Consider the following 212825-nt stretch of genomic DNA (forward strand, 5'->3'; position numbering starts at 1 on the left):
TGTAAAAAACAGAGGAAAGTGCCTGCTGTGAAGGTCGTCATCGTACACAGCTAGCTCCTACTCTGCTTCGAGGCTTAACTCAAGACCCACTTCTTGGTGAAACACGACCCTCTACACCCCCCTTTCCCCTGAACCCTGATGATGGTGACAATGATGATTATTATGAAAGCAATGCTGATCATGACGATGATGATGACAAACAATACCCATTGGCCACTGTCCGTGGACCCAGCACCACCTTCTTCAAGACCCTATTCTAAATCCTTTATTCTTATCAATCAATTTAATAGATGGTGTGTCAAGGGAAGCCAGCTGATGTTATCTCTGTTATATGAATCAGGAAACTGAGGCAGGAGAGGCTGAGTAACCCTCCCCGGTCAATACGGCTAGTCAGATGCAGAGCAAGGATCTGAACTCAGGCCCCAGGCCCTAGCGGGTGAGGCTGCCTCTCTAGGGATCATAGCACTTGGTTTGGCACTTGTACCCCTGCAGGAATTATGAGCTAACTGTCTCCACTGCTAAGCTGCCTCTGAGTCTCAAGGCGAAAGAAACCCTCATCCCCAAAGTGTAGGTAGTAAGCGCTTAACTAACGTGCAGCAGATGGCAAAGGCCCTGGGGGCAGATAGGGAAGTGCTTTCATTTCACAGTAACAGGCCCTCCTTGGACTCCAAATATGTAACGGGAACATTGCGGCCACACCCCAGGTCCTGCTGAACACTGGAAATCTGGAGATGTCTGATCGGGAGGAATGGGGTGGACGCACACATCTAAGAGAAGAGGGCAGGGATGGGTGGATAGATTGAGGCCCAGGCTGGGTCACTGGAGGAGACTTGATATGTTCAAAAATTCATTTCGATTCTTCTCTCCCCAGACTTGCACCTCTTTCTGGCTTCCTCATCTCAGTAACTGAGCAGCTCCCTCCTTCCACATTCTCAGGACAAAAGCCAAGGGCTTGGGAGTCATCCTTGATCCCTCTTTCTCTCATCCACACCCAAGGCATCAGAAAACCCCGTGCCTCCTCCTCTGGCACAGACCCAGAATCAAGCCCTCCTCACCAGCCGCCTCTGCTCCTTTATCAAGCTCCCATCGTCTCTGTCTGGGTTTTGACAGTGGCCCCAACTGGCCTTTCTATTTCTTCCTGTGCCCCTGAGTCCATCCTTTCAGAGTAGCCTGGATGACCCCGTGAAATTCAAAGTCTGATCATGCCTTTCCTCTGCCCAGGCCCACCTGAGGCTCTCATCTCACCCGTGGGGAAAGCCACTGTTCTCACAACGGAGAGCAAGGCCCCGCGTGGTCACTCCTGGCCGTCTCTCTGCCCACTCTGTCTTGCCTCACCCCGCCCCAGCACTCAGAGCGGGGCCCCCCTCCAGGGCCTGTGCTCCCCTTCCCCGACACCCAGGGCTCACCGCTTCACTACCTTCACCAATGTCACCAAGTCAGAAAGCTCTTTCCTTCTGTCCCTATTTAAACTAACAGCACACATCAGCCAGCTACCCCTTGTGGGCAAAGGCAGGGCCACTTCTGAGGTCCTCCCTCAAATTTCCATTGTGTGACCTGGTGGGGCATGGGAGGAGTCTTTGCACCGAAGACGTCCCAACTTTGCCCCCTTTGCCCATCAGCCATTTGCCATCACCCTCAAACAGCTCAGCTTCAGGGATCCGGGCGAGTAAGGGGAGGGGCCGCCCCCAGCACAGACAAGGAGCAGCTAGAGACAGGGTCTCTGTGCCATCGTTCCCGGCTCCCTTTTCCCTTTGGGGGAAGAGGCTGCAGGAATACTTCAGCTTTTCTCTCCCCCGGGGCAGATGGCAGAGGAGCACCCAGGGTCTCCTCTGCATATAGGGGGAGGGCTCCAGGTGCCTGCAATGCCTCCCTTGTCTCAGATGAGGTGTCCAGCACTCAGATTGTTGTAAAGTTTTTTGTTTTTGAGACAGAGTCTTACTCTGTCACCCAGGCTGGAATGCAGTGGTGTGATCTTGGCTCACTGCAACCTCTGCTTCCCAGATTCAAGCAATTCTCCTGCCTTAGCCTCCCGAGTAGCTGAGATTACAGGTGCCCACCATCATACCCGGCTAATTTTTGCATTTTTAGTGGAGACAGGGTTTCACCATTTGGCCAAGCTGGTCTCAAACTCCTGCCCTCAGGTGATTCACCTGCCTCGGCCTCCCAAAGTGCTGGGATTACAGGCGTGAGCCACCTTGCCTGGCCAGAGTGTTGTAAACTTTTGTTTTGTATGAGCAAAGTTGTCTTTACTAAACAGATTTGATAGTTAAAAATAAAATAAAATAACAGCCCCCTCCCTCTGTTTTTCTCTACAGCAGGTATCACCAGCTGCCATGCTAGGCATTTACTTGATTTGTTGGTTGTTGTTGTTGTTGGTCTGTAGGCTCTGCCAGGTCAGGGAGTTTTGTCTGTTTGGTTTGATGTCAGATTTCCAGTGCCCAGAATGGTCCTTGGTATATCGTGGTGTCAGTGTTTGCCAGTGGAGGGGTAAATGAATGAGTGAAAAACAAATGACCATCCCATTCTGGGGCGTGACCCTCAATTCAGTCTGACTTGGCACTTTGGACCTTACACCTAATTCTTCCTCCTTTTAGATCGTGATAAAATATACCTGACATAAAATTCACCATTTTAAGTGTACAGTTCAGTGACATGAGTACATTCACATCAATGGGCAACCATCACCACCATCCATCTCCAGAGCTTTTCCATCTTTCCAGACTGAAACTCGGTACCCAGGAAACACTAACTTCCTGTAATCCTCTCCTTCCCCAGCCCCTGGTAAACCTCAATGCTACATTCTGTCTCTATGAATTTGACTATTCTAGGTACTTCATGTCTTAGTGTGTTTTGTGCTGCTATAACATATAACAGAGTAGCATAGATTGGGTAATTTATAAAGAACATAAATTTGGCTGGGTGTGGTGGCTCACACCTGTAATCTCAGCACTTTGGGAGGCTGTTGGATCACCTGAGGTCAGGAGTTTGAGACCAGCCTGGTCAACATGGTGAAACACTGTCTCTACTAAAAATAAAAATAAAAAAAATTAAAAAAATAAAAAATTAAAAATAATTAGCCAGGTGTGGTGGCATGAGTAATCCCAGCTACTCAGGAGACTGAGGCAGGAGAATCGCTTGAACCCAGGAGGCGAAGGTTGAAGTGAGCCGAGACTATGCCATTGCACTCCAGCCTGGGCAACAAGAGTGAAAGAACATAAATTTATATCCTCACAGTTGTGGAGGCTGGGAAGTCCAAGATCAAGGTGTTGGCATCTGGCAAATGCTTTTTGTTTTAGTCCATTTTCACACTGCTAGTAAAGACATATCCAGCCGGCCGTGGTGGCTCATGCCTGTAATCCCAGCACTTTGGAAGGCTGAGATGGGCGGATCATCTGAGGTTGGAAGTTCGAGACCAGTCTGACAAACATGGAGAAACCCCATCTCTACTAAAAGTACAAAAGTAGCTGGGCATGGTGGCGCATGCCTGTAATCCCAGCTACTCAGGAAGGCTGAGGCAGGAGAATCGCTTAAACCCGGGAGGTGGAGGTTGCAGTGAGCCGAGATCACACCACGGTGCTCTAGCCTGGGCAACAAGAGCGAAACTCAGCCTCAAAAAAAAAAAAAAATCCAAGACTGGGAAGTTTATATAGGAAAGATGTTTAACGGACTCACAGTTCCACATGGCTGGGGAGGCCTCACAATCAGGGCATAAGGCAAGAAGGAGCAAGTCACATCTTACCCAGATGGCACAGGCGAAGAGAGAGCTTGTGCAGGGAAACTCCCCCCTATAAAACCATCAGATCTCATGAGGCTCATTCACTGTCACAAGAAGAGCAGGAAAGACCCACCCCATGATTCAATGACCTCCCACTGGGTCCCCCCCACAACGCAAGGGAACTGTGGGAGCTACAATTCAAGATGAGATTTGAGTGGGGACACAGTCAAACCATATCACCTTCTTTCTGTGGCATCTCATGGCAGAAGGTGGAAAGGTGAGAGAGAGAGAGACAGAAGGAGAGAGAGAGAGAGAGCAAGTTGGACTCATCCTTTTATAAGAAACCCACTCCAGGCCGGGCGTGGTGGCTCATGCCTGCAATCCCAGCACTTTGGGAGGCCGAGACGGGCAGATCACAAGGTCAGGAGATCGAGACCATCCTGGCTAACACGGTGAAACCCCATCTCTACTAAAATACAAAAACTTAGCCGGGCGAGGTGGCGGCTTCTGTAGTCCCAGCTACTGGGAGGCTGAGGCAAGAGAATGACGGAACTGGGGCGGAGCTTGCAGTGAGCCGAGATCGCACCACTGCACTCCCCAGCCTGGGCAACAGAGCGAGACTCCATCTCAAAAAACAAAGAAAAAAAAGAAACCCACTCCCACAATAACAACATTATCCATTCATGAATATCTTCACGAATGTATTTGTGAGGGCCGGGGACCTCATGGTCTAATCACCTCCCATTAGGCAGCCCCACCTTACAACACTGCTGCATTGGGGATTATATGCTTTTTGGGAAACACATTGAAACCACAGCACCTTATGTAAGTAAAATCACACGGTGTTTATCCTTTCCTGACTGGCTTATTTCACTTAGCGTAATGTCCTCTGCGTTTGCCCATGTCAAAGCAAGGGTGAGAATTTCCCTCCTTTTTAAGGCTGGATAATATTCTGTTGTGTGGATAGACCTCATTTTGTTCACTCATTCATCTGTAGATGGAGCTATGGTTTTTTCCAGCTTTTGGCTACTGTGAAGAGTGCTGCTCTAAACATGGATATGCAAATATCTGTTGGAGTCCCTGCTTTCAATTCTTTGGGGTATTTACCAGAGTAGGATTGCTGGATTACATGATAATTCTGTGTTTAATTTTTTTGAGGAATCACCACACCTAACTCTTTCTCAGTAAAATACTTTGTTTTAATGTGAATGTCTACCTTTCAAGTCCCACCTCCTTGGTGACAATTCTCTGACCATCTCTATTCCTGAACCCTTTTTTTTTGAGACGGAGCCTCGCCTGTCACCCAGGTTGAGGTACAGTGGCCGGATTCCGCTCACTGCAAGCTTCCCCTGTCTCCCAGGTTTATGCCATTCTCCTGCCTCAGCCTCCCGAGTAGCTGGGGATCACAGGCGCCTGCCACTGCCCGGCTAGTTTTTTGTATTTTCAGTAGAGACGGGTTTCACCTTGTTAGCCAGGATGGTCTCTGGATCTCCTGACCTCGTGATCCACCTGTCTCGGCCTCCCAAAGTGCTGGGATTACAGGCTTGAGCCACCGCGCCCGGCCTAGAACCTCTTATCTGAGGACTCTCCTCCATGTCCTGCTGCCTCCCAGCCATCTCCAAGGCTCCATTGGTGTGGATTTGTGACAGTTTTGTCCTTTCTGACTGCGAAAAGCTCTGGTGGCCCCTCTCCCTGTCACTAGATGGCGCTGGAGAGTAGTTCAGGTTTGCTTCCTCCTGGAGAAAACCCTCTTGTTTTCTTCTAGGCCGGGGTGATTCCTCATGCCAGGCTGGGTGGGACTGCTTTTCAGCAATCTCTGCCTGGGGTCACATTGCCTTGAAACTTGGCTGTGGCTTGGGTTTCTATGTCTTTGGTTAGGGAAGCCTCCTCTAGCCTCTCTGAAAGAAGTAACAGTACTGGGAAAACATCGGTAGGTTGGAAAGAACATTGGATGGGGTGCCACAAGGACCTCCATCTGAGTCCTTGTTCATCGAGAACTCTGTGTGACTTGAACAAGCCATTTGGGCTCTCCCAGCCTCAGTTTCCCTACTTGTAAAACCACGGTGTTGGATGAGTCAATGACTCTCACTTCTGCCAGGCCATGAGACTCCCCGGGGGAAAGAATATCAACGTGGGCTGAATCAGAAGCTCCAGGCAGAGTGCTCCCCAGGTGATTCTCATACAGCGTGGTGGGGAATCCCTGGGTTCGATGGGCCCTGAGATCCCTTCTTGCTGTACAAGGCTCTGTGCCTTCCCAGCTGCGTGACATGGAGCAAGTAACTCCTTTAAGCTCCTGTTTTTTCATCTTATAAAATGGGAATAATAATGGCACCTATCACCACTAGGGGTGTGGGGATCAGAGGTGAGGTGAGCATAGGGTCTTACATGTGCCCGGCACAGCCAGCGCTCAGAGGGCAGTGGATCTTCTAACTCCCAGATCAGCTCTTCTCAGGATGTAGGTGGCAGGGGTGCAGCAAAATCACTTGGAGAGTCTTTCTCAAGACACCTGCCTGGGGATCCACATTCTGAACTTCCAAATCAGGGGAACTCATTCGAATTAGAGGGCCTGGGTAGATCCAGGCTCTAAGTTCTTTGAAACAGCACCCCACACCTCAGCACACTGCCTGACACTCACGAGATGCTTAGCACGTTAGGTTACACAGGTCATTTCACTAAGGGAAGCTTCTAGAAGAAAGTGTCCCTAGAGGCTGGGCACAGTGGCTCTTGCCTGTAATCCCAGCACTTTGGGAGGCCAAGGTGGGCAGATCGTCTGAGGTCAGGAGTTTGAGACCAGCCTGACCAGCATGTTGAAACCCTGTCTCTACTACAAATACAAAAAAAATTAGCCAGGCATGGTGGCAGACGTCTGTAATCTCAGCTACTCAGGAGGCTAAGGCAGGAGAATTGCTTGAACCCGGGGGGCAGAGGTTGCAGGGAGCAGAGATGGTGCCATTGCACTCCAGCCCGGGTAACAACAGTGAGACTCCGTCTCAAAAAAAAAAAAAAAAAGTGTCCCTAGAGCTGAGTTTTGAAGGCCAACAAGGAGTTAGCAAAGCAAAGACGGGTGGAGAGGGAGGAGGAGGAGGAAGAGGGAGGAGTGAGGGGGAGGAGAAGGGGGAGGAGGAGGAATACTGTGGATCCCACTCAAGCCAACTAGTATGGGGCTTGTCATCCTGCCCCGAAGGCGGTTCTTTTCCGAGAGCAAGGTGGGTGCGTTCCCTGTCTCTGGTGAACTGCTTCGTCAGTCCAGCTAGGTAAGCTCTGGCACATGAGAGCCCACCACACCCTCCCTATATCTGCTCACGCAGAAGCCTGAGCTCTGTCCCCAGCTCTGTGAGAACTCCGTATTCTCACCTCTCCCATCCATCCCTCCCATTGGGATTGCCTTGGTGCAAAGTCTCCATCATCTCTTCCCTAGACGAGTTCAACAGCTGGTCTCCTAATCACAACCCCACTACTCCTCCCAATCCATGTTCTAGAAGGAACTTTTCTTAACTGTAAATTCTCATTATCTACGAGAAAAACCAACTCTATGCTCGTCTGCAAGGAAGGCCCAGGTGGCCCTGCAATATCCACTCTTCTGCCTGTCCTGCCCCGGCCCTGGCCGCACCTGCCTGCGCTTAGGGTGGAAGGACCCAAGGCCTTAGACTGTCCTCGGGGAACTGAATGTCCAAGTTATCGACTGCTCACAAACAACCCTACAGCTCAGCAGCTCTAAACAGCTGTTCTTTTCTCGTGAGTCTATGGCTCAGCCAGGTGGTTCGTCCGTTTATGGCTGGGTTCTCTCATCAGTCTGTGGTCAGCTGCAGGTTGAGCAGGTGGCTTTGTCTAACTTGTCTGATCTCTTTCATGCCTCTGGAGCCTAGACTGGGACAACTGGGCCGATTTGGCCCTGTTCCATAGGGTCTCTCATTCCCCAGCTGTGTGACTTTGGACAGCTCCCATAACCTCTCTGAGCCTCAGAGTGAATAATGATGTCCATCTCGTGGTTAGCCAGGCTTGCTCCATGGAGGTGGCAGGGTTCTGGCAGGCTTGGAACAGACACACGGTCACTTCTTCAACATTCTATTGACTAAAACAAGTCATATGACCTACCTGGGGCAGTGTGGCAAACGGACTGTACCTCTCAATGGGAGGACGGCAATGTCCCATTGCAGAGGGAAGGGTGAAGAAATGGGGCATTTCTGCCAAACACCCCACTGAGGAATGTGAGAAGGGCTGTCACTTTCTCTCCTGTCTGATTCTTTCCAAAGCCACTGTTAAGAATTATAGAGGCAAATACAGTGAGTCGATTCATAAAACAAAAGATCATCATCGTTTCTGGGAAGAAGTTTTTGCAGTCATGACTGAGTCACTGCTGCCTGTGCAGGGGGGCAGGAGGGGACAGCTTACAGCCCCCCCAGAGCCAAGCACGTGGCTCTGTTTTAATCTCACACCATGCACAGCTGTCTATGCCACTGCTCCTTTTTATTGAGCCAGTGGGTTGGAAAGGGAGGTTGGTGCCAATGTGACTAACAATTCTAAATTCTCTATGTGAGAGTCATGGAGAATAAAGAGCAAGGCATCACTGTCAAAGTTTTGAAGAGCATCGCTTTGGGTATTGCTATTGACTTTCGTGCCTCTACCATGTGAGGTCTGGCCTTGTGCCAGGCAGGGCTGAGCTCTATGTGAACAGTATTTACTCCTACGCAACCTCCTGAGATGGGCATTAGTGTTTGTTCTGAGGCTCACAGAAGACATGAGACTTGTCCAAAGCCACACAGCTGAAATGCAGAACTCTTGTCTGACCTCAAAGACAGTTTCTTTAACTTTCAGTGGAATGCAGTTTTGTCTCACCCTGGGCGCTGGACAGAGATCCATCTATTTGCTCAGAATACATTGTCAAATCAGTGGATGGGTTAATAGTATTGGGCATCTATAATGTGACAGGTCCTATTTGAGGCCAGGGAGAGACTAAGCTCTCAGAACAGGACATGCCTTCAAGAGGCCAACATTCTAGGTGGGGGGAGAAAATAAATGATTGGATGAAGCAGTTAACACAGACATTGATCCTGCTGTAAGGACAGTGAAACTAGGTCTGTGACAGGTGAGCGCTCTCCGGGTGGTCCAGCTGGTGCAACCTGGGAAGGCTTCTTGGAGGCGGTGACAAGGCCACTGAAACTGAGGACTGACCACGAGGCAGCAGCACAGCATGGCAGGCTGCAGTGGCCAGGACCGGGCTTGCCTTCCTGGCTCCCTGACGACGTGGCTCAGCACCCTCCGCTTCCCTCCCGCTGTTTCCTCTTGGTCTCCTTTGCTCTCAGTCCCGCCCTGTCCCTGATTTCCATCATCTGAAATGGCACTGCCACTCATGCAGAAGCACAAGACCTTGGGGACCATCTTTCCCTCATCCCTGGGATTTTTTTTTTTTTTTTTTGAGACAGGGTCTCACTGTCGCGCATGGTGGAGTGCAGTGCACTGGTGCAACCTCGACTCACTGCAACCTCTGCCTCCTGGGCTCAAGCCATTCTCCTTTCTCAGCCTCTCCAAGTAGTTGGGACTCCAGGTGAGTGCCACCATTCCCAGCTAATTTTTGTATTTTTAGTAAAGATGGGGTTTCACCATGTTGCTCAGGCTCGTCTGGAACTCCTGAGCTCAGGTGATCCACCTGCCTCAGCCTCCCAAAGTGCTAGGATCACAGGCGTGAGTCATGGCGCCCCACCCCCCTCATCCCTGGAATCTAATCCATTGAGTCCACCCCGATCCCTGACTCCCTTCACTTCTCCCTAAACTCTGCCTCTGTCTCTGTCCAAACTGCCTTCATCTCTCACCCGGGTCTCTATACCTGACTCCTCTCCCAGGCTCTGCCCATGCCCTCCTGGGGCCCTCTTTGAGGCATGAACGGAATCACGTCACCCTCCTGCTTAACCCTCCTGTGACTTCCCTCTCACTTAGGATAAAACCCGTGCAGCCTCCATCCCTCCCCCCAGCTAGTTCCCCGAGCTCACCCTACTCCACTGTTCTCAAGGTGCATCTGTCTGTCCCTCAAACACGCCGAGCTGCCCCCTCCCTTGGCCTCTGCACCTGCTGTGCCCGCTCCCCAGCATGCCCTTTCCCCAGATGGTGCCTTTCAACGCTGCTCCTCAGAGAGGACTTCCCCGGCCTCCAAGCCAAAGCTTCCCCACCCTTGCTCTCCCTCACACCTGTTTGAGTTTCTTCCCGGCTCCATTGCCCACTGAGGTGTGTTGTTGGCATCCTCACCCACCCCCTCACTCTCTGTTAAACTAATAGCTCCAGGAGAGCAGGCCCTGTTCATGCTGTGCCCAGATGCACCCCTGCCAGTCATGGCCGTTCTCTGATTATTTGTTGAAAGAAAAAGCAATGGACGGCAGTTTTCTCATCTGTGGAATGAGGAGTGTGTCCTGGAAGTAGTAAAATGTCATCTAAATGTTAGTTAATACAATTAACCTGCCTTGTGTGAGACTGTTCCATACTCAAAGAAGGACAGGTGGCACTGTCGCCCAGCGGTTAAGATTCCAAGCACATGAGCTCACAGACCTGGCTGAGTCTCCACTTCATCTATCACAAGAGGTCTGGTGACGTTGGTCTGGCCATTTAACCTCTCTAAGCCTCATATGAAAAAGTAGAGATGGGGCAGGGCATGTTGGCTCATGCCTGTAATGCCAGCACTTTGGGAGGCCGAGGCGAGTGGATTACCTGAGGTCAAGAGTTCGAGACCAGCCTGCCCAATATGGTGAAAACCTATCATATTGGTGGGCGCCTGTAATCCCAGCTACTGAGGAGGCTGAGGCAGGAGAATCACTCGAATGCAGGAAGTGGAGATTGCAGTGAGCTGAGATCATGCCACTGCACTGCATCCTGGGCGACAAGAGCGAAACTCCATCTCAAAAACAAATAAATAAATAAATTACCGGGTATGGTGGCACATGCGTGTAATCTCAGCTACTTGGGAGGCTGAGGTGGAAGGATCACTTGAGCCCAGGAGGTCGAGGCTGCAGTGAACTGTGTTTGCGACACTGCACTCAACCTGGGCTACAGAGCAAGACCCAGTCTCAAAAAAAAAGTAGAGACAGTAACAGTTATTTACAGAGTTGTTCTCGGAATTGAATGAGCAAATGTATCTAAAGCACTTGGCATAGTCCTTGGCACATGGTACTCTCTTAAGATGCTAGAGCTAGTATTATTTCATTAAGATGCTAGAGCTAGTATTATTTCATTAAGATGCTAGAGCTAGTATTATTTCATTGTTGTGATGATGATGATGATGATGGTTTGGGTCTAGAAAGGCGGCAAAGCTGAGGCACCACCATGAGGTGGTGGCATTTGATCTTTTTTTTTTTTTTTGAGACGGAGTTTCTGCCTGTCGCCTCGGGCTGGAGCAGTGGCCGGATCTCAGCTCACTGCAAGCCCGGGCCCCGGGTTCACGCCATTCTCCTCGCCTCAGTCTCCAGAGTAGCTGGGACTACAGGCGCCCGCCACCGCCCGCTAGTTTTTGTATTTTAATAGAGACGGGTTTCACCGTGTTAGCCAGGATGGTCTCGATCTCCTGACCTCGTGATCCGCCCGTCTCGGCCTCCCAAAGTGCTGGGATTACAGGCTTGAGCCACCGCGCCCGGCCGGCATTTGATCTTAACCTTAGACAACTGGATGGATCAGAAGGCTATTTCATTATCAGAATAGTCATGCTGCTGTCAGTTGTCTGCTATCCACCAAAGGCCAGAAGCAGGGAGGTCGTATCACCGTCTTACAGTGAAATAAATGGAGACTTGGAGTGTTTGATTAATTTGCCCCGTGGCAGAACAGGGACCGTTCTTGGGCCCATGCTCTTCCCACATGTGAACATTTTCTGTTTGGTGATTTGCCTCCCTCCAGACTGGAAGCTGTCAGAGGCAAGGCTGGCCCACACCATTGTTTGCACGACTGGTGTCCACATATACCCACTGCCTGTGTGCTGAGCTGAAGAACTGGGCCTCCCGGAGCTTCATCACTGGCCGCATCACTCTGAGGCTCTGTTTCTCCATCTGTCAAATGATCATGATGACATCTACCCCCCAGAGTGGCTGTGAGAGTAAAGTCAGATCATGAGTATGAAGATGGCTAGTACGGTGTGTGTGTGTGTGTGTGAGAGAGAGAGAGAGAGAAGAGTGGAGGAGAGAGAAAAACTGGGACAAGGCTGGACTGTGGAGGGCCAGGTGCCGTGAGCCTCCAGCACTTTGTACTTGAGCCTGTAGGCAACGAGGAGTCACCACAGTTTTTAGAATTGAGATATAGCATACACACTGTAAAGTGCATAACCTGACCCACTCTTAAATTGACATGTCGATGACGTTTTACCTATGTGTTCACCCATCTAATCATCATCAGCTCACGATGTAGAACATTTCCAGCACCTAGAAAGATTGTTTCTCCTCTTTCCCCATCAGCCACCCTCCCCACAAAACGCAGCTGCTCTTCTGACCACTGACATCATCGACTGCTTTGGCTTGTTTTGTACTTTCTGCAAATGGACTCGTGCTGCCTGCTGTCTTCTGGACTGCCTTCTGCCCTTTTTATTTTGTTTTTGTTTTTGTTTTTTAAGACAGAGTTTTGCTCATTTTGGCCAGGCTGGAGTGCAATGGCACAATCTTGGCTCACTGCAACCTCTGCCTCCCAGGCTCAAGCGATTCTCCTGCCTCAGCCTCCTGAGTAGCTGGGATTACAGGTGCCCGCCACCATGCCTGGCTAATTTTCTGAGTTTTTAGTAGAGACAGGGTTTCACTATGTTGGCCAGGCTGGTCTCAAGCTTCTGACCTCAGATGATCCACCTGCCTTGGCCTCCCATGGTGCTGGAATGACAGGCGTGAGCCACAGCACCCGGCCTGAGCTGCCTTTTTTTGCTTGTCATGACATCTGGGAGATCCATCCAGTTTTTTGCATGTAGCGGTTGACCATTCTTTTGTATTTCTGCGTAATGTTCCGTTACATAGATGTATCACACTTTATGTTTCCATCGATAGGCATCGAGTTTCTTTTCTTGGCTATTATAAACAAAACTGCTGTGAACATACTTGTGTCCGTCTTCTTGTGGACATATGTGCTCACTTCTCTTGTGGAAAAACACCCAAGTGGAATTGCTGGGTCACGGGCTAGGCGTATGTTCAGCTTTCGTAGATATTTTCAAACGCTTTTCCGAAGTGGTTGAACTGCTTTTTTGCTCCCGCCAGCAGTATTTGAGAGTCCCAGGGGGTGACAGAGCCAGTCTCTAGCAGCTCCTGGGCGTGGATTTGGGGATTAGAAATGGAGACAGACAGTGGTGGTCTGCATGGGGGACTGGCACATGGGGACCGCCCCGAGGGTGGCCCCATTGGCTTTACTGAAAGCCTCCCAGGACCATGCTTACAGAAACCTGAAACCCGTGGATGCTTCTCCCACCACAGTCAGAGCCCCACCTGCCCCAAGGTGACAAATACCCAGTCACACCCCTGGGAAATTCTGCTTCCAGAGGTCTGGGGTGTGGATGTAGCGTCAGATACTGAAGAAGCAATGCATGTGGTTTTGTGCACAACTGCAGGGCTCTGACGCCAGTTAAACCCGCGGGCCACCAGCCCCACTTCATCTCTCTCTTCTGATGCCGGTTAAACCCGCGGGCTGCCAGCCCCGCTCCATCCTCTCTCTGTGCCAATGGAGAACTGGGAACTTGCTCAGCCTCTCCCTCCCCAGTCCAGGAGTGGGGTGGGTGGGCTTGGGTTGCCTGATGACCTTGGGTCTGCCCGCCTCAGTCTCCCCTGGCTCCACACTCCCAGCTTCCCTCGGGATCACCTGCTCCTACGCCCCATTTTTCACTGCTCCCATTTTTCACACGAGGAGGCTGAGGCTTGGAGGTGGAGCTTGTCCCACTACCCCGCTGGTCCAGGGCAGAGCTGGACCGGAGCTTGTAAGCTGGAGGCCTTCTGCTGCCTTGCGTGGGACTTGTCCCTGTACCCCCTGCTTTGATGGGAAGGTGAGTTCTGCCCTGTACTCTCTCTGCCTTCTCTGCTCCTGGTGATGTGGGAGCCCCTGGGGTCACCGTGTGGCTTCAGCCTCTCAGACTGACCAGTCCAGGCTGTGGCCACGAATTGACTTGAGTGAGACTCAAAGGGACTGGAGAAGGGCTCCAGAGCTAACTGGGACAGGGGAGACTGTTGACCTAGGTGGGAGGGCGGGAGGGGCTTCCTTGGAGCTGGGATGCCCCCACCCCTCGGTCCACCGTCTGTGCCTGGGACGGGGGCCAGTGGAGCAGCTTCTCAGGCGGTTCTGTCAGCTCTTTCCTCGGCAGGAAACCACGCTGCAGCGATTGTTAATCCCCACTTATGTGAAGGAGACAAATTAAAACCACCGTCGGCCTGCACAAGTGGCTGGAGCCAAGAACACAGCAGCGCGGGGCATTTCCAGATGGCTGTGAGGGGAGACGGGACAACGGCACAGACAGTGGACCTGGAAGGGGCCTTCTGAGCATCTTGTCCAGGGATGACGTCACAGCAGAGGGACGTGGAGATCCAAGGAGTCTCAAGGGCTCTAGGTGGGGCCGGACACGAGACTGGGATGTTCCCCAAGACCTTGGAGCTCCAACACTCTCCACTCTACACAGTGTCCCTGTGAGCCCATACACTTCCAGCCACACAGTGTCGCCATGGCCCGTCCTCCCAGCCACACAGTGTCCCCATGGCCCATCCTCCCAGCCACAGTGTCCCCATTAACCATCCTCCCAGCTCATCATCATCAGTGTCCCCATGGTTCATATTCGCATCCATACACTGTCCCTATGGTTCATATTGCCATCCACACACTGTCCACCATGGTCCATCCTCCCATCTACACAGTGTCCCTGTGGCCCATCCTTCCAGCCACACAGTGTCCCCAGTGGCCCATCCTTCCAGCCACACAGTGTCGCCATGGCCCATCCTCCCAGCCACACAACGTCCTGGGGTCCATCCTCCTCTCCCACACTATGTCATGTGCAGAGATAAAATGCAGATAGACAACTACAAAGATCTATGTTGGGGACATGAATATCCTTTTTAAGGGGGTTGTTGGGCTGGTGACAGAACTTATCCCACAGAATTGTCGCTTCCTTTTTGGAATTTAGGGGATGCTAGCCGGGCCAGATCCCAGATCAGGGTCCAGAGCCCGCTCTGGTTCATCTCCTTGCACTGTGGGGCCCCAGGGGGAATTCCACTGCAGCTGTTTGGTCCACCTGGAGAAGCAGCCGTGAAGCTTGCAACATTCTTCTCTGCTGGGTTTTCTTCCCTTTGAGTTATCAATGTTACACTCTCCCAGATATAAGCTGCAGCCTGCATAGCTCTGGAATGGGCAGGGCCTGCTTGGTCTTCTGGCCCCTCCCTCCCAGGTGGAACCCCCTCCCCGCCCCAGCACGGCCTGCATGCTCCCCGGGTGAGATGGGAAGAGAATAGTTTTCTCGCAAGGTTATTGTGAGCACAGACTGAGTCCCACAGCGCGTGGGGCTTACACTCCTGTTGGGTGCCCCTGGCTCATCCAAAGCACTCCAGAAACATGAGCTGTCAGTCTTGGGAGCCTCCTGTGTTTTCTTTCTCTTTGGCTTTGCCAATCCAATTTGCCAAGACAATGAAATTGTCTACCCTATCCTCTCGATTCCGATCCTTCCAAACTCTCTGCTTCTCCAAGCCCTCTCCATCCCAGACCGTGACAGGCCCACAGCACCCTTCAGGGAGGCAGAGGGTACTCCCTGCACACTCCGCCTTCTGGAAGCTCTCCCTACGGCACATCGAGCCTGCAACAATGTGTGGATGGGCACCCGCCACAGTGAGGTAAATATTTCTCTTTAGTGAATTCATTCATTTGCTCACTCGCTCATTCATTCCCTTCCACCTCCCTACTCTGTCACCATCCCTACCAATAGACGACCATGCTCAAGTGTTTAAGTATTTCTATTCCTGGGAAATGGGTATTGCCGTTTGCATGCCGCTATTTTTAATTTACGTTCACGATGTCATGTTATCTACCTCATTCATTTTCTTGCTTTTTCACCAACCCTGAGGTATCTTCGCCACCCGTGTTCCTACGTGTATATCTCATTTGACTTTTTCTAGCTGCCAAACCACCCTGCAAGGTGTGTGTCCACCAAGACCCACTCTCCCAGCTCTGGGCACCCGCTTCGCGCTGCAGTGAGCAGCTGGGACCTGCGTGAGAATGTCTGGGGGGAGATGTTGTTAGGAGGGGAACTGCTGCATCTCAGTCCTGCACTTCCTTCTCTTACTAACACACCTGGAGGTCCTTCCCAAGGGCCCCCCAGCCCACCCTCCCAGCAGAGTGAGGGAGGTCTCCTGTATTACATCACCTAACTGTGACATCACCGAGCTTTCAGACTACTGCCAGCCTAAAGGTGTAAAGTGAACCTTCACTGTGATTTTAATTTGTTTTCTCACATTAGCAATGCTTTTGACTGTCTTTTCTTCTGCTTGTTAACATCTTGGATTTCCTCTTCTGTAAATGTATACCCTTTGCTCTGTTTTCTTTTCTTTTTTTTGAGATGGAGTCTCGCTCTGTCATCCAGGCTGGAGTTCAGCGGCGCGATCTCGGCTCACTGCAACCTCTGCCTCCCAGATTCAAGCGATTTTCCTGCCTCAGCCTCCCAAGTAGCTGGGCCTACAGGCACAAGCCACCACGCCTGGCCAATTTTTGTATTTTTAGTAGAGACAGTATTTGACCATGTTGGCCAGGCTGGTCTCAAACTCCTGACCTCAGGCCATCCACCTGCCTTGGCCTCCGAAAGTGCTGGGATTACAGGCATGAGCCATGGTGACAAGCCCCTTTGCTCTGTTTTTTATAGAACTGCTGTCTTTTCTTATTAAGCTATACCTTTTTGAAATGGATTTTTCTTTTGACTTTGCCATTTTAAAAATATTTTAAACCAGGCATGGTGGCTCTTGCCTTTTATTCCAACACTTTGGAGGTGGAGGCAGTAGGACTGCTTGAGCCCAGGAGTTCAAGACGAGCCTGGGCAACATAAGGAGACTCCCCCTCCCCCCCACCATCTTTACAAATAATTAAAAAAATTAACCAGGCATGGTGCCACGCACGTGTACTCCCAGCTGGGAGCCTGAGGCAGGAGGATCACCTGAGCCTAAAAGGTTGAGGTTGCAGTGAGATGTGATTGTGCCACTGTAGTCTAGTCTGGGTAACAGAGACCGCATCTCAAAATAAATAAATAAAAATATTTTGTCATATATATACATTGTTTCTTTTTTTTTTTTTTTTTTTTTTTTTTGAGGCAGAGTCTCACTCTGTCGCCCAGGCTAGAGTGCAGTGGCGCAATCTCGGCTCACTGCAAGCTCCGCCTCCCGGGTTCACACCATTCTCCTGCCTCAGCCTCCCGAGTAGCTGGGACTACAGGCGCCCGCCACCACGCCCGGTTAATTTTTTGTATTTTTAGTAGAGACAGGGTTTCACCGTGTTGGCCAGGATGGTCTCGATCTCCTGACCTCGTGATTTGCCCGCCTCGGCCTCCCAAAGTGCAGGGATTACAGGCGTGAGCCACCACGCCCGGCCACATTGTTTCTAATCTCAAAGTCATTTTATAGGCTGGTGCAGCTAACAGGGCCTGTGGTACAGTGCTAGAGATATCACTAATAAAATGTATTTGACAGTTTATGTGTTTTGAACATTTGTTTGTCAGATGCTCTTCTACAGACTTACCTAGAAAGTCAGTCCTCACACCTCCATAAGGTAGACATCATTGCCACGACTATGTCTCTCTCTCTTTCTCTCTTACTATGACTTCCACTGCCTCTGTTACTGTTATCCTCCCTGACTTTCCCAATGTGGCCCTGAGGCATGGAGTGGCCAGTTCCTAGGCAAGGCCACTGGGCCTGGCAGAATAATGTCCCCTGCCCCCACCTAGGATGTCTGCACTCTAATCCCTGAACCGTGTGCGTGTGTCACCTGACAAGGCAAAGGGACTTTACAGATGTGATTAAGGATTTTGAGATGAGGAGAATACTCTGGATTAACCAGGTGGACCGAATATAATTGCAAGCGTCCTTATAAGGGAAGAAAGGAGGCAGAACCGTCAGAGTCAGAGAAGGAGATGTGACTGGAGAGAGATTAGAAGATCCTGGGCCACTGACTTTGAAGACAGAGGAAAGGGCCATAAGCCAAGGAATGGGGGCGTCTCTGGAAAGGGATCCTCCCCTAGAGCATCCGGAAGAAACCAACGCTGTAGACACCTTGATTTTAGGGCTTGCGACCTCCAGAATGGTAAGAGAATTAATTTGCGTTGTTCTAAGCCCCCAGGTTTGTGGTCATTTGTTGCAGCAGCCACAGGAGATGAGTTAGGCCGCACAACCAGGGATGTGGCAGAGCTGGTGTGCAGCCCAGGGATGGCCCCAGCACAGCTCCTGCCCGCCATGGCGGCAGTGGGGAAGTGGCCCTGACCAGGCAGGAAGCTTTCCAGGTCTTGCTCAGCAGCGTGTCTCTGAGCCTTGGCCACAGGCCTGGAAGCTTCATTTCTGTCTCCCCAGCATCTTACTGAGCAACCTGGTAAACATTCACAGTAGCAGGGTTCGATAACCTTTGCAATTTGCAAAGCAGCAAATTGCATGGCTAAGACCTCGGCTCTCAGATCTGGCTGGGCACGTGAGCACAAGGAGTTTTTAAAAATCCAGATGCCCCAGCCCTCCAGGTGTGAAGCAGGTGTCTGAGACAGGATGGAGTGGCTTCTGATGTGCGGTGTGGCTGACAGCGGCTCACTCAGGGCGGCCACTATCTCCTGGCCTTCGTGGAAATTTTTACCACTGAGATCACAGCTACGATCGGCTCCGTGGGAAAAGCATTTTACCAAAAATAATTCTGAGGCCACTTTTTAGCCAAAATGCATCTAGTCCACACACTGATGGTCTCTGCCAGGGCATGTATGGGCTCGCCCGTTCATTCATTTTGTGCCTAGTGTGTACCAGCCATCCAGACATCTGGCCATGGGCAGGCTGTGCAAAGCCTGCCCCCCTGGAATTTATAGTCCAGAGGGGAGACAGTCCAGGAATCACAAGAGCAATGCCAATTACAAGCTGTGACGAGGAGATGAAGCATGTGTGGTCCTATGCAGAAGTGAAACAGGGAGACCTAATTTCGATTTGGGGCTCAGGGAGAGTCTCTGGGAGTGGTGGGCATTCAGGTTGTGCAGTGCCTGTGACTGTGCTGGGCCCACAGTAGGCCTCAGGGGCCATTTGTGAACCAATACAGGCAGTGACCAGATGAGGCTGGAAGTGGCTCAGCCCTCAGGGCTTTGCAGCTAGAGGCCGTGGGAGTGAACCTTTTGAATCGCATCTCAGCCTCTTACTAACTGTGTCCCTTGCATAGTTTCTTTACCTTCCAGCCTCAGTTTTCTCACCAACAAAATGGGGGTGCTCACAGAACCGACCTCCCAACGTTGCTGTAAGGATTTGGAAAAAAAAAAAAAAAGCCATGTGTAGAACGTGAGTGAAAATGGAGAGACGAGGGCAGACTGGTGCCAAGGTCGAGGAACAGCAGGTTGGACAGAAGGGATCCTGTGTGCAGAGGCCTGGCGATGGGTGTGGGGGACCCTCGGGACTTAGTGGAAAGTCTAAGCCTCTAAAACACGGCCTCACCTGCCCAGACTTCCTCCAGGAGTCTCCTGGCGGCTGCGGGGACGGAGGGAAGGAAGCAGGCAGATTGCAGATGCATTGAGAGGGGCAGTTACAAGATTCTGGGAGCTGTGGCAGGGGAGTAGGTGGACTTGTCAGGGATGACTCTGGTGTGAGTAATCAGGTGGGCGGTGCTCCATTTACTGAGGTGGGAAGACCAGGAGGGAAGCAGAGACCGGCAAAACACGGCAAGGTTCAGTTTGCGGTAGTTTTGGAGACAAGCGCGTAGAAATAAATGAAACGACATGTGGGGCGGGGGAAGCTCTGGAATTTTTAGGATTTGTGGCTTAGGGCCTTTGGCTCCTATAAATGTGTATACGGGGCGGGGGTGGGAGGGAAGGACGGGATCCCTTCCCAAAGGGTTCCCGTTTATGCAAAAAGGGCTATAATTGTGTTCAAGAGAGGAGCACCTAACTAAGACGTTTTACGGATGCCACCAGAAAAACCGAGAGCACTTGGGAGGGAATTAGGGACATTTGCGTGTTTGGAACAGAGCCTATCCCTTTGGAACCCGGTGCTGAGGACAAGGGGACTGCAGAAAGGATCAGGGGAACTGTCCAGCTGGGAATGGGAATCGACTCCGCAGGAGAGGAGGCCGTGTGGTTGGTGCTTTTTGTGAAAACCACCAGGCCTGCAGGTGGACTGAGTCAAGGCGCAGTCCCCCTGCCCCGCCTCCGCCCCCACCCCGCAGAGGGGCGGGTTTTCTTCTCTTGCTCCTCTTGGCCGCTTCCCGGCAGCCCTGAGCAGTGCCATGTAGCCAGGGAGAGGCTTTTGCAGCTGCCGCTGCCACCTGTCCCTGCGTATCTCGCCAAAGAGCACCTTCCCCAGAGTGCAGTGGAGGGGGAGCCACCGGCTCAGAGGCTGAAGGGGAGGCCCACCCAGTCACCAGGAGACCACCAGGCACAAGGCTGGCATTCCCGCTGCCCCCAGCCCACCAGGACAAGGGAGCACGAAGTCTTCAGAAAGTCACCTCCCCCTCACCTCCCCACCTCTGCCCTGCCCCCTCTCTTGGCCCTCCCACCTTCTCCCTTGCTGCTGTCCTTTCCTTCCGGTGCCCCCTGCTCCCTCTCCTTGTTCTGCTCTCATTCGCTTCTTCTGTCCCTTTCCAGGTTCTTCTCTTCCCTTCTGTGTCCCCTACCTGCTCTCTCTCCACCTCTACCTGGCCCGTGGCTCCCTCATTCATGCACTGTTAGTAAATACCTAGTGTGCCAAAATGCCAGGTGCCCTGCAAGGTGCCAGGGACCAGGGGCAGTGACAGCAGACACAGTGCCTGTCCCCACAGGGCTGAAAGTCTAGGAGAAGAGACAGTAATCAAACAGCAATGCCAAACGAGGGAGAACAGCAACCTGGAAGGATGCTCAGGAGGAGGGCACAGACCCACGGAACATGCAACAGGGGTCCGACCTGGCCTGGGCATCAGGGAGGAGTTCTCTCCGGGAGCTGCTCATGTCAGGGGGGTACAAAGAGCTTGATAAGGTGAACAGGGCCCAGGAAGTGGGAATGTTGGTGTGCCTGAGGCTCACAGGTGAGGCCTCTTCCTAAACCAACAGAAATGCGCTGGGCTTAGAAGGCGGTGGGAACTCCATCACAATGGCTTTTGGAGAGAGGGCTCAGGTGAGCTGGCTGTAGGGGAGCCTGGGTGTGGGAGCGAGATAGAATGGACCAGCGGTCTGGACCCGGGCCCTGCAGGTGGCAGGGCCACTGACGGTGAGGTCTGAGAGGCACACAGGGGTGCCATCTAAGGCGGGACTCACTCTCAGGGCTGCACAAGGGCGGGGGTGCCTCCTCTAGTGCTGGCCCAGAGTGAAGGTTAGGGCACAGGTGGGGAGACCCTGGGGCCAGGGGGTATAAAGTGACAAGGAGGGGTGGTGAGGCAGAAGGCAGTGTGCTGGGGGTGTCTAGGCCTCTGGCCTGAGAAACTGCAGAGAGTAGCCAGGACTTCTAGGTGTGGGGTGCTGGTGACCTGAGGGGCTTTCAGGAGGCCCCATGGGGCAGGGGCAGTGACAGGGACCCTGAGGCCCTGGGTGTCTCCAGCCCTCCGCTGTCTCCTCCTTCCTCTGGTCAAGTTTGCTTCTGGAAGTCCAGGTTCAGAGGGATTTTGGCCTGGGGACAGCACTGAGACCATGAGCCCTGGGGGCAGGACAGGGGCTTCCCGCCTGGGCCCTTGGTTGCTTCTCCCCACAAGCTAGGCCCCACCTGCTGGCATCTTCCCTAGGACCTTGCTAGTTGGCCTCCCTTGGCCAACCAGCCTCTGTGCTGGCAGGGATGGTCCAGGCAGGGCGAGCCTCAGCCCCAGTTGCTTCTGCCTCGTTCTCTGCATAACACACTCCACCTGGAACCTTAGAGGGCAGAGGAGGCAGATCAGGCTGCAGGGGTTGGGGTGTGTGTTTCAAGGAGACCTTTTCTGTTGAGACAGTAATACACACTCACCTCCACCCCTGCCCCATCCTCCCCACATCGCTGGCGGAGGATGACTCAGTTAACAGACTCTCTACCCGAAAGGTTAGCAATGCCTGCCCCTCTTCACCCAGGCCTACCGCCGGCCTCCAGCACCAACTTCACATGCTCCTTTCCCATGAGCCAGTCTATCTCTGCCCAGGAGGAGTCAATGACCAATTGTGGGGAAGACAGACACAAATGCAGGGGCCCATCACTATTCTTTTTCTTTCTTTCTTTTTGAGATGGCGTTTTGCTCTGTTGTCCATGCTGGAGTGCAATGGCACGATCTCAGCTCACTGCAATCTCCGCCTCCCAGGTTCTAGCGATTCCCCTGCCTCAGCCTCCTGAGTAGCTGGGATTACAGGTGTCTGCCACCACGCCTGGCTAATTTTTTGTATTTTAGTAGAGACGGGGTTTCACCATGTTGGCCAGGATGGTCTCGATCTCCTGACTTCATGATCTGCCCGCCTCAGCCTCCCAAAGTGCTGGCATTACAGGTGTGAGCCACTGTGCCTGGCCTCATCACTATTCTAATGTGGGAGAGCAGGTGCTCTGGTGGAGGTGTCTGACTGTCTGCTGTGGGTGCCCAGAGAGAGCCCCTGACTCAGCCCAGAGCAGGGAGGGTCTCCTGGGGCAAACTTTTGAGCAGACTCAAAGCTGGAGTGAAGGAGAGGTATCCCAGGCAGATGAACAGATGCACTTACCATGAAAAGTGCCTGGATAGCTGAGCTGCCAAAGGTCCCATAGCTTTGCCAGCTCCTTTGCAGGTATTCCAGCATATTCCTGAATTATGGCTCATGGAAAGTGGGCTAAATGGAATACACCACTTCTGTGTCTGGACCTGACCCCTCCAGTGAGATCCTCTCTACTCTCTTTCCCCTCATCTGCTGATTGAATGTTGATGTCTGAGATAACCTTGTTAAAGGTCCGTTGGGGTCCCTGAATGACTGCATAGAGCAGAACTCTCCTCCCCATGCTGCTACAGGTACGCCTTTACGTGAGCAGAAATGAGGTCTCAATTTATATTGTGTTGAGCTTCTGAGATATGGGGTTATCTGTTACAGTCATAGGCATTATCTTAACCTGGACAGTGGGGAAAAATGGAGCGTCACCTACCGTATAGCTTCAGAGGGATGAGTGGGAAGGAGTGAGGAAGAGACAAAATAAGAACAACTATTTGAGATCAGACTGGGAAGGACCATGATGTTTAGACAGTAGATTTGGACTTCATCCAGTGTTGGACCCTTGAAAGGTTGTAAGTTGGAGAGTTATGTGATCAGGACTGAAGTTGTGAACTATACCTCTGTGATTAAACAAATTAAAACACATCCATGTATCAAAATTCTCCTCAACCATTAAAAATAACAACGTAAAACAATTGTTTTTGACCTGAAAAGATGTCTACAATCCATTACGTGAAAAAAATGTAGCTTGAGAGATAGTATTACAACATGAATATGCTTTTATTTCAAAAAGATCCACCTTATCTGTGGTGGATTACATAACTGGCCCAGGTCTTCATCCTTTCCTGGATCCCTGCTCCTTTCCTTGTAATCTGCGCTGCCCCCCAGCTGTGGGTGAGGTGTACTTCCTTGTCTCTTGGCTGGGGTGATGTGGTTTGACTGTGTCCCCACCCAAATCTCATCTTGAATTGTAGCTCCCATAATCCCCACGTGTCGTGGAAGGGACCTAGTGGGAGGTAACGGAATCATGGGAATGGGTTTTTTCCCATGCTGTTCTTGTGATACTGGATAAGATTCCAGAGATCCGATGGTTTTATAAAGGGCAGCTCCCCTGCACACACCCTCTTGCCTGCCACCATGTAAGACATGCCTTTGCTCCTCCTTCACCTTCCACCATGATTGTAGGCCTCCCCAGCCATGTGGAACTATAAGTCCATTGAACCTCTTTTTCTTTATAAATTGCCCAGTCTCAGGTATTTTTTCATAGCAGTATGAAAATGGACCAATACATGGGGTTAGCCACATTATTTATTTTATCTGTAGGATGAGACAGAAGTGATGTGATGGGTGTACCAGTTCTGGGAGTGGTTCCACTTGGTCTCTTTTGCTCATGAGAAGAAAATTCTTATGCTACCCACTGGTCTCGGGAGGTGCATGAGGGATACATGGTGCAGAATTAAGCCATCAGCCTCAATCAGCCAACCCACAGCCAATTCCCAAAGGAATGAGTAAGCCCAGCCAAGATCAGCAGAGGCATCCACTGAGCCCAGCCTACATCAGCCAAACTATGACAATCTGCAGCTCATAAAAATAGATGATTGTTTGAAGCCACTAAATTCTAGGGTGGTTTGTTACATAGTATTTTTTGTGTGTGTGGCAATTGCTAATTGGTACAATATCTATATGTGAATGAGCATTAAAAAGCCTGGAAGAAGTTGAATTTTGCATAATATCGTTTCTTTTTGAGTATTATTTGAATTTATTTTAATGAGCCCATATAACTTTAATGAATATTAATGAAAAATAAAGTAATATTTTGAAAATATCTGGAATGGCCTGGAGAACAGATTAGCTGGGGAGAGACTGGAGCTAGGCAGCCCATCATGAGGTTGGTGCACAGTTTTGCTTGTTTGTTTGTTTGTTTTTTGTCTTTTTTTTTTTTTTTTTTTTTGATTTTTTGAGGCAGAGTCTCACTCTGTCACCTAGGTTGGAGTGCAGTGGGATTACAGGTGTGAGTCGCCGCACCTGGCCTGTGCACTGTTTTTGTTTGTTTGCTTGGAGACAGAGTCTTGCTCTGTCACCCAAGTTGGATTGCAGTGGCACGATCTTGGCTCACTGCAACCTCCACCTCCTGGCTTCAAGCAATTCTCCTGCTTCAGCCTCTCTAGAAGCTGGGATTACAGATGCACGCCACCACACCTGGCTAATTTTTGTATTTTCAGTAGAGATGGGGTTTCACCATTTGGCCAGACTGGTCTTGAACTCCTGACTTCAAGTGATCCGCCTGCTTCGGCTTCCTAAAGTGCTGGGATTACAGGCGTGAGCCACCACACCCAGCCTGTGCACTGTTTTTTAACAGGGCTGCTGAAGGCCTGAGCCAGAGCAGGGTTCCCGCTTCCCCACAGAATCACATGCCTGTGTTCCCTCTCCACACCCTCCTTCCCTTTAAGAAACTAGTTTCAGCGGGGCGCAGTGGCTCACGCCTGTAATCCCAGCATTTTGGGAGACCGAGACGGGCGGATGACGAGGTCAGGAGATCGAGACCATCCTGGCCAACACAGTGAAACCCCGTCTCTACTAAAAACACAAAAATTAGCCGGGCGCAGTGGTGGGCGTCTGTAGTCCCAGCTACTCGGGAGGCTGAGGCAGGAGAATGGCTTGAACCTGGGAGGCGGAGCTTGCAGTGAGTGGAGATCACGCCACTGCACTCCAGCCTGGGCGACAGAGCGAGACTCCGTCTCAAAAAAAAAAAAAAAGAAACTAGTTTTAAAGTGAGCAGTCTCGCTGAAAAGAGAAATAATAAACTGCCTCTGGAAACTGGTAACCGTAGATGGCTCCTTTTAGGAGCATCTGCATTTTAATAGGGACAGGGAGCAATTCTCCAATGATGGAAGTTTGCGAGTAGGAAAGCAGAAAGATGTATTTGGAAAATTGCCTTCTTATGCCTTCCCAGCTCATTGCATGGGTCAAAGCCAACACCGTCCCTGCCACCCACGCATGTAGCCATGAGCTCCTGATTCTCCTCTGTAACCCTGGAACCATTAGCACCCAACACAGTGCACTCCCCTGCGGTACCAGCTAAGCGCGGGGAGAGGGACACTGTGAGTCGGGAAGCCTGGGGGAGTGAGTGCAGGAGACACCACGCCTAAGCCTTTCATGTCTGGGGCTAGGGCACGAGCTGACCCAGATGGAACTTGCTGGAAGGAACCAGCCTTGCTGTCCTGTGCTCTTCCCCTTGGTGGCCTGTCTCCTCACCAGAGTATAACATGCTTCTCAAAAAAAAAAAAAATGTTGGTTTTGGAGACAGGGTCTCGCTCTATCACCCAGGCTCAAATTTTTTATTGTGGTAAAAGACACATAAGATTTACCATCTTGCACTTTGAGAGGCTGAGGCGGGCGGATCACTTGAGGTCAGGAGTTCGAGACCAGCCGGGCCAACATGGTGAAACCCTGTCTCTACTAAAAATACAAAGAAATTAGCCAGGTGTTGTGATGGGTGCCTGTAGTCTCTTCTTCTCCTTCCCCTTCTTTTTTGAGACAGAGTTTCACTCTTGTTGCCCAGGCTAGAGTGCAGTGCATGATCTTGGCTCATTGCAACCTCCGCCTCCTGAGTTCAAGGGATTCTTCTGCCTCAGCCTCTCGGGTAGCTGACACCACAGGTGCTTGCTACCATGCTTCCCAAAGTGCTGGGATGACAGATGTGAGCCACCATGCCTGGCCCTGTTTTCTTCTTTCTAGAGGAGAAAACAGTGAGGCAGAGAGCATGTCTGTCCTGTTTCTCACCAATCCCCTTGGGACCTAGAGTGGCTCCTGACACAGAAATTGCTCAGTAAATGCTGGTGAACGATCGGATTTCAATGCTACAGGAGAGAAGACAAAGCACAGCAGTGCGGTGCCGTCTGCAAAGTCACGCTGCGTCCATCCCACGGGGCACCTGAGTCCAGGGCTCTCCTTTCACGGAGCCAAGCCGCCCCCTCTGAAAAGACAAAAGGAAAAACAGAGATACTGTTAGGGAGTTTATATGCTCCTGAAACCAACATAATATTTGTGGAAATGCTTGCTTGGTGTCAGGAAATGAAGCATGAAACTACATCCTTCATGTCATTTCTTTGATCATGATCTCTGTTGAAGACTATGAAAATTTGGAATACTGGGGTTGGAAGGTACCTTAAGATTCATCTACAGTAATTACCCACTGGCTGATTTAATATTTTCTGCAGCAATTGTGAAGGGGTAACACATTAGAAATTTGTTGCTTTGAATGTGTGAGAAACTCGGGGCTAAGTTATATCTAAAATAAAAGCAAATGCCCCCGAGGGGCTTGCTCATGAGGCATACGCATGAAGCTCGGGGTTTCGGTTCTAGGCATCTATTTTGAATGTTCAGGATCCATCTTTGCTATTCCAGCATTAGGAATGTTCCAGATGGTGCAAGGAGCTGGACCATGGATCTCCAAAGAGGTCAGATGTCGTGGTGGGGTTGGCTCTGCCATTGAGCCTACCCTATGTGTGTCTGTCTTTAATTTAGGAGGAGCCGTATGACCCCCTCTTCATGGGATCTGGAGGAGGGACACGTGTTTGTCACTTTCTTCTGCAGGTAGGAGCGTCAGCACTGTGAAGTCGGGAACCCCCAGCCCCAGGTGGTGGGAAGCTTCTAAGCTGCCCACAGTGACTAAGAATGATGCTTGAAAATAGCAGCTGAAAATGTCACCACCCACCTCCCCCACTTTCCAAGAAAAAAAAAAAAGAAACATTAGCCCAGGGCACTGCAGTCTGTGAGCAAAACGAAGCAGCAAGTTTATTTGCAGCCAGAGAGAAGGTTTCCCTTGAAATCAGTGTTGCTCATGACCATCTTTATCCACTGTCTACAAACAAATAGATTTCTGAATGGGTCTCTGTGGCTAAAGCCCACCCAGTTCCATGGAGTCAGGCCCACCCTCACACCCCAGGGGCGATGTGGCAGGAACACTATAGATTATGCCACTTAAAATCTGTCCGCCTCAGGGTCCTCATTTTTTTTTTTTTTTTGAGATGGAGTCTCGCTCTGTTGCCCAGGCTGGAGTGCAGTGGCCGGATCTCAGCTCACTGCAAGCTCCGCCTCCCGGGTTTACGCCATTCTCCTGCCTCAGCCTCCCGAGTAGCTGGGACTACAGGCGCCCGCCACCTCGCCCGGCTAGTTTTTTGTATTTTTCAGTAGAGACGGGGTTTCACCGTGTTAGCCAGGATGGTCTCAATCTCCTGACCTCGTGATCCTCCCGTCTCGGCCTCCCAAGGTGCTGGGATTACAGGCTTGAGCCACTGTGCCCGGCAGGGTCCTCATTTTTAAAGGGGAGATCCTTTCCGCCCGGGCTGCCATCCAGCATGGGCATGAAATTGTACAGAGCAGTGCTGTGCATCAGTTACCCTGGACAGCATCCCTTTATCACTGCGACCTTCTGTCCTTCTCAAGGTCTCATCTGATGAGTGGGAATCGGGGCCACTACCTCCCCAGCTCAGGGGAGCTGAGCCAGCTGTCCTTTGGTCCCTCCTCCCCGACAGGGGCTCCCTGGCAATCACTGACCTTGGCATCAATCACTATCTTTGTGGAAAATCAAAGGAACTCCTATCAATAAAAGTTAGGCAGGGGATGTGGAAGTATACAGCATCCTGACCAGCGTGGGCCTTCATCATAAAGGGTCACATAAGTTGTTGAAAAGTTGTAAATATATGACTCACAGAGCCTGGCAACCTCCGAGTTGGAAGAAGAGCCAAAACGCGTTTGATCCACCCTCGTGTTCAGGGCTAAGGCAGGCAGAGATTATTACCCCCCAATACAGAGATGAGAAAACAGAGACCTATCCCCAAGGCCATCCTGTAACCCAGTCTTCCTCCTGGAGAAGACCCAGAAGATTTTGGCTGAGCCCCCAGACACTGACCTATTTTTGTAAGGTCTATTTTTTTTTCATTGTTGATTTTTAGTTCACAGGATCATTTTAAGGTGCCCATGATTAGTAGTGAGCCTGCAAAGCCAGCCCTGCTTTAACAGCAGGGCTGTTAGAACAATCCAACAGGAGACAGATCTCGTCAAGGGGTGGTAGGGGACAGTAAGATTCTCAATCAGACAGGAGTGGAGAGGAGCTGGCGGGATGGTGGTGGAGCTGATGTGCAGGTGAAGAGGTTTGCTGACGCTCTGTTATTGGTGCCTTGGGTTCTTGTAATCTCCCAGGATAGAAATCAAGAGAGGTGGCTGGGAGTAGTGGTTCACGCCTATAATTGTAGCACTTTGGGAGGCTGAGGTGGGCAGATCACCTGAGGTCGGGAGTTCAAGACCAGCCTGACCAACACAGAGAAACCTCGTCTCTACTAAAAATATAAAAATTAGCTGGGCGTGGTGGTGTGCACCTGTAATCCTAGCTACTTGGGAGACTGAGGCAGGAGAATCGATTGAACCCAGAGTGCTGAGGTTGCAGTGAGCTGAGACTGTACCATTACACTCCAGCCTGGGTGACAGAGTGAGACTCTGTCTCAAAAAATAAAATAAAAATCAATCTCCTTCAGCCTCCTGAGTAGCTGGGATTACAGGTGCACACCACCATGCCAGGCTAATTTTTGTATTTTTAGTAGAGACAGGGTTTCACCATGTTGACCAGCCTGGTCTCGAACTTCTGACCTCAGGTGATCAGCCTGCCTCAGCCTCCCAAAGGGTTGGGATTACAGGCATGAACCACTACTCCTGGCCTCTTGCCTTGATCTTTAGAATGTGTGCCTCTGTCTCTTTCGTCACTATCATTTCTTTCATTTCATTATTGTCCCCTGCATTTGCTCCTGAATCTCCTGTGTTAAAACTTCCAGAAGAGAAAAATCTCTTTTGATTTTAAAAAACATTTGTTCTTTAAAAAAGGACTTTATGTCATTCCATTCATACGAAGAAAGAGACATTTCTAACCTTGTTATTTTACGTATATGAGTTAGTTTTCATCAGCAGATTCTTTGAGTGGCTGTATGTTATTATATTATTTTTCAAGGCCCATGTGCAAGAATTGTTTCATAGACACTATTTCTGATCTCAGTGTGTTTTTCACTGGTTAATAAAAACCACGGCTTATAACTCAGTCATATAAATATGACATTTCCCTCAGCTTCCAGCATGACACAATGATAAATTCAGCAAGTTTACGTCTTCCTTCATTTTCCCCTTTTATTTCTTTGCCTGAATTTCCCTGGGGACAGCCCTCCAAATAATTTCTTTAGGAGATAAGGAGGACTGCGTTTCTGCCGGTTTGATTTCCATGCCGATAATGCAGCTGCAGACGGTTTCTGCTGTTTTATGTGTCCCCTAACTGTGAAGCACTATTCTTGAGTTGCCCCCACCAATACCATGTGGTTTCCATTATACTTTTATTCTCCCCCCTTCCCCCCACTCCCCTTCCCAGTGAAGCATCTTGAATAATGACGAAAAGGGCAGAAGAGAAGAGGGATCGAGGGGCTGGAGACTCCAAAGTTGGACTCTTGGGTTTGTCACTCACTCATTAGCTGTGTGGCCCTGGGTAGCTGCTGAACCCCTTCAGTGCTTGGATTCTGTACCTTGTGTGGTTCATGTCTCCATCTGTGTAGTGTTACAGGGACATGGAAAGTCTTTATGTAAGATGGTTGCTATCAAATACGATTAGTTAGCACTTAGCAGGTGTAACAGAGACTGGACGTTGGGGGAGCCTCGCATCCTCTCGTTGGATTGCTGGGGTGTCTCCTGGGTGACTGTGAGATGACTCCATGACAGTGAATAGGTGGCTATGGCCAGGCACACGCCGGCCCCAAGGCTGAGTCCTAGTAGATTCTGATAGCCTGGAATCATTCATGGTTTTGCTTTTTGTTGTTTTTTTTTTTTGAAACAGAGTCTCACTCTGTCACTCAGGCTGGAGTGCAGTGGTGTGATCATAGTTCATTACAGCCTCAACCTCCTGGGCTCAAGTGATCCTCCTGCCTCAGCCTCCCAAGTAGCTGGGACTACACGTGTGTGCCACCACACCTGGCAAATTTTTTATTATTTTGCCGCGATGGGATTTTGCCATGTCGCCCAGGCCCAGACTGGTCTCGAACTCCTGGAACCAAGCAATCTGTCCGCCTCAGCCTCCCAAAAGTGCTGAGATTATAGGCATGAACCACTGCAGCCGGCATTTTTTTTTTTTTTAATATTTGTGCATCTACCAATGGCTATGATTTGCTGAAAGGAATCTCAGGTGTTCAATTATTTGATGCTTGGGGTGACTGACTGCAAAGGGGATCACCAAAGGGCTGCAAAGACAACATTGCTGGTCCTGACACAGCCCGGCTAAGTGTTTAAGATGTAGTGGAGACCTCAGGACTGGATGGGAAAAGTTGGCCTGCGTAATGCATGGGTGCACACGACCTGTACCTTCCTCCTGTGCTCACCTGTGTATGTGCCCAGCACGCAGAGGTGCCAGGTTCAAGTCCCTACGTGGATGAAGTCAGGCTCTTGGCTGGGTGACGACTTTGCATGTTGTTCAATTTGCGGGATGCTGGTGTGGTGGCCCTCCTGGCTCACATGCATTATGGTGATAGCCCTGACACTCAAGGGTGGTGCCCTAAGACCTGGTGAGTGTGTTCTGAGACCTGCCTCCCCGGCCATGGCTGGGTGGTCATTGCGGTGGGCATCCACCCATCACTTCTCTCCAGGTCTGTGAGGATCAACAACTTATAGTTACTGGTCACCATTGTCCCGTTCCTTCCCAATCCCTGGGAGGATACAGGAGCGTGTTACTGAGCAAGTGAGGTGTGACTTGGGTCAGACAGGGCAGATGGCGGCTGGCTTGGCAGGAGAAGGGAAGAGCAGTGAGCACTGGTGGGGTGTTCGGGAGGAGGTTGGGAGGCCTGGTGAGTTAGGCAGGAGGGGCACATTGGGGAAAGCTGGGGGCATGGTAAGGAGCCAGGAGCTTGGAGAGGTGCTGGAAGCTTGGCTCAGAGCCCACGCTGGTGGGCTCAGCATGAAGTGGCTGAGATCTCCTTTCGAGGCCAGCAGTGTCTCTGTCCTCATTGGACTGAGGCCTTTGCAGCTCCAGCAACTTTGGGGTGCACATGGACGACAACAGGGTTTGTATTCCAAAGGGGATCCGGACATCCTCCCACTTCTTCATGGTGCATCCGGAAAGCCCCGTCAGCTGCCTTCTCCTTGCCTTTTACACTGAACTCGCAACGTCCTTCACCCTCCCTTCGCTCCTCAGTCAGGGAACTGGCAAAGCAGAGCCCCCGGGGTGTTTTTATGTTTCCCGCAAGCTGGGAGGACTAATCTGTGTTATGTACTTTAGTGCACGATCTTCATAAAACCCAGAACTGTGTTATTTAAACCAGTTTCATTTCCTTTTAAACATGTCAAAGCTGCTGGTCTTAACTCAAGGACTCCAGCATCTAAGGTTTGATGTGGCAAAAGGGTGGTAGGGGAGGGAGAGAAGCAAATACCATTTGGAGAGACTGAGGCACAGAGGAGATGCTAGCATGGGGGGTGGAGGGCTTGGGGGAGGTTTAGGGTTCCGGTCAGGTTGCCAAACATTTCTGATTTTCCTCTTGGAACCCTTTGACCAACACCCTCCGGGAGCACAGCAGCACAGCGGGCTGTGCAGACTCCAGAGTCCCCCGGGATTTGCTTGGGAAGTCCCCACCTCCCGCTCAGTAAATGCGACCTGGGCTCACGTAATACTCACTGCATGAGGGTCCAGGTTAGAGTCTCGGGTGATCACAACCAGGTACATAGAGTGATCTGGACTTGTTGAATCTGGGGTCCCTAGATTTGGAATGCAGAGACATCGTTGTCCCGAGCTGCACGCCCCGGCCATAGCGAATAATAATTGACGATTGAAAACGCCTGAGCTTTATTCATTTCCACCTTACACCTCCTCCCTATCTTTGCCTTTTCCCCTGTATTAATACCTCATAAAAGATGGCGCTCTTCCTGCTTCTTCTTCACCCATTTTTCCCGCGCCCGCGAAAATTACTACCTGACAGCGCAGGCGCCACATGACGTTCGACCAGAGAAACCAATATCTATCTGGCCACACCCTCCGCGATGAGATCATTTTCGCCTTGGCCCAACCCCTTCCCCTCCAAGTGTATATAAGGCACTGCATTACCGCCATTAAAAGAGAGACTTGATCAGAGCACTGTCTTGTCTCCATTTCTCGTATCTCTTGTTCCCCAAATTCCCACCCCCTCTTCCAGGGCCTGCAGTGACGATCCCGCGGGCCGGGAGACATCGTGGCTCTTGTCTGCTTAAGAACCGGCTCCTGACCGTTCAGGGCCAGCAGAGGAATGTGATCATGATTCGCTGCAGCCTCCATCTCCCCTTACTTACTCTCTCAGCTGCATTCCATAAGGGACACCACCTCCTCACTGAAACACTCTCTTCCAGCACCTTCCGTGAGGCCACAGTGCCTGGATTTTCCATAGTACATTCCTGGCCAGGAAGTCCTGGGGAGGCCACAGGTAGAACAAGAGAATGACAATCACAATGAATTATATTGGCACACAGCACCTTTATATCCACATTATCCTCTTTAACAACTTCTCCAGGGTAGATAGTGCAAATATGCTTGTTGTCCCCGTTTTACAGATGAAGAAACTGAGTCACAGAGAAGTTGAGGGACTTTCCCATAGATGCATACCAGGTGATGGCGGACGCTTGACTGGAACACAGAGGGGTCCTCAGCTGAGCTCCTGTGTGAAAGTGCAGGGGCTGCTCTGAATAGGGGAAAGGGACAGAAGCCTCCCACAAGAACAGTCTTCCATCAGCTCGTGGTCGGAACTGTACCGTGTTGAGCAAACCACATTCTGTTCCAGCAGCTCAGTGTGCAATGAACTTTCATTCCATTGCAGTCCAAGCTCAGGGCACAAAGCCACCGTCTCAGGGTGCCAGTTGGCAGGAATATGGGGCTTGTAAACTGTGCACTTCGCAGAGACTCTGATAGCATCTGAAACACGCTGATGTCCCAAGGAGAGGCAGCACTGTGTGTTGTGACATGAGAGGAGGCTGTGACACTCACTCACCCCTGGACAGAGCAGTGTTTGTCCATGCGGTCCTCCCCATGGATAGTCTCTCCTTTATCCTAACCTGCAGGAATCCTCTAAACCGTGTTTTCCCCCTTTGCAATGGACCCCAGCCCCTGCAAACCCGGGAACTAGCTTTTTCCAGGTGGACAGAGAAAAATGGCACCTAATTAAGATTAGACGCGCTTTTGCCGTTCTTTGAAACTTATTCCCCTCTGCAAGTTAATAATCTCTATTGATCACCTTTTTCAGGGCGAATAATTCACTGGGAGACGGTGGCAGTGTGAATCGCCCCTGATTTACCTTACATGGCTTGGAACTTGTAAAATATCTTCCTTTAACCGTGGAGTTGTAATAGCTCAGAATTTCTATAATAATTGTTATTACAGCTGCTGTTTAGTTAGTCCCAGTGATGTACTAGATAGTTCACATCCATATTCTCAGCTTCCCAGAAAACCTCTGCAAGCCAGGAATTATTGTCCCCACTAAAGAGAGAGAGGGAGAGAGAGATGTATATCTCAGAGAGGTTGAATAACTTACTTAAACTCACATAGCTGATCAGATTTGACCTAAGATTGGGACCAGGTCTGCCTGTCCATGGTTCCTCCATTGCCCCATGCTACTCTGACTCAAGGAAGGACCTTAACCTTAATCTTGTCCCCCGCTGCAGGCTCTGCAGGTGAAGACACCCATCCTCAGAGGGGAGGCTGTAGGAGAGATGAGGATAGCAGTGAAGTTCTCAGAAGTGGGGCAGTGGCTTGGTTTCCTCCTGCGTGGAATGGCAGGTGCAGGAGTGAGGGTTGATGGCCAGTTGGGGACAGGCTAGACCCAGGCAGCCCAGAGATCCATGCAGGGGGCACCTGGGAAAGGGAATGTGCCTGGAAGGGAACGGACTGTTGTCTAGCTCAGGGCAGCAGAAAGAGCAGAATGGCCGGGTGTCAGCCACAGCCCTGCATCACACAGTCCCTTCAGCCACCTGCTGGTGCCACCAGCCTGGATGTAACGCTTGTTTACAGCTCTTCCACCAGGGCATCCACGGCAGGTTCAGCTTCTCCTGCTGGGTTTTCCAGGTCTCTGTGTTTTGCAGCTAAGTCACCCTGCAGCTGTGTGTGTCTACACAATTTCTGCTGGATTTTTAAAAACAAGCTTTGTGTGTGCACGTGTGCTTGAGCTTGTGTGTGCCTTTAATTCGGTAGATCCATCTAGAAGGAAGGGCGTCGCATCCCCATCTGTGGCTTCAGCTCTCGCCTGGCCACTCGGGGCGCTCCAAATCTGTGCCTCCTGCATTCCCGGGTATCCCAAGGGCACCCGAACGGCGGAGCCACAACTGGATCCCTGAGCCTCTTGATGAACCTCCTCCCTTGTTCCTGCTGCCTCCCTGAAGGGCTCCATGACTTCCTTTGCCTAAATGACAAAGCTGAAGTCCTTCATCATTCCCCTCACTCAACTCCACACCCAACCAGACAGGAGTCTTGTCTAAAGCTCTCTCATATCTGTCCCCTTGCCTCTGTCCCTCCACTGAGGCCACTGGGAGGATTGCTTGAACCCAGGAGTTCAAGGCCAGCCTGGGCAACATAGGGAGACCCCATCTCCATCAAAAAATACAAAAATTAGCCAGGCATGGTGGCATGTACCTGTGGCCCCAGCTACTCGGGAAGTTGAAGATCAATCGAACCTGGGAGGTCAAAGCTGTAGTGAGACATGATTTCTCCACTGCACTCCAGCCTGGGTGACAGAGTGAGACCCTGTCTCAAAAGAAAAAAGAAAAAAATATATATTATGGTGCATTCACTCAGTTGAATAAGATGCAAGCTTTAAAAAGAAGATAGTATCTATTTGCAGACACGGAAAATATTCCTGATTCTTGATATGTTTATAGACAAAAGCAAGTTACAAGGTGGTATATATAGTATAATGTTATGCATGTATGCACGAATATCTGCATTTATTCTTTAAAAAATGCTTCCTTGTATATGGAATTGGACTGGTGGTTGTGTTGTTGTTATTGTTTTAATTCTGAAATGATTCATCCCAAACTGAAAACGGCAGTTACCCCCGAGGAATGAGATCTGGAGAAGTCATTTCTTAGGAGGCTCTTTGGTGTCATTTTCATCGGTTATCACAAATATGGGCTGCTTTAATAACTTAGAGAGACAAGTATTTACAAAAGCAAAGTTAATCATCTCACTTCCCTTAGAGTAGTCCTTTATTCTACTCTGGATCCTTCCTTTATTCATCAAAGATTTATCGGGTGTCTGCTCTGTCTCAGGCTTGGTGCAAAAGTTGGAAAGTGGCCAGGGCACAGTCACTGAGGTGGAGCCCCTGGGGGAGTCAGAGGTCACAGGAACTTTTGATAGCGTCAGAGAAGTCCTGAGATGGGACAGCACAGGCTGCGCGGCCTCCAGAGGATGCCCCAGCTGAGGGGCACTAGGGTCTGGGGGGGAAGGGGGTGGGCACAGCTCACCTGGAAATTGCAGCATAGACTAGCAGCGGTTAGCAATGGGGGCTGGGCCGTGCTGAAGCCCAGAGACTTGCGAGACCTGGGGAGAGAGGGACTGCTGGTGTCCAGCGTGGCTGGAGTGACCAGTGAGCTGGGCAGTTGGTGGGGGGCAGCTTGGAAGCTCTCAACCCTGGGGCGGAGGAGTCTGAGCCAGGAGGGCCAAGCTTCTATTTACTGCTGGGTGGTGAATGAGTTGATGGAGGATAGATGAGTCTGTTCTCGCACTGCTATAAAGAAATACCTAAGATAAGACTGGGTCATTTATAAAGAAAAGAGGTTGAATTGGCTCATGGCTCCACAGGTTGTACAGGAAGCATAGCAGTTTCTGCTTCTAGGGTAGCCTCAGGAAACTTAAAATCATGGCAGAAGGCGAAGGGGAAGCAGGGACGTCGTACATGCCTGGAGCAGGGGGAAGGGTCATGTCAAGTGAATGATTGAATACATACATCCCCAGCCTTGCTGCATATCTTTAGCTGGACAGACCTATGCTTTTATTAGAATTTGAGGCTAGGCGTGGTGGCTCAAGCCTGTAATCCCAGCACTGTGGGAGGCCGAGACGGGTGGATCACGAGGTCAGGAGATTGAGACCATCCTGGCTAACACGGTGAAACCCTGTCTGTGCTAAAAATATACAAAAAAACTAGCCGGGCGAGGTGGCGGGTGCCTGTAGTCCCAGCTACTCGGGAGGCTGAGGCAGGAGAATGGCGTGAACCTGGGAGGCGGAGCTTGCAGTGAGCTGAGATCACGCCACTGCGCTCCAGCCTGGGTGACAGAGTGAGACTCTGTCTCAAAAAAAAAGAATTTGAGAGGCGAGGGCTAGTGGTGAGCATCCTCTTGGCTCTGACTCTTCAGCAGGACAGGTTCCCGGGTTGCTTCTGGGTTTAGCTGGGATAAATCGTCTGCAAGTCAGTAAATAAAAGCTTAGGCGAATTAGTGATGAGGACAGACTTATGGCAAGAGCACAACTGTATTACTCCTTCTTTCCTTCTTTCTTCCTTCCCTCCTTCCCTCTCTCCCTCTCTCTTTCTCTCTCTCTCTCTCTCTCTCTTTCTTTCTTTCTTTCTTTCTGAGACAGTGCCACTCTGTCGCCCAGGCTGGAGTGCACTTGCGTGATCTCAGCTCATCGCAACCTCCGCCTCCCTGGTTCAAGTGATTCTCCTGTCTCAGCCTCCCGAGTAGCTGGGATGATAGGCATGCACCACCACACCTGGCTAATTTTTTGTATTTTTAGTAGAGATGGGGTTTCACCATGTTGGTCAGGCTGGTCTCAAACTCCTGACCTCAGGTGATCCGCCTGCCTCGGCCTCCCAAAATGCTGGGATTACAGCCATGAGCCACTGCGCCTGGCCTCTTTTCTTTTTTGAGACAGGGTCTTGCTCTGTTGCCCAGGCTGGAGTGCAGTGGCACAATCAAGGCTTACTGCAACCTGTATCTCCCAGGCTGAAGTGATGATCCCGCCTCAGCCCCCCACTGGCTGGGACTATAGATTTGCGCCACCATGTCTGGATAATTTTCCCATTTTTTGGAGAGACAGGGTTTTGCCATGGTGCCTAGTGTGGTGTCAAACTCAGGGGCTCAAGTGGTCCGCCCACTTTGGCCTCCCAAAGTGCTGGGATTACAGGTGTTAGCCATCACACCTGACATGTATTAAAATATTTAACTGAAAAAAGAACTAGAATGTAATGGAATTGAATCTTTTTTTTTACTGGGTAAACAATGAACATGGAATAACTAAGACATACACTTGTTAAACTTTAAAAAATCTACAACTAAATTGTCTCATCAAAAACTTCTGTTTTTAGCCAGGTGGCTCATGCCTGTAATCTCAGCAGTTTGGGAGGCCAAGGTGGGTGGATCACCTTAGGTCAGGAGTTCAAGACCAGCCTGGCCAACATGGCGAAACCCCGTCTCTATTAAAAGTACAAAAATTAGCCAGGTGCGGTGGTGCGTGCCTGTAATCCCAGCTACTTGGGAGGCTGAGGCATGAGAATCACTTGAACCCGGGAGGCGGAGGTTACAGTGAGCCAAGATTGCACCACTGCACTCCAACCTGGGCGACAGAGCAAGACTCTGTCTCGAAACAAACAAACAAACAAAAACTTTTTTTTTTTAAAGGAAAAAGCCTTTTGTTATAAATGAAATGGTGTAGAATCAGGAAGCAAAGGAAAGGGCAATAAACAATTCTCTAGGTCAGGAAATTAACGAGGAAGGGCTCTCCCTTAGTTCTTGTAGATTTTAATAAGTTACCAGGAAAAGGAGGCACTCTGTGAAATATCTGAGTTTCTAACTGTTGCTTCCTCCTCTGGAAATGACTTGCCAAACTGAGAGAGCGTCTCCAGGCAGGTCTCCTGAGAATGGTGTGTGGGAAGCCCGTGTTGGATGAACTCTGTGTCTGCAAGCAGCAGTTAATGCCGTCAGGGGAAAATAACTCAGTTGTGCCAATAAAATGACTGCTCTGAGCTGTCAGTAATGATTCAATAAAGAGTCAGGAATAACGCATCTAGAATGAGGGAATTCTGGAACCAGAAGAACCACAGGGATGGTGGGACTTGATCCCTATTTATTTTTTGTTTTGTTGTGGTTTTGAGACAGGGTCTCGTTCTGCTGTCCAGGCTCGAGGGCAGTGGTGCAATCTCGACTCACTGCAACTTCCACCTCCCAGGTTCAAGAGATTTTCCTGCCTCAGCCCTGCCGACGCCTCAAAACCAGCCTAGACAACATGGCAAAACCGTGTCTCTGCAAAAAAATACAAAAATTAGCCAGGTGTGGTAGCACAAACCTGTAGTCCCAGCTACTCAAGAGGCTGAAGTGGGAGGATCATTTGAGCCTGGGAGGCAGAGGCTGCAGTGAGCTGAGACCATGCCACTGTACTCCAGTCTGGGCGACAGAGCGGGACCCTATCTCAAAATAAAATTTGAAGACTCAAGGATCTCGATGTGGGGATTGTCCCAGCACTTTTTGAGGCTGACGCAGGTGGATCACTTGAGACCAGGAGTTCAAGATGAGGCTTGGCAACACAGCGAAACCCTGCCTCTGCAAAAAATACAAAAATTAGCGGGGCATGGTGGTAGAGGAGCCTGTTCCATGGTTGATGGAGATTCCTTTGCCTCATGATTGATTGAGTGGAGTTAGAGGACAAGAACACAAGATCCCAAGCCGGGAAATGTTTTCCATACTTGCAATCCAGCAGGCAGCTCCTCAAGACCCTCAAGAAAGGCCCTGGAGGGTGTTTGGAACCCTCCTGGGGGAAGGGAAACCTTGGGGTTCTTTAGAAGGGGCTCTTTAGTTTGCAAAGACAGAGGCTGGTGGTGAAGGTGTGAGGGGCTGCCTGAGTGAACCCTGGGAACCAGGGGGAGCCCACACAGCCTGGGTCCAGCCCTGACTCAGAACTTGGGGTCCTCTTGTGTATTAGTTCTCTATGGCTGCTGTAAATAATTATCCCAAATGCAGTGGATTAAAACAGTAGACCTCTATTCGCTTACGGCTCTGGAGGTCAGCAGTCTGAAATCATTTTCACTGGAGAAAGTCAAGGTGTCAGCAGGGTTGGTTCCTTCTGGAGGTCCCAGGGGAGAATCTGTTTCTTTGCTTTTGTCGGCTTCCAGTGGCTGCCTGCATGCCTTGGCTTGTGGCTCCTTCCACCATCTTCCAATCCCATCCTTCTAATCTGTTTCCATCATCATATCATTTCTTCTTCTTTGGTCATCAAAGATCCCTCTGCCTCCCTCTCATAAGGACCCTGAGATCACAGCATGCCCACTCAGATAGTCCGGGACAGTCTCCCCACATCAAGATCCTTGATTTTTTATTTTGAGACAGGGTCTCACTGTGTCACCCAGGCTGGAGTGCAGTGGTGCGATCTCGGCTGACTGCAGCCTCTACCTCCCAGGCTAAAGCAATTCTCCAACCTCAATCTTCTGAGTAGCTGGAATTACAGGCATGTGCCACCACACAGGGCTAACTTTTGTATTTTTTATGGAGACAGGGTTTCACCATGTTGCCCAGGCTGGTCTCGAACTCCTGAGCTCAAGCGATCTGCCCACCTTGGCCTCCAAAAGTGCTGGAATTACAGGCGTGAGTCACCACACCCGGCCCAGATCCTTGATTTAATCACATCTGCAGAATCCCTTTTACCATATACAAAAACATTTGCAGATTCTGACCATTCCTGGCTAATTTCCGATCTCCCACAGTGCCTAAAAGGTTCCCAAGCAGCCCCAGCTAGGCACCTCTCTTGGGGCCTGCACCCCGTTCTGCCTCTTCTCCTCTCCATGAAATTCATGAAGATTCTGCATCCACTCCTGATGAATTTCAGTAACCCCTTTCCCCCTGTCCGGAGTCCCCCCAGATTCCTGCATAAAAGCTCAGGGCCACACATCTGTCCTCCCCACACCTTCCCTGGGCACCCGGGTAGCGGGTGCCTCTATTCTCTGTGACTTCCCTCCATCAGTGAGCAAATCCACTCCCATCCTGCAACTAAAACTTCAGGAAACAGCTTCAAGAAAAATTTGATTCGCTCCCCATTAAACCAAATCAATACATGTTAGGATCCTGGAGAAGAGGTTGTTTTTTGTTTTGTTTTGTTTTTTCACCATCTATTCCCTGTTCATGCTCCTCAGAAGGGCTGTGCTGGGGATTTTCCAGAGTTGGCGTTCACACTCCTCTATGCACATGAACCCAAACACCATCCTCATCATAAATCCACGTCACCATGATGCCCGAGCGTTGGCGGGCTCCTTTAAATCCACTGTCTCAGCTGATTCTTCCAGGGACACGGCTCCGGGGGGGATATCATCCCCAGCTGACAGATGAGGCAAATGAGGTCCAGAATCTACACCGCCCTTAGAGCTCTCAACCCCTGTAAGTGAGGCCCCTGCCTCAGGGTCCTGCTCTTCCCGGTGTCTCCCTCCACATTTTCTAAGACCCCTGCCATGCCTGGGACCAACCATGCTGAGAGTGCCACCTGGCTGGGGCACCCAGTCCTGGGCAGAGACTCATGCGGAGTCTGGTTCCTTTCTCCTGCTTATGAGTCTCCCCTGTCTCACCTTCCCCCAGGCATGTGAGGGTGACCAAATGTCCCAAGGAGTTGCAGGCCTGTGTTCACAGGACCGTCTTGGGGTCCTGGGGTCGTTCTGGGTCTCCACGGTCGTACAGCACTTCTGGCCCATGAAAGGTGCTGGTGTGTTGATTCAGGGTGACTCTTACTCACTTTGGACCCATGACCAGTTAAGGACTCTGTACTGAGAGTTCACTGCCAAGCCCTAGGCTTGAGCCATATGGGGGCCATGGCTTGGCATGCCTCAGCATGTTCCAGTCGGTGCCAGCTCTGGTGTACAGCACCCAAGGGGGTGGGGGCGTGGCAGCCACCCTTTACCCCGCACAGAATGGAGGTCAGGCACACTGGCTCAACGAACAGACCTGAGAAGACTGTGTGTAAATAATTTGTAATATGTTGAAGCACATTAAAAATGTATTAGGAATGTGGCTATGTAAAAGAATTCCATAGGGAATTGTTTTCTTTTTTTTTTTTTTTTTTTTTTGAGACGGAGTCTTGCTCTGTGCCCCAGGCTGGAGTGCAGTGGCCTGATCTCGGCTCACTGCAAGCTCCGCCCCCCTGGGTTCACGCCATTCTCCTGCCTCAGCCTCCCGAGTAGCTGGGACTATAGGCGCCCGCCACCTCGCCCGGCTAATTTTCTTGTATTTTTAGTAGAGACGGGGTTTCACCGTGTTAGCCAGAATGGTCTCGATCTCCTGACCTCGTGGTACGCCCGTCTCGGTCTCCCAAAGTGCTGGGATTACAGGCTTGAGCCATTGCGCCCGGCCGGGAATTGTTTTCTTAAAAGGGAGAACCTCTCGTTAATCACTCCTTAATTCATCCAGTGCCTGTGTCTGGGTGATCTCAGCTCACTGCAAAGTCTGCTTCCCGGGTTCCAGCGATTCTCCTACCTCAGCCTCCCGAGTATCTGGGATTGCAGGCGTCTGTCAACACACCTGGCTAATTTTGTATTTTTAGTAGAGATGGGGTTTTGCCACGTTGGTCAGGCTGGTCTTGAACTCCTGACCTCAGGTGATCCTCCCGCCTCAGCCTCCCAAAGTGCTGGGATTATAGGCGTAAGCCACCATGCCCAGCCAATAAAGACCATCTTACAAGGACATTCTTTGTTGCCAAAAACTGTTCCCAGGGCCAGTAATAATGGCAGATGAATGGTTAGGCCAGAAAATAACAATGAAATATTAACTAAAATTATGTCAAGTGTCCAAGAAACTGTGAAGTATAATTTCTAGACATCTTCACTGGCGGGAAGGGACTGTTCTGGGCCAGGACTGGCTACATCATTTGCAGGGTTCAGTGCAAAGTGAGAATGCAGGCCCCTTGTTCAAAACAATTAAGAATTTCAAATCGGTGACAGCAGAGCATTAAGCCCAGCACAGGGCCCTTCTCAGTGCAGCCCGTGTGCTGCTGTACAGGTCATATGGCCACAAAGCCAGCCCGAGGCTGGGGGAGGGAGAGACTTTTAGCAAAGACTTTTCAGGGTCCCAATAAGGGAAGTCCTGGTTTTGCTGGGAAGCTTCCTCTAGCGCCTTCTAGCACATGTCCCCATGGCTCTTCACACCACAGTATAGAGCAGGTGATCAATGTCCTTGGCTCTGAGATGAGCGAGTGGCGCAAGTGAACCTGAATACTTGGAGAAGTTTTTGTGTTGTTTTGTTTTGAGACAGGGTCTCGTTCTGTTACCCTGCTGGAGTGCAGTGGCTTGATCTTAGCTCACTGCAACCTCTGTGTCCCAGGCTCAAGCCATTCTCCCACCTCAGCCTCCTGAGTAGCTGGGACTATAGGCACGTGCCACGCACCCAGCTAATTTTTATATTTTTGTAGAGACGGGGTTTCACCATGTTGCCCAAGCTGGTGTCGAACTCCTAGGCTCAATCAACCTGCCCGCCTCGGCCTCCCAAAGTGCTGGTATTACAGGCATGAGCTACCTCACCCAGCCTGGAGAAGGATTTTTTGATAAATCCCAATTGATCCTCCAAAACCAGCTTTAATGTCCCCTCCCCTGAGGTGGCATTGGCCGCTCCTCCACGGCCCACCTACAGAACCATGCACACCCGTCTTACCACATTCATTCCCTCCCCTGTACTTGTGGTTGGCACACACCTGTCTCACCCACCACCTAGAGGCTTCTGCAGAGCCCGGGTCCTCAGCGCTGGGCCTGGCCCACAGAAATGCTTAGGGAGTATTCCTTGAGAGCACTCCTGCTTGCGACGGGCTCCCACCTATGAGGGGTCAACTTGCTGGGCAGTGAGCAAGGAGGCAGCGGGAACTCCAGCCCAGGGAAGAGTCACAACTGCCCAGGGAGTCTGGGACCTTTTCCCAGAGCAGGGGAGATGGAGATGGGACCTGGAGGATGCCCTGCAGCCGGCCAGGTGGGCCGTGGGAATGGGAATTCCGAGGAGAGGAAAGCTCGTCAAGCGTACTGAGGTGTGAGAGTGACTGGGGACTTTAGGAAGGGCCAGGTGTTCATGGGGGAGGAGGGGAGGGGCCTGTTGGTGCTCGTTCAAGGAGCAAGGCCACCCTGAACAGCAGGGAGAAGGGGAAGGTCATCATCAGAGCTGTGCCCTGGAAAGATAACGTTGGCCACAGCAGGAGAACAAGTCAGAGTTCACAGGCCTGGAACTGGGGGTGGCTATGAGGGGGCTGCCATATCCCCGGAGACTTGAGCATGGCAGGGGTGCTAGATGGGGGTGAGGGGTTGGGGGAAGGAACAGGCTCAAGAATCACCTGTGACCAGGCGCAGTGGCTCATGCCTGTAATCCCAGCACTTTGGGAGGCTGAGGTGTGCAGATCACGAGGTCAGGAGTTCAAGACGAGCGTGACCAACATGGTGAAACCCCATCTCTACTAAAAATACAAAAATTAGCTGGGCATGGTGGTGCATGCCTGTAATCCCAGCTACCCGGGAAGCTGAGGCAAGAGAATTGCTTGAATCCAGGAGGCAGAGGTTGCAGTGAGCCGAGATCATGCCACTGCACTCTAGTCTGGGTGACAGAGCAAGACTCCGTCTCAAAAAAAAAAATCTCTGCAGGAGTACCTGGCTGGGGACAGAGGGATGGAGCCAGGAGACTGAGGGAGTTGAGAACAATGGCCAGATTCCAACTTGGGCAACAGGAAGAAGGGTGATTGTTGAGGGCTGAATCTGCCCCCCAAAGTTCACAGGTTGAAACTGAACCCCAGTGGGACGGCATTAGGAGGTGGGGCCTTTGGGAGGTGAGTAGTCATGGTGGGGGCCTCATGAATGAAATTCACGCCGTTAAGAGGCCATGGGAAGCTGCCTCTCCCTTCCGTCGCGTGAGGACACAGCTGTCCGCGAGCTGGAAGCTGTCCTCACCAGACACTGAATCTACTGGCGCCTTGATCTCAGAATTCCAGACTTCACAAACGTAGGAAATACATTTCTGTTATTTGTAACCCCCACCCTCCCCTCCCACCGCCAAGTTGATGGTATTTTGTTACAGCAGGGACTGAGATAGCAATCAATGGACACAACCGATGAGAACATTCGTGGCGACCTCAGTGCCATGTGCAGGCCTTTGCATGCATCTCCCTGTGTGACCCCAACACTGCTCCTCATTCACAGGCTCCGAGTTAATTGTGCAGAAACGCACACAGCTCACCCCACGTCTGGCTGGCCCCGATGCCTTGTGTCTAGCCACAGTGACCTCTGCCAACAGAGAAGCCCTGGGTTTCTTGAGCAGGAAGTGAGGCGAGAAAATAGCAGAAGAGAAGCTCCTTAGAAAGAGCTTTTGCAGGTGTGCCTGCTCCTGGGCTCCCTTCAGCAGGGGCTCACCTCACAAACTCCTGTTTTCATTTCCTATCACTGGGAGATCGGCTGTTAGCCCAGGTGTCATCTCGGCACTCAGTGCAGCCTCCAGCCCCGCCAGCTGGGCCCCAGTCACCTACACATGGGGTCTGCTGTTCTGTAGACAGGCCATGGCCTCGGCTGTGCCATTTACTCTTTTGACCCCACTAACTCTCCCTTGCTGGGGCCCATGTCACCACCCGGCTCATCACCCACCAGTGGAATGCTGTCACCCCATGGAACAGTGTCACCCACCAATGGAACACTATCACTCACCAATAGAATGCTGCCACTCTCTCATGGAACACTGTCACCTGCCAATGGAACACTGTCACCCACCAATGGAACACTGTCACCCGCCAATGGAACACTGTCACCAATGGAACACTGTCACCCGCCAATGGAACACTGTCACCCGCCAAGGGAACACTGTCATCCACCAATGGAACACTGTCACCACCAATGGAATGTTGTCACAATGGAAAGAGACTGTTTTTGGATGTGCTGCTCTTGTCCCTCAGGACATCCCAGCAGAGATGAAAAGTTGGCCTGGTGATTGGAGGCAGCTGGCGCGAGACTGACCATTGAAGCCTTGGCTGAGCTGTGATCCCCTAGGGAGAGGGTGTAGGGTAAGAGGTCCCAGGCCCAAGTGTTCAGGGGCCTGAGAAGGAGCAACAGAGTGTGCGGGGGAGGGCGCTGTTCCGGGGTCCCCACTGCGAGCTCGGGGCCGGCAGGCCTGGCATGTGAATGAAGACCACTGTTGACTCCTCAAGAGGAAACGGGGGAGCACGAGGGAGTGGCAGACACTACAACCAGGAGTGCCCACCCCACCGTGCCCACAGTCATAGGGTGCTGACTATGAGTCATGTCTCTCCCCACAGTCCCTAACCTGGATCTGGTGGTAATGCGCTTCCTCTCTCCTCATATTATAGTCTCAGAGAAGGAAGGGAGCAGGTCTAAAGTCACCCAGCAAGGTGGGTGCAGAGACAGGAGAGCACCCGGCTTGGGGTCAGTCTTGCTGCCTTGGTGGGAGGTATTTAATGGGCCTTGAACTGGCAGAAGCTCAGGGTGGTTCCAAGCTGCACCTCATACTTGTCAGGACCTGTGGCAAATCCTTTGCACCTCCTTAAGCCTGGTGTCCTTACCCAAAGATCAAGGACCACAGGACCCTCCGGCTCTGTCTCCTTCATCAGGTCCATATGAGGCTCAAACCCAGCGAGGCACCTGAGCTGTCTCCATGAACATTCCAGGCTAAAACCCACGCAGAGCACACCCTGGAGGCCAGCTTTGGACACCGGCTTGCCTGGACAGGGCACAGGGACTGGCCGCTTCCTCTGCTAGAAGTGACTACAGGAAAGAGAAGGGGGCGGGGGGTGGATGTGCGTGTCTGTTCCCAAGGGAAACGGGTCTCCCTGCAGATTGGAGCGTTCGCTTGTCTCCAAACCGTACCAGGTCACGGAGACCCAGGAGGCGCTGCCAGGCAACTTGCCGGTGTGACAAGCATCTGTGGCCAAAGAGGAAAAAAGCATCTCAGTGTTGCCCAAGATCAAGGCTATTCATGGGTGGGCCTTGGATGGCGGCCAGCATGCACCAGCTGAGAACCGTTCCTCTAAGCAGCCTCAGATTCCACAAAGGCTGGAGGGGGACTGCCTGCCATTGCAATGTTCTGACTTCCATTTGGGGGATTTGCGGAATGTGGACAGGAGACTGACCTTCTAGAACAAATGCCTTTCCTTCTATGGACCGAGCAGAAAGAGCGCTGGGCTTGGCGCCTGGCGAAGGGAGTTTCTGCCCCAGTTGCTGTGTAGCCCTGGGCAGGTGTGGGCCTCGGCTCCCCAGGTGCAGGTGAGAAGCACAGTGTGAGGTCCTATGGGGGCTGGTCAGGACACAGTCCTCACACATGCCCATGAACACAGAGCCTTTCTTAGGGCACTGTGGCCTGAAGCTGACCAGGCTCCAGCTCTTGGCTCCATTTCCTTCCCCTTCCAGACCATCAGGGCGTGGATTCAGGCTCTGCTTGAGATTTTTGGCTGCCATGGGTTTCGGCGGTCCTTTCCCAAAAAGGGAAAGGGAGCTGGCATTTTAAGGAGCTAGCATTTATAGGTACTGTTGCCCGTTTAGTTCAGTGTTGCAGACAGGGACTTTGGGGCTGGGAAGGTGCAGTCACTGGCCCAGTTTGCCCACCTTACTGGGAGAGGAGCCAGTGTGTGGGCCCAGGTCTAGACCCCAGGCCCGGTCCCACCGTCAGCCCACAGGAAACACGTCTTTGCACCGTGGGTCCTCTGGTCCTTGCCTGAAGAAGGAAATGAGGATTCCAGGCTCCCTGCGTCACAGCAGTATTGGGGACTTTAGCAAAAATGAGGTCACTGCTGTCTTAGGACCTCTTGGTTTCCAAAGTTCTGTTTCACTTCAGTGCTGGCTGTCATCTGTGTGTGGGAGGCGGCAGGCATTATCATCCACCTCACTTCAGAGGCAGGGGTGGTCAGGGAACGGCCAGCCAGCCAGTCAGCTAGCCAAGGTGCAGACCAGTCCCAGTAGGGGCCAGTGATGGGGCCCGCGTGACCCTCCAGGCACATCACTTCCAGGCCTGCCACTGGCAGGAGTTGGCCTCTGACGGCAGTGCCTCATCCCTACCCCATACTGTCCCCCAGGAGGGCACATCCTGGCACCACCACATACTGCTGTGTGGCCTTGGCCAAAGTCTTTGAGCCTCTATTTCATCATTTATAAAGTAGGGATAAGACTGCTGACCATGGGGCGGGGGCTGTAGGGAGAAGATGAATCAAAACCCCTGGCCCAGGGCCTTGGGTGGACCAGCCTGGACCACATGGCGAAACCCCATCACTGTTGGCAAAGGCACCGCCCGATGTGCATGCTGCAGGCCGACAGCGTCCCGGCTACTCAAAGGGTGTCTGCTCCCTCGCGCGTACCCTGCCTCCTTCCTTTCTCATTTCCTCCCTGTTTCTGCCTCCCTCCCTTTCTTCCTGCTTTCATGCATGTATCTGGAATTATACCCTGCCGAATTGTAAAAAGGAGTCAATATTTATTAAAACTATATTTATTATTATTAAAATATTAAAATATTGCTATATTTATTAAATATATGCTATATTTAATAAAACAAATATAGCATAACCACTAACATGGGGGGAAGGGCTGGGTACGTGGCTCACACCTGTAATCCCAGCACTTTGGTAGGCTGAGTGGGGATGATCGCTTGAGCCCAGGAGTTTAAGATTGGCCTGGGCAACATGGCGAAATCCTGTCTCTGAAAAAAAAAAAAAAAAATTTAAAAACTAGCCGGACATGGTGTTGTGCATCTGTAGTCCCACCTACTTGGGAGGCTGAGGTGGGAGGATCAATTGAGCCAGACAGGTTGAGGCTGCAGTGAGCCATGATGGCGCCATTGCACTCCAACCTGGGCAAGAGATAGAGATCCCCATCTCAAACAAAAGGAAATAGGGTGAACGAAAGAAGACAGAGGTCAAGGGAGAGGGTCAGCGAGTAAGTGATGTCGTCTCCGCTTATGAAGGACCACATGAGGCATTAGAGCGTGCACCTTTTCCATGTAAAGTCTTTGAATGCAGGATCTTGTTGCCCTTGTCATCCACTGGTGGAGCCAAGGTTCCCAGGGCGGACCTGCTCAGTCTGGAGTTCTAGAGCTGGGAAGACTTTTCAGGATTCTTAAGATCATCCCATCATCCCTTCTATTTTCAGATGGGGAAACTGAGTCTCAAAGTCAGGGCATGGCATGGCATCGCAGGAATAAAAATGAAAGCTGTGAGTAGTCTGACCTGTCAGATGCGTAGGGCATATCTGCATCAGTGGGGCTCAGTGGGGCTGGGAGAAGCACAGTGATAGGTTAAGAAAACCTTATTTCTGTGTGATGTTTTGTCTGCAGGGAATCTGCTTTGGTGAGATTTAAAGTTTGAACACCTAGAGAACAGCTAGACGTTCAGCTGACTGTTAGTGACGGATTTGCTGCTCTTGAGCACTCTCGGGGTTGGAATTCACACAATACCTCCTACCATCACCCATTTAGAATAAGACTTTGGGTAAATCACGCTTAATTTGAACCTCAGTGGGGGTTTTCCAGTAAAATATCAATAATAACACTTCCCGTTTCCTCATAGGACTTTTTTTGTGAGCTAAACAAGATGTTAAAGTACTTCTTTTTTTAATATAGTTTTTAAAATTGTAAGAGATGGGGTCTCACTATGTTGTCCAGGCTGGCCTCAAACTCCTGGGCTTAAGCAATCCACCTGCCTCGGCCTCCCAAAGTGCTGAGATTACAGGCATGACCCACCTCACCCAGTCTTAAAGTATGCATACTTCTTAAAGCATAAAAGTGCCACCCAGGGGTGAGGTGTGACCAGGCTCAGTGACCTCGTAGCAGAAGCTGCCTGTGGGTCTGAGGGCTCCTTCCCTGTGATCACTGAGGGGTGAGAACACCTTCAGATCTGGCCTCCCCGACAGCCCTTCATCCTCGAGGTTGGTCTTGTGATTCTTCTATCCCAGGTCTCCTCTCAGAGATCTTCACGATGTGTCTCTTCTGGGAAACCCATCAATACCTCATCTGGCTTATAAACTCCTCAACAGCAGCTGCTTCTCGTGGTTAAGTGAAAAGTTGACTGCCTTCCACATTGTGGTTTCTCTCCTCTCCGACTATGTATCGCATATCCTAATACCATACAGGGAATATTAAGCTGAAGCTAGGGCTTTAAATAACTTAAGAACTGCCAAACATCTTTGCTCTCATTTCTTTTAATAAACAAAAGTTCTTTCTACTGAATATAGCGCAGAGAATATATCCCTTCCCATTCATCTTGAGTAAGGAAAAAAAAAAAAACCCCAACAACTCTGTATATGATTCTCCTTTTAAAAATGTTCTATTGGCCAGGCACAATGGCTCACACCTATAATCCCAGCACTTTGGGAAGCCAAGGTGGGAGGATTGGTTGAGCCCAGGGGTTCAAGACCAGCCTGGACCACGTGGCAAAACCCCATCTCTGCAAAAAATAATAGTAAAAAAATTGGCCGGGTGTGGTGACACATGCCTGTCGTCCCAGCTACTTGGGAGGCTGAGGTGGTAGGATCACTTGAGCCAGGGAGATGGAGGCTGCTGTGAGCCAAGATCACGCCACTGCACTCCAGCTTGAGCTAGAGAGACCCTGTCTCAAAAAAAAAAAAAAGTTCTATTTTGTACTTCAGGGCTACTCCTCAAATTTTGATCATGAGTCTTGTAGTTTGTTGCTAATGTCAGGTTTAGCAATAGTTGCCCACGTGGTAGGAACCTAGGATCATAAGCCCCCACCCTCCTTAAAGAGACCTGCCCCACCTGCAGCCTGTCAGAAAGACCTGAAAAGGAAGGGGTAGATAGGACGTGCGGGCTTCCAGTCCTGGCTGTATAGCACTAGCTTTTGGCCTTCAGCAAGGTAACACTTGTGTACCATCAGGGTAACAGTTGTACCTGCTGGGCCTTGTTGGTGTCATCATCAGAGATATCCTTAGGGTTAATCCTTAGTACAGCACCTGGCCCATGACAGGAGTCCAACATTATGATACCTGAATTCTATTAGAATACCTGAATCCATTAGAATACCTGAATTCTATTGAAACACCTGAACCATTAAAATGCCTCAATCCATTAGAACACCTGAATCCCATTAAAATACCTGAATTCCATATCTGAATTCTATTAGACCACCTGAATTCATTAGAATACCTGAATCTATTAGAATGCCTGAATCCATTAGAATACCTGAATCTATTAGAATGCCTGAATCCATTAGAACACCTAATCCATTAAAATATCTGAATCCATTAGAATGCCTGAATCCATTAGAATACCTGAATCCATTATAATACCTGAATTCCATGACAATAAGTGAATCCATTAGACTACCTGAATTCCATACCTGAATCCATTAGAAACACCTGAACCATTAGAACACCTGAATCCATTAGAATGCCAGAATCATTAGAACACCTAATTCCATTAGAACACCTGAATTCCAGTAGGAATGCCTGACTCCATTAGAACACCTGAATTCCAGTAGAATATCTGACTCCATTAGAATATCTGACTCCATTAGAATAGCTGACTCCATTAGAACACCTAACTCCATCAGAATATCTGACTCCATTAGAACACCTAACTCCATTAGAATATCTGACTCCATTAATAACACCTAACTCCATTAGAATACGTGAATCTATTAGAACGCCTGAATTCCATTAGAATGCCTGACTCCCTTAGAACACCTGAATTTCATTAGAATCCATCTCACTCTATTACAATATCTGACTCCATTAATAACACCTAACTCCATTAGAATGCCTGACTCCATTAGAACACCTGAATTCCATTAGAATACCTGAATTCCAGTAGAATACCTGAATCCATTAGAATATCTGACTCATTAGAACACCTAACTCTCCAGTAGAATACCTGACTCCATTAGAACACCTGAATTCCATTAGAATGTCTGAATCCATTAGAACACCTGAATTCCAGTAGAATACCTGAATCCATTAGAATATCTGACTCATTAGAACACCTAACTCCATTAGAATACCTGACTCTATTAGAACACCTGAATTCCATTAGAATGCCTGAATCATTAGAACACCTGAATTCCATTAGAATACCTGACTCCATTAGAACACCTGAATTCCATTAGAATGCCTGGTCCATTGGAATGCCTGAGCTCCATTAGACCACCTGAATTCCATTAGAATGCCTGACTCCATTAGAACATCTGAATTCCAGTAGAATATCTGACTCCATTAGAATAGCTGACTCCATTAGAATATCTGACTCCATTAGAACACCTAACTCCATTAGAATATCTGACTCCATTAATAACACCTGACTCATTTAGAATACGTGAACCATTAGACCACCTGAATTCCATTAGAATGCCTGACTCCATTAGAACACCTGAATTCCGGTGGAATGAGCTCCATTAGAATAGCTGACTCCGTTGGAATAATACGACTCCGACTAGAGACACCTACTCCTTTAGAATATCTGACTCCATTAATAACACCTAACTCCATTAGAATCATTGAATCACAATTAGAGCGTACAGGGAATTTCAGTAGAGATACTTGCCTGACTCCATTAGAACACCTGAATTCCAGTAGAATGCCTGAATCCATTAGAACACCTGAATTCCAGTAGAATGCCTGACTCCATTAGAACACCTGAATTCCATTAGAATGCCTGGCTCCATTAGCATGCCTGAATCCATTAGAACACCTGAATTCCATTAGAATGCCTGAATCCATTAGAACACCTGAATTCCAGTAGAATGCCTGACTCCATTTGAATGCCTGCATCCATTAGACCACCTGAATTCCATGACTATCTGAACTTTTGTTTTGGGTATGTACTAGTTTCCTACTGTTGATAAGGGACCACAAACTTGGTGGTTTAAAACAGCAGAAATATATTCTCACACAGTTCTGGAGGCCAGAAGTCTGAAGTCAAGATACGCTTTCCACGTAAGGTCACATTCACAGATTTCAGGAGTTCGGATGTGGACACATCCTTTGGGGGAGCCACCGTTCCACCCACTGCAGGTGCCACGTCCTAATCTCCTTCTGTCGACTGTGTCTTACCAGGTGCTTACCTCCCCTCCCTGGGCCTCAGTCTCCCGGGTATAAAACAAGGGAAGTTCCCAACAGCTTCAAGCTTCTGACACTGTGACTTTGAGTAGTCCCAGCTTAGCCCCTGGATCCCTAAGATCATTGACCAATGGTTGTTCCTCTGTGCCTCAGTTTACCCATTGTGAAATTAAGAAGCTGGATGAGGCCAGGTGTGGTGGCTTACATCTGTAATCCCAGCACTTTGGGAGGCCGAGGCAGGCGGGTCACCTGAGGCCAGGAGTTCAAGACCAGCCTGGCCAACATGGTGAAACTTCGTCTCTACTAATAATACAAAAATTAGCCGGGTGTGGTGGTGCATGCCTGTAATCCCAGCTGCTCGGGAAGCTGAGGCAGGAGAATTGCTTGGAGGCAGAGGTTGCAGTGAGCTGAGATTGTACCACTGCACTGCAGCCTGGGCAACAGAGCAAGACTCCATCTCAAAAAAAAAAGCAGCAGCAGCTGGATGAGATCAGTGATTCTCAATTATAAGTTGAAGGTGCGAATTACTCGGGACATTTTCAAAGTCTAAATGGCCATGCCCTGCCCTGGATCTCGTGAATAGTGTCTTTTGGGGGAGGGTTGAGTCCCTTCACTGGTGCCACGCGTTTACCCAGTGTTAATGCTCCCTGGACTTTACTGACTTTGTTGGGCGGAGGCACCACGGCAGTCAGCTACTCCCTGGTTACACTGGTTACTTCCGCACCATCCCTTGTTTTATCAGGGAAGGAAATGGGAGAGTTTTACGGAAAGGAATGTCCAGGAATATAAAGACACTAGAGATGTGAGCGACCATTTAGAGCTGGCTGTGGTTTTTCACACCACTGATTTCACGTGGAGTGAAAAAATTGATTTCATGCGTGTGCCCGGCCCACGTTCTCATTCTAAAAGAGAAAACCAGGAAGAAAGGGCGGATGGCTCCCAGGCAAGTACAAGACCTCGCAAGGCAAAGTCCTTTGGATTTTAGGCTCAAAAATAATTCTTTGGCTGGACAATTCTGTGGGAGTTCTGGGCCCACGGGGGCAGTTGTCCCTTCCCCACCCCATAGCCCTGGGTGGTGACCCTGCTCAGGTGTCTCTTTGTGGCAGCCCCACTCTGGGGGCTCTGTGTGGTGGCTGTATCCCTCCGGCACTAGGCAGGTGCTGCCTGGTCTACTGGAAGCCAGGGGTGGAAGCTGCATCTTCTGAAAATGAAGAGGAAACAGCCTTGCTCCCTGGGTCTATGGTGGGAGTGGCAGCCCCCGATCTGAAAGTTGCCTTTGGAGTCATTCTTCCCCTTTTCTTGAAAGATGAAGTATGTTCACCACCACATCATTCTATTGTCCTGTCCCGTAGAGCCCCAGAAGTCCAAAAATGTTACTTTATTTCATCCCATCTCTGTCCCCTTTGGTCCAAACTGGCAGTCTCTGTAAGTATGACCCATCCCTATTCCTGGCTTCTGCTGAGATGGGCAATTAATGCCATGGGTAATCTCTTATGGAGTGACTTTCAACCCTGCCCTGGTGTTGTCTCCAGAACACCGTTCTCATTTTATGCAATAAAAATTTCTTCTGGCCAGGCACAGTGACTCACGCCTGTAATCCCAGCACTTCGGAAGGCCAAAGTGGGCAGATCACTTGAGGTCAGGAGTTCGAGACCAGCCTGGCCAACATGGCGAAACCCCCGTCTCTACTAAAAATACAAAAATTAGCTGGGCATGGTGGTGCATGCTTGTAATCCCAGCTACTCATGAGGCTGAGGCAGGAGAATCACTTGAACCCGGGAGGTGGGGGTAACAGTGAGCCGAGATTGCACCACTGCATTCCAGCCTGGGTGACAGAATGAGACTCCATCTAAAAAAAAAAAAAAAAAGAGTCTGGTTATGAAAACATGGGATGATTTAACTTTTAAACATTTTTTTACTATACTTTAAGTTCTAGGGTACATGTGCACAGTGTGAAGGTTTGTTACATAGGTATACATGTACCATGTTGGTTTGCTGCACCCATCAACTCGTCATTTACATTATCCAACTGTTATTTTCACCCAGACATACCCTGATGAAATTTAAGATCTTGACTTCATCTCACATGTACATTGCCTTAACAAAAAAAATAGAGAGCCTTGATCTGGTAGCCGCTGTTGCTCTTCCTGGCTGCACAGTAACCTCTGGGCAAGTGTAAAGCAGATCTAGAGGCATGGGCTGGTAGGCCAGAGGTATAAGCAGAGACACTCATAGTTCAGGATAATGGAGGAAGGTTCTTTGAGACTTGTTCTCATGTGCATCATATGCTTTTCCTATGTGTAAGAATATCTAGGATCCAGAGCTGGGCTGCTTCCAACATACAACCAGGTTTGCTGCTTCTGGAACTGGTCAAGGTCAATCCTGCAGCCCCTGGGACTCAGTGGACCGGACTGAGGTTAATGGAGAAGCTGGATTAACAGTACAGAGATGAGGAGCTGTTAGCACTGCACCTGCTTGACATTGTTTCCCATCTCTGGTTCCAGGTCCCTCCTGAAATCTTTGTGAGGTGGGATGGGCAGAGGCCGTAACCTTCACATTCACAGATGAGAAAGCATCTGTCAGATTTTACGAACTTGGATTGTTTGTAGTGCATGGTTTCAAACTGGATATTTCATAACAAATCACCAGTGTATGTGGCTTTCCAATTGTTAGCTGGTTTATTTAGCACTGGGTTGAATCTCTATTTCATGCAGAGGCATACACATAAACACACACACACACACACACACACACACACGCACACGGTGTGCAAGTGCACACAAACCAAAGCCTCCATCGGCCTTAACCTAAGGGGAGTGAGGAGCGGAGCCAGTGGTTGTCTGGAGGAAATGCCTCAGGCTTGACGTTCGTTTACAATGATACCACTAGCAAAAACAACAATCATGACAACATCTATTAACATAAGCACCCACTCTGGGAGACGCCATTCTGGGCACTGGGATAGCAGGCAGCAATGGTGATGGACAACGGCCCTCTGGTCTGTCCTTGGGTTTAGCTTGTGTTGCAAGCTTGGTGTCCAAATTGCTACCGTTTTAGCCTGGAGAGATTGATCCTAGGGTCAAGCTATCTTGGGTTATTTTTTTATTTTTATGTTTTATTTTTTCGCATTTTCAGGGACTCTGAGATTTCAGCAGCTGTCCCAGGAGGGTATGCTTGGGGAAGCAATTGTTTTCAAATTCTTCTCTGACTGCTCTCAGACAGACATTCTGAATCTTTAACTTCACACGTTTTCTCACGTACTTGTCTAATACATTCCTTCCTAATTTACAAACCTTGAGTCATTTTCTAACTCCCTAATAAATTAGTAATTATTGCAATTAGCACTTCTTCATGGCACCTTTCATTATAATAATGATCTTCATTTGAAAAATTATGTGTTATTAATAACTCATAACTCGCCAATGACTGCCACATGGCAGTTGAAAGATTTTCTTACTCATGGTCCTCCCTAGAGGGTGATAAAGCAGAGCTACAAGCCTAGCCTCCAGTCTCCTCATCTGTAATGTCCACAGGCCACAGTGGGCAGCCCCTTGGTCAGTGTTTGTTAGGCATCTTTTGTGAGCCCAGCACAGCTTCCATGTAAAAGATAGCACAGCAGGCTTGGTCCTGAGTTAGACTCAATGTCAGAAACAACTGCTGGCCGGGCGCGGTGGCTCACGCCTGTAATCCCAGCACTTTGGGAGGCCGAGGCGGGCGGATCACAAGGTCAGGAGATCGAGACCACGGTGAAACCCCGTCTCTACTAAAAATACAAAAAATTAGCCGGGCGCGGTTGTGGGCGCCTGTAGTCCCAGCTACTCGGGAGGCTGAGGCAGGAGAATGGCGTGAACCCGGGAGGCGGAGCTTGCAGTGAGCCGAGATCGCGCCACTGCACTCCAGCCTGGGTGACAGAGCGAGACTCTGTCTCAAAAAAAAAAAAAAAAAAAGAAACAACTGCTTACCAGTTGTGCTCTCTTAGATAGGTCACCCCGTGTATATTGGCCTCAATTTCCTCACCTATACAGTGGGGTTCAATTATAATACCTACCTTGAAGGGTTTTGTGAAGGATTAAGATGAGGGGACATGGCCGGGCGCGGTGGCTCAAGCCTGTAATCCCAGCACTTTGGGAGGCCGAGGTGGGTGGATCACGAGGTTAGGAGATCGAGACCATCCTGGCTAACACGGTGAAACCCCGTCTCTGCTAAAAATACAAAAAAAAAAAAACTAGCCGGGCGTGGTGGCTCACGCCTGTAATCCCAGCTACTTGGTGGCTGAAGCAGGAGAATGGCGTGAACCTGGGAGGCGGAGCTTGCAGTGAGCCGAGATCGCGCCACTGCACTCCAGCCTGGGAGACACAGCGAGACTCCGTCTCGGAAAAAAAAAAAAAAGAAAAGAAAAAAAAAAAAGAAGATGAGGGGACATGAAAAACCCTCAGCACCATGCCTGGAGTTGAATTCTACAAACATCAGCCTGGCTCTGCCACTGCTGCCGACGGTGATAACTTCAAATGACCACCGTGGTGCCTGACACGTGGTGGGTGCCTAACAAATGCTCTTTCACCTGCAATCTGCACGCCCGATGTGAAGCAGGGAGGTGGGGGCGGGTGAAACCGGAACCAAACACCTGATCTGTTGTGTTCTGCTGCCTTGGCATCCAGCCAACCAAAACGAGAATAGAAGGATTGTTTCCAAAGTCCTTGAAAGGTTTCAAAGAACTCTTGAGAAAATGTAGGTGCTGATTATGTAAATAAATAATTAAACTTGACTGTGCCTGCAAACACAGGCCATGGAAGGAAAACTAACAGGATCTGAGAACAACGAGCCCCTAGATGGAAGACTGCGTCTCCCATCGCCAAGACCAAAGACAGAGGTTAGATCCAACCTGCCGGAGTGGAGGGTGAGCACTCCCGAAGGCTTGGGTCTGCGGGAGGCGGTGGGGAAATGCTAATTAAATAGAAGAATCTGGTGCTGCCTCCACCGTCCCTCAAGTAAGGAGACTCAGGACTTTGATCACCGCGGCTTGGAAAAGGAGATGGAGTCCAGAAATAAGATGAGGCTTGGCCGGGCATGGTGGCTCACACCTGTAATCCCAGCACTTTGGGAGGCTGAGGTGGGTGGATCACCTGAGGTCAGGAGTTCGAGACCAGCCTGACCAATATAGTGAAACCTTGTCTCTACTAAAAATACAAAATTAGCTGGGTGTGGTGATGGACGCCTGTAATCTCAACTACTTGGGAGGCTAAGGCAGGAGAATTGCTTGAACCCAGGAGGCGGAGGTTGCAGTGAGCTGAGATCGCACCCATTGCACTCCAGCCTGGGTGACAAGAGTGAAACTCCATCTCAAAAACCAAAAAGATGAGGCTTGGCCAAGGAAGAAGAAGAAAAGGAGCATATTCGTTTCCCAGGGCGGCTGTAACAAAGTGCCATAAGTTGGGCAACTTTAAACAACAGAAATGTATTCTCTCACAGCTCTGGAGGCTGGAAGTCAGAAATGAAGCTGGGTTTTGAATTCTGCCTTTGAAAATTGTACTGTTGTTTGCTGGGGAAATAAGAAAACGTATCTGGGAATAGAATAACAACCTTCCAGCTCTGACTCATGCCTGTAATCCCAGCACTTTGGGAGGCCCAGGTGAGAGGACTGTTGAGGTTAGGAATTCGAGACCAGCTTGGTCAATATAGTGAGACTGCCATCTCTACAAAAAAAATTAAAAATTAGCCAGGTGTGATGGTGTGCACCTGTAGTCGCAGCTACTAGGGAGGCTGAGCTGGGAGGATCACTTGTGCTTGGGAGGCAGAGGTTGCAGTGAGCCAAGATTGCACTACTGCACTCCAGCCTGAGTGACAGAGCCAGACCCTATCTCAAAAAAAGAAAAAAAGAAAAACAACTTTCCAAAAGGCCTTTTGGCTCTGAACTTGTAATAACAGCAGGATGGATCACACCTAGAAAGGGAGGTGGCCAGGGCTAATAGGAGAAAAGTCGCAGACCTTGTACTCAGGCTCCAGTGTAAATCCTGACTCTAGCCCATAGTCAGGATTTAAACAGGAGTCTGTCTGAGTACAAAAACTTGGGACAAATTATTATCTTCTCTGGGCCTTTTATTTATTTATTTTTTATTGAGATAACGTTGTGTCACTCTATCTCCTAGGTTGGAGTGCAGTGGTGGGATCATAGCTCACTGCAGCCTCAAACTCCTGGACTTAAGTGATCCTCCTGCTTCAGCCTCCTGAGTAGCTGGGACTAGAGATGTATGTGTCTCTGGCCTTTAAAAAAGTCCTTTAGTGGTGGCTCATGCCTGTAATCCCAGCACTTTGGGAGGCCAAGGCAGGTGGATCACCTGAGGTCAGCAGTTTGAGACCAGCCTGGCCAACATGGGAAACCCCATCTCTACTAAAAATACAAAAATGTCCTTTAGCTAAAGTGAGTACCATGGATCCTCCATATCTGCAGCTTCTGCATCCACAGATTCAACCAAGCCTGGATTGAAAATCTCTCGGACAAAAAAAAAAAAAAACAAATTAAAAACAATTAAAAATAATACCAATAAAAATACAGTTATAATAGCTATTCGATAGCATTAACATTGTGTCGGGGATCATAAGTAATCTAGAGATGATTTGAAGTACATGGGAGGATGTGCGTAGGTTATATGCAAATACTACATCATTTGATATCAGGGACTCGAGCATCCATGGATTTTGGTATCTGCAGGGGGGCTGAGGTCAATGCCTCCATGGGAGATTGTAATTACAGCTGCCTTTTGGGTGGCAGGAGGCACGGAGATTTAGTGAGTCATCATGTGAAACAGCTTCCCAGCCTCGGCCGGGCACACATGCTGACCAGCACTGGCCACACCGGCTTGCTTCCTTGTCCTCCCTCTCAAGTGTTCAGGAGCCTCCGGCTGGGCCTAGCATCCTCAGAGCCTCCACTGTGCCTTCCTGCTGTGCTAAGGGGGTGCTACCTAGCCCTTGGGCATTCACTCCGCCTCCAGGCAGCTTAGCAGAAGACAGCCAGGGTTTAGCAGGGCAACAGCTCTCCCGCCTGGTGACTGGGCCCATCCTCAGTCCCTTCGTTAGCATAAACTCAGGTGTAACCCCAAGGGGCTCCTTATGAAGAACAAAAGACAGTCCTATCCCTAAGACAATAAGGGTTTTAGGAGCTTGGGGACAAAGACCAGATCCATTTCCTATCATACCACAGGAACACCAGGGCTGTAGTGCTACGGGGTGTATGAGAGGAGAGGATGGCTCCCGGTGCAGCTGCCTGGGAGATGGAGAGCGCTGGGCCAGGGTGCTGAGCTCAGACTGGGGCATGTTGACTGGAGGTACCGAGGAACATCAAAGGAGATGTATGGGGCTGCTAGGCTGTAGGTCAGAGCTTGTCGGTATCTGGCAGATATGTCCCAACTCTACTGTGGCTGAACAAGGCCTGGCCACCCACTTTACAGGAAGGACAGTGACAGTCTGTGGAGGCTACAGTCGGCTCTGTGGCTTGACCCTTCTGAGACCTGAGCCCTCTGCACCGGGATCCCAGTCTCCAGACGGTGCCATTCCTGACCTTGGCTACTGTCGTAGACCAAGGGCATAGTGCCCGTGTAAGACAAAGTGAAGAATTGGGAAGAGAGTAGGCTCCGGAGTCAGGCAGAGTGGAGGGGAATCCTTCCTCCATGCCCTATGGTGGGCTGACCATAGACTTCATCCAAGCTGGAACCCATTTAAGAGTGTAAGTGGGGCCAGGCATGGTGGCTCACGCCTTCAATCCCAGCACTTTGGCATGCCGAGGCAGGTGGATCACCTGAGCTCAGGAGTTTGAGACCAGCCTGGCCAACATGATGAAACCCCATCTTTACTAAAAATATAAAAATTAGCCGGGCGTGGTGGCAGGTGCCTGTAATCCTAGCTACTTAGGAGGCTGAGGCAGGAGAATTGCTTGAACCTGGGAAGTGGAGGTTGCAGTGAGCCAAGACCATGCCACGGCGCTCCAGCCCGGGCAACAAGAATGAAACTCCATCTCAAAAAAAAAAAAAGTGAACGGGGCACTATTCAATATTACCCAGACAAGAGGCCTAGACAGGGCTGTCCTATGACCCTCATATGGGTGTGTACCCCATTTATAGCTGTGCAGCTTGGGAAAGTTACTGAACCACTTTGAGCCTCAGTTTTCTCATCTGTAAAGTGGGGATAAATATACCCACCTCCACAGGATCAAAAGGCATGAAGAATGCCTACTACAGAGGGGAAAGGGAAGGCTCTCGGTAAGTGGCCCCTGCAGCAGTAACACTAAAGGTAAATTTGTGTCCCCAACAGAGAAGTCGCTCACGTGGGTGAACCACGTGCCACAGGTTCAAACCCCCTCCCGACCCCCAACCTCCACTTCCTCTGTGCTGGGGCCTTGGTGGCTCCAGAAATCTGTACTGGCCTCCTCCTTGTCTCATCCTCCCCAGTCTCGAAAGAGGTGCCTCTCTCACTGATCATGGCCCGCATCTCCTGACTGGCCCCCACATCCAGTTTCCACCATATCCTTCACATTACCACCAGGTCATCTCTGAGCAGAGGCCTGGTCATGTCTTATACCCCTGTGCAGAAACCTTGGGCAGGTCTCCCTGTCCACATAACACATTTAAAACCCAAGCATGGTGATGTAGGCCCTTGGGGTCTGGTCCTGCCGTCTTTTCTGTCCTGTTTTTCCCCTCCAGTGACCATTGCAGGCCCCCTGAGATCCCTCCTGCAGCCTACCCCAGGCCCATGACTTATGCCCGCTCCTCTCTGGAGGCAAATCCATCCTCAGCCACTGGCCCAGATCTCCCAGCCCTGACGGGGAAGAGGCTACACATCTATCCAGGTCTCTGCTGCCTGAGTCTGTGGGTCCAATTCCAGGCAACAGAGTTTGTGAGTAACCTAATGCCCTGAGCCTGAGTCCTCTAACCTGTAAAATGGGGATACCAGACCTACCCCTGGAACTCAACGAGGGCAGAGAGACAACAGGTATGAAGAGTACTCTGTGGATGGTAAAACTCAGAACAAACAGTATTACTACCTTCTCAAGACTCTGCTCAAGTTACTTCTTGACAAGCCCCTCTCAGACCACCTCTCTCAGAATGAACCCTTCCTTTGCCTGTCAGTCCTTTCTTTCACTCTACGTCTAACACAGGGCCGCTGTGTCTCTGCTGTCTCTGTCGGATCTTTTGCTACACCATGGTCTCCAAGGCCCGGGACACATCCAGTGGAATGTCTATCGCCTGCCAACTGGGGTAGGCCTGGTACACTACAGGTACACATTAACTGCTTACTGTGGTTGGGTGCGGTGGCTCATGCCTGTAATCCCAGCACTTTGGGAAGCCGAGGCAGGCGAATCACCTGAGGTCAGGAGTTCGAGACCAGCCTTGCCAACATAGTGAAACCCTGTGTCTACAAAAAATACAAAGCCGGGTGTGGTGGCATGTGTCTGTAAACCCAGCTACTTGGAGGCTGAGGCAGGACAATTGCTTGACCCTGGGAGGCAGAGGTTGCAGTGAGCCAAGATCACGCCACTGCCCTCTATTTAGCCTGGGCTACAGAGTGAGACTCCGTCTCAAAAATAAATAAATAAATAAATGCTTACTGTGTTGCTTTTTCAAGATTCATCTCGGCCTTTTATATAACTCTTTCATGCGGGAGAGAAACTGAAAACCTATTCTTTCTCTCTTTTTTTTTCTTTGACAAGGTCTCATTCCGTCACCCAGGCTGGAGTGCAGTGGTATGACCCTGGCTCACAACAGCCTAGACCTCCCCAGGCTCAGGTGATCCTCCCACTTCAGCCCCCTTAGTAGCTGGGACTACAAGTGTGTGCCGTAACAGCCAGCTAATTTTTTTTTTTTTTTTTTGGTAGAGACAGGATGTCTTTATGTTGCCCAAACTGGTCTGAAACTCCTGGGTTCAAGCAATCCACCTGCTTCCCAGAGTGCTGGGATTACAGGCGGGAGCCACCACTCCCAGCCTAAAGACCAATTCTGTTTTTTTGGACGGAATTTTGCTCTTGTTGCCCAGGTGGGTGTGCAATGGCTTGATCTCAGCTCACTGCATCCTCTGTCTCCCGGTTCAAGCGATTCTCCTGACTTAACCTCCAGAGTAGTTGGAACTACAGACGCGTGCCACCACGCCCAGATAATTTTTTATTTTTGGTAGAGACGGTTTCACTGTGTTGGCCAGGCTGGTCTCGAACTCCTGACCTCAAGTGATCTGCCCACCTTGGCCTCCCAAAGCGTTGGGATGACGTGAGCCACCGCACCTGGCTAATTCTTTAGACTGAGAATATTCACTAGGATTTTGAGTGCTTTCTAGTGTATCCCATGCATTCTCATGAGAACCCTGTGGGATGATAGTTTAGCTATTCTGCATCTTAGCCATGGCCTCCTTAGAAAACACAATTTTATTTTATTTATTTATTTATTTATTCATTTATTTATTTATTTTGAGATGGAGTCTCCCTCTGTTGTCCAAGCTGGAGTGCAGTGGCGTGATCTCAGCTCACTGCAACCTTCGCCTCCTGGGTTCAAGCAATTTTCCTGCCTCAGTCTCCTGAGTAGCTGAGGCTACAAGCATGTGCCACCACACCTGGCTACTTTTTGGATTTTTAGTAGAGATGGGGTTTCACCGTGTTAGCCAGGATGGTCTCCATCTCCTGACCTCATGATCCGCCCACCTCGGCCTCCCAAAGCGCTGGGATTACAGGCATGAGCCACGATGCCTGGCCAGAAAACACAAGTTTTGGGGTGCAATGGCAGGACAGCAAAAGTGAGGGTGAAAGGGAAGCAAGGCCAGGAAAGAGGGATAGCAGCACCAAGGTGATGGGTTATCCGGTTGCCTGCTTTTTATTGTTGTTGTTGAGACAGAGTCTTGCTGTGTCGGCCAGCCCAGAGTGCAGTGGCGTGATCTCAGCTCACTGCAAGCTCCTCCTTCCGGGTTCATGTCATTCTCCTGCCTCAGCCTCCCAAGCAACTGGGACGACAGGCTCCCGCCACCAGGCCCGGCTAAGTTTTTGTATTTTTAGTAGAGATGGGGTTTCACCATGTTAACCAGGATGGTCTCAATCTCCTGACCTTGTGATCCGCCCGCCTTGGCCTCCCAAAGTGCTGGGATTACAGGCATGAGCCACCGCGCCCAGCCTGGGCTGCCTGCTTTTTAAAATATACAGGAGGATGTGTGAAAGAGCGCCATTTGCTCGGTGGTATGGGCTGTTTCGCAGGAGGCCGGTCGCGGTCCCTGGGCCCTGGGGCATTCCAACCAGTCAAGGAAGTGGGAGATATTCGTTTGCTGGCTCCTTCCTGAATCCTGTTTGTAGCTGGTCCAAGTTCATTGCATGAAGCATGACCCCCCTCTGGATTTCTGAGTTGTGTTGAGCCTTTGGCCACTGGAGGCCAGATCTGTACCCCAGAACACTTTACTCAGAAGCTGGAAGAGCAGGCAGCAGCCCACTCCTCCCTGGGTCCACAGGAGTGGATCTGGGGGCTGGAGCTGATACAAACTCCCTCACTGCAAGCATGCTGCAGAGGCGGGCTGAAGGCTGGCCCTCACTTTCAGGCAGGCCAAGCCACAGATGGACAGCGATCGAGGCTCTCCACTGAGCAAGCGGCCAGCGTCTGGGGCAGGAGGAGCTGAGTTGATCTGGGAGTAACTGCAGTTAGTCTGATACATTCCAACCTTATATCCAAAGAAAGGAAGGCCAGGAGAGCTTGAGTAACCTGCCGTAGGTCATGAGGCTATTAAGGGTGGACTCAAGTCTCAAACCCACACCTTCAAGCCCCACTCCCCTCCACCCCATCCACTTGACACCATGTAGGTGAGCAGAAATGTGGATGTTGAGATTAGCTGCAGACACTGCTCATTTCTATGATCATCACCAACAGTCCACCTTCCCCCCAAATGGAATGTATCTCTCAGTATTCATTCATTCATTCACTGCCTCACTCACTTATTCATCCACTAAGCACCCACTCAGCTCAAGGCACTCTGGGACATCATTTAACACACGAAGACCGTGCTCTGCCCGCAAGAGTTGGCTCCGGCTCCAGTGGGGAAGAAAACAATTGCCGGCCAGGCTCAGTGGCTCAAGCCTGTAATCCCAGCACTTTGGGGGGCCGAGATGGGTGGATCACGAGGTCAGGAGATCGAGACCATCCTGGCTAACACGGTGAAACCCCCGGCTCCCAGCTAAAAAATACAAAAACTAGCCGGGCGCAGGTGGCGGGCGCTCTGCAGTCCCAGCCACCGGGAGGCTGGAGGCAGGAGAATGGCATGAACCCGGAGGCGAGCTTGCAGTGAGCCGAGATCTGGCCACTGCACTCCAGCCTGGGTGATAGAGCAAAGACTCCGCCTCAAAAAAAAAAAAAAAAAAAAAGCAACAATGCCTACATTAGGACAGAATGCCTCTGCTAAGTGGGAGTTCATTGTCACCACCATCACATGTGGGATGATGGAGGAAGGCTAAAGAACTTATGCATAGAAAATAGGGGAATTTTCCCAGAAAAGGCACTTGGAGTGCATCTTGGAGGATGCAAATGATTTTCAAAACCTGAGTTCTGAGAAAGGGCATCCCAGACAGAGGGCACAGCATGGGCAAAGGGAGGCCTGGCGCACAGGATGTGCTCAGGAAGATGCACGCTTGCAACGCGAGTGCAGGACTCCTGGGCTGGTTCACAAGAACTTCCTCTTTGGCTGAGCGTGGTGGCTCACACCTGTAATCCCAGTACTTTGGGAGGCCAAGGCAGGAGGATTGCTTGAGCCCAGGAGTTCGACACCAGCCTGGACGACATAGTGAGACCCCATTTCTTTAAAAAAAACAAAAAAATTAGCTGGGCCTGGTGGTGTGCCTATGGTCCCAGCTACTCGGGAGGCTGAGGTGGGAGGATTGCTTCGGCACAGGAGGTGGAGGCTGTGGTAAGCCAATGATAGAGCCACTGTGAGCCAGCCTGTGTGACAGACTCACTCAGGAAGTGAGTATGCAAAAAAACAGAAGGGCAGTAGATGTAACTGTAACCCAGATTAGTTAACAGAAACTTGCAAACAGTGCTTTAAGACTCCATAGCGGGAGCCACTATCCTCCAGCCAGCATCAGCCTGAGTCTGTGTGGGCTGAAGACGACCTGAATATCCTGTTGATTTAATTACCTACGTGGCTGATAAAATTACTCCGAATTTTTACCAAGAAGCCAGTGGCATTTACAGAGATTACAGTAGGAATCCTCTTTCTGCACGATTTCTCTCTGGCTCTCCAAGCACCCGTCTCCAGGGCAGTCCACTTTCCTGGGCTGGTGTTCAGCCCCGCAAAAGCACGAAGGAGGGAGGCCGCCGCCCTGACCCGGGCTAAACCCAGAAGCGGGAGGAGTGGATACCTCTTGCAGCACCCCGAGGCAGCGTCTTTGTTTTGGATTTGAGGAACCCTGCTTCTCCTTGCTTGGGGCAAAACCAAAGGGATCACGGCCACTTCAAACACGGGCTAGTTTTGCATCCACATTAACCGGTAATGGCTTATGTGCCTGTGGTCCCAGCTACTTGGGAAGCTGAGGTAGGAGGATTCCTTGAGCAGGGGAGGTGGAGGCTGTGGTGAGCTATGATTTCACCGCTGCACACTAGCCTGCATGACAGAGTGAGACACACACAGGAAATGAGTAACTATGCAAAAAACAGAGGGGCATGTACATGATCCTTACCATAATCCACGTATTAACCCACATAATTAAATCAACAGAGGATATTCAGGTTGTCTTCAGCCCACACAGATTCAGGCAGATGCTGGCCAGAGGGTAGTGGCTTCTCCTGTGGAGTCTTTTCTGTTCATTTTTTTTCCGAGACGGAGTCTTGCTCTGTTGCCCAGGCTGGAGTGCAGTGGTGCAATCTCGGCTCACTGCAACCTCTGCCTCCCGGGTTCAAGCAATTCTCCTGCCTCAGCCTCCCGAGTAGCTGGGATTATAGGCTTGCGCCACCACGCCTGGCTAATTTTTTGTATTTTTAGTAGAGAGGAGGTTTCACCATGTTGGCCAGGCTGGTCTCGAACTCCTGACCTCGTGATATGCCCACCTCAGCCTCCCAAAATACTGAGATTACAGGCGTGAGCCACCACTCCGGCCGGCCTCCTGTGGAGTCTTAAAGCGCTGTTTGCAAGTTTCTGTTAACTAATTTGGGTTAAGGGTGCTGGGTTATGGGATGAGGGGCCATCTGTATTTGGGGGTCCCAAGCACATAATTTATGACAAATGCCCTAACAGAGAGCAGAACAACACTGGGGTCCTCTCTTGAAAAAAAAAAAAAAGAAAGAAAGAAAGAAAAGGGGGAATTCCAATAACTTCTGCCAACAAAAGAAATGTGTGACCTGTTGGCATATGTTGAAAGGGACATATGTCGATAGTGCTTGCTTGGGTATTTTTTGTGCTGCCGGAGAGGAATCTGAAGTTAAAACGACTTAACAGCTTAAAAGTTTACTTTGACTTATGATGGCACCCTTTCTCCCCAGCGTGTTTGAAACGTGCCAGTTTGCTGCCAACTGGGCACCCGGCACTCCGACCTGAATGAAGATGGCAGCCCCGAGGTGGTTGACAGTGACTCTGGGACATTAACCTCCTGGCTGCGGGGCTGGGGGTTCTGAAACGCGATCTCCGCAGCTGTAGTTATAATTGTTTTAGGTCGCATTGACCGGGCCTGTTTACGACTCTTAACAACAGTCTTAAAAAGTCCAGTGACATCTGTTGAGAGTTTAATTGTGAGTGTTAAAAAAAAAAAAAAATCATTAAAGGAAGAGCCAAGAGATCAATTTTCTTGCTGTTTAAACAACACGGAGGCCATCAGGCGGCGGGGGAATGTTGCGACGCGACTAATTTTATCTCCCAAGTCGCGGCGCTGGTATGGACAGGAGGGGTGGAAGAATTTAAATAAAATAGCAGAGGAAGGCGGCGGAGCGGGGAAAGGAGGGAGCCGAGGACCAGAGAGAGAAATGGAAACACGGACTCGCAGCCTCCCAGCGGAAAGTGTCCTCAACTCGGCGTTAACAGCACAGGGGGTGAGGGCACCGCGTCCCCTGGCATGGACCTGGGGACAGAGAGGAAGACCCCACGGTCGCCCCTCTCCGAGCGCCGGCACGAGCGGCTCTTCACAGACCCCGGAGCGTGCGTCTCCGTCCGCCGCCACTTTTGTTCTCCGCTCGGGGCTCCGGGCCGCGGCGGGGCGGCAGTGCGCAGGCGCGGCCGGGGCGGGGGCGGGGCGCAGCGGGCGGAGGGTCCCGGCACCGCCCCCCGCCGCCCCGGCCCGCTCCATCCGGGCACTGCCGAATTAGCATCGTGCCGAGGCACCACCGAGGCCCAAGGAGATCCAGGCGCGCGCCGGAGGAAACATAGTCCCTGCCAGCCGGGCGGCTGCGCGGAGGCGGCGGCGGCGGCGGCGCTGGGCGGGCGCGCGCGGGCTGCGGGGCTCCTGGCGCCGGGGGCCGCGCCGGGCCGCGCCGGCGGCCCGGGACCTGGCGCAACTTGCCGCGTCGAGTTGGGGCAGCCGCGGGCTCGGCGCCGCGGCGCCCGGAAGCCTTCTTCCCCCTCGCCAGCCCCCTTCCCTTTCGGCCGTGGGGGAGGGGGCTCGTGTCCCCCCCACCGAGCCCGGAGGCCGCGTCCGCCCGCGCCCGCTCTGGCTCCCGCGAAGCCGCGCAACTTCCCGGGAGCCCGGGCCAAAGTGAGCGCAAAGTGCTGCCCGAGTTGCCGGGATGGAGCTGCAGAGCCGGCCCGAGGCGCTCGCCGTGGAACTCGCGCGCCACCAGGTAGGTGGCCGGGGGCTGGGCTCGGGGCCGGGAAGTGTGTTGCAGGGCGAGGGGGTTGGGGGACCCGAGCCCGTCGTCCTCTCTTCCCGGTCTCGGGATCTTCCAGGCTGGAGTTTGCCCCGGGGCGGGGGGCGAGGGAGTGATCACACGCGCAGACCCCCTTCTGGGCTCCCCTTCGCCCGCCCCCGGCGCTGTCCTGCACAGTTTGGGGGATCGAGGGCGCGTGGGACCCGAGCCTGGCGTCTTCTCTTAAGCGATGTAGGGTCTGCATGACTGGGAGGGTGCCTGGAGGGGGCCCCTTCGTGAGCCGACCCAGGGGAGGGGAGTGCGAACAGCCCCCTTTCTGGCCTCCCCTCGGGCCCCGCGCCCGGGGCGAACCTGCCCGGTGGGCGTAAGTAGTTTTGGCGATCGCTGCTGGCGAGCGGCGGCGTGGCGGCCGGAGCCTGAGCGGGGCTCGGCGTGCGCGTGTGTGTGTTGGGGAGATTAGGACGCGACTTGAATATTTATGAGCTTTGCTCGACACGGACTCGCCGTGTTTACTTGGCTCTTTGTTCCTCCCCCCTCCCCCGGCACACACTCACACTCACTCGCACACGCACCCCGGCCTGCAAACTTGCACGGCTCGGGGCGCGCCGCCGGGTGGCCTCGGCCCCCGCCCCGCCCCGCGAGCTGCCCCGATGAGGCGGCAGCCACAGGTAAGCGGCCCCGCGCGGCACTGCCCGGCCGCCGCGCGTGCGGGACGCGGCCCGGGAAACTTGGGGTACGCTGCGGCCGGTCCCGTTCGCGGGGCTCCGGGCGGGGGGTACCGCGGCCCGCGGGGCTGGGGCGCACCTGACCCCGGGCGGCCGGCTTGAGCCCGCTCCTCCGTGTTTCCGCAGAACGGCGACCTCAAGAAGCAGCTCCACGAAAGGCAGCCGCGGATCGCCGCGCTCAGCGACAAACAAGTAAGCGAGGGGATCGCGGCCCCCCCCCCCGGGATGGGGCGGGAGGGTAGCCGGGCACTTTGGCGGCGCCCTAAAAAGTGCCAGCGTGGGCGCCGCACGCTCAGACTCCCAGAGGGGTCTGTCTCCAGTTCTCAAAGTTCCCCACCCCTCCCCTTTCCTGGAAAGAAAGAGCCGGGTTCTCCGAGGCGGCGGGGAGAGCCGGCCCGGCGGGGGCCGAAGAGAGGAGCTCACTTAAAAGGCGGCGCGCGGCCCGGCGTCCATTTTGAGGTGGTGGACATGTTTTTGGAACGTGGCGATTTCTCCCGGCTCGGAGTCCCCCGCTTTGCGCTGAGGCGGCCGTGGGGGCGGAGGGGGGCGACCGTGGGGGCCTGGACACCAAAGTCCTTGGGAGCGATTTCTGGGTTCCGTGGCAAACCTCGTTTTGCAATCGTTCCTCGAGGCTCCCCCCGACCTTCCACTTCCCCAGCTTCACTTTTTATTCTTGGAACCTGACGCCAGCTCCCGGGGAACAAAAGAAAGGCGCCCCCGGGACCCCCCAGTTCTGCTCCAACTTTGGGCTCTGGGCGTTAGGTGTAGTTGGGGACACCTGAGAAGCTCCCCCGCGGCGGGGGCGCGGCCGCCCACCCCCCTCCCGGCCCCCTCCGGGGAGGAAAAGTTGTCCATTGTGACTTAGTTGCGCTGAGCTCAGCGCTCGGGGTTTCAGCACCACGAACAGATGCCGCCGCCGGAGCCCGGCCGGCCGCGCGCCCCCGCCCCCTGGCTCCCGCCCCTCCCCCGCTGCCCCTCCCCCGCCGCGCCCCCTCCCCGCACTCGCACGCCCGCCCCTTCCCCGCGCAGCCCGGAGCCGAGAACTTTGAGCGGCGCAGCCAATGGCGCGCTGGGGGCACCGCGCTGGCGGGGACGGGGGCGGTGGCGCCCCTCCCTCCGCTGCCCCTTCTCTCCCTCCCTCCGCGCGCCCCGCCCCCGCCCGCGCCGCGCCCCCGGCCATCGATCGCGCTTCCTTCGGAATGCCGGCCGCAGCCGCCAGCGCCAAACTTGGACAGCTCCGGGCCCGCCCCCGCGCGCCCCCGCCCGGGCCGGCCCCCGCGCTCCCATCCCAGCCCGGGCCGCCCCATCGGACGCCCCCTCCCCCGAGGGATTTTCTGGCGTAGGGGAGAGAAGTGGAAGAGGTTGGAGGGCGTTCGTGTCGAGTCTTTAAAGTTAAAAAGTGATGGGAGGGGGCGTGCGCGAGTGACGGGGGGGCCCGGGCTTGCAGAAAGGAAGATGGCAGTGCCGCGGGCCGGCGCCTGGTCTGGGCCGCCGGGCTGGACGGGAGGCTTGGGACGAATGCACTAACCCCTTTCTGTCGGTGCCGCGGCCCCCCCGCACCCGGCCGCGCGCCCCCGTCCGGGAGTGGAAGCTTCCATTCCCGCCGGAGGGGGGGCCCGGCGCGCGGCCCCGGCGAAGTCGTGGAGTTGGCGGGGGGAGGGGACCCAGGCCCGGCATTACCATTTTGATTGCTTTGATGCCATTTTTGGAGGGGGAGGGGTCGGAAGACCCTTTCCCGCAGAGCACAAAGCTGTTTAATCACTGTGTAGAATCAAATCAGATACTTTCTTTTAAAAAAAAAAAAAAAAATCCGCCACCAGATCTGGTCCAGTGTGATAGCTGAGGGTTACTAAGCCCTTTTTTCACTGGCTAAAACGGCAAGTTGTTGACTCCGAGTAGAAGATTTAAAAGAGAGAGGAAAAAAAAAAAATCCAATAACCTAGGAGCTTTTATTGGAACAATGTCTCTTTATGTTTCTGCGTGGCAGTAGTTTTACTATTTGGAATGACTCTTCTGAGCTTGGGTTTGATCATTTCTTCTGTATTGTAGCAACTATTTCAAGGCTGTTTAAATTTTTATGATGATAGTAAATGAGTCGCTATTTATTATCTGTCATGCCGGAATTTAGATAAGCCGAAAGAAACATTTGAAAATCCTGTTTGAAGGTTGCAGCAGCTTCGGGAAGGAGCTCTCCGACTCCGGGCTGCCTTTGCCTTTAAATTTGAACTCAGGGAAGGAGGCTTGCTTGCGAACTGACCTCCATCTTTTTGTGTGTGTGAGTGTGTGTTTAAAAAGAAAGAAAACAAGGAAAACTTTTGTTCTCTGGCCTTTTAGAAATGTTTGCCTTTTAAATGACTAAAAATAACATCGGGTAAGCAGCCAGGATTTGGCCTGGCCATTGGAACTTGTGTTTGTAACTGCAAAGGTGTTGTTTTTCCATTTTCCTTTGTGGCATTTTATATAACAAGGGCTCATAAAAGAGGGAGGGGAGGGGGCTGCAGCCGTGGTTCAGCATGCTAATAAAGCCGCCTTGTCTTTCCCGGGCTCTGCGTTGAAATCTTTCAGAGGTCACCTATGAAATGAGTTGGGTAGACTTAACATTTACTCCCCTCTCCCTCTCCTTGGGAGAGTTTGGTGGTGATTGGCAGCTAAGCTGGGGAATAGTCGATGAACAAGCGCTTTGGAGGTGACTCTAGGCTGAACTAGGGTTTTGAAGAGGTTCTACTTGGTCACCCCAGAACCTGCCCAGAAGGGCCGAAATGGAGGAGTGGAGATGAAAAGGCAAGTGTGTCACAGTTTGCTTATTTAACTCAACGGAAAATTAAAGGCAGAATTCTTTGAGAGAGTTGCTTAGGGAAACGCTCATACTATCTCCACCTCCAGAGATGTTTTCTGTGCTGGAACGTCGGATACAAAGGTTAAGTTTCAATTAAAAGTGCACATGTAGATGATGAACTAGATAGTAAAATGAACAGATGACCCCATTATCCAGGTCTGTTAGCAGTACACTAGCAGCGGAATCCTGTCGTTCAGGGCCCAACATCAATTTCTCATGGACGCCCTTAGCACGACGTTTTTCTCAGTTACTTTAAGAAACATGGACAAGTGCGTCAAGGTGTTCAGAGGACTCATAGTGGTAGCTTATTTTTCAGAGTAGATAGATAAAAATTTTCTGTGTAACTGTCTAGTTTTTGTCCTACCATGGGGGACTAGGGAACAAACAGGAAGTGAGTTTACATAGGACTTTGCTATTTGAAAATGAAGTTCATATTTTCCACTAAAAAAAAAAAAAAGAGGCATCGGATAGTTGGTGAGAGCTGATGAGTTGTGGCGCGGCCCAGGCCAGCTAAGCTGCCTTCCCAGGTGTGGCTGCACCTCGCTGCTGAGCTGTGATGCCGAGAGCGGAGGGCCCTCTTCTTTAACAAGATACCATGTGTGAAGACTCCATTAGCTGCTCCAGCGGTTTACACCATGAGTTTGTAGCACATGCAGAGAGGCAGTAACATTTTTATCTACATTGTCAAGCAACAAGCCCTTCTGTGTAAATAACAGACCCAGCGTAAATACTGGGTGGGTGGGAGTCCCCTCTTTGGAGTTCCGAGCACAGCATGTAGATGCCACGTGTGAGCTGGCATCTCCAGACCTGAACTGAATGCAGGTTCAGCTTTACAGTGGGATTGGAAAGAGCCTTCAGTTTCAACCGCAGTCCATGCTGCTCTGGTCTCAGGAGAAAGACCCCGGAGGTGAGCTTGGGACCATGTGCACTGCCCCAAGAGTCCATGGAGTTGATGAACTCTGGGTTCTGAGGGGCTGTCCCCGAGTGCAGCGGTAAAAATACGTTGTCTTGAAAGGTGTTGTGTGTGCGCCCAGCGCTGAGATGTGTCTTCACCATGATTTACCAGCTGTGTCCAGCACTGAGAAGCAGCCACCGAATGAAGCTGGGGGGTTATCCACAGCCCCGCCCCACATTGTTTGCAGTCCTTTGGTACCAGGACTTTGTGTTTTCCAAACTCTCCTCCCAAGCTTACTCTCCTCCAGAAAGGTGCATTTTAATCTCTCTGAAGTAAAGTGCCAGTTCTCATTGTTGAAACAGTATCATTATACATTACAGAAAAAAATCAGTGCAACTCCAAAAGCTCCACACTTAATACTGCTAGGGGAAGATTGTGGGAATGGGACAGCAAGGCCAAGCCTGATTTTACCCCTGGTTAGCCCAGCTACCACCTGTGTGGCCGTCATCCCCCACCTCTCACACCCGCATCGCACCCCCCCAGCCCCAACACACAGCTGGAGTTTCCTGGACCCCTCCATCCCTTCGTCGCCTTGGGCCCACCCACCGCCATCTCTTACCTGGAAGATAGTGATAGCCCCTTCACTGCATCTACTTAACAACAATAACAAAACCGCTTTGTTGAGATACGCTTTCCATACACTCTTCACCTATTTGAAGTGTGCCATTCAGTGGTTTTTAGTACATTCACAGATCTGTTCAGCCTTCACTACCATCCATTTTAGAATATTTTTATCGCCTACCAAAGGAACCCCTTGGCTGTCACTTCCCTTCTGCCCTTTCCCCCTTCCCCAGCTTTAAGCAACCACTAATCTACTCTGTCTCTAGAGTTGCCTGTTCTAGGCTTTCGTATGAATGGAATCATACTACGTATGTGTGTGTGTATATATATAAAATGACTATAGAGTATGATTATGCTATGTGTATAGTATGATTCCATTGATATGAAATAGATATATTTACATCTTTTTGTGACTGGCCTGTTGCACTTAATGATTCAGGCTTCATGCAAGTTGTAGCACGTATCAGTATTTCACTAGCTTTTATGTCAGGACTTCCCGCTGTGTAGAGAGAACTCATTCTGTCCAACCGTTCATCCACAAGTGGACGTTTGGCTTGTTTCCACCTTTTCCTGTTGTGAGTGGCATGCTGCGTCTACTCTTTTGCCTATTGTGAGTGGCATGCTGCATCTACTCTGGGCCCTTCTAGTACATTCTTCCCCAGAGTCAGTGTCTTAGAATGTGAATGAGATCACAGTGCTCCCTGGCTCACAGCCTTCCGGTGGCTTCCCCTTGCTCTTGGGATGAAACCCAGGGGCCTGCAGAGCCACAGGGATGGCCCTGTCCACCTGCTCTGCCTCTGCCTCAGAAGCTCCGCCTCGCTCCTGCGGGGCAGCTACAGACACCTGGAGTGCTTTCCTGCCTCGGGCATTCTTAGCTTTGCTTGTGTAGATCTCCCTAGATCAGCTCCTGTGCTAGACTGTTAAGCTCCCTGAGGGGTGTCTGCTGGGCTCCCTTCTGCCTATTCCCAGGGCAGGGATGGTGTGAAGATAGGCAATGATTTGTTAACTGTCCTAGGGGAGCCCCTAGCCTGCAGTAGGCCTGGAGCAAAGGGAAGATTTTGAAATCGTGTGTGTTGAAATGAGTGGACCCAGAGATGAATGAGACAAGCTCCTTGCCCTTGCAAACCCGACAAAAGAGTGAGGTGTGGAGAACAGTTTCAAGGAACTTCTGGAAAAAGGCTGTGAAAATCATGCTGCAGGAACACCTGCATCATTGCTGGCCTGGAAACTGAGGACAGCTTCCAGAAGGGGGTTGCCTGGGAGATGTGTCCATAAGGCCTCCTGGGGAGTGGACGGGCAGGGATGGCAGCCAAGCTTGTCAAGGCAAAATGACCCCAGAGAAACCCACAGTGGGAGGTAAGGGCGCTACTGAGTTTTCTGACCGTAAAACCATGAAAGAGGAGGATAGAGAGGGCAGAGAAGGCCAGCTGGGGCAGTGTAAGGAGGGTGTCACATGCGGGGACAGAGGGCCTAGAGTTGATACTGTGGCCTCTTGCTGTGCCCGGTGGCTTCTAGGGCACGAGGCAGGAAGGTGTGTGTAGGAGTGCAGGGGTGCTGAGGGCAGGTCAGAAGGGAGGAGCGCGAAGGATGCCTGGGCTCCCCAAGTGCATGAGATACTTAGGTGTTTGTCACCTGCATGGGGAGCCTCTTGACAGGCCCCATTGTTGTGGGAAGCACGAGACTAGTGCTGGACCCAAAGCGCTGGGTGACCTGTACATACACCAGCCTGTGAGGGTGGGGGTTCCAGGTGACCCTCCCCCAGACTTCACCAGAGGTTCTTAGAGCCAAAGAATTAGTGGGGGACACCTCTGGAAGCCCCAGAAGGCAACTGAGTGGGTAACTCTGCTCGGTTGAAGAAGAAAAGAGTGTGTGTGTGTGTGTGTGTGGTGTGTGTGTATGTACATAAATGCAATTTATAGTTACATGTTTACCAGTTACATTTTTATTTCTATTGATTTAATTTTCTTGGCCACATGTATATAATGACCAATATTTTCGTATTGTTATATGTCAATACAACATTGTACATATAAAGCCTGTGTAATGTGTGTAAAATAGTTACTATTTTGTCTGTTACCAAAATGAGAGGAAGGACTTGTTTTTGAAGTCAGGAAAATAATTACCATTCTGCTGAAGTAAATTTTACTAAGGAAAGCGGTGATCAGCATTCTGTCATTTTGGTGACATTTAGGAGATAAAGAAGAATTCTGCTTTTCAAAGATTTTTATTAGAAAAGCAACACATGCTCATCGGGAAAGTGGCAGTACAAGTTTGAATACCGTAAAATGCAGGTGTCACTTCTTCCTGCCCCACCATATCCTTGGGCGGGAGCCGCGGCCTCGAGGCGTGCCCATCAGAGGTGTCGCAGATGCATCTATGATGTAGGATAAACACTTTCTCACACAAGTCCCTGCACCAGGCATCACTATTCCCAGACCTGCTTTTCACACCTGACATGGTATTGTGGACGTCTCTTGGGAACAGCTCAGGTTAATTCCACGAATACGAAAGGACTTTCCACCAGAAATAACTGGGGATATGGAAGTGGCGGTGGAGGGATATGTTGGGAGTGACGGTGACATCTCATCTACAAGGCTCTACACTTGCAGAGGGCTTCCACTTGATGTCTGCTCACAGCCCACAGCTGTTTTCACATGCAGTTGGGGAGGCAGGTGCGTCCACAGTCACCTGTCGAGGCTCAGTGAGGTATCTGTGTGAGGTGTCTGGCCACCAGGCTCACCCAGGCGGCAGATGGGACGATGTACTATGCTGGGGGGTGTGGGGACAGCTGGGGGGTGTGGGGACAGCTCCAGGGAGGTGACATTTGCACTGGTAGAGAAGGTGGTGGCAGATTGCACACTCGCTGCCATGGCTGGCTGTGGCACTCTCTTCAGTGCGCCTTCTCTGTCCTCCTTGATAAGACTTTTTTTATTTGATTGTCAGGATAATCCTGGGACTTGGGTCGGACTGGGCTGGTGAATCTTCAGGATGGATCAGAGGAGGGCAGCTTTCCGAGGTTGAGCCGCTTGGGACTGCCGTGAATGGAATTGTCAACTCTGCCCCCTAGCCCAGGGTGCCTCCGTGTCAGTCCCCTGCTTGTCTCCAGCTGGTCTCCCATGGTGTAGGGTACAAGGTGATGTAGCCAGAAGAGCAAGGGCCTCAAAGTCAGCACATGGGTTCACGGCCCAGCTTCCTGCGTCTCAGCTGAGAACCTTGGGCAAGCCATTCGGCCTCTCTGAGCAAGCTCCGTTTGCCAGCTGTGAAGTGGGGATGGGAATAAGACTCACCTGGTGATTGAGATGAAATCAGCAGATATGAAAGTGCATTTAGATGCAATGTGAAGGTGTTAAATGTAGGTCTGTTCCTAGAGATGAGGGTTGATTTGAACCACAGGAACTACCCCCTGCCCTGCCCGGGCTCTGACCTGGGCACTTTTGTCTTGTTACGTGTCACCGTTGGGGAGGCGATCTTTCCGTGCGAGAGTGCCATGTTGCTTGTTGCCCCCGTAAAGGTTGACGATCACTATGCTGACTATGCCGCCTGCATCAGCCACTCCAAAGAGTCTGCTTTGATATCTTAGAATCTTAAAACACCTGCTGTCGGAACTGGACAACTGATTTCAATTAACTTTGAATTTTTTCAATGAGATGACTCTGATAATAACTTTGGTAGTCCCATGGTGCCTCATTAGAGCTGCTGGCTATGATGATTAGCCTTGTGATTTAGCAAGTTTTTCCTCCAATGCCTTTGTCTCTTCAGGAACCGAATCATGGGCTGTGTCTTTGATTTCACTTGTGTGAGCAGTGAACACACGAGGCTGCTACTCGCCCCATCTGCGGACACACCGCTGATCCTGAGGGCGCCACGCTCCTTCTTCAGCAGCTGAGGCTCTTGTGTGGGGCAGCATCTTGGGGAGGCTCTGGTCACCTCTAGGGGGTTAAGGAGTTTTGAGGGTGTCCGGTGGCCCAGCTTTGGAGGCTCTGCCCCCAGAGTATCCTCCTGAGTGCTGTGTAGAAAGCTTTTAACTTTGTCTCCGAGAGGCACGTGACAAAGCGGTGGACAGTGCAGGCTTTAAAACTGGATAGACTGGAGTTCCAATCCCGGCTCCATCCTTTGCCAGCTCTTCCGCCTGGGGCAGGCTTTGCCGCTTTGGAGGCTCTGGTTCCGTAGTTATAAAAGGGGATTGATAATAGTTCACGGCCAGCCAGGTAGCAGAGTGCCTGGCGCTCAGTGATCACTCAAGAAACAATTTCGAGAGGCCACTTCAGGATTAGTGAGTGGTGCGTTAAGCTCTGGGCCCACAGGAAGTTCTCACGCAGTGGGACTGAAGACGGGTTCTGACGCATCCTGGCTTTCCTGGGGGGCGCTGGCTCTGAGCAGGTGCCTTCTGGTTCTCTCTGTGGCCTGGCTTGGCCCAGAGAGGTTGAGTGCCTTGTTGAGATCACACAGCTGGTGAGTAGAGGAGCTGTGGTCCAGTTCTGGACCATTGGGTGCCCAGCTTCGTGACCTTAACCCCAACACTGGCACGTGTAGGGGGAGAAATGACAGTGTATTGGCACCAATATGAAAAGTGAGGTGTGGACTGTTACTCCAGGGCACATGGTCAGATAAAAATAAGTGGAGTTATGATGTTGGAGACGATCCCCAGCAAGTTAGTAACCGTCCTGGTGACCGTGAGTGGAACTTTCGTTCCAAAGTAGAAGTCATAGAAGCTTCCTGGGGTCTGGGTCTGAGTCTGGTCTCTGCATCTCCCGGGAGCCTGGCTCTTGGCTTAGCACCGGGGAGTGTGTGGCTGGCCAGGGACTCGGCAAGGATTGCGGGATTGCGGGGTTGCAGAGAGGAGTCTGCAGCGCAAAAGCCAAGCCCTTCGGAGCTGGGCGGTTTCCTCCTCCTCCCTCTCACTGGCTTGCATGCTGCTCTCCTTTTTATTATTATTGATGTTGTTGTTTTATACTTTAAGGTGGAGACATCTCATTTTGAAATGGTTTCTGTTCTCTGAAGGAACAGATACGCTTTCCGAAGATTGTTCTGTGTTGTTTTTGGTGGTGACTTCCTGTTCAGTAGTAGCAATCCCAGTGTGAGGAGAAACTGCTGATGCAGCTTCGCTCTGGTTACAGTCCCTGACTGCCAAGAGCGGGCATCCCTTGGCAGCTCTGATGGGCCGTACTATATGGTTTTTTACTTTGGCTTGGCACTTGTGCTGGTCTTCTTAAAATATGGCAGAAAGGAGGGTATCCATGGGAGATTTTTATTTTTTTGCCCAGGGTTGAGTTGAACCCTCATCCTGAAGAGGGATGCGAGGGGCAGGCCAGGCTGGGTCCCGGTCTCAAAGTGGGGGTGTTGCAGCCCCTCTGGCAGCGATGTCCCAGGGACCAATGGGGTGAGCATTGTATGCACTGAGCTCGATTCCTGAGGCGCAGCCAGGAAATGAGTAGAGAGCGCTGTTGTCAGTACTACTTTATTAGCAATAATGCAAGAAACAGAAAGCCAGCAGGACCCCAGAGACATTGCCGTTGAAAAGCAGGGAGGCATCTGTGACTTTTTGTTGATACAGAAACCTCTGAGTTGCTTTTGGTCTTTGGACGGGTGTGCCCAGAGCTGGGATCGGCCCCTGACTTGGGAGTCTGTTGAAATTGAGGGGACGTGCCCCCTGCCGTGGCCTGATGGCTTATGGCTGAAGCTAAAAGCATAGAATGTGAGAACTAAGGGGAGCACCTCGGCCAAGCCCCTCATCTTATCTGAGGGAAACTGAGGCCCCGGTCGGGATTGGGGATTGCACCCAGGAATCAGAGTGAGCCCCTGTGATTACAGGTATTCTGATCCCTGTGCTTCGCCCATGCAAGAAACCTGTTGTGTTTGTTTTCACAGTTAGATTCACTTCACCAGAGTTTTCTTTCTGAAGCCGCTGGCCCCAGAGGGCAGCCTGTGCGTGAGAGTTGCTGGGTCCTGCACGGATGACCTTATGTGTGGACAACAGGACTGCCAAGAAAGGACCCTCAGGGCACCCAGATGTTTTCAGAACGGTTGCTAGACTCTCCAAGTAGTTGACTTCTGAATTGCCTAAGTAAGAGACAGGCAGCTTTGGCAGAGCACAGTGTGTTTCGGAATGGTCCATGCGATGAAACTTACTAAATCAGATTGGCTGCAGATCTCCAGGTGTGGGTAAATTTCTTCACCTGCTGTGTCCCTGGAGAATCAGGAGTCCCTGCAGCCGTCACCTAGCCCAAGTTTGCTTATTTCTGTTTTCAGAGTCTGCATTTGAGGGTAGGGGCCAACTGTGGGCTTGTTAGGGAAGAGACATTCCCCAGAATAGGAAGGGAGCTGAGAGGTAGTGGCAGCGGTTATGGAGGCAGCAGTTATGCGAAGCGGCAGCAGAGGGGTCTGTTGGGACCTCCCTGAGGGGGCAGCCTGCAGGCTGCCCCTGGGTGAAGCTGTAGTCAATTTGGGGAGAGGCTTTTTACCCCGGGAAAAAGAAAATGGCTGGAATGAGGCAGGAGAGGAGGGGAAGGGAGAGACAGAGAGGGAGAAGTGTTTCTCTTTGATGTCATTCAGGCGGAAAGCCAATCTGCACATGTAAATGAACTTGAAAATGTAATTAAAAATATATACATATTAGAGACTATGATCCAGAATTTAATGTGAGATGCAGCTCACAAAGTGACAGGTAGCATTTCCTACAATCAGCGATACTGAGTCTCGGCTGTGATTAATGTGTCTCAGTGGTAATAAATGCACCACAGATAAATGCCGGAATTATTTGTTAAACTCCAGGTTGACAGCCCCATTGAATGCAAAGCTCTGTTTGCCCACATTGCCCACGCCCACCTCCCTGCAGCCAGTGCAAGAAGGTCCCCCCAAGAGCCTGGAAGGAGAGGTGACAGAACAGTTACTGGGGCCATCGTGGACTGAGGCCAGAGCCCTCGAGGTCATTCCAGCCATGGGCATGGGGAAGTGGCAGAAGTGGGCACCTCACGGGAAAGCTGCCAGGAGCCACCTGTGGCTGCCGTCTCCAAGTAGGAGCTGGGACTCGGTGGCCCAGGACCTTCAGCGTAAGGGACTGGAAAGGATGAGGGTAGTGGAGCTGTCTGTGTCTGAAGCCTTTTTGCGTATTCTCCGGGGTGTGACCAGATCAGGATGCTCAGCTGGGAGGGCCGCGCACCAGGCTCGTGAGCAGTGGGCAGAATAGGCCCTTGTGGTGGTCACAGACTCGGGGGGGAGACAGGTGATCGATGAGAAACACAATGCATGACATATATGACATATGGAGTGGGTTGGAAGGTGGCAGGTGTTGTGGTGAAGAGTAGAGCAGAGGAAGGGGTATGCACATGCATGTGTGTGTGCGTGTGTGCACACGTCTGTGTATGCTTGTGTGCATCTGTGTGTATGCACGCGTGTGTGCTTGTGCAGGCACGTGTGTGTATCCATGTGTGCACGTGGGTGTGTGTGCGTGTGTGCATGCATGTGTATATGTGTGCATGTGTGTATGCATGTATGCATGTGTGTGTGTGTAGGACAGTTGGCAGCTTTAGAGAGTGGTCTAGAGGGGATCAGAGAGTCAAATGGGGTGGGGACCGTTCCTCTCAGTGTGACTGACCTCAGCCTTTAAATCACCACCTGGCCTGAGTGTTTGGGAGGGAGCACCCCTTTCATGGGGCAGAATGTTGACCACAGATTGGAAGTTAGGTGAAGGCTGATTTCTGCCCTCAATCTGCAGGAATTCCCTGATGATAAGAGCTGTCTGGGCTAGAACTGGTTGTTTAAGGCGTTCGTCTGCCAAACCACCTCTCAATCAGTGAAGGAGAGGCGGCACCAACCGGCAGTTGTACGGGGAGCCTGGCCGATGCTCCCTGACGCTGAGATTCTGTGATTCAGAAATCTTGAGACTCATCAGGGACTCTGTGGCTGTGTAAATACAACCTGAGGCTCCCGACCTTGGCAGGGATGGCAGACTCCAAAGCTGTGGGCCGGCCAGTGGTCCTGCCGAGGGCTGGGCACTGAAGAGACCGAGCCCCTCAGCTGGGGGCAGCATGGCCCAGCACCCCCCTGTTGTCATGTGGCATGGGCCCTGTGCCGCCGGCTCCTTGAATTTTTCAAGAGAAGCCAGAAATGAAGTGTGACCTTTGGAAGTGGGCCGTGAATTACAGCCTTTCCACATATCCCCGGGCAGAAGGGATGCCCCTGCAGATCGAGGTGACCGTCGCCTCTGCGACCATCTTCGAGCCTCTTGCCATGTCCCCTCCGCTGTGCCCTCGACACATGGCTCCTTCGTCTGCATTGTCTGGGGCCCGGCGGAGGTGGGCAGTCCACCCTGACCTCAGGGACAGAGTCTGTCTTTCCCTTGGATAGCTCTGTCATGCGGCGGCGGTGGTGGTGGTGGTGGTGGGGGGTGTCATCTAGTAATTTCTTCCCTCCCTCATTTCCGTCTCCACTCAACATCTCGCGAGGTGCCGACAAACCGAGTGCTGAATGCAGTGACTGAGTCAGACTCAACCCGTTGAGATTCTAGAACCTTAGCATCCCAAAATGCAAAGAGTCTGTGTTGGTGAGTCCTGAGATTTGAGACCTTGGTTCTACAACAGTCCAAGCTCCCAAGGTTTAGCGATTCTGCAGTCCCAGAGTGAGCCCCAAACCCCTGGGAGGGAAGGAGCCGATCACACCAGCAGAGTGCCTCGGGGCTCCTCGAGGGTGTTTATCTCTCATTTAGATAAGTAAGTGGAACACAAATGCATTTCTGTAAATAGACTCGTCCCCCAGCCCCCCACACACTCCAGCCCCAGCCACTGCCTCGTTGGAGTTATTTTATTAACGTGTTCTGCTGAGTGGACTTGAATGGGGAACGCAGCCTCTCATATTGTGGATCTAATTATAAGCACGAGGGACGGTACCAAAGAAGCGGCTTTGAAGGGAGAAGAGTCTGGCAGCTTGGTTGAAAGTGTCCTTTAATGAACTTCTGTGGCACTTGTATCTTAGCAACACATTTTATTACATCCTGGTGCAGCTGGACTTGCTATACAGTAATTCATCCCCCCTGCACCTCCCCCCCGCCAACCTTGGCTACTGGAGGGAGGGATGTGCCCACCCGCTTCCCCAAGGCAGTGTTTGCACCTCTGCTGCTTTGTTTAGTTGATGAAAAAGGCAAACACAGCTCTGAGAGCCGGGGACCTGGCCGGGGACCTGGCTGGCTGAGTAGAGTGTATGAGCTGGGCTGGAGGGGTTGGGTGGTGGGCGGCCTCTCAGCCTGACCTGCTACGAGTTCAGATGCCATCAGATGTCACCACTGCAGGCTGCCATGCAGGTCTGCTGATTCTCGCCCTGGCGCTCCCCAAGTTTGGGTATTTTTATCTGGACTTCTTTCCCGTAATGACACTAATTTGGATACTGCGGAAGTGGGGACATTGGCGCATCTTTCATCGCAATCAGCAGCCTGTATGTAAGTGGGGGTGGGGGAGTGTTGCTGAGACGAAGTGGGCGCCAGGGGAGGGGAAAGTGGGTCTGAAGCTCTGGGCCAGGCTGCCCCGTCCGGCGGGGCTCAGCTGCATGTGACCTGGGGTTGCGGCTGGTTACTTTTCTCTATGAGCCTTAGCTTTCTTCTCTGCTGCGTGAGTGTCCTGTGGCCACCGTAACTGATCCCCACAAGCTGGGCAGCGTAAAACAGCAGAATTCATTCTCTCACTGTTCCGGAGGCCAGAAGTCTGAAAGGAAGGTGTCAGCAGGGCCACACTCCGTCCGGAGGCTTGAGGGGAGGCCCCTCCCTTGTTTGTGCCAGCCCCTGGCGGCTCCTGGTACTCCTTGGCTTGAAGACAGTCTCTGCCTCCGTCTACACCTGGCTCTCTTACCTCGGGTCCTGTCTGGGAGTCTTATAATTCACCAGTCATGGGATTTAGGGTTCACTCTAAGGCACAATGACCTCAGCTAACTAATTACATCTGTAATGACCCTATTTCCAAATAAGGTCATGTTCCGAGGTTCCAGAAGGATCTGAATTTTGGGGGGACACCCTTCAACCCAGTACCTCTGCCAGCTGAAGCTAGTCCTGCCTACCTCAGTTCAGGTTGCAGGGATGCCCCGGGGTGACCCCGCATCAGGTGCCTTTGGCCCAGTATGTGGGTCCACTCCCTGTCCTTTTGTCACAGCCAGGAGCTGAGATGGACAAACTGTGAACTCATGCTCCATCCCGAGCGGTGGGATGGCAGGATCTTCTGAAACTGTGACCGGGCAGGTGGTTTGAATATTTGAAATCAGAACCGTCTCAGAAAAGCTGGGTGCGTCATTTACTCTAGTTTGTGGCTCTTCACAGGCAGAAGGTTTGACATTAGGTTGTGTGTGTAGTTTTGAAAACCAACCAGCTGAGAGTTTCACCCTGATTTGTTTTCATCCAGTGGCAAGGAAAGGATGCTTTAGAAGCACAGTCGACTTGATAGGGATGCGCGTTCTCCTGGGTGCACACACAGCTTCCTTGGTGCTGTTTGGCCTGCAGGAAAGTAAAGAGTCCCAAGTTGCTCGTCTCCACGAGCCTCGATTTTTCTCATCTATAAAGTGGCTAAAATGAAGGCCCCTGTCTCCAAGACCTGTGGTGGGGATTAACTGCCTTGAGGAGAAGCATGTGTGTAGACTGCACCTTGCCGTGTGTGTGTGCGTGGTTCTGGACTTGCTGTTCTTGGCTGTGGCCTCTTCTCTGGTTGACCGGGAGGCTGGGATCTGTTTCAGCCTCCCCATCATCTGGGCTGTGGGAGAGCCCTTGGGTATGGGAGGATGGAGCCGGTACCGATGTGGTGGGTGAGTGTGGACAGGCCTCTGCTGCCTTCACTTTCAACAACACGGAGGCCTGCCATGATCCCCCTTTTACCGGAGAGGACACTGAGGCTGGGCAGGGCGTGATGACTCACCTGAGGGCTTGTCTCTGAAGCTGGAGTGTGAACCGGCTTGGTCTGGGTCCCGTGTCCCTGTGTTGTCTATATGTTAAACTGTATCCCAGCCAGAATGGAGCCCAGCCCGCCCAGCCAGCCAGTCCTGCCAGGAATCCCAGCGAGCTGCCGGCCCCACCCCGAGATGCCGCACATGGATGTGGCGTTTCAGGTTTACGTGGCTCCTGCCTGGACCTGATGCCTTGCGGTCCCCGGCATCTCAGGGAGTGGCAGAGTGGAGGTATCCCTTCTGACCAAGTGTGAGGACGCAGAGTCCTGTGCCCTGTTGGACTTGGTGTATTTGGGTAAAGCTCAGATCTTTCTGAGTCAGTCTGTGTCTGTAAAATGGGGACGAGGCTCTACTGCCTGCTTTAGAGCGGGGTTGCAAGGCTGAAATGAAGAGAACCAGGGAGACCTGGGATGAGGCCAACAGGATCGTGTGAGCAGGGCGGGTAGGGTCCCAAGAGCCTGTCTGTGGGGTCACCATCAGGTCGCCACTCCTGTCCTCCTGTTCCCCACCCCACCACGTCACTCATTCTTACGCCTACTATGTGCTGGGTGCTTTACACGTTGTTGGGTCCACAGAAAGTGGGGCTGGAGCTCTTCCGTGGAGGGTGGCGGCCAAAAGCCGGAGCCGGGCTCAGGCTGAGTTGGTGGGGACCCTGGCCCTGCCGCCCACACGTGCACACGTAGAGGTTCAGTCCCGCATGTGGAAGACACACATCGCCTCTGCTCCTGCCTCTTAGGTGTGTTCCAAGGTTTGATGTGGGTGACGTGCTCGGTGGTCGCCTGCTGTGCTTGGCATCAGCCAGCAGTGGAGCAGGACTTGGAAGGCCGGCCTGGGACACTGGCTGGTGGCTAGGTAGCCCTGACACCACTCTCAGTGACTTGCTCCAGTTGCCCTGGCGTTGAGTGCGTCCACGCTGCGGTGCAGCCACAGCACCGCGTCCCTGTCAGTTCCTCCTGCACATTTCATCGTCCAGCATCCCTGGGCAGCGGCAGCCTCTGCAAAGTGTCTTCAAGGGGGCTCTGTTCAAACACTCCAAGGGCCCTCCCCTGGCAGGGGCATGAATGGTGCTTTCTGCAACTTCAGAGGGCGTGGAGAGAAGGGATTAACACAGAACTGAATTTCTGCTAAACTTAGAGAACTTCTAAGAATGCACTGAGAGAACACAGTCTGCCCTTGAGGCAGTGCGCTCCCTGTCACTTATGTTGGGCAAGGTAAGGGACGTGGCTGGGTATGGTGTCTCACACCTGTAATCCCAGCACTTTGGGAGGCCGAGGCGGGTGGATCACGAGGTCAGAAGATCAAGACCATCCTGGCTAACACGGTGAAACCCCGTCTCTACTAAAAATACAAAAAATTAGCCAGGTGTGGTGGCAGGTGCCTGTAGTTCCAGCTACTCGGGAGGCTGAGGCAGGAGAATCACTTGAATCCGGGAGGCGGAGGTTGCAGTGAGCCGAGATCGTGCCACTGCACTCCAGCCTGGGCGACAGAGCGAGACTCCGTCTCAAAAAAAAAGAGAAGGGACGTTTGCATCTGGGGTGAGACCTGGCCAAGTGTGCTCCCCCCATGTCCGGGTCTAGTTTCTTTAATGCCCCCAAATAGTCCATCTTGTGACCCAGCCAACAGCTTCTTTAAAAAAGCTGTTTCTTAGGTTACACAGTTGACTCATTTACTAAATGTGTTTTTGGAGGAGACCAGAGAAAGTGAAGACAACAGTTCTCAGCAGCCCCTTCACCCTCTAAAGCCAGCGAGGGCAGCCATTGTCCCCCGTGTCCCCAGCTGAGTCCTGCTTATGGGGCTGGACGGACCAGCGGAGCTGAGAGTCAGGTCTGGCCAGCAGGCCAGTGGAGGGAGGCCAACCAGACACAAAACAGAGGTGGAGACAGTGGCCTCCACAGGAGCCCCCCAGCTGGGCACAGGGTGACCACCCCAAGGTCCTCTGAACTCTGTAAGAGGTCCCCAAGGTCCTCTGCATGGACTGACCCTCCATGGGTGTCCTGTCCCCCCAGAGAGGACCACAGCATTGACCCTCCATGGGTGTCCTGTCCCCACAGAGAGGACCACAGCATCACTCGCCATCTGGGGGACGCCAGGTCCGTCCCCGTTCTCAGCCTCTCCTTGGGTCTCCTGCGCCGAGGCTGTGTGAGCCTCTGCCTCCTTCCCTGGGGGAGGACGCTCAGTGGGATCATCTGTCGCAAGTCCGTCTGTCATTTTGGTTGTTTTGTGTTCCGTTTGGCTGACGTCACTGAAGAAGGAACCACTGCACGCCGTGGGTTTTCCAGGCACTGGAAGTCCCTTCCCCTTTGCACGGGTCCAGCACCTGGGAGGGGGGAGATTCATGCCGCACCGTGGAGTGGCCAGGCTGCCCTTTCTTTTACCCATTTTAGGGAATTCTTACTAACGTGCACATCAAGCTTTTTGCCTTCTCAAAGAGGGTTTCCTCATTTGAACTTGATCCCCTTGGTGCACAAATGCTGAAATTACGAGTGTTAATGACTGAAGGATGCCCTAACCTGGATTAAAGCCCAGGTTGCATTTCTCTGGACGGTTTTGGAGACTGCCCTGCCCGATGTGGACGGGACCCTCGTGGCAGCTCGGGAAGGCGGATGGGGCCGGGCTTTGATTCCCGCCTCACGGGCCTGGGCATGGAGGAGCCGAGGCAGCAGTGCCCACCGTTGATGGCTACACCTTCCAAGGTGGTTCAGGGCTCCCCCTGGCCACGCAGTTAGCAGCTCCTGCCTTTTTTCCTCGGTCACACTCCTGGCTTTATTAAATAACATTTACCCAAATTTTTATTGCAGTAAAATGGACATAACATAGAACTTAACATCTTCACAGTTTTTAAGTGCTCAGTTGAGCAACATTGGATACATTCACGCTGTGTCGTCATCACCACCATCCATCTCCAGAATTTCCTCATCTTCCCAAACTGAAACTTGGTACCCATTAAACAATTATCCTATTCCCTTCTCCCCCAGCTCCTGGCAGCCGTCATTCTACTTATGTAAGTGGAATCGCAGAGTATCTATCTTTGTGCAACTGGCTTTTTTCACTTAGCGTAATATACTGAATTTATCTTTTTGCCGCTGGCTTTTTTCACTTAGCAGAATATTCTGTTACTTAGCATAATTCATGCAGGTTGTAGCTCATGTCAGAACTTCCTTCCTTTTTCAGGCTGTGCAATATTCCACTGCTTGCATGTACTCTATGCTGTTTATCCATTCATCCATCAGTGCATGTTTGCGTTGTTTCCACCTCTCGGCTGTTGTGAATAAAGCTCTTAGGAACATGGATGTGCAAATATGTTTGAGTCCCTGTTTTCTGTTCATGTGGGTATCTATGTGGAAGTGGAATTGATGGATGGGCCTTGTGCTTTGCTTCCTGGGCAAACCCTCAGTGGAGAGAAGCCTGAAGGGTTGCCTGTGTCATCCTCTGGGGACATAGTCCAGGGGTGACTGTGTTCCATCAGACCTGTGTCCATGTCTGTGGGAGCCATGGTTTTGCCATCACATCCTGCCAAGGAATTTGAGTGCCTCTCTGCTGGCTTCCCCCAGCCCCTGGTAGGCCTCTGTCCAGGGAACATGGGCACGGGTGGAAGTGGAGGCAGCGGCAGCATTCATGGAGCCCGCTGGCCCCTTTGGTGTGCACTTTACGAAGGGCGTGCCTGTGCTCAAAAGGAATTCTCTCGCTAGAGATTTGCATTGGCATTAAACACGTGGACATTAAAAATGTAGCTCACGGTTGGGCATGGTGGCTCACGCCTGTAATCCCAGTACTTTGGGAGGCCAAGGCAGGTGGATCACCTGAGGTTGGGAGTTTGAGACCAGCCTGGCCAACATGGTGAAACCTGTCTCTACTAAAAATACAAAAATTAGCCTGGTGTGGTGATGGGCGCCTGTAATCCCAGCTGCTTAGGAGGCTGAGGCACGAGAATCGCTTGAACCTGGGATGCGGAGGTTGCAGTGAGCCGAGATCACACCACTGCACTCCAGCTTGGGTGACAGAGTGAGACTCTGTCTCAAAAAAAAAAAAGTCCAGTTCTGGTGGCTTGTGTAGACTTTATATTATTATAGTGATTCGTTTTCTTTTTTTCCTCTCTCAGGATGATTAGTCAGCAAGGGACCAATTCCCTCGTTCCTCATTCATTAACAATAACTAACGTTTGTATAGCAGCATCTCGGAGTGCTGGGTATTGCCACTTACATTGGCCCATTGGATTCACATTTCATGAGTTTAAAAAGCGAGGTTTGAGGGCTGGTGGGCCTTTTCCATGGCACCCACAAATAAAATCCAGCGTTTTCTTTGGAGGAGGCCAAGCTGAGATTGGAGGCAGGTTCCTGGAGCCCTCCTCATCACTCGCACACCACTGCCACTTCCAGCTTGTTCCTTGAGTCCGGGGTTTGAGAAACGTTCATGTGGAGAGTCCCCTGAGGTCTCCTGACCAGCCTGCTTTATCTGTGGCCCTTCAGACTACGGTCCTGTGATCTGCCAGCCTGCCCTGGGCTGCTGAGAGTTAAGCAGCCAAGGCCTGAACGTTGTGCCCTCCCCGAAGTACATACCTTGAAACCTCACCCCGAGGTGATGGCATTAGGAGGTGGGGCCTTGGGAGGTGATTAGGTCCCAAGGGCTACACCCTCATAAATGAGATTATGCCCTTATAAAAGAGGCTGAGGGTGTCTCTCTGCCTTTGTGAGCACACGGCAGCCAGGTACCATTTTGGAAGCAGAGAGCAGCCCTCACCGGACACTGCGTCTGCTGGTGCCCTCCACGTGGACTTCCCGGCCTCCAGAACTGTGAGCAGTAGACTCCTGTTGTTTGTAAATTACCCAGTCTAATCTTTTGATGTAGCAGCTCCAAAATGACCACAGCATATGCCATTGCTAAACTTCCACAGTACTCTCCTCTCGATGTGCAGGAAAAAAGACGCAACCTGCAGACCTTTCTCAATTAAACTTTTTTTCCCTGGCATTCATATTTCCTCAACCTTTGGTTCTCAGGTTCTTGCAGAGGACAAAATGACATAATAAGCATCAGACAAAAGTTTACAGTTGATTATGACTGTTTTGAAGACTTTCATGGACTTCTAGTTATTTTTTTCACATGTAGCTAAATGAAGTTGTATTTTTTTCTTCCTTTCATTTCCCTTTTCCCTTTCCCTTTCCTTTTGACAGGGTCTTGCTCTGTCACCCAGGCTGGAGTGCATGCAGTGGCATGATCTTAGCTCACTGCAGCCTTGATCTCCAGGGCTTAAGCAATCCTCCCACCTCAGCCTCCTGAGTAGCTAGGACCACCAGCCCATGCTACCACACTCGTCTAATGATTTTTTGCAGAGACGAGGTCTCACTATGATGCTCAGGTCGTAATCTTGAACTCCTGGGCTCAAGCCATTCTCCTGCCTCAGCCTCCCAAAGTGCTGGGATTACAGGTGTAGGTGAGCCACCATGCCTGGCCTTGAGGTGATATTTTCTATAGTAAAGTTTTTCCTTGATTGTATCATGGGATTAAATATTAGTTCATGGTATTCTGCAAAGATGCTATCCCTTGGCTCTGCTTCCTAAGTAAGTTTGACAAATGCTGACCAAATAGTCCAGGGATTCCCTGTTAGCCATTCTTACTGGTTGAGTTCTTTGTTTGACGGGGAGCTCACTATCTCCAAAGCAAGTCCACTCCAGGCCTGGACACCGTGGATCTTCAGGGTGGCCCACCTTAATTTGGGATCCGTCAGTTCCTGTTCTTCCATCCATCTACCCACCTGCTGGGGGAGACCTTTATAATCTATGGCCTGATAGTCAATGAGGGGTGAAGGGTGAGATAGAGAGGAGAAGGAGGGGTGGGGGAAAGGAGAGGAGAGAGAGAGAGAGAAAAAGAGAGAGTGTTGGGGGCTCCATGGATTTAAGAACTGTAAACCTCAATGCCTGCCCTCAAAGGGTTCCTTGTCACCATGAGGAATAGCTGGGGTCCCGATGTAATGATCATAGGTGGTAGCTGCCAGTGCTCTGGGTGGTCAAAGGACCATGGTATGTCTTGCTCTGAGCTCTAACCCTGTGCACAGCCCCCCCAACTTCACCTCTCAGGTCCCACATTGAACCCTTGTTAGTTTCGTGAGCTTGAGCCTGTTATAAGCACCCTTGCACCTCTGTGCACTCACGTGCAAGATGGAGATGATCGAGTGCACGCCTTGTAGACCTGGAAGTGTGAAGCAGAACCGTGACTGTTACAGCTTAGTGTGGGGCTTGTGCCTCTCAGCTTGGCCATTACCTTCTGCTGCTGGCTTCAGAAACATCGGTCTCCCCGGGGGTCCCACTGGCCTTCCTTCTCATCTCTTTGCTAGTTCCCACCCTCATCTTGCCAGTCTCACCTCCTAAATGTTTTCATTATTTTTTCCGACTGCTGCCACTATTCCTTCAACCCACAGCAGCTTTCACTGGAAATATTACAGCAGCCCCCTGACTGGTCTCTTTACTTCCAGCCTCTGTCCACTACACCGTGACCAAAGTTGTTTGTCTCAAGTTTAGCCTTTATGTTACTCTTCTGTGCGTAAACACAAACTTTCATTCCCCTTGGCCAATGGCAGTAGTTTCCAATGTCTTCTTAGCCTGTCTCCCAGGTATGAATCTGATAGACAAGCCCTGCTTGGAGCTGGGGCAGGTGCAGGATCCTAGGACCCCACATGCACCTACCCTCTGCCCAGCTCCAGGACCCCACCTGCACCTCCCTCTGCCCAGTTATAGGACTCCACCTGGACCTGCCCTCTTCCCAGCTCCAGGACCCCACCTACACCTGCCGTCTCCCCAGCTCCAGTACTCTACCTGGACCTGCCCTCTCCCCAGCTCCAGGACCTCGCCTGTACCAACCCACCCCCATACCTCTAGGACCCCGCCTGCACCTGCCGTCTCCCCAGCTCCAGGACCTCACCTGGACCCGTGCCCCCCCACCCCAACACCTCCAGGACCCCACCTGCACCTGCCCTCTCCCCAACTCCAGGATCCCCAGCTCCAGGAACACTGGCATGTGGGAGGCATCTGGGCTCCAGCGAGCACAGTGTAGAAGCAGATGACTTGAGGAATAAAATTCAAGACTTCGTTGCAATGGACAGATAGTGGCTTTTATTATCTCGCCTCAAATCCCTTCTTCAGCCTCATCTCTGGACTCAAAACTGCAAACCATTTCTCAGATAATGTAAACGTGGGGATCACTGAGCCTTTGCTCTCCTGCTTGGGTTGCCCTCTGTTTTTTTTTTTTTTTTTAAATAAGATCCAGCCCATCCACCAATACCGAAGGCCTAGAGCATCTCCTTACCTTCAAGAAAGGACCTCTGGATTCATCTGGATTGGATCATGTAGATGCAGGTGGTAATGAGGATGGTGGTGATGGTGGTGGTGGTGCTGCTGCTGGTGATGGGTGTCATGGTGATGGTGGTGCGGCTGCTGGCAATGTTGTCATGGTGATGGTTGTCATAGTGATGGTGATAATGGTGATCATTGTGATGGTAGTGGTGCTGGTACTTATGGTCGTGGTGGTCGTGCTGCTAGTGATGGTTGTCATGGTGATGGTGGTGATGATGGTTGTCAGTGATGGTGATAATGGTGATCATTGTGATGGTAGTGGCAGTGGTGCTCATGGTGATGGTGCTGCTGGTGATTGTCGTCATGGTGATGGTGGTAATGATGGTTATAGTGATGGTGATAATGGTGATCATTGTGATGATAGTGGCAGTGGTTCGCGTGGTGAGGTTGTCAGTGATGGTGATAATGGTGATCATTGTGATGGTAGTGGTGGTGGTGCTCATGGTGATGGTGATGGTTGTCATGGTGATGGTAATGATGGTTGTCACAGTGATGGTGATAATGGTGATCATTGTGATGGTAGTGGCATTGGTTCACATGGTGATGGTTGTCAGTGATGGTGATAATGGTGATCATTGTGATGGTAGTGGCGGTGGTGCTCATGGTGATGGTGATGCTGGTGCTGCTGGTGATGGTTGTCATGGTGATGGTGGTACTGATGGTTGTCATAGTGATGGTGATAATGGTGATCATTGTGATGGTAGTGGCGGTGGTGCTCACGGTGATGGTGGTGATAGCTATGGTGATAACATCAGTGGCGGTCATGGCAGCTGTCATTTACTGACCACCTCCTATGGTGAGTAAAAGTGTTTTCCATGTTGCTTTGCCATCACAACACATCCCTGTGAGGAAATATTATCTCCCATATTATCTCCACAGTGGAGGGAACAGAGACTAGAGTTGTTTTTCTTTTTTCTTCATTTTTTTTTTCTTTTGAGAGATGGGGTCTTGCTTTCTTGCCCAGGGTGGAGCTCAGTGATGCAATCATGGCTCAATGCAACTTCCAATTCCTGGGTTCCAGCGATCCTCCTGGTTCAGCTTCCCATAAGTGGGACTGCAAACGTGCACCACCACACCCAGCTAATTTTTTTTTGGTAGAGACAGGGTCTCACTGTCGCCTAGGCTGGGCCTTGACTTTTTCATATATCAGGAGCTAGAGCTTGCAAGTGTTGGCCTTGCTACTTGGTGGCAAATCAGACCCTGTGAATTGCAGTTTCCTCTTAGTAAAATGGATGTAGTGAAAGTCCTCTCTGTTCTGACAAGAGATTCAGGTGTGCAACAGTTAAATTTTAATGAACGAATGGTGGGTGTGGAAGTACCTTACAAACTGTAAATGATATTGCTGTTAGATTATGTTCTTAAAGACAAGATGCTTGTGTGTGTTTAAAGCAGGAGCAAAAAAAGTTTTCAAAGTCCTGGTCACTGAAGTCGATACCCCAGAAGTGAAGTTCCTTGTGTTCCTGGAGGATGCCCTGCTGAGGACCCCCTGCAGAGTTAACAGTATAACAGAAAACCCACAGGGTTGCCAACATCACTTTTAAAGACCTTGACACTCAGGTAGCGTATTCCAGGGCTAGTACCTCCTGTTGCTTTTGCAGAGTCTTTGTGACATTGGCGGTCCCTTGATAGGTCTGACAAATCTCAGGTCAGGCCCGGGGTGCCATCCGTTCTTCTTCTCCAGGGCTTGTAGTTGTGTTGGCCACCGGCGGGAAATACCGAGGTTCTGGAAGGAAATAACAGGAATATAATTTCTAACAGTCCTAATATGACTTTTTTTGAAAAATAAAGCTTTCCATGAAATAACAGGATAAGCAATCCTAACACCCTACAAATTAAATTCATAACTTACAGAGCAGGATTAAAATACAAATAAGCATGTATGTCACACACTTTCATTTTCATGCTGAGCAGGCGTTTTTTTAACTCTCAGGTGTGCCTCCCAGCTACAGCATTGCCAGGCTTTGCACAGGGGCCCTCAGAGCCAGCCCCTTGATTGCACCTGAATCCCCAAGTTCCCTTCACCTGCAGAAGCCTGGTGCCTCCTATACCTGGGGAATCCACAACTGGGTCCGGGAGTCTGTGTATAACATGCTTCCCACAAGATTCGGGATCCCCTGAAGTTTTGAGAACCAAGGCTCTGGGTGAGGTTAACCTTTTCCCTGGCCACCTGACCAGATGGAAAGGTGTGAAGGTCATGCTTCTTCAACTCTTATTGGCCCTTTTGTGGTGGTGATGATGATGATGGTCATAGTGATAAATGTCTCGTAATAATGAAAATAAATGAAATGTCAATGGTCTAATAAATATATAAATAAAATAAATGTCGTAAATATTAAGTAATAATAATAATGTCATTATGTCGTAAATGTCGTAATGTCGTATTAAGTAAAGTAATGTGTAAATGCATCATGTCTCATTAAATAGTAAGTGAAATAATGTCGTAAATAATAATAAATGTCATTAAATTATAAAATAATGTCAATGAGTATAAATAAGAATAATCGTAAATGTCGTAAAATAAATAATAAATGTCGTAAAATGCATGTCTAGTAATAAATGGAAATCTATAAATGAAGTAATGTCGTAATAAAGTAAATGTGTCGTAATAATATAATAAATATGTCATGTCATCCATAAATAAGTAATAATAGTAATGTCATGTCGTAAAGTAAATATAAGTAATAATGTCATTAAATAATAAGTAAATGCGTAATAAATATCGTAAATAAGTAAATGTCATTAATGTCATCATCATCATGTCTATCGTAAATAAATGTCATCGTAAATAATAATTTCACTTAATAAATGTAAATATCGTAAGTAAATATCTCGTAATAAATAAGTAAAATCTATAAATAAATAAATATAAATAAAAAATAAGTAAATAAAATAATAATAATAATATAATAAATAAAAAGTAATAAATGAAGTAAGTAAAGTAATAAATGTCATCGTAAAATCCCATAATCATTAATGTCATCTAAATAAAGTAATAAAATAATGTCTCATAGTAATGGTGATGGTGATGATAATGACGGTGGTGATGATGACGATGATGGTGGTGGTGATGGTGATAGTGGTGGTCATGGTGGTGATGATGGTGGTAATGACAGTGGTGATGATGATGACGATGATAGTGGTGGTGGCTGTGATGCCTTGCTAACCTCTGGGAAAGATTGTGGACATCGGCGTGTCGGAAAGGGGCCCAGCTCCGGTTCCTCGGAGTACATGCCTTTAATACTTGGGCATGGAATCTCTCCAAACTTCCCTTTTTCCACCTGCAAAATGGAAATAATATTTGTATCAGCTATAAAGGCCTATGCAAATATTAGTGGTTTTATTATTACTCAGAGGACTACCCTGGAGTTTAATCCTGTGAATAAAAAGCAGGAGGAAAAAACTGTAACAATTTGTAAACAGTCTGTGATGTTAGATTGTTTCCATTGAACATTTTATGTGATTGGTGTTTAGACATTTATTTTCATCTGCATTGGAACAGCAGATTAGATTTTTCTTTTTTTTTTTTTTTTTTTGGGGCCCGGTCTGCTTCAACTCCCAGGCTGGGCGCGGTGGCGGATCTCAGCTCACTGCAAGCTCCACCTCCCGGGTTCCGCCATTCTCCGCCTCAGCCTCCTGGTAGCTGAGACTACAGGCGCCGCCCACCACACCCGGCTAGTTTTTTTGTATTTTTAGTAGAGACAGGGTTTCACCATGTTAGCCAGGATCGTCTGCGATCTCCTGACCTCGTGATCCACCGCCTGTGCCTCCCAAAGTGGGGATTACAGGCTTGAGCCACAGCCCGGCCCTAGATTGATTTTCAAACTTTTTGTCTTTTGCGTACTTTGCCAAAAATACAAAAAGTACAGAAGATGATGTGCTAAGCCTCCCTTTCCTGCCCTTTGGTGTGGTGTTTGTGATAGCCCAGGGCCCTGCTCTTCCAGGCTTGTCTGCTGATGCCTACAGACACCCTTCCCTGCAGTCTTTGCTCCAGTTTTCCCAGGGCCTTTGCCGCTCGTGGGGGTTCATGCTGCAGCCTCTGCCTGAGGTAGCGAGTTGCCCTGGGCCAAGTGGCTAGGGACGACTAGACCTCCCTGAGAGCCACCAACAGCAGCAAACAGCACCAGCATGTCACCGAGTCAATGGCTGAAGCAGAGGCCAACTTCGCTTTTCCGTTTAAGGTCCTCCACTAGATTTCCCCCTGGTTTTGCGTTTGAATGCATTTTTTTTTTTTTTTTTTGAGACAGAGTCTCACTGTGTCTCCCAGGCTGGAGTGCAGTGGCATGATCTCGGCTCACTGCAACTTCTGCCTCCTGGGTTCAAGCAATTCTGCTGTCTCAGCTCCCCAGGTAGCTGGGATTACAGGCGCCCCCCACCATACCTGGCTAATTTTTGTATTTTTAGTGGAGACAGGTGTGGTCCCGCTGGTCTCAAACTCCTGACCTCAAGTGATCCTCCCACCTTGGCCTTCCAAAGTGCTGGGATTACAGGCATGAGCCACCGCGCCTGGCCCTTTGCATGCATCTTGGTCCACATCAGATTCTGTCTTGGGGAGCGTCATTTCATAATCCTGCTGGCTTTGAACTTGTTGTCACAGTCCAGATGTCTTCCTTCTTCTGACTCCTCCTGATAGCCCCAGGTGCCTCCTTCCTGACAGAGCCTGCCGCTCCCGTAATACACACTCACCCCTAATGAGCTACTTAAAAATAATCAATGATTTCCAGATAAAAATCACCATTAATTTTAAATGCCCTCTGTAAACCTTGTTACAAATAATTGCCAGAAACACACAAAGTCTGAAATTAATTAAAATCGACAGCCTCATTTGACGGGAGTTGAGCCTCTGGTTTCTTGGTTGTGTGCATCTCTTGCTCAGGCAGAAGCAGTGGCTGCGAGATGTGAGCCCAGGGGGGAGTTTGCTTAGGACACGCCGAGCACCTGGGCCTGTGGAGGAGTGGGGAGCACACGGGCTTAGAGTCCTGCATACCTAGCTGACTGGCCTGTGCCCTTTTAGAGTAATCAGATGACCTTCCGAGCCCCAGGTTTCTCATCTGTGGAAGGCTTTGGTAGTGCCAGCTGCCCAGGGTTGCACGTAGGTGATGGCAAGGGTATGCCTGTCCCAAGTGGATGCTCAGTCATGATCTTGTCTTCTTTCATCTTCTCTCTCCATGTCCCAGACCAGCCTTTGCAAAGTACTCATACCGGGTCATTCATTCACTCATTCACTCCTGCAGTGAGATACACAGAAGCTGGTAGGAAGCAGAGATGGCAGGGACACCGGGTTCCTCTCATCTGAAAAAAAACACTGAGGCTGAGAATGGAGAAGTGACTCTAGGCCAGTCCTGGCAGAACCAGGAGAGAACCTGCATGCCATGACCCCCTAGCCCAGCGCTGTTTCTACCACCACACCCCCATTCCCTGGGTGCTGGTGGGTGATGGGGAAACCACATTTGCCAAGGCAACGGGAGCCACCGAGGGCTGGGGCTGGGAAGTCCTGCGATCCCCTGGCCCTAGGGTGGCACGAACCCCTTCTCAGCAGTGGGGTACATGTGCAGGCACCAGCCAGTTCTTCAGCTGGGTTGCCATAGTAACTGGATGCACTTCTGTTACCTTCCTTTCATGGTCAGCCTTTTGTCAGTTTCCATTCCAGAACTCTCAGAATCACCCCAGCGCGTCCTTGAGCAGAACACCTGCGTGCCGCTGTAGCTTGTCACGTTTCTCTGTCAGTCTCTGTGTAGCTGTTGTTAAGGGGTACAGAAAAGCCAGCGTCCCCTCCCTCCCTGCTTTCTGAGAGAGCACAGGTGAAGGGCTTGTCCAGCCAGGAACGAATTCTCAGGTCCACTTTTCAGTGATGCACAGATGCTAGGCAGTCACTTAGCATCTCTGAGTCTTGGTTTCCTCATCTGCAGAATCAGGAAAGTCACATTTCCCTGATCACTCGCCTGTTCATTGAGCCAGGGCTTCCCGAGCACCTACTGCCTGCCAGGCCTTGGGTGAGGTGCTGGGTTCATGACAGCACAGGGTCCCCACCTTCGACAAGTCCACAGCCAGGTCTGGAAACAGATCAGTGCACCCCAACTTGAGGAGTGAAGCGGGGAGTGCAGAGGTCTGAGGGGGTCGCGAGAAGGAGCTACCAGCCCAGCCAGGGTCTGCTGGAGACAGTGTCCGAGGAGGGTAGAGCTAACACAGGGAAAGTGTTGAACAGATCGTGCCACTCAGGGCAGTTTCTTGCCTCCTTCTCCCTCTCCCTCCCAGTCTCTAGGTCTCTCCTCCCCTCCCCTGTGTCTCCCTCTTCCTCCAACCTGATGTGAAACTTTGGACAATAAAGGTCGTTTCCTCATCAGACTTCTTCTATGCCCTTGGTCCCAGAGACATGGCAACCCCCACGCCCTACCCTAAGTCTCTGCAGACAGCAACTCCAGAGAAGAGAACAAAGCTTAGGACTTATTTATTTCCCGTTTTGCAGAAATGTGTATTTGAAAGCAGCACAGCAAGGTGGAATGGTTTGATTTGATTAGCAAGTCTAAATGTATTAGCAGCAAGACAGAAACGATATTACAATTAGCAGTAATTAGCTGTGTGATGACTCTGGGCGGCAGTGCCGGGTGACAGATGCTGCTTCCTGGTCCTGGGTTAGACGGAGAGGGCACGTTACCCTTGTGAAGGGGCTCGGCTTCCTGGGGCGGGCAGAGGACCCTGGCCTCGTTGTCAAGGCTGAGTGACAGCTAATTGTCCCTTGGAAGAGACACAGGTGTCGGCACCCACTTGTGTTGTGTGGAAAGTGACTTTGCGGTGTCGGGGGAGGCAGTGGCTTGACTTGTATGGATTTGGAACCTTCGCAGCTGCCCAGAATTTGCCTCTGATAGCAGTGGCTTCCTTCGTACCACTCATCCCTTTTCCGATCTTTGTCACACACAGCTCCTCCAGACACCCTTCACTGGGTTTTACTTATGGGCTGGCTCTGTCCCTGAGATGTGACCTGTGCTGCATCCCTAGGCCGTCCAGGCCTGCAGTGTGGATACCCTGTGTGGTGATGCCCGGTAACCCTGCAGGGTGCTGGACGTACACTCAAGAGACTCTGGGAACCATGTGTCCACATCTCTATATGTTACCTACTTTAGCGTGGGTGAGCAGTGACTGTAAGCTAGTCTGAGGTGTAGATAGAGACACCTGAGGCGCTGAACCTACTTTCCAGGAGTTCAGATCTTCCACTGGGGGCCGGACATGTTGACATCCTGCAGAAAGAAACCAATGCTCCTTTTGGAGTGGTGAAAATGACCTGGAACTTGGCAGGGGTGGTGGCTGCACAGCCTCGCAAATGGACTAAATGCAGTGGCCTTGTAGACTTTGAAATGGTTACCTTTTCTTTCCTGTTTTTTTTTTTTTTTTTGAGACGAAGTCTCGCTTTGTTGCCCAGGCTGGAGTGCAGTGGTGTGATCTCAGCTCACTGTAGCCTCTGTCTCCCGGGTTCAAACGGTTCTCCTGCCTCAGCCTCCCAAGTAGCTAGGACTACAGGCACTCGCCACGATGCCTGGCTAAATTTTGAATTTTTAGTAGAGACCAGGTTTCACCGTGTCGGCCAGGCTGGTCTCGCGCTCCTGACCTCAAATGATCCCTCTGCCTCAGCCTCCCAAAGTGCTAGGATTACAGGAGTGAAATGGTTACTTTTATATTATGTCAATAGTTTTATCTCAATGAACAAAAACAAGCAAGACAAAAAGACATTTTGAAAGCCCAAACACCATGAACTGGGCACAGCTTAAAGTGTCTGAGCACACACAGCCGGTAAATGGAGATAGTCACGGACACCAAGTCTCCCTCTAAGCAGGGAAGGGGCTGGAGGAGCCAAGAGGGGAGAGGCATAGCTGCTGAGACGCTGGCCACGTCACACGCCGGAGTTGGAGGAGGCTGGAGAGGACGCTGGGCAGAGATGAGACCACCTTTCCTTTCTGCCACTGGCTGCCCTCCAGGGGCTGCAGGAAGGGGCCAGGGTCGGGCCAGGGTCTGCCTTCCTATGGCTGGGAGGAGGCTGGCAGCCCCACCTGTCCTTAAGACTGCCTCCTGACTGCTCTTGCACGACCTCGGGTGCCCATCAGAGACCATGACAGCCTCTGAAGTGTTGGCTGCTCTTTCCCTGGTATCACTGGTGAACTTGGCCTTGGCCACTGTGTTCCTCAGGCAGCGAATACCAAAGGACCAGGGCTGCTCAGAGAGGCGGCCCCCAGATGGCAGCTCCTCCCTGTACCCCACTGCCCCCAAGCCAGCAGGAGGATCCTCCACACTCTAGATCTGTGCCAAGCACTGTGGGTGCAGGAGCGAATGAGCCAGATGTGGTCTACCCTCCGGGGGCTGCAGCTGGAGCTGCCTGAGCCACGTGGCAGTGAGGTCTAGGGGTGCTGGAAGGGGACAAAGCTGGAAGAAATGTTTTCTGAGCCCGAAGTGCAGTTTCATTGCAGGGGATTGTTGCTGGGGGTGAGGCTGTGAACTGGGAAGATGCCCTGTCCCGAGTTTTCTCCCCAGGGCCGGTGGGCCTGCCTCACCTGGGATCTCCAGATGCAGGGGTTCCACGCAGAGTCTACACAGAGCAGTGGCCACGTGGTTCCCCCGTGGACACATCCTTTGTTCCTCAGAATGAAACCAGCTTGTCCAGAGCCTTCTACAGGAGTCAGGAAATTGGGCAGGTGTTGTAGAAGAGGAAAAAAGGGTGATCATTCTACGTGTGGAGGATGCCTTACCCGAATCAGAGAAATGCTGATGAAAACCACGGGGAGGCCGGGCGTGGTGGATCACGCCTGTAATCCCAGCACTTTGGGAGACCAAGGCGGGTGGATCACTTGAGGTCAGGAGTTTGAGACCAACCTGACTAACATGGAGAAACCCTGTCTCTATAAAAATACAAAAATTAGCCAGGTGTGGTGGTGCATGCCTGTAGTCCCAGCTACTCAGGAGGTTGAAGCAGGAGAATCGCTTGAACCCGGGAAGCGGAGGTGGCAGTGAGCCTAGATCGTGCCACTGCAGTCCAGCCTGGGCATCGCAGGGAGTCTCCATCTCAACAAACAAAACAGACAAAAACCCAAAATGACAGGGAGAGTCCTTTTTGTTCCTTCCAGATGAACACCAACACCGAAGGACAATGATGACGGTGTCAGGGGCTCCTGAGTGTGAGGAGTGCTGCTGGGTGGGAAACTGGAGTTTTTGGAAAACAATTCAGAATCATCTAGTAAAGATGAAGGGAGACGTACATCTCCTGCAAATCAGAGACCCCACTTGTAGGTATTTCCCTTAGAGAAATTATTACACACGTGTCCTGGGAGGCCTGAATATTCCTAGCAGCCAAAATGAAATAAAACAGAATGTGGCTGCCACTGATGGATAATGGGTAAATATGCACATGTATGCACTGTGTCTATGGCAAAGAAAAGGAATGAGCAGGGCTACGTGCAATGGCCGTGACTCTTGGGAGCTTGGAGTTGAAGTTTTCTTCAAAAAGTTGCAGAAGAAAACTTCATATGATTTCATTTAATTAAAGTTCGAAACATGCAGGCCAGGTGCAGTGGCTCACACCTGTAATCACAGCACTTTGGGAGGCCATGGTGGGAGGATTGCTTGAGGCCAGGAGTTCGAGATCAGCCTGGGCAACATGGTGAAACCCCATCTCTACAAAAAAAGTGAAAAATGGGCTGGGTGTGTTGGCATGCATCTGTAGCCCCAGTTACTCTGGAGGTTGAGGTGAGAGGATCACCTGAGCCCAGGAGGTTGAGGCTGCAGCGAGCCATGATTATGCCACTGTACTCCAGCCTGGGTGACAGAGCAAGACCCCATCCCAAAAAGAAACAAACCCAAAAAACAAGCGATAACTTTTTTTTTTTTTTTTTTTTTTTTGAGACAGCATCTTGCTCTGTCACCCAGGCTGGAGTGTAGTAGTGGTATGATCTCAGCGCACAGCAATCTCTGCCTCCCAGGTTCAAGCGATTCTCCTGCCTCAGCCTCCCAAGTAGCTGGGATTACAGGCACACACCACCACACCTGGCTAATTTTTGTATTTTTAGTAGAGATGGGGTTTCGCCATGTTGGCCAGGCTGGTGTCAAACTCCTGACCTCAGGTGATTTGCCCACTTCAGCCTCCCAAAGTGCTGGGATTACAGGCATGAGCCGCCTTGCCCAGCCCTATACACTTTTTGACATACATATATGGTTAAACTATTAAAGAGTCAGGGAATGAAAAATACAAAATAGTAGTAGTTACCTGTAGTGAGTGGAGGATTTCAAAGTGAATATTTATTTTATTTTTTCCTTCATTCGTTTTTTTCTTTCTTTTCTTTTTGAGACACGGTGTCATTCTGTCATCCAGGCTGGAGTGCAGTGACATGATCACAGCTCACTGCAGCTTCACCCTTTCGGTCCCAGGTGATCCTCCCACCTCAGCCTCCCCAGTATTAATAGTTGGGACTACAGGAGTGTGCCACCTTTTTGTATTTTTTGTAGACACAGGGTTTTGCCATGTTGTCCAGGCTGGTCTTGAACTCCTGGGCTCAAGTGATCCTCGCATCTGGGTCAGTATCCTAAAGTGCTGGGACTGCAGCTGAGTCCCTGCCCGGCCCTGGCCATTTTCTTAAGCTGAGTGCTATGTACATAGATGCTCCTGGTGTTGTTATTCTTCAAATGTTACACGTTTTAGAACTTTTAATCTCTCTTCAGTACTGAATAAAACACTTGTATGTTTTTAAATGGGCCTGAGGGTGTGGGACTTCCTGCCTCCAATGTGAGATTCTGTGCTTTAGTACCAGCAAATGGGCCTGGGCTGTCCTTGGCCGTGCAACCTCCAGGGACAGGACACTTCCAGCTCCCCAGCGGCTGAAACTTGTATAACTTCCAGAAACAAGACAGAACGGTCAAAAGTGCATGAAACCAACTGTGTAAATTGTGAAATGTACATTGTAATTTTGCTTTTTTCCTTCTAAAATGGCATGAAGCCCCCATTTTAAAAGTTTGGATAGGGAGAGATTGGTCAATGGGTACAAAGTTACAGTTAGGTGGGAGGGATAGTTCTGGTGTTGCATTGCACAGTAGGGTGACTGTGGTGCTCACAATATGGTATTAGGTATCTTAAGACAGTGTAAAGAGAGGATTTTGAGTGTTCTCACCACAAAGAAATAATAAATGTATGAGGTGATAGATATGCTAAATACCTTGATTTGATGATTATACAATATGTACATGCATCAAAATATTCTGTACCCCATGAATATGTAGTTATGTGTCAATTAGAAACAAAATTTTTTCTTGAGACAGGGTCTTGCTCTGTCCCCCAGGCTAGAGTGCACTGGCGCAATCATGACCCACTGCAGCCTCAGCCTTCTGAGTAGCTGGCACTACAGGTGTGCACCACCATGCCCGGCCAAATTTTTTGTATTTTTTTGTAGAGATGAGGTTTCACCATGTTGCCCAGGCTGGTCTCGAACTCTTGAACTCAAGCAATCCATCTGCCTTGGCCTCCCAAAATGCTGGGATTACAGGCGTGAGCCGCCGTGCCCGACCCAAAATTTTTAAAATAAATTTTCTTTTTAACCAAGATAAATTCTGGAAATGAAGCAAAACTGACCAGCGCCCTCTCCTGGGCGAGGTGGAAGTGGAGCCCTGGGTGGGAGGACCCGCTGGCCCCAAGAGCCCTACTGGTTCAGCACCACGGACAGCACTCAGAGCGGCCTCCTTTCCTGGGCGTCGCTGTGGGCTTCCCTCGCTGATTTGGCGGCAGCTTTGGGGAAGAAAGTGGCAGGAGCCTGGGTTCCCTTCTGCTTTCCTCATAGGCTGAGATGAGCCGGAAGAAGCTCATGCCACAGTACTCAACATAACTTGGTGTTCTGTAAATGCTTAGAAAATCCTCTCTGCTGTCAGGGCAGGAGGACATCCAGCGATGAGACCTGCTTGCGACCCATGAGGGGACCCCATGAGCAGTGACAGATGTCACCAGGCCAAGAGGGACGCCTGCTCTCCATACACTTTCTAGGCTGACTGGAGGGAGGGGAGGGACGGGGCCTCTTGTGGCTCTGTGAGACACCCACCCAAAGGCACTTCCTGCTCTGGAACAGCGTCATGATGGCCAGAGGGGGAGTTCAGGGTCAGGCAGGTGCTCGTCACTCCTCGAGCTTATCCCAGGGGTGGGGCTGGCGGAGGGAGTTGAAGTATCTCAGCCAGGAGCTTGGACCCTTGATTCTGCTTCCCAGGAGAAAAGGTGGGTTTGATGCAGAAGGGGTGAGAGGAGGATGGTGATGGGGGCTTCAGGAAGATTCTCTGCTTTCTTCCCTCAGCCAAGGGTGCAGACTGGGGAGCAGGTGGAGGGAGACGAGAAGGTGGGGTCAGTGTCCAGGACAGGCTGTGGCTCCATGCTGGAGGAGAGACAGAGACCAGCAGGACGATCTCTGAGGATTCTCTCAGCTTTAAATTCAAAGATGTTTGTTTCTCATCACAACACCCATGTGTTAATTCACATTTCATTTTTATCTGCTTGTTCAGTGGTTGGGTACTGAATGGTATTAATATGATCAGAATTTTCAATAACAGAGGAAACATGACACTATTCATTGAAACAAATTGGTTGGCATCTATATCTCCATACACCACCCTGGTCTTGTTAGATCTAAATCATATTCACACTCAGCAGCTCTGATTTGAACTATAAACCCAGCATGGGAGGCGGGATACCTGCTGTTTGAAGAGCTCTCTCTCTCTCCCCTCCAATATCTGGTCTGATTGGACACACACTGTACAGCACCAGGCTGCATCTATGAGCAGGTCAGGTGGTGACTAGGGCCCGGAAGTGACCCGCTGTGGTCACAGTGGATTTGCCTAGTGTTAAAACTCAATGTAACCTGCATGGATGTAGGACCTTGTGCAGCGTGGTACTGACACGTGGGCATGTCAGCTGTTTGGGTGAAAATGTAAGCATGTGTCACGTCGGGATGTGTTTGTGCAGACCTCTGTGTCCTTAAGCATATGCTTTTTTTTTTTTTTTTTTTTTTTTTAGACAGGGTCTCTGTCACCCAGGCTGGAGTGCAGTGGTGCAATCATGGCTCACTGCAGTCTCAACCTCCTGGCCTCAAGTGACCCTCCTGCCTCAGCCTCCCGAGTAGCTGGAATTACAGGCACCCGCCACCATGCCCAGCTAATTTTTATATTTTAGTAGAGACAGGGTTTCACCATGTTGGTCAGGCTGGTCTTGAACTCCTGACCTCAAGTGATCCACCTGCCTCGGCCTCCCAAAGTGCTGGGATTACAGGTGTGAGCCACCACACCTGGCCGCATATGCATGTGTGCCGAATTTGGGCATTTCGGCCTGTTGTGCATTTTCATCATTTTGTTAAAGAGGGGAAAAAACCTGAAAAGCCAAAGAAGCCGGAGACTGAGTGTTGGTGAACATAGCTACTCAGTGCAACGAGGAAGCCGTGGACATAGCTGCTCAGTACAACGAGGAAGCCGGTGCTGGCTCTCCTGGCCCACACTGTGAGTGGAAACTCCTCATGTACATTGGCTTGGGGTGCTCTGGGCAGAAGCGGGCATCGTATGGGTGCTCGAAAGCCCTCACTGAGTCACACACAAACACTCCAGGCAAAGAATGGGACTGATAGTCATGCCTGTCTGCTGTGGCCTTGGCCCAAAGCTTTTAGTGCTTCTGAGCAAGGAGGAGTGTCAGCCTGGCCAGGGTTGTCTCATTGGTGTCCAAAAACTACGCCCCTAGTGTTCATTTCTGCTAATTCTGCCTACATTGTCCTTACCTGCCTCCTCTTCTGGCTAATTCCTGCTAGTTTATTAAGAATTGACTTGGCACCACCTCCTCCAAGAAGTCTTCCTTGACTTCACAGTGCTGGGTTAGGTCTTGTTCAACTGGTTGCGTAGCTTCTGGGAGCAAAAGCCACACTTGCCCCTCCAATGGCAATCCCACCCTTACACTGCCTCGAGAAAGCTGGGAACACAGTGGGTACTCTGTATATATTAGTTGTGTTTCAGAATGGTTTCTTTCCCCCTTACCCCAGACAAGCACAGTGGGATTCTTCTCCAGTATTCACTTTGAGACCCTGGTGGGGTTTCTGAAGGTAAGCCCCACAAAAGCGTGCCCCTCACCCCACGCTGGGCCTCTAGGTTTTAAGTCTCGAGGTAGCCCCCACTCAGCTTCCAGCAGTTCACAGAAGTTGCCTTTTTGTTCCTCCCAGTTCCTGGCTCCATCAGCCTGTCCCCACGGTGAGCTGTGGTTCTCTGTCTCTGCCTGTCTCTCTAGTTTTAGGGTTGGCTGTTTGTCCTGTAACCTCAATTATCTGAGGATTCTAAGAAAAGTCACTGATTTCCAGTTTGCTCAACGTTTTTCTGGTTTCAGGGGTGGGAGCGGACATCTGCCAATCTGGAAGTTGACGTGCATAAGTTGAGTGCACTTGAATCTTCTCTTTGCCTCTTTGGCGGACCCAGGGTCCAGGGATGGGGAGGAGACAGGATGGAGACCAGCAGACCCCGTTTTTTTCTGGCTGGGGCCTGAGGACCTGAAGAGAGTGCAGCTCCTCGGGGACTTCTGTCTGTATTAAATACAGACACAGACTTCACTGGGCTATGATGACTGGAGATGGGGAGTCAGCCATAGTATTTGCACTTAATTCTGACAGAAAAGCTGAGGGTCATCAGAGCCTGGAGTGGGAGTTTGTTAAAGTGACAGTCACCTGGTGTCATTCTCACAGCTGTGGACCTCCCTGCTTGGCAGGGAGGGTGTGTCTCCTCATCTCTGAGTGCCCTGCCTGCCAAACTCCCTCCCCCGCCCCTACTTCCTTTGCCCACTGGGCACCAGGCCTGTGCCAGGGCCCACGTTGTCTGGCAGCAAAGGCGCAGCCCCTGTCTGTAGGGGGACGGACACACAGCTCCTTTGCACACAGCTTTGGGACAGAGAGAGGGGCAAAATCCTATTTGTCCCAGGAGAAGCTCAGTTCCACCAGGGTGGGGCATGCAGCAGGTGCTGTGTTTGTTGATTAACTCAGTGAGGACTTTCGAGCACCCACACGATGACCGCTTCTGCTCAGAGCACCCCAAACTGACATATGTGAGGAGTTTCCACTCACAGTGTGGGCCAGGAGAGCCAGCACCGGCTTCCTCGTTGCACTGAGCAGCTATGTCCACGGCTTCCTCGTTTTGCACTGAGCAGCTATGTCCACGGCTTCCTCGTTTTGCACTGAGCAGCTATGTCCACGGCTTCCTTATGTCCACCAAGCAGCTCATGTTTCACGGCTTCCTCATTGGCTTTTCAGGTTTTTTCCCCTCTTTAACAAAATGATGAAAATGTACAACAGGCCGAAATGCCCAAATCTGTCACTCATTATGCATTTTACCAAAGTAAAAAGAAAAGTCCTCCTTAATCACCTTTCATATTTTCATTAGCAACATCAAAGCCATTAGGTCTGGAAAAGCTCATCTGAGTCATGTCTCTGGTAAGAAGTTGATGAAGAATGCAAAGGAATTTGAATTTCAAAGCCAAGCCTTTTTCTCTCATTCATGTTTTCTGCTGTGAGGGCTCCCCCAAGACCCAGCCCTGTCGTTCGTTAGGGGAGGGCCAGCGTGTCTGAACAGACGCAGTGTTGCCTCCTCTAAAGCATTCGGTGCAGCCGGTATGGGTGACGCTGTCCTGAGCCCGCTGGAACCCTGATCTCTCCCCTCAACTGCAACCCGGAGATAGGAGTTGCTTAATCTCCCCGAGCCTGTTTTCTTATGTGTTTATTAGCAACTGTGGGGCGCCTGCTTCATGCCTGACTTTGTGCTGGACCAGGTGGGGTTTGAGGAAAGACAGACGTATCCGTAAAAGGAGCTTAAGGCTGAGCTTGGGAGACAGACCCAGCAAGTGTGGGAGGGGTCAGCAGGCGAGTCCCCACGCTCCGCTGGTGCTGCTGGTCTGGCCACCATACCCTGAGCACTGCTGGGTTGGAGGAGTGAGTGCTAAGCTGATTCTCATCCTTGCCAGACCTTAGGAGGTGAGTGGTTTCATTTGACAGATGAAGAAATAGAGGCAAAACAGACGAAGAGCCACCCCCCACTTTCTGCTGGTCAGAATGTAATCAACGTGTCATGACAAAGCCATGTCAGGGCATGCAGTGACCCAGGGGAGAGATTGGCTCTACCGAGCACGCCCAGGAGGGTTCCATGGAGGTGGAGGCACAGTGTGTCTTGATGGGTTGTGGGACGGCTACGTTTTCTGGGGAAGGGAGGGACAGAGCCACCCAAGGGCCAGCAGCCCCAAGGCACTGGAAGCCCTGGAATGGATGGTGATGTTGGGGAATTCAGGCTTCTGCAGGTAACAGGGAGAGCAAAGGGTGGACACAGCGTAAATTGGCCCCGAGTCACCCAAAGTCCAAGAGTGGAAAGTGGAAACCCCTTCTCAGCATCTCCCCAACTCTGTGCACGGTACAGGTGGTCTCGGGTGCACCCTTTCTGCTGCCAGCCGCGAATGGCCCTGGGTAGGGCTGTTTACCAGGCAGCAGTGCTTTATCACCTGAAAAACACGTGGCAGAAAGAATTCAAGGGAGGACGGAGAAAACCCACGGATACCTTGTCAGGTGTGAGGAGGGCTTCAGAGTCACACCAAACAGGCTCCATAGCCACGCCGGGGATCCGTGATGGTGATTTACAGGGGCCAGCCGTGAGTGAGGAGCCCTGTGGTTGAAAGACACAGGGTGTGGGTAGATTAAAACTCCTTCCAAAACACAGATTATTGAGCCTTTCCTCCCAGGGTTTTAGATTTCATCACTCTTGGGTGGGCCTGAGAATTTGCATTTTGAGGCAAGTCCCCATGCTCTGCTGGTGCTGCTGGTCTGGCCGCCACACCTTGAGCACCACTGGGTTGGAGGATGAGTGCTGACTGAGTGCTAAGCTGATTCTCATCCTTGCCAGACCTTAGGAGGTGAGTGGCTTCATTTTACAGATGAAGAAATAGAGGCAAAACAGACGAAGAGCCACCCCTCACTTTCTGCTGGTCAGAATGTAATCAGCATGCTGCTTGAAGGAAGTCTTGGATTTATATCCCTCGCCACTTATCCCCCCAGTCTTTCCTGGCTCTATAGTCTCCGAAGAGCTTAGAGTTAAATTTGGGGCAAAGAGGGAACCTTAGGAGGTGAGGCTGGAGGGGGCAGGACCATGGTTCTGTGCACTGGACTGGATGAGCAGTGCTACAGCAGTTCGGGGAGCTTTCACCACACAGACCCACCTTGACCCCGAAGCGAGGTTTCTAGGGAGGGCCGAGAATTGGCCTGGGAATTGCTGCTGTTGAAGGTAAACAGATGTGGTTAGGGTCATGCTGGCCTTGCTACCACTGCTGAGGTGGTTAAGGGGAGACCTTGGGGAGCCGCCGGTGGCTGTGCAGCAGCAGACCTAGAGGGGTGGGCATGGGGCTGCTGCCTGGCGCACCCGGCCCTACCAGGTCCCACCCTTCCCTGGCACAGGTGCTGCCTTTGGTGGTGCAGCTGTGCTTGACCAGCATCTGCCCAATGGCTTTGCAGCATGAACTAGAAATTCCTGGAGTCTCGAGCCACCAAAAATAGTGTACAGAAAAGATCCCCCCGCCCTTCTGTGCAGAGCAGGTCACATGGCATGGCCAGCCCGGCTTCAAGGGATGGGGAAATACCCCTCCCTCAGGATGCTTTTAATCTTTCTTCCTAGTGGAAAGCATACTGGCCTGGGAGCGAGGCAGGAATATCAGGCGTCTCTGATAAGCCAGCTCTGTGGCCTTGGGCTGGCTGCACAGCCTCCCTGGGCTCTGGCTTCCCCGAATATCAGCGCTAGCCTGGAACTGTGGTCTTGATTGACCACCTGTAGTTTCATGAGATGGCTGCGCTGCTGGAGGATGTGAGGATGATAGAGTCAAGAGCTTGAAGGTTGTCCACAGCGCATGGAAAAATGAGACAGTGTTCAAATCTCAGCCCTTAGTAGCTGGATGTCCTTGGGCCAGTTACTTAACGTCTCTGTTCCTCCATTTCCTTATCTGTAAAATGGGACACTATAGGCTCTTATAGGATTGTGGCAAAGATCGGGTGAGATAGCGGAAAGTCTGCACTCAGCCGTGTCTGTCGTATGCTGAGCCAGCTGGGCCCTCAGACTTTGACACACCTGATCTGCAATCCTCAAATAGCTTCATTTTTCTTTTCTTTTTGTTTTCTTTCTTTTTTTTGAGACTGAGTCTCGCTGTATCACCCAGGCTGGAGTGCAGTGGCGTGATCTCAGCTCACTGCAACCTCCACCTCCTGGGTTCAAGTGATTCTCGTGCCTCAGCCTCCCCAGCAGCTGGGATTACAGGCGTGTGCCACCATGCCCAGCTAATTTTTGTAATTTCAGTAGCAACAGGGTTTCACCACGTTGGCCAGGCTGGTCTCGAACTCCTGACCTCAAGTGATCCGCCCACCTCGGCCTCCCAAAGTGCTGGGATTACAGGCGTGAGCAGCGCCTGGCTGGCTCCATTTTTCAGTGAGGGAAATGGAGGCCCAGGAGTTGAACCCCAGGCCCTCCTGACTCCACAGCTCAAGCGCCTTTCCAGGCCTCTGACTAAGAGCTCGAGGGTGGAAGGACCAGGCAGCTTGCAGCAGCTGGTTTTGGGGTGTCCTTTGTGATGAAAACACCCCTTCTTTCAGGGAGCTCCTGCAAACTGATACCAGCAGGGCCAGGCAAGCATGGGTCACGTGAACACGGGGTCCCTTTGTCCTGCTTTGTAGGTCCAACCCTGTGCCAGTGAGCTCCATGAAGCAGGGAGGCCTGCGGAGACTCTGGCCACGGGAAGTGTCAGTATCCTTTGGTGCAGCTGTGGATGGTGCCCAGGAGCTGAGCGTCTTGTAGTGCCTGAAGGTAACAGCAAAACACAGAGTGATGGGACCCTCTTGTCCAAGGGACACAGAGCCAAGTCAGAGAGCCCCCAATGGCCACAGCTGGAGCAGTTTGAGCTACAACGTCAATAAAGTAGGACAGGTTGAGTATCCCTCTTCCAAAAATCTGAAACCCCAAAAAATCTGCTCCAAAACCTGACACTTCGAATAGTGATGGGAAACTCAGAGGAGGCGCTCGTTAGAACATTTTGGATTTTGGGGTTAGGGAGGCTCAGTGGATAAGTAAAATGCAAGTCCTTCAAAATCAAAAAAATGTAAATTCCAAAACATATATGGTCCCAGGAGTTTTTTTTTTTTTTTTTTTTTGAGATGGAGTCTCGCTCTGTCACCCAGGCTGGAGTGCAGTGGTGCGATCTCAGTTCACTGCAACCTCTGCCTCCCAGGTTCAAGCGATTCTCCTGCCTCAGCCTCCTGAATAGCTGGGACTACAGGCACACGCCACCACACCCGGCTACTTTTTGTATTTTTAGTAGAGACGAGGTTTTGCCATGTTGGCCAGGCTGGTCTCCAACTCTTGACCTCGAGTGATCTGCCCACCTCAGCCTCCCAGAGTCCTGAGATGACAGGTGTGAGCCATTGTACCCGGCCTTGTCCCAAGCGTTTTGGATAAGGGATAGTCAATATGTATTGCATCATAGACCAACTACAGAGTAAACATTTCTTAGTCCCTGCTGATGCAAATAAGTGATTCAATAAATGAACAAAGTCGAGACAAATCTTCCGTGCAGAAGAGTTTCAAATAATTTATGTAGCTGCTCCGCCCTCGAGGGAGGGATAATTCCTACCCCTTAAGGGTGGGCTGGGCACAGTGGCTTCCTCCCAAAGACCACAGTGTGGAAGGAAGGAAGTAGAGTAACTGCAGTGAAGACACCTGACAGTCACACCTCAGCCAGGTTACCAAGGTCAACACCAACAATGACAAGCCGGGTCGACAAGATGCGCCCTTGATATGTGAGGGAAATGGCACCACACACCTTTACAGTCTTCCTCCCCAAAGCCCATAACCCCGACTTCATCATGAAAGAAACAGACACATCCCACTGAGAGGACATTCTGCGAAATTCCTGACCCGTCCTCAGACTGTCCAGGTCATCCATAGTAAGGAGAGTCAGAAACTCTCCCAGCCCAGGGCAGCCTGGGGAGAGTGACGACGAAATGCCATGTGGGATCCTCGTTGAGATCCTGGGACAGAAAAGGACATTGGGAAAAATGAAGGAAGCCTGAACACAGTGTGGACTTCAGTTCACAAACCGTGTGCATGACATTGGTTCCGTAGTGGAGGCAGATGCACCGGGCCGGTGTCAGACAACAGTTGGGGAAACGGTGTGGGCTGCTTGGGAGTGCTCTGCTATATCTTCATAACTTTTCCAGAATCAAAAACTATTCTAGAATAAAAAGTTTATTTTTAAAAGAGTAAAAGACTTCTTCTGTCGTGGCCCGTCCCCTGTCCCCCTGATCTCTGTGCAGGGCGCATTGGTGGCCACCCCTCCCCTGCTCCCCGAGCAAGAGGACATCCAGCCCCAACCTCAGGGGACTCGGTGGTTGGAGAAAGTTCCTGATTCAGCTCCACGTGGTTCTCCATGGAGAAGCAGAAAGAGAATCACATTTTCTTGCAAAGGCATTGAGATGTGGTCACCTTTACCTGTGTTTTTTTCTCAACCTGCACACAGGGGACTTGCCAGTGGGCTCTGGGTAGATTGCATGTTGAATGGAGAGGCTGGGGGGCGGGAGACAAAGATAACTTAAGCCTTGCAAAGTCTGTCAAGAAAGCATACATCTATCTCTATAATGCACTAACTTGAGCGTGGGCGCTGCTCTGGGAGCCTCTGCAGCGATGCCACCTTTTCCATCTTGGACTGGACCTCACTCCTCAGGTTTCAAAGCCGTCGCCCATCATGATTTTTCTTGGTCTTGATGGGTTTGCTGGAGGTTACTGCGGGGACCACTGCTACCCCATGCTGGAGCCTTGATGTGTGTGGCAGCTGGCAGGGGCAGCCTGGCCCCCACCTGTGACAGACGGATGGAGGGACCCAGGCTCCGAAGGGAGGACTCCTGGCTCCCTTCACGGCACCTGCCTGGCCTTGACCTGTGGTCTCCCTGCCTGCCCGGGAACTCCCTGGGGACAGTGGCCGGGTCTCTCGAATCTCCAGTGCTGGGGCCTGTCCTTCTCATGGGGACACTGCAGTGGCCCCAGAGCTCCCAATAGACACTGACCTGCCCAAGGGTTGTGTGGCAAGGGCTGGGCTTGGGGGTCCAGCGTGTCTGCTTTGACCTTCATGCAGATTGTGTGACCTTTTGCAAGTGCCTGCACCCGGCAAGGCTCAGGCTTCGCTCTAAAAGGGGCTGGAGACTCCAGGTTTTCTGAGGCTCAGTGAGCAGCAGGGCTCACTGCGTGGTTGCGGCTGTCCCCGGCTCTGCCTCTCCCTTTATGCTGGAAAGTGGGGGGCGGGGCCCTGGAGCCCATCTAGGAGGCCCAGGCAGCATAGGAGCAAGGGACTGGAGGGATGCAGGGAGTGCCAGGATGTGGGAGGGCGTCTGGCAGGCTCTGGAGGAGGAGAGTTGAGCTGTGGAAGGGGCTTTCCAGGCTGGAGGGATGGCTGAAGAAACACCTGTCTCCAGAGGGAGACACAGCCCTGCCTGGGGTGCCCGGTGGGTGAGCAGGCCCGTGGGAGCAGGGTCTTTGGAAGTGGAATTTCTGGGTGGGGCTCACCTCCTTTAGGGAGGAAGTGGTAGAGCAGGGGGTGTGCAGCTTTGGGGTGGGGGGTGTCCTGACCCCCTATGCCTAGGAGTCCCTGTTCAGGGCCCCTGTGGTTACATGGCTGGCACTCACCCCAGGCTGCTGGGATGGTCCCGTCTGCCCCATTGCCTGGCATCTGGCAGTGGCTTCAGTCTGGCAGTCTGACTTCCCTGCCGGTGGGCAGTGTGGGCCTACTCAGCTCTTCCCAGGGCAAACACCAGCCACTCAGCTCTGGTCTGGAGAGCGAGGGAGACAGACGGTCCAGACAGCCAGAGCACCTGGGGGGCTGTGGGAGTCATCTCAGCTCAGGGCGCTGGCAAAGGAGTCAGGGAGGAGAGGCTGCATCTGGGATGATAGCGGAAAACCCCTCAGCCAAAAACTGGGGAAATGGCTAGAACCCGGACTGAGCAGGAGGACCAGGGCCATGCAGGACGGAAAAAGTCGAAAGTGGCAGAACCTGTGGGGTGGGGAGGGTGGGGCGGGGTGACTGAGTTCTGGCTGGACAGATGGTGAGCTCCGCTGGGTGCAGGTGGCTGGTGTGGTGGTGGTGAGGGGATAGGCACAGACCCAAAGGACCCACATCTGGAGGCTGTGCAGAGGGGAAGAGGCGGGAGGAGTCTTGAGGAGGATGAGCATGGCCATCCACATACGAGCAGGTGTGCAGCCGAGTTGGACCAGAGGCCACTGTGTTCAGAGGTCAGGAAGCCTGGCCTGGCAGCTGCCCTGGACAGGTGGCCCGGGGGGAACGTCCAGCAAAGCCCGTCTTCGGGCTGCTGTTCAAGCCAGGTTGAGTCCCCGGCTGGAACTTAGAGTGGCTGTGGTGTTCACGCCACATTGCAGACGCCCTGCTGGGAGCCCCGCCACACCACAGGGGAGGGAAAGGACATGGGCCCCTAAGATGCCCCTGCCCCGGGCACCCTGCGTGCCTGGTTTTCCCAACCACCTCATCTCCAGCGTACGGACAGAAGCTGAGGGTCAGAGATGTTAAAGTACTGCCCAGCCTCACACCGCAGAGGGCAGCAGGAGCAGGTTTGGCCCACACCTGCAGCACTGACAACCGGCCTGAGAGGCGGCTTCAGGCCCAGTTTACTGTGAGTCTCCAGGAGGCCAGGTGGCCAGGAGACTTGGGCCCGAGACTGGGGATGGAAAAAAAGAGGCTTTAAATCCTTCCTAGAAAAATAAGTGAATGAGTGAGTGAGTGAATGAATGAACAGAGTAGACCCACTGCTTGTCTAAAGTCACATGGGAACTTGTGCTGCGGGCAAAAACTTTCCCCCAAAGACCTCACCCTGGGAGGCCTCTCCCTTTAAAATGTAGTTATTAATCACTGCAGCTGGAATTAGCATAATCGGGTCATTTAAATGCTGAGCCACAGTGAGTAAAATCTTCTCCTGCCGAGTCGGGGGCTGTTGTTTCGCCGCTGAAGATCGGAGCTTTGGGAGTGGTCCTCCTCTGCGCCCCCGGGGTTGCCAAATGGCCAGGCTTGAGCTGCTCAGTGGGAGACCCCAGGTTCAGGGGTGGGAGAGTCAGTGCAGGGGGGCCGGGGTGCACCACGCGAAGTCCCGTCCTCTCAGGCCGAGGCTGTTGGTGGGAAGAGTGGCCTAACTGTTGAGTGTGTCTCTGGGTGGGTCTGTGTTTAGGGAAGATAATGGTTAAACGGTGATGCAGGGAAGACAGAGGGTTGAGGCCTCAGTGAATATTAATAATAACGAGTATATTGAATCTTCCGTGTTTGTCAGTCTAGTGGCAGCGCATACATACAGATATTCGTCTGTTTCATCTTCCCCACAGCCCCAGGAAACACACGCTCTTGCTCTCGTTTGTCCACTCCAGTGATGAGGAAGCCAAGGCTTCCAGCAACCCTCCTGACACACAGCTGGATGGGGCGGAGGTCAGGGCTGGAACACAGCCGACTGGCCCTGAAGCCAGTGCCCTTCCAAAGATGACCCTGAGTGCCCTCTGTGTGCCAGGCTTTGATTCATTACCAAATGAATCAATGATGATGATGACAATGATGACCATGACAAGGGTTGCCAAGAAAGGCCTGGAGAAACCATGGGTCACGTCATCTTGGGGCTCTCAGGCCCTGCTTCATAGAAGTGAGGGCTTCATAGAAGTCACTTTATTTCTAGGTAAAAAAAACAACAACAACAAAATCCTTAACAGTGAGGGCTGATCCACCCTCAGTACCCTCAAAACACAGTTCGGTGTGGCGGGTTGTCCTCTCTCACCAGCGCGCTGTCTTGCCCTCAGGGCTGCTGCAGTGTTGTGAGCGTGGCGGGTTGCCCTCCCTCACCAGCATGCTGTCTTGCCCTCAGGGCCGCTGCGTGTGAGCGTGGCTGCCAGGCCAGGCCTCCCACGAGGTTTCCCCTCTGTTTCCAGAAGGGAGAGCAGGGATTCCACATCACAACTGCAGAGTGTCCTTGCGGAGAAGCCGAGATCTTGATTCTGTTAAGAGGAGGGATCTGGGGGACAGCCCCTGAGCCCCCGGAGAGCTCAGCTTCCACATTTCCAGATGGCAGTGTCTGCCCAGGGTTGTTGAGAGAACTGGATGAGCCAGTACCTTGCAAACCAGGAAATAATGCACAGGTAGAGGAGTCATGATTTGTTTGATCATCATGGTGCTTGGAAAAGAAAACTATACCACGCGGCTCTATTCCTGGTGCTATGAGGTGTTCTTGTGCGGCCTCTAAATGCATCAGGGCTGAGTCCTCTTGCCACATGGCAAGTAGGGCACGCCCCCACCCCGCCCTAGCTTCTATCCCCCATCGTTCCGTGAGGCACCTGCAGGCAGCTCTGCATTCAGGCATGCGTCCATCCAGTACCTGGTGTTCCCTCTGAGCAAGACACTGGGTTACGTGGGACCCAGCTTTTTGTCGGAGTTCCCCGGAGAAGCACAGCCAGTAGGATGTGTGGTGTACAGATGGTCCCTGACTAGTGATGGTTTCACGTACTATGCTTTTGTGACTCTATGATGGTACAAAAGCAATATACGTTCAGTAGAAACCGTACTTTGAATTTTGATCTTTTCCCAGGTTAACAATATTCAGTGTGATACTCCCTTGCAATGCTGGGCAGCTGCTGTGAGCTGCAGCTCCCATTAGCCACACCAATGTGAGGTGTTCTGAGCACATTAAGTTAGGCTGGGCTAAGCTATGATGTTCAGCAGGCCAGGTGTATTAAATGTATTTTCAACTTAGGATATTTTCAACTTACAGTGACTTTATCGGGATGTTAGCTTCATCATAAGTTGAGGCTCCTCTATCGATCATTAAAAAGTTATGTGAGGCTGCAGAGAAGAGGGAACGCTTATACACTCTTGGTGGGAATGTAAATTAGTTCAGCCACCATGGAAGGCAGTTTGGAGATTTCTCAAAGAACTTAAGACAGAGCTACCATTCGACCCAGCAATCCCATTACTGGGTATATATTGGAAAGAAAATACATCATTCTACCCAAAAGACACATGCACTTGTGTGTACATCTCAGCATCACTCACAATAGCAAAGACATGGAGTCAACCTAAGTGTCCATCAATGGTGGATTGAATAAGGAAAACGTGGTACATATGCACCATGGAATACTACACAGCCATAAAAAGAATAAAATAATGCCCTTTGCAACAACATGAATGCACCTGGAGGTCATTATCTTTATTTATTTATTTATTTATTTTTGAGATGGAGTCTCACTCTGTCACTCAGGCTGAAGTGCAGTGGCGCAACCTCGGCTCACTGCAACCTCTGCCTCACTGGTTCAAGCGATTTTCCTGCTTCAGCCTCCCGAATAGCTGGGATTACAGGGATGCACCACCACGCCTGGCTTATTTTCATATTTTTAGTAGAGACTGAGTTTCATCGTGTTGGCCAGGCTGGTCTTGAACTCCTGGCCTCAGGTGCTCTGCCCGCCTCGGCCTCCCAAAGTGCTGGTATTACAGGCATGAGGCACCACGCCTGGCCTGAAGGCCATTATCCTAAGCAAATTAGTGCCGGAACAGAAAACCAATTACCACATGTTTTCACTTGGAAGTAAGAGCTAAACATTAGATTCACAGGGACATAAAGATGGCAACAGCGGACACTAGGGACTCCTAGAGCGGAGAGGGGAGGAGGGGAGCAAGGTTGCAGAACTGTTGGGTACTGTGCTCACTACCTGGATGACAGGATCAGTTGTACCCCAAATCTGAGCATCGCGAAGTGTATCCATGTAACCTGCACCTGTATCCCCTGAATCTAAAATAAAAGTTGAAATTCTATAAAAAATCAGGCTGGGCACAGTGGCTCACACCTGTAATCGCAGCACTTTGGGAGGGCGAGGCAGGTGGATTACGAGGTCAGCAGATCGAGACCATCTTGGCCAACATGGTGAAACCCCGTCTCTACTAAAAATACAAAAATGAGCCGGGTGTGGCGCGTGCCTGTAATCCCAGCTACTTGGGAGGCTGAGGCAGGAGAATCACTTGAACCAGGGAGTCAGAGGCTGCAGTGAACCGAGATCGCGCCACTGCACTCCAGCCTGGGTGACAGAATGAGACTCCATCTCAAAAAACAAAATCAACTCACGTGATTTTGAAGGGACAGATCCTCAAGTCCCAGAATCTGCAGTGGGCGAGCTAGAGAGCCTGGAGATTCAAGGCTGTTAGTTCCAGTCCAGAAGGAGGCTGGAGACCTGAGAAAGGCTGATGCTTCAGTTTGCCTGCAAGAAAACCCTGGTGTCCTGGCTGAGTGTGAGCAGACAGCGGGACTTCACTTACTGAGACCATTTGCTTTATTCGGGCGTCCGACTGGTTGGATGAGACCCTCATTCACTGGTGAGGGCCACCTGCTTTACTCAGGCCACCAATTCCGATGTGAATCTCATTCAGAAACATCCTCGCAGACACACCGAAGTCACGCTTGCCCAGATGTCTGTGCACCCCGTGGTCCAGTCCAGTTAACACAGTCACCGTCACACAGCTCTCGGGGAAGACAGACGCTGGAAGAACCAGCAGCCAGGTCCCCCATGGCCCCGTAATATGGGTGCAGACAGCAGTGACTTCCACCGGTGGAGAGTTGGCGGCGATTTGGGAAGCAGGTGACTATAGTCGTTGAGGGACAGGAGTTGGGGGCTTTGCCTGGTGCTGCCAGACTGCAGTGTCGACCCAGAATTTTCTCATTTTTCAGGCAGTGAAGGAAAAAAGAGATAGTTGTCTTCAAAGCCGCCGTCCGACACTGAACTCAGGTAGCTGTGGAGGGAAGGGGGTGTCTCTGCAGGGCCAGGACAACTGGAGATCAGCAGGAAATGGAAAATAGATCCAGCAATGGGTCCCGTGGCTTGTGGAGGCGTCCAGGGGTTTCCTGGGATGGTTGCCCTTTCAGGCGGATGTTTACTTAGCATCTACTGGGTGCCAGGCCTTGTGGGAGGCAGGCATTGGGTGTGCAGTGAGGAGTGCTCAGGTTCAGCCATTAGAGAGGGATGCAGGACTAGAGACACGTCTGACGCTGAGGTCACACAGCGGGGGGCCCGCTCTCTGGACTGCAGACTGGCCCTGCTCAGAGCACTTCCTGGAGGCGCTACCCTGACTTCTCACGAGCTGGCCGGGCTCACTTTTGCTGCCTTACGTTTGGCTCAGCCCCTGCCCTTGCTGTTGCTCCGGGTGGGCCCCGTGAACTCCTGGGCTTCTTTCATAACTCTGGTCTCAACTGAAGCCATTTCGTCTCCTGGGATATCTTCCCTCCTGTGCACCTGTTGGTCGTCTCTTTATTGTTTTCAATGATCAGCTCCTCCATGAAGTCTTTTCCCTCGTGTAGCACTGGCTCCCTGTCATTGGGAGCTCAGACATCCTCTGCAGCACCGGAACCACCTGGGTGCGTCTGAAATGACCTGCCCGTCTTCCCCATCACTGGCTTCCTCTCCGTGGTAGGAGCAGGGACAGACTGGTCTCCAGGTCAGAGCCAGGGGCAGCCGGGTGTGAATGAAACCTGCTGAGCACGCAAACACTTCTCTTGGGGCCTTGGGAGAGCACTTGGCTAGAACTGGTGTCTGCCGATCACCTGGACCAGTTAGAAAGGAGGAGGAAGGACCCAGGCAGGGGACAGACAGCAGGAGCAAAGGCCCGCGCAAGAGCAAGGCACAAAGAGGCCCAGAAGTGTGAGAAGTCCCACAGTTAAGGCGTGAAGCACAAAGTGGAGAGTGTGAGAAGATGGGTCGGGGGGGGAATGTCATCATTCTCTAGGTGTTTGTTATTCAGCGTCACCAACACACCAGGCCCTCCAGAAGGCATGCGAGCTTCGTCCTGAGATGGGAACAGATCGTCAATGGTTTCAGGACATGCCAGGGGAGCTTCCAACAAGGAAGAGACCAAGACAGACAGAAACCGGATCTGAGAGGGAGAGGCGGCCATGCAGGAAGCAAAAGAAGGCTTCCAGAACTCTCTCATCCTCCGAGAAATCGGGCAGTAGACCACCCGTGAATCAGAACATGCACTCCAGCGGGGACTGGCCATGGAACCAGCAGGAGACACTGGAAATAAATGTAGATCGTGCAGTTAAATAACCAAAGGAAGGGCCGGGTGCGGTAGCTCACATCTGTAATCCCAGCATTTTGGGAGGCCAAGGTGGGCAGATCATCTGAGGTCAATAGTTCGAGACCAGGCTGGCCAACATGGTGAAACCCCGTCTCTACAAAATACAAAAACCCTGTCTCCACAAAATACAAAAATAAAAACAGAAAAATTAGTCAGCGTGGTGGCGGGCGCCTGTAATCTCAGCTACTTAAGAGGCTGAGGCAGGAGAATCTCTTGAACCTAGGAGGCGGAGGTTGCTGTGAGCCAAGATCACGCCACTGCACTCCAGCCTGGGCAACAGAGTGAGACTCCGTCTCAAAAAAAAAAAAAAAAATCGAAGGAGGGCTGGAAGATGAAGCCGAGGAGATCGCTCAAAAAGTAGAACAGGATGCTAATGAAATGGGACTAGGTGAGAAAAATTGAGAAAATTGGAAATGTCCAACTAAGGAGTTTCAGATAAAACAGGGGCATTGGCAGAGAGAACCACGTGGATGGAATGTGCACATTCCTTATCGAAGGACACAGGCCTCTGAGTTGAGAAAGCGCTCGGAGTTCTCAGCACAGCTAACAGGAAAAGGTCCACACTGCAGCGCACACCATGAAATTCCAGAGCCCGGGGTTTGAGCAGATCCCGACTAGACCCTCACTGTACAGGGAGAGGGCAGTCCGGTTAGTCACGAAGGAGTCAGGGAGGCAGCAGGCCCGGATGCCAGAAGCCAGCAGAGCCGTGCACTCGAAATGCCCAGGGATGGGGACTGGGCGCGGTGGCTCACGCCTGTAATCCCAGCACTTTGGGAGGCTGAGGTGGGCAGATCACCTGAGGTCGGGAGTTCAAGCCCAGCCTGACCAAATGGAGAAACCCCGTCTCTACTAAAAGTACAAAAAATTAGCCAGGCATGATAGCACACGCCTGTGGTCCCAGCTACTCAGGAGGCTGAGGCAGGAGAATCGCTCGAACCCAGGAGGCGGAGGTTGCAGTGAGCTGAGATCGTGCCATTGCACTCCAGCCTGGGCAACAAGAGTGAAACTCCATCTCAAAAAAAAAAAAAAAAAAAAAAAAAAAAAGCCCAGGGGTGATCAGGTCTAGCTAGAGTTCTGCTTTTAGACATGCAAGGCCTGAACGGGTTTAGAATGCTTGTTTCATGCGTCACCTTCCTCAGAAAGCTACTGGGCAAGGCATTCTACTGAAATAAAGGAATGAAGCCCAGAAAAACAGCGGATCTAAATTCAGGAGAGGGGGCCCCAGCAGCCTGGAGAGAAACCTATTTAGGTTAGCAACAGGGAACTGGTGCCTGGTGTGTTTGCACAGGAAAGGGTTTTATAATTCTATCAGGGAACTTAGGAAAAATTAGCAGGAGGAGCACAGAACACCAAACAAATGGGAATTCAAGGCAGGAGAAAAAAAGCAGTGCTAGAAGACAGAGAGGGCTGACTATTGATTCCATGCATACATTATTTAAATACGAATAAAATGGACTTGAGAACTCCCTCTGGAGGCAGCGTGAGGACGGGCAGTGGCAAGCCCCAGAGGAAGGCTGTGAGGGGTCCGCGGTCCGCACACTCGCCCTGCATGGCAGCCCGGGTCTCTCTCACTCCTACAGTCAGTTCGGGAACTTGCTTTTGTACCTTCAGAAGGTTTTCATTCAAAGGATCAGGGAAAAAACCCAAACAACTTTTTCCAGAAGAGCTAATTGTTGTAAAGTGTACTGTCCGGCGCCTGAGCCTCTGAGGCTGGGTGGGCACTGTGCAACTGTGTTCTGAACCTGCCTTTCCAAGACTGCGGTCCCCTGCAGAGGCTGTGGGCCCACAGCAGTGGCCGAGGAGTGGACACGCGGGGCCGGGGAGGCCACAGGTACAGCAGAATGTGCAGGACAAGAGAGCTATGAGCTCAGAGGGAGGAGGGAGGGGACCGTGCTGAGGTGGGGGTGGCCGTTGGACCGCCATGTGGGCAGTGGCCTCTGGGTACAACTCCCACCACCAGCAGGAGGGCTGGGACGAGGACGGAGCGCAGGACTGAGGTGTGGCGGCTGCCGCCTCTTTCCCCTGTGGTTGGTGAGTGGACGTGGCCGTTGTTTCTCTTCACTTGATGGGCTCCTGAATGCCGCAGGCCCAGCCATGAGCATCTGGGGTACAGCTCTGATGAGAAGGGAGGGAGGTCAGAGGAGGAGGGAGAGCCCACCGCTTGGAGGGGCCCCTGTCCCTTAGCCCTAAGTTTTCTGTTTCCACAGTGGATTCCAGAAACAAAGCACTGCCTTGAGCGGGCCCAGCAAGAGGTCCCCCGGACCTTTCCGGCGGTCAGGCCTCATGGTCCCGCTGGCCTTGGGCTTCAGACCTCCCAGGGCCACTTGTGGAGGGTCCCTCGAGGTCTCCCCGGGCAGCGGCCGTCTCATGAAGGAAGCTCGGCAGCTCTGGAGTCCCAAAACGTGTGATAAATCCCAGTATTTCTGCCATTAAACGATATTGTCACAAGGGCTGAATTGCCACCTGCAATGAGTAAATTAAATATTGACGATTTCATTGACGGTTAGATTTAATTTGGAGCCATCTTGCTGGGGCCGTAATGGGGCTGCCGATGGCTTACTGTTTAATCCCGTCTGTCACCCCGTTAAGTGTTGAGTAATGAGGAAAAGATACACTGCTCAGGGTGAGAAAGTACTGACTCTCGGGCCCCCGGGTTGAGCCTCCGCCTCATGGGTTGGGTGCCCTAGCACTGGGGCCGCTGTGCAGGCAGCCTTCCTCTTCCTGCTCAGCTTCGCCCCCAGGCAAAATCCCCCTCCCCGAGGGCCTCCTCCCTTGGTTCCCTTATATCTCTGACCCGTCGAGGCCAGCCTGGTGGGACGTTGCTTGTGCAGAGCACACAGGGCATCTCCCCTGTGCTCCCACCGCTGTGTCGTCAAGCTGGAGTGCTCAGCCCCCTGTGCTCCCACCGCTGTGTCGTCAAGCTGGAGTGCTCAGCCCCCTGTGCTCCCACCGCTGTGTCGTCAAACTGGAGTGCTCAGCCCCCTTCCTCTCGGGTTGATGGCTGGATGTGGGGTGGGAGGGGACGGAGCTGCGTTGTTTATCACTGTGCCCATGACAAAGCACGGTGCCTCCCTGTCGTGGACCAGGGCTTATATAGAACTACCAGGAAAGTGCGTGCCGTCAGCCTCCCCACGCATCTCTCTCCTCACCTGTAATGTGAAGGAAGTGTCTTTGAGCGCTGATCACAGCCCAACTCAATTCTAAGCAGCCGCATCTGTCAGGGCTCACCAGAGAGCAGAACCAATGGGATACAAATGGGGGTGCGTACGGGGATTGATCATGGGGACCTGCAATGGTGGAGGCCGAGAAGTCCCATGATCCGTCACCTGGAAGCTGGAGACTGGGGAACGCCAGTGCTGTCATTCAGTCCAAATCTGAGGCCTGAAGGCCTGGGGGTAAGTCCCAGAGTCTAAAGGCCTGGGGACCAGGAGCTCTGAGGCCTGAGAGCAGAAGGAGGATGTCCCAGCTCAGGAAGAGAGAAGCCATCCTTCCCTGCCTTTTTGTTCTATCTGGAGCCTTAGTGGATTGGAGGGTGCCCACCCGAACTGGTGGCGTGGGTTCTCTTTCCTGGGTCTACCTGCCCACATGCTGATCTCTTCCGGAAACGCCCTCACAGACACACCCGGAAAGCGTATTTACCAGCGGTGTGACCCCTTAGCCGGGTCAGGCTGCCGTGTGAAATTAACCATCACAGGACCGTGAGCGCATCTTCTCACTTTGAGGTCACAGCACCCCTGTGAGTACAGGTGGTGTTTACCCAGATGAGGAGGCTGAAGCCCAGAGAGCTTCAGGGGTCTTCCCGAGGTCACACAGCTTCGGAGTGGCTCCTCCCGGGTGCTGCGCCGGCTCTTGTCTGCAGTGGGGCTGGTGATATTGCTCCGAAGCCTCCTCCGAGGCCGGGACTCTGGGCGCCTGGGAGACACTCACAGCATGACTGCTGACTTCTTCTTAGCCGGCCATTCCCACCCTCTGCCCGCTCAGGCTGGACACAGCTGCACCGCTGGACGTGGTCCCTAGTGTGGTCACTCTGGGCTTTGCTTGATCATGGTAGCTGGGCTGGAAGCTCCACCTCGCCTGCCACCCCGAGGTTTTGTTGTCCCTGCCTGCTCCCAACGTTGCCCGTCCTGCCTTCTCTCCCCCATTCCTTCTCCCCGGAGGACTGTCCCCTGTGCCAACTGGCAAGATTTGCCCCTTCCTTCAAAGCCCGACACTGGAGCCCTGCCCAGAGCCTGTCTTCCGGCGGGGCCGGACTGCTCCTCGGTTAAAGTCCTGGGAGTGTGGGGTGGGAGGCTCAGGTGCATCAAACCCAGTCTCTACAAACACGATACGCTCGGTGCCTGGAGATGGGTGTTGGTGCCTTTGGTTAAAGGATAGTTTTGTGATGTGAATAATTACTGCTTGGTGAATCTGTAGACCTGAATTGCTCAAGACAGGCCAGATGGTTTTATTTAGAGAAGCAGGTAAAATGGGATGGAAGATGGTAAAATGCAGACAGGGCTTCATGCAGAAACACTTTGTGTGTTGCTCACGCTGGCTCGGCTGGTGCGAGGTGGCTCCACGCCACAGAAACCCGCCAGGGTGGAGCAGCTGGACCATCAGAGCCGGCTGTTTCTTCATTCACTGTGGCTGTTTATCCAATGACTTCCTCAGATGTGGCATTGGGCACCAGGCAGGGAGAGAGGAATCTGGCAAGATCCAGATCCAAGATCCCTGAGTGTGAGAGGGCCTGGAGGAAGGGCAGCCTGCACATCCTGCGCTGGGTCCCCAGAGAGGGAGGGGTGGTGTGTCCCAGTGACTGCAGATTCTTTCAGAAGCCTGGAAAGTACCAGATAAGCACTGGGTGCTTGGAAAAAGTATTTTCCGAGGGGACTTTTTTTTTTTTAAACAAGAAAGAAACTAAACGTACAATGCATTAATAAGAAAAGGACCTCGCCAGTGCTATTTCCTGTAGCTGCATCAGCGGGTAGCTTTCCTTCCCCGTAAACCTGGATCCTCTCAGGGCCCGAGGAATCACGGTGGGCCACACCCCACTGGGGGTCTGCTCTGATCCGGGAGAGTCTCCGTAGGAAGAGCCGGGCGGGGTGGTGGTTCAGGCCAAGGGCACGCTGAGCTGCCTTCCAAGGCCGAGCCTGGCTTCGTCTCTCTTGGTGGGGTGGGCTTGGGCAAGTTACTTCACTGCTCTGTGCCTCAGTTGGCACAACTGTTGGATGGGCGTGATCATACCTTTCTGTAGAGTTGTTCTGAGGATTAATTAATGCTTAAAATAGTATTTGGTGCCTAAAAATCCGTAAGGTGTTAGGTATTGTTTTATAAGTCATGCTTGCTTGTAATACTAATGGGTGCGTTTGGGTCTGACAAAGTCCAATGCATTCCTCAGAATTCTGCTCACCCACACACCTGGCAGCTGCAGGCCTCAGGAAGGAGGGCTGGGGCCTCCCCTGGGGAGTCTCCATTTTAGCAGGAAGCTCCCTCTCCACTCCCCGACCCGAGACGCACTGCAGAGAAAACATTTAGAGCTGTGCCCAGTGTTGAAAGATCCGCTCTGGGGCTGGGATGGTGTTGTAAGCAGAGAGGCTAATTAATAAGTTAGAGCAGGAAAAATAAAACGAAAGGGAACGTGGAAAATTAGCGGTGATCACACCACAGAAACCCAGTGGAACCTGTGGCTGGTTGGTTCGCGTAAGACTTGCAGGGAGGGGTAGGGAGGGGCACTCACGGGAGCTTCAAAGACAGGAATTGCTGCGAGTTCTCATTTCCAGTGTGATGCGTCAAATGGGTTGAGTTTCTGCTTTAAAAAAAAAACTGGGAATTTGTACCCCAGCTAGCTAGTGCATCCTGCCCAGAGCTTGGGAATCAGACCTGTGAGAGCCATTTCTGCCCCAGCTGCAGGCCTCAGTGTCCGAGAGAAGAGTCCTGTGGGGACCTTCTCCTTCTCAGTGTTCACGGGCACCCTGGGCCTCAGAGGGAAGAAGGTGCTGCTCAGGGCTGAAGCCATCCTAGCCGTTGGGCTTCTGATGCCTGGCCCACCCCAGCCCACTTCCTGCCGCCCACCCTGGGCTACTATAGAAGAGGCCCAGGGGTCTGCGGAATGGGGAGGAGTTAGGTCAGCAGAGCACAGGGGAGCCCTGCCTTTTGCCCTGAGAGCTCTCTCTGTCACTGAGAATCTGTGCCTAGCACCCCGTTCACATCACTGAGGGCTGCCAGGGTCTCTGAACCTCTGGGGTTATTTAGAGGAGGTTCATAATTATAGGCTCTTTAAAAATCATAGAATCTTGGAATCAGACTCTTATACTCTTCTCTTTTTCAGCTGTAAACATATTCATCATAGGAGATGTGGAAAGTATAACATTCTCCATGAGAGGCAGTCACTGAGTGATTAGATGTAATTCCCATCAGTCGAAAGCCCAAAAACTCTGGGCATCATTCAGTCCACTTGGAACTTGACTTTTTCTTCGGTTCTGCCTCTTCGTGCTCCCTCCACCCCCGGGATAGACGGGAACCTTTCTCCATGTCGAAACCGTTTTCAGTGACTATACGCCATTCTGTTGTGGAAACATGCCACGGTGAACTTAACAGTTTCTCTCACGTTGCATACATGTTGGTTCTATTTTCTTTTCTTTTTTTCTTTTTTGAGACGAAGTTTCACTCTTGTTGCCCAGGCCAGAGTGCAATAGTGGTCTCAGCTCACTGCAACCTCTGCCTCTCAGGTTCAAGCGATTCTCCTGCCTCAGCCTCCCAAGTAGCTGGGATTACAGGCGTCTGTCACCACACCCAGCTAATTTTTGTTTTTTTAATAGAGACGAGGTTTCATCATGTTGGCCAGGCTGGTCTCAAACTCCTGACCTCAGATGATGTACCTGCCTTGGCCTCCATAGGTGCTGGGATTACAGGTGTGAGCCACCGCACCTGGCCAGTTGTGTTTTCCTAATTGTATACATAACACGCAGTGAGCACCATCACAGAGAAGTTCAACCATAGATCTGAGAATCATGGAATCATTTCATCATAACCACTGTTACTCAGAATCTTTATTTCACTCATGTTCACCACCTCTTTTTTTTTTTTCTTTTTTTTTTGAGACAGTCTCGCTCTGTTGCCCAGGCTGAGTGCAGTGGCACGATCTTGGCTCACTGCAAGCTCCGCCTCCCAGGATTCTCCTGCCTCAGCCTCCCAAGTAGCTGGGACTACAGGCGCCTGCCACCATGCCTGACTAATTTTTTGTATTTTTTTAGTAGAGACGGGGTTTCACCGGGTTAGCCAGGATGGTCTTGATCTCCTGACCTTGTGATCTGCCCGCCTCAGCCTCCCAAAGTGCTGGAATTACAGGCGTGAGCCACCGCACCCGGCCTCACCACCTCTTTCTAAAAGGAATTTGAAGTAATAAAGAACAAAAGGCAAGGAAAAGTGAGATGGGAAACGCACAAAGCTAACAATCCACTAAAGCTAAACCTGCACCTATCCCGTGACCTAGGAGTTCCACTCCTGGGTGCACACCCACCAAAACTGAGGGCCTGACTCACCAAAAAAAAAGGTGTTCAGCATTAGCCATTCTTTATGATAAACCCAAACTGGAAACAGCCCAAATGCCAATCAGCAGTACACCAGAGATGTAGATTGTGGTCCATTCACAGAGTGGAATACTATGCAGCAGTGAAAAAGGCCATCTTCTGGGTACGACAACTTACATGCATCTCGCAGGTGTTAATGTTGGGCAAATGCATCAAGACCTAAAGAGTGCAAACCATGTGATCCTTTTTATGTAAAGCAGGGATTCCTATCCCCCAGGCCACAGACTGGTACTGGTTTGTGGCCTATTAGGAACTGGGGCTCACAGCAGGAGGTGAGGAGTGGGTGAGTGAGCAAAGTTTCATCTGTATTTACAGCCACCCCCCATCGCTCGCATTACCCCGGGTTCCGCCTCTGGTCAGATTAGCAACAGCATTAGATTTTCATAGGAACACGAACCTATGTGAACTCTGCATACGAGAGATCTATGCTGCACACTCCTTATGAGAATCTAATGCCTGATGATCTGCGGTGGAGCTGAGGCGGTGATGCTGGCACTGAAATGTGACTGCAAATACAGATGAGCATTAGCAGAGAGGTTTGGCTGCACAGAGACCATAGTAAGTCAGTTGCTTGCAGACTCATATCAAAACCGTATCTGTGAATGGCAGGTGATTAAGCTGCATCTGGGGGCAGGCTTTATATTGGCAAGTGAGTTGACGTACTTCAGTTGCACCGCTGCGTCTGCTGGCAGGCTTTAGGTCAGAACCTGACACTTATTTTAGTCTGCGTATGGCCCGCCTGTGATGTTATTTACCACCCCGTCCACGCCTCTTCCCCATACTGAGCACGTGTCTCAGTCACAGTTTTGGTAAGTCCACCAGCTAACACTGGCCAAAATGAGTAAGAAAAATACCAAGCGTCTCTGGAGAGCTTCTTTGGAAAGGGGGAAAGGCCCGATGATGAAACAGCAGAAGACTCAAAGAAAGCTACATTTAAAAGGAAACAGGGAGAGAGCCCTGCTTCAATTACGGGTTCATTGCAACACGTGATTGACATTCCTCAAGCCCGCTTTGCATAATATGTGACCACTGGCTATCCAGTGAAGCCATAAAACCTTCAAAACTGCTTCACCACCTGGCGACCAAGCACCTTGCCTTAAAAGACAAGCCTTTAGAGTTTTTCAAAAGAAAAAAAAACCACGAACACGAAGAACAGAAGCAGTGATTGAAGGCCACCACTTAATCGACTGTGTCTGCACCGAGAGCATCACTCTTAGTGTCTGATCGCATTGCTAAAGCTAAGAAGCCCTTTACTGTTGATGAAGAGTTGATCCTGCCTGCTGCTGCTAAGGACATTTGTCGTGAACTTTTGAGAGAGACTGCAGGTGAAAAGGTGGCACGCGTTCCTCCTTTGGCTAGCACCATAAGTAGATGAATTGATGAAACAGCAGAGGATGTTGAGGCACAATTGTTAGAGGGGGTTAATGAGTCACTGTGGGACACAACCCAGGGTTGACGAGTCTACCGATGTTGAAAACAAGGCAACAATGCTTGTTTTTGTGCAATATATTTTCAGGAGGATGTGCATGAGGATGTGTTATGTGTGCTTTCGTTGCCAACCCACACCACAGCTGCTATTCAAGTCTTTGATTACATATCAGGAAAGATGGAGCGACTGCCATGGCTGGACGGCTTTCTGGTTTCATTACTCAGGTCAAAGAGGTCACTTCTGAATGTGAGTCCGCACACTGTGTCATCCATGGAGAAATGCTGGCCAGCCAAAAAAAATGTCACCTGAACTTAACAGCGTTTTGCAGGATGTGATTAAAATGATCAATCACATTAAAGTACATGCCTTTAACTCAACGTCTGTTCTTGCAACTGTGCCAAAAAAGTCACCTGAACTTAACAACGTTTTGCAGGATGTGATTAAAATTATCAGCCACACTAAAGTGCATGCCTTTAACTCACGAGGTCTGTGCTGGCAGCTCTGTGAGGAGATGGACACAGTGCACACACGTCTTCTCTGATGAACACACGTGAGATGCTTTTTAAAGGTAGATCACTGGCCAGAGTTTCTGAGTTATGAGGGCCGCTCCAGAGGTTTCTTTTAGAAAAATAGTCACCACTGGCAGCACATTTCAGTGACATAGGATGAGTCGCAAAACTTGCTGACTTGTGCGACACATTCAACCTGCTCAACAAACTCAGTCCGTCATTTCAGGGAAGAATGAAAACTGTGTTCAAGTCGGCAGGTAAAGCGGCTGCCTTCAAAGCCGAATCGGAATTATGGGGGTGACGAGGGAACACTGGGATTTTTGACATGTTTCAAACAGCAGAGATTTTGAAAGAGATGGAGCCAGGGCCGCCTTTCTCCCAGCTGGTGCACGATCACCTGCCTCAGCTTGCTGTTTTCTTTTCTTTTCTTTCTCTTTTTTTTTTTTTGAGATGGAGTTTCGCTCTTGTTGCCCAGGCTGGAGTGCAATGGCACAATCTCGGCTCACCACAACCTCTGCCTCCTGGGTTCAAGCAGTTCTCCTGCCTCAGCCTCCCGAGTAGCTGGGATTACAGGCGTGCGCCACCACACCCAGCTAATTTTGTATTTTTAGTAGAGACGGGGTTTTTCCATGTTGGTCAGGCTGGTCTTGAACTCCCAACCTCAGGTGATCCGCCTGCCTCGGCCTCCCAAAGTGCTGGGATTACAAGCGTGAGCCACCGCACCCGGCCCCTACCTCAGCTTTCAAAAGAGCTTGAGCGTTACTTCCCAACCACCAGAGAACCCCAAACGGGGAAGGAATGGATCCGTGACCCGTTTGTGGATGAACTCCGTGGCTCACCTTTGTCTGAGCTACAAGAGGATCAACTGCCTGAGACTACAAATGATTGTGGCCCTAAAAGTGTGTTGGAAAAACCTTCAGATCTCCCTATGTTCTGGATGAAAGTCCAGGCAGAATATCCTGAGATTGCCACGAGAGCACTGAGAAGCCTGCTTCCATGTCCAGCAGCTTGTCTTTGTGAAGCAGCGTTTTCTCTTTTTTTTTTTTCCAGACAGAGTCTCACTCTGTCACCCATGCCGGAGTGCATGGCGCAGTCTCGGCTCACTGCAGTCTCTGCCTCCCGGGTTCGAGCGATTCTCGTGCCTCGGCCTCCCAAGTATCTGGGACTACAGTTGTGCACCACCCCACCCGGCTACATTTGTTTTTTGTATTTTTAGTAGAGATGGGTTTTGCCATGTTGGCCAGGCTGGTCTCAAACTCCTGACCTCAGATGACCTGACCTCCGCCTCCCAGAGTGCCGGGATTACAGGCATGAGCCGCTGTGCCCAGCCTGAAGCAGAGTTTTCTGCAGTGACAGCAACCAAAACGAGATTATGGAGTAGCCTGGACATTAGCAACACATTTAGGGTATCCATGTCTTCATCACCCCCAGATGGGACTGTCTAGTTGCAGGAAAACAAGCTCAGATCTCCCACTTATGCTACATTGTGGTGAGTTATGTGATTATTTCATTGTATATTACAATGTAATAACAACAGAAATAAAGTACACAATAATGTAATGTGCTTCAATCATCCCAAAACCATCATCGCCCTCCCAGGTCCGTGGAAAAACCGTCTTCCACGGAACTGGTCCCTGGTGCCAGAAAGGTTGAGGACCGCTGATGTAAAGTACGGAACAGGCAGCATCACGTCCGAACCGGACAGCAGCGGGGAGGAGGTCCCGGCGCCCTGTGCTCTGGGTCCTGAACTCAGCGGTCATCGTCTGGGTGTGGATGGAGGAGGAGTTCCTCCAGCTGTGCCCTTAAGACTCGCACACGTCACTGTTTGTAAGTTGTATCTGGATAAGTAAAAAAGAAAAAGGAAGCACACCGAGCAGAGCCGAAGTGACGAACTGAAACAGATCTGAGCTTCCGGGAGCCAGGGCCACATCCTGGTCATCAGCCCTGTGCTTGGAGACCCAGATTCCGCCTGACCCCTGTCCTCAGGCCTTTCATGGACGGCAGTGGCAAGAGCAGGTACGAAAGTGGAATTCACACTGGTCCCCACAGGGTCCGCGTGGAAGGTGTGACGTGACAGGGAGGCAGGATTTGGTGGCTGTGCTGCCGAGCGAGGCTGCAGTGAGTGCTCTGTGCCCAGCCTGCCCCAGGAGATGCACCAGAACACGTGGAGGGCCCGGAGCCCTTCCCTCTGCCAGGCCATTCATGGGCGCTATGTGGCAGAGAGGCTCTGTAGATCGGGGGACTGGACCCTGGCACTGGCCAGGATTTGAGACCCAGCGGGCACTTCCTAACTTAGCATCCATGACTGTCAGTCACCTGCCCGTGCGTCAGTCTGCTTGACAACGAAGACGGCAGAGCCCTGCCTTGCGAGATCATTTTAAATGAGATCATGAACGTGAACAGAATGCTTGGTGCCGAGTAGGTGCTCAGAATGGCAACACGCAGACTGGAGGCAGCCCTTCCAGAAGCACTGAGAATCAGCAGGGCCAAGGGTGGGGACGGGGATCTTGCCTGGGGGCTGGGACAGCTCAGCCTGCGAGGCCAGGCTTCTCATGGGGAAGGGCTCTGCCACCCACGCAGTGTGCGATCTTGGGCCACTCGCTTAACTCCGGTGTGCCTTGGTTTCCTCATTTTTAACAGGGGATGAATAACAGGACCTCCTGGTGGCATTGTCATTGGGCTCCAGTGATGCCAAGTGGCCGCAGCCCCTTTAAACGGAGCATCTGCTTGGCCAGCCTCTACCCTGTGCCCTGTTTCCAGGTCCTACAGAGTCACCAGAGGCTCCTGCTACCCTCCCTCCTTCTGTAGGGGGTGGCTGAGCTGGCAGGGGCCTCCACAGTGTCACCGAAGGTTCCCCAACCACAGGCTTCTGTCTCCCCTGTTGTGTTCATGGCCTTGGGCTGGGGTGGGGACTGTGGCGTGCAGCCCCTGCAACCTGGAATATTTTCAGCCCCTGGAATCCTGAGCATCCCCCTGAGATGGAGCATGAGGCAGGAGTCTCCTGCAGGAAGGTGGAATTGATTCTGCCCACGCATTGTCCGTCCACCCTTCCGTCCATCCACCCTTCCATCCATCCACCCCTCTGTCCATCCATCCACCTGTCCATCCACCCTTCCATACGTCCACCCACCATCCATCCATCCACCTGTCCATCCACCCTTCCATACGTCCACCCACTGTCCATCTACCCTTCCATCTGTCCACCCTTCCATCCATCTACCCTTCCATCCATCCACCCACCGTCCATCCATCCACCCGTCTGTCCACCCTTCCGCACATCCACCCTTCCATCCATCCACCCACCATCCGTCCATCCACCTGTCCATCCACGCTTCCATCCGTCTACCCTTCCGTTCATCCACCCATCCATCCATCCACCCTTTCATCCATCCATAATAACAGGACTTCCCGCATTTCCTCTTTCCCATCCCCCTCAGTGCGTGTTCACTGAGCACACAGGATGCCAGCACTCTTCGAGACATGACCTCCTCCCTGTGCTCTGAGAAATGAAAGCCCAGCAGAAGGGATTGAGATTGTAAGCGTGTCGGGAGGGCATAGAAGGTGCTGGTAGAGGGGTAGAGGGTAGAATTGGGGTATCTGGCCTAGTTTGGGGGTGTCAGGGGAGGCTTCTCAGAGATGGGGAGCCCCTCTAGTCTCTGGCATCCCTCCCCACTCCCAGCCCCAGAAGTACTTGGTGCCTACTCTGCCTTTGGCCTGGGAAGGCGGCCTCCTGTAGTGTTCAAGGCTCTGCTGCAGTGCGCCTCCTCTGAGAAGCCCTCCCTGACCACTCTGGCTCCAGCAGGCCTCCCGGCCCCCATGCTTCTCTCCCGCAGGGCCTGACTCTCCCTGATGAGCCGGTGGAGGCCAGGGCTGTGTCCACCTGTGTGTAGTTAGCTCTGGGTGCTTGGCACACTGTAGGAACTTGGTAATTATTTGGGGAGTAAGTGAGCGACCTGGGCAAGAGGCAGGGGACAGAGCGACCCATGCAGAAGGAACAGCACAGATGGCCCTGGGGTCACCCTCAGGAGGGGATGGTAGCATCTTCGCCATCTCACTGCCTGGGGCCTGGGGCCCAAAGGGTTCTGGTCCCATCTCAGAGGCACTTAGCCCCCTGTGGAGTCCCGGACTTAGGTTCAGGCTGACCCCTTGTGCTTACCCACAGCTTCCTGTCAAGGTCAAGGTAAGCAGGACTGCTTTACACCCCACCCCCCAATTCTGCCAACAGTATTTGGGAGGAGACCGGTCAGGTGCTGGAAGATGGCATTCCTGGGGTTCCTCATCACTCCCTGTCCCCACGACCAGGCCCTTCTGGAGGCACTCATTGCCCTGCAGCCCAGGTGCAGGGGATCTGAGCAGCGTGGGGATTTGGGGCTGGGGCTGGGGCCAGGGAAACAAGCCCCAGCTGTCTGGGCACTGTGCTGGGAAACAGGCCCCGTGCACTCAAGCACAGGTGATTGTGCAGAAAGCACAAAACCGTGTACTCTCGGTTCCCACCCAAGGATGGGAGGGTCTCAGATTTCTGGGGGCGGCTGCTTGAGAAGCACAGACAGTTGCCTCCCATGCTTCATGTCATTCAGCCGGAGTGAAATCGCCCCATTCACAGGGCGCTGGGGGAGGCTGGGTCAGAGCCCTGCTGCTCCTGCCCAGAGCGAGTCTGTCCGTTCCCACTGGGGAAAGCCAGGTGCCCATGGGCCTCCCAACACGAAGGAGATAGATGGTAACACACTCACACCTGAACCAGGTCTTCAGGAAACCCAGGATTTCTGCAGCATTTTGTGTTCTCGGAGGGTTTTCCTGCCATAGTAACCTAAGAAGCAAACCTCATTTTCATCAGCGATTTAGAGGCAGGAAATTAATACGTGAGACAGGCAAGGAGTGAGTGGGCCATGGCAAGCACCTTCGAGGTGCGGGTGCAGCCCCGTATGCAGGAATCTCGTGCTTCTAAGAGGTAAGCATACTCATTCACAGAGGAGGAAACGAAGGCTCCGGACTGTGGCAGGAAGGCGGGAGTGACAGTTGAGGCTCCGCTCTGCCTGACTGTGCAGTCGGATGCTTTCCTTCCCCACGTCCGTCCTTCCGGGCCCCTGACTTCATTAGAGCAATTCTGAACCCATGCAATGGGCTGGGCAAAGGGTTTCTTCCTCCATTCATTCATTCATTCATTCACTCACTCATCGGGGGCTTGGTCAGCTTATTTCTTCCTGGCTCTGAGGATGTTCTTCTCGAAGCAGACATTCCCATTCGAAGGCCAGGACCCCACCATCCACATCTAGCAGATAGAGGAACCAGGATGGGCCAGCGTAGCCCTGTGATGCGTCATTAGCTGGTGGACAGGCTCAGGAGTGGACGGGAGCTGGGCCTGGCCTGGAATCAGGAAATTCCCTAACTCTGCTGACACCGACTGTGGGGTTCCTAATTTGTCCAGATACCGAGGCAATAATATAAACGTGGTATTGATGGCAGGGCCTGGGCAGGGCCTCCGGGTGGCCCTCATTAAGTCTCGATAGCTCCCAGAATCCAGAGGGTGCTTCAGGTGACCAGAGAGGAAGAATGGATGGAAACAGACATCAAGGTGAGCATGCCGTGGTGCCCCTCCCAGCACAGGCGTCCAGCCCCTGGACAGTGGCCCCTGGCACCTTGAGGCCCCAGAAATAAGATGCACATGGAAAGGAACCTTATTTCCTCCCCAAATTCCCATGAAACTCTGGGCACCTTTGCCATCAGGGTTCTCATAGCCTGACAACACATGCCATAGGTGGAAGCCACCGGATGCTGGGCACACAGTCCTTCACTGTCTACAGAACAGCTGCAGCCTTTACAGACGGAGAAGCTGAGGCTTGTGGGCTCAGCGTCTTACCGAAGGTGGAGCAGCAGGAGGATAGAGGAGGGAGCTGGGTTGAAGCCAGGTTTTCTGACCCCAGGCCCAGTGCTGTTCCTTCTTTCAGGGTCCAAGTGTGCTGTTGAGTCCAAAGGGCTGAAGACATTTTACTGAGCAGCTATTGTGTGCCAGGCCCAGGGGCTTCCATCTGCATGAGACCCAGTTGTCAGAGGAGCTTGGAAGCCGGGCCTGGAATGCTGCAGGTGGCTTTTCTCGGTACCCCACAAGTCTGCATGGTGCCGGGGGTGCCACTGGACTGGATGCTCTGGCTGCTGCCACTTCTTGGACCAAAACTGGCAGAGACTAAGGCGGGAGCTGAGGATGAGCATCACACGGCCCAGGAGTCGCTGTCATGTGCCCGGCCACTGAGTGTGGACCCCAAACCCATCCATCGAAATGTAAACCTATGTTTGGTTTACAAAGAAAGTGGGTGGGAGTGGGGCACAGCGGTCAAGGATCCTGGTATGAGCCAGCTGCCACGACTCCAGACGAGCCTGCGACGCCTGGAGGAAGCTTGCAGCTGCCCATGTCCCCATGAGGAGACAGAGATGTAACTGAGCCTGCTGGAGAGCCGGGCACCCCCAGCACCAGTGAGGCCTTTCCCAGAGCCCCACGTGCTCGTCGTTCCCAAACGTTCCCTGGTACGTCTCTGGGATCTAGCTCAGATGGGGCTCTGCTCAAAACAAAAGTAGGGGCTTGGGTTTTTCTGTCCCTCCGCCCCCCGAGCCCCAGGCCAGCTCTGTCCTAGGGATTACGGCCCTGCTGTTATAATCAACCCCCTGTGCTTCAGTGTCGCCAAGCCCCTGGCTGTGCTACTGGGGGACAGACACAGGGACCGTGTGCTCCTGGGGGCGGGCACGGGGACTGTAGGCAGCTCTTTTCCCCAGGTTTCCTGTGGGGGGTATGTTGGCGCGAAGGCGGTAGGCAGGCAACCCCGGAGCGTGTTGGGGAAGAAGTGGAGGGCATCGCGGGCAGGAGGGGCTGGCCTTGGGGGCAGAGGCAGTGCTGAGCAGGATTCAGTCCAGATCTTCCATCTACTTTGTGTGCTCTTGGCTTTGACTTGTCAGCCCTTGTGAGGATGGGGGGCCCTCCCTGTGGGGGGTCCGCCTGTGGGTCCCTGCCTCAGGCTGTATCCTAAGTTCTGAATCCCTCTTTCTTCACTGAGTCACACGCTTCACCCTGACCACCAGGAATCAGCCACTCCAGCCCCACCCCATCATACAGATGGGGAAACTGCGGTCCAGCGGGGGCAAGGGTTTGCTGCTGAACCAACTCCTGCACCCCTGTCCCGGGTGTCCTCCCAGGACTGCCACTCCCCGGAAAGCCTGGGTGGTCCTGCCCTCCACGCAGCTCCCCAACAGCTCGTGCGCTGGGTCTCAGCTCAGGGGCCAGGCTGTGGGCGAGCTGCAGACACCTTCCTCCAACCCTGTGCCTTGGCTGTGTCCTCAGGGCCGCAGACCTTGGTGCCCTGTGTGGGGCAGCTGCTCCTGGGGCACACATGGGCTCTGCAGTCAGCTGCCTGGGCTGGACCAGCTTGCTCCGCCTCCCAGCATTGGCAGGTCACGTTTCCCTGTGGGTTCAGTGGGATGGTAATAGTGCCTTTCCACGGAGCTGGGGGGATGAAGTGTGGGACTGGCCTAGGGCGGGGTCGGTCAGGAATTGTCGAGATCCCTGCGGTTATTCTCTTGCCCCTGGGCTGTGTGTTCCAGGGTCCCGAGGCTGAGGGTGACCCCAAGATCCTACTGTGGCTCAGGAATCCGGCAGGGCCCATCGGCTGCCCTCCAGATGGTGCCTGGCACGCACTGTCCTGGTGGCCTGGCTCTGTGTCCCAGGTCCCGACACCAAGTGTGAGATGTTGCAGGCCCTGGATTTTCTGCTCCTGTTCGGAGTCTGGCTGGGAAAAGGGAGAAGGTGGACTTTTTGGTGGTGCTGAGACAAGGGCAGATGCCGAGCCCAGCATCCTAGGCCCTTCTGGCCCCAGACTTGCTGTCCCATGTCAGGCTGTTCCCCAGGGCCGCACTCCCCCCACTGGACCTCAGGCCATGTCGTGGCCTTTTCTTTCAGGGTCCTACTCATCGTCACCACCTCTGGGAAGTGGCATCTCTGTGCTCCCGCAGATGGGGTAGGGGATGGGTCTGTGCCCACTGAATGGGGAGTACCTGGGAGATGGGGCTGCTTCTGACTCAGTGCTGTGTGTCCCCTGTACCTGGGGTGGGTGCTGCATTGGTGAATGAATCGATGACAGATGGCCCCCCAGCCTGTGCCCCTGCCGTCCTCACCTTGACCCGTCACCATAGCAGGTCTGTTTCCTGACCAGAATGAAGGCCCTGCCCAGCACCTAATGGGTGCTCCCGAGCCCACATCAAGGCAGAGGCTTAGAATGACAGTGGCCTCTGCCCACCCCCGCCTCATTCCCCATGCTAACGTGGGAAGTGGGGTTGGTGGCATCTCACAGTTTTGCGTTGTGCCCACCACAACATCAGAGAAACCAAGCGATCCAGCTGGGTTGGGATCTGTGATTTTCAGGTCTTTCGGGCCCACCTCCTCCACCCGCTGTTACTCAAAGCAGTGAAGATGAAAACCAGAGCTGAAGTGGCCTCAGGGGAGGAGGAGGAGACTGAGCTTCCTCCTGAGGTGTGGGATTGAGAGGCCGAGTCACAGAGGGACAGACTGGCCTGACCCACTCCGGGGTAAATAGTCCTGGAAGCGCACAGCCGCTGACGTCCCCACTGAGCTGGTGGCACTGCTGGGACCTCTGGAGGTCTCTGGAATCTCCCTCTGGGTGTTGCCAGCCGGTAGCTGGGTGGTCTTGGGCAGGTCACTCAACCTCTGATCCTCCCTTTTCTCAGGTGTAAAGGGAATGGTTCTTGTGAGCTCACGCAGCATTCCTGAGTTGGTATGGATGTGGGTCGTTACTGTTCTCGAATCTCGCTGCTCATGCAGTGAACATTTGTTGAGCCTTTAAAAATTGCAGTGAGTTGGAATGTTTAGAAGTTGATCTATTGGCTTGGCGTGGTGGCTCACGCCTGTAATCCCAGCACTTTGGGAGGCAGAGACGGGCGGATCATGAGGTCAGGAGATCGAGACCATCCTGGCTAACACGGTGAAACCCCGTCTCTACTAAAAAAATACAAAAACCTAGCCAGGCGTGGTGGCGGGCGCCTGTAGTCCCAGCTACTTGGGAGGCTGAGGCAGGAGAATGGCAGGAACCCAGGAGGGGAGCTTGCAGTGAGCTGAGATCCGGCCACTGCACTCCAGCCTGGGCGACAGAGCGAGACTCCATCTCAAAAAAAAAAAGTTGACCTATTAATGGAAATTAAAATTACATTCCATGAAACAGCAGCCCCCCACTCACCTCCACAGCCCCACCCCAAACTTTGGACACCTTCACATGAGGAAGGGGGGTGTGCCCATCTCACCCACTCCTGCCCACATAGAACAAGAGTTTGCCTCTAGTCCCTGAGCCTTGTCCAGCTGACCGGGGCTCTGGAAGGTCCTAGCTGCTAGGGTTAGCTCTGCCTCTTCCTTCAGCCCCTTCCCCTTCTAGGTGGGGAAGCAGGTGCTTCACAGAAGTCCCTCCCTCCCAGTTATTTTTATTTGTCCACCAACGTCTGAGAGCAGTGTTCTCTCATCCTTTCCCCGTCCTTCCCCACCCGCCACTGTTTTTCGGGGGGGCCATTTGGGCAGCCGCCTTCAGCCCCTGGGATCATCCCTGACCCCTTTCAGTTGTGCCTCATAATTTGAGACCCCAAAATCTGAAATTAAAATCCTCCTCCATCCTGTTGGCCCCATTTCTTGTGCCGAGCCTCATTATTCCAGCTTATTAACAGAGTACAGCGTGGACAAAGGGGTGCCTGTGATGGGAGCTGCAGACCCGGCAGGAGATTAGCAATGCTAATGCTGGTAATTAGGGATGTGGCGTTGGCTGGGTGTTGCAGGCTTGCTGGCAATTTAAGGCCCAGATTTCCTGTTAGGAGTGTGGGAAGATAATTCTGGAATTTGGCTGGAGGGTGTGGACAGGCTTTGCCCGGGGGCTTGTTCAGGCCCTCTTGCCAAGATGAGGTGCAGAGAAACTGGTGATCTAAACCCATGGTGCCTGGTGGGAGGAGTCGGCATCTTTTTTTTTTTTTTTTGAGATGAGTCTTGCTCTGTGTGCCCAGGCTGGAGTGCAATAACTGAATCTCAGCTCACTAGCTCCACTGAGGTTCCACGCCATTCTCCTGCTGCCTCAGCCCTCCAGCTCTGGGACCCCATCCTTCACCGGCCTAGCCTGTTACGAAATGGGGTTTCACCGTGTGCTCAGATGTCTCAATCTCGAACCTAAACTCCTGAGATGTTCCAGTTAGGCATCTTGGCTTGCCATTTACAGATTGCTCACTTTTTGCAGAAGAAGCCCCAGGGCTCAGGGTGGCAGTGGCTTGCCTGAGTCCCCACCCCACTGGCCCCGGCTGTATTTTGAGGATGGGGACTTTATTGTTGTCCCCACCACCTAACTGTGGGCTTTTTCTGAATTTTTCGTAGATACAGCACTCTCCTGCTTAAAGTCCAGAGCCTGACCACGTCTCACTCATCCTCACCTCCCTGGGCCTCTGCAGCCTCCTCCTGGTCTCTCTGCCTCTATGGGCAGCCTCTTCTCCATCTTGCATTACTGGGCAGCTCCTGGACTGCTGGGCTCCCACCTCTACCCGACTCCCTCTTCCTCAGACCCACCCTCCTGCAGGTGGCCTTTGCTGCCTTCGGCCCTACCCCTTTGCCCTTCCCTAGCCCTGCTCCCACCCATCCCCTGTGGCCGTGACTTCTCCTGGTCTCCTCACTGATGCCGGGATGGGCTGGGTGTCCCACGGTTACCCCCGCCGCATGTCTGGGAATCGTACTTACCCTCCAAGACGGTGCCAGCGTCTCCTTCACCCCACTGTGCTCACAAATGCCTTGAGCCCCCTCTGCTCTGTCCCCACCTGGGAAGCTCATGGGAGGTCCGGGGAGAACCTTGGTGTTTGCTCCGTGCTCATGCTTCCTGCATTTCATTGACACTTCGTGGCAACTTTGCAAGGTGACAGGTGAGGCCTCAGGTGGGGACACCAGTCACACATGGCAGTCCTGGGGCAGAGCTCAGATGTGTTCTACCCACAGCCTTCTCTCCTCCACTTACCTCACTGCACCCTGGAGCTGTGGTGTCTCCCCAGCCGTGGGTGAAGGAGCGTCTCCTGCCTCTATGGGTCATGCAGCTTCCCCCAGTCCCTGGCTCATCACAGCAGCCTGCTTCTGGCTCAGCGGGAATCTCCCTTTTCCCCAGCCCTGTCTGAGCCGATCTTGAGTTTTCTGCTGGAGGCTACTAAGGGGCCTTGGCAGAAGGCAGGAAGGGCCTGCGCTTGTGCAGGTGCTGCAGATGGTCGGTGCTGGCTCTGAGCTCACCCACTGGAGGTGCCATGTGTGTGCAGCCCAGCAGCCTGGTGGAGGTTTTGTGAAGTCCTTGGTCTTTTTCAGTCCTCAGCCGGCTCCTGCTTCTCTTGCAGGTCCAGGTGCTGTCAATGCATAGCAGAGAAGTGACACACAAGTCCTTCCTGAATGCCTTCCTGGTCATCAGGCCACAGTGCATTTATTTCCATAATGGTGCATCCAGATTTCCTGCCTCATATTCAGTGCCACCCAGAACCTATTCCTGATCGGGTTCCTGGGTCTCCTTCTAGAGATGGCACCTTATTTTTCAGGCCCTGATTGACATATCTGTGACTATTTACTCCATTCCAGATGAAGCAACTTAGCCATGCAGCTGCCAAAATGAGGGGTTATCAGTGCTGCCCCTGAGAGGGCATAGGTCTGTGCACCAGCTGGACTCCTCCAGCTGCCCCCTTGGCCTTGCCTTTCTACAAGAGTTTGAGCTGCAGCTCTTCTCCTTAAAATATATAGATTTTTTGGCTGGGCACGGTGGTTCATGCCTATAGTCCCAGCACTTTGGGAGGCCAAGGTGGGTGGACCACTTGAGATCAGGAGTTGAGACCAGCCTGGCCAACATGGAGAAACCCTGTCTCTCACCATGGAGAAACACAAAAATGAACCATGCATGGTGGCAGGCGCCTGTAATCCCAGCTACCCCGGAGGCTGAGGCAGGAGAATAGCTTGAACCTGGGAGGCGGAGGTTACAGTGAGCCAAGTCCACACCACTGACCTCCAACCTGGGCAAGACAGCGGGACTCCGTCCCAAAAAAAAACAAAACAAAAACAACAACAAAACCGGGCATGGTGGCAGGCACCTGTAATCCCAGCTACTCGGGAGACTGAGGCACGAGAATGACTTGAACCTGGGAGGTGGAGGTTGCAGTGAGCCGAGATTGAGCTAGTGCACTCCATCATGGGTGACAGAGCGAGACTCTCTCAAAAATTAAATACGTCGGCCGCGCGCGGTGGCTCAAGCCTGTAATCCCAGCACTTTGGGAGGCCGAGACGGGCGGATCACAAGGTCAGGAGATCGAGACCATCCTGGCTAACATGGTGAAATCCCGTCTCTACTAAAAATACAAAAAACTAGCCGGGCGAGGTGGCGGGCGCCTGTGGTCCCAGCTACTCGGGAGGCTGAGGCAGGAGAATGGCGTAAACCCGGGAGACGGAGCTTGCAGTGAGCTGAGATCCAGCCACTGCACTCCAGCCTGGGCGACAGAGCGAGACTCCATCTCAAAAAAATAAAAATAAAAATAAAATACGTAGATTTTTAAAATTTGAGGTAAAATTTGCATACATTGAAATTCACAGATTTTAATTACACTGCTGGATGAGTTTTGACAGTTGTGTACACCCAGGTAACTTATACTCCAAAACACAGCATTTGCATCACCTCAGAAAATTCTGTCCTGCACCTGCCCGATCCGTTCCCCCAGAGCACCCACTGTTGCGATTTCATCACCGTGGATTAGTTTTACCGCTTCTTGAGCCCCACGTCCGGGGAGGCCTGCGGTCTTTGTGTGGGCTCCCTTCATTCCACGCGGTGTTGGGAGGCTCCTCCGTGTCGTTGAGAGTATTTGTCTTTCTTTCCCTGCATGTTTCTCAGTGGCATCCCGTGGCGTGGGGGTCCCATGAGAGGTTTGTCCACTCACCGGTTGATGGACATTTGAGTTGTTTTCCCTTTCAGGGAATTATGAATAAAGCTGCTCTGAATTTCATGCACCGATGTTTGGGGGATCCAGGTTTTCATTTCTCTCGTGTAAACACCTAGGAGTGAAATTGCTGGGTCAGAGAGCACAGGTGTGTGTTTAATTTTGTAAGAAATGACCCAACTGCGTTTTGAAGTGTTTGCACTGCCTCCCACTCCTGCAGTGCTTTGTGAGAGACCCGGCTACTTCTTGATGGCCCAGCTCAGCCCACTTGGGTCTCCGTCCACGGCAGCCTGCACCTGTGCTGAGTGTGCACCTGTGTTCACACCTGGCGGCCGCCTGGCTGTGATGTCTCCTTCTCTGCCCGGCGTTGGAGGCTCCTTTCTCCCTGGAACTTGGTCCTGCAAGGCTTTCTCGTAGTCACTGCTCTTGGGGATGAATAGGATTTTTATTTTGTCTGGGTGTGTCTTGATGTTACCATGGAGTTAAAGTTTCTCATCCTTCCACTTCCTCAGCAGAAGGGAACGTTCAGCCGGATGCGGTGGCTCACGCCCGTAATCTCAGCACTTTGGGAAGCTGAGGCAGGTGGATCACTTGAGGTCAGGAGTTCAAAACCATCCTGGCCAACATGGTGAAACCTCGTCTCTACTAAAAATACAAAAAAGTAGCCGGGTGTGATGGCGGGCGGCTGTGATCCCAGCTGCTCAGGAGGCTGAGGCAGGAAAATCCCAGGAGGTGGAGGCTGCAGTGAGCTGAGATTGCGCCATTGCACTCCAGCCCGGCAATAAGAGTGAAACTCCATCTCAGAAAAAAAGAAAAAAGAAAGTGGATGTCCACAACTTTTGTCTTAAATTGTAAGCTTCCTGTAGAACAGCATTGTCTAATAAAATCACGGTGAGAGTCGTATGTGTAAGTTTACATCTTCTGGTAAGCCCCAATAAAAAAAAGTAATAAGAAACAGATGAAATTAAAGTAGGGGGGTGAAAATCACTTTGATAATTATTTTATGTAACCCAATATGCTCAAGATATTATTTCAGCACGTACTTCATTTTTAAAATATTAATGAGATACTTTAATACCTTTTCATGAGTGTTTGAAGTCCCACATGTATCGTCCACTTGAAGCCCGTCTCAGCTCAGGTTGGCCATTTGCAAGGGCTCACCAGTAACGGATGGCAGGAGGCGGTCCTGTCTCGAGGGGGCGCTGAGGCGTCCAGGTGAGATGTCACATGCAGATCAGGAACTGGAACAAGAGGGGCTGGGGACAGGAGGCCACGGGGCTGCTGGCAGACAGGGAGAGATGAGGGTCACAGGCTGGGAGCCAGTATTTCCGCTGGGCCAGAGAGACAGTCGGCCTGAGGCTGAGGCCTCTCTACAAGGAGCTGCCTTCAGAACCAGGCGGGACCGCAGCTTCCCCTGTGCCATCCCCACCGGACCTGGCCAGGGAGGAGCGCTCCAGGGCTCATGCAGGTGACAGGGCCGACCTACAGCCCCGTTCCAGAGCTCTCCCGGGAGGGGGCTTGGCCCATTCATCCCAGGAGTGAAGACAGCGGCCAGGATCTTCAGGACCCTCCAGAGAGATGTTCTCCACGGTATTCGGAGGACAAGGAATGTTTCCTTTCTCCTAGTACATTTAAGTCAAGATCTAAAGCTTATTTTCAACACGTTATTTGCACAGTTCGAAGTGCTGTTCCTTCTAAAACTACCCCAGCAGAGAGAACAGAATGTGGTGTGTCTCCTGGGCAGCACGTGCTCAGCGCCGGGCCCCAGCTCACAGTGGGTTCGTGCGAGGTCGGAGCTTCCCCGAGGAGGACAGAGACGGGGCAGAGCCACCCCTTCTTGAGCTGAACACTTTTCTAGTCTCACTAACTCTGCTCGCCCTGTGGAGCTGGCATCGACGTCTCCATCTTACAGATGAGGAAACTGAGGCTCAGGAGGTTAAACAGCTTCAAGTCACAGTTGCAGAAGGTCGTGTTGCCCTCTCCCATGAGACCTGCCAGTTTCTTGGGGCCTCCAGGGTGCCAGGTGTATGCCATGTGCTTCTGTTTGAACTGTCAGGGCAAACCTGTGTGAACTTTAATTCTCCGTGTTTACAGAGGAGGGAAACTGAGGCTTGGGGAGTTTGAGTAACTTGTTCAGGGTCTCATAACCCCTAGGTGGCAGGACTGGGGTTTCCTCTCAGCTCTTTGGGCTATGTTCCTGAAGCTTCCAGTTAGACGCAAGTCAGAGGGAGTGTGTCGGGGATAGGGGCGACCACTGGACCGACTGCCGCAATCCTTTTCCCCTTGATGAAAGTGAATATTTATACTGCGTGGGTGTGTGTGTTTAACCGGCCACCGAGATGTCAAAGGTCCTGGGAACTGCCTCTGGAGCAGAGCAGGGACTGTCCTCTCCAAAGCCTAGTGCCTTGTGTCTTCTCTCTCCACGCCCCTGGCAGGTCTCAGCAAGGGCTGGGACACTTCCCAGGGTGGCCTGGTGGGGCCTGCTAAGCTTACGGTGGGTCTGGAGTTAAGTAGCCAGACCAGCAGAGAGTGAGGACCAGACAGGAATGGGGGATGTGTGACCATCCCAGACACTTTGCAGAAGTGGGGGCAGTGGGGACTTTGGACGAATCAGAAGCTTCTGGCCGAGGGGGCCTTCAGTTCTTCTAACCCCAGACTCGGGGGGCTTCAGGACTCCCTACACCCTCCAGTTATGGGCCCACATGGTGTTCCCCTTGGCTTGGAAACTCCTGGAGCCCCAGTGCCTACCTGCAGAGTCGAGACAGCTTGATGGGTGTGACCTGTCCAGGTGCTGCCGCCTGGCCGTTCTCAGATGGACCCGACGCCTTGGCAGGCGAGGGCTCCATTCCTGACCACGCCGTCCCGGTATACCTCTAGTCTGTCCCTCTCTGCCTGGGACGATGTTGTCCCTTCTTGGCCTGAAAAATCTGCTCACGGAAGTCCCTTCTGTTGGATGTGGACATCTGTAAGGAGTTTCATTCACATTTGTTGTGATGATGTCATGGTTCCTCCATGTGCTTGTCTGTCTTAGGTCGCGTGGGGTGATGGGTGGCTGGGTACCAGGCTGTTCTAACATCCTCACCACCACCCTCCAGGACAGGGGAAGCAGGTGGGCGAGGTGCAGGTGAGGGCCGGCGGCACCTGGGAGTCAGGAGGAAGTGGCCGATGGGACTCTGAGCCCCGTGCAAAGGCCCCCTGACTGGTGGCAGCCACCAGGACCACCCTCTGGGTCAGCAGTCCCCAGGAGGGGAGGGGCTGCCATGCCCATGTCAGAGGGGAGGAAGCAGAGGTCAAGAAGGGCCCCTCTGGTCTTGTGGTTACACACGCCATGTATTTTCTTGTTAGTTTTCACCAGGAAAACGCCCTCCAACTGCATGGGGGAAAAAAGCGCCCTCCAACTGCATGGAAATGTGGTGACTGCTGAGCGTGGCAGGATCTCAGTAAACAGGCAAAGGTGCTCCATGAGCCCATGGCCTGTCTCCCGGGGACTGCCAGAGCCTTCCCTGTGGTTGTATGAATCATTTGTATTCAGTTACTGTGCCCAGAAAACCCTTCTTTCGCGGTGCAGTGTACATACAGATTCATAGATTCATTCCTCGCTTGGGGCAGTCGTGTCTCTCTCTCAGGGCAATCGTCTCTCTCTCTCTCTCTCTCTCTCTCTCTCTCTCTCACACACACACACACACACACACACCCCTGCACGACGGGCTCCAGATACTCGTCTCCCAGAATGATGGAGATGAGCTAGGCATGGAGGTGCATGACCAGCCTCAGGCGACTCCCGCACCCCGCTTGCCACTTCCCCTTCCATGTAGGCGAGACCTTCCCATGGACTTCCGTCAGGTCGCGGGCAGTACGTTCTGATGCTCTCTTCTGGTCTGTTTCCCCCAGACCGTGGGCAGAACCTCTCATCTGTGCACAAGGGGCCCAGCGCAGGGTAGGTGTGCAGTGAACACTTGCTGAGTTTAGTCAGTGCCAAGGGCTTCAGGAAATAGAAGAGGCCGAGCGCAGTGGCTCACGCCTGTTACCCCAACGCTTTGGGAGGCCGAGGCAGACGGATCCCCTGAGGTCAGGAGTTCGAGACCAGCCTGACCAACATGGAGAAACCCCATCTCTACTAAAAATACAAAATTAGCCGGGCATGGTGGCGCATGCCCTGTAATCCCAGCTACTCGGGAGGCTGAGGCAGGAGAATCGCTTGAACCCAGGAGGCGGAAATTGCAATGAGCTGAGATGCGCCACTGCATTCCAGCCTGAGCAACAGAGCGAGACTCTGTCTCAAAAAAAAAAGGAAATAGGAGAGATCTTGGCTGTTTTCCCAGCGGGGCGGGAGCATTTGCCAATCCAACCAGAAGCCCGTCCCCGAGGACAGGACCCGCTCTCCTTGACGAGTGCCTTGTTAGAATGTGAGGCCCCTTTGAGGGGCTTGCGAGCACCTCTAGGATTGCTAGAATGTTCTGTATCTCGGTCTGCAGGGTGGTTACTTGGGTGTAGGTGTCTGTCAAATCCAGTGAGCTGTGGTCTCAGCTCTGTGCCAGTAGAATGGAAAAGTAGAAGTAAAATGGACCCTTGCTCTGGAGGGCCAGGGGTTGGGGATAGGGTGACTGGGGTCCACCCACCCTTGCATACCTGCCCACACCGCGGCTAGCTCCAGGAGGCCTCTGCAGAGAGAGGAGCACCTGCTGGGCCGTTGTCGGCATTCCGTGGTGCAGGTGCAGAGGTGCACCCTCAATTAGATCCCGCTGTCACCGGCGTTCCATGGCACGGGTGCAGAGGTGCACCCTCAGATTCCAGGCCGTTGTTGGCATTCCATCGTGTACCCTCAGTTAGATCCAGGCTATCGTCGGCGTTCCGTGGTGCACCCTCAGTTAGATCCAGGCTGTCATCAGCATTCCATGGTGCACCCTCAGTTAGATCCCAGGCCGTCTGAGGTGGGGATGATGAGGCTGAGGCCAACGGGACTGCATGAGCCCACCTTATGTGGGAATTAGATCTCAATGACCGCCTATTTTGCGAGACCTGGAGGTCGGTGGGGGACAGGCAGAGGCACTACTATCAGTTGGATTTTACTGCTACTGTGATTTGTTTGGAAGATGCGTGCCTGGCGGTTGCGGCCCCCCCAGATCCAAGGGCCCAGGTAGGGGGTTCAGGGCGCCCTGGCTAGGAGGGAATAAGGACACTCTGATAGTGGGTGTGAGCAGTCTCTGGGGACACAGGCACGAGTAAGTACCAACCACTTGTGTTTTTCCTCTTACCCCAGGCTCAAGGGAGGCAGCGCCTCTCCTCTCTGGGGTGGGGCATTTGCCCCCCAGTCTGCCCTCTCCCGGCAGCCCTTGCAGCAAGCCCATGGCCCCTCTTAAAGATCAGATTTTGCTGCATCTTTAGGAAACATGACCAGAGGGAAAACTAACCTCCGGGTCTTCCCAGTGGAGGTTCAAGGCCTCCAGCCTCTGCCCCAGGTCCTCTGTGCAGTGACACGGCCTCACCCACCCTCTTCCAGGCCCCAAGTCTGCATCTTTCCCCGTGCCCTGCCTTCCTTCCTGGGGGATGTGGCTTAGAGATGACCCCTCCTGTCCAGCCCCTCCCTGGATTTTGGACATTCTCAGCAGGCTGCTGGCTGTGCCAGTCCTCCGAGAACAGGGCCCACGGTGGGAAGGATTGCACAGGAGGCTCCTGGTGGGGTCCTGGGCCCCTGGAGTCCAGATCTCTTCCAGATGGCATGTTTTCCAGTTGAGTAGATGCATACGTGGCCGTTTTAGCTTGTCTCACAGGCACCCTCCACAGCAGAACTAGTGACCTCAGAGGCTGCCACTTCTTTGCAGAAGTTTCCAGAATGCACCTCTACACATGCACCTGTGGTCACTGGGGACCTCGCAACCATTTTTTTTACAACCCCCCCCCCCAAGATCACAACCCCCATCCTTAGTACATGATACCATTCAGAGTGTGTGTTTTTTGCTAAATAGCATAAAATTACATCCTTTCAACTTAATCAAACTGCTCTGCAACGCCGAGGGCCGCTGAACGGGTGTTTTAAATGTCAGCATATGGTAGCCACTTGCGTTGTCTGGCACTTTTTGATTAAGAGCAGCTCCCCGTAAAGGCCTCTGCGATTGGTTAAGTGGCCCTGGGCAGCCTGCCTCCGCCGGCCTGGCTTTAGTCAGGGTCACCGAGACCGAGCCGCGTGAGAGCCGCCTGTGCCTGGCAGCCGGGCTACAGTGGCCACATATTTTTATTCCCGCAGTGCTCTCAGTAAACAGAATTGCCTTGGAACGAGACATCAGCAGCATTCTGGAGTCAGAACTTTAGAAAATGACTCTTCGTGTGGTCAGTGTGGCTCATGCCTGTAATTCTAGCACTTTGGGAGGCCGAGGTGGGTGACTCGCTTGAGCCTGGGAATTCGAGGCTGCAGTGAGCTACGATTGCGTCACTGCACTCCAGCCGGGGCAACAGAGCAAGACCTGGTCTCTGAAAAGAAAGAAAACGACTCCTTGTAGGGCTTGCTGAAGCTGGCTTTGGAAGAGGGTTCCTGTTTTAAAGCCCAGCATTGAGGTCTCCTGAGAGTCCCCTGGGCGTAGCTCACCTCTCCGGAGCTGCCGGGTATCGGGGCTATCCCCAGCACCCTGGGAGAGAGCAGGATTCAGGGTGGGGAAGGGCTGCGGGCCCTGGACAGCTGTTCCTGGCAGGAGACAATACCGAGGTCCAAACAGGCCTCTGCACCTCGGGGTTGTGGGAGGGGATGCTGCCCTGTGCCCTGCCCTTTCAGGGGATTGGCCAACAACCTGTCGGAAGAGGTGAGAGCCCTTCTGGTGCTTGCCCCAGACTCACACTCAGCTCCTGGGCGTGGATTCAAGGCCCCCAGTGACAGGGCCTCCACCTGCCCCTCTTCACCTCCTTCACTGCCCACCTTTGGGAGCTGTAGTCTCCAGTGCTCTGAGCCCCTTGGCACACCTGCTGCTGGTGCCTCTGCCCCTCCCACCACCCTCCTATCCCGCCTCTCGACTCCTATGCGCTTTCCTGACTGCCCATGGTAACGTTCCCGTCCAAATTGCAAAGTCCCACTCAGACACCCCCTCCTCCAGGGAGCCTTCCTGCTTCCAACTCTAGACAGAGCTCCCTCTGTCTCCTTTATGCATATTTATTTATTGTAAAACATGCAGAGGGCCCTATAATAAGCCTCCACATGTTCTCCACCCAAATGGTAAATAGGGAGGTTGGGCAGTTTGCTTCCGATCACTTTCTTAAAGGCTAGAACACTGTAGAGGCAATAGGCATTCTCCAGCTTCCTCCCTTCCCTCTCCCCTCCCCAGGGGCAGCCGCAGTCATGAGTTGGGTATAGACCCAGCCCTGGTTGTGTGCGTTTATGGGACACCAGCCGGCCACACCCGCCACGGTGCTGGCTCTGCCTGAGTCAGGCTGTGGGTTCGTGTTGTTAACCCCAAGGGGTGTCTTACACACTCTTGGTGACCGGGGCAAGTCTGGTTTCTTCCCTCTAGCTGCTGGGAAGTTTTCCATTGTATGAGAACTTTCTGGTTCCTCCTCTCTCTCCTAGTGACAGTGGGCGGATCTTAGCTTTCCTGGTTGCAGCTGCTGCAGGGGCTGTCCTGTGCTCAATAGAGTTGCCCCAGCTGGAACTGCAGGCCTGGGCTCACTGCCTTACCTCATCTGGCGACCTGTCGCCTCCCCTCCCTCCAGCCCTGTGGACCCTTGCATCTCCTTGGGTCCCTCAGGCCTGCCACCTCATGCTGCATTGCTGTGGGTGTGCGTTGGCCCACAGAGGTGCCCAGGACTGAGAGGCAGCGGCACCATTGGAACGACTCAAGTGCCACCGGCTGCTGTTAGAGCACCTGTGTGCCGGGCATCTCCTGGCACAGGGAGCTCCGCTCTGGCCCTTGTAACAGGGATAGCAGTGCTTGCTCTCTTTCTTTGGAGATGTGGGGAGCAATGCGTCTGGCATGACCAGGGCCAGTCCAGGAGTGAAATTCGAACGCAGGCGGGTTGGCCTTCCCTGGTCTTTGTCGCAGATATGCCGGGCGTTGTGGTAAACGCACGTGGGCTGGAGGAGGCACGGAGCAGCCAGCTGAGACAGGAGGAAGTGGCAATTTCTCTGGAGTTTTACATGCACTCGCCGTGGCCCTTGCTGTTCTCTCTTGGATGAGCTTGGGGTTCATGAAGGCAGGATGTCTGAGTGAGAGTGGGGGACATCAAATGGGGACGTAAAGGCCAAGCCTAACCACACTCATGCAGCAGCAGCGGCCCGTGGAACCAGCTCCTTCGTTGCTGACAGTGATAAAGGCGGCAGTTGGATTTCATCTGTGAATAATGAACTGGTTTCACATGACAGTGAAAGTGGTGCTTATGTTCTATTAATATTTATTAGCTGTTATTGATGTTGGAACTGACTTGTTTTCTTTGCCCCACATCACAGCAGTTCTATAAAGATGCAAAGAAAATTGCAATTCGAGAAGCAATTAAATCGCCGTGCTCTGTGGCTGCGCGTGGCGGCTGGGCCATGTGGAGAGGAGACCAAGGCCGCCTTCCATGGGGGCTTCCTGGGGGCTTCTGGGAGGCCTGGGACTGCCTCCCCGCTCACCTCCCCAGCCTGGTGAAGCTCAAGTGTCCGGAGGCCTGTGGGTCCTCAGCCCCAGCAGTGGAGCCTCAGCGGTGAAGGGTTGGGGGCCTCTCAGCCCCAGGGCCTCGATGGTGGGTGAAGACTGGAGAGCCTGGTCTTACCTTGTCCAGTGAGGGTCTCCATGGGAAACACGGCCCACTGCGAGGAAGCAGCCACAGAAACCCCATGCTTTCTGTAGACAATTGTCTTGGTTTCTTTAAAAAGTTCCTTTAAGTCATGTGTGTTGGCTCATATCTGTAATCCCAGCACTTCGGGAGGCTGAGGCGGGCAGATCATTTGAGGTCAGGCGTTCGAGACCAGCCCGGCCAACATGGCGAAACCCCGTCTCTACTAAAAATACAAAAATTAGCCAGGCGTGATGGTGGGCGCCTGTAATCCCAGCTACTTGGGAGGCTGAGGCAGGAGAATCACTTGAACCCGGGAGGCGGAAGCTGCAGTGAGCCGAGATTGTGCCATTGCACTCCAGTCTGGGCGACAGAGTGAGACTCTGTCTCAAAAAAAAAGGCCGGGCGGTGGCTCAAGCCTGTATCCCAGCACTTTGGGAGGCGAGGCAAGGCGGATCTAGGAATCAGGAGATCGAGACCATCCTGGCTGCTGCAGGTGAAACCCGTCTCTCTACTGAAAAATACAAAAACTAGCAGGCCCGAGGTGGCAGGCCTGTAGTCCCAGCTACTCCCGGGGAGGCTGAGGCAGGAGAATAAAGCGTGAACCCGGGCCGGAGCTTACAGTGAGCTGAGATCCGACCCTGCACTCCCAGCCTGGGCGACAGGCGAGACTCGTCTCAAAAAACAAAAACAAAACAAAACAAAACAAAAAAGTTCCTTTCATGGGAAGATGGGGTGCTGTGGGGCTGTTCTAAATGGAAAGAAGCAGAAGAGACCCACAAATGACAGGGCTTGTCCTGGACCAGGTCCTGCTTGTAAATAACAGGACAGTCAGGCAGTTAGACTGTGATCTGGCAGTTCGAGGACGGCGGGCGTGAGGCTGGTTCTGCTGTATGGGGTGGGTCCTGGTGGTACGTGCTGAAGTGGGAGCGGGAAGAGCTCAGGGACCCTGCACAGCTGATGTCAGAGCCAGTGCTGGAACCCCTCTGCTCTGCCACAGCTCCAGAGCCAAGTGCCCAGAGTGCTTAGAAACATTTATTAAAAACAGATTTTTCCAGAACCACGTGTGGCTTTTGACCGGGAAGGTTGTGGGGTCTGTACCAACACCTGTCTCCTCCCCCGTGTTTGAGATTCCTGGAGATTTCCCCAGCTGCCCACACCCCGCCCCGCCTTAGCCATGGCAGGAAGAATTTGAAGTTATCTTTGACTTTTATGGCCCCTTTTCCCCCACTATTAAAATGCTTGGAGCTGTAAACATAGTCACAAGCTCATTGATCTTGAAGAAAGTGCAGCTGTAAAGTACCGGGTGCTGGCGAAATCGCCTCTGCGATGACTGTTTCTGCTGGTGTCGATAAATTCCAGCTTGGAGCAGAAAGGTCAGCCCTTGCCAGATAAAATGGCTTTCAGCTCGCTAATTAAAGGTTTGTAGGGAAGTGGAAGAACGCACTCAGGTAGGCTTGGAGCGAAGAAAACACGCAGAGACGGGAGAGCCTGAAGCCAGCTTAGTGCTGGCGGAGAATGGACGGTTGTTGGAAGGGGACGGCAGCGTTCAGGAAAGAACCCACCGTCCCAGGGGTTGAGGAGGGGCCTGCGAGGCAACCCTGTTTGCAGCAAACTTTCCCGGATCATGGGGACTTTGGGCTTTGCCTCAGAATCATCTCTCCTTTGGTGATGGGGCTGTGGGTCTGTGGTTGCAGAGCCTACTCCTTCTGCTGACCTAGCTCAGGGTGCTGGGTGCTTGAGGGTACCCCATACTTGGTGCTCCCTGAAGAGCTTCAGGGCACCTCGAGTCCCAGGCAGGGGCACACACACACCGCTCAGGTTGGTTTGGAGTTTTGGGGGAAGCGCGTGGCCGGGCACTGTTCGTTCTGCCGGCCGCCCACGGGTGTGGATGTTCCCCCAGGGTAGGTTTCTCTTTCTTGGTGACTGACTAGGGAGGATCAAGTGGAAATAGCTCTCCCTGTCATCTTCTCCTCACCTCTCTCTCGGGGCTCTGCCTCTCCACCGCCTCCATCCCTCCGTCCTCTGTGGGTCTCCCCTCCTTTCCCTGCCCCCCGCTGTGAACTCCTAAAGTAGGGGGACAGGAGTTGCCAGGGTCCCAAGTCAGGAGGGAGGGTTGAGCCTTGACAGATATAAAGGCTCAGAAACATAGACACAGAGCCAAAGACGCTCCAGAGAAGAACTCATGTGGAAACACAGAGCCGTGCACACCCAGGTGGGTATTGGAAAAGGCAATAGCTACTTACAAGCAACATCCGGACAGATACAGTCACCCCTGGCCCACACAACAACACCTGGACACAGACATGGTCACCCCCGGCCCACACAGCAGCACCCAGCCACAGACACAGTCACCCCTGGCCCACACGACAGCACCCGGACACGCCACCCCCTGCCCACATGGCCACTCGCAGTCCACATGGCAACACCCGGACACAGACACACAGCCACCAACGGCCCACACAGCAACACCCAAACACAGACATACAGTCACCCCTGGCCCACACAACACCTGGACACGGACACACAGTCACCCCCGGTCCACACAGCAACATCCAGATACAGATATGGCCACCACTGGCCCACACAATACCCAGACACAGAAACGGCCACCCCCAGCCCACATGGCAACACCCGGATACAGACACGGCCACCGCTGGCTCACACAGCAATACCCAGACACAGACACATGGCCACCCCAGGAAACACAGCAACACACAGCTACCCGTGGCCCACGTGGCAGTACTCGGACATGGACACATGGCCGTCCCAGCCCACATGGCAACCCCCGGTCCACAAGGCAACATGTAAAACACACATGGCTGTCCTTGGCCCACCCAGAACCATCTGCAGAAGCAACTTGGCACGGCAACCCTGGAGGACTCAGGCACGTGTGGGCTTGGAAAACATGACAGCACACACCCACCTTGCCTGGAGGGCCACCCCATAGCTCCTCACGGGCTGGACCGTGCCTGGAGGCTTTATCTGGGGCATCTGAGTGAGGACGGAAGCCCCAGCAAAGCAGGTTCTCTGGCACCTGTGGGATCTGCTGGCCAGCCCCACCCATGTGGAAATTTCTCCTCCCCCGGGCCCCAGGGCTGCCCCTCATGCACCCACTTACGGAGAACCTGCCTCAGGAATCTACTGCAGGGACATTCCCACCACAGAACCTGCTTCCCTGGGAACCCACGTGCTGCGTAGGCCTTCATGCCACAGCGTGCGCTTCCCTGGGAATCTATTGCAGGGACATGCCTCATGGGCCTTCCCGCCACAGAACCCACTTCCTCGGGAATCCACCGCAGGCCAGGCCATGTCGGCCTTCCCACCGCAAAACCCACTTCCCTAGGAATCCACCACAGGGACGTGCTGCGTGGGCCTTCCCACCACAGGACCTGCTTCCTCTGGGCCTGCAGCCCCAGGTGGGCGGAGTCACCTGGAAGCTGGCTTATCAAATGGCTGCTCCTGCTAGCCTCCCACCCCCATGGTCTGTGCTGGCCTGGGGCCCCGACTGTTGCCCAGCTGGGTAAATGGCACTGGCTGGCAGGCCAGGGGCGGGGAGATCAGAGCCTTCCACACACGTTGCTTTGTGGAAGTTGGGGGACACTGGTGGTGGAGTTTGATGTGATGGGGAGGACAGTCCCCATAACCCCCATCTTTGAGACATGCATTTGGGAAGGTGGGCATCAGGCGGCACCTGAGGTGGTCTCAGTGCTGCCCACCAGGGTGTGCCGGCCGAGAGCAGCAGGCGATGTTATAGATTGGGAGCTGCCTCATCAAGTGGCCGAGGCTGTTTGTCATGTGCTCCACATTGCATAGAAAGCTCTGTTTCAACAAATGTCCAGAGTGAATATCTAGGGGAATGTGGGTCATTTGGTTCCACGCAGAGAGGCAGGCAGCTGGCTCGGAGGACATGAGCCTCTCAGAGTTTTGACCCCATGGGGCAGGTGGCAAAGAGGAGGCAGGAACCGTCCAAGCATAATCAGAGAAACAGCTCTGTGCATGGGGCCTGAGACCCTCTGCCATGTCATTTGAGGATGGATGATATTCATTGTAGGGGTGGAGAGATATTGATAAGGAGAGAAATGGGGAGGGAATTTTTAATAGCTTTGTGCAGGTATAATTGATATACAATAAGCTGCACGTGTTTAGAATGTACAATTTAAGTTTGACAAATGTAAACCCGTTGCCACAATCAAAATCGTGAACACATCTTTCTCCCTGAAAATGTCCTGGTGTCATTTTGTAATCCCTTCCTCGCGTCCCTACACCATCTCCACAAAACCTGGGATCTCTTTTCTGTCACTTTGTTTGCAATTTTCAGAATTTCGTATAACTAGCATCATACAATATGGATATTTTTTGGAGTCTGGGTTTTTTTTGGCGGTGTTATTTTGTGATTCATCCATATTGTGTGTGTCAGTAGTTTGTTCCTTTTTATTGCTAACTAATACTCTGTCGTGTGAAGATACTACAGCTTGCTCATCCGTGTACTTGTTGGTGAGCGTTTGGATTGCTTCCCGTTTAGGCTGTGACACCAAGAGCTGCTGTGAACATTCATGTACAAGTCTCTGAACGTGTGCCTTCCCTTCTCTTGGCGAATGCTTAGGAATAGAATGGCTGTCTCATATCAAAAATGTCGTCGTCTGCCCAGGCTGCCATAACAAAAATACCATGGACTGGTTGGCTTAAGCAACAGAAATCAATTTCTTATGGTTCTGGAGGCTGGGAAGTCCAAGATCAAGGTGCCAGCAGATTCAGTTCCTGATGAGGGCTCTATTCTTGGTTTGCAGATGGCCACCTTCTTGCTGTTTGCCCATGGCAGAGGGAGAAAGAGGATGAGACAGAAAGGACACAAGCTCCCTCATGTCTCTTCTTATAAGAGCACTGAGGGCTCCACCCTCATGACCAGATCACCTCCCAGAGGCCCCATCTCCAAATACCATCACATTGAGGGTTAGGATTTCAACATTTGGATCTGGGAGAGGACACATACATATGTTCTGTTCATTGCCATACATATGTTTAACTTTTTAACTGCCAAACTGTGTTCCAAAGTGTATCATTTTATGTTCCCAACAGCAGTGATTGAGAGTTTAGTTGCTCTACATCCTCACCAACACTTGATTTGGTCAGTCTTTTTAATTTTAGTCATCTGAATAGGCTTGTAGCAGTATCTTATTGTGGTTTTAATTTGCATTTCCCAAATAACTAATTATGTTTAGTATTTTTTGCTTATTTGCCATCAGTAGTTGTTCTTCTCCTCCTTCCTCCCCTGTTCCCTCGCCTCCTTCTTCCCCTCCTTCCTCCCTTCCCTCCTCCCTTCCCCTCCCTCCCTCCCTCCCTCCTTTCCTCCTTTCCTCATCCTCTTACTCTTCCTCCTCCTCTTTCTTTTTCTTTCTTCATTTTCTTCTTGGATCTCACTTTGTCACTCAGGCTGGAGTGCAGGGGTGTGATCATGGCTCACTGCAGCCTCAACCTCCTGGCCTCAGATGACCCTCCTGCCTCAGCCTCCCAAGTAGGTGGGACTACAGGCACTTGCTACCATGCTCAGCTAATTTTTAATTTTTTTTTTTTTTTTTTTTTTAGAGACTATGTTGCACAGGCTAGTCTTGAACTCCTGGCCTCGAGTGATCGGCCCGCCTCAGCCTCCCAAAGTGCTGGGGTTACAAGTATGAGACACCGCCTGGCCCAGTATATCTTCTTTAGTGGAGTATCTGTTCAAATATTTTGTTCATTTTTAATTGAGTTTTTTGTTTTCAGATTATTGAGTTTTGAGAGTTCTTTTGTATATTATGGATAAAGGCTTTCATCAGATAGGTGATCTGTATGTGTCTGTTTTCCAGGGTGTGGCCACTTTTTGCATTTTCCTAACATTGTCTTTCCAACTCTGGGAGTTTCTTATTTTGTTGAAGTGAATTTATTATTTTGCCCTCATATCAATTATTATTTTGCCCTTGTATCTAAGATTCTTTGCCTGACCTGACATCCCAAAGATTTATCTTACATTTTGTGTAGCGGTTTTATAGTTTTGGTCCCTACATTTAGATCTCTGATCCATTTGTTCTTTTTTTGTTGTTGTTTAAATACGGTATGTGGTACGGACTGAAGTTCTTTTCTGTTTGATTTTAGTATATGAGTATCTCCTTGTTCTAATACCATTTTGAAAAGATTATCTTTTTTGTACTAAATAAGTTACTTTTTTGGGCTTTGCTGAAAATCAGTGGACCTTATATGTGTAAGTCTACTTTGGACCTCTCTTCTGTTCCATTGATCTATTTATGCATCTTCACGCCAGTACCACACTGTCTTGATTACTGTAGCTTTATAACAGGTCTTGGAGTCAGATGATGTTAAGTCTTTCCCTTTGGTTGTTATTTTTGTTTGTTTCATAGTTGTTTTGGCTATTCTAGGTCCTTTATACTTTCATATGCTTTCTAAAATCATCTTGTCAATTTCTTTTTTTTTTTTAAATACTGGCTGAGATTTTGATTTGAGGTTGTGTTGAATCTGTAGCTCAATCTGGGAAGAACTGAAATCTTAACAACGTTGAGGCTTCTGATTCATAGTTATGGTATATCTCTTTCTTAAGTCTTTAAAAATTTCTCTCAGCGATGTGTGGAAGTTTCTAGTATACAGGTCTTATATAGCTATTGTCAGATTCTTCCCTATTTCTTGTTTTTATTTCTTGATGCTATTGCAAATGGCATTTAAACCTTTTTGAATTTCTAAATGTTGGTGGCTAGTATATAGAAACGCAACTGATTTTTTTTTTTTTTTTTTTTTTGAGACGGAGTTTTGCTCTTGTTGCCCAGGCTGGAGTGCAATGGTGTGATCTCGGCTCACCGCAACCTCCACCTCCCAGATTCAAGCGATTCTCCTGCCTCAGCCTCCTGAGTAGCTGGGATTACAGGCATGCGCCATCACGCCCGGCTAATTTTGTATTTTTAGTAGAGACGGGGTTTCTCCATGTTGGTCAGGCTGGTCTTGAGCTCCCGACCTCAGGTGACCTGCCCACCTCCGTCTCCCATAGTGCTGGGATTACAGGCGTGAGCCACCGCGCCTGGCCCACAACTGATTTTTATATACTGTTCCATCCTGCAATCTTGCTAAACTCATTTATTAGTCCTAACAGCTTTTAGAAAAATCTGTTGAGGCCGGCATACGGTTTTTCTTCATCCATGTGTTATTTTAGCAAATTACACGGACTGACTTTCAAATGGCAAAGCAGCCTTGCAGTCCTGGGATAAACCCAGCTTGTTCATGATGTCTTATCCTTTTTGTTATTGTTAGAATTGATTTGCTAACATTCTGTTAAGAATTTCCGCCTCTGAGTTCAAGAGAGAACCTCACCGATCCCTGGCCACTGATGGTTTGGCTGGATCTGAGCAAGGGGGTCCCTCTTTCCCCATTATGCAGGCTCATGGGGTACAAATGTGGCCACGTAGAACTGCTCCATCAGGACCGAGCGCAGTGGCTCACACCTATAATCCCAGCACTTTGGGAGGCCGAGGTGGGTGGATCACCTGAGATCAGGAGTTTGAGACCAGCCTGGCCAACATAGTGAAACCCCATCTCTACTAAAAATACAAAAGTTACCCAGGCGTGTTGGTGGGTGCCTGTAATTCCAATTACTTGGGAAGCTGAGGCAGGAGAATCACTTGAACCCAGGAGGAGGAGGTTGCAGTGAGCCAAGATTGCGCCACTACCTTCTAACCTGGGCAACAGAGTGAGACTCCATCTAAAAAAAAAAAAACAAAAAACTGTTCCATCGGGTCTGTGGGTAGTGGTAGTTCCCACAAAAGGAGACTTTAGACAAGTGGATACCCCAAAACACATCTCCTATACGTGTGTGGGCCTGGAATGGAAGGGTACCATCTCCCTTCTCCTTACCCTGAATGTCCTCCCTGCTCCTGGTGCTGCCATCCCATTGTGTGTTGGTGAGACCCCCCTATTGGGCTGGGATTTGGGGGGACATGTTGGTGCACACACCCAGGCCGTTCCCCCTCCTGAGGGACCCAGTGCAGATATGCACCAAGGGCCTGAAAAATATTCCTGCCTTTTGGTCCATGCATCCCTGTATTCAGACTCTCCTACAGAAATGCTCTGTGATGTGGAAATGGATGTATCCACAAAGATGTTCGCTGCAGCATTGTTTATTCACTGGAAAAAGATGGGGCTAGAACTCAAATCTCCAAGAGTAGAGGATTGGCTGAGGAAATGCCATTATGTCTGCTGAATGGAAGATCCCATAGCCATTAAAGGAGTGATTTATGAAGATCGTAGCGACATCACACCTTGTCCTTAAGTGAAAGTAGAAAAATAGGTTACAAAATTCTATATATAGCTGTATGAAAAATTCACTGAAAAGAGGAAGCCGACGTGTAACAAAGGGTAATTGATTTCTGGGCAGTGCTACTCTTTTCCTTTCTCTAGTTTCCAAACTTTCTGGAAGGAATGTCGATTACTATTGTGATATTTTAAAAATCATAATTAAGAAAGGGAAGAGTAGCATTTGCTGTCTCCAAGGCAGCTGCCCCCTGCTTGGCCAGGCTGAGGGCGACAGATTCGGTCTCAGCTGCTCGTCCCGTCTCAGCGCTGACCTCCTCTATCTTTCAGGCTTTGGGAACGATCACTGCAGTGCCTGTCACGGGTCCTCAGGTCAGCTCCTTGCAGAGGTTGGCCGGGCAAGGAGCGGCAGTGCTACCTCAGGTAAGCAGCCCTCGGGCGGGCCCTGGGGTATCCGTCTGTCTGTCCCCGCAGTCTCTGTTCCTAACCCTTCAGCACTGAGGTTTCCGGTGGGCACTGGGCCAGGCGGAACCCATGCCCTCTCAGCTGCAACTTCCCCTCTCACCTCTTCTATCCGTTCTTCAATGGAGACATTTGGACCAGATACATTTTTTCAGCAAGGAATTGGGAAATCAATTTAGTGGGTCATGACCAGAATTTTTTTAAATGGAATAAATGAGGCCAGACTAAAATAGAATGGAAATATCAAGATGCATCCTATGCCTTGTTTTTTGAGCAACTTGATTACAGACTGGGTGACTACATCATGTATGTTTTTGACTATGGGTTATGGTCAGGAAGTTTGAGACACTCTGGATGAGGGGATTCATTTCAGGGGCAGCTCAGACTCTGGGCCAGATGCCCTGGTTTCTAGCGCAGGGTTCCCCCGATTGGACTCCACGCTTGGCCCCAGTCACCTGACCTCTCGGCCTTCCTGGGCCGAGGCTTCTCACCTGCAGAGGGACTGGTGCCGGCGCCGGCTTCCTCCATCGGTGACTGTGAGGACTGAGTCAATGGTGGCTGTGAGTATTGAGTCAGGAGAAAACATTTGTAATCATGCCTGATACAGAGCAAATGCCAGGTAATTATTCACCGGTTCCCTTATTACCACAAGCTCAGCTTTGTTGAGCACCTGCTGTATACAGCATAGTGGGCCAGGGGCTGCCAGTGGTGAAGACCAAGATGACCCCTGCCTGTCATGGGACTTGGGGCTGGACAGACTCCCCCAGCTCGAGGATGGCGAGAGGTGGCTGCCCTGAGCTCCTCTTCTGTGTGGCAACTTTCCCCAAGTGCCCACTTGAGCTGAATCAGAGTCTAAAGCAGGAGGGGCCAATCTTCTAATCTTTTGGTTTCCCTGGGCCACATTGGAAGAAGAAGAATTGTCTTAGTCTGCACATAAAATACACTAACACTAACAGTAGCTGATGAAATAAAGGGGAAAAAATGTAAAAAAAACTCTCATAATGTTTTAAGAAGGTTTGCGTTTGTTGGGCCGCATTCCAAGCCATCCTGGGCCGCGTGTGGCCCATGGTTTGGACAGGCTTGGTCTAGATGGAGGACAGACAAGGAAAAAGATACTGTGAGTCCAGGGTGACCGGGCCTTGCCAGAAAGAGACACAGGGGTGGCGGGAGCCCTGAGAAGGCTTGCCGTACACCTGCGCATCAAGGAAGGCTTCCTGGAGGAGGCAGTGCTTGAGCTAGGCCTCAGGGTGAGAGGACATTGCAGGCCGAGGTGGAGTTAGGCCCCAGAGGGAGTCCCCCAGGAGGAGAGTGCAGGGTGAGAAACAGAGGCAGAGGTGGTAGGGAGAGACCAGAGTCCAAGCACTGAGGGAGGGAGGATGGGGCAGTCCTGGAGGTGGAGAGGCCACTGGGACCCTTGGGGACCTTAGAGTCGGGCTTCCCCTGTCAGTGACCTGTGGGCAGCAGGGAGCTATGCGAGGCTTCAGAGCAAGGCAGGCTCCAGGGAGAGGCTGCAAATCAAGGCCAGTGCTGTTTCCCTCTGCCCCACACCCACCCTTCCTCCTCTCTCCCTTCTGCCTCCTGAACCTCTGTCTCCATGTTTCTTCCTTGCTGTCTCTGCCCCACAAATGCCTGCACCTGCCGTTGACCTGCTGGCCTCCAGGACAGTCAGCTAAGGCCAGGAGGTATCTAGCGCATGCCGGGTCCAGCTGCCGGCTGCTGCTGTTCCAGGTGGCTCACGGGGAACAGAGTAGGCAGCCTGTGATGGGGCCAGCCTCGCAGGGTGACCGCAGACCTGAGAAAGGAGAAAGGGTGGGGACAGGGTGGACCCGGGGGCTTCCTGGCCGGGGGCTACACGCAGGCCCGGAGACACAGGCAGAAAGGCTATAAGCTCAGGGTCCCTCGAAGGTATTCTTTCTGGGGTGGCTCAGGCCAGATCCTGAGCTCCCAGCTGAGCTTAGTTTCTGTGTCTGGCATCTGTGATTGACGCCAGCTCTCCCATGTCCAGAGTCTGCTTATGTAGGGTAGGCGGCCGGGGTCAACTGGAACAGGTGGGCAAAACCCAGATGACCAGGGAGGAGCCGACAGAACACGGAACGGCCACTGCCACAGCTGAGGTCCTCACTGACCACCATGTGGGCGTCCACCCGCCCCCACACCAGTCCTCTTCAGAGGCGGAGAACAGCATTTTTCCAACGGGTGACTGTCTCCAGCTGAGGCCTGGCAGGAACGAGGATTCTTTAAAGCCTTTGGTATTAGAGTTTGTGTTGGGCTGTAAGCCTGGCATGGGGGGGGGACAAAGGCCCTGACCTCTGGTGCCAAGGACAGAGTGGCAGGCTTACCGGAACCCAGGCTGGCCACATCGCCTCCCCGTGGTGTGGCCAGGGCCCTGATGTGAGAGGCTGGGCTCCTTTTGCTGAGGACCCAGCATAGCAGGGGACACAGAGGTCACTAGACTCAAGGGCCAGCTCTGTGCCAGGCACTGGCAAGGAGCTGACAGACATGATGCCGTCCAACCGAAGAGCATGCTGTGCCTTGGTGACCTGCCCAAGGCCACAGGGCCCTGTAGGAGCCACCCTGGACCCCTCTCTCCACATGCACCACTGGACACAGGGTGGGAGGAGATGGGCGGGGCAGCACAGCACTCTGTGCCCTTCACCGATGCCAGACAGGCCCTAACGATAACGACTGTAGCATCCTTATTACCCGTGAGTCTCCACTGCACACCTCAGTTTGCTCATCTGTAGAATAGGCCACGACGGCCACCCTGTAGCACGAATGCAGCGGGGCTCAGATGAGAAGGCAGGTCGTGCCCCTTCTCCTCGTCCCCTTGTCTCTCGGGACATGATACTGGCCTGGACCTCCCAGGGTGGGTGTGTCCTCATGTGGGGCATGCGGCGCTCCTAGTTCCATGCATGGGGCCAGTGGTGGTGGCTCTGATGGGAATTTCCACCATCAGAAACACAGCTGGGTGTGGGGGCGCTGGCGACAGCCCCCAGTCAGGTACACCCAGCACTTCCTGTGCGTTTTCTTTCTTCCAACCCCCAGTAAGTGTCATCATCTCATGCAGATGAGGGACTTGGTCCAGTTCAGGGGTGTCACTAGGACCCCAGAGGAGCCAGGATTGGGCCCAAACAGTCTGTCCAGAGCCCTGGCCTGAACCACCCAGTGGCTGCCCGGCTGCCCTCTGCTCACCTTCACTGTCATTTGAGTCCCACAGCAGTCACGCGGGCTCCGCTCTGGTTTTCGTGGGAGCACAGCAGCAGCCCCCACCCAGATTGAGAAGCAGAACTGAGCAAGGCGCAGGATCCCTCGCAGCCCCTCCCAGTCCCTGCCGAGGGGCAGCGCTTTCCAGACTTCCAAAGCCAAAGGGGGCTTTGCCGCTTGGGACTTGATCTGCAGGGTGTCACACGGCACAGACTGTCCCCTCGCGTCCAGGCGCTGCCTTCCATCCTCCCCACTGCTCCTCACCATCTTCTCTGAGTGCAGCTGGGAGAGCCTTGGGTCCAGAGCAGCCCCTCCTGAGCCCCAGTGCCAGTCAGTGCAGGCTCAGGAGGTGGGAGGCGTTGGGGTCCAGGTCTCACCCTCTGTGAGGCCGAGATGGGCTCTGTGCTCTTTCCGATGCTGCCCCTGCCCCCTTGAATACAGGAAGTCTCTGAGCCAGGGCGGCCCCTCCCCTGTGCTCCTGTCTGTCTGCCTGTCTGACCACACACCCGTCCCTTCTTCCCAGGTTAGGCCAAAGACTCTGATTCCAGACAGCCTCCCCGTTGCCCCGGGCCGGGACCGGCCACCCAAGCAGCCCCCAACATTCCAGAAGGCCACTGTGGTCAGCGTCAAGAACCCCAGCCCAGCCCTCCCCACCGCCAACAACACTGTCAGCCATGTGCCAGTGCCCGGCAGCCAGCCCCAGGCCCTTGCCGAGCCCGCCGCCCTTGCCTCTCCGCTGAGCAGTGCCGGGGTGGCCTACGCCATCATCTCCACCTCCCCCAGCAATGCCGCCGCCATGGCCCCCAGCACCGCCGTGTCTGTGGTCAGCGACAGCATCAAAGTCCAGCCCCTCCTCATCAGTGCTGACAACAAGGTAAGTGCCCACCAGCAGCCTCCGGAAAGGGTGTGTGGCCGCATACAGGAGGGAAGTCTTATGGGAAGGACCAAATGAACAAGCCCAGGCAGAATGAATGACCAGAAGGCAGAATGATCAGGAGGCCAAATGAATGGGGCAGAAACAGAGGAGGGAATGAATGAATGGAGTGTGAACACATGGTTAAGGGAATGAATCAGTGCCTGAACAAATGAATGAATATGCGATCCAGAGACAATGTGGCTGAATGAATTAATACCAGTGGAAAAGGAGTGATTGGTCAATGAACGAATTCATTCAAATGATTAACCAATTAATGACGTGTGGCTGAATGAGTGACTGGAAGAGATATCGATTTTCCGTCTCTGCTGGTGGAGTTGGACGGTCAAGGGCTGTTTTTACCCCACTGCCCAAGTGTACAATCTCCCATAATTTTTGCCAAGTTTTAAAACTAAAACTAAGGTCCTCCCGCTGCTCCCCTCCGAGCTTCTGGTGGTTGTGCTGTTTGAGGCCTTCGGGGCTGCCTCATCCCTGCCGTCCCCTGTCTGTGGCATCTCTCTCTGTTCCCCATTTGGGGTCTTCCAGGCCGCCCCTCTCTTGATTCTGGCTGGGGTGCCCTCTGCTTCCCCGGCCTGGATGACAGCCGACCCTCACGTGACCTGGTGCTGTTGCACCCAGTGCATTCCCGGGAGTCCCGTGCTTCCAGGCTCTCCCGCCCACTGAGGGCCCCTCAGAGAATTTGCAGTCTGAAGAGTTGTCATGGGCCATGGCGGGATGGCAGGTGTATCCCAGGAGGGCACCTGATCCAGACAAGGTGCTTAGCAGATGTCGGAAGGAGCGTGTCTGTTTCACTGCAACTGCACCAGCATTTGATGTTGGCCATTTAAACACTTCTTTGTCCATTTACTAGGCACACACAGATGGCTCGTTGTTGAAAGTTGAATTCCCTTGGTTACTGTTAAGCTTGAATGTTTTTCTTACACTTAAGAATTCTATCTTCTCATGGGTGATTTGAGAATGTCCTTTTTCCTATTGGAGATCTTAATGTTTTTCTTCCCATGAATATAAAAAGGGACATTTTTTTTTCCATACAGAGATTTGGGGGTTTTAAAAATTTGATACAAAGAGTAAGACAGCGCTTCCCTTAAGCCAGCAGAAAAATGGGACATACTTTCTCTTTGTGCTCAGAAGCCTCAAATTCATCAGACAGTCACCACCTGTGCTTAGGGGAAAACAAACCAAAAAAACACCCAAGTTCAAGTCATTCCTAGTTTAAACCAGACTGTGACTGATGGATCCTGGAGAATTCCTCTTCTTGGAGCCATGAAAACTAGCAATTCTTTCCCAATTTCCTATCTAAAAAAATAAAATGATGGAGCTAGAGATGCAGCGGATCCTGGCCCAGGGAGAGGCTGGCCCGGATGGGTGGATTTCAAGCTGATTTTCAGCATCACACCCTTTCATCAAACCCGAGCATCCCCTGAGCCCCGAGGAAGGCTGACTAAGGGGGGCTGGCGCAGGGTAGCATCTGAAGACCCCCTTCCCCTTCCCCATCCACCACATGACGGGCCTCATGGCAGTGAAAAAACTAGAACGTTATTCCCACCTGTGTCCCCAAGCCAGGCTTGTGTGTCTCAGGCACTGTGGCATGGGGAGGGTGAAACGGAGCCAGACCGACCGGAGGGGTTCCCAGCCCCTCTGCCTCCCGACTAGATGGCCTCAGGCCAGGAGCAAGTCTGAGCTCTCGTGGCCTCGGTTCATCTGCACCTGAGATGGGATGAGAAGTCCTCGCTGCCGGAGTGTGCGCGGCCTCCCTGGGGAGGGGTGTGGCTGGTTTTCACTGATGATCAACCTGACGCTCAGAAGCAGTGACTCCCCTGAGGCCACACAGCTGGGACGCGGTGGGGCAGGACTGGAACCCAGGCCTTCCCGGTTCCTAAACCAGGCCGGCTTCTCATGCAGACCCTCCCCATGGTGGAAAAGGTGTGTCAGGAGGGGCAGGTGCTGGACACACAGGGGTGCAAACCACTCAGTTCCCAAGGATCCTCCCTCCTAGGATGGCCCGGCCCAGGCTCTGTGCTCCCCAACCCCTGCCCTGTGCCCTACCAGCTACCTCCCCAGCCCCCTTCACTCTTCCATTCCTCCCCGTGCCCCTCACCCTCACTCTCCAGCCTCCTCCACTCCTCCTCTCTTCCCCTCACCCCTCCCTCCCCATCACTGTCCCCTCTGCCTCTCCTCTCTCTCCCTCACCCTTCCCTCCCCATCACTGTCCCCTTCACCCCTCCATGGCTTCTTCCAGGTCATCATCATTCAGCCTCAAGTGCAGACGCAGCCCGAGAGCACGGCAGAGTCGCGGCCGCCCACAGAGGAGCCATCTCAGGGAGCTCAGGCCACCAAAAAGAAGAAGGAAGACCGGCCCCCGACCCAGGAGAACCCCGAGGTAGGACAGCCCTCTCCGGAGGGCCCAGGCCCTGTTCAGCCTGCAGGTGCCGTCTGAGGCCGCTGTGTGTAGCGGGGATGGCCTCACTATGGGGTGGTGCCGACAAGCCACAGGCACAGCTGCCCTGTGCAGTGGGCAACCAGGATGCGGCCTCGCCCAGCAAGCCCGGGTGTCAACTGTTCTATCTCAGGGAGGCACTGACTGAACGGCAGTGTGGGGCGGTAGTTAGCACAAATTTTAGAACCATTCTGCGTGGGTCCTGCACTGCCGGTTTCCAAAGGTGTGACCATGAGCAGCTCGTGTCTGTTTGCTCGTCCGTACGGCGGGAACGGCAGGGCCTCCTTCCTCGCAGGGCTGCTGAGAGGACTCTGCAAGTTCATGTTTGCTGAGCCCCTGGACAGCACCTGGTGGGGACTTTTGGTCATTACACCCCCTCCCAGGGGCCCCGGCTGTGGTCCCCTCCGTCCTGAGTCCAGGAGGGAAAGGGGCTCCTCTGGGCAGCACATAGCCCCGAAGCGGTGCCTGCCTCTTCTCTGCCGTGGCCAGTTCTTGGTGTGTGCAGGACCCTGGGCACTGTAGAAGTAGCTGTGCCCCAGGCTGGCATGAGAGGTGCACATGTCTCTGGAAGGTACCTGGAGAACTTGCCAGAAATTGCCTGTATCTCCACCTCCCACACACACCCTCTGAAGGAGGCCAGATAAATAAGCTCATATTGAACCATCCAAATACATAGTGGACGCGCAACCCCTGCACTGATGGTGGCACAGGGACAGCAGCTGACTCAGGGCCGTCCTTTGCTGAACTAATGGTGGCAGCAGGTGTACTGCAGCTTGGTCCTCGACATCCTAGGCCAGCACCAGCCCCACATCCTCCACTCTGGGTCTTTTCCATTCAACCCTTCCCACCAGGTTCCTTTTCTTTTCTTCCTTTCTGTCTTTTTTTTTTTTTTTTGAGATAGAGCCTCACTCTTTGACTCATGCTGGAGTGCATTGGCAGCATCATAACTCACTGCGGCCTCAGCCTCCCAGGCTCAAGTGATCCTCCCACCTTAGCCTCCCAAGTAGCTGGGACCACAGGTGGGCACCACCACTCCTGGCTATTTTTTTTTTTTTTTTTTTTGAGATGGAATCTCGCTCTGTTGCCCAGGCTGGAGTGCAGTGGCCAGATCTCAGCTCACTGCAAGCTCTGCCTCCTGGGTTTATGCCATTCTCCTGCCTCAGCCTCCCAAGTAGCGGGGACTACAGGTGCCTGCCACCTCGCCTGGCTAGTTTTTTGTATTTTTTTTAGTAGAGATGGGGTTCACCATGTTATCCAGGATGGTCTCGATCTCCTGACCTCGTGATCCGCCTGTCTCGGCCTCCCGAAGTGCTGGGATTACAGGCTTGAGCCACCGTGCCCGGCCCTGGCTAATTTTTTAATGTTTTGTAGAGACAGGGTGTATTAGTCCGTTTTCATGCTGCTGATAAAGACATACCCAAGACTGAGTAACTTACAAAGAAAAAAGGTTTAATGGAGAACTCACAGTTCCACGTGGCTGGGGAACCCTCACAATCATGGCAGAAGACAAGGAGGAGCAAGTCACATCTTACATGGATGGCAGTAGGCAAAAAGAGAGCTTGTGTAGGGAAGCTCCCGTTTTTTAAACACATCAGATCTTGTGAGACCTCTTCACTATCACAAGAACAGCATGGGAAGGACCCGCCCCATGATTCAGTTACTTCCCACCAGGTCCCACCTACAACATGTGAGAATTCCAGATGAGATTTGGGTGGGGACACAGCCAACCCCCATATCATTTTGCCCCTGGCTCCTCCCACATCTCATGTCTTTGTATTTCAAAACCAATCATGCCTTCCCAACAGTCCCTCAGAGTCTTAACTCATTTCAACATTAACCTCAAAAGTCCATAATCCAAAGTCTCATCTAAGACAAGACAAGTCCCTTCTACCTATGAGCCTGTAAAATCAAAAGCAAGTTAGTTACTTCCTAGATACAATGAGGGTACAGACACTGGGTAAATACAGCCATTCCAAATAGGAGAAATTGGTGAAAACAAATGGGCTACAGGCCCCATGAGAGTCCGAAATCCGGTGGGCCAGTTAAACCTTAAAGCTCCAAAATTATCTCCTTTGACTCCATGTCTCACATCCAGGTCATGCTGATTCAAGAGGTGGGCTCCCACAGCCTTGAGCAGCTCTGCTGCTGTGGCTTTGCAAGGTACAGCCTCCCTCCTGGCTGCTTTCACCGGCTGGCTTTGAGTGTCTGCAGCTTTTCTAGGTGCATAGTACAAGCTGTCAGTGGATCTACCATTCTGGTGTCCAGAGGACAGTGGCATTCTTCTCACAGCTCCACTAGCCAGTGCCCTGGTAGAGACTCTGTGTAGGGGCTCCAACTCCACATTTCCCTTCTGCACTGCCCTAGCAGAGATTGTCTATGAGGGCTCTGCCCCTGCAGCAAACTTCTACCTGGATATCCAACCATTTCCAGACATCCTGTGAAATCTAGGCTGAGGTTCCTAAACCTCAATTCTTGACTTCTGTGCACCTGCAGGCTCAACACCATGTGAAAGCTGCTGAGGCTTGGGCTTCCACCCTCTGAAGCAACAGACTGAGGGGTACCTTGGCCCCTTTTAGTCATGGCTGGAGTGGCTGGGACGAAGAGCACCAAGTCCCGAGACTGCACACAGCAGAGGGACCCTGGGCCCAGCCTAAGAAACCATTTTTTCCTCCTAAACTTCTAGGTCTGTGATGGGAGGGGCTGCTGCAAAGGTCTCTGACATGCCCTGGAGACATTTTCCCCACTGTCTTGGTGATTAACATTCGGCTCCTCGTTACTCATGCAAATTTCGGCAGCCAGCTTGAATTTCTCCTCAGAAAATGGGATTTTCTTTTCTATCGCGTTGTCAGGCTGCACATTTTCCGAGCTTTTATGCTCTGTTTCCCCTTTTAAAACTGAATGCCTTTAACAGCACCCAAGTCACCTCTTGAATGCTTTGCTGCTTAAAAGTTTTTTCTGCCAAATACTCTAAATCATCTCTCTTAAGTTCAAAAAGTTCCACAGGTGTCTAGGGCAGAGGCAAAATGCTGCCCGTCTCTTTGCTAAAACGTAACAAGAGTCACCTTTGCTCCAGTTCCCAACAAGTTCCTCGTCTCCATCTGAGACCACCTCAGCCTGACCTTATTGTTCATCTCACTATCAGCATTTTTATCAAAGCCATTTAACAAATCTCTAGGAAGTTCTGAACTTTTCCACATTTTTCTGTCTTCTTCTGAGCCCTCCAAACTGTTTCAACCTCTGCCTATTACCCAGTTCCAAAGTCACTTCCACGTTTTGGGGTGTCTTTTCAGCAACATCCCACTCTACTGGTACCAATTTACTATATTAGTCTGTTTTCACGCTGCTGGTAAGGACATACCTGAGACTGGACAGTTCACAAAGGAAAGAGGTTTAATGGAGAACTCACAGTTCCACATGGCTGGGGAAGCCTCACAATCATGGCAGAAGGAAAGAAGGAGCAAGTCACATCTTACAAGCAAAAGAGAGCTTAACAAGCAAAGAGAGAGCTTGTGCAGGGAAACTCCCATTTTTAGACTCATCAGATCTCATGATACTTATTCACTGTCATGAGAACAGCCCAGGAAAGACCTGCCCCATGATTTAATTACCTCTCACTAGGTCCCTCCCACAATACATGGGAATTCAAGATGAGATTTGGATGGGGACACAGCCAAACCATATCACAGGGTCTCTCCATGTTGCCCAGGCTGGTCTTCAGTTCCTGGCCTCAAGCCTCAAGTGATCCTCCTGCCTCAGCCTCCTAAAGTACTGGGATAACAAGTGTAAGCCACCAAGCTCAGACTCGGTTCCCTTTCCCCTCCCTGCTGTGCCCTTCATTCCACAAGATTGAGATGAGACATGTTGGCCTCCAGGAGTGGTTTCTGCCCACCCTATCCCCACCTGCGCACCCTGCCCCAGACCCCCTGCGCCCCTGCAGCTCCCAACGATTCTTCCCATCAATGTACTGTCGTTACCAAAGGAAACCCGTTGTGCATCCCTTCACTTTTTCCTTTAGTTGTTCAACATGCCTTCAAGTTTGCTCCCTGCCAGGCTCCGTGCCAAAGGCTAGGGACGTCAGGATGCTGGCAGCCGTGGTCCTTGCCCTTGGGAAACTCGCTTCCATGGGTAAAGACAGATGGCCACCAAGGACTCTAATGGGTTCAAAAACGCATGTGTCATGAGAGAATTCTAGATGAAGTGCTACAGGAGATGAGGGCAGAGGGAGAGAGCTGTTTCCGACTGGAAGGACCGAGGAAGGCTTTGGAGAGAAGGTACATGGTCTGCAGGGGTAGAAGCGTTGCCAGGATCCAGCAGAGAACAGGAGGCAGAGGGATAGCTCACCAGCCGGAGGGTGCTGCATAGGCAGTAGCACAGGAGTGGGAAGGGACTCCACACACCCAGACTAGTCAGCTGGGCTTTCGGACTGCAGTAGGGGGTGAAGACAGACATTGGAACCTGGTCCTGGAGGGCCTGAATGCAGGCTGCCAAAGTGGAGCTTTGTTCTTAGGTAATGGGGAGCCATGGAATATCTTTGAGCAGAAGAATGACTTGATTATTGTCCTTCGACATGTCTGAAAAGCCAGTGAAGTCAAGTAGCTGCTAAGTGAGGCTACAGCGCGAAGCAAGTCTCCTCGGTGGCCCTGGGCCTAATCGTCTCAAGAAAGTCTGTTCCATTCTGTGGGAGCATCTGCAGCTGCGTGTGCACGGTGAGGCCCTGGCCCAGCTCGCAGCCCACGGCTCCCATGATGACCCTCCTGTCCTCTCTTGGGGTTCAGCTGCACCCTTAATATTGGGGAAGGTATTCTGGGTGGGTTCTCTTTGTTCTCTCAAAGTATTTAATATATCTTATGGTGCATTTATACAATTAGTATAATTACATCTAATTACATAATTAGCGTAAACATATGCGATGACTTAAATAGATAGAACTTGCAATTACAGCATGTCCTGAGATAAAAATCCTTATTAAAACTTATTTTAAAAGAGGACCAAGGCCGGGCGCGGTGGCTTACACCTGTAATCCTGGCACTTTGGGAGGCCGAGGTGGCCAGATTTCTTGAGGTCAGGAGTTCAAGACCAGCCTGGTCAAATGGTGAAACCCCATCTCTACAAAAATACAAAAAATTAGCCAGGTGTGGTGCCACATACCTGTAATCCCAGCTACTTGGGAGGCTAAGGCAGGAGAATCACTTGAACCTGGGAAGCGGAGGTTGCGGTGAGCGAATATGGCGCCACTGCACTCCAGCCTGGGCGACAGAGCGAGACTCCATCTCATATACATACATACATACCAAGAAGAGCTGTACTGCACAGACTGCTGGACCTTCAACCTGTCAATGAAGTGTCTGAGTTAGAGCCTGGAAGCCGGACAGCAGCACCTGCCCCTAGAAACGTCATGGGATGAGCCAGGGTCAGCCGGTAGGGGTGTGGATTTTTGTGAAGAGACGTGAGTGGTGTTTGTGCAACTCCACTGTCACCGCATCTCTCCAGAAAGTGGCACTCGCCCTCAGCAGGGCACACGCGGGACGGCCAGCCTGGGGGTTGCTCGGAGCCACGCTGAATGGCAACAGAGGCTGCAGCAGAAGGGGACATCCAGTCCAGCAGTGTCCCAGAGTGACCCGTGCACCATGGGGAGGAATATTTCAGTAGCTCTCGGACTCCACAAGGTCCATGCAGGGAACGGCAGAATGAGATAGGACCACCTAGGAGAGCGCTAGCTGCCGTCTGTCCGTGCTCAGCATGCGTCAGTTTCAGGCCTCACAGGAAGGGACTGTTGTTAGTCCGTGGTACAGATGGGGACGTGGAGGCCGAGAAGCACTGATCCTCCTCAGAGGTGGGAGCCACCCCCAGGCATCTGGCCTTAGAGCCTGCAGTCTGTGCCGTGAAGCCTTGCCACTGGAGATGCCGCCTATGCCTTTGGTCAGGCTGAGTGGTGGTCAGGTGTGGGGTCAGAACCGACTCCTCGGGACCCGAACTGCTCAGTCGTGAAGAGGCTGTACAATACTTTGGATTCTCATCCTTCCCTGATTTTCCCACTTGCAGCTCACAGCTTTTCCTCCATGTAAAGATTATGGGTGTGAAAAAGGCCACATTACCAGCCTTCCCAGGGGGCCATAGGCTGGCCTCACCCAGCGCCCCTGCACTTCCCAGAGATTCCAGCAGGTCAGTGGATGGTGGGATTGTGTTCCTGGCCCTACATCCCTCTTCGCTCTGGCTGCTAGGGAGCTCACAGGCCAGTCTGTGTCCCACCTCTAATAATTGTTAGGGCCTATGACATGACTTCACCTTACTTTCCTAGGTTTACTGTCCTTTCTCCTTTCTTCCGTGTTTACTGTCTGTTTCAGCATGTTGTACAAATGCCCCACAAAGCCTTTTCCCGGAATCAGGATGGATATCAGTAATGAGCACTCATCTCTTAGCTGTGTTCCGCCCTTTCTGTGACCAAGGTCAAAACCTCCTTGAAGGGCCTGCCCTTTTGTGTGTGACTGAGACTGCCCTGCTCATTCCTGAGGACACTTGCTCATCTGCTCTTCCAGGTCACAGCCAGGGAAGCTCTTCCAGGTCACAGCCAGGGAAGCCAAAGTCTCTCGTGATCCTAAGTCCAGGGCTCCCAGGCCGTGCACATCCCACGCCCCACTCCGCACCAGGCACGTGCAGGATGCTGAACACGGCTGGGCTGTTCACCCCACACAAGCACACAGAGGTGGGATTGTGTCCCCTTTAGGATTGGCAAACCACAGGCTCAGAGCGACTTGCCCACGGTCGTAGCTGCAACTCAGCTTGAGCCAGCCGGGCCGCGACCTCACATCTCCAGCCTTTCTGCCATCCCTCAGATGCCTCCTGATTTCAGCCATAACAGAAAATGACACCTACAGCAATACACAGAGAGTGGAGACCCAGGAAGCAACTTGAAGTAGAGGTGGAGGCTGGGGGTGGGTGGGGCCACCGTCAGACTGAGGTTCCCTGGCTGCCAGGCTGCCCTGGGGTTTCTCACAGCAAGGGCGAGATTTGCGGCATGGACGTGCTTCCTAGCGGGCTCCTCACATCTGTGATGCTCTATAACCCGTGACATGCGTGCACCCACAGGTGTCAAGGTGACGGACAGTGGAAGCTCAGGGATGTGACGTGGCTGTGTCCAGGGCAGGGTGGCGGCCATCACCCCACGCTGATCACCACTGAGCCTCACCGCTGGCTCTGCTTCCCCTTCCTTCTCCGCCTGTCCTCACGGCAGCTGCACGGTAGACGGGGCAGGAATTACGAGGTTCATTTTACAGATGAGGAAGCTGAGGCTCAGAGGCAAACCACATGTACGATCACGGGGCTGCATGCTAAGTTCAGACAGAACCTGGGCTTCTGGCCCCCGACCCGAGGCGCTCTCTGCTCGCTCCTGTCCCAAGGCCTACAGCCTTCCTTAGGACAGAGCTGCAGCCCTCTCTCTGGCCTCAGCCAGCGTCTGAATGAGTCTGGCTGCCCTCAGATCAGCACAGGCCCTGCAAAGGGCAGTCGGAGCAAGGTCTCAGCCCTGCAGCTCTCTGGGCAAGCCCTGTTCACACACACACTTTGGCCCTGTGCCCGGCCCTCCTTCCTGTCTCATACCTGCCCAGGGCTACTGCAGTGGATCCCGGCCGGTCTCCCTGCCCCTGGATGGCTTCCTCCCTGTCTATTCACCCAGCAAATGATCTTTCCAATATTCGGAAATAACTAAGTCACTCCCTCTCTTGAAATCCATCCAAGCACCCAGTCCATCAGGAAGACCCTGGGTTCTCACGTGAATGGACACCTCTGTTTCAAACCCACAGCAACCCCAGATACAGTGGAGAGAGAGAGGATAATGATGGAGCCGAACGTTGTTGTGTCCCTAAAACATGGCAGCCAGGGACCCACACCCTTGGCTGTCGGGCTCCAGGTTCGAAATTGAGCAAGGGTGACCCTGAGAGTGGGCAGCTCACACAGGGCAGTGAGTTCCAAGAATTCCTTGGGTAAGAGATGAGTGGACCAGGCTCCTTTGCTGGTCTGGGCCACAACTGGACCTGGGGAGCTGGCCAGCACTGAGGCAACCGCAAACTTGCTGAAAGGGGAAGGTAGGTGTAAGGGAGAGAAAAAGAAAGAAATTGTGCCCAGATGAGTCTTGACAGAATTCTCACATGTACGAGATCTCACGCCAAGGGCGGCGATCAGTGAAATCAACATTTGGAACATGAATTTATTCCAGATGAAGGGAACTGTGCTAAACACTCTAGCAACAGCTTTTAAATAAGTGTGTTTAGGATGCACAAAGAAAGGAGTAATATCTAGAAATAAATAAGGAATAATGAAGCAGAAAAATCAAGGAAATAAAGCAAGATTAGATGAACATACAAATTCGAAAATCTGATCGAAGTTCTTAAGAAGAACCTAATTAAACAAAGGATGTATAAAACTAAAAGAATTATTTTTTGAATTTCATATACTTTTCTCCCTTCTGCCTCTGGTGTCCCTTACCATGAAAAGCATGGCAATGAGATGACATTTGAAAAGCTTACTAGATGGCAGGAACAGAGATAATTAGTGCTTTTGAACAGGACACCATGCATGGGGCACAGAGATGCAAATATGTGAAAGAAAAACTATGCAGGAGCAGGCAGGGACGGAAAGCAAGTGGGGAAACCTTGCTTTCACCTCCTGGGGCTTTCAGCAGGAGGGAGTGGGTGTGGGGTGACGGGGCAGGTGGAGAAGCAAAGCTGAAGAATGTCCCAGGATTGAAGAGCATCAGTTTGAGTTTTTAGATCAAAAGTGGACTCCATCTCTCAGGTGTGATTAATAAAACCAAATCTAGGAGGCTAGAAATTCATGTCAAAGAGAAAAATCATAAAAAACGAGGAGGGCAAAAACAGCGGAATGACAGATGTGCGGGGGCCTCCAGCAGCCTCAGCCAGACGACCACGGAGCAATAAATATCTGCAGACTGCCGAGGGAAAGTCGCTGCCAACTCAGTATTTTATACCCAGTTAAGCTGTTTTTCAAGAGCAAGGGCAAAAGACATTTTGCACATAGGAAGACTAAGGGTTTTATCACCCACAGACCATCCTTAAAAGAACTGTGCTTTAGCAGAAGATAGATGAAGCCAGAGACAGCCAGTGGGTGTAAAACAACTGAGTGTATAGACTGTTAAATTACAGGTAGATGTATTTAAGTGTAGACTGAAAAAAAAAAAATCCAGTTTTGTTTTACAAAGCAGATAAAAGGAAAATTATAGGCAACAAAAATGGGTTGGAGGTGTTGTTTTAGAGGGAGTTAGAACATGCCAAGAGCGGTGTAATTTGGGGAAGAAGAATAGAAATATTAACTCTAGCCTTCATTAGAAAAGTGTATAGTTAGAAACATATGCTGAAAACATTTAGGCTAATCAGTGAAAAAAATGTAATGCCACCTATAATTTCTAAATCAGCAGAGGAAAAAAAGTGAATGTGGAGCTTTTTTTTTCTCCCAAGAAGTAGGAAATGAAAAAATAAAAAGGATACACTGAAAATACAAATAAAGTGGAGGAAATAAGTCCAAATAACTCAGTAACCATAATACATGCAAATGAAATCTTCCTACTTTTAGAGGAATGAGAACAGGCTTAAAAACAACCCAGTCCAGTTGTATGCTGCTTGTCAGAGGCATACCTAAATAAACACACACCAGAAAGGTTGAAAGGAATGAAAAAGACATTACTGTGAATACTAAAGGTGGGATCATCCATCAAGATAATTTAACAGTCACAAACTTACGTGCACCATAGCAGCATCGTTTGGGATATGTATTTGGTGCAAATGTATTACGCAGTTACTTTGCACCAGCCTAATAGCAGAACTGTAAGGCAAGACATTTGACAAATCCACAGAACACAGTTTTGAACACATGTCTATCAGAATGAAGCCAGTTGATCCCACAGGGCAAAAAGACTTGGCTGAGCTTCCAGTAGGAACAGAGCAGCTACTTAGAACTGAGACTCTCCCTGCATCCCATATAAACTAATAGCAGCAAGATTTTTTTTCTTCATTTTGCGGATTTCAGACATGAGCAGAGCATCAGCAGACTGGGCATGAAGCGTTAGTGTCATCAGAAGCAGCAGAGGTCAGGGCTGGGCAGCAAGCTGATGGTGCAGTGAGCAGTGGCCAGGAGTGGTGTAGGAGACTCTAGGGAGGGCCAAGGAGCCACAGGCTGCAGAAAAAGTCAGTGGCATGTACTCCCTGAAGATCAGAAGTCCATCTTGAAGTGCAAAAGGAAGGAGAGTGTCTGAGCCGGCCTTAGCTTAGACAGGGCCAGGTCAGGCGAAAGCTGGGCCTGGGATAATATAGAATGTGCTGGAGGGCTGGAGGAGGGAGTGCTTGGTGTTGTTAGGTCTTAGAAAGTGCCAGGCAAAATATGCCTCCTGGAGGGATTGCACCTGCAATCTGTAAGGCATCCAGGATCAGGGAAGGTGGCAGAAATGCTCTTTGACCATGGGGGAGAGGCAGAGGAGGCATGGTTAACCAGAGAATCCCACTGAGGGATGAAGAATGAAGTCAATTGCCTCGGCAGGAGAGGCAGAGCCTTTGAGTTGCTTTTAGAAGGCTAATGTAATCCCTTTCCCACCTGCTACAAATCTCCAGTATAGGAAAATTCAGCTCATTTAGTTATGTTTAACAACAAAACATCAATATGAAGCTGCTATAAGCAAAAAATACAGGAAAGAGAAGCTATTTTTACCATAAGATAAAGAATACTAAGAAAAAAAATTTGATCTTCTGCTGTGATTATTTTTAAAAAAGAAACTTAATAAAGCAATCAGCACTGAGAAGGAACCTACACAGCTAAGATACACAGATTTATGGAAGAGATAGCTAAATGGCTAATTTATTGGAGAGAATGAACCATGAGCTGTAATTATTCACCAAGAAAAAAATAATAAAACCACCCCAGAAATGGATGCATAGCTGAATGAACACAGAGGGCTGTGGATACAGCAGAAGACATGGTAAGGGACACCAGAGGCAGAAGGGGGAAAAGTATATGAAATTCAGAAAATAGTTCTTTTAGTTTTATATATCCTTTGTTTAATTAGATTCTTGTTAAGAAATTTAGAACACCCATTTGTGAGGATAATTTCCATTCATCAGGGGAAACACAGATCTCAGGTAGCCCTGGAGCTGAGGAATAAGTTTGATATTCGGTAAAATTTGTGAGTCCGCAGCTTTTTGACGATTGGCCTTGCACTGCCCTGTAATCTTCTCTGTTTGTGTGTTGAAGAGCTCACCTTCCTGGTATCTGAGGTTCTGTAGCTGCTGCTGCTTGGAGTAAGCATTAGTAAGATGTATTGGGATTTTCACATTGCTGATAAATTTTGGTTGAGGTGGCAATGGCAAATTCCCGGTGTGTCCTTAATTGAGGACCAGAGGCCCAGACACAAGTAGCAGCCACTGCCCAGCTCTGCAGGAAAACCGCCCGCCCTCTTGCTTCTGTGGCACCCAGTGAGGAGGATCAGAAGGTCCCGGGGGTGATACTGGCTTGCAGTTTTCTGCCATGATCACTGAAGGCTTTTTGCCATGACTCAATAGCTTCCAAAGCATATCTTTAGTAGGAGAATATCTAGGCATTTTGTGAAGTTGAACCACACGGATATCACCATTCTTGTCACCACCAACTGTTTGTAACCATTGCAAGAATCTTCTCCTTTTTCTTTTCAACCTTGGATTTAGCAGCTGAGTACTTCCTCTTGCGCATGGCCTTTCTAGAATACATAGCAGATTGGGAATATCTGCCAATTCCTCTGACAAGGATGGGATTTCAGCTTCAATGGGGCTTCCCCCTTCTTGGGCTTTTTAGCTTTGAGGTTCCCCCTTTTCACCTTGCCACCAGCATCAGCCTTCTTGGCTTTGGGTTTCTTCTCCTTAGTATCCAGCTTCTCACCGTCTTGCAAGACAGGAAAGAGAATAATGAGTTTTTAAGTTTCATAGTAACTGAAACCTATGGGAGGCAAGCAAAGAAGATACAACACGTATAATGGGAGGCATCAAAGAAGGAAACCAGAATGACGAAATCGTTTCCATAATTTCCTGCAATGAGGTGAATTTGGCTGTCCTGTGGTTGGCATTGGCTCCTGTTTCCTGTTCATAACCTGTCCTCAAATGAGTGTGGGTGAAGGGGGACTCGGGGAGAGGAAGATGGTGTGAGGAAGCAGAGGCACCACATTCCCAGTGTTCTCCCAGCCCAGCCTTCCCAGGTCAGGCAAGTAGAACAGCTGCCAGCAGCTCAGGACGTCCTAGAGTCCCTGCCACTGTCCAGTTAGTTAGACACAGGGTCCAAAAGTGATATTGGAACCAGGTGGCGCCAGACTGCTGCCAGACTGGTACTGATTGGCCGAGCTGCTGGATGGCCCCAGAATTCCCAGTCAGGCAGCTCTGCAGCCCCCTCAGTCACTCCAGTGTTCTTCCATCTGTGTGAGTGCACATCTCACAGGATTGAATTTGACGGACCCCACTTCTCATGGTATGGTGATGCTTCACTTTTTGAACTACAATTAAAGGAAAATGTCCTGAACTTTTAAAAAGACTTTATAATCTGCATCTTGAAAGGACACATTGGATCCCAGGGAAAGCTGACGTGTGCTCCCTGGGGAAAATGTGCAATGCTGAGACACCCAGTGAAGTTACCGACTGTAGAGGGAAAGCAGTTCAGCTAGTGTCTGACTTTTCCACCGCCACATTCAATTCCAGGATACACTAGTGTAACATCTGCAAGATAATAAAGGAAAGAAAGAATGAGTCAAGGATTTCATATACAGCCTAGCTGTCCAAGTTTAAAGGCTACAGATAAAAAGTTGTAAATCTAGCCGGGCTCAGTGACTCACGCCTGTAATCCCAGCACTTGGGGAGGCCGAGGCAGGTGGATCACTTGAGGTCGGGAGTTTGAGACCAGCCTGGCCAATATGGTGAAACCCTGTCTCTACTAAAAATACAAAAATCAGCTGGCATGGTGGCGGGTGCCTGTAATCCCAGCTACTCAGGAGGCTGAGGCAGGAGAATCGCTTTAGCTTGGGAGGTGGAGGTTGCAGTGAGCCAAGATCGTGCCACTGCACTCCAGTATGGGTGACAGAAAAACGTTGTAAATCTTTGGAGAACTCAGGAAATGTTCCGTGAGCCGTTTATGAGAAACTGCTAGAGGCCCAAACCCAGGAAACCAAGAGACACGGGGAAACTTTGGTACCAGCGTTGGGGTGAGCATCAAATGTATTTAACTATGGGTGAGGATGTCAGAATAGAATTTAAATATGATGTGCTCCGATAATACATAAAAGATTCATTTAAGTAAAATTGAGAGGAGAAAGAGGCAAAGAAGGTGGGAAGTGGAAAGAATTCTCAGACTAGCTTATCTGTAGCAGTTGGGACTTTAAATGAATCAGAAAATACCCTTTAAAGCTGAAAAATTAAAGAACTATTTTTAACAGCATAGAAGTAAAAATCAGAAAGGAGTAAACCATTCGAGATGATCTGGAAAACCCAAGAGAATGGCTGAAAAAGCTGCAGACAATAAGAGAATTTGGCATTGCAGCAGGGTGTAAAATTAATGTAAAAATATCACTAATCTTCACAGCAACACAGCAACCTGTTAGAAGCTTTATACACAATCCCATTTACGATTGCAGCAGAAAGATTAAATGCCAAGAATAAACATAATACGAATATTCAATATCTATTTGAGGAAAAATTTAAAACCCCTTACGACAGAAGAAAAGAAGGAGAAGGAAGGAGAGGAGGAGGAGAAGGAAGAAAAGAGAAGAAGAAAGAGGAAGGGGCTGGGTGTGGTGGCTCACACTTGTAATCCCAGCACTTTGGGAGGCCGAGGCAGGCACATCACCTGAGGTCAGGAGTTTTGAGACCAGCCTGGCCAACATGTTGAAACCCTGTCTCTGCTAAAAATACAAAAATTAGCCGGGCTTGGTGGCAGGTACCTGTAATCCCAGCTACTTGGGAGCCTGAGGCAAGAGAATCCCTTGAACCCAGGAGGTGGAAGTTGCAGTGAGCCAAGATTGCGCCATTGCACTCCAGGCTAAGTGACAAGAGCGAAGCTCTGTCTCAAAAACAGAAGAATGAGAACAGAGGGGCATGTCATAACTTTAAGTAGGAAAACTTAACAATATGAAACTGTCATTATGCCCAAAGTTAATTTATAATTTTAACATTCCAGCAGATCCACCAACTGATTCCCTCATTCTCAGAACTCCTTAAGATGGTTTCTAAATTTCACACAAAAAATAAGAAGAGCCAGGAAACTGAACAGGAAAAACAGTGAAGGGATATTCTAATCCTCCTGGCTATTAAAATAGACCCTAAAGCCTTGAGAACTGAACATGTGGCAGGAGCTCCTGGAGAGGCAGATTTAAGGAACAAAATAGAAGACCCAGAAATAGACCCAAATAAATCTATGATAATTTAGTATATGATTAAAGTGACTCCTTAAGTCAGTGAAATATGGAAGGACGGAATTTTCAGTAAGTGGTATTGGAACAAATGGTAGCCATACAGAAAGCAGTGAGCCCCCATTTCCCACCGTGCACACCAGGATCCCGTTCCAAATGGATCAAAAATTTAAATGTGAAAAGTGAAACTATAGAGACTAAAATTATTTTATTACCTCAGCACCTCTAGCCAGGATCCAAAAAATAAAAACACTGCAAAAGAAAATATTGATAAATTGTATTACAATTTAATTTAAAATTTTAAAAATTAAAAATTGGTACCTTTTAAAATTTTAACTACAATTTAAAAACTGATACTTTTTAAAAAAAATATGGAGATGAATGGCAATAAAATGAAAAAAAGCCCAGCCTGAGGGGAGCCTGATTCCCAGCTCCTTAAGTGTGAGCTGTCCATGGTGACTTATTCCCAACAAGTACGGTATGAGGGCGGGGGGCGGACGCAGAAACAGTGACTTTGAGTGGAGCTTGGCAGACACATTTCAGCCAGTGACCAGGGTCACCAGCAGTGATGAGACAGGTGGGTGGTCTGTGCCCTTGCTCTGATGTGATGAGAAGGTGTGTTACCTCTGTGGTCTTCCTCCCCAAACCCACCACCCCACTGCACTCATGAGGAAAATATCAGACAAATCCCGAGTGAGGGTGCTTCTGCAAAGTACCTGACCGGTCCTCCTCAAGCTGTCCAGGTCATTAAAAAAAAAAAAAACAAAAAAAAACTTGCTGAGAAACTCTCACAACCCAGAAGAGTGCAAGGAAGCATGGTATCTAAATACCATGTGGGATCCTGGAACAGAAAAACAAAGGACTGGGCACAGTGGCTCGCACCTGTAATCCCAGCGCTTCCAGAGGCAGAGGTGGGAGGATCGCTTGAAGCCAAGAGTTTGAGACTAGCCTGGGCAACATAGCAAGACCTCGTCTCTACAAAAAAATTAAAAATTAGCTGAGTGTGGTGGTGTGCACCTGTAGTCTTAGCCACTTGGGAGGCTGAGGCAGGAGAATTGCTTGAGCCCAGGAGTTTGAGGCTGCTGTGAGCCACTGCACTCCAGCCTGGTTGCCAGAGTGATACCCTGTGTCTAAAAAACAAACGACTAAAGAAATCCAAATAAAATATGGGTTTTAGCTGATAATAATGTACTGATGTTGGCTCTTTAGTTGTGATGAACTGGGCGTGGGTATACAGGAGCTCTCAGGAATGAGTCTTGCAACTTCCCTGTAAATCTGAAACTACAATAAATAAGCCAGTCCCATAAATAAAAGGTAAATGGGGAAAATATATTGCAAGTCATATCCCAGACAAGGAAATACTGAGTCACAGGTTCATCGAATACTCACGAGCACCTACTCTGTGGCTGGCCCTGAGTGAGGCTCTGGGGTTAGTCCTCTTACAGCATGGTGGCCGCAGAACTCCTGGCAGGCTGTTTCGAGGCCGGCAAGAGAGCCTCACTCCAGTCACCAACAGGGATCTTATGTAACATAAATGCCACAGGAGTGGTTCCAGCACCTCTTCGCCCTGTGATGTTACCTAATCCCATGGTATTTTCAGTCCTGCCCACACTCAAGGCAGGGAATGATACGGAGTGGCTACACTGCAGGGTAGGGGCTTGGGGGCCATTCTGAATTTCTACCTTTCACCACCGAAGAATGTCCAATGAAAAAAAAAATGCCCTAGTGAGCTCTGTAGACAATACAGCGTCATGACCTTTTCACAAGTCAAAAACAGGTAAGGGTTGGGCATGGTGGCTCAGGTCTATAATCCCAGCACTTTGGGAGGCTGGGGCAGGCTTGCAAGAGCAGCCTGGGCAACGTGGCAAAACCTCATCTCTACAAAAAATACAAAAATTAGCTGGGCACAGTGGTGCGCACCTGTGGTCCCAGCTCTTCGGGAGGCTGAGGTGGGAAGATCGCTTTCATTTGAGCCCCGGAGAGTGAAGCTGCAGTGAGCTGTGATTACTCCAGTGCACTCCAGTCTGGGCGACAGAGAGAGACCCTGTCTCAAAAAAAAAAAAAAAAAAAAAAAAGATAAAACTAAGTGCCACCCTGTTTCATAAGTGATAGAAATATATGCATGTGTATACAAAGTCAAGGAAATGGTCATTACAAAACGAGAAGGATTAGGATCACTCGAAATGAGGGTGAAAAGAATGAGATAAGGGGAGGGACACAGAAGAGATGCAACTTATGGGTCAAGTGTCAGGTTTTGAGTTTATTAGTAGGTTTATGATGTGCAATTTATTATTAAATAAATAAAATGAAAGCCATGAAAGGACTAATGGAGCAAAAGTGTTATGAACCAGTGACAGTGATTAGCCCAGCTATGTGCACCTTAGCTCTTTAAAGTATGTTTGAATACATGCATCCAGTGTTTTCAAGGAGCCCCTCCAAATTGAGCTGCAGATGCTCTCTTTGGGAATCCTATTTCCATGTGTTTCTTAGAAACTGACTTGGTGTCTGCAGTTAGGGGCCTCAGTGGTTGGGGTACCCATAAGGATTAGCCCAGCTATGTGCACCTTAGCCCTTTAAAGTATGTTTGAATATGTGTATCCAGTGTTTTCAAGGAGCTCCTCCAAATTGAGCTGTAGATGCTCTCTCTGGGAATCCTATTTCCCCATGTTTCTTAGAAACTGACTTGGCATCTGGAGTTGGGGGTCTCTGTGGTTGGGGCAGCCATGAGGTATTGCCCTGCACCTGCCATAGCAGATGTTTGTTGAGTGCATGAATGAACGTTGACGTTTGTGTTAATGTTCCTTTGTCTATTCCTTCCCTCAGAAAATCGCCTTCATGGTAGCGCTAGGCCTGGTTACCACGGAACACTTGGAAGGTAAGGAAGGATCCAGGTAGCAGCAGGTTGGGCTGGGACTGACCCAAAAGCCGGGGTGTTGGGGGCCAGGCGTGATGTCGGGTGGTCTGGGCTTCAGCAGCAGCTGGTGTGGGTGGAGCGTGGCCTCACACTGCTGCAGTGGGTCTCAGGATGTCCTGGCTCAGATGGCAGCGTCTGTGTATGAACCACCTCCCAGGAGGTCTGCCCCAAGTGCCTGAGGCTGGGTGGCTGTCATCAAAGACACACAAGACGGAGAAACCTTCCAGGCTCGCCCTGGCTCCATGACTATGCACAAAACCCACTGTGGCACTTCCTCATTTCAGCGGAGGGACCGTGCGGGTTCCCTGTCCTCAACATAGGGAAATGACAAAAGGCAGACTGCCCGTTCTTGCCAGTTTCTCAAGTGTGGGCGGGTTACTTCTGTGTGTCTCAGTCTCTTCATGTGTAAAATGGGTGATGGCTGAACTGTCCTGGGGGATTGTTGGAAGCAGTGCCCAGCACAGTGGGAGAGCTGACCACCAGCTCGCCTGCCGGCAGACTAGCCTGCGGACTTCATGTGTGCCACCAAATGTGTCCATCAAAATTGGAACAGTAGTTTATTTGAGCAGACGGGACTGTGACCCTACGAAGGGGCTGTGTGACCTTACGGATGAGGGCAGCTTCACGTGGGCCGTGAACATCATCGCAGAATGACAAGGGCGATCTCAAGTGAGCCGCGAACATTGTCGTAGAATCTTAGGACCTGGAAAGCCTCAAAACCAGCCCCCTTGGAGAAGCCCCCATGGGGAAACCGAGGCCAGGGAAGCTGGTTCACTCGGCAGTTAATACCAGGCCCAGGCTGGAATCCGGGCCTCCTAACTCCCAACCCAGAACGTTTTCCACCACACCCATCTCACCTGCAAAGGCGTTTCATAAAGGGAAAGCACGTACCCTGGTAACCCTGGATGCAGAAAGGTTCGCTAACGTTCCTCTCCCTAAACGCAAGAAGGAATGAAGTGAACCCCCTCAGTGCCCGAGGCACTAGCGGTCTTTAAGGTAGTTTCTCTCCATTGCAGCAGGTGAGCGACCGAAGCCCAGGGGAGGGAAGGGACCTGGCTGAGGTCATACAGCTCATCCGGGGCAAGGGGGAGCAGAGCAAGCCTTCCCGAGCTCAGCAGAGCCCAGCACACGGGGACCCCAGTGTGCCATGCAGGCTCCAAGAAGAGAGGCCTGTCCCTTCATGTCGCCTGGGTCTGACTTGCTCCCTAGCAGCAACCAGGGTGGGGAGGGCCAGGGAAGAGCCCCAGCCTTCCAGATCCCTGGGCAGGGAAGCCCCCCTGCAAGCAACCCTTGCCGCTGGCCTTCCCCACCCTTCTGCGTGCGTGGTTGGAAGGCATTACTCTCCAGCCAAGGTTCCTTTGTAACCCTCCGTAAGAACATCTGCGAGTCCCCGCCTGATGGTGTGAGCGTGAGTGTGATGAATCCCGCTGCCCTCGGCGTGCCTTTGGGAACGGTTTAATCTCCAACCAAAACCACGGCACCACGGAGGCAGCATGCGGCTGTGGGAACAGAAGTCTTATGCTCAGGTCCTGCCTGTGCACTGGCCAGAGTCCCTGGGCAAGGTCCTTCCCCACTCCAAACCTCAGTTTCCTCATCTGCAACACAGTGAAAACTGCGCCTGTAAACTTTGTGGGATTGGTGAGCGACAGCGCAAAGTGCTTTCCTAATAGGTGTGATCATTCTTGGTCTTATAAATTGTCCTCATTTGGAAACCTCCCCAGCCTCTGCTGTGATATCCTTAAATATTTCTTTCTTGAGACCCTGTGTTCTTCCACAGAAGGTCTGAGCGCCTTATAGAAAACAGGCTGAGTAATATTGAAAAGGTTTAAGAAGCAAAACTAGGTCTGCGAGACAGAGATTAGAAGATGCTAGCACAGCTGCACACGGAGAGGCAGGTCATGGGTCCTGCCTGGGGGTCAAAGCAAAGAAAGAGGAAAAGAAAACACCATCAGTGTGGCCGTGCCCCTCACTCGCACACGAAGGATTCCTGCTGGGGGCTGCACTGGGGCAGAGGCCACCTGGGTAGAAGCTTTGCTCCTGGGCTTCCGGGAGCTGGGAGCCTCACCCTGCAGCTCACTGGACCAGTGGTATCACCAGACCAGTGGGTATCACCGGACCGGTGGGTATCTGCCATCTTTCAGGTCCCAAATAATGGCCATGGGCCAGATAAGGACACACAAGGAGGACCCCATGCTAAGAGTGGGCACCTGGATTTGGGGTACCTGCCACCCTCCCCGCAATCTGTTGTTCGGCCTGAGGCCACCAAAGCTGTCCTGCCATGGAGTCAGTGATTCCTGGAGGCCCTAACCTGCCCTGGGCCACCCTGTGGCATGGATGCTGAGCAGACAGGCTTCAGAGCAGGAGGGGATGGTGGTGCCCAGGGCTTGACGAGGAAGCATTTGGGGTTCCCAGGGCAGGCAGGACCCAGTAACTGCTGTGTCTGTGCCTTTCCAGAAATCCAGAGCAAGCGACAGGAGCGGAAGAGAAGAAGCACAGCCAACCCTGCCTACAGCGGCCTCCTGGAGACCGAGGTGGGGGACCTGCCAGCCCCATGCCACCAGGAGGGTAGGGGGCTCCCAGTGCACAACCTCCAGGAAAAGCTCCAGGGCCTCCCTCATTTGCTTTCCTAACCACCCCCCTCGTCTTTCCCTCCTGGGCGTGGGGCCAAGGGATGACTGTAAATAATACCTCTCTGATCACCTCCGAGTTCAGAATCAATTGATAGGAAGATGCAGAAGAGGAGATGTCAGTTTATTCCTAATGGAGGCTGCCCTGGGGAGCGTGGCCTCATGGGAGGTGCACCGGCTTCTAGACTCTTCACCCTGAATGATCAGGCTAATCCCCGGTCACAGGCAAGGCTGGACACCCCGGCCTCCCTGGACCACCTCACACCTCGTCTAGAGCCTGTGCCGTCCACTCATGGCTGGGAGAGGCTGAGGCTGTACACAGCCTGGAGCAGGCGGGCACCATAGAGGAAGGCCCAGAAGGGGCTGGGTGGGCGTGGCCAGTGCCCTTCTGTCAATTGGAGCGTCCATCCCCAGGGGTGGGGGTGGGAAACCGAGAGCCTGCACCAACATGGGTCCAGTGCAGCAGGGTTGGGACTTCAGGATGCTGTAGGGGAACCAGGGCCTCTCCCGTGAGCTTGTCCCCAGGGAAAAACCAGATCATAAATGATACCTTCCTGCCCTTGTAAATGACAGTCCAAAATTCTTCGGTTAAAATCCTAGTGTCATCTCCCCAAAGCCAGCTCTGCAGGGTCTGTTGGGACGTTTAGCTCTGAGGCTCAGGGCTTTCTTAGGGGCAGTGTCTTGGAGCCTTTCTCTGGGATGGAAGCCGTTTCCTTAGAGCTCTGAAGTCCAGAGCTTGGGGCAGCTGTCCTGAGGGAAACGGTGTGCCCCAAGGTCAGTGCCTGGTGTGTGGCAGACGCCAGCTCTGTGAGATCTGCAGGAAGGCGAGGAAAGTGCGGTCTCACCTCCCAAGGTGCGGGCTAGTCTGGGCCACTGTCTGGAGTCCTGAGTGTGGGGAGCCTGAGCTCAAGTGGGAGGGAGGCATTTGGCACAGAGTGGCAGCCAGTTCCAGGCCCTGCCATTGCCCTGTCTGTGGGGAGAGCCCACCGTGGGGCGTCCTCTGGCCTCGTCAGCCTGTCCACGCCTTTCCTCTGCTTCTGCCTGCCCCGCTCCTGTTCCAAGAACGTGCCCCACATGGGCCATTTCACACCATTCACTTCCTCTTCCTTCATCTGAGCAAGCCCTGTCCCCCGACTCGGACCCTTCATAAGAGCATCGTGGAAGTGTTTTCAGCCTCCACCCAAGGAAATGGTGTGTTCTCCACACAGTGAGGGCTCCATTCCTTTAGATTTGTTCGTTCATGAAAATGCGGGCTGCTCTGTGGACGAGGCGTTACCCTAGGCTCCCGAGTCTGAGGCCAGGGCCAGAGACGGCGTAAGCGGGTCAGGAGTCAACCCAAGGTCCCGCGACCCTGAGCCTGGAGCAGGCACACAGCCCAAGGGGGCCCTTCCCCAGGTCCACAGCCTGACCACACCGAGAGAAATGGTGTCAAATCCAGCAACACAGTTCTACGACAGCCACAGCCAAAGCCACTTCAAACCACCAAGGTCTAGACCGGTGTGGCCTGTGGTTGCCAAAGCCAGGACTAAGGCTGCTCTTCTGGAATGTTCCAGAAACCTTTGTCCACATGTGATGTTTAAGGCCACATGCCAAGAAGTGGAATCTGGGGGAGCCAGTCTGTAACACCCATTTCTCCACCTGACTCCAGACCCAGTTGAGAGGCAGGAGATAGGTGGAGAATGTGACATGCACCATGTGACTGATGTGCCCCACGGACGGCCCTTTGTGAGCTAGATGCACCCACAGGTGCAGAGAGGGTGTCCTAGACCTCCTGCAGGCAGAGCCTTTGTCGACTTCCCTGCCCCACCCCGCCCTCAGTCATCCCTGCGTCCTTCTGCCTTGTATTTGTTCCTGTTTCTGCCCCTGGCAGGGGGTGTTCAGCCAGAGCCTGCAGCCCTGGGTGGGGACCCTGTCCCAGAGTGAGTCCTGACCTGGGGTGGCGTCACCACCGAGGAGAGCCTGCAGACGATGGGGTGTGGTGTTTTGTTTTCTGTCCCTGCAGAGGAAACGGCTGGCCTCCAACTATCTCAACAACCCCCTGTTCCTCACAGCGAGAGGTAAGCACCGGCTTCAGGCTTTCTGCCAGAGCTGCTCAGGGCCACGGGGAGTCATCCCTGGGTGGTCCTCCACGCCTGGGCCTGGGCAGGGCTGCCCGCCTCCCACTGGGCTGACCTGGGCAGAGGAAGGTGAGGACGCTATGCTGAGAGGAGCCTCCCACCTCCCCGCTCCTCCTGCAGCCTGTGTGTGAGCTTGGAGCTGTGGTCTGGGGGAGGTCCACAGCCTGGGCCATAGGTGTGAGCATGACCGATGTGGCATCTGCAGGTGTGACCCAGCCCGGGTGCTGCTGCTTCCATATTCCCCTGGAGATGACCTCTCTTCCCCGCACGCAGTCAGCCTCTGATACTCCTGGGCTGGGCTGGTGCCTCTCAGCCCACACCTTGCCCACCCTCCTCTGCCTGCTCTGGGCATTGGAAGAGCACAGGCTGGACTGGGGTGGGGGTCTCAGCCCAGCTCTGCCTCTGCCTCGCTGTGTGCATTGCTCTGGGCCGAGGGCTCCTGTACAAGGCATCAGGCCAGATCTTCAGGCTGGGACCTGGCCTGAGGCCTCTACCGGAGTCTGCAGTGCCCCTCCCTCCTCTGCCAGCCGTGCCCCAGTGCAGGACCTCAGGGAGCCACGTCCCTGCATGCAGACAGCAGCAGGAAGCTGCCAGTTCTCTTCAGTTAGAAAACCATAGTCCCACGGGCAGGAAGTGACGGTCAGCTTCCTGGGATTCTGTGTAGCTTTCAACATGTCACCATCCATCCCTGGGCCTCTAGAAAGTGGGACCATAGCCACCTGCTTCTCAGAGCTGGGACAGTGACTTGAGGGGTGAGTGTGACTGCACTTTGTGAGCTGTTGAGTGCTGTGCAGACGCCGGAACTGTTCTTCCCACTGGGTGGCATTATTTGCAGATGGATCTGATCTAGAGCCTGAAAGATAGCTATGTTTGCGATCATTAAAATGTGTGGTTTGGTATCATTTACTAGAATGAGTGGATTACAGTCAAAAAAGAGTTGAAAATAAGTCACTTTGAGGGGTTCCTGGAGCGATGGTTCCTTTCCCCGGGCAGCTCACTACCACCATGTCCTCAGTGAGCACAGGGCCCACATGAGCCTGTTCCCATGGTGGCTCCTAGCTGTGACCAGGGCAGAGACCCTTACTCCCATCCTGCCCAGGAGCAAGACCCCAAGTATCACAGGGCCTTGTGATAGCCCCATCATACCCTGGGGTGAGAGCCCAGGTATCACAGGGCCTTGTGATATTCCCATCATGCCCTGGGGTGAGAGCCCAGGTATTCCATCATGCACTGGGGTGAGCCCAGGTATCCACGGGGGCCTTGTCTCCAGCCCTGGGGTGAGAGCCCAGGTATCACAGGGGCCTTGTGATACTCCCATCATGCCCTGGGGTGAGAGCCCAGGTATCACAGGGGCCTTATGATATTCCCATCGTGCCCCAGGGTGACAGCCCAGGTATCACGGGGCCTTGTGTTACTCCCATCATGCACTGGGGTGAGAGCCCAGGTATCACGGGGGCCTTGTGATACTCCCATCATGCCCCGGGGCAAGAGCCCTTGCCACATGAGGCCTCATGGACTCCAGTCCTGATCCGTGCTCCTCCGACGGCCACTAACATGTTCTCCGCCCTTCTTCCCTGTGCTAGCCAATGAGGACCCCTGCTGGAAGGTACGTGTCCCCTCCCTCCGTCTTCACGCCTCAGGGGTGGAGAATGTTTTCAGTACAGTCCTTGTAGGGTCCCTCCTAGAAAGAGGGAAAGAGCCTGGGTGGTGCAGAAGGCCTTTTGGTTCTGCCCTTAGGTGCTAAGAGCTTTGTGCAACACTCAGCCAGCTTTCCAGCCTGCCAGGCAGTGTCAAGTTGGGCGTTGCCACAGGGCTCTGCTGTCAGCTTCAAACAGGAGCCCTCCCTGCTCAGAACTGAGGATACAGAGACTGTGGGGGCCACTAAGGCCCAACTGGAAGCAACTAGATGGTGCCCCCTGGCCTCCACCCTGGCTCCACTGGCCTCAGTGTGACCTGGGCAGAGCTGGCCCTCCCTGGTCCTCCGTGACCCATCCAAAAAGGGGCTGGACTTGTTAATCCCCAGGGATTCACCCCACACACCCACATTTCTGTGATCCTGTGGGGCCCCCACCCCCTACCCGTGCACACACCACATCCCTGATTCCCAGAACATTGGCTGGTCATGACCTCGTTCATGGTATGATCTCAGAATTTATTCAGCGTTTTTCTTCACTGAATTTCTGATCTAATTCTAAAAGAACATTCAAGTCCCTGCATATTTGTAACGGTCAAGCCTCTAAGAAGCAGTAGGTGATGATTGCTGTCAACTCCGGTTAGGCTGTGTCATTTTCACAATAGCCCTGCAATGGCACGGGTTGGTGCTGGGGGGCCTGGTGGTGTTTGTCTGCAGACACCTTGTGCTCATCCAGGGCAGGCTTGGGGCAGGGGACACCTGGAGCCTGAGCCCTGTCCCCACAGAGCCCTCAGACTTGGGAGGGCCTCGGCTTCGAGGCAGGCAGCCTGGATGCTGGTCCCGACTCCACCTTCAGCTTGCTGTGTGACAACCGCCTCCCCCCCCCCCCCCCCGGCCTTTGCATGACACAGAGGGTGGAGATGGGGATCTCTGAGGCCTCGACTGAGGGTGCTGCCCCTTCGGCAGGGACATCCAGTGTCCTTGTGGCACGGGCCATCCCAGAGGAGAGTTCTCTGGTCTTTCCCAGCTCTGAAGTTGGAGCATGCTGTTGACACATGGATGGCGAACAGAGAGTACAGGGTCTTCACTGGGGCCGCGCCGCCCCTCCAGGCAGCGTCCACATAAGCAGTGGGGGCGGGGAGGGAGTGCTGCATGCATCACTGGCCCCGCTCCCCGCACATGGACCTCTGGTGCAGCACAGACCCTGAGAGGGCTGTTTTCTTGGCCACAGCAGGACACCCTGCCTTGTAGCCCACACCTGGGCTCCAGGTCTTAACACAGAAGAACCAGGTTATGGGAGTCACACCAGGCCCGACTCTGATGCTCAGAGCCCCAGCCCCTAGTAAACCTGGCTCTGTGGGTGCCCCGCCTCCTCCCAGGGCCCACGCCTGACCCCACACTGTCGCCCTCCAGGGTTTATCCCTCTGTCTCCATAGAGTTGCTGGGAAACGTTGGCAGAAGAGCGGCCACACGTGGGTCAGACACAGCTGCCTGGGCCTGACCCTGGCTGACCCGGCCCCCGCTGACCCGGCTTGGCTGACCTGCCTCTTGCCCTTCCTTCTCTTCCAGAACGAGATCACCCATGATGAGCACTGCGCTGCCTGCAAGCGAGGGGCCAACCTGCAGCCCTGCGGCACCTGCCCGGGGGCCTACCACCTCAGCTGCCTGGACCCGCCCCTCAAGACGGCGCCCAAGGGCGTGTGGGTGTGCCCCAGGTGCCAGCAGAAGGTATGGGAGACTGTGTGGCCCCCTCACCCCAGACTGGCCTGGAGGTCCCCACCGTAGGCAGAGGCAGGGAGGGCAGAGGAGGGGTGAAAAGAAGGGCTTGGGTATAGTCAGGCTTTTTCAGCCTCAGCACAATTGACATTTGGGGCTGGATAATCCTTGGTTGTGGAACTTTATCCTGTTTATGATGGATTTTTTTTTTTTTTTTTTTTTGAGACAGAGTTTCACTCTGTTGCCCAGGCTGGAGTGCAGTGACACGATCTCAGATCATTGCAACCTCTGCCTCCTGGGTTCAAGTGATCCTCCTGCCTCTGCCTCTCAAGTAGCTGGGGTTACAGGCGCCCACCACCACACCCAACGAATTTTTGTGTTTTTAGTAGATGGGGTTTTTTTTTTTTTTTTTGAGGCAGAGTTTCACTCTTGTTGCCCAGGCTGGAGTGCAGTGGCGCGATCTCGGGTCACTGCAACCTCCGCCTCCCGAGTAGCTGGGATTACAGACGTGCACCACCACGCCCGGCTAATATTGTATTTTTAGTAGAGACAGAGTTTCTTCATGTTGATCAGGCTGGTCTCGAACTCCTGACCTCAGGTGATCCGCCCGCCTCGGCCTCCCAAAGTGCTGGGATTACAGGCGTGAGCCACCGCAACCAGCCAGTAGATTGGGGTTTCACCATGTTGACCAGGCTGATCTCAAACTCCTGATCTCAGGTGATCACCCGCCTCAGCCTCCCAAAGTGTTGGGATTACAGGCGTGAGCCACCGTGCCCGGACTATTATGGGATGTTTAGCAGCATCCCTAGCCTCTACCCATGAGATGCTGATAGTGGTCTTCTTTCAATAATGGCCTTTTAAAAACCTGAATCTTGCTTTGGGGAATCTAGTCTAAGGAAATAATTCAAATAGGGATAAAGTTTTACGCGCAGAGAAGCCCCACACCCTTTATTTACAAAAAAAGACTAGAGGGGAAACGGCCTCTCCTCGCAGCAGGAGATGGTGGAAGATCCCAGCTGTACACTCAGTGAGGATATCTGGCCAAAGACATCCAACAACAGGTTTTACAAAAAAGTGTGATTCTTTGGATCTTGTTCACTATATGGAATTAAATTATAAAATTAAAAAACAGGCTTTACAGCTGCTGTATAGTTTGGGAATCAGCCATCTGAGAAAAATGGCAGAGTAAAAACCCTGGGAGAAAATGCTTGGGAGTGTGGCCCCTGAGTGTGGTGGGTGGCAGGTGTCGGCAGTGCTGGGCTTCAAGTGTGCCTTCCACAGATGCAGGACTTGTGTGGTCATAGGGAGTTACCTTTCTCTCTTTTTCTTTTTTTTGAGATGGAGTTTCAGTCTTGTTGCCCAGGCTGGAGTGCAATGGCACGATCTCAGCTCACTGCAACCTCCGCCTCCTGGTTCAAGCGATTCTCCTTCCTCAGCCTTCCAAGTAGCTATAACTACAGGCAGGAGCCACCACGCCCGGCTAATTTTTTGTATTTTTAGTAGAGACAGGGTTTCACCATTTGGCCAGGCTGGTCTCAAACTCCTGACCTCAGGTGATCTGTCCACCTTGACCTCCCAAAGTGCTGGGACTACAGGCATGAGCCACCGCGCCCGGCCCGGGAGTTTTAATACTTTATTTCAAAGTACTAACCACTGTGAGTTCCCAGCGTCCTGGTTCTGTGGGGGTCAAGGGCAGTGGATGTGGTGGGCAGGTGCTGCTGTCGGGCTGTTCCCTGTGGGGGCTGCCTGCCCATCCTTTTTTTTTTTTTGGTAGACAGGGTCTTGCTCTGTTGCCCAGGCTAGAGTACAGGAGCACGAGCACAGCTCACTGCAGTCTTGACCTTCGGGGCTCAGTCAGTCTTCCCACCTCAGCCTCCTGAGGAGCTGGGACCACAGGTACACACCACCATGACCAGCTAGTTTTTAAATTTTTTGTGGAGGTTGGGTCTCACTTTGTTGCCCAGGCTGATCTTGAATTCCTGGGTTCAAGCAATCCTCCCACCTTGGCCTCCTAAACTGCTGGGATTAATGCCCAGCTTTTTTTTTTTTTTTTTTTTTTTTTTTTGTGCCTCTTCTTGCTTTTTTCTTCTTTCTTTTTGGTCACAACTTTTTGAGGGCATGTGGAGAGGGAACAGGATTCTGTTCCCCACTTCAGCACAGTGTAGGGGGGCATCGAGTCTCCCCATTTGTCCCTGGCGTGCCTGGGGCCGCTGCCTTCAGCTCTTCTGGATGTGGGAGAAAGACAAGTGATCATTCATTCGGGAAGTATTTGAGCCGCTGCCTGTTCAGGGCCCTGGTGATGAGCAGGGGGAGAGGCCCAGAACGTTCCTGCTTCATGGAGCTGATCTTATCGTGCAGCCCCTGTGAGCCAGGCCATGAGGCAGGTGCAGCTCCAGCTCCTGGTCTCAGGTGAGGACCCTGGGGCCCAGGGCGTGCCCTCTCAGGGTTACACAGCCAGGGTGTGGCCAGTCCCAGCAGGTCCCGGGCCTGTCCACTTTTTCATTTCCCCATCTGCTCCCCAGGCCTTAAAGAAAGACGAGGGTGTGCCCTGGACTGGGATGTTGGCCATCGTGCACTCTTATGTCACCCACAAGACAGGTGAGGCATCCTTGAGGAGTGGGAAAGGGTCCCTGCTCCCCCTCCTCCCCCACCCAGGCCTCTGGGCTCACCTTGTCCTGTGGGAGGACGGGTAGGTCCATTCCCTTCCGGGCCAGAGCACTGAAAAGTGGGACCCTGGGACCAATCCTGTGTCTGGGGCAAGTATGGCCAGGGGAGAGTGGCTCCAGGTCCTGTGCAGTTGACCACAGCCACTGGCTCCTTCAGGGGGATGACCTAGGCCTTGGTTCCATCCCTTCTGCCCCTCCCATTTACTCTACGGCCCAGCCACTCCTTACCTGCTCCTGTCTGGCGACTTGGCCTTCTCTTTTCTAGTCAAAGAAGAGGAGAAGCAGAAGCTGCTGCAACGAGGCAGTGAGCTGCAGAACGAGCACCAGCAGCTGGAGGAGCGGGACCGGAGGCTGGCGTCAGCAGTGCAGGTGTGCCCCGGGGCCTGGGGGAGGCTGACCTCAGCCCTGCAGGTGTGCCCCGGGGCCTGGGGGAGGCTGACCTCAGCCCTGCAGGTGTGCCCCAGGTCTGGGGGACAGGCAGATGTGTCCTTAGAACCACAGGTGTAGGTCCAGGCTGGCCTCAGTGCCGGTGTGCACCAGGGAATTCTGGGGGACAGGCAGATGTGTCCTTGGAGCCACAGGTGTAGGTCCAGAGCTTCACTGTTCACCTATAAGGCCCAGGAAGAAGACAGAGTCACCAAGTATCCCCCAGCAAGCCAGTACGTGGAGAAGGCAGCGCTGTGGTTCATTCAACAGATACTTACCAAGTGATTGATAGCACGCTGGCTGTGCCCCTGCTCAGGCCCCTTGGCAGGGCCCTGACTCTGAATCTGTTTCCTCTTGTGTAAAGTGAACATAATTCCTCCTCCATAGGATGGAGATAGACAAGATAATGAAGATGATGGTTGTGGTGGTGGTGATGATGGTGATGGCAGTCATGGGGATGGTGGTGATAGTGGTGATGGGAATATGATGGTGGTTGTGGCGGTGGTGATGGTGCTGATCACAGTGGATGGTGATAGTGGTGATGTGATAATGGTGATGGTGATGATGGTGATATGGTGATGGTAATGATGATGCTGCTGATCACAGTGATGGTGGTGGTGATGGTGGTGATGGTTGTAATGATGATGAGGATGGTGGTTGGTGGTGATGGTGGTGATGGTGCCGATCACAGTGATGGTGATAGTGGTGGTGATGATGGTGGTGGTGGTGATAGTGGTAATGATGATGGTGCTGATCACAGTGTTGGTGGTGGTGGTGATGGTGATGGTTGTAATGATGGTGATGGTGGTGGACACGGGTGATGGTGGCCGACCACCGCGGATGCCAATGGTGGTGATGATGACTGGCGGCGGATCATGGTGGTGGTGGTGGTGATGGTGATGGTGGTGATATGGTGATGATGGTGGCGATGATGCAGACCACAGTGATGGTAGTGATGATTATGGTGGTGGTGGTGGTGGTGGTGGTGGATGGTGGAATGATGGTGGATGGAAGACCATGGTGGATGGATAATGGATAATGGTCGTGGATGGTGGATGGAATGGATGGATGGATGGAAGACTGACAGTGATGGTGGATGGTGGTGTGGATAGTGGTGGTGGTGGTGGTGGATGGTGGATGGAATGGATGGATGAGACCACAGTGATGGTGATGGTGGTGATGATAATAGTGATTATGGTGATAGTGGTGGTGGTGGTGATGGTGGCGATGATGCAGACCACAGTGATGGTGATGGTGGTGGTGATAATGGTGATTATGGTGGTAGTGCTGATGGTGCTGATCACGGTGGTGGTGGTGGTGGTGATAATGGTGATCATAGTGATAGTGATAGTGGTAATGATCACAGTGATGGTGATGATAGTGGTGGTGATGATGTGTTAGAGGATGGTGATGGTAATGGGCCCTGGGGAAGCTCTTTAAATGCAGTGTCTCATTTAATCCTCTCTATAACGCTATGAAGAGGCTTTGTGATTGTCCCTATAATCATTTGAGAAACCATCTTGGGGAGGTTATTTGCCCAAGCAGTATTTGACCCAGAGCAGATGGATGTGGGACTCTAGGCATCAGTCCTTACTGCTTTTCCTTGTTGTGGTGGTATGTAGAGAGATTGGAAAAGACCACACAGCACAGCAGGCAAGAGGAAGAGCAGAAGGGCGGCCGGGAAGCGAAAGGTCTCCGAGGCTGCTGCAGGTTGGCCAGCAGGAGGAGGAGGAAGAGTGTGGGCAGCTAGCGAGGAGGAGGAGGTCACATCACAGCCATGGGGAGGACGTTCCCAGGCAGAGGCACACTTTTTCTAGCCCTAAGTTCCAAAACAAGCATCGTCTCCTGTGGGTCTGGCTGCTCTTTAATTGCATTTGTACCACTGCCTGGCTTTTGTGAAACCCTCAGCCGGGTTTCTTGCAGGCCTTTGCAGTGGAGGGGAGAGGGGCCCAGACGATGGTTGCCCCAGGATGGCTATAGAGCCAAATGCTAAGACCCTTTCCCCTGACCTTCTGCCCCAACAGAAATGCCTGGAGTTGAAGACAAACCTGCTGGCCCGCCAGAGGGGCACCCAGTCATCCCTGGACCGCCTGCGGGCCCTCCTGAGACTGATACAGGGCGAGCAGCTGCTCCAGGTCACCATGGCGACCACTAGCCCCGCCCCACTGCTGGCCGGGCCCTGGACCAAGCCCTCAGTGGCAGCCACACACCCCACCCTCCAGCACCCCCAGGGCCACAACTGACCCCGAGGGACCAGTCTTCACACCCACGGAAAGTTATTGGGACCCTGCTTACCCAGCCTGGGGGTTCTGTCGGCCTTAATTCATAAACACTATGAATTTCCGACAAAAATTAACCAGACAGAGGAGAGGAGGGAGAAAGAGCTGGGGGAGAGGCCTAGAGCCAAGACCAGGTGGGGGTGCGGCCGTGTGCCCTCCACACTCACAGGAGGTACCTAGGAGCCAGGTGGGAGTACGACAGGCTGTGGCACACAGCCCTACCCCCGGCCACCTTAGGGCTGCCTGGGCCTCCGGCTTCCAGGCCCTGCTCTCCACGGCCTCCCTCTGGCCCACTGGAGGGGCAGGCTGAGGCTGTGGAGGGGACAAGCGCACCGCCCAGCATGCAGTCCCCGCTGAGGGCACCGCCTCTTGGTGTCCTGTGGGAGAGGAGCTGAGAACACATGGACTAGCTGAGTGGTAGAGGTAGTTGGGACGAGAAGCGGGATAGCGGATCTAGGTAGTTTCCCGATGCCCCACACTCCTAGGAGGTCCACATGGGGTGGGCGGGCGGGCCTGGGGCACCCCGTCGTCTTTGCAGAACCGCCCGGGCCCCTTTCTGTCAGTATTATTAGGGTTACGAATTGCAGCTGTTTAACTTGAAAGACATTGTCAGAGGTGAGCGTGTCTGGGCGCCGGGACGCTGCAGTGATCCCCGCCAGGGCCTCTGCCCTTCCTGCTCCGTCTTCGGGGCCCTCGAGGCTGCCTCCTTCCTTTTGCCAATCTCTTGGACTCAGTTGCCGTTGATGCATTTTTCTCATGGAGTTTCTGGGCAGGGTGGATCTGCAACCCTGTTGGGGAGGGCATTTGGCAGGTTTCTCTTTGGGGTTGAATCATTCAACTTAATGACTGAAGCCTTTTCTTGTCTTATTTGGAAGAGCCGATAAGTATTCCACTCCTCCCTTCTTGCCAGTGCAGACACTATGCCAAAAAATAACTTCACACTTTTGTATGGCGTTTTTATTGTGAGTCATTTAATGTGAACGGTGGGGGGACTCTGGCTGGCTTCCTTTTCTGTTTCTAGTAGTCTCTGCTTCAAGGTACAAATGGGAACACCTCCCCTCGGAAAGCCCGGCCAAGCTGGAAGATCCAGCAGGTTTTTTAAGAGCCGGGTGGAGGACTGGGGAGGAAAGAAAGGGCGGTGGCCTCAGGAGGTTCCGACCTTCGGGGACCAGACTTGCTGCCAAGGGCTTCTGCATCCAGGGTGGGCAGTGCCAGCCTGTCACCCTCGCCCGATTCCCACGTCCCGATCCTGAGGGACTTAGCACAACAGGACAAGCGTCCAGGAGCCACGGGCTCCCACCCCGAGCATATCACATGGTGCCGAATTGCACTGAACACGCGTGTGTGCGTCGCACGCGGCCACGACCACAGACACGCACGCACACACGCAGAGGTGCAGAGCGAGGAGGCCGGCAAATCCCGCAGCTGCCACGGTCCCTCCTGTCATTCTCACGACTCCGGGAGAAACTGTGCCGTATGATACAGATCTATTTTAATACACTTAACACTGGGTGAACAAGATTTTTATATTCTTTTATTGATGAACAAAGCGAACCGTGTGAGGCACACGTCTTCTATATTGGCTACTCTGTGCCAAGTATGCATTACCGCGTGGCTTGCGATGTCCATGTCTTCAGCTTCCTTTTCTGTTGGTTTGGTTTTCTTCGCGGATGGATTGAGTTAAATGTTTTAACAATGTCATGGGAGGATATGAAAGGTTGGACCCGGGAGGGGTAGCTGCCAATGTGTCTTGAGATTGTTAGTTGTTTTTTTTTTTGGACCGAGGAGGACCGTCCAGTGGGTAGTGAGGATAGAGAAAAAGTGCTTGTCTTAAATACGCCAATGTAGTTTTCCTTCTTTACAATGCATTAAAGTCGATCGATGATTTCAAAGCCCTGTGGTTTTGGTGTCCTTGCCTTGCGGAGAGGCCCCTGGGAGTGCCCGGGGCAGCCAGGTGGGCATTGGAGAGGCTGGAAATCAGGGTCCTCTCCTACCCCGAAGAGGGAGGGATGGAGAGGGGGAAAGAGGAGACAGCTCGGTGCCCTCCACTTGCTCACCCTCTTTCCCAGCCCTCAGAGGCGGCGGGTGACCGTTTAGGGCTAGGATTGAGGGTGGAAAGCCTCGGAAACGCAGCAGGCCTGGCACTGTGCGGAGCCCAAGGTGGTGCCCTCTGCTCCCTCATGGGTTCCTGCCTCTCGGCCTGGCAACATCGCTGCTGTCTCTCTCCCCCAGCAGTGGATACACGCGCTCCTGCAGCCGCGCTGAGCTTACACCTTGCCCTACGGAGGAAACCGGGGAATCAGCCCCCCTGAGTCCTAGCTCCTGGCATTGCACAGGGCGGGGCTCTGATTGAACCAGTGGGTCAGGGCTGACCCCTGGGCAGTCAGCTGTGGCCAGAGGCTGTTGTCTGATGCCAAAGTGGGGTCCGGTGATCCAGGGGACAGAGAGATGGAGGGCGTGCGGGACTGCCACAAGGTCCCACTTCATGGCTTACCCTGGGGAGAATAGTTTGGGGGGAGGGGAGCAGGTTTCAAGTTAACTCTGCCTGAGTCCTCCTGGGAGCCGCTCAAAAGACCACACTCAGCGTCCAAGGCCTCTTGGATCCTTTTCAATCCGACTCCCCACCCCTTTGCTCCTCTGGAACACCAGGTCAGTAGTGACCTCCCATGGCCAGATTGACGGAGTGCTTCCGGTCATCACCCAGACCTCTCGGAACCTGGGGACACATTGGCCACACCCCCTGCCAAAGGAGGCTCCCGGGACCTCACTCCCTCTGGTGTGGCTGCTCCCTGGTCTCTGCTCCAGACTTGCTCCTCTTCTACCTAATCACCGAAGGCCCAGGCCCAGGTCTGTGTTCTGAACTCCCACGGCCGGCCTCACCTGCCCCTGGCTTCTGTCTGTACCCCCAGGCTCCCTGCACAGCTGCGGCTGTCTCAAGCTCCACAGTCTCCACCAGGCCAGTCCCTCCACCTCCCCATCTCAGAGGAGCTTCAGGCTGCTGGGGCCGGCACCCTGGGAGTCACCCTTGGCTCTTCTCTCCCACCCTGCATACCTGGTCCTTGGCAAATCCATCAGCTCCACCCTCAGGATGTAAGCAGGATGGGACAAGTCTCACTGCCCACCCCAACATCACCTTGGTCCCAGCCCCATGATCTCCCCTGGGTTCCTGCAGCCGCCGCCCACCTGCTCTCTCCCCCTGCCCCGCTGCAGTCTCTTCTCAACCCAGCAACTAGTGTGATGGCGACACTGTTAAAACCCTGTCATCCGGGCGCCTGTAATCGCAGCTACTCGGGAGGCTGAGGCAGGAGAATTGTTTGAAACTGGAAGGCGGAGGTTGCAATGAGCCGAGATCGCATCACTGCACTCCAGCCTGGGCGAAAGAGCGAAACTCCGTCTGAAAAACAAACCAACCAACCCACCCTGCTGCCCTGCGTCTCATTCAGCAAAAGCTAAAGGCCTCACCCTACTCACCTTACTTGTGCCTCCAGGGCCACAGGCCCCACTTGCCCTGGCCTCTGCTTTATGCCCTGCTCCTCTCCTCCTTGCCTGCCTCCTCGCTTGCTCCCACCGTGGGACCTTTGCACGTGCCGTGCCCTCTGCCCCAGCCATCTCCCTGGCCGGCTCCCTGAAGACCTGACCCTGAGCACCGCCCCCTCTCAGTGCTGCCTTCCCAGCCCCTTCCCCAGGACTCTGGCATTGCCTGTCCTCCTGCCTGCTGTTTGGTTCCTTGGGCTTCCACAGCCTGCTGTGTGCACCCCTGTCAGTTTTTGTCTGCCTGCTCAGGAAGACAGGGAGTTTGGCTGGTTTTCTTTACAAACCCCAGCATCTAGAAGTGCCTGGCAAACAGTTGGCACCCAGCATAGACTTTGGAGAGACAGAGCTGCCAGGCCTTGGGGCTGCGCCATCCTGGTTCAGGGCCCTCCCCTGGGGAGTCCCTTAGGCCACCCCAACTGCCAGGTGAGGCTGGGCGGGCAGATGAGAAAACAGAGACCAGGAAAGCGATGGAATTGCCTGAGATCCTGCAGGTTCTGAGTGGGTGTGCCCGGACTCCACTTGATCCTTGTCCTCCAATCCCACGCGATTCCACCACAGCCTCACTCCCAGCCAGGGACGGGGCTCGGGCGGCTCCTGTGACCTCCAGCTCCTGGACCATGCAGGGGATTCCCTCCAAAGCACCGCTCACTGCCCTGCCCCTCTACTTCAGCAACAGCGGCTCCTTCCCTCCCTCCCTCCCAGGGACAGCTCTGCCATTAGAAGGGGGCTCCCACGACGTGCAGACATCTGCCGCTCGTAGTTCAGCACACCCCACCCCACAGCACCCAGGGGACCCTGCGCTGGGGCAACCCTCAGTTTGGGATAGTGGTCACTCCAGAACCCCCACTCCCAGCTCCATCTGATACAGCCCCTGGAGAGCAGGGTGCCCAGCTCAGGGTGGGCTGGCTGTCCAGGGCAGGCCATCAGCGTGGAAGGAAGCTTCTCTTTGGCAGATCCGAAGGGCCAGCATCCCTGTGCTGCTGCTTGGGGGCCATTGTTAAGTAGGGGACGAGGGTTGCTTGAGCACAAACACAGGGACACTGCGATGGCCGAGCTGATCAACGAGACGGTGGCCAAGTGACTCATGAGCAGGTGGCTGGACGGAGGGACGCTTCCTATCCAGGGTGGGACCCTGCTTATGAATTGTTTATTTCTGGAATTTTCCATTTAATATTTTTGGACTATAGTTGACCATGAGTAACTGAAACTGCAGATAAGTGGGGATTACTGCATAAGGGTCATTGTACTGGGGGTTAGGACTTCAACCCTGGGGCACACGACTTAACCCTGCTATGGTTTGAATGTGTCTCCTCCAAAATCCAGGTGTTGCTTGTGTGATAGTATTAGGCGGCAGGGTCTTGACAAGGTGATTAGACCCTGAGGGCGCCTGCCTCGTGAATGGGATTGGTGCCCTTATAAGAGGTGCTTGAGCAAGGTATTTCATCTCTCTCCCCTTCTGCCTCTGGCTGTGTGAGGAGGACACAGCGCTCCTCCCCTCCAGGGGAGCCGTTGGAAGCAGAGAGCAGCCCTCACCACACAGCCGACCTATGGTGCCTTCATCTTGGACTTCCCAGCCTCCAGAACTGTGAGAAAATCCGTTTCTATCCTGTGTAAATTGCCCAGTCTGTGGTGTTTTTGTTTGTTGTTTGTTTGTTTGTTTGTTTTTTGAGACAGAGTCTCACTCTGTTGCCCAGGGTGGAGTACAGTGGCACGATCTTGGCTCACTGCAACCTCCACCTCCCAGGTTCAAGTGATTCTCCTGCCTCAGCTGCCTGAGTAGCTGGGATGACAGGCGCTCGCCACCATGCCAGGCTAATTTTTGTATTTTTAGTAGAGACGGGGTTTTGCCATGTTGGCCAGGCTGGTCTTGAACTCCCGACCTTAGGTGATCTGTCCACCTCGGTCTCCCAAAGTGCTGGGATTATAGGCGTGAGCCGCTGTGCCCACCTTAGTTTGTGGTATTTTGTTATAGCAGCAGAAACTGACGAAGACAAACCCATCATAGACAGCTTTCCTTGGGTTGCCTGAAACCTGCTTCCCTGTGGCTTCTGCTCTCTGGAGCCATCTGGAGCTGCCCTGTTTGCCTCCTCTGCCCCTCTAGGGGCACATGGCCCATGATGGTACAATATGAGTACCACATCTCCCAGTCAAGTTGATTTGTTAATGAACAGGCTACATGACCCAAGCCATGCCAGCAAGAGGCCTCTCCGGGAATTGTACCAGTTCCCTCACGAAAGAATCATCTAGCACTAAAGAAAGGCCCATGTGAGCCTTAAGTACCTGGAAGCCCGCTTATTGGTGTTTTCTTTTTTTTTTTTTTTTTTTTTTTGAGACGGAGTCTCGCGCTGTCGCCCAGGCTGGAGTGCAGTGGCCGGATCTCAGCTCACTGCAAGCTCCGCCTCCCGGGTTCACGCCATTCTCCGGCCTCAGCCTCCCGAGTAGCTGGGACTACAGGTGCTGCCACCTCGCCCGGCTATTTTTTGTATTTCTTAGTAGAGACGGGGTTTCACCGTGTTAGCCAGGATGGTCTCGATCTCCTGACCTCGTGATCCGCCCATCTCGGCCTCCCAAAGTGCTGGGATTACAGGCTTGAGCCACCGCGCCCGGCCTTATTGGTGTTTTCAAACCTTATTAATTATTGAAAGCCTCTGCTTGCCCACCCACCAGCATTGGTACCTGCAACCCACAGGGGTGTTTTCTACTTGCGAGTGACTGTGGACCAGCCCAGCCCAGCCAGCTCAGCAAACCTCAGCACCCAGAGGGCTTGCAGCTGCTCCTTCTCCAAAGAGGTCTGAGTCTCAGCCTGGGGATGGGCTTCCCCTTCCAAATTGTTCCTCCCCAGGATACTTTCGTGTAGCCCGAGGGTACTCTTTAGAGATCAGTTTCTACCCTAATAGTTATTGCCCTGTTATAGCTACTGATGGTTTACACTGAACATTCCCTTTTAAAATTATTGTGTGGTTTCTGTTTCCTGAGTGAACTGTGACTGATACACCTTACATCCTGAAACCTTGCCACATCCTCTTATTAGTTCTAGTAGTTGTTTTGTAAACCCCGTAATGCTTTCCATCTAAACAATTATGTCATCTGTAAGTAGAGTCAGTTTTACTTCCCTCTTTCGAGTCTTTATGCCTATTAGTTTTCTTGCCATATTGCAATAGTCAGGATCTCCAATACGGCGTTGAATGAAGAGGTGAGACTGGGCACCCTTGTCTTGTTTCTGATTTTATAAGGAGAACGTTTCAATCATTTGACCATTAAGTACATGAATTCGTAGATAGAAAGTCCCTGCTTAATGGCCGGGCGTGGTGGCTCAAGCCTGTAATCCCAGCACTTTGGGAGGCCGAGGCGGGTGGATCACGAGGTCAGGAGATCGAGACTATCCTGGCTAACATGGTGAAACCCCGTCTCTACTAAAAATACAAAAAACTAGCCGGGCGTGGTGGTGGGCGCCTGTAGTCTCAGCTACTTGGGAGGCTGAGGCGGGAGAATGGCGTGAACCCAGGAGGCGGCGCTTGCAGTGAGGAGATCACGCCACTGCACTCCAGCCTGGGAGACACAGCGAAACTCCGTCTCAAAAAAAAAAAAAAAAAAAAGAAAGTCCCTGCTTAGTTTGCGTTGAGTTTTTAAAAATCACAAATGGTTTTAAAATTTTGTCAAACACTTATATTCATTTATAAAACAATATGGGTATCTCCTGTATTCTGGAAATATGATGACTTATATTGATTTTCAAATGTTAAACCAACCTTGAATTATTGAAATAAACTTGGTCACTGTATAGTACCCTTTTTCATATTGCTTTATTTGATTTGCTAATATTTAAGTATTTTCATATTTATGTTTATGAGGGATATTGACCTATAGACTTCTTTGCAATATCATCATCATATTATGGTATTAAATAAGTTGAAATGTTCTATTTTCTGAAAGAAGATATTTTTATTTGTTAGAATTCACCAGTGAAGCCATTTGTGCCAAGAGTTTTACATACGAGAAGGTTTTTTTCTATTTAAAATTTTCAACATATTTAATATACAGGGCTATTCAGATACTCAGTTTCAGGTAAGTTTAATTATTCAAGGAGTTTGTTGTCTTGCTGTTTATAATATTTTCTTATTTTACTATCTGTAGACTCTATAAAGTGATAGTTTTTATTCTTAATTTCTGATTTATTTTGATCTATCTAGCTATGTGTTCATGAATTCTATTTATCTTTTCAAAGAGCTAATTTTTGGCTTTGTTAATTTTCTCTATTGTTTGTTTTATTGTTGTTATTTCTGTTATTTCTTTCCTTCTACTTATGTGGGTTTGCTTTGACACATAAATTTTGTTTTCTTAATGACTAGTCACTAGTTGTTGATATTCGAATTTTCTTTTTTTTTTTCTTTTTTCCTAATATAAACATTTAGATTTCCCTCCAGGTACTGTTTTAACTGTTCCACAAATGTTGACATATCGCATTAGCATATATTCAAATTAATTTGGATTTGAGTTCAGATTATTTTCTCACATCCATTATGATATTTTCTTTGACATGTGAATTATTTAGAAGTTTGGTTTCTTTTTCTTTTTTAAAAAAAGAAAAAAAGAGGCCGGGCACGGTGGCTCAAGCCTGTAATCCCTGCACTTTGGGAGGCCGAGATGGGTGGATCACGAGGTCAGGAGATCGAGACCATCCTGGCTAACACGGTGAAACCCCGTCTCTACTAAAAAATACAAAAAACTAGCCAGGCGAGGTGGCGGGCGCCTGTAGTCCCAGTTACTCGGGAGGCTGAGGCAGGAGAATGGCGTAAACCCGGGAGGCGGAGCTTGCAGTGAGCTGAGATCTGGCCACTGCACTCCAGCCTGGATGACAGAGCCAGACTCCATCTCAAAAAAAAAAAAAGAAAAAAAGAAACCTAGATATCACTTATTTTTATTTTTAATTTTATTTCATTATAGGCTTCACATGATTTCAATTCCTTTAAATTTATTGAGACTTGTTTTATATTCCAGAAGGTGGTCAGTATTTCATGACTGTAGCGTGTGCACTTTGAAAAGAATATGTATTCTTCTGTTGTTGGCTGTAACATTATATAAATATCAATCAGGTCAAGGTGGTTGATAGTTGTTCAGATTACCTGTGACTTTACTTTCTGTCAAGTTGATCTTTCCGTTGATGAGAGAGGGGTGCTAAAGTCTCCAGCTATGATTATGAAATGTCTATCTTTCTAATTCTGTTGTGTTTTTTTTTTCTTCCTGTATTTGAAGTTCTATGTACTAGGTGCATTTACATTTGATAGTTAACATCTTCTGAATAAACTGACCATTGTATCACTATCAGAAGACCCTCTCTAACTGATGATACTTTTTGTCTTGAAGTTTATCTCATCTAAGGTTAATATAGACACCCCACACTCCTGATGCCTACTGTGTGCATGGTATATCTTTTTGTATTCATGTACCTTCAACCTGTCTTTTTTTTTTTTTTTTTTTTTGAGAGACGGAGTCTCGCTCTGTTGCCCAGGCTGGAGTGCAGTGGCCGGATCTCAGCTCACTGCAAGCTCCGCCTCCTGGGTTTACGCCATTCTCCTGCCTCAGCCTCCCGAGTAGCTGGGACTACAGGCGCTCGCCATCTCGCCCGGCTAGTTTTTTGTATTTTTTAGTAGAGATGGGGTTTCACCGTGTTAGCCAGGATGGTCTCGATCTCCTGACCTCATGATCCACCCGTCTCGGCCTCCCAAAGTGCTGGGATTACAGGCTTGAGCCACCGCGCCCGTCTCAACCTGTCTTTATATTTAAAGTGAATGTAGTTCGTTCTTGCTTTTATATCCGTTTTGACATCTGCCTCTTAATTTTGGAGTTTAGTCCACTAATATTAGAGATAATTATTGATGCAGTTGGTAACTTTATTATTTGTCTCCTGTTTGTCCCATTTGGTTTCTTGTTCCACTGTTTATCTTATCTTGGCTTTTGACTTTTTTTGGTTTAAGTTTTTGTTTGTTTGTTTGTTTGAGACAGAGTCTTGCTCTGTCACCAGGCTGGAGCGCAGTGGCACAGTCTCAGCTCACTGTAACCTCTGCCTCCTAGGTTCAAGCGATTCTCCTGCCTCAGCCTCGCGAGTAGCTGGGATTACAGGCACGCGCCACCACGCCTGGCTAATTTTTGTATTTTTAGTAGAGATGGGGTTTCACCATGTTGGCCAGGATGGTCTCGATCTCTTGACCTCGTGATCCACCAGCCTTGGCTACAGGCGTGAGCCACTGCGCCCAACCTAAAAAGTTTTTTTAATATTTCACTTTTAATTTTTTTGTTAGCTATATCTTCTTTTGTTTTTGTTTGTTTGTTTGTTTGTTTTTGAGGCAGAGTTTCTCTCTGTTGCCCAGGCTAGAGTGCACTAGCGATCGTGGCTCACTGCAACCTCTGCCACCCAGGTTCAAGCAAGTCTCCTGCCTCAGCCTCCCAAGTAGCTGGGATTACAGGCACCCACCATCGTGCCCAGCTAATTTTTGTAGAGACTGGATTTCACCATGTTGGCCAGGTTGGTCTTGAACTCCTGACCTCAGGTGATCCACCCCCCCCTTGGCCTCCCAAAGTGCTGGGATTATAAGCATGAGCCACTGCACCCAGCCAGCTATATCTTTTTATGTTATTTTTTGGTAGTTGATCCATGCATCAGAATATACATCCTTACCTTTCAGTTTACTTAAGGTTAATATTGTAAGCCCTAATAATAAATTTTTTAAATTTACAGCTGTAGGTAAAGACCTTCTTGTTCCTCTCCTCTGTGAGGAGTTTGGTATATCTTCTTCCCATCCACTGTAAAAAAATTCTTCCTATATATATACACACACACACATATATACACACACACATATATATACAAGAATAATATATATATTTATATATATGTCAATGTGTATAATATTCAATCCATGAACAACATATAGGATTATCTTGGTAGCTTAAGATTTTACACATATGGTGCCATGCTCTGTTTATTGTTCTGTAGCTTTTTTCCTTCCTAACACAATATTTTGAGATCTACCTATATTGATACATTCACTTCTATTTTGTTCAGTTTGTCTGCAGGATACTCTTCAATCTTATGAATACATCCCCCAATTTGTTTGTCATTTCTTCTACTGATGGATATTTAGGCTGCATCTAATTATTTTCTCTGACAGCAGTGCTGCGGTGATGTTCTTATACCTACTTTCTTGGTTATTATCTAGACTTAGAATGCTCGAGCTTCACCAGCTCGCTAAATTGCTCTCCAGAGTGACTGTACTATTTGCATTGTGACCAGCAGTATACGAGAGTGCCCATTTCTCAAACTATTAAGAATAGGAGCTATAGATAGTCACATTCCAAGTGATTTTTCTTTTCTTGTTGTGTGTGGTTTTGTTTTTAGGACAGGGTCTCACTGTCACCCAGGCTGGAGTTCAGTGGCATGATTATGATCTCAGCTTACTGCAGCATCAACCTCCTGGGCTCAAGCAATCCTCCCATTTCAGCCTCCCACCGGAGCTGGGACTACAGGCACAGCTTGTATACCTTCTGTCATTGTTGTTTTTTTTTTTTTTTTCCTTTTTTCCCCTAAGCAGTAGGTTATTGTTATTCTAACAAAAAAGTAAAGCTTTTTGATACCAAGTCAACAGCAGAGAGGCTGGGCACAGTGGCTCACGTCTGTGATCCCAGCACTTTAGGAGGCTGAGACGGGCAGATCACTTGAGGTCAGGAGTTTGAGCACAGCCTGGCCAACGTGGTGAAACCCCGTCTCTACTAAAAATACGAAGATTACCCAGGCATAGTGGTGCATGCCTGTAATTCCAGCTACTCAGGAGGCTGAGACAGGAGAATCGCTTGAACCCAAAAGGGCTGCAGTGAACAGAGATCGCACCAGTGCACTCCAGCCTGGGTAACAGAGTGAGACTCCATCTCAAAAAAAAAAAAAAAAAAAAATTTGAGCAGAACCTGCTCTTTTTCTCATACTCCTGCCATTCCAGGGACAATCACCCTTAGTTGCCCACATTATCTCAAGCCAATACCCAGGAGGTGTTTATGACTCTCTCATCTCTTCTGTCTCCCACCCTGCACCTCCCTGTGGCCTGCACATACTGCTTTAGTTCTTAAAAACAATTGTGCATTTACTTTCTTATATTCTCCCTAGCTATTAAGCAAGCCCTTTGAGGGCAGGAAGTGTCCCGCACTCTTCTCTGTAATCATGAGACTTGCACTGCCTGGCACAAAGCAGGTGCTTGGGAGCGCACAGGGGATTGCAGGGTGGATGCCGACCTTCCCCATCACACAAACAGAAAGGGCTCAGAGAACTTACACAGGTCACACACCCACCATGTAGGACAAACACCCAAGCTGAGCCTTGTGACTTTCAACTCCCGCTTCTGGGCTAAATGACTTGCCAGTGGTCACACAGCTGCAAATGGTACCAGAAGCGGGGTGCCCAGTCTTTGCCCCTCCAGTGACAGCAGGCTGGCTTTCTTCAGGGTAGGCTGACTACTTGGTTTGCTACAGAGTTTTATGCCTCGACAGAATTCAATAATTCACTGTGGCTGTCAGTTACAAGTTCTGGGCAGCCCGCCTCATCTCTGGAGTCACTTAAAATCTCTGTCGTTACTGCAAAAGTGAATGTTTGGACAATTTATTCTGTGCGTCCTGTCAATAGAGACACCCTGGAGTCCTCATTTCATTGTTTTAAGCTGAAACGCGCTGATGTGCTTCCAACACATTATCTCTGTAATCACTTTCTTTTGCTGTGGAAATGATCAGGAAATTGTGCTTTGATACAAGGGAAGGGTGACGAGGCCACGCAGTGCTAAGCTAGGATTCCACAATTAACGTTTGTGAAAGGGAAACTGTTATCAAAGAAGCCACAGGAGAACATCTTGGGGCCATCTCTTGGAGTCAGGGAATTTGAAGCATATATTTCACAGACGTGCGTTTTGCTGTAAACCTCTCTGCATAATGCATGAGACTTGATTTAATGTCATTGTTAATTCTGGGGCTCACAATGGTGGGCTCTTCAGGGAGCCATCATTTTTATTTCAGGTTTTTTTTTTTTTTCCTGGCAACAGAATTCTGAGGCCATTTTCGGGTTGTTCTGAATTGTGTGAGTACAAGACACCTTCCTGGGGAGGGGCTGCAGATGCTGGGTGTGGCTTTTCCAGAGGCTGTGGCCAGGGAGACAGGTGGCTGATTGCCTCGGGCTCCAAACCGAGCCACTCTTGGGGATCCCACTCAGGCCTGGTCTCAGTGCCTTGTGCCTGGATGTGTTTGGTCACAGCTGGAGGGTTGCACTGTTTTAAAAAAAGATGAATGAGTGAATGAAAAGAAAAAGGCTTTAGGCTGGGCACAGTGGCTTATGCCTATAATCCCAACACTTTGGGAGGCCAAGGTGGGTGGATCACCTGAGGTCAGGAGTTCAAGACCAGCCTGGCCAGCCATGTAAAAATACAAAAAAAAAAAAAAAAGAAGAAGAAGAAGAATAAAACCAGGCGTGGTGGCAGGCACCTGTAATCCCAGCTACTAGGGAGGCTGAGGCAGGAGAATCACTTGAACCTGGGAGGTGGAGGTTGCAGTAAGCCAAGATTGCACCACTGCACTCCAGCCTGGGCGACAGAGTGAAACGCCATTTCAAAAAAAAGAAAAAGGATAAAAGACTTTGTAGCAGAGTAGAAAAGAAATGAAACAATAATCAACTTTCAAGATGCACGAAAGAATCATTCTGGCCTAGGTTAGCTAGGAGTGAGAGCTAAAAAGAACAGAAAAACAGATCATGTATGATGAAGGTGCGGGAGGGAGTAAGAACATGCATGAAGGGAGGGGGAAGGCATAGCCAGACATTGGACAAGAGACCAGTGGGAAAGAAGGAGCTGGGAGGGGAAAGGGGAAGAGAAGAGTCCAGAAAGCCCTGCTGAGGCCCACAGGCCCCGGTGGCTCCTCCGAAGGCTAGGGCTCAGGGCTGGGTCCCTGCAGTCCTACTCCCGGGAGCCCCGAAGCAGTGAGGGTGTGAGGTGCAGCCCCCCACTCCAAGCTGGATGAGGGCTGGTGTGGAGTGAGCAGGGGCCTGGAGCCTCTCAAAGGACTTCAGAGGCTGCCAGGGGCACTGCCATGCGTCTCTGTTTCCTGCTAAACGTGGGCTGATGGTGAGAGCTGACAACCCAGTGGATGAAACTTGCTGAGTCACTGCAAAAGGTGGGGCTGATCCTAGCTCAGGATGTCTGGTCTCTGACTGGCGTTCTCAGAGCTGGAAGGGAGCAGGCAGTGTAAAAAGCCATTGCAGGGCCAGGTGCGGTAGCTCATGCCTGTAATCCTAGCACTCTGGGAGGCGAGGTGGGTGGATTGCCTGAGCTCAGGAGTTTGAGACCAGCCTGGCAACATGGTGGAACCCCATCTGTACCAAAATAAAAAATATTAACCAGGCATGGTGGTGTGTGCCTGTAATCCCAGCACTTTGGGAGGCTGAGGCGGGCAGATCACCTGAGGTCAGAGGTTTGAGACCACCCTGGCCAAGATGATAAAACCCTGTCTCTACCAAAGATACAAAAATTACCTAGGTATGGTGGTGCACACTTGCAATCCCAGCTACTTGGGAGGCTGAGGCAGGAGAGTCGCTCGAACCCAGGAAGCGGAGGTTGCAGTGAGCCGAGATTGTGCCACTGCACTCCAGCCTGGGGGTTAGAGCGAGACTGTCTCTAAATAAATAAATAAATAAAAACCCATGTGTAGATGGGAAGCCCAAGGCCCAGGTGCCTCCCTTTGGCTCCCACAGCTCCATGGAAGAACATGGGGTTGCCCTGGTTCAAATCCCAGCTCTGCCACTCACTAGCTGTGTGACTTCAGGTGTGTTCTCTTCTCTGTCAGGGGGGCCTCTGGATTCTCATTTGCACACTAGGAATGAGGATATCAGAGGGCACACAGACCCACTCCAGTGTTCTCACGGGAGAAACCCATCCAGTAGGATTAATACTCCCGGCCTGCCCTTGCCCCCTCCCGTGGGAAGACTAGGGAATATTCTGACACTCCCCAGAGAGGAAGCCAAGCCTGCTCAGCTGTGCCAGTCCTCAAGCGCCAGCTGTCTGCCGGGCCCGTGGCCGGGCCGTGAGTCCGTCTGAATCACAGTGGCCAGTTAGCAAAGGCCCCCATCCACAGATCAAAGGCAGGCCTCTGGGCAGCTTTAGGCAGACTTTGATTTCCGTCTGTAGGACTCCTAAAAGATCGCTTTCTCAATCTGGCATAGTAGGTAGCTAGTCAGACATGAGCGGGACAGGGGAGGGCTCCCCCCACCCCCGCTAGGAAAGTCAGGTGGCCATCAGGTGGTAGCAAGGCAGTTGTTACACGGTTTCTCTCAAATAGTAATTGGTTGCAGCCAGAGCCAGGGAAAGCAGTCGCCTGGTAGGTGAATCACCTGAAGCTGGTGATAAGATAATAAGCTTCCCCTATAAAGAGCTCAGGAGTTGGACAAGCGGGCGCACACATGAGCACTGAGAGGCAAAATGGTGGCGTTTAACTTGTGTTTGACCTCATGGGAACACTCGACTGGTAAGGGGAAGACGCCTCAGGTGAGTATGAACACAGCTCCCCTCCCAAGTGCTGGCAGGCCTCTGTGCATGCGGACACCCCACCCCGAGCGAGAAATCAGGGGAGAAGGCACACAGACCCCAGATGCGTGCCAACACATAAAACCCTTTTTTTTTTTCTTGAGACAGAGACTCACTTGTCGCCCGAGCTGGATGGAGTTCTGTGGCGCAATCTCGTCTCACTGCAACCTCCACCTCCCGGGTTCAAGTGATTCTCCTGCCTCAGCCTCCCAAGTAGCTGGGACTACAGGTGCCCACCACTCCCCCCCCCCCCCCCAGCCCCGCCCCCCGCCCCCCCGCCTGGCTAATTTTTGTACTTTTAGTAGACACAGGGTTTCACCATGTTGGCCAGGCTGGTCTCGAACTCTGGACCTCAAGCGATCCGCCCGCCTCGGCCTCCCAAAGTGCTGGGATTCTAGGCCTGAGCCACTGCACCTGGCCTACCCTAAGTCGAAGGTCAAACCACACGCTTGATCTCTCAAGTTGCCCGCTTGGCCCTCTTCCAAGGGTGCTTTGCTTTCTTTCGTTCCTGCTTTAAAGCT

General features: G+C 51.8%; 1 protein-coding gene across 1 annotated transcript; it reads left to right on the plus strand.

Annotated features, from left to right (window-relative positions):
* The first annotated feature begins 67957 nt into the window (after positions 1-67957).
* On the plus strand, positions 67958-199063 carry PHF21B (PHD finger protein 21B). Its single transcript, XM_009217487.3, has 13 exons — positions 67958-68283; positions 69162-69227; positions 159661-159753; positions 163520-163870; positions 166170-166310; positions 183613-183664; positions 186158-186234; positions 188333-188387; positions 190031-190053; positions 191650-191808; positions 194319-194394; positions 194728-194831; positions 196913-199063. The coding sequence occupies exons 1-13, from the start codon at positions 68230-68232 to the stop codon at positions 197129-197131; spliced, it is 1470 nt and encodes a 489-aa protein (XP_009215751.2). The 5' UTR covers positions 67958-68229; the 3' UTR covers positions 197132-199063.
* The last annotated feature ends 13762 nt before the right edge of the window (positions 199064-212825 follow it).

The sequence above is a fragment of the Papio anubis genome, chromosome 16, assembly GCF_008728515.1.
Source record: "Papio anubis isolate 15944 chromosome 16, Panubis1.0, whole genome shotgun sequence".
NCBI classification, from domain to species: Eukaryota; Metazoa; Chordata; class Mammalia; order Primates; family Cercopithecidae; genus Papio; species Papio anubis.

What these genes read in the sequence shown, in the direction of transcription:
- PHF21B (XM_009217487.3), top strand. Translation starts at nt 68,230, where the DNA reads ATGGAGCTGCAGAGCCGGCCCGAGGCGCTCGCCGTGGAACTCGCGCGC. An exon ending in ATGAGGACCCCTGCTGGAAG is followed by an intron (nt 190,054 to 191,649) that starts GTACGTGTCCCC and finishes CTTCTCTTCCAG; the next exon opens with AACGAGATCACCCATGATGA. An exon ending in GCCCCAGGTGCCAGCAGAAG is followed by an intron (nt 191,809 to 194,318) that starts GTATGGGAGACT and finishes TCTGCTCCCCAG; the next exon opens with GCCTTAAAGAAAGACGAGGG.